Source organism: Chaetodon trifascialis, chromosome 21, assembly GCF_039877785.1.
Source record: "Chaetodon trifascialis isolate fChaTrf1 chromosome 21, fChaTrf1.hap1, whole genome shotgun sequence".
In the NCBI taxonomy this organism is placed as follows: domain Eukaryota; kingdom Metazoa; phylum Chordata; class Actinopteri; order Chaetodontiformes; family Chaetodontidae; genus Chaetodon; species Chaetodon trifascialis.
The window spans coordinates 19173437-19461794 of record NC_092076.1 but is presented as its reverse complement, the minus strand read 5'-3'; the positions used below and the strand labels follow the sequence as shown (position 1 = coordinate 19461794).

Here is a 288358-nt window from a genome sequence, read left to right as displayed (position 1 = left end):
GTGCACAAAGGACTGTGACACCAGAATCCAGGGTTCCTGTCCAGACCGTGTTTAGGTAACATACCCATTTTCGTTAAAGTCAAACAATAATCATACTTGCTGCTGACCTTTTCTGTTTTAATGTAGACCATGGTCTTTGCAAGTGGATAGTGCATTGCATTGATGGAGAACAAATGAAAGCCATCGTCACTAAGCCTACATTCAGATCAACATTTTCATGACTAACCAAGAAGGCTGCATTAATTACTAACATTTCTTCATTATGCTAAGACAAAATGTAATTCCTTCACTCCTCCAAAACATATTTGCTGTTGCTGATTAGTTGTATAGAATTTCTAGGGGACAAGGCTTCCTCTGGGTCATTCAATGTGTGTGTGCATGTGTGCGTGTGTGTGTGTGTGTGTGTGTGTGTGTGTGTGTGTGTGTGTGTGTGTGTGAGAGAGAGAGAGAGAGAGAGAGAGAGAGAGAGAGAGACTGGATGTGTATTACGTTGTGGGGACATACAACCCAGATTCCAAAAAAAGTTTGGACTCTATAAATAAATAAGAACAGAATTCAATCATTTGCAAATAAACTATGTTTACCGAACAGTTTTACAAAGTGTTCCTGAACGCATGTATTAACATCCATTATACAATCATGTGTTCACAAACCTCTCTCCATCCTTGCTTGTGAATGAGTGCCTTTCCAGGACGCCCCTTTCATGCCCAATCATGACCTATCACCTGTTACCAATGAACCTGTTTACCTGTGGAATGATCCAAACAGGTGTTTTTAGAGCATTCCACAACTTTCCCAGTCTTTAGTTGTCTTTAGTCCCAACTTGTTTGAAACAAGTTGCTGCATCAAATTCAGAATAAGCAGATTTAACAAAAATCAAAGAAGTTGATGAGGTAAAACATTCAATATATTGTCTGTGCTGTTTTCAGTTGAGTGTATGTCAAAAAGAATTAGCAAATTATCACATTTATTTATGTTTTATACAGTGTGCCAGCTTTTTTGGAATCAGGATTGTAAATCTGTTCACAGAGTCTCATTGTGAGGACTCATATTCCTTATGGGGTCAAAACGCAAGTCTCCTTAACCTCAATCATTCAATTTAAGGCTGAAGACTTGGGTTAAGGTTTAGTGAGGGTGATGGTTATGGTTAAGGTCAGCCTCCAGCAGTAGTATGTGATGATGGAAGTGATGGAAACATGACTGTGTGTGTGTGTGTGTGCGTGCGTGCGTGCGTGCGTGCGTGCGTGTGTGTGTGTGTGTGTGTGATTGTGCGTGCAAGTGCCTGTTTCATTGTGTCTAAATATGTGTTTGTGTGGCTTATTGTTTGAATCTGTGTTTTCGTTTAGACACTGATGTCCTATTCTGTGTGGAACCTCAGTTGCTGGTGGATGTGACCTTCATCCACTGACATGCACACACACACACACACACACACACACACACACACACACACACACACACACACACACACACACACACACACACACAGGTTACTCTACTGACTGCCCCCTGACCTCCTAACTATCTCTTAAATCTGATTGGGGGATCCAGTCTTCCTGACTGTCCTCAAGCTCTCTGTCCTCACTGTCAGGGGGAATGAGCCTAACTGCTCATCGCATTCTTTCTGCCCATAGAACGTTCTTGTGTCCGTTTCTGGTCAGTATCAGTCGATAGTAAAGTCAAACATCTCCACACCTCAGCATGATGTCAACTAAAGTGGTCTAACTGCACAATGTTGCCCAGAGGTATCGAACAATAAAATGTAGTTATAATTAAAAGCAGAATAAGTCTTTAAACTCTCAAACGTACCTCTTTACATACTAATACACATGCATGTATATTTCTAGAAACTTACTTCAATTTAAACATGTTGAGAAGTGGTACTTCTCCTACCAGCTGGTGGCACTGTGTCCCCCGCGCTCCATATTAATTAATTACTTAACTGCAGAATAATAGAGTACTCTGAAAGGGGCTAAATTACATTGTAACTAACTTTGCCACTGACATTTTAAATATAATTTTGTTACAATAAATCTGTGCTGTTATTTAAATAAAATTTGAAATGCAGCTTTTACTTTTATTTTCTAATGATTTACTACTTTGATCTAAGTAACGCATCCAGTTACTTCTTCTCCACCATGGCTTTTTATATGGACTTCCATAGGGTAGTAAAATAAATGTAAGCAGTGGCAGTTTAGGATGGAGCAACAACCGGCAAAATCTCAAACGCGACATGCTTTCTAACAGGTGTTAATATTTACAGAATATGTAAATAAAACTTTTGAAACAGGCTCCGATTAAACCAGTGGAAGGGAAAAAAGCATACATCCAATGACAATGAGAGCTCAAATCATTTTCTGATTTAAAGACGACTTTGGGCTGCTGACTTCATTATTTCACTCTGCCGTTTGAGTTCTTTGCTGAGAGATAAATGCTCTGTAATTTAAAACATTGCGTAATTTATTCATTTCCTTTTTCCTTTGCAGTTTAAAGAAATACAGAGTGGGAAATCAGTCAAAATCCAGCTACATCCAAAAGTGACAAATTTATTCTTACCATAAAAACACCCACAAAAATAGTTTATTAGATATGTCCAAACAAAACAAAATTTGCGCTACACTGATTATTTACTGACATATCACATTTGGCAACAGCCCATACACTTAAGAGCGTTTATCATCCAAAACCACATACAGTACAGGAGAAACTAATCTAAGCTTTAGACCTGCTGTTTATTTACATTGATAGACATAACAACAGGCCTAACGATCAGCACAAATACAGCAGAATACTATGCTTCATACAGCCTACGACAAGACAAAACATCCAGCTGAGATGACTTTCCTGTGTGAACGGAGGATGGCGAGCGTCAGATTCTTGTTGATTTTTCCCCCCTAAATATTACAGCAGGAAGTAGTCTATCATCCTGTCCGTCTGTCATTCTGACAGAACCACCCCCGCGCAGGTGAAGCGTCACATGAGTCCTGTGATCTTCATCACCTCATCAGCCCGCTCCTAATGTCCGAGTGGATCCGGTGTGAATCCAGAGAGGAGCCTGTGCTTCAGAACTAGTTATTCAGCGTGAAGTCGGCGTCGTCCTCTATGTCCAGGTCCTGGTCTGTATCATCGGACACGTCAGAGTCCAGCTCTGTGTGGGGCTGCTGCGGGGACACAGAGCGCCCGCAGCGGCCCGTCGGCGCGAGCTCGGAGGCCGGGACTGTGTGTCTGCGCTCCGGGCTCTGGATCCCCGAAGACTCGCTCAGGTCGTCTCCTTTGGTGCTCCTCCCGGCAGAACTGTCATCCTCCACCTCCCTCTTACCTCCCTGGGGATTTTCCTGGTGCAAATGGAAATAGTTTTATGAGTTAAGAGGCCTGTGCGGTCGCCCTTTAAATAAATAATTATTCAGGTTCGAATGAAGGGATATAATGTGACATTAGTCAAAGCTTGGCACCTGTTTTAGTCTCCGCCACTTCGCTCGTCGATTCTGGAACCAGGTTTTAACCTGAAAGAAATCACGAAATATATAAATAAACCAGTAACTGTGAATTTTCAGGATGTTTTATTCGGCTGAAGAAACAATGCATGTGGAACAAAGCTAAGATAAACTGATAAATGATAACTGCAAAATAATCCAAGCAGCTGGATGCGTACAGTCTGCTCGCTGCAGCTTTGCCTGCACAGTAAACTCTGGCTCAGTGCCTGTAGAAGAAAACCTCCAGCAATCAATAAATGGAATGGAATGGGCTAAATTCTGCGGAACATTACATTACATGTTAGGAATCGCATTCCATTCCATTTATTGACGGATTCGTCAATGAACATGTTTTGATCATGTGTGTTAGGGGGTAAAAATTGTGATTAAGGCTCAAATCCGTCAGTAGATAATTCCTCATGATGCCACTGTGGAGATGATTTGGGCTTTGAGCTGATGGCAGGTGGCCGAGTTTCTCCTGCAGTAACAGTTTACCTGGACTATATTTTTAAGTCGAAGCCCTAGATATAAATTTTACTCAACACTAAATGTTTGAAAATGTCCATCCATAATGTGACCACATACCCGCACCTATCAGGCCTGTAGCGCACATCAGGAAATACAGAAGCGCTCATTTGTTTGATGAACAAACTTGAACTTGAATGAACTTGAAGCAGCTTGTGACAAAGAGGCGATTTCAAAGACAACCTCAGTTCATAACATGACAATACTTCAATCAGTCCTTCTGGGTGGAATATAATCAGGCTCCTGTGTGCTTTGTGACATGGTCATAAAGTCGTAATGACGGAAGATGATACGCATCACAGCCCCTCGGCCACGTGAGAGCGCCGTACTCTGCGCGCGCTCCGCAGCCAGGGACAGACCAGAACACTCCATGGGAGAATTAAAGGCCTAAAAATGTGGAAGACAGACAATCCCCGCCGTCTGAAGTGAGCGGCTCCCCTGCAGACACAGCTTCCATGCTCACCTGTCTCTCGCTGAGCTGCAGCATCTTGGCCAGCCGCTTCCTCTCCGGAGGCGAGAGGTACTTCTGCGTCTCAAACTTCTTCTCCAGCTCGATCGTCTGATCGTTAGAGAACCTGACCTGTCCGCCCTTTCTTTTATGTAAGGGCCGCTGGATGAAGGGCGTCCACAGCAGAGGTTTCCCTTCAGAAAGGAGGAGGCAGAAACAGGTCAGGCCGACACGTCATGTCGAGTCCATCAAGCCTCATGTATGCTTCTATTCTGATTAGTGACTGAAGTAGGATAGAACAGCAATAAAGTGGAACAGTAAAAAAAGGGAGAGAATATCGTATTCAGCTCGAATAAAATAAATGAATTGCGTAAGGTTATTTAAGCTACAACAGTCTAAAAATCATGATCCAATTAACAGCGTATTGTTGTGCATGTTGTTTCAAAAGAGCAGCGAACAGATTTATCAGAGAGAAGCGGCAGAGTCTAATCAGGCTGTGTTTGTCTTGTCTGGTTTCCTCTCCAGTTAATAGCCTGGAACAAACAATGGTCGAGGCTGCGGCCGCCACTCGGGCCTGCTGCGCGCTGTCTTTTAAGGAAGGTCGTGACAGAGTGAAAACTATGGCCAAATATCCGCTTCATGTGCTTCCTGCTTTGTGGTGTGATTATAGGCGATGGCATCCACCAACAGACGTTCCTGTCCTCTGCTCACTGACACAATATAAATTTGTTGTGCTCGCGCTTATTGCTGCACTTTTCCAAAGGAAGTTAGCTAATCCAGCCCCATGAGGCCGATTCTCAAAATAAAAATATCATGACAATCAAGCTTTGGTCGAATAAAGCTTACTTTAATGACTGACCTGAATTAATGAGCGAAAAACACGAAGCCATCAGTAGAATGATATTTATGAACGGCAGCCTGAACTAATTATGATTTCCCATCCACGTTTCCTCGGTTCTTATTACTAAAACATAGGAGAGCATTTTTTATTTTCCATTCGCATTTTGTTTGCATTGCTCACGTGCTTTAATAGAATTGGAATAAACTATAATAAACTTTAACAGAGCAAAAGGTTAAATAGTGGAATACAAACAGATCAATGCACATGTACTGTGGGCTGATTAAACTCATGTATGAGGCCTGATTTTAAACTACTGCAATCTGATCAATCCAAGCACGACACCACCAAGTGCTGGCCTCAGAAACTGACGAGCAGGCTTTTTGGAGCGGATTATTTTATCTGATAAAACTGAAATGAATCTGTGAATTTGCGTTTTTTTTTCTGCCTTTGTTTGTTTTATGGTGTTTATGAGGAAATGCGTAAAAAAAACTTGATAAAATCATAAAAATCATTCATGCTTTTATTTCCTCGCGATTCGGTTATTGTCTTTTGTATTCAGGACTAAACCACACAATATTTTTCGCTGTCTACTGGCTGATCGTCGAACTGAAAGGAGCTCCAGAGGCTGCACAATCCTGTCAATCATTTCTCAGAATGAATGTTTAAAAAAAAAGTGTTATCTGTATTATTATTATTATTATTATTATTATTATCATCTATGTTTTTGTATCTATTTTAATTTTGTATTTCAAAGTGTCTGATTTTACTTGTCTCAGTCCTGAAATGTTATATTCCAGTTTCCACAATGTAAAGCACTTTGTAACTTCGTTTGAAAAACTGCTGTATAAATGAAGTTTATTATTATTAGCAGTAGTTTGTTTTTATTTTCCACAGACGTCACGTGAAAGCTTCATTTTTTTTATTGTACTACTAAAAGCTCCTCTAAATGAGTCTTTATCTGTTCTGTTAAGGTCCCATTAGCCTGTGTACTGCCCTGTTTGCTTTATTTTCTTCTCGCCGCCAACCATAAAGAAAGTCAGCCACATCCTCGCTGGCCAGGCAGAGGAAGTGCAACAATATGTGAAAAACGGATCCCGGGCTATCAGAGGCCGAGTGTTTCCTGAATATGTCTGTATTGAGGATGTCGATAAAATAATCAGCAGCGTGCAGCGAGCTCCCGAGGAAGCGGCTGGCCGGGGTGAGCCAGGAAAACATTTAACAGCTTCTGAAACCAGATTTACTCCTATCGACAGGCCCACGGCTTCCGCTATGAACGGAAAAAGGCCCGGCTTGTTCAGCGCAACACAAGTCAGACGGTTCGCTTGCTCCACTATACTTCAGAGGGCCATCGGCCACAGCTTCTACCCCAAACACAGTCTAATGTGGACTCAAATCCTAACCTCGAAAACTAGTTAATATAAGCTACTGAACAACAGATGCGCCACTGCATCAACCTGAAATATTTAATTTCTGCGATACCTCAGAATTTAATCTGAGATATATGTATTAAAAACTTCAGGATGATGAGCAGAATTTGAAATAAGCTAACTTGAACGCAGCTTAGTCGTGCAACGTTTGTGCGTAATGATGGAGGGATTCATGTCAAATACAACAGAAGAGAAGCACATATCTGCATGCATTTCGAATTCCTTTTGGGGCTCACAAGTAGGATATATGAAAACACACACACACACACACACACACACACACACACACACACACACACACACACACACAGAGAGAGAGAGAGAGAGAGAGAGAGAGAGAGAGAGAGAGAGAGAGAGAGAGAGAGAGAGAGAGAGAGAGAGAGAGAGAGAGAGCAGTGAAATAACAAGTGATTTAGAGCCCAGCTACGCTTTAGTCACCGGGCGACTTGCTCCTCTGATGTTTCAGAACAATGGGAGTCAGGAAAAAGAGTCAAGGTTGCCATAACCCCCCCCCCCCCCCCCCCCCCGCTGCTATTGTGGCCCCAAATATGTCTGTCACTGTAACAATGTGACTCATATGTGCGTGGTCAGGCATCATGCAGAACTTTGGGCCTGAGATGGGGTGCAGACTGCAGAGAGGAACACGTCCAGAGTCACCCGCTCTGCAAACTGTTTATGTAGGCGACATGTAACTGCACTGACTGTCTGAGTTCGACATGCATGCATGACCAAGCGTGATATACTTATGCAAAAATGGTTTCGTTGGCACTGAAACGAAGCTTGTGAAGACAGAAGAGTTTTCATGCAAGGCGTAAAAAGTGATTTATTGCCACATCATCCAAGTAAGTTTGATTTCTTTTGCGCTGAAGTGGACAATGTCCTCTGAATGCCACACACTCATCTAACGTACAACGAAACATGAAAAATGCAACATGCAAAATACGGATTTATGAAAAGATTTTCAGACTCCACAAGCACCAAAGATACTGTCAGTGTCACAGCAGACCAACAGACTAGAGCCTTTCCACATAAGGAAACAGACATGATTGTATTGCCCTGGGAGATGCTGTAAATTACACACTTGTCCAACTCACCGAGAGGGTCGTGCCTCAGCAGCGCCTGTGCGTACTCCCCCATGGAGCGGTGGTGCTGGTGGTGGAACGGGTAGATGGAGCCGGCGAAGGTCCCGGCAGATGCGTACGTCGCCGCCGTCAACGCCGCAGCCGCGTGGTGAGACAGTGCGGGGTGGATCGGTGTGGGTTCATAAATCGGCGTCCGGTACGGTGAGATGAGACTGGTAAAGGAGGAGTTGGGCGACGGAAGAGTTGGAGTGGGGATGATCGGAGTGGAGCAGGAGGAATAGGAGGAGGAGGAGGAAGAAGAAGAAGAAGAAGAAGGAGAAGAAGAAGAAGAAGGAGATGAGGAGGAGGTGGAGGCAGTCTTTCCCAGAATGTCCTCGATGTAGAAGGGTGTCGGGTGAGCCGGCTGGATGGGAGTCGGTGCGTAAAGCGGGACGCTCATGGTGCCTTTTGCCGTCGCTGCGCACTGGAGTTGAGTTAACAGAAGGCTGCGTCCCTCCTTTCTTCTCCCCGCGGCCTTCCTCTTTATCGACAGTATCTCAGAAGAACTTCTTTACATACTACCAAACATCTACTGGAACTTGAGTCCACGGACTACCCGAAGCCCACTGGAGACAGTCTGTCAGATCTGCGAGGCAGACCGTTTGGGTGTTTTGGTGGCCATCAGTTTGTGGTGGTGGACTAGCTGGTACTTGATCCAACTGTTGGGACTGTTATCTGGCTGCAGGCGGAGGAGGGTGGAGATAAGTGCACGGTCAACTTCCTGCAGGTGGCCAGCGGTCGTTTCTGATTGGATGACTCGCAGCTCCAATCGAGCCAAACAGCGATCAGATGACAGGAGAGAAGAGATAATCGTATTTCAGGAGACTCGCTTCTCTACAGCCAATCATCTGGTAACTAGCAAACCGAAAAATCTAGCCTGTGGTTTGAGTGATAGAATGGTTCAACGATGACTGATACTTAGCTTGTGTGTTTTTAACAAGACCACCTCAAGCTTAAGTTATTCTGACAGATCACACATTTTGAAAGTCAGTGCATATCTCCACTGGAAAAGTGGAGATATGGAAATTGTGAGATTTTATCCGCATTGATCAAACATGGAGAAAAAAGTGAAATGCGAACTTCTTTTTATTCCTATGAGGTTTTTTTTTTTGGACTGATTTAAAGTAGACCTGTTGCCAAATAGTTGGTCATATACCAACATTGGCGACATTTCATGTAAATGAATCTTCATACTGTAAGTTGTGAGCCTTTTGGCGACAAGGCTGATCATACAACTGAAAGATTACACCTTCATTCTCTAATACTCGGCGGTGGAAGAAGTATTCACATGCTTTACTTCCTTAAAAGCAACGCTGCATTATAAAAATACTCCATTTTAAATAAAACTTCTGCGTGTAAAATCGTTCTTAAGTAAAAGTACAGAGAGTACACTTCAGTATAATGGCTACCTTTAGAAGTTTATGAAAATGGATCATAATTACTGATGCTATTTTGTTAGAGATGAAGAGAGGCTACTAGATAGTGGAAAGAAAGAAAGACAGACAGAAAGAAAGAAAGAAAGAAAGAAAGAAAGAAAGAAAGAAAGAAAGAAAGAAAGAAAGAAAGAAAGAAGGAAAAACTGATGCAGGTACGGACTTCTTAAAGCAAAGCTTTGCGCTGTCAAACATTAACGTTGTATTACTAATTTTAATAATGTGGAACACACACACACACACACACACACACACACACACACACACACACACACACACACACACACACACACACACACACACACACACACACACTCTGCAGGTGTATAAGGATAAAATGTACAGAGATAGAAAAAGACAAAGCTGTATTTCTGTATCAGATACTCAACATTAAAGGCTCATGAGAAAAAATATGACCAGGAGAAGTTTTGACATTTTATTATTTTTAATTAAAATGCTTTTTTACAGGCGCTTCTTGTTTAGGCTCCTGCTCAGGGGCCCCTGACACCTTTGGCCCCTGGCCCTGTGCCCGGCACACCCACAGGCACGGACACTGAGCATGAGATCATTCTCCTCAGCTCCTCTTTACGTTTAATACGCGGCCGTTGAGTTTTGGGGCTGCCTTCACTGACATTACGTACATTCACGCGTCACATGTTACACTTTTATCTATTTCTATGAACTTGCCTCTCAGTGTCATGCTGCTTTAAACCAAATAAATAAAATATTTAGAGATTAATATTTGTATTTCTTTGTGATCAATTTTCACCTTACCAGTAGTTCCTACTTCTGACCAGCAGTTCTCCTTCTGTCAGACATGTCTTTATATTAAGTATAGTGGGATTAAAACTCCGCAAAGAAAAACCCCAGATGACTGGAGTGTCACCACCCTGCTTTTACACACAGGCCAAACGTGAGTTAAATGGGTCTTTGACTAACAATCAGCTTTATCTCTAACAATGTAATACAAGTCAACTGCAATCCACATCCGTAACGGTACAGCTGAATGGCGAGTGATTAACTCATAATTTGAATGTTAGGAGTTTTCCTGTGAAATCCGCCTATCAGTACGGTTGAGGTGATATACTTATGATAAGGACTATAAATGGAAATCGCTTTAATGGATCACTTAGTCAATGTTTATCCCCTCACAAACGTTTCCCCAAAGTGTTAAACGATAACTAATAACTTCTCTGTTTCAGAGCTGCAGCACGAACAGAAAGACTCCAGCTGCACGTGTGACGCTCATCTTTTTTTATTACCAGCTGACTTCTTTAAAGACGTGCTCACCAGTCACGCCTCGGCGTCGTGAGGAAGCCTGTCCCAGCTGATAGGCCTGCACGTGCGCACTAATAGAATCCAATAGTTCGATTTTCTGATGGGACTTAAAAGCGCGCGACGCTAACTGCCAACTTTCCAGCGGCTGTAATTTAGATAAAGTGGACTCAGAGAGCAAACAGGGATATGAGCAGCCTTGAAGGCATGAAAGAAATCACCACACGGCTAATATTTGGACAGAGACAACCAGTGCAGCTCATTGATCCGGCCAGCTCCCCGCGGCGTCAGACTCCGGTCCACCACGATTGATAACTTCTCCGCAGAGGCGCTGCTGCTGCTCCGGGCAGCTGGCGCCATGATGTGACCATTAACATTTCCACACACAGAAAAGTTGGTGGCACGACATGGAAATTGAGTATTTATCAGAGAAGAAATTATATAAGTTTCACTTGAATATTTATTTAGTTTGCAAGTGCAGAACAAACTAGACGTGTAGTATATACACCATGACTGATGCTACATTTCAGATGTACACCAACAAAAACAAAACAAAACAAAACAAAAACTTTGCTGTTTATGCTCCAAACAGCATGGCAGTTCCACAATACATCTGCAGGTAAAACGACTAATATATTTTACCTGCTTTGCAAAAACTTTTTCCAGCAAGGTGTAACTGCTAGTGTGTCATACAAGACCATCCAAACAAAGAGAATGTCCACACCAAGATGGTATAAATGGAAAAAATATCATAATATTCCTTTTCATTACCTCACAATTTAAATTAAGTTGATGCTTGGGCTGATTCCCCATAATTGTGAATGCAAACAGAAATGATTTAAAAAAAGAAACTGTACTCAAGTACATGAAAATGTAAAATCTTTTCAGCATGGGTAAATCCTGCAGCGTGAATATTTTTCTCTAATGTGTGTTCAATATGCACTGTGTGTTTCATGCTCGACTTCACATCGCAAAAACTGAAAGCTGCGGATTGTCAAGCAAGTTTTCCAAACAGTTTCCTATCGCAGTAACACATTTTCATATTATGGAAATCATTTTTGAAATTGTGAGAAATAATTATGTTTCTATTACCCAGCTCTCCTGGAGGGATGAGAACAGATGAATTTAACTCAAACTTATATAGCAGATGAGACAGAAACAAGACAGAAACCACCAGAATGTGGATTAGAAATGACATGCCCACTGGAGAGTAATTACTCTGGTCTATTAAGTTGCAAAACAACAGCGGTTTTGACATTTTGTCTCAACTTGTCACTATTTATAGCACACCTGAACATATCCAGGACTGCCTGTTGCGTTTAGATAGGATGTTCTCGTCAATGGAAAACATGAACAGGTGAGTCATGACTAATCATGAAACAGACAGCAACTCCAGCTCATCACTCTCACTTTGAGTCCTGCTCAGAATGTGTTCCTCAGGTGTCACTCGGGTGGTTTTGTACAGTTCACCTCTGGCTCTGACTGTGAGCAGGGCTGCAGAGAGCACAGGACATGTTCCAGTGTCCACTGCTCTTCATGTAAGGCGTGCTCATCCAGGGTGAACTGCCCTTGCTTGGTTCGGATCAGCTCCTTCACATGAGCGCATGATGACAGGGCTGCAGCACACAGGCACTGATTACTCTCACGCTTGTGTTAGCAGGGTTGAATTCTGATTGGTTAGTTCAGTTTATTTACTTTTCCAGAAACGTGCTGATGAGGAAATTCTGAAATGGATTGAATTAATCTCACCTTTTCCCAGGTCATCCACCAAGCTTCTCACATAAAATCCTCCACCACACTCAATATCTGTTGCAGAAATACAACTATTTTAAGTCTTTGAATGTCTAATTCAACATAAAAAGGAAATGGGAACAGTAGAAAATGACATTCAAAATGCTATTTTAAATACCAGAAATCCAGACGTCTTACATAGAGGAAGAAAGAAAAACTGCATGAAGCGACATGTGCTAACCCAGAGTGAAGAGAGGAGGCTTGAACTCCTGCAGGCTCAGGTTGTACACGTGGACTGGTCGGGCTGGTTTGGCCTCAACCTTGTGACCTTTCTTCAGCAGGACAGACAGACGCTGGCCATCCTTTTTCAGTGCTGAGTAGCTGAAATGACAGAAAGTCAATAAATCACAGCATACTGAAGATGCCACTGATTACCAGGATGACAGCATGAACTCAGACCATAGGCCTTGTTGAACAGGCAGGTTTTCAGGTTTTTTTGAAAGTCACAATAGATGCAATGTTGTATGTCTCTGCTGGGACAGACTTCCAAAGGGTGGGAGCTGCCAACTGAAGGCTCTGTTCCCAAAGGTTCACAGGCTGGTGTAGGGGATGGTGAACAGACCCATGTCCAAGGACCACTGATCCAGGGACAGTATACAGGTGGAGGCCGTTTGATAGGTACTGAGAGGCAAAGGCAAGAAGGGATTTATAGGTGAGGAGGAGGATTTTCTATTCAAGTATAAGTATGAGAGTGATGGTCAGGGTCTGGAGATGTTTTTGAGGTGGTAGAAAGTGGATCTGGATCAGGGGATCAGGCTCTCCAGCCTTCCAGAGGAGTGCCTTGATGTGGTGGTGATGAGGAGGTCACCTGTGATTCTGATGAGGGGAAGATGCCCGTCTTTTTTATTCGGAAAAATAAGCTGCAGTAAGAACTGTGTTACACACACACACCACACCAATCCTACTGTTCCATATCAGAGTGACACTGTAATGTTGAAACTTTAGGCTGTTTGTCTACTTGACATGCCATGAACACTGGCAGGAAAGCCTCTTCACAGGCGATGTGACACATGTACATGTCTATAGCCTGCTAGTGACCTCTAGAGGCTGCAAAGTTCACTGCACCACAGCTAAACTAATACTGAGAAAAAAAACACATCAGTGTTTATTAGAGACCAGAAGGAGTTCAATGTCCTCATTACCATTAGGATAATTGATGATCACTCTCAAGATGGACTGGACCTCTTCCACTGGTGAGTAGGGATTTTTAGGGAATAAAACAATACACATACAAGGTGAAGTAAGGCTCTGCTGACAGCTGGAATCAGTGCATTTTTTTGTACTTCATGCTGGAAAATGATTAAATTATCCAAATTATTACAGAGGAATTTTCTGTTGATCAACTAATCTATTGATTGACTAATTGTTGCATGTCTAAAGATCAGTTTAGCCAGAATCAGAAAATTTTTATTGCCAAGTACGGTTCACATATGAGGAATTTGCTTTGGTGAGGTTGGTGCATGACACATCTTTTAAAAGAAGCTATTAAAAAAGTAAAAATATAACAGTAAGTAAAAAATATAAATATATAAATATATATACAGTCTGTTTTTTGTTTTTTTTTTACAGAAGCACAGTCGTTTTTTCAAAAGGAAACCAATCACAACAAGCAACACATGACAACATAACACCAATGGTTAATCACCTTATTGTTCAAGTCCTGCAGCAGTCCATAAACACTGCACACAGATATCATTATTTGGGACCCAGTTTGCAGTCCATGATGGTGCACAGGTGCTACACCAGTGTGCACAGCCTGTAGCTGGTGTTGGCAAGTCATGTAACTATTACATGATTAATGCTGGTTGCCACAACCTCTGCCTCTGGATTACGACATCTGGTCAATTATGTCATTTTTAATGCAAGGTGGACATTGTTTGAGACTTCTTTGTTACAACAACGTGGCATTAACCAAGACAACATCACCTGTCATAAACCTGCCATAAGCCTAATTATCAAACTTAAAAAATAAATAAATAAATAGCTTTATGTGTTAATATTACATTAAACTCTCATATGTTACATTGGCTGTCTTCACACCATCATAATTTAATATTAATATTTTTCTTGACCTCAACTATAGTGGTACAATTTGGACTTGTCGTTAAGATGACATTAATATCAAAAGGGCAGTTTGACGAGAGAGTGAACATTAAGTTTATTGAGGTGATTTATGGCTGATTACTGAGTTTCCTGTTGGACACATATTGTAAATGCTACTGTAAACACCAATCCATGTATCAAACAAGTCTTTCCCTAGCTTCCTGTTCTTAGCTAGCTAGCTCTGAGTGAACACAGCCAGACCAGAAGTGGAAATGGAACGGAAAAACAGAAATATATTGCCAACAAAACCTCTGGAAGCTATTTAAGTCATTTACACCCCTGAGCACGGTGACAAAACAGTTCAACATTAACAGATAACAACTTAGAACAGAGCAGCAGCTTTGTGGGCTAAAAACTCTCATTCTAAATTATACATATTGCTTCAGTGTGGACACTGGAATGATCGGACGGTTTACTTTCACATACACAAAGGTTATTGTGATGACACCATTCTCTTAGACTGGCTTTACTCACAGTGGAGGAACTTGCATGATGTCACCAGTGAAAGCTTTCAGCTTCTCCTCAAAGTCCAGTCTGGTTATGTGTTCTGTGGGCAAAAATCACACAAACAGCATGCTGTAAAGAGAAAGAACTGCAGGGAGAGAGGTCTACCTCAGAGTGGTATGACAGTATGAAAGGACTGCTGAGAAGACTGCAGACTACAGAAACCACCTACAGTTTAACCTGAGCTGCCAACAGCACAGATTCAAATCAAACAGCCTCCATGACAGAGTAAGAACCAAAACATCACTGCGCTACCGGCTGATAAAGGAAAGTGTGTGGTGGTCGTAAACACAGCAGACTACCATGCCAAGGTCACCACAGTACTCAACCACAAGACAATATGCTTAACAATAAAGCCAACCTCAGCCCAAATTTGTGAAGAGCTGGACCTACTTGCAATATAATGGAGAGTTTTACAGACAAAACATGGCTGAGCCATGGCCTGACCAGTATCTCCTGTCTTGGCAAACCTCTACAAATTCAAAGGTGAGGGCAGAGCCCCGAATTCCTTCAGAAGAACAGTACAAAGCCACTGGTTTACATATGTGGATGACACATGGGTCAGAATCAAAACTGGGGGAGTGCAAGCCTTCATAGAACACATCATATCAGTGGACAGTAACATCAAGTTCACACGATAGGTTCTGTTTGAACAACTGCTCTTCTTTGGACTGTGCTGTGCACAAATCTGAGGGATACACATAAAGTTTGTGGAACTGGACACCATAAGACTCAGGAAGAACACCAACACTGTCCATCCATGTCTGGAGAGAGGATTTCAAACCCAGCAACACACTAAGACGGAAACTGCTCCACCTGAAAGACCGCACACCCAGACACAATGCATGCTGTTCAATGCAGTGAGGAATGCACAGACTTGTGCATGACGGAAACTAAAAATTCACACCTGGCCCAAAGTAACTCCAACAACGAATGACTGCTGTTACACCGCCAGTAGCACAAATGCCCCAAGTGTTATCAGGGTCCCTATTGGGACATGCACACATGAGTTAGACTACTGAATGGGACGAACTGCTCAAATGAAATCATGTAATTTAAACTTGAATATTTACCAAAGTCTTTCTCCAGAATCACACTGCCAGTGGCATCAAGAGTATCTGTTGCTTTCCCCAGTTCCCCCACAGCGACATATTTCTGAAAAACAAACATCATGTTGTTGTCTCTGTAAGAATGACCATTCATGTGGAACTGTGAAAATCTGAAAATATTTATGTTGCTCATTTTAAACATCAAGTGCTTCATCTGACCTCAGTGAAGTATACCTAAAACACTAAAAAGATCATGTTGTTGTGCCTCCTAGAACAAAGGGTAACGTTCGGGTCATACATTCACAACAAGTAAATGAACTGTCCACCAGCTAGTCTCTAACTGTGTCTGTCTGCTGTTTGCTGCTTTGCAGTGGGTTTATCAGAGCTGTCTCAGTGATCAGTGGTCGTTAGACTAGAAAAGCTCTATACAAATATAGAGCTTTAAAGAGACAGTCAACTGTGTTAATGTTAGTGCAGTATCCAGGAGACAAAAACTCTTAAATACTGAAACATTACATATAACCCAGTTTATCATTTCATGCATATAATTAAATTAAGGACTTGAACATATCTGGTAAGGATTAATGACTTTATGGTAATTTCTAACATCAGCCCAACAGGTCTTACAGTGAAATCGCTGGCTGGACAATAATGCACTATTCCAGTTTGGTTAATATACAATAGTTCTGTATAGCTTCATTGTACATCAACTGACTTTCACTGTTTATATACTGTAAACACAAACAAACTCACCTTAGAGCCAGCCAACATTGTACTGAGCATCTTTGTGCCATCGCCAACACCAACAACTGCAAGAAACAGAGACGACGTTAGAATCTCTTCTCTAAAGTCCTGCTGGCATCCCCTAGAGGTGTCAACGCTCATTACACCCAGCGATAAAAAGTTCCACAAATCAAACGATATACTGATGGGTTTGCAACATTTCCAGCCTTAAAATTGTCCTATTTCATTACAATCTCATCCATGTTGTGGGAGGATAATGGTATTGCTAAAATTTGAGTTGGTGAGAAGTAACTAATGGAAAAACATTTCTTTCCTTTTGATATAGTAAAAAAACATGAGTGTTTATTTATGTATTTTGTTTAGCCACATGTATATTGTTTAGTAAACCAGGGCTGTTGCTATGACTGAGGACACCGAGGAGATGGTTCAGATCTTAAACAATAGTGACATGTGCATATATAACATTGAAAGAGTTACTGGTTGTTGTAATTATGCTTCTTGTCCATACTAGCTGCACTGGGATCCTTTTCAAAAGTGATTTCATTGTGAGTGACAGAGGACAAAATTCATCGTTCTGTGTAAAACAGAATTCTTAAGTTCAGCCAGAGAAAATATGACTCTTCTGCAGTCAGAGTTAGATCAATCAAAGTTACTTAAGTTCAGATGCTAAAGTCTTTTAAGTTCCAAATTTGCTTGTGTTTCCACAGACAGTGACCAATGACTATGTATATATGGGCATGTCACTATGGTTTTTGCAGTATGTGGGCATGCGAGTGCTGTTTTAAGACAGACATGAAAAATACTGATGTATTCCTTAACACCCTTGTTGATCAGTTACAGCAGGCATGTGCATTTTTTTAAACAATTATCCATAACTTCTTGCTTGCAGCAGCAGCAGCAGCAGCAGCAGGTTAAACAACTGGCATAGCCAAGTCCGCCCATACATCTCTACCAGCTTCATAACAACCAAACCTAGTGGGCCGTTGATTAAGAGGTTAAGAGTTTGGGTGAACTGTCCTTATACACCTTCTTCACTTCCACCCAGCCAAGGCAGAAATGACAACAGTCGCACGTGGACCTGCACCTGGAAGTAAACGCGACACCCCGCCTACCTAACACCCCGCTGGCCGCGCTGTCCAGCGTCCCTCCGTGCCCCATCTTCAGGCTCTGCTTCTTCCTCTTTCGCGGGTTTGGGTTTTGTACCCCAGCCTCTGAAAGATAAGTGAGGAAAATACATTTCACTGTTAGCTTCAACAAATCACAACAGACGTACTTCCTGGTTCGGCCCCTATTGTATTACCTTTGAGTAAAGCTTCTTTGAGCGTATTTAACACATCTGCAGATGTCGGTCCTTGTTTTTTGTAAATCGCAAACAGTCCATTTAAAGACTGCAGTTTAGACAGAGAACTAATTATCGGACCAGCAGTATCAGATATTTTTCCTGCCATGCTTGTTTTGTTCTTCTTCGGCCAATTTGACTCTTCTTCTACTCACGTGTTTGCCATCTGTGGCCAAGCGACCTGTTTTTGTATTCCGCCATCTACTGGTTCCATAAGTTCATAAATATTTTTTTTCTAATTTGGGTTTCAAGCCAAAATTACACAACGCTACAACATTAAAAGAGCTTATGTGCCCGTAGACGTTTTGACAGATGAAGGGTGACTGCGTGCAGTTTTCGTTAGCTAATCTGTCTATGATCATCTCCCAGGACGAGCTAGAAACTATGACCAGGATGCTTTGCGCCGAAACACACTTCCTAGTTACTTTGCCGCTTGGCTTCCTCTTCCTGACAGCTGTGTTGTCTACAACAACAATTACTGCAAGGAAGATATTTATGCTGCAGTCGCTGCGGTTAGTGTTTTTTAAACTTAATTTTATTTTACATTTGCTGAAGGTTCCGTCAAAGACTGTCTTCCTCTTCACGGAGGTTAACCATTCGATAGCCATGCACAAACCTTTGACTCGCACTTCGGCACACGCGATTCCACCAAGTTGCATTTATTTAATTCAGTTTTCTGCGTTTGCGTCTCACTGATTGCTTCTGGCAAAAGTTTGATTTTCTTAAGTTGGATGTTGCCATATTGAAGAGGTGATTCTAGTGGTGTTAGTAAGATCGAACGTTATGTTACGACGGCGCGTTGTGCTTTTGTTGACATCTTAACATACTCTCAACTGCTACGGTTTTTATGGCGTATGGCACAATGGAGTAATTGCAACACCTAATTTAGATCTTCTAATTTACTTGTTATTTTTCATGATGCTGGTAGCCAACTGTAGCTCTAGCGAATGAGCGGACCTTGTAGCTGCAGTTTCAGGTTTGAACAGAGATCTCTTTGGTTGGATATCTCCAAATAATCAGCCTTACTGTCCTTTCCATATACTCAGGGCACCGCCAGCGTCTTACAAATCCTGATTAAACCTGATTAAGCAACCATGTATTGTATTCCTAATCAGAAACGGCCCTGTTGGTAGATGAACCTGGTAATTAGGAAGCATTGACAGTCTGTGCTTGGTGTAGGACAGACAGAATTACAATAATAGTTACAATAGAAACATATAGTAGCAAATTTCATTTTCAATTTGGCAAGATTTTACTAAACACTGTGTTAGTTATAGCGCTACAACGAACAGTTATTTTATCATTATTAAATAATCTGACAACAATATTTTCAAATCATATATTTAGGCCTTGGTACATTCCTAAAGGCCACAGTGATGTCATCAAATGTCGTGTTTTATCCGATCAGCTGTCCAAAATCTGAAGATATTCCCTTTACATTCATGAGTCAAAGAAAAGCTGTAAATCGTCACAGATTAGAAGTTAGTACTGGGGAGTATTTGGCTTTTTTGCTTCATCAAAATAGTTGCAGATTACTTTCCTGTTGATCAATTAATTAGTCTGTTCATCCCTAATCTGTAAATTCAATCTTTCTTCTCCAGTCAACAGATCACAGAAGAAAGACGTGAAGGCAGCATTGTACATCTCAGATGGAACGGAGAGGCTGTGATTAAGAATGGAGGATTTCAGGCGGACGTACCTGCGTCTGTGTAAGGAGGGAGGAGTGGAGCCTCAAGAGGGCGTTGTGGCTCAGCTCCAGGAGAACAGGGCTGCTCAGGGCTCCAGGCTGGACCTGAGTGGACAGAGCCTGTCTGCAGATACCTGCTCTGTGCTGGCCAGGGCCCTCCAAAAAGACACCGTCTTCACAGAGGTGTCACTCAGTGACTGCATGCTCAGCGAGGAAGGTATGTATGTCTTGAAATCCACAGGCAGACTACAGTATATATACCCTGGTGTATCATGTTGTATGTTGCACAGCAAAAGATAAAATAAGAATCCTTTATCCAGCAGGGAAATTTGCAGTGTTACACCAGCAAAGAGGGTAGCACCATAGCAAGAAGCATCAGTAAAGAAAAAGCAAGGAATGATAAATAAGTAAACAATATAATAAGTAAAGCAGAGTAAACAGACAATGGTTGAATTTAATATTCTTGCATATTGCACAATTCAAAATAAAGAGCAGGTTTTATTAGAATACAAATACACTATTCACAATTCTAAATCCAGATATATGTTTGATACATCTTTTGATTTTCCCCATGGATAACATTGACTGATGCATTGACTTATACATTTACTTTGGCTATAAAAATTGATTTCTGAGGAGAGAACTCATTTCAGTGTGGTTGTGCTAAGTGCTACAAACTCATCTAATGCTGTTCAGTTAGGCTGACATCAAGTTGGCGTTATTCATTGTGTTAGTCTGTCTCTCAGTGCTTTCTGACCTCCGCCCCTCACTGTGAGGCTCAGTCTCAATCGCACCAGCTCCTACTGCAGATAGAAATCGTAAAAAATTTAGATTTTTGGACAAGAATGGAGCCCTGTGGCACAGAGGAAGAAGGTATATCAAGCTTTGATAAACTCACAATACTTGTTGGTAAGGTAAATTCATTGTTGGTGTTGGTCTTGGCTCTGCACATGAGATTTGATGACAGTAAATATAAAATCATATGTAACAGTATCAGCTTCCATGCTTGTGTATGACTCTCAGGTGCCAAAGTACTGCTGACTGGACTGTTTGGCAACACAACTGTGAGAGTTCTGGATCTGAAGGTAACTCTTGTCAGATTACACTGTCCACACACAACTCACTAATTATTTTTCATTTTTTTTAATGAGACGTGTATTGATAGTCAGGTGATGCAAAATATTGTTCACAGGGGAATAACTTGAGATCCAAAGGGGCTGAAGTGTTGGGAAGGCTGTTGGCACATAACAAGACTCTGCGTAGGTGAGAACGATGCTTTGTGTGACGACGTTTTCTGTTGTGGCAATAGCAGACATGACTTTTGAATGTATTTTAGTGTGCAGTGTAATTTTTGTTTTCATAAAATATCAAATGAAAAACATGAATTTGGACAAAGATTCTTAGTTCAAGGTCCACTTACTCACTTTTCACAGTGCTTTCATCTACATCTCGTGGTCTTTGAGTTTGAGCAACTCTATCCTATTTCCAAGGTCAAGAAAGAACTCTACAACTTAAGTAACATTTACAAATGTGTTTTTTAGAATTGAAATAAACATATAGATAATAAATATATGAAATTATATTTGATATGAAGTAATTGATTTACAAATCTGTTTCCATTTTGACATATCAGATGTTGTTTGTGGAATTGGTACATTTATTTGAGGTCCCTCACTGCTGGTTGAATTATTATTATTTTTGAATCGCTGTGGAAAGAAACCATGCATCTACTAATAAAAGATATGATGCAGCCATTATTGATAATGCTGAAGAAGTGTTTAGACTAACCATTATTTCCATTGCCCATATTAGTCTGACAAATAATGGTATATATTTTCTACTTTCATTTAACCAACAATCTTGCCTAAGTTGGATGGTTGCCTGGTCTGCGCTTTGCCCAGTTACCTGAGAAATATATGTGTAATTGAGTGTGTTAGCATGAAGTCAAATCTTTCACTGTCACATCTGCTCACAGCTTGGACTGGTCAGGAAAACATCTACTAATGCTTGACCATCTCACTTACAGTATTTATCTTCAAAGAAAGGATTTCCGATGAGGACATAAACTGAATTTTGAATACATAATAAGCCCACACTGCAACAGAGAACAGTACCCCATTAACCCATTATGCCTAAAACTTGTAAATACTTTTTCTAGGCTGGTGTTGGAGTGGAATGCCTTGGGGGTGTGGGACGAAGCCTTCTCACTCTTTTGTGAGGGTTTGGCCTCCAATAGCGTGCTGACTCAGCTAGACCTGCGCAACAATCAGATCAACCACCACGGAGCATCTGAGCTCGCTCTGGCACTCAAACGCAACAACACAGTGGAAGTGCTAGGTGACACACAATGAAATACAATCTGACCTCTTCACTTTGTAACAATCTGGCATTTACAGGAAACTGTTTTAGTAATATCCTTTACACAATCATGTGTTTCACAGAGTGGTGAACTTCACCCTATCCTTCATACCCAATCAGTGAGCCTGATGCTGAGATTACACGATGGAAAATACAAACAATCAACAAACAAAATCAGTTCAAACTGTTACAGGCTTGTAATGGTTGGTTGTTAAGTACATTTTTAAAGTGTCAAAGAGGTATAAGAGTTCAGGTTTAGGTCACATTGCAAGAGATTCCATGAGTCTGCCACACTAAGTAAAAGCAGTCCTTCCAAATTCAGGTCTGACGTGAGGTACCTGAAGAACCAGCCAGTTCCTGGAGGAGGTTAAATATTCATCATGGTTCCAGTGTAACATAGAAGTAATATATGATGGTAGTTTTCTGACCAGGCCTTTATAGACATACAGATACCAATGCTTAGTGCGTCTGTCAGACAAATGATGAGTCTGATCCACATCTTCGAGTGTTAAAGAACAGATTTTTGTTGTATTCTGGTGTATATTGTGTGACTGAGTGATGATCTCTCCGGTCTTTCTGATGACTGCATTCACAGATCTGAGGTGGAACAACATTGGTCTGCTGGGTGGCAGGTCTCTGCTGGAGGCTCTGCAGAAGAACAAGACCATAGTGCAGCTGGAGATGGCAGGAAATAACATACCTAGTGACATACTCAAAGCACTTGGTAAGGTGTGTGTGTGTGTGTGTGTGTGTGTGTGTGTGTGTGTGTGTGTGTGTGTGTGTGTGTGTGTGTGTGTGTGTGTGTGTGTGTGTGTGTGTGTGTGTCTGTACAAATGTGCCCTAGTCCTTTCTGCTCTGCATTACTAGTTGTAATTTATTTTCAAAGTAAGTTGTTTTTACATTTCTTGTGTGTTACACTCCCCACAGACAGGCAGCTGCATTCTGTCTGCCTCCTTAAAGGGGAGGTTCAACTAAATTAGAAAAATCCCAAAACATACCTTTTCACTCTGCTGGAGAGGTAACCCTCCACTCAGATAGTTTGGGTTTTAGTTGTCCAGGTTTTGAGATGTCTGTCCCTGAGGTTTCTTTCTTTACCCCACAGCTACTGAGGTGGAATTTAGTTTGTGCTGCACACAGCACTGAATACGAACTCACTGGCCACTTTATTAGGTACACCTTGGACCCCCTTTTGCCTTCAGAACTGCCTTAATTCTTCATGGCATACTTTCAAGAAGGTGATGGAAACATTCCTCAGAGATTTCGGTCCATATTGACATGATAGCATCACGCAGTTGCTGCAGTTTTACAGCTGCCCATCCATGATGCAAATCTCCCGTTCCACCATATCCCAACGGTGCTCTATTGGATTGAGATCTGGTGACTGTGGAGGCCATTGGAGTACAGTGAACTCATTGTCATGTTCAAGAAAGCAGTTTATTCTGCTGGAAGTAGCCATCAGAAGATGGGTACACTGTGGTCATAAAGGGATGGACATGGTCAGCAACAATACTCGAATACTCGTGGCGTTTAAACAATGCACAATTGGTACTAAGGGGCCCAAAATGTTCAACATTTTTCCAATCTTCTATTGTCCAATTTTGGTGAGCCTGTGCGAACTGTAGCTTCAGTTTCCTGTTCTTAGCTGACAGGAGTGGCACCTGGTGTGGATTTGTGCTGCTGTATCTGCTTCAAGGTTTGACGTGTTGTGCATTCAGAGATGGTATTCTGCATACCTTGGTTGTAACGAGCGGTTATTTGAGTTACTGTTGCCTTTCTATCATCTTGAACCAGTCTGCCCATTCTCCTCTGACCTCTGACATCAACAAGGCATTTTCGTCCACACAACTGCCGCTCACTGGATATTTTCTCTTTTTCGGACCATTCTCTGTAAACCCTAGAGATGGTTGAGTGTGAAAATGCCAGTAGATCCCAGTAGAGGCCTTAATTTTCAATTCAATTCAATTCAATTTTATTTATTTGTATAGCGCCAAATCACAACAGAAGTTGTCTCAGGACACTTTCCATATAGAGCTGGTACAGACCAAGCCTTAGCTTTTCTAGGACACAAGTTTGGATGCTTCACACATTCATCACGATGCACAGTTTCTTGGCACAATATTATCACATCCTACAGTAGATAGGACCTACACCATGAGGACAGCTGCTGGTGGGATATGGTTTTTGTTTCGCCTCAACTTCGGCCTTATATTCAGAGGAAGTAATAATACCTCTAACAGTATGGCTTCAACTTAAATCATGTTTTGTTACGTCATTACTTGGAAAGTATTAAGACTACCATAATGTGGATTTGAATGTGATACTGATTATCACTCAGTGATACCTGTTAGCATTCTGTCCTCTGCTCTGGACCCATGTTTCTCTCTGTTCACTCATTACCATTTTTGTCCTGTTGTTGAACAATTGCAGAGCAGACCACAGGACACAACTCAGACAGACAGTCCACTATGAGAGAGAACCACAGCAGAAGCCAGGTCCTTACCAGGGAGATCCATACACTAAAGGAGGAGAAAGGCCGACAGGTAAACCCCACGATGAAGAATGAAACAACCCTGATGCAATACAGGAACACTGGTGGATGAAGACTGTTAAAAGGAAATCATAAAAAACAAGGAGCCCTAATGAGAATCTGGCCATGCGGGTGGATGCAGAGGTTTTCAGGTCTGTCTGTCCACCACTCTGACCCAGACTGACATATCTCAACAATTATCAGATAGATTGCCATGAAATTTTGTTCAGACATTCATGGTTCTCACAGGATGAATTCAACCATGTTGGTGAAATTTAGTTGATTTTTTTGTATGAAATATCTCAATAATTATGGGATGGGTTGCCAAGACTAAATGAATGAATCTTATTGACTTTTGTGATCCCTGACCTTTCCTTAAATGCCACCAACAGGTCAAAATGTTCACTTATCTTTTGAAATATCTGCATCCAGTTGATGGGTTGGCACACGCTTTCGTACAAACCTTCATAAACCCCTGATGATGAATTGCCCTGACTTTATCTGTCGCACCACAATAAGGTTGACACTCTGGGCTTTTAGTGAAATACCTTAACAACTATTGTTTGGGTTGTGTGCAATTTGGTATAGTTATCCCTGGAGCCACCAGCAGGTCAGAGTTTTCACTTCGCCTGTAAAATATTTTATTTTGTTTTATTTCATTTACTCTCTTATTTTATTTAGCCCGTAGGTCCCATTTAGAAACAAGGTCTCTTCTTCCAGGGAGTCTTGGTCAAGATGGCAGCATAAGCAGTTTCGCATAGAAAAAATACATAATTGCAGCACAAGGGAAATAGTAAAAAAAAGAGAGGGATACAGGCCATACCAGCAATGTCAATAACATGTTCCTCCTTAAGTCAAGGATTATGTGAAACAGCAGCATGTTGATGAATTTGCATACAGTGTTTGTACAGACATTCATAGTTCCCACACGATGCATTCTACTACCTTTGGAGATCAAAAACAGTGATGTTCCCATCAGCCTCAGCTGTGTTTTATGTTAATCATCTAATTACTGATTATGATTAGGATTGTATGATGTCAGCATGCTAAGGTGTGAAAATACAATGGTGAGCATGGCAAACATTATACCTACTAAACATTAGCATGTTAGCATTGGCACTGTAAGCATTTAGCTCAAAGCACCATCGTGTCCAAGTGTAGCCTCATAGAGCTACTAACATGGCTGTAGAATGAATTGAAACTAAGCACAGTCACTGTGCTCTGATAAGGACACAGCTTTTGCAAATGCATTTAAAGCCTGCAGGTGGTGTGTTTGATACTCAAAAGAGTTTGGGGCCTTTTTTGGTACACATAACATTCTGGGTGAAATGTCACTTTGAGCACAGATTAGGTATAAGTTTGTGGTGATGACTGTGATTGTTCCTCTGCTGTTTCAGTTCTTAAGCCTGATGGAAACCATAGACAGACAGAGGGAGGAGATGGGACGTTCCAGCAGGTGAGTTTACATGTCACTGTGTACAGTCACTGGCCATAACCATAGTTTTATAACTGAGAGGCACTACCACATCTGCCTTTAACTCATTATATTTGCACTAAGGAAATAAATGCAGTTACATGTAAAACTCATATAGGGAGCACAATTTTACTATGAATACCTAAAACAACAACTCTTCACCTTCCCCATTTTGTATGTGTGACTTCATGGCAATGACCTTGTTACCTCTTTTCTGTTTGATTAGGTCCACCTCTGTTCAGATAGGCCAACTCCAGGAAGCTCTGAATGACAGGAGGTCAGCTGTCAACTCTCTCACTGCAAAGTAAGCATTCAATTTTCCTTTATTCTATATTTACAATATGAAAAACAGCACAGTCTATATCTAGTTATTCTAATAAAAGTGTCTAATAAATTTCCACTCAAGCACAAGGTTGTATGAAGGACTCCAGTATCTTTACATGTCTTCACTGACTCAGCCCTCCTGAAACACACTTAGATACTGAATATTTAATCAGGCAGTTGAAGGTCAGCTACTATTGGTTACTGAAGGCTCTCACATACAAATACAACCCTAACCCTAGCTTCCGAAAAACCTCCAATCACAGGAAGTCTGGATGAGACCCACACTATTTTATTTTATTTTATTTATTTTCATTGCTTCCCGTTCCACAGGAAACCCTGTGACTGCATTAATCCAGCAGTCTATTTCAGTTTTAATTCGACTGTATCTCGTGTCATAAACGGTTACATTATATTGTAAAATGTTACACTGTAGTGTTGGTGCCATTATGCACTTCAAGAATAAAACCTGAAAATGCCAGTTTTGTAGTAAGGAAAGTTGTAGAGGAGTCAGTGCCACACAGGATCAATGAGCCTCTGGAAAGCCACATCTCGCACATAAACAAGAGTCATTACTTTTTTGAAAAAAATCATCAGACTGGCAACTGAGGGACGTTATGCCAGAAACAGTTGAGGCTGTCCATGCAAAGTCTAAAGGCATAGTCACATTACATTTAAGTTGAATGAAATTTCCCTACAGTCTGCGCGGAGAAAGAACGAGAACAACACTACAGTTTGTAGTCTGACAGTGTGATAATGAATTAAAAAAACGGTGAAGGAACAAGCTAGAATATTAACGGCTACATTTCCAAACACAGTGCAGCAGTGTTTCAGATTTGAATAAAGGTGATCTGTGACCTGCCAATCCACTGGAACCAGCTGGAGATCCCAACACAATAGGAGTCACATGTTTGAATTTGTCCATCGTTTGGACTTCAGCAGAAGTGAATTGGAGACAGAGCAAATATTTGTGAACTGAAATGTAATGTCCCTTGAAGATCCAGTTTCCACCAAAACCATGAACTCCCCTTGTGCTGCCTCATTTGAATGAACCTCCCACCTCCCACCTGTGTACCATGCACTCTGACCAGACACTACACACATGTGCAGGAAGATGACAAAAAAGAGTGCTGCTTGTGTTGGTCCTCGAGATGCCAAGTAAATATGGCCGTGGTCATCAGCTCCTCAGGACATGCATGGGTTAATACTGCAAGTGTTTAGACAGCTTTTCCTTCTCCATGCACCTTTCAGTTTGGTGATGTTGTGCCAGAATGTCTGCTGCTGACAAGTAATATACTAAAATGTGATGTCTCAGGAGCCTCATCAAACATAACAAAATAATTTTAGTACAGTTGTTTTATGAAAGCAGATTATTTCATACCTGTCCTGATATCCTCTCACAAAGGTGACACATCCTCTTTCTAGTTCGGTGGGGGTATATGAAATAATGTTGCACATTCAGCAAAAAGAAATGCTGTTTTGGCTGGCCTATGTGTGGGTGTACGTGCTAAGTTCTATGTTATCTTGAGTACATTAGATGTCTTCACCTTCAAATCATCAATGCGCTGCTCATTAGTGTTACTTAAAGTATGATAAGAAGCACATACAGTAACTCTAATCACATCATGCTGTGATGTTGTGCAGACTGCAGATGACAGAGGCTGCCCTTGCCCTCTCTGAGCAGAAAAACCACAACATGGGGGAGCTGCTGACACGAGTAAAGGCTGAGAAAGAAGAGCAGAGGGAACGACAGAGCAGAGAGAGGAAGAAAGAGCAAGAGGTATGGACAGATTGGCGCAGAGACAACAGTGCAAATGTGATTTGTCCAGGAAACAATTTCAGCAGATTTTCCACGTGTGATTCATCCTATAGGTAGCCCATGAAAACTTTCACATGTGGTGATAAATTGAATCAACAGCAGTGAGGAAAAATGGCTTTTTCTACTGGCTGTTTTACTGTGTGAAACAAGGTCACATAATCATGAAGAGGGGAAATATTCAACCTCCAGAGACAAGCTTGTTGATCTTATGACGATCTCAGAATTGCTATAGATTTTCTAAGTTCCCTACACATCATAACTCTAGTGTCATTCATTACACATTTTTTTCATAAATAGTTTCCTCCATAAATGCAAATGTTGTAGCACATGACTTGTTAAGGGAATTATAAGAGCATGCACATGTTACAAGTGAGATTCTGGTAATAATAATTTTTTATGTGCCCTTGTTTTTTATGATCAGTATTTTATTTAACAAGTAACAAAACAACACAAACAAACAAGACTTTTCTATCTATCTATCTATAGAGAGTGAGGGAGATAAAAACAGACACTTAGAAAGGGGCATTATTAAATAAAACATTATAACCCATTAAACAACTTTTCATAATAATGAGTAATAATGAGTTTTAATAATTTCTTCAGTTATTGTTTCATTTCTGTTATTCACCTCACATATGGACCCGGGCAGTATTACTGAAATCAACTTTGCAATACCAAGAAGAACATCACTTTAGACTTAAGACACAGGCTGACATCAAAATCCTGCAAAACAGTAACACACTGACAAGTTGTCAAACACAAAATCCAAATCATTTATGCTTGCTGAGATATTGCTGTCGTGAATGAAGGGACCTCATGTGTTTCTATCATGTAGGACAGTACACTCAGAGAGGGAAAACTACTCCGAGAGATCCAAAACCTGACAGAAACCAACGTCCAGCTCAGGAATAAAGTAAGAGTAATGTCTATTCAGAACAGTGTGGACTTACTGTATGTCAGAGTATTTGTACCAAAATGGTATATGCTAATCCTGAGCAGTGCACACACAGACCAAAGTTGCATTGACCAATGTTAGGTGGAGGAGATGGAGCGCAGGTGTAAGTCTCAACAGCAGCAGATCTTTGAGCTGAAGCAGGAGCTGACCAACAGCACAGCAGAGCTAAAGCTGCGACTGGCCCAGGCAGATGGTAACACACACTCACAGAACAAAAACACATTCTTTATTACAAAGAGAATGGCATTTTTTTTCCACTTGTAACCCAGCAGAGATTTCCTGTGTGTCATCCTCTCACAGACCGTCTGGAAATAGAGAAGCGAAGGTCCAAGCAAGCTCTGGAGGACATGGATAGTCTGCGCCAGAAGGAGGTGCTCTTTCTCATACATACACACAACCCTCCTGTTCTGAGAGCTGTCCTCTTCCCTCTGTATAGAAGAGACAGTCTTCATTTGCACATGCTAGCTAGTCACATGCTTGCTGCTAATTTGCAGCATGCTGTTCCATACTCCACACATGATTTGCTGTTAATATCACACATGTGCCTCCCTGAGCATCCTCTATGCCCACAGCAAAGACTGTCACACCCTTCGCTCACACCAGCTCCCCCTTGTGGATCAACCTGCTATTCAACCCCTGTCTGTTCTTGTCCGTATCAGCTATAGACGGCATTATCCTAACGGGACAAAAGTTTCAAAATAACAAAAAAGGAAAAGTTCCAGATGCAAAAGTTTGGCCACCCTGATGGTCAGTACTTAGTAACACCCCTTTTGACTAGTATCACAGCTCATAAAGGGTTTTTGTAGCCAGCTAAGAGTCAATTTAGTTTCAGTTCTTGTGTGGGAAATTTTTTGCCCATTTGTCCTTTCAAAATGCTTTTAGTTCTGTGAGATTCATGGGCAGTCCGGCGTGCACTGCTCTTTCGACGTCTATCCACAGATTTTCATTGATGGTTAGGTTGGGGGACTGTGAGGGCCATGGCAGAACCAAGAAAGGAAGGGATATTTGTAGTGCTGTCAAAAATATCGCGTTATTAACGCTTTAACGCAAATCAATTTTAACGGCGTCAATTTTTTTATCGTGAGATTAATGCTCTTTGTGACCTAGTGAATTTGTAGTTTTTTATAAGCTGTGACCACGGCTAGTAATGTAAGAAAAACTACAGGATCCAATTGTAAACCGGAAACAAAACAATAGGCACGCCCCACGCACGTGTTTGGTCTTGCCTGCTCTCTAGCTGTAAAAAAATAGGCTACCGGTTTGTGTGGATGTCAAGCGTGAACCGCCGAACATGGCGAATGCGAATTCTCCGCCGCCTCCTTGTCAAAACCGGGCGACAATGGATGGCTTTCGACAGAGGCATATGGATGCTATTATGTTCAAAGGAAACTAAAGAAAGGAAAGTTTAAGCCATGGTTTAACTGCACTATAGCCTGAGTCCTAGTTTACAATGATGTGCACTTTGTAACTTTATTTTGGATCACCCTTTTTTGATCCCTTAGAAAGGGTTGTTGAAGGGGCTTTTTTGTAACCAAGTATTTATTTTTTGTCATCTGTTTATTGACAGTGTTAAATTGTGTGAGATTTGATTCATTCTAATGTGAATGACTGCTCAAAGTGAGAATGTTAGTGTGAAATATAACACTACACATTGTTTTCAATAAACAAACATTTGCCCAAAGCAAGCCTATCCACTTTTCCATGCTGATAACAGTATTAAAATGATTATTCAAGGGACATTTAGAATAGATAAAAATGTGCAAATAATTTACAATTAATCGTGAGTTAACTATGACATTTATGAGATTATGCGCAATTAAATATTTTAATCGATTGACAGCACTAGATAATAACACCATATCAATGTTAATGTTAAACCTACACAGAATTATCACCTGAATTTGCTGCTGTCCTCAGTTTTACAGACCTTTTATAGTGAGTTTCAGCTCATTTGTTTTCTGGCCATTTTGGCACAATCCCCTGCTGTCAGAGTGTCATTTTTGGCCAAAGCAGGCGGCTGTTTTCAGCGAGTAAGCTCTAAAAACCCACCATACACTACCTGCTCAACACCAAACAGACAGACACTAGCTGATGATCAAAGATGATCACTGTCTAACTGCTAGATGTATAAATAAGCAACTGTTCTATCAACTTAAATGGGATTTTACCGATTTTACATCATGAAAGTGTGTTTCCAGGTATTGTGGAGTACTAGTGCACACCTCCATGGCTCCAAAAGTGTGTCAATTAGTGCTGTCAGGCGATTAAAAAAATTAATCTAATTAATTACAGGATTTGTAATTAATTAATCACATTTTAATCTCATATCTGCTAAAGGTCCCCAAATAAAGAATTTGAATTCTAGGACATTACAATTCACTGACATTCACATTACAGCTGGTGAATTCTTTTCATCACTGTAGTTCTCGACGGTAGCTGGAAATTAGAGTCAGATGACGCCTCTTTTAGGCCCTCGTCTTCCACGATTGAAATCGGCCTGCAATCAGCAGCAACCCACTTTGCGATTGAGTTTGTCAGTTTTTCTGTCGTGGCTTTGCTCATTCGTTTTCCTAACTCAGCAAGTGTGGGTTGGCGGAGTGAGCTCACGGTAGCACTAGCGGCACTAGCAGCAACGACATGTTTAGCGTTTAAATGATAATTCAGGCTGGAGCTGCTACGGTGATAGGAAAATTCTTTTTTACACAAGGTACAAATCACTGCGTTCTTGTTAATAGTCCCGTCTTTGTTCTTTTTATAAATAAACTTGCCGTTCAAAGGTCCAAGTAGGCTTGCCTCGCTCTCCGGTGTCGCATCCACGTCTGTTGTCACCCTGCTTTTGACTAGTGGCGCAGGTAGGATGCGACCTGCCACTGCAGCCTACGTGTCACTCAAAGGGCCAAATTTAAAATGCTTGCGCATTGACTTGCCACTCATGATTAATTGCGTTAATTTTTATAGCGCGTTAATTTGCAGCGTAATTAATTAATCTAATTAACGCGTTAAACTGACAGCCCTAGTGTCAATCCCTATTAAGCTGCATATTAACATGCCCAACTTTAGAGCAGAAATAGACATGTTTACAGTGTGGGGAAAAAACCTCAGGAAGTTACTGTGCCAAGCCAAGAAATAGTCCTCCACATACAATAATGCCCTGTAAAACAACAGTCTGCTGTTTTTTATACTTTAGTTTTAAGTAGTTTAGTGGATTAAATAAACAACATATATTTTGCTAGTTGTTTCACTTTTCTCTATGTTATATGGAAACTCTATTGTAAGAGATGTAGACTAGATCACATTTCTGTACAGGTGGAGCATGTGAATCGACACCTAGAAGAGGCTGAGAGAGCTCAGCAGGAACGCATCTTCAAACTGGAGGGACAGCGGATACAACTGGAAGAGGTCAGACTATGGAGTACTGTGTTTAAAAGATACACACATAATGTAACACACACATTTAGTCAACAAAGTAACTGTTAATAACAGAAAACAGATCCGAGATATTTTTTAAAGCCAGATTTCCTGCATTTAGTGGTTATGGTGTGGAGTGGGGGCTGCACGGTGGCGCTGCAGGTCTCACAGCCTCACAGCAAGAAGGTCACCGGTTCGATTCCCGGGTCGGGCGGGCCTTTCTGTGTGAAGTTCTATTTCATCCTTCCTGACCGCCAGAGGCGGTGCCTTAAGCACTGAATGACTCCGTCTCGCGCATGCGCAGGTCGAGAACCAATACCAACAAAAAAAGTCACCTGTGAGTGACCCCCTGACGACCCCGGACAGGCTATAACTTCCGGTGTCGTCAGAGGATCTGTTCCTTTTTTCTTCTCGCTTCGCAGGTATACTACGGTCGTAGCATTAGCTTTAAGCTAATTATCACCGTACTTAACAGTTAGACGCTTGTCGCCGGTAGCCTTGTGACCGCTCATTGCTGGTCGGAGCTGCGAGATGCTCGCCCTCCAAGGGCTGCGGCAAGCTGTCCCTCCGGGAGGCGGTGTGTGCTGTCTCACCGGCATCGCTCCTTTCTTCATCCTCATCTCACGGTTGGACTCGACCGGTAAGGTACCGCTAATCAGCGCATAATGTACTTTGTTGGTGACGGCAGTGTTTTCGCTCCCTCTCCCAGCATAGTTGTGCTCTGTTGTCTTACAGTTAGCAGCAGTGTGTCCGCTTGAGCTAACTTTGTTATTTGGCAGCAACTTTTGTTGTACCTGCTTTATCAGTACCGACCTGTTGGTGACGGCTGTGCTTTCGCTCCCTCTCCCAGCATAGGTGTGCTCTGTTATCTTATAGTTAGCAGCAGTGTGTCCGCTTAAGCTAACTTTATTATTTGGTAGCAACTTTGTTGTACCTGCTTTGTCAGTAACGACCTGTTGGTGACGGCTGTGCTTTCGCTCCCTCTCCCAGCATAGGTGTGCTCTGTTATCTTATAGTTAGCAGCAGTGTGTCCGCTTAAGCTAACTTTATTATTTGGTAGCAACTTTGTTGTACCTGCTTTGTCAGTAACGACCTGTTGGTGACGGCTGTGCTTTCGCTCCCTCTCCCAGCATAGGTATGTTGTTCTGTTTTGTTATGGTTAGCAGCAGTGCTTTCGCTCGAGCTAATCGGACTGTTTCGACAGCGTCCCTTCTTGAGTTGGAGTTAGCAACGGTGCTTGCTGTGTTAATTTGTGTTATACATTGTTTTTGAGAGTGGTTCTTCATAATTGGTAGCGCCATTATGATGTCTTCTCACTCCTGTACCGCCTGTATGGCTCCTCTGCAGCCTGAGGACGGTAATGACCTTTGCCCCTCATGTCTTGGCCTCGAGCACCTGAGGGAAGGTCTTTCAGAGGACCCCTGCATGAACTGCAGCTTCATGCCCCGGGCACTGAGGGCGGCAAGACTGGCTGGGGTGGAACATCCCTCCTGTGGCCTTGTCGGGTCCAGAGGATGACATCCTCTCAACAGCGGCTTCGGCCACTGAATTTGGGGAATATGGGACGGACGCTGTCTCTCATGACACCGTCTTCCATCCCTCAGAAGTGGGCTCTCGTTCCTCGGCCCATAGTTCAGGTGGTTGCTCAGAGGGTAGCTCCATGGGGGCCATCATTCGCATGGCCTTGGCTCGCCTGCAGCTAGACGTGCCGCAAGCCCAACCGACTCTGGTGAGCGCATTTTTCAGGCGCAGTTCAGCCCCTGCCACATTCACTGTGCCTCCTTCAGAGGAGTACCTGAAGGAGTTGCATGCATGTTGGAGAGATTCCAAGGCTCTTTCTCATGCAACGTCTGATGGCTGAACACTGGCAGCCATGCAGGATGCAGCCAAGTTGGCCTTGGCCACATGCCAGCTGTTGAGCCGACGGTGGCTGCACTCATGGTCTTTCCTGATGAGGCCCTGAGGGTGAATGCGAGGTGTCCTTCACCCCAGTGCCGTGTCACGGATGATTTGCTCTCCAAAGCGTATGATGCAGGCGATGCGTCTCTGCAGGCTTTCGCCCTAATGACCAGGGAGCTAGGGCGTGTGATGTCCACCCTGATTCAGGCTCGCCGCCAGGTTTGGCTGGCTCAATCGCCGCTCTCAGAGGCGTGCAGAAGGACCCTCCGCAGCGTTCCAGTGGAACCAGGAGAGTTGTTCGGGTCAGCCGCTTTAGAGGCACTAGAGCGGACAGTCCAAGCCAGGCAGACAAGACAGCAGCTCTCAGGTCTCCACAGGAGCGTGCCTCCCCCTGCTCGACCTAGAAGTTCTTCAGCAGCTGCGCAGCGCCGCTCTCAGCCACAGGCTTATTTTGATGGCTACCAGAGGCCGCAGCGGCCAGTGCAACGGCCAGTGCAGCAGCCCGCTGAGCGGGCAACTCAGGCTCTTCGGGCCCCTGATTGTCAGCCTTCTAGTCAGCCTCGGGCCTTGGATGCTAACTGGCGCCCCCCCAGAGCCTCCAAAGGCCGGGGGGCCAGGAACTGAAGTTCCTGGGCCGGTCGTCGGCTGCTTTTCCCAGCAGCAGCTCAGTTATTGGGCTGCTTACACCTCGGACCCCTGGGTGGTGTCCACCCTAGCCCAGGGGTACAAACTGCAGTTCCGACGCCGGCCCCCTGCCTTCAGCCGGGTCAAAATGACCATCATGGGCGACCCGGCAAAAGCCGTAGCCTTGGACCAAGGGCTGTCTGCCCTCCTGGTCAAGGGTGCCATCAAGCTGGTAGATCCCCTGTCACAGCCCGGGGGATACTACTCGATGTACTTTCTGGTGGAAAAGAAAGATGGCGGATCTCGCCCCATCCTCGATCTCAGGGGCCTCAACAGATTTCTGAAGGTCATGCCATTTCACATGCTCACCATGGCAGAGGTTCTGCGTGTGGTTGCCAAAGGGGAGTGGTTCACTTCCATTGACCTGAAGGATGCCTATTTTCATGTTCCCATCATATCTCACCACAGGCAATTCCTTCGGTTTGCCTTTCAAGGCCGTCATTTTCAGTTCAGGGTGCTACCCTTTGGCCTCTCCCTCTCCCCGCGGGTGTTCACCCGCTGTGTGGCAGCAGCCCTCTCTCCCCTGCAGTTGAGTGGCATGAAGATCCTTCCATATCTAGACGACTGGTTGGTGTGTGCGCCTTCCCAGTCTCAAGTGGTGCAGGATACGGCTGCTCTTCTGGCTCACCTAGCCCGGCTGGGTCTCAGGGTGAACATCAAAAAGAGCTGTCCGATCCCCTCCCAGAGTATCACCTTCCTCGGTGTGACCCTAGACTCTGTAACCATGAAGGCTTGTCCATCACTGCGGCGGGTGGAAGACATCCTCCGCCTCCTTCCCCTCTTCCGGCAGGGCAGGTGGTTGCCCTGCGTGCAGTATGTACGCCTCCTGGGCAAGTTGACAGCTGCCGCGAGCGTTGTTCCTCTGGGCTTGTTGTCACTTCACCCTCTTCAACGGTGGCTGAACAGCTTTCACTTGGATGCCAAGTGGCACAGGCACAGGAAGATCAGGGTGTCATGGGGCTGCCTCCTTGCGCTGTCTCCATGGAGGAAAAGGGCCTTCATGTTACAGGGCATGCGAATGGGTTCTGTTCCGGCTCGTCGGGAGACTGTCACAACAGATGCTTCCCTCTCAGGGTGGGGTGCAGTGTGGCAGAACAGAGCAGCTCAGGGGCGGTGGTCTGCTCAGGCCCGCACGGAGCATGTCAATGTGCTAGAGCTGCGGGCTGTGCACCTGGCGCTCCAGCACTTTCTCCCATATTTGAGGGGGAAGCATGTGCTGGTACCGTCAGACAACATCTCAACTGTTTCTCAAATAAATCACCAAGAGAGTACCAGGTCAATGCGGTTGCTGCAGGTGACCTGGGGCCTCCTGACTTGGGCAGCCCCCAGCCTAGCCAGCCTGAGGGCAATGTATCTACCGGGGAAGCGGAACTAGGTAGCGGACTTCCTTTCCCGCTGCAAGCCTTCCCCAGGGGAGTGGAGGCCTCACCCGGAGGTGGTACTCCACATCTGAGGCCTCTTTGGCAGGGCAGAGGTGGATCTCTTTGCCTTGGAAGAGACTACCCACTGTCCTCTCTGGTTCTCCTGGATGGAGGAGAGCAGCCCTCTCGGGCAGGATGCCCTGGCACACAAATGGCCAGAGGTTCTCCTGTACGCATTCCCGCCAGTCCCTCTGATTATGGCAACGCTGCAGAGGGTTCTTCAGCGGGGCCACAGACTGCTGCTGGTGGCCCCCTTCTGGCCAGGGCGTACGTGGTTTCCTCTCCTGCACAGGCTCTGTCACGGCCCACCATGGCGCCTCCCCGACAGGAAGGACCTCCTGTCTCAGCTGGGGGGCCGGGTGTGGCATCCCAACCCTCACCGTCTTCAGCTGTGGGTTTGGCCTCTGCAGGGCCCGATCCACTGCTGAATGAGTGCATAAGCACCGTCCAGAATACTGTTCTGAACGCCAGGGTGCAGTCTACCCGGGTGCAGTATGAGAACAGGTGGCGACTGTTCTCTGGTTGGTGGTCAGGGAGGCATGAGGACCCTGTGCACTGCTCTGTGCCTACTATTTTGGAATTCTTGCAGTCTCTCCTGGATAGCGGTTGGTCCCCCTCTGCCCTGAAGGTGTACGTGTCCGCCATTTCATCTCGACATGTTCCAGTCGATAACAACACAGTGGGATGCCACAGGTTGGTGTCCATCTTCTTGAAGGGGGCTCTGAGACTGCGTCCCCCACGACTGCCAAGAGCTCGGCGGAACGTGTTAGTGAGCTTCATGCCTTGTCGATCAGCAGTTCTTGCCTGCGGTGGAACTCAGGCGGTTCAGGGGTCACCTTATGGCCGAATCCTGCATTCTTGCCTAAGGTTTTGTCAAACTCGCACCTTAATCAACCTATCCAGCTGGCTCTGTTTGACCCGCCAGTAGGGGAAGGGGACGAGAAGTTGGTGCTGTTGTATCCTGTACGGGTTCTGAGAACCTATGTGGACAGGACTGTGGGCATACGCCAGTCGGACCAGCTATTTATGTGTTTTGGTGGTCCTAAGAAAGGTTGCGCTCTCTCAAAACACCGTCTGTCTCACTGGCTTGTGGACGTCATTTGCCACGCATATAAGGCAGGTGGTCGTCCCCTGCCTGCTGGCGTGAGATGCCACTCTGTGAGAAGTGTCTCCACATCATGGGCTGCCCTGAGAGGGGTTCCCCTGCAGGCGATATGTGCCGCAGCCTCGTGGGCGTCACCAAGCACTTTTGCTGCTTACAGTCAATGAGGTATGCATTTTGGATTCCTCGTGACTTTGTTGGTATTGGTCATCCAGTGCTTAAGGCACCGCCTCTGGTGGTCAGGAAGGATGAAATAGAACGACAGTTACGTATGTAACTACGGTTCTATGAATCCTGGATGACCGCCAGAGCGTTCAGTCACTTCCTTGTCCAATCCTTGTGGCTTCGCGAGAAGATTCTGCAGGAACAGATCCTCTGGCGACACCGGAAGTTATAGCCTGTCCGGGGTCGTCAGGGGGTCACTCACAGGTGACTTTGTTGGTATTGGTTCTTGACCTGCGCATGCGCGAGACGGAGTCATTCAGTGCTTAAGGCACCGCCTCTGGCGGTCATCCAGGATTCATAGAACCGTAGTTACATACGTAACTGTCGTTTGCATGTTCTTCCCGTGCATGCGTGGGTTCTCTCTGGGCACTCCGGCTTCCTCCCACAGACCACAAACATTATTAGGTTAATTGGTGACTCTAAATTGCGTGTGAGTGTGAGCGTGAATGGTTGTTTGTGTATATATATTTCCCTGCGATCGGATGGCGATCCCACCCGTTGACAGCTGAGATAGGCTCAGGCCCCCGTGACCCCGAAGCGGCATAGAAAATGGATGGATGGTGTGGAGTGGCCACATAGCATTGTTGATTGTTGATTGATTGTTGACCAGTTAAATAAGACCTGAACATTTAAGAACTGTACCAGAGAAAGTGACCCAGTGGAGACTGTTGATAGTCAAGGCAACATTTAGGAACCTGAAGAAAGACTGTAATCTGCTGCACATATCTCACAAAAACAAAGGATCACAACTACCAATGCTCCCTATCACAGGGAATCAAGGAATGTGAGCACAGTTACTGTGGGATCTATGATTACAGCAAGATATGCCCTGATTCTGCACATCACATATGGACATAAAGACTGAATGGGCCTGTATTTATTGAAGGAGGAAGTTGCCCTAACTGTAACTTTCCAAACAGTGCAGGTATTCAAATTCACAAGTTTGCATCTCTCAAAGTGGGAATTTCCCACTTCTCAGGTAAAGCTGGGACTGAATGTGGAACCTTAGTCTAGAGAGTTGAATTCACACTACTGTGATCAAATACAATAGTCCTGTATTTTAGGCTTATTTATTTGGGTTACAGTTACAGTTAAAATAACAGTTGCTCCTCTTTTGGTTTGGATCTTTACTGACACCTTCAGTACAGTGCGAGAAGCACTTCTGAAATCTCCGGTCTACCAATGCTTTAAATGAAATGTCATATTCTAATGTCCATCTGTTGTAGGAGCTTAGCAAAGCTAAAGCAGCTTGTGTGACTGAAAGGGCCCAGGCAGAGGAGGAACTGGGACGAGTGCGAGCACAAGTGCGTCTGGAGGAGGTGGGTTAAAAAAATCTGCACTTTCAGTTAGTAAAGTTAGTACAGCTCTACACTGGCTTTTGACCAAAGGGACATATAATAAGGTAAAATCCTAGCCTTAATAGATCCATGAGAAGCCTTTGATAACAAGTCCTGCAACACTCAGTTCTGTGTTTCACCTGACACAAGTGTCACAAGCAGGGATTCAGCTTAGATTTACCATTCAAGCTTTTATTGGCTGAGCAGGCAGAAACCCGAACTGAGATTTGCTGAAGTTCATTAGCAAATGTAGCAAAATTCAGCGTAACTGACACGTTCAGTCAACAGCTGCAGCCTCCTGTACGTCACCAAGTGCTGAAGCTCCTGACTCACAGCTATGAAGCTGATCAGATTCAAAACATAACCCATTGGCGGTCATACAGTGACACAGACAGACAAGCAAATTAACCAGAGAACTCACAAACATTTCATTTTAGCTGTTACTTGATTAACATTAGTTAGCTTCAACTGATCTAATCTGCTGCTGGTGGTTAAGTCAGTGCTTGACAGTCCACGACACATTTTGGATTGCACCAAAAGAACGTGGAAGTTGGTACCCAGTCCTTGTTATGACAAAATGAAAGTCCTTCAAAGACACGATGGTTATTGTGAAATCAGGAAAAGATTATACTAACTCAAGTTATGACTGTTGAAAATGAATTTGTAGCTATTTCACACCATGCTTTACACTAGCTGCGTTTCCATTGCAGTTGTTCGCAAAATAAAAGCGATATTTCTGAAATTTCGACAAAGTTCAAGTGCTACTTGCAGGTGTTTCCATTGAACGGTGTTTTGCGAACTAACCGAAATTCTCGTAAATTCTCGGCCGTCCCGCGAGACTTCACTTTGAGGAAGATGGCCGAAAGCGTTATGCGTCTCGGTACACTGATCTGGTGGAGGAGCCACTACGGCTGTTGCTGTACTTATTATGAACAGAAGGCGGAGGCAACGTATAACTGCTCAAAGGCGAAGCCCTTATGTGTGGCAGCGGCCACGAATAAGGGATTTCTGGGAGAAGATTGTAAATGAGGAATTCACAGACGAACTGTGGATACAACATTTTCGGATGACCCGGGCCACGTTCAACGAGCTTTGCGATGTTCTTGAACCTCTTGTGGCACCACATGTGTCATGCCCCCGGGAGGCTGTTCCTACTCGGAAGTGCATGTAAATGCGAAAAAAGTGTTTCCATTACACTTTTGTGATACACTTTTATATCGACATGTCTGAAAAACCACCTCATGAGAGCGTAAAAATGTTTTTGCGATATTTGAGAGGATTTTCGAAATATAGGTGTTTCCATTACCAGTATTTTATTGCGATATTTAGGTTTTGCGCATTTCTAGGGGTAATGGAAACGCAGCTATTCTCTCAGCACAGCCCTCTTACTTGACTCCCTCTCCCTTACATTTTATTCTTGGTTTCACTGATTCTCTGGGCTTCTCTGGAAAGCAGTGTTGATAATGAGTGGATTATCAGTCAGTTGCTCTCCATCATCTTTGTTTCCTCTGAGCAGCAGGAGCATGTGTCATCCTTGGAAGAGAAGCTTCGTTTGGTGCGTTCCTCCCTGCAGGAGGTCCAGCTCCACTGCTCCCAGCAGAAGCAGACCATCTCTGAGCTGCAGGTCAAGAACAGCCAGCAGAGCATCGAGATGGACGGTCTACGGCGCCGGATAGATGAACTCCAGCAGGTCAGGACCTACAGTACCAGCTGCCAACCTTTTAGTTTCATCATGTGACGGCATCTTAATATTCCATACGTGACCCCTGTGTATGAATGAATTATGTGTGCGAATCACCAATAGAAATATTATGTGCATTTAGTCACAGAGTCGAATCAGATTGATGTTGATATATGAATGTTGGCCTGTGAAAACACTGGATTAAATGGGGCATTCCCACAGAGATCAGAGTGGTGAGTGTGAGCTTGAAGCTAACTTGGCCAGCTGGATCCTGTCTGTGTGCATTTTGAATGCGTTGGCTGTGTTTCCTCTCACAACATTAAGATATTCGTTTTAGTCAAACTGGAAACTCTAGTCATTTTAGGTGTGTTTGGTTTTTTTTTTGTTTTTTTTAATTTAATTTGAATTTTCTTTTGTCTCTATGTTGACTTTTGAGTTTTAATGATTTCCACAGTGTTTTTTCAACATGCTGTAGAAGCATTGGAGTCTTGTGGACAATCTAAATAGGTTTATGTTGTGGCCATTGGTTTGGTTTGAAGTGTTTCAACTTTGTTTATTTAATTCAAAGACTGACTGATTTAAAATGCAGTGTCTGTTGTCACGTTTCTATAGTGTGTCATCTTTAGCCTCTGCTTATTGTTATTGGCTCATGCAACAGGATTTCAAACTTGGTGATTGGATGTTTCTTTCTCAAATGTGACTTGGGAGTCTCCTTCACCTTTTATGTTCACAAACTTGTACTTTCGCCTTTTTGTCAAAGAACCACATATTTTCTGATACTGCTGTTCATCTTTTAAATTTTTTGATTCAACTAAGAAAGTTTCACGTCCATCCAAGATGAGAGAGAACTTTCAGTTGCCTTACATTGCCTGTGAGAAAACTAATGGGACCTTTGTTTGCAGACAGATGCTGGACACAAAATAATACCCAAAATGCAACTCTATGATACACTGCCCAGTGTCACTGCCTTGGGTGTTGAACAGGTTGTGTGTTGTTGCAGGAGCTGTCGGGCAAGGACCAGGAGAAAGTGGCTGAGGTGAGCCGAGTGAGGGTGGAGCTGCAGGAGCAGATTGGACATTTACATGCAGAGAGGACGGCACAGGGAGGACTCAAAGAGAAGATCAGTGCTCTGGAGAGAGAGATTAAAGGTGTGCACTCACTGTCTCTTTAGTTTTATTGTCTTTATAGCTTTAGTATTTTGTCCTGTACCCAGGTCAGACATCATAGATTTCAAATGCATCATGAAATATTTTCTCTACCGCTGTATTTCATTCCTCTCTCCACCTGTGGTTTACCGTCCTGCAGTACTGAACAGTAACCACAGAGAGGTGCTCCTGGACAAAGAGAGCGAGATGTGTTCCATGCTGGAAAAGTTGCGGCTGAAAGAGGCAGAGATCCAGAGGATGAGGGAGGATGCAGCGCAGAGAGCCAGTTACCTGCAGAGCGCCATCCTCACCTACGTTCAGGGGTCTCCTCTAGGACACTACAGCAGCCCCAAGAAATGACCCCGAGACTTCAACCTCTCAGCTGTAACCTCTGAGCCTTCACTGGGTTCCTGAACGGGTCAGGACAGTCCGAATGGTTAATAGAAATCATCTACTTGTGAAGTAGAAAAGACTGGAACATGGAGGAGATAATTGGTGCTGTGCAATTTGAAAAGTCTGCAGTTTTAAAACCAAATTGTAGGAATCTTGTTCTTACTCCGTCAGTGCACCTCATCAATACAAACCTCACTTCTATAGCTCCAACATGTGGACTTATTTTAAAGGAGGAAGTGCTCCTCTTAACAAGTAGCTTAATCTGGTTTCATCATCAGTCAAAGTTTAAAGGATAATTCTGGTTTACTACAACTTGAGTCTTATTTTGATTGTTCTGCCCATCATTTCTGTCTGTTATGATGTAGTCACTAAGGTAGAAGCTGAGATCAGGGAAAACAATTACATCACAGTATAGAAATGAGACGAGTCACCAGCAGTCAGATGATCAGACAGGATGGAAACCAGGGAAGAATTTATCCAGAGTATCCAAAGTACTTTCTCTGGAGGTGAAAGTCAGCACATCTAAAATGTTGGTAACAATCCCTTTGGTCATGACTAAAGCAGGAAGTGGCTCTGTAAACAATTGCCAATTTGTGTTCTACTTTCACTACTTACTATAGTTTTCTCTTCCAAATAATTTTAACCGACTTCTTCCAGACCTCTCTATCACTACCACACTCGCTGATTTGCCCAGTGACTGAAATAGATGTGGTGTTGTGCTTATTAGCTGCTGTTTCCATTATTGGGAGAATAGGTTCATGAATCAGAGGTTTGGAGGCGGGATTAAGAATGGAAATGCCATCTTCCTACACATGCTAACTGCTTAGCTACATCACAGAAATGACAACAAACATACACACAGCTTTACAAATTGTTGTAAGTCAACTTATAGAAATAAATCGTGACATATTTCCTTGATTGCTGCGAAAAACATCAAACACTACTACAGCTTGTGCTGACTGAAAAGGACATCAGTTGGAGAGATACATCATTTGCTACTGACTGGTTAGGATGAACCAAAACAAAGTACTAAGCTGTCATAAACCAGAATTATCCATATAAGTCTATATTAACTTTCCTGACGTTTGCAGAGTGGGTCTGTCTGTCCATCATCAGTCCAGTAATACACTTCTGTCCTTAGCTTGTCAACATGAAGAGTCTACAACCATGCTAGTGCCAGGCATGCTGAAAGCTAACATTTGCTAATTAGCAATAAACAAAGAACCGCTGAGACTGATGGGAATTTCGCTAGTTTTGCAGGTATATGCTCATGAACCAATGTGGACACAGTGAGACTTTGACCTGAGATGAAAAGGCGGAGGATGACCACAGTCATTAGGATTCATCATCAAGGAGTGCTTTAACAAATTTTCACGGCATTTCATGTCACTGACCAATGTTATCACCCCCATGCTGCTAGCATTTGCTGTGGACATTGATGGTCCACAGAGGACAGATATGACATGCAAGATATCTTCAGATTCATGTCTAGATGTTTAGATAAATTTCTCACATTAATGCTCTTCAGGGGCCCAACAACTCTGTGACCTTTTATCTATCTCCAGCCTCAGAGCAAAATGTACATTTTTAGCCCACTACTGGTGAAGTCCTTCAAATATCTCAACACCTGATGTCATTTGAGTCCAACGCTTACATGTTGTTGGTTGCAATGAACACTTTGGCCTCTAGGGGTCACTACCAGTCCATTATACTTATACCCCTTTGTTTGTTTTTAACCAAACTTTGCCAGCTGGATGAGATTTTTACCAGTCACAAAACAACATGTTTTATCTCTTCTGGGGGTCTAGTGTCAGTTTTTAGGCACACATTAATAGAGTGATGGTCCATTGTTTTAAGATGTATGCTATCCATGCTCTTTTTAATGGAGTGACACAGTAAACATCAAAAAGAAGAAAAAGGGTCAAAATATTATCAAGGAAGTTCTTTCTATCTTGATAATCAAAATCTCTCGACTTGGAAGAAGTGCTTTTCTCACCATTATAGCCTTTTAAGAGAAAATCCTACTGGACATGAGATTTAACTGCTGCTCTCAGGACATTTTACTTCCTATGATCACAGTGCTGTCTTAATGTTGTACATGTGTTCCAATCATTGCCAAATAATGTCCACTCTGCATGTTTATCTTTAGCCCTCCCATCAACTGAGATGAACTCTAAGTCATCATTTGTATCTGTCTGCGCTTCACTTCAGTTGTGTTCATTCTAGTTCATCTCCTAAATGAATTGAAGGCAATGTAGCATTGTTAGTGTTTGCAATTTAGTTCAGGTATGCCTTAATATTGTATCTGTCAAACCAGATGGCTGCCCCTTAAGCTTCTGTTTTTACAAATTAGATTTTATGAAGAAAGTCCAAATTAAACAAATGCAGTCTTTCGTAATACAGACGATTGTTTTATATCTTGACTTTGTCTCAGATATATGATGAATATCTGTCATTTTATTTTTTCAGGTGTGTTTTTACCATTTTGATGTGTTTTTAATGATGTGTTTTTTATATATATTGAATGTGGTCATTTCTGAAATAAATTTTTAGCAATATGTGGATGATGCAGTGGTTGATTTGGATTAGTCTATCATTCTATTGAACAGATAACATGCAGGGCATTCAGACAGTGGTGTGTTGGTGGGGTGGAGATGTATGAGGTCACTGGGTCTTGAAATTATAGCCAAAGATCTTCAACTGCCAAGATAGTTCACATATATTTCAAGTCTATGAAACCGTTTGTCTACACTGTTCTTCCTACACTTGATTTCCCCATGGAATCATGTCATTATTAATCAAGTATATTCCACCAGTCTAGTAGTGCACCTATCTAAAATGAGAAAATTCATGAATGGCCCCTAAAATGCTTGTTAATAAGCATATGTTGCCCTAACATAAATCTCTAAATACAGACTGCAATGACCACACTCATTCTGGATGTGACCATTATCCTTTCAAAGACAGCAAATTAAGTCCCCTCAAGGGATTTAATGGAACCTCCTTGGAAAGGCACATTTATTTGTATAGCACAATTCAAATACAGAGGCAGTTGAAAGAGTTTTATAGAAGGGGCAGAAATGAATTTGGGCATTTAATTGATTTATTTTTCTATTCATTTTGCTTTCAAATAGAAATAATAAATTCTTTGATTTGTAAGTGATTGTGATTAGCAGGAGGCTTGTTCTGTCTGTGTGCAGCATGGGAGATGCCATGAGCTGACTGTCTGAATATTTAAGGGACCTCCTGGTTTTCTATTTTTCAAGCAAAGACTCGCCAAAATAAATATACACATGGTAAGTCAAAGTTAGGAAAATGATAAGGCCAAATATTGACCTGCTGGGTCACATTGTGGCATACGGAGTCAAATATATTATTACTGTGTCAAAAGTAAGAATTATTTTTATTTCCCAGGTATTTTTATTGTAATGGATATATAGTAATGGATATATGTAATGTAGCATATAGCATATAGCATATGGATATATGGATATATGTAATGTAATATAGTAATGGATTTTGGTGCTGTAAGTATTAGTAATCAAAATGAGCAGCATCACTTCTTCTATACTCACCTGGCAGGCAGCGCAAAGCTTTAGCAATACGTCTAATGTGTATTAATACTAATTATCCCAATTATCCCAAAGGGATTTAAAACGAAGACGGAAGTAGATGAAGTGAATCCTCTCTTCCTCTGTTCGGATTCCTCTTTTTCGCTCTCTGTCCCTTTAAACACACTCGGTATTTTCCGGAGTCTCTCGGCACTGTTCGTCATCGACCCCTTTCACTGCGGCTCCATCGCCGAGCGGACTGGCCCGGTGCTCTCATCCGAGACCTCAGCGCAGACTGTCGGATTCATTAAACCACCAGCGCCGGCTCCTTGGAAGCCTCCAGTTCCTGTACAAATGCAAGCTATCAAATGTGTGGTGGTCGGCGACGGGTAAGAGCATGCTCCCAGACTCAGGACACCAGCACATTTTCTCGTGTGAGATTCAGTGAAGCGTCCACGGATGGATGGATGATGGAAGGATGCTATGTAGGAAAAGGGGCTGGGGCTGAGCGATCTGTCGGTCGTGCTGCTTTTCTGTCGTCTGCTCCCCGATGCTCGATAGATATCCTCAGTTCTCTGCTTTGTGATTGCATTCGGTTTGATCGCATCGTGGCCTCCGGTTCATTGTGACGGTAGCAGCGAAGAGCCTCGGGATGCTTTGCGGGAACACCTACACGCCTCGTAGGCCACTGGAGGCAGGCTGAAGTGCTGATGCACGCTAAGGAATTTGTGGCCCTGTCAGTGGCAGACAGGCCCCGCCGCCCTAGTTCTGCTCTCACTGTGCCTTTCTTACTGCATCCACACTTCAGTCAGCTTCATTTGGATTGACATTTGTAGCAGGATTATTGGGATTTCTGCTATAAAATTTTGATATCATCGCTAGGTGTAGATGAAGGCCAGGGAAAATGAACTCACACATTAAAGTTAAATCTTTTGAAAATCAAGAATGAGCCTAAGATTGATGTCATGTTTTTTAGTGCTATAACTAAACATTTCTGTCTATGAGTAAAGTTTAAGAATCAGTGGAGAATTTGTGCTTTTTGTCCTTATATTCATCAGAATTCTAAAATGAATCACAAAAAAGTTTGTGACCTTAATCCTCCTCTTGATTGATGCTGTATCAGATGATATGTGTGAAAGATATTATTTGGAAATCACTTAAAGGAGCAGTTTATTCATCATGGGGTGGCCTCCTCAGCTGCCCCTCCAGGTCTGGAAAACAACCCTGATGATGTCATAAGGGTTGTCTCACCTTGCATCACAAATTTGGTTGTGGCATGGAGGGTCTGAGGATGTTCTCAGACTGAATGTGAGTGTCTGCATATTCCGCACACATTTGTGTATTTTTATTGTCAGTTTTTATTCATTGCAGAAGCCGCTGTACAGATGGTACAGACATGGTGTAGCTAGCTAAAAATATAGATCTTGAGTATGTGTGGAGTGTGCCAGTTGACCCCTGGACTGTTTGTGCAGTTTATGTTTGTTAGCCCAAACAGCCAAAAAGGCTGCAGGCTTTTTAGCAGCAGACATCTCAACATGTCACAGAAGGAACAGCATGTGTATAAATAAGATGAATGAAGGCTGAAACCTGTTTAACTGCTTCACTGTTGGGATCCAGGAATTGTTCGTGCTGGTTCATTTGCATGGTTGTTGCTAATGTTATAAATAGCACCAGAGCCTTTTCTACTGTGATGAGTCTGGATCTGCTGTTAAAAGGACCTGTGTACCAGCTGCACAGACATTAGCTGCAGCTACCTAGCTAGCTAAAGGACACACTTTGGAGATCACCTGTGGGTGTTTGTGTAACAGCTCAGACTCTGACTAATCTCAGAAACCTAAATTTCTGTTATTTTCCTCCAGTCTGTCTGCATTCCCTCTTGTCTCCATACATTCACGGGTTGGATTCATAAGCCTTTTGAGATGTGCATTAATTTGAAACACTTTCATCTCACACCGTATCCACTTCTTTGCACAAATCCCTGTCCACTTATGTATTTAACTTGATTTTCTATGCAGTAGAGTTGTGAATGGGAGGAGTAATTTGTGGCTCCAGGGTCCTGGAAGTAAAGGTCATGATCATTTCTTTAATAGGCAGTGTGAGCTGACAGTTGGAGAACTTCAAGTCTTCAATGAGCATCATCAGTACAAAAGATGAACAACTGTGTTAGAAAATACCTGGTCTAAGTCTGCAAAAGCTTTCAAAATTTGTCGCAGCTCTGATTAGCGTCCTCTCTATAGCAATAGAAACCAAGGCTTATGGGTGCTTAAGTACAGCGACGAGCAGGCTTTCTTCCTTCTACTGTATGTAGTGAAAAGATGAACTGAAGCTGCTCGTATCAGGCCCTATACTTTCATCTCTCTTGTTATTTTCTCACCCTCTATCTCTCTCCGTCCCGCTCTCCATCACAGCCAGTGAAACTCACTGACCTCAAATCAGTTTCATGCCACCCTCACACATATTGGTGCTACGTGTCACCACCATTTGCTGTGTCTATGAAGACATGCACACAGAATTGTTCATTACCTCATGCATGAGCACACAGCCAATACCCATCTATGCCACCGCCAATCTGTGTGGCATCCTGCAGCTTGTGTCAGTACAGTACAGAACTGGGGGGATGTTATGTTTATTGTATGTGAGCAGGAGAGGTAGGTTGCGCCTGTGCATGTGAGTGTGTATGTGTGCGCGTGATAGAGAGTTGGGGGGGTTGTATCATAGGGAGGCTACAGTGTCCCTCAGGCAACATGAATGTAGGCCAGTGTCTGTGTGGCACAGTAAAAGGTAGTAGCAGCCAGCCTTTTCACGCATACATACAGTATAGTCATGCATACACACTTACACACAGACTATACACAGTTATTTTTTTTGTACATATAAGTGTGGAACTGTGTTATGAATTTGTACTTATGCATCCTCTGCTGTCCCTCTTCTTCAGGGCTGTGGGTAAGACCTGTTTGCTGATTAGCTACACCACCAATGCCTTCCCCGGTGAATACATCCCCACTGTGTGAGTAACACACTCTGCACATGCTCACAGTTATTCTATTTGATATAAGCAGGAGGTCCATGCTGTAGGACCATATAACATGAAACCATGTGCTATGACAATATATACCTTGAGACAAAAGAAATGGTGAGTGGGATTTTAATACTGTTTATACCTTGAGAGATCTCAATTTGATATCTCAGATTTGACCATAGAAGGCAGTAATCAATGAACAAAGTCTCGAAGTCTCAAAAGTCAAGAAAGCTGTGTGCATGGAGTGCACGCAAGAGGCTAGTGAACTTAAAATCCTTCAATATGTCATAGCTATTGAATCATAGTACCAGTAAAAACATGCCTTTGTGTTTCAGTCATGAAGGCCAATCAGCAAGTGGCACTTGCAATGAACATGGCTGGTTAATCGTAACATTCTTTAAGATTTTTACAGCAATGCTTTGGTTTGTCAGCAGTTTCATTTGATGGATTAGCCAGCTGTCCTCACCAGGTATTTTAGCTGTAATCACTGAGCGAGAAAGTTCATTCTTGATTATAGAAAAAGCAGCTTGAAAAAAAAAAAAAAGTTTTTCACTTAAGGTTGGCTTATTAGTGATTACCAGAAATTTAAACCATATTTTAGGGTCTTCGTCAGCTCATCTGTCATCACATGAACCACATCATAACATGCAGGAGAGAATAATATATGACCAGACCGCCTTTTACCACGTGACCAAAGTTCCACATATAGGTCACATGATAATAACTGAGCCAACCCTATTAAAAACTTTACAAACTCCATATGCTGATGAAGAGTGTGAGATACAAGTAGGCGCCCCAGAAAAGCTAGCAAGTGAAGCTCATTCTAAGATATCTTTTGGCAAACAATGTACACTAAGCTAAATTAAGCTAAGCTAAGCTAACCAGCTACTGGTTGTAGCCTTATATTTAACAGACAGATGTGATGGTGATATTGATTAGGTCATTTGCGTCTCAGCAAGAAAGCATTTAAGTATATTTCTCCAAGTGTTGAACTGTCAGTATACTGCACCACCTGGTGACAGTCAGCTACACATTCATAAAGTCAAAAGGTTCACCTGACTTCATCATGAACTGCTATTAATACAATAATGAAGCATGAATCCCATGCTGAAAGGTACCAGAATTTCCTTTAAAACCAGACTCTGAAAACATGAACCATCCTCATCTAGATATATGGAGTAAAGCGCACCAAATACTAATGAGCAAGGTTATGGCTGAAGGCTGGCTTTTAGTAATTCACGTCTATGTGATTTAGAAGGTTGTCTTACTTTTGGAACAGAACCCAGAAGTTCTGGTTTTACTTGGGCTCTCAGCACTGGGTATTACATTCCCCAAACAAAGAAGTTTGGAAATATAACAAATTCTCTTACCTGCATTACACTCAGCGTGGTATCTGCCTTCCTGCAGCTTTGACAACTACTCTGCCAATGTGATGGTGGATGGGAAACCAGTGAATCTGGGCCTTTGGGATACAGCAGGACAAGAGGACTACGATAGGCTCAGACCACTGTCTTACCCACAGACGGTATTCAGGCCCCGTCCACCCAACCACAGCACACACATGCACAGACTCATGCACGAGTATTCAGACTTTTGTATTTGAGTGTGTTGCACACCTGGAGCCAATTACAGCAGCAGTTCAAACCTTTACAGTCTAAGTCTTTACAAAGTGGATAATTACACACACCAGAAATAATGATGCGTTCAACAAAACAAACTAGTTCTTAGTTAGAGATGGGTTTGTACCAAATGTTAGTACCTACTAACTGTTAGGCGGAACAGTTAGCAACTGACTGAACTGACGAAACTAACTTGTAGGATGTATGTCCTGTATAGATTAAAGAGGTAGACATAAAACAGAATATGGTGAACATATACATAATTAATGAAGCTGAGAACAGAAGCCGAGAACACCCTGAGATCATGAGAGGATTATTTCATCAACGCAAGAAAATGAAATTTGTTATCTTGAGACGATCAACTCATTAACATGAGAAAACAAAGTGCTGCTTCTTCTTATTACTTATCATGTTTATCAGAGGTAAGGAGTACCAGCATGCATGGATGGCGTAGTGACACCTGCAGCAGCTGATTTATGCTGAAAATGTCACATCAAGGAATAGTTACCCATTATTGATCGGCGCATCAGACTGTAAGTGAAACAGGTACAGGCACAAATTATACACGTAGGACAGATCAAACAAAAAGATGCACATATCACGACATGTCTTCTAAGACACTAACCACAGTGAACACATCAGACAGCCTGTCTAGATCAATGTTTGCATGTTTTCATTCAGCTTTCTAATTTTGACACATGAAAACGCTGACTGTGTCATGACGGTGATTCATACTGTATGATACGACTTTGACTGGAACCAGTGTTTTCTTGTGACAAATTATTATATTATCTCAACACATCAGCCTTTTGTTTTCTTTGGACAACAAAATAATTAACTTGTGATCTAGAGATAATGGCATTAAAAAAATAATTGCAGGCATGTCTGTTCTTGGCTTCCATAAGTAATGTATAACATATTATGCATGCTCCACTCTCAAATTATGACGAGTGTCAACAGTAACCCTAATTAAGATAATCTAGATATGCAGTGAATGTTAAATACTTTTGTTATGTAAATATCACCAAATTCCGTTTCACAGAAATCACACTTTACCTCAAATTACAAAACATTGTTCCTATAACGGTATTGCAAATAAGGCTTGTTAGATTGCTTAATCAGATATGTCCCTTTAATTCTAAAGTACACGAAGACCACTAAGTCTGAAGCAGACATACTCCTCCATGTATTTAAATGAAACTAATTCATACACAAGCTTTGTGACATTACAGAATGAAGTGTTTCAGTCTGCTAAAAAGAAGAATTAAGCATGTAGTTACAACAAGTAGCATCATGATTATCACAAACCTGCTTTCATCTTTAATGAACTGTAGATCAATCAAAACAACTCATCAGTCGGCCAGTTGACTGAAAACTTTTCGAACAAGGGATTAATAAAGAAGTGTTAGAGGCTTTTAAGAAAAAACAGACTTTAACTCTCACATTAAGGAGGATGATTGGTGCGGCTCCATATACACACACACGCACTCAAACACACACGTAGATCTTGCTCTCAACTAGCCGTCTCTCTGGTTCTCTCCCAGGATGTGTTCTTGATATGCTTCTCCCTGGTCAGTCCGGCCTCCTTTGAGAACGTCCGAGCTAAGGTCAGTACGCTGACTGACCGCCTGCCCCCTCCCTTTGTCCCCCTCCATGCCGAGTCTGACCACAAGGAGGCACATCTATGGCTCCACCTGGCTAATCACACCGCTGCTCCACCCGTTCAGACCTTGGTTTAGAACAGTCTGGATTTGAGCTGACTCTCCCAGGCAGCAGTGCAGAGACATGTTGTAAGGCGAGGTCTGATCGAGTCCAAACACTCTGCAGAGGGAGCGTGACAGCCGGCCGTGGTTTGGTCTGCTGAGCATCATGAGACGCTCTCATATGAAATCACACGTTCCTGAAGGCCCACCCTACCTCTGTAGAGTCTGTATGCTTCTCACACGGTTCTCCCATCATGTGATGTGTTGGAGATTTACTCTGCCTGAGGATGTTTTGTGTTCATACAACTATGCCTCCATTCAGACAGATCTGTTAAAAACAACTTCTTCTAGTTCCACAACTCACAGTCTGTTGTATCGTCTAAAGGCGCTCATCGCTCTGCCTCTGTATCCAGCTAACTGTTCTCTTTCTCCTCTCTCACTGACGTTGTCCTTTGTATATTCATATGTACACATGCATTTGTGTGTGTGGTGCCCCAGTGGTACCCTGAGGTGAGACACCACTGCCCCAACACACCCATCATCCTGGTGGGCACCAAGCTGGATCTGCGAGATGACAAGGACACCATTGAGAGGCTGCGAGACAAGAAGCTTTCCCCCATCACCTACCCACAGGGCCTGGCCATGGCAAGAGAGATTGGTGAGGCTGCGTGTGCCATGTGCACAACTGGAGACGTTTTAAATGAGCATTCAATCCTTTATTAGTATTTATTTTTGTACAAATGATGAGTGATGCAAATTATATGAGCTTTATGTTTATGTTTATGTTTATGTTTATGTTTATTGAGGATCCCCATTAGCCGACGCACAAACGCCAGGCTAGTCTTCCTGGGGTCCTATTTAAAAAGTACAATACAAACAATTGTTTGTATTGTGTGTACAATACTGGTTTAGTATGTACACACAAACAAAATGTAAAAACCACAGTTTGTGGTCTTAATTGGACTTTGGAGCCTGAACTGTTTCTGGAACCGTTGCAGAGTGAGACTGTTTCATGAAGTCTTGTCATCACAGCTGCTGAGGGGATAGAGAAATCAACACAGAACATACAGTACGTTAATCAGTGAGCTTTAGAGTTGCTGGTACTGTAGGTGGATTTTTGGACTTCAGACAGAGCTAGGCTAGCTGTTCCTCCTTCTTCCAGTCTCTGTGGTAAGCTAAGTTAACAACGCCCTGACTCCAGCTCTGTATTTAACACACACACTTGAGTCTGATATCCACCTCATCTCACTCTTAGAAAGCAGCCAAAAATGTTGAACTCTTCCTTTCAGCCAGGTAATCTAGGGGACCTTGGTGTAACAACAGTAATAACAATCAACCTTTCATTGCTGTTGACCATTTTCCCGAGCATGCTGCTAGCCATCAGGCAGCCATCAGCAGAAACAGCCACACTTGAAGGCAGCGAGAACTCCTGCTGAGGTAGCCTTCTCTCAATACCTCCCTGATCTCTCTCCAGACCACCAAGTCTGTCCATGTCTTTGTAGTCTCAACACAATCAATTGTAGTCAAGGAGATAAGGGGGCACATTTTTGAACAGTTTTCACAACCCCACCCCCACCCCCCATCCCTCCTCCACACATACACAGACCTACACCTCTGTTCTCTTACTGCACACACACCAGCTTTCCCTGCTCCACCTCTTTCTGCTTTTTTGACTTTCTTCGTCAGCAGTATGTTTTATAAAGTCGCCCAAAAAACACAACTTGTATTTTGGATTTTTTCACCTGCAACTCTGTTTTCACAACAGCAGGTGAGCCGCGTGTGGAGGAGGCTTGTTATAAACGACCTAGCCTATCAAAAGCAGCGTGGTATAGAATGACATCAGCACCAGCCAGCTGCACTTACAGGCTGTTACGAAAAAACGGCATCAGTGGGCCTACTTTCAGCAGGAGAGGTCGCACCACAAACAGTGCATTTCCACGAGGGATGTTTACCAGAGAACATCTCTCTCTGTTTCTCTGCATGGTCTCCTGCAGTAGACCGGAGGGACGGAGTGAATGATTACAGATGTCGTCATTCTCTCAGTCGTAAAAATATTGAAATAAAAAAATGCTAAAGTGGGCCAAATATACTTTGATGGTTGTTAATACACCTGGGTGGCCTGCCAAAGTAAAATGTGTGTGTGTGGGAAACACTGCCTCTGCACACCTGGCCAACCGCTGTGTGGAGATGTGCTCATCAGATGGTCAGATTCAGAAACTCACTGTTGCTCAGGTATCACGGGATGTTTCAGCGCTGTTAAAGGATCCAACAAGCAACATTTAAAGCATACTAAGTTTGACAACATATGTTTGTTTTAACTGTCTCCTTTTGAACCGTGCTACACTTGAGCACTTGAAGTGTGTCACTACGTGTCACTGAGCAATCTTTTTCCCACCGTGCGCTCTTCCTCCGTCAGGGGCTGTGAAGTACCTGGAGTGCTCTGCGCTGACCCAGCGAGGCCTGAAGACGGTATTTGACGAGGCTATCCGAGCCGTGCTCTGCCCTCCACCCGTGAAGAAGAGGGGCAAGAGATGCACCATGTTCTGAGGGGGAGACACTGCTAAAACACTACACTACATCACCATGAACAAGAACCACTACTTCTCTGAGAGGATGAGAGAGAAAACTAGCGAGCGTGAGTGTGCACTGCTGAGATTGCTTTCTTTATATTGATGTTTTTTCAACGCAATATTGGTAACAAGACCAATATTTAATCTGATTTTTTTAACATTACTGAATAGATTCATAGCTTCTTTGTGAAAGACATTGACTGTCCACCTTTGTACTCATAGAACTACATCGAGTTGCCATGAGGGCTGACAGTGGTTTCTATTACTTGTCTTCATACTACAATATCTCATCTCTCTCAGCCATGCTTGCTTGAATTAATGTAGTGTTGACTAAATAGAAAGTGAACTGTGAATACGCCTTCAGGTCAGAAGTTACCCTCAGCTCCTGATCTAAGATCAGCATGTGGAAAAAACACATACTACTGACGTGCACTCAGATGTCTGTTGGAATTGACAGTAAAAACAATACTACTGTCTGCACTTCACTGAATTTCACAAATAGAGCACGATGTCTTAACTGGAAATAATGTGATATGTTGTATGGTTGGGTTGGGTCTTGTTTTTGGAGTTTCATTCCAATTAGTAATAACCTTGTGCTTAACAAGTTAATTGTTGAAATTTAAGTCTGATGAGTCAAGAAACACAGGTGCTGTAAAACAGCTCCAGCGTTTGTTCTTAATGTTGAAGCCCTGTCTAGTAGAGGCCCCTGTCTCAAATTCTAGTTTAAGACCTTCATTATTTCAGTTTTGAACTAATATGTTGCATAGTACTGGTGTATTAAATCAAATTACCAGACAGAAAATCTGGGGCCCAGCCGTTTTTTAGCTTTGAAAAACTGTAACATTAGACAGAGTCAGAGGAATGAGGGTTAATGGGGTCTGAGTGCTCATGTCCTTTCCCCTTTTGGAGATCTCAAAATGACTGTAGTGAGTACAGTGTTCTTGAAACTGATAGACAAGTCTATAAACATGTTTTCTAAAAAGATTGTATGGAAAAGGCGCAGCCAAGATTTAAATAGCAGTCAGAGTGGTGACTTTTAACTCCAGTGGCTCTGAACTCATTACACATTTTCTTCAGTTTTGGCTTTTCTCATTTAGCCTTGCACAAATCCTCAAACCTTAGCTAACCTGAAATTTGAGTGTGAAGGCTCATTACTGGCCCAGTGAAGAGTAGTTTGACAAAAATGAACCCTCTCACTTATGTGGTCTACTTACTTGGTTTCACCTGAGCTTTGACACTTGCTGTCTGATCAGAGGAAGAGTTTGCTCAGTCTTTGACTGAGGCTAAAAACTGCTATTTGCAATGACAGTGATTAATCTCACAGCTCAACGTGTGAATATAATAAGAATTTGACAAAATAGTCTGAACTCTAAATCCACCTTCTAGCTTTTATTGTGAGCTTTCAACCATATTCCATGGTCTTCATCAAGGAGAGATGATGAAGACTTCTGTGGGTCATTCACAGGGTCTTTGAAGCAGATGAGATGTGGTTGATGGCAGTGGAAAAAGCTAATAGCTTGAGTAAAGATCATTTTGTCACATTACCTGAAGTTATTGAACACGGTTGTGTTCTTACTTTCAACAAGCATCTGATCTTAGTCAAGTGTTTTTGGGTAACTTCATCTAACTGTGAACATGTGACAGACGAGCATGCCAAACATGGGGGCTGTACAACCTTGCTGCCTGAGTTCTGCCTCTGGGGGTGGAGGAGCTTGCATGGGTCTTAAAATATTCTGTCTTAATTTATCCCATTGTTTAGATCTTGTCTCTGTTTTTCTGTGTGTGTGTGTGTGTGTGTGTGTGTGTGTGTGTGTGTGTGTGTGTGTGTGTGTGTGTGTGTGTGTGTGAGAGAGAGAGAGAGAGAGAGAGAGAATGAGTGTGTGCATCACAGCCGTGTATATGGACGCTGGTGTTTGTGTGTGTGGACGAGCATGTGTCGGTATCAGTGAGACAGCTTTGTTTGACAGTTTGGGATAGTGCATAAAAGACAGTATTGTTTTAAGCCAAGTTTTTTAGTGTCCAGTTTTTGGTACTATTTCATATTGTATTGTAGTAATACACAAGACTTTTCAAAAATCTGTGGACATAAAGAAAGAAAAAAATGAATATTAATGACATCCGCTGATGTACAGAATAATCCTTGGAAAAAGAATGCGTTATGAATATCTATCTACATGTACCTGAATATTTAGCTCTAAAACAATTCAATCTAAAGGGATTATAGTCGCTCATGTTGAAGTTAGAAGTGTTGCTAACAGTGTACTATAAAGGGGCCAATCTTTGTGGAGTTTGTCATTGTGGCAAACAGTGCAGATTGCACCTTTATGAAATGCATTTCTATATGGTTGCAGGCCTGCAGTGTGTCTGTCTCCCTCACGTAGTGAGACGCAGCACCGCAGTCCACTCTGTCATGCTGTCTTTGGTTGGCATAGCAAACTGTGTGGTTGAATCATGTTGTGTGGTCCTGCCTAGCTAAGGTGTCAAAATGTATCTGAGAAATGCAGCGAAAAATTCTAATTTACTATTGCATGGAAGTTCTCTGGTTATTTGACCCACTATAATTCTTAAGAGAGGTTGTATGATGAAATGCATTGGCCATGTATGTATGTAATGTAAGATGACTTGTATACTTGTTCCAACTGTTTGTCTTATTTTTTATTACTTCACATGTCTGTGTGGTGAAATATTTCAATTTTTTGTATACTAAATACAAATGTATATGTCAGGTACACGGTGTAGTGTCATGATTTGTTCTTCACTCAGCCTTTTCTTTCTTTATTCAGCAACAATCAATTGCACCTATCGATCAGTTGCACCTAAGAATGCAAAAGAAAGTAATGTTAGTGGACAGCAACACTTAGTAATTGAAAATCAAATTCTGGACAGTTAAATAAACAAACATGTAAACAAGCAAACACAGATACTCAGATAATTATTCAATAGCTACCTATTTAACAGTGCTTGTATATACTGCTATACTTGTATGATACTTGACTTCTTGATCTTCAGACTTTCAAACTGAAAGCCCTTGGGACATAGTATGTAAATATCTTTTGATTCACATTGGTAGATGGCTTAATGTAGAAAGACTTATATACAATATATACACTTAGTGTACAAAGTGGATTTTCTGGTAAGTCGATCAACAAAAAATTACAACTATTTTGATTACTTCCAGTTAATTTTTCAAGCTAAATTACCAAACATTCTCTGGTTTCATCTCCATCAGTAGCAGAATTTACTGCTTTTCTTTTTTTCATGAGATTTGGAGTGTTCCTGACCTAAAACAACTAATTTGAAGATATCACCTGAGACAGAAGTTACAATATCATTTAATTTAACTTGATTAATCCAGGAAATAATTAGCTGCAGCCCTACACAGGCCTTAAGAAAAACAGATGTTTTCAATAACAGAATCAGGATTAAACAGCCTGTAGTTAAGGAATTATTGTACCTCATCATGCTCGTCCTCAACATCCACATCTTTGGGTGCAAGGTTAACTGGAGACTTCATGTATTCTAGATCAATATTTCTAGCCTGCTGCCACACCTGTAAATACTGCCCACATCTCTGATTTGCTAACGGATTCAAATCAAATGAATTGCAAATCCGACTGATTATCAAGTTGATATCTCCATAATCATACCATCATATGACTGATCACTGTCATAGAGTTTCTGTAGCAATGTACAGAACAACTGTTTTTGGAGGGCACTACTCTTTAAACATATACACGTTTTATAGAAAATATGTTTTAATTCTCTCCTATCCAGCTTTTCATAGTGTGAAGCCCTTTAATTTCTTCAGGGAGTCCTGACCAGGATGGGAAATGCTGCCAAAGGCAACAGAGGTTGCTGTGTTTCTGTGTATTATATAGATTATGATAACCCCATGCATCACTCCCAGACGGGAGGATTTCAATCAGAAGAAGAATAACTCTTCCAGGTGTCTGTGGTAACCTCATTCTGCAGCTTTGGTCATTAGAGCAAACACTGGGCTCCTAGTTTGTTTGATTCGCTCAAAAAAGCCATTATTTTTACATGTATGGCTAAATACTCACTGCCACAGACAAACAAGTTTTACAACAATGTTACACAATCTTTCTGGTGTCTCAGCCATCACGATTGTATCATCCACATAAAGCAGTCCATATAATGTTAAGCAAATCTGCTGTACATCATCATTACTCAGATTTGTTTTTCAAACATTGAGCCTCTGTAATGACCAGTAATGCTAAAAATCATTTACATAAACAGAAATAAACAGAAACATGCCCCATTATTAGATATAAATAAGGACAAACAAAGGAATATTAAAGGTTGGTTGTGCAATGGTTGAGTTTAATTACTGACAAAAAAATGACCTCTGTATAATGCAGTGCGGTGATAAGACAGGAAATATGTGTTCTTTTTCCTCTGCGGAGATGGGCGGTGTTCCTCAGACAAGCCTCGCTGGTCAGCAGGCCAGGAAGCCTCCGTCCACCGGCAGAGTGACTCCATTAGTCATGTTGCTCTTGTCACTCAGTAGGAATAAAATAGTGTTGACCACATCATCCACCTCTGCACACAGACACACAAGGAGCTCGGTTAAACTTAGGTTAACACATTTATGAGGTGCAAGTACGTGCATACACTTCATCACTGAGCATTTGGTCTATACTCATGCTGACAGAAAGATTTTATTTGAATTTGACTGCAGCCCTGGATTCTGATTGTCAGTGATACCCATGAACAGAACAGGTAACAAGGCTCAGTCTTGGTAGAGTCCAACACTGACCATGAATGTGCTGGACTTCACTGCAGAGAACATGAACACAGCTCTCAGCACAGCTATAAGAGGACATAATGAACCCTATACACGTCCACAAAACACATGGGATGGGCAGGCAAGGGTGAAGAGCTGCTCCATTGTTCCACAACCAGGATGGAATCCACATTCCTGAATCTGAATCAACCAGCCTCCTTTTCAGCAACCTTGTATGAACTTTCTGAGGACACTAAGTGGTGGGACCAAACCTTTTGTCAAGAGGAGGACAACCTAAAATCCAAAAAACAGTTAATTTTTTAAATCATTATAAGAGCGAGATGAGAAGACTAGTTTAGCATAAAGACTTGAGACAGAGGGAAAGAGTCAAGTCTGACAAGTTCAAAAATACATCTAGCTATTAAACAAACAGATATAATGTGTATTTATCCAATCTGTCTGTTGAATAGGTAGGCTTGATTTGGTTTATTGACATTTTAATATATTTAGAATGTTAAAGAATGATAAAGCCCTGGACTTATACCATCATTATCACTGGTATTTACACAGTCCACCAACCTTTCTCAAGACAGAGACTGACAAATTAGGAAACACCAAGGTATTATAGAGAATAAGAACAAAGTGAAATTACATGAATTTACCAAACTTGGACTTCTACAAAGATTCGCTACACTGGCTCTGGTGTTCTGACTATGAGCTTCCCACACCTTCTTAAAATAGCTGGAAATGTAGCTGGGAGCAGTTCTGTGCAAAATCCTAAAAACACCATTTTGGGATTGATATCATTCTTCTCATCTCACTGTGGGAAAAGAAAGCAAATAACAATATGTTGAACTGCTATATCCCTTTCCGATGTGCAGGTCGTAAACAGATGGACTGCTGACTATGTATTTGCACCTTGCCTTTCACCCAATGCATGTTGGGATAGGCTCTGGCAGCATATAATGGATGGGGATATGAAATACATATCTTTAAGCTGTACAGAAAGATGGTGGTACCAAACAGTGACCTGAAATTACATGTCACTGTATTACAGAGTGGAAAAATCAAAGGAGGATCTGTTCTGTCCTGCTGTACATGCTGATCAAGTCAATAATATGTGTATAAAGCCTGTGGTGTCTGACCTGCAAAGCGGCCGAGGGGGATGCGAGAAGTCATGGTCTTGGCTTTTTTGGGGTCGCTCCAGCCCAGGCGACCCATCTCTGTCATCACCACTGTGGGGTTCACACTGTTCACACGGATCTGATCAGAACATAACACCAGCACTAAAGTTGAAACAAGTCCAACATTCATCAATCAGAGCACCATTAACGACCATTATTCCTAATACTTAAAGGTGGTGGGAGTCATTGTTGAAGATAATATCTCCTCAGGGTCCACTAAGATGTCTGTTCTGTCCAGTGTTAGTACACAGCCCTGGCTCTGTAAATGGGAAACCAGCAAAGTGGCTTGGACTGAGCCACAAACACTATTCCAGCCAATCAGCAACAGGAGGCGTATGTCCACATGCACAGGACGAGGGGATGGGGAGGGCAGATGGGGGAGCTAGGGGGATGGGAAATCTGGTGGGCTAGTGCCATGTAATTGTATTGTTAAAAGGGGGAGCTGGCAATATGAACAATCTTTCTCCAGAATGACTCACCCCACCTTTAAACATCTCATTACTTCAGCTTTTTCAATGTTCTTGAACGGCTGAGTCAAATTATGGATTTAATAGTGCTTTACTGGAAGTAGTCATGGCTAGAAGCAACTTCTTTGACTATTTACAAACATGATAAATAAAAAAAGGAATCTATATAAACATCATTTTTCCAAGTGCCCCCAACTTTGGGGAAAAACTGAGGGCTCCATAGGTTAGACATATTGACTATTCCATTCTTACAAACTGTACAAACAGCCTCTTGTGTCTTCTCCTGCAGTTCAGCTGAATTCTTGCTGAACTGTTGTCACATGACTATTGATATATATCAACCTAGTCATCAAGGCTTCACAGTTTCTCTGACGAGCGCAGAATTTGATGTTTTTTATTATTTTTTATCATCATTTATTAGTGGTTTAGTGCAAACAGTTTGATTTTGGTGAAATTTTAAATGAGATGTAGAATAAAGTGATCTTGATAAAAAAACAAAAAAAAAAAACAAACAAAAAACCAACACTTTTTAAAGTTAAATTTGGCTAAGTTTTCCTTAGGAAGCAGTGTAATTCAGGCAACATTTTGAAAGAAACACAACTTTCTAACCTGACCTCCCCAGGTTGTGGGGTTCAGAGGGTTCATTGGTAACAGGTGATAGTATCATGATTGGTTATGAAAGGAGCATCCTCAAAAGACTCAGTCATTCACAAGGAACAAGGATGGAGTGAGGTTCACCACTTTGTGAACACATGATTGTATAAAGCAGTGATTCTCAACTGGTGGGTCGGACCCATTTTCAGTGGGCAGCCTTTGACTGGGCAAAAAAAAAAAGTTAAGAAAAAAAAATCATGTGCTTTTATTTTGAAGGGGATTGTTTTATGCAGCGGACTGCTGTCTATTAGTGTTAAGGGGTGATGGTGGGTCCTGAAGCCAGACCAGTTGAGAACCACTGGTATAAAGGATACTACATGGACACACTTTGTAAAACTGTTGTCAATAAATGCAATAATTTTCTGTTTTTTCACATTTCACACAGTGCAGTCACATTTCACACCTGCTAATAAAGTACATATGAGTGTTTGTTCCATCACATGAATGTCAAATGATCAAGGGAAGTTCCCATGCTGTGTGAGTGTGAGGGTACCTGGTGGGGTCCCAGCTCAAGAGCCATCACTTTAGTCAGCATGTCCAGGGCTCCTTTAGTGGCACCTGAACAATGACAGGAACACAAAGACTGATTGGACAGAAGCAACAGAAATGTTAAAGTTACCATGGTTACAGCATTAAAACCTGGGCCTGTTATGTGCAGTCTCAGTGCTGCACCCCCGCCACCCCCGCCCCACGCACACACTCACACAGTCAATCACAAATATACAGTCAGCAGTGCCGTTTTCATGGGAAAGGCTCTCAGTCATGGCTGCCATCATCACTGACAGAGCCAGTGCCAAGACGCCCCGCCATGTCATCGCCCCCAAAGCTGTGATTGGACAGTTGATTGTTTGTCATTTTGGCATGATGATGCCTCTTCCTCGTAAAAACAAAAACCTCCCTCCTGAAAACTAGTGACAGGTCCATGCTGCCTTCTGCTGGACAACACTGAAATGTAACACGCGTCTTTTCTGTTTTTTTGATTTCAGTGTGGCATGGGCATTCATATCCCATTGAAAAACAATTCATTCAGTTGTTTAAGACAAAAAGAAGAATAATTGTTCTTTTAACATGTCATTTAAATAAATACAAACATAAACAGTAAATATTCCTCCCACAGACCAAAAACATGCTCATTAGGTTAATTGATGACTCTAAATTGTCCGTAGGTGTGAGTGTGAGTGTGAATGGTTGTTTGTCCTTGCATGTGGCCCTGCAATCGGCTGGCGACCGGTTCAGGGTGTACCCCGCCTCTCGCCCATTGTAGCTGGGATAGGCTCCAGCCCCCCGCAACCCCGAAAGGGATAGGCGGTATAGATAATGGATGGATGGATAAACAGTAAATACACGTATCAATTTACAGTAGAGCATTAACAGGATATGAGGAAGGAGATGAGGAATAAACCCACTGTTTAGTAGATTAACAGTTCAGCAGCTGTTTGGAGTTATCACACCAGCATGTTTCTTTGGCTTGGCTTCTAACAAGCTTTTAATCAGGAAGTGTCACACTGCGTGTCACAGCTGAGCTGAACAGGTGAGGAGCTCCACTGCTAAAAGCCACAGGTTCAGTGACAGTGAGTCAATGCAATCAGTTCAGCTCACAGATTCTGTTTAAGATTTGTTTGCACATGTTCTGAAGACCTCTAGCAGCTACTTTCATTTCAGAGCTCAGTAAATTGAACTCTTGATGAATGTTAGCGCAGGGCTGTTCCTCTGTTACTCACAGTAGACAGCATGGTCTCTCAGGGCACATTGTGAGGCCTGGCTGGACACGTTGACAATGGAGCCTCCTGATCCTCTGGCCTTCATACCACGAGCCACGATCTGACCAGAGAAACAGAGCTCTGTTTGATTCATCACAAGCAGTTTGAAGAAGAAGACATTTGAAATGAAACTAACAGCTTACTTAAACACCTTCCGGTACCCTACTCTTCCATTCCAGAAGAGATATGTGTAAAGAGGCCGTTTAAGTTTTCTTGTACACACTTTCCCTGACAACAAAACCTGAGTTTACCATTAATGTTTACATTAGCAAAACATAGCTGCTGCCAAACAGCATCAAAGTTGCTGAAAATATCTGGGCATCATCTACATTTGGCCATCGTACAGCAAAAAGAAAAAATCAAAGAACAAATGAAGCATGCAAATGCAGCCATTTTTGAATTATTGTACCTGGGAGACATGCAGCACAGCTTTCACATTCACATTGAACGACCTGAAGATGAAACGGCATGATAAACACAACAGCTTGCCACCTGATGAAACAGTGAATTTTGACTGATGTGTTCTACACTTTGCTGTATTCTGTGATCATTTGCTGCTGCTGCTGCTGCTTCCTAGTTAGAGATCATGAAAGTATCTGCATTTTGTCTTACTGGTCAAACTGGTCAGGTGTCACCTCCAGAAACGGCTGCAGGCTGGCACAGGCAGCGTTATTCACCAGCAGATCGATGGGGCCGATGTCCTGCAGGGCCAACTCTGTGGCCTCCCAGTCTGCCAGGTCCACACACACTGGAGTGATGGAGGCACACTGTGACAGGAAGACAATAAAAAAAGATGAACACAGCGTTAGAGTGGAGAGTAACTGAGACACCTCAGATGATAATGAATGGAGAGATGGAATGGGAGCACAATTGGACAGAGGAGGGTGTGTAGGGGTCAGAGGTCGGGGGACATGGGGCCCTCAGATGGGTGACAGGGTGTGTGTGCGTGTGCTTGTGTGTGAAGGAATTTACCTCCTGCACCAGACTGTTGAGGTCAGCCTGTGTGCGTGTGACCGCCGTGACCTTTGCTCCGCAGCGTGCCAGAGCCAGAGCCGTGGCCCTTCCAATCCCTGAGACACAAAGCATCCATAAACACAAAGACTTATTATGGAGTGGAGCTGCTGCTGTGACACCAGAGCTGACACGCACACTCATGCACACATTCCACACATGTCTCAGGCTTTGCCACACTGCACTCCATGAACAAAGCTTTTTTCAATTCCATTTCATCACTGTGTTGGAACTGACAAGACTCTGAAGGTATGTGCAAATTCATCAAAAATGGCTCAGCAGTCCAGCAGCTTATTGTCATCAGTCAGACTTAAGTCCCAGCATTTATAAGCAATACACAAAAAAATGAATAGATGGTTTATAACAAATTATAATGTAGCTGTAAGCAGTTAAGGACAATTTTAAGTTTTCATTAATGCACAGTATTTATCAGTAATTATAACTTCTATAATTTCATATTATTACTGACCAATATTGTCATTTATTATGTGTGTTATAGTTGCTGACAAAGCACTTATCAAACGTATGTATACTGCTCATATACCGTACGTTAAAGGGTTGCCTTGGTACCAGCTCCTCCATGTGTGGAACTCACCATGAACAATTCATTGGATTTTATTGTTAGTTTAGACTTTTATTTAACCACAATTCTTGTAAGCTGGTTGTGTTTAGACACATTTCACATTTGACAACTAGGGATTTATCTGTTGAATTAAAAAAAGGATTTTATAGAAAAAAATATTTGAGCTAATGATGACTTTCACACAAAAAACCATCACTCAGTTTTTCAGTGTATTCTTCTTGCCTTCATGTCACATGAAGACTTTTTTTTATATAGTTTTTGTGACTTCCTCTTCTCATAGAACTCAGTCTGGATGATCATCTTCACTACACTGTAGTTTCAACTTCTTGAATGTCACTTTGTATCTTTTCCCCAGACCACAGGAAGCTCAAATATCTGAATGAAACGTGTCCGCGTGTATTCTGTAAATATGAATGCTACACTGAAGCTGTATCTGGCACTTACATTGTGTGAAACTAATGTTTGAAGCCAAGACAAAGGTGGCACTGCTGCATCAAAATAAATATTCTAGATGTCTTGTGCATCATTTTAGATATATTTCTCCACAATTCAGCCCGACATAGTTGACATCTTTGGAAACTTAATGAATTCCACTAGATTTTGAATAATGTTCTGTGGATTTGAACAATGTTTTGACAGTACAGGTCCAGAGCTGTAGCTAGACACTCAGCTCATGTTCTCCCAGTTATTTATTTCTTATGTTTCATGTGTCCGATATGTTCAAGTGTATGTTTTGCTCTTTCAGTGGACAGTGAAGTTGAATTATATTTGAATCCCATATGAATATATAGCAGAAACATAAATAAATGATCTACAACCCACACTGATTAGATGAACCACAGAAAATCAGTCAAAGGGGTTAAGAAGCGATGGGGACCTCAGCATTTTGAAGTCCTGTCACAGCCTGTGTGTGCAGGGATGGACAGATGGCTGTAGTTTTGAAAGCAACCTGCTGGCGTCAGTGTGGCCTCTCAACACTTCTTATTTGTGTATATTTGTGATAAGTGTTATGTTTACCCTTTCCTGCTCCGGTGACCAGAGCTCGTTTGCCTGCAAATGAAATCTCCATGTTGGGTCTGGTCCGAGATCAGCTGCAGATTGATAGACAACAATACATGTATTGTAACATGCCGATCGGGAGGTCACATGCACAAGTCTGAGTCGTTCCTGTCTATCGTCGCACTAATCGAGCTAAACTCTGCGTTAACTTCCTGTCTTTCTCCTCCGCGTGCCACACATTTCTCTGCAAGCAGACACTAACCCTGAATCACTGGTGTTTTAAAGTTCAGAGTGGAGGAGCTTACCCACTGTGCCGCAGACGGAGCGCTGATTCCGGGCTGCAGGCTGCAGGAAGTGCCGTCTGCGCTGCACTGCGCTGCGCTCAAAGAGTAAACTCACAGCAGCGTTCATGGTCAAAACATGTTTGCCTAACAGATCAGGCCTGCACAGTCACTGTGAGAAGGCAGGAAACACTGCAGTCAGCTGTCTGTGTCTTAATAAGTTAAATGGTCAGTTAACCCAAATAACAGTAACACGTGCAGTGTTTTCACCCTCACACACTGCTGAGTAGTCTCACATCTGGCTGCGCTGCAGATGCAGTGCGTGACTGGACTGTGGTTTCAGGTCTGAAAAGAGCATTTTCTGTGTTACGACTGAGCAGCTATCGTGTAAACACTGCAGGTATTTAATCAACACTGGTATCGAAAAACTTCACGTAAGTACATTTATGCTCAGGTACACTGAATGAACCTTTCCCTTCCAAAAAAGCAGCAAAAGTATAATGTTCAAGTATATTTGGATTGCAGTCATGCTCATTCTTTTGATAGTAGCCTATTAAAAGATTTTTCCCATACATATTAGCTTCTTTGAAGTGCACTGCAGTATGTTTCACATACTATCTCATGAACTTACATATTCCACAAGTGAATTTGCAGTCAGTCAGCTTTGGGGTGGAATAGCTTAGAGTAGATGGTACATGGGTGGAACTGAACTTCATCTTTTATCTAGTGTTATTAACCACACAGAAACAGATAAATGTTTGTCTGATTTTATTTGAGAAAAACATTGACATTTCTTCCAAGGTCTCAGTATTGTGACAGACTTGATACTGGTTTCTATTATGAGTCATTACACATTAAGTATACCTAATGGGTGGCACGGTGACACAAATGGTAACACTGTCGCCTCACAGCTAGAAGGTCTCCAGTTCGAATCCTGCTGTGGGTGGCGTGTCCTCCACCGTGCCTTCGGTGCCTGCTGCTCGAGGAAAAAGGCCTTTTGGTGTAGAGTTTGCAGGTGTCCTCCTTGATAACCCCTACTAAAAACATGCAAGAAGACCACCTGACCAATGGTGATGACGGAGTACTGGTCCCCGGGCATTAATGTCAATATAAATACCAAAAAAACAGCATCATGAAGACCGTGAAGCTCATCATGAAGACCGAGAAGCTCATTGACAGGGAAATTGTGGGGAAGTACAAAGCAGGGTGAGGCTATAAAAAAAAATATTCCATGCCTCATGTTACACCATTAAGGAAACATTAAGGAAACAACAGCAAATCTACCAAGAGACAGCAGTTGACTGAAACTGATGGGCCAGGCAAGGAGAGCAGCAATCAGAGAAGGTAAAAAATGTAAACATCTTAACTAGCCTGGTAAAGACCATACTTCAGTCTGATTGAGAAGACTTTAAAATTGCTGCTCATGTCCTATTTCCATCCAATCTGACTGAGTTTAAGCAATTTTGTCAAGAACGGGTAAAAATTGTAGATCTCTAAATGTTCAGAGCTGGTAGACATGCCCCAACAGACTGGTGGTTCTATCAAGTATTGACTGAAGGGGGTGAATACTTGTGTAACAACAGATGTTGCTTTTGTCTCTTATTGTGTCACAATCAAGTATTTTGCACCTTCAAAGCACTCTGCATGTTGTGCTAATCAAACTATTCCAAGCCGTAACACTGTAAAATGTGGAAAAGTCCAAAGGGGTGTGAGAAACAAGCTCCTAGAAGTCTGACAACAATTTCATTTGACTTATACAGGATATCATTAACTCTGCAGTAAATACAGTACTTCAAAAGCACTGGTTGGCAATAAAACAGTCAAACACTTGATAATGCAGAAAGGTTTTATTCTCATTGAATCAACACAATAATACATCAGTGGCAAAGGGTTTACAAAAACACATCTCTCACTCAGTCTCACCCACTGACCTGCAGTGGGACACATGCTCTGGATTTTGGATTCTAGTCTTGTGTGCAAAAATACAGACAAGTGTTTTACACAAATACTATATACAGTCAGAAACACTGACACTGGTTGGTGGAACTGGAGTGGGTGGAGCCAATGAAACAGTTTATTGGAGTCAAATATGAAGTCTGAAGAATGTCTTAAGAAAATGTCTCCAAGAACTTCCTTTTCTATTTTATCATGAACATTTATAAATGAGAGTCAGCAGACCAACTGGCATACTTAAGACATGACAGTACAGCTGTAGCTAGCAAAGTATCCTCACTTAACTTCAGCGTAATGTTACTTAGCTAGAAATATGACTAAGCAGCTACACTGAGGCTGTACTTCAATGCCAATATACAAACTGATGTTTTGCAGGTATGTTCACTGTGTTCAGGTCATTAGTTTAGCTTGTTAGCATGCAAACATTTTAGAATTATGAAGCTAGCTAAAACTTCAGAGGATCCCTAAATTTATTACAATTCATCCTGAGGGGAACATGTCTGAACCAAAGTGGTGGACCTACTGCTATGGCTGGTACACCACACTAGATGTCAGCTGCCATAGTGGTTAAGTGGTTAACACACAGGCTTCCTAACCTGAAGGTCATGAGTTGTCAGTGTTCAGGCCTTGCCTCAGTTTTTTGCCATCTAGAAGCAAAAAATAACACAACTCCTATTTAATCTCCTGGTATTTAGTACTAATTGGCTTACACTCAACAGTAATTTTTAAGTTAGTCTTTCTGATTGTATTTTATAGCTTCTTGCTGCTTGGCATCCTGACTGATTTCAAGACATCTTATCAAGTGAAAATAACTTACACATTGTTGGTCAAAAGGAAATTTTGAACTAATGGCAGTGCCCAAGAAAAGGTCAGGAGTCATTTAAATTGGGCCTATTAGCAACCTATTAGCAAAGATAGCACCCATCTTCTGGGGACCATGAATATCAATATCAAATTCCAAGGCAATGTGTTGAGATATCTTTGGCTCTATTGAAATCTGACTCCAACAAACTAATTATCTTTGCCTCCTGAGTAGCACTGCCTCAAAAAAGGGTATGCAGAGCTCAAACTATACCCTATGCAAAGTAACAGTACATAACAATGTTCAGTCATATTTACATCAGCACTGTAAAACAGAACACTAGTTAGTTACAAACAGGAAGTGACAAGATCATTGTAGTGCAAAACTATAAAGATGGGCCTATAAGAAAGAGGCTGATACAAGGAGATGGCATTCAGCGGAGAATATGAAGATAGTAAAACAATTACAACAGAGACACACACACACACACACACACACACACACACACACACACACACACACACACACACACACACACACACACACACACACACACACACACACACACCTTCCATAGAGATTTTCTGTCAGTCGCGTGAACAGAACATAATTTCATACCTTTCATCTCATATAAAACATCAGTTCAGTTCATGTTTGACACCAAAAATTACACAATACAATAACACTGATACATCTTACTCAGACTCTTTAAAAGTACCTCAAACAATCTTTAATTCTCAGGAAACGATCTGGCTTTTCTGTGAACTCTGGGCTAACGAGTCAGCAGAGATGTGAAAGTATGAAGTAGAGAAATGAAATTTAAAACAATCGAAGTCAGTGGAAAGTCAGGTCTTTGATTAAACACTCCCTCAGAGAACTCAAAGCAATGATAATACTGTGCTGTCCTTCAATACTGTGTCATTTGATGAAGAGTTATCCACTCAGTGAAAGGAGCGTGGCACTGACATGCACAGTCATTGGTTGAGCCACAGAGCCACAAGATTTAGCGAAAAGCTTCAAAGTAGAAGTTAGCTGTCTGTAAAACATGACTGTCAAAGCTGGAAATCAGCAAGAAATACAGCAACTTTTTCTAGTTATTTTAGGATTATTACTTATGTATCCTTGGCCAGTGAGCTAGACCAGCAGCTACTGGTAAAATGAAACCACAGTGGATGAAGCAAAAGAATCATGCTAATTGTTCCTTCACTGAATTAACAATAAAGACAGAAAGTAGGAAGTCTTCTACTGTCAAAGTGTGCACATAGCAGACAACATCCACAGTCCTTGTTTGGTTTAAAACTGGATTCTAGTCAAGTCTTTGTCTATGGAAACACTGCTGTACTAAATGGTATCACCTTAGCTACAATGCTGACATTGCTAGTAGTAGGTCACCATGTTTCAGAGGTTCAAACAGTCCTTGTAACAAACCTGGCAGCTGCATCTGCATGCTGATATTTTCACAAGCAGTTTATTTTTTTGTCTGGTGATCTCAAGATGAGGTCAGTGTGTTATTGTACAGTTTTGAAAATGTAGAAACACAAACAATTCTTTTTTGTTATTATTTCAAGTTGTGGTTAACTGCAATTGGCTGCTCGGGTCAAAATCCAACAAGTTTGACCTTTCGGTGTGCTGCAGACTTTCGTGCAGTCTCCCAACACGCCACATACACAATAATGGAGTCAGCGCAAAAACTGATGTAACGCAACAATGTGAATACATCTTCAGTTGAGTGAACTTGGAGGCTGAGCTTTGTGGAATCTGTGGATTATATTCAGCAGCTTCAATCAATTAGCTTTTAGATATTGGATCAATTTTTCAGGAATTAAGTTGAAACATTTCTACCTGGCGGCCATAACATGAACATATCATTTGTTTAAATGATCAAAAGAGGCTGTTTCTCTGTTCAGGAACATAAAGGCTAGTGTTAATAGATTCTTTGGCTCCACCCATTACTGACTTGAAGAGTTTGGCCTGGTGAATATCTCTATCAATAGCTTGTTCAATGCATTCATGGTGAGGCTGCTTGGATAAAGGCATCCACCAAATGACCTGTGTAAAGTATTTCCAGCTAAACGTAGCTTTACCCAGACATGGCAGGGTGAGGCAGTGGGGTGAAGGTTCAGCAAAGGGTAGTGCTGCAGGATAAAAACTTAGTTTTTGTGGTGAGCTTTGAGCTTTGGACACCAGTCAGTATCTGCATACAGAAGGCAGTGGACGGTCTTAAACCTGCAGGGTGGGAAGAGAAGAGAGTCAGTGACCTATGAACATCTCTTACAAAGTTCACGTGTGCAAACCTTGGGAAAATCTGTGTTGATAAAGGGGTGAAAAGATGCACAGCAGTGACCAACCAGCAAGGTATGTTTTAAAGATGTCCCAAAGTTTTTGACACTAATTCTGTTCTCTGTCCACACTTCAAGCATAGTATATGGCCAAAAAAATGTGGACACATCCCTTTGAGTAATTTTGTTTGGGTCTGTTTTTTTTGGTTTGATCTAGGTCCTGTGGATCCAGAATACTAAATCTCCAAAATGTTAGATGTTTTCCAACATAACTAAAACAGACGTAAGTGTCATAAATAGCTCTTACAAATATAAAAGCCCAGAACCAAATGTTACAAGCGCCAGTACCAACTTAGTGCCACATTACCATTAAAGAAAAACTGCTGAAAAATGCTAATTTCATACTGATTGTTAAGACTGCCACAGAACACAGCTTATATGCATGACCTCCTCAATGAATCAGATGTCATTTTTAATAAAATGTCATATTTGGCTCAGTATTGTAGTTTAACCCAAGTTTGTCTCTCATATACAGTATAATAACTGTAACTGGAGGAGCAGAGGGGCCATATTATAGTGTTTCATGGCTAATACACTTACCTTGTAGGGTCCTCAGCAAGTGAAAAGCCTCCAACAATACTGACCACATTTCTTCTGTTCTCAAAGCCTCCGTAGCTGAGAGTCACCTGTTGCAAAACATAAAATATACACAGTTCAACTTCAGGACCGAAAGCAAGTGATCGAAGGGACTCAGGGAAAACCCAAACAACAAGTTTTTTGGATGCTAATATAATACTGACATTTCTATATAAAAGTTGCAGGAGCAAGTATTGAGTCACTGCCAAAAATATCATGTCACATCTGAAAATGCCACATGTAGATTCATGCACACAGCACTGTAACTCTGAGCTACCTCAGGGAAGGTGTTAATTGTGTTGCTGCTCTTCAAGTCAATGAAAGAAATATCTGCTGAATTGGTTAATGAACTGTTTACTGCATCCATGCAGTTTAACACACTCACCTGCTCCAGCACAGTGTCAGTGGGCAGCTTCTGCAGGTTTTCCAGGTGAGAGTGGAAGAGGTGTGTGTGTGTTAGGGTCACTTCCAGCAGCGCTTCAATGATGTAGCCGATGGTGCAGTCGTCCGGTAGTCTGATCTTCTCTGCCGTGCTGATGAAATTCCCCAAGCTGTAAGCAGAGGTCAGAATTTCAGCCTGTCCAAGAGTGTTTTCACACCAACAGCAGCTGTTTACTTTAGCCATTTCTAAACTCACTCTCCTCCTAGGCAAGTGGAAAATAATGACTTAACACAATTGCAAACATTATTTGTCTGTACAAATTTATTTTTCTGCTTTCTAAATATTTTCCATTGTTTTAGGAAGTGATTTAACTTGGGAATAAGACTAAAAGGTACAATGTTTTTCTGTATTCACTATGGAGCCACATGAGGTTAGGAACCGATGTTAGGACATTACTGCCATTGTGATTATATGAGTCATTGTCTCCATGTAAAACTTAAAACAGACTGGAGTCAGTCCAGGTACATTCTTTGAGGGCTATCTAAGACATTCTTACAAACATTTATTTTACAATCATTCTTCAGCCACTTCAGAGCTGACAGACAGGCTTGCTGTTACTGTGCACAGAAATCCTGGGTATCGAGCACAAAATGCAGCAACACGGGTAACCTGATTTCAGAAGGTAAAACAGTTCAAATATCAGAGGAGTCCACGACCAACCTGGCCCATGGGCTCATTTTCAATGCAAGACCTCTGCTGATACAGAAACCTGCTCCACCTGTGGCAAACCAGAACTTGACAGACACCTGAAACAAGACAAAAACATCCAGATCAGTCGTTATAGAACTTTCTTTTGTCACATTACCGAGATTTCAAGGAACACCCTGAAGCCTGATTTCACTGCTCACTGCTTTATTTGTCAGATAGCGGAGCTAGAAACTCCTAATAAAGTGTAAGCTGACTGACCGATCCGTCACTCTTGACCCTCTCTGCAGCCTCTATAGGATGATCGAGACTGGGCCGTCCCAGGTAGACATCCTGGCTATGGTGGTAGGAGGAGAGCAGCCGCAGCAGGCTGGGCAGGATCACATAGTTATCATCATCCACGTGGCAGAACCACCTGATAAACACACACACACACACACACACACACACACACACACACACAGAGTCAGACAGTAAGTGAATAACTTATAAGTGTAAATGTGTTGATTGTGTTGGTGGCCTTGCGATCGACTGCTGGAAACATAAGCACTGTTGGTTAATTAACTGTTTTTATTGCATCTCTGCTGTTTAATCTGCTAAGATCAGGTACAGATCACGTCTCACTCACTTTTTCTGAGACTCAATGAATTTGTCGTACTCCACAGACATCTTGCAGCACAGAGCCTGTCGAGTGTGAGCTGCTGAGCAGTTAGTGTTGATGATGTTAGCTCCTGGGGAAGAGATAGCAGCACAGTTCAAATCCATATTGCTGAACGGTCACAGCACTATACTGTTCCTACATCTGTACATTCTATATGTTGGTAGCAGATGATTCACATACAGCACATAAGCACTGGAGATAATGTACATCATAAATGTTACCAGTAGAGTTGGGCGGTATCCAAATTTTGATACCGTCAAACTTTCCCCACATTTTCCCGGGGTATACGGTATTACCGTGACTAATTAAAAATCACTTTGCAGGGCAGCGTGACATGCGCGCAGTTCAGACGGTCAGTGCTCATGATGAGAACGATCCTAACTTGCAGCATACGAGAATGACGGGAGAAACTCAGCTGAAAGCCTCTACCAAGCATTGTCACCCAAACGAGACATAATTCATACCCCACGATATTATATGCGCATTTAACGACAAACACGAAAACAGCGCACGTCAATGGCACTATCTGCTGATTTCACCACTTCACACAAACCACAAAAGCCCGATATCATAAGAAAGCAGAGAGTCTGATGATCACGAAGATGTCTGCCTCCTCACTGTGTGATGAAAACTTGGCAAGATAGCAGCCAGAGTAGCAGAAAAAACTTTGCTAAATCATAAAGTATGTTTTACCTTTGCTGTTTAGTGGTCAAAAGTTATATTCCAGCCTGAAAAAACACTGCTAATGTCTCCTCCTATGACTCTGCGTTAGTTTGAGATCAATCATGAAGGTCCTGGTTGTTTACATAAAGAGGAGGGGGTTTCTAGAATGGAGGGAGTGCTCTTCACACAATAACCTATCTCTGGGGTTACTTCCTTCTGGACCGTCATTGGTGTTTCTATGGTGAATTTGGGCGGGTTGCTGAGCTATTGACCGGCGTAACCACGCAGTTAGTTTCACTGCTCCATCTCATGAATGAGCAGAGGAGTCTGCTGAGCAGCCAGAGGTGTTATTTTACTGTCTTTTTTGCATTTCGTTTTATGAGAGCTAAGAACAATAGCAAGCAGAAAAAGGCTGGAAAAGTGTTTTCAACAGAGGAGTTTCTCCATATGCTTGGACGAGATAATGGTACTCTGCTCAGATGTGCTGGGCCTGGACATACCTGTGTTAAAACATCTGTAAAACTGCTCAGGTTCATTTTTTTTAGCATGTAACTTTGCACAGTCAACTTTTTCTCGAGTAAAAACTCAACCAGATACATTGAATGGAGTGGTCTTCATTTTTGTTATGACGATGCTACAATTATGTTAGACCCCTATAGACCTATATGTGCAGCATTTTTTTAATGACGGTAATGAAACTGATATCGTTGCTATTTTTAGATACCGCGGGATACCTTATTACCGGATTACCACCCAACCCTAGTTACCATTCTTCTTCTATCTGCCTTCACACTATATCCTCCTGAGACCCAGCCTATTCATGAGTGTCCTCTGTAGTGGACATTTGGTTTTGGTCTATTTCTTTTGACTCATTTGAGCTACCCAACTAAGTCCCAGTGTGCTCAGTAGAGGACATCTGTCCTTTCCAATGATATCTCATATGTTTGGGTGGGATGAGGGGAACTTTGTTTTCATGCCCAGACAAAGTGGAGACTGCAGCAAAATGCAAATGCCAGGAAAGGAGAAAAGATAAGTCAAATATTGTTAAGATATTGTTTTGTTTTTGTTTTTTTGTTTTGTTTTTAACTATGGTAATCATATATTTTCTTGTTTATGAACATGTCAGGAATCATAAAATTGGAGTCAGAGTTCAGTTAAAGTTTTTGTTTGGAAAAATAATAGCAATGTTATGTATGTTTAATAATGTCAATTTAGTTCAGTAGTTCAATAAAAGATACACGCCAAATGTTCAGGTTCATTTAAAAAATGGATTGACATTCTTGTTTTCTTCTCAGCTTATTATGATTTTGTTGTGTTATGGTAAAATCATTCTGTTAGTCCAGTACAGTGGACATGCTGTAAAAATATTTTTACAAAATTCTAAATTGTTAGTGGTTGTTTTAGCTCCAAAGAGGAAATCACACACACACAAAAAAAATTTAATTGAAATTTCCCTCGGTTCTCAGGAGGATATGTCTTCTCTGCATTCTATTCTTCATCCTGACCCAAAGGGTTATTAAAGTTAATTCTGATTTGCTCAGTCACCACATACTATGGCCACACAAAACCAATGAGGAACCCTTTTGAATGTCAGTCTTTTTTCCTGTGAGAATGGTCCAGCTTCTTACCTGTTCTCATCTGCAGCTCCTTGTCCTCACCGTCAGTGAATATGTAGGTCTGAAACAGACAAAGGCGCACTGTTGAAAAATGTTGCTGCAAGCACACACGCATATTCATGCTCCCCTACTTGGACACAATGAAGTGCTCTATTGTTTCCTCTTGTTGATGAGGGCAAGAGCAAAAGACAAACATCACACACACACACACACACACACACACACACACACACACACACACACACACACACACACACACACACACACACACACACACACACACACACACACACACACACACACACACACACACACACACACACACACACACACAACTGTGCCAGAAACAGCTGACATAATAGAAGTAGAGGAAGAGCACATTTCACACCACCCCTTCAAGTACAAGCACCAAATGAGTTGCGTATTTTCCAGAAATAACATAAAGACATGAACTTCTTTTCATCTCAATATTAGGTTCTGCTGTGCAAATAAGATCCAAGTTAAACTAATCAAACTGCCGGAGTTTTACAGACAAAAGACACAAAGTTCACCTGCTACACTGACATTAAGTTTTCTTAGAGCCTTTTCCACAAGCCTCTTAATGGACATGTAGAGCAGGCAGACAGGCATGCAGAGGGAGTCTCTTCAGAGCCCTGCAGGTAGGCTTAACCATCACACACCATCAAACCGCAAGGTCAAAGGGCGTTAAACTTGACTGTGAGCTTCTATTAAATAACCTCAATGTGAAGACACCTTCTCTACACACCACACAGACTACTGCAGTGGAAGAGCTACATCGACACATTCACATTAAATACAAAGTGGTATGACAAGCTTTTAATTTTACAGGCAGTAGTAAACACGAGGGTCAGGTTTTACTGACCTATGAGCAGTAAAATAAAATGGCAACAGACCTGTATGTGATAGTAAATGGTTAGTTAAAGCTGACAGCTAATACAGAACAGACTCACAGTGGAGCCCCTTCACAGCAGAGCTGCACTCAGAGCCAGTATGAGCCAAGCTGTTGATACTGGGAGCACAAACTGAACTGGAACTCCTCCACCCTCTCTGACATTTCTGGGTGAAGTGGGACAGAGTGTTTCTGCAGTCAAACCTCCTTCTCTCCACACTGAGACTCTTTGTCTGGCAGTGGAACTTACTAATTGCTTTGAATAGTGCTCAATACTGAGCTACTCACAGTGTTTTCTGTGTTGGATACTTGAAACGTTATATGAGGTACACGGGGCTACTTTAAACTAAAGCCTCTTTTCATTCATATTTTAGTTTGTGTGTAAAAAACATTTCAGGGTGAAAACTGGCCATGTCACATTGGCTGACTATTAATGACTTTTTAAAAGTTGTAATGGATGCTCCATTGGACCAGCATGTAGACTAAAGCTGGACCTGCAACTCTCAGCTGCTCAAAACAGAGCTGAAACAATTCATTGCTTAATCGATTAGTTGATCAGTCCATCGACAGAAAATCAACTGGTCATCATTTCAATCATCAAACGATTGTTGGAAAAATTCTTCAGGCAAAAACACCACACATTCTATAAATACAGCTGTAACACTGTCGCCTCACAGCTAGAAGGTCCCGGGTTCGATTCCCGCCTGGGGTGCTGTGGGCATCTCTTCCACCATATCTTCAGTGCCTGCTGCCCTTTATCTCGAGGAAAAGGGCCTTTCTGTGTGGAGTTTGCATGTTCTCCCCGTGCTCACCTGGGGTATCCTCCATAAACCCCCCCCCCACTAAAAACATGCAAGAAGATCACCACCTGACCAATGGTGACAAGAAGGAACTGGGTCCCCGGGCGCCGCTGTCGGCTGGCAGCCCACCGCTCCTGGTCTGCCGCGGAGGTAGGACTTCCAGGATGGGTTAAATGTGGAAGAAATAATTTCACCAAAGCATGGCGTGTGCATGTTGTGTGATTAATAAAGTGAATCTTAATCTTAAAGTGTGAGGGATGCCTGTTTTTGGAATATTTGGACAAAACAATTGGAAGGTCAATCAGTAATGAAAATAAATGTTAATTGCAGCTCTAATTCAAAAGTTTGAGTGTTGAACACAATTATTTTTCCTACAAGTCAGAACCAAAATGTCAGCATATGACATGTGCAAAGGTTGCTTCAAAGCTGCACCATATTAGAACAAGCAGAGAGATTCAGTATATCTGACGCCATAGAACATTAAAGGCTGTACACACTCTTGCACCATTCCCACAGGTATTATCATTTAGTCTAAGAGATGAGACCTCTTCTCAGAACTGTGAGGGTGTCCCTGGCTCCCAGGATGTTAGTCCATTTCGCACACCCTTGCGAAATAAGTTGTGGTGTGGTTTGGGGATGGAGTGACTGCTTGCTCTCTCGGTCACTCTCCCGACAGCAAGTTAAGTCAGGTATGTGCTGTCTTTGCAGCCGACACAGTGACTCCTGTGTTACCACTGGCTGTAAACCATGCCACATCTCTGTTGTGGAGGGTTGAACAAGGATATTACCTGACAAGTTGCAAAGTATGTTCCATGAATGTGATGGATGATGCAAAGGCAAAGAACCACCTGACACAATGCCATTACAATCATGGAATGTACAAACTGGAAGGCATTATTCCACTAAAACCAAGGCAACAAAATCCCAGGTTGTTCACTCGCTAAATATACTTCATTTATCACCCACATCTTTGCAGCAAAACACTATTTTGTTTTCATTTATCACATTCACTATATGGAGTTTGTTCACTTGTCCTGGAACAGTAGAAGTTAAAGCTTTTGTGCGTTTGAGTATATTTAAGATGTTCAGTTCTTGTCCGTGTTTATTACATTAAAGGTTTACTTTCCCAAAAGTTTCCAGTGTTGGCAATGGACTATCAAGCTCAAGTATAGAACTGTTCTGTCATATTGGAAGACAGTCAGAGCTGTGGGGTGGTGAGTGATGGGTGTGTGTGAGTGATTCCACAATGTCCTCGATAAACATCTTGGTCTGACATGGGGATTCTGAGAGTAGATGAGGAGTGAAGTCAAGATTTATTTTCTTCTAAATGTCCTGTGGCTCCACTAAATATCTATGAGGACAAATTCTCACCGCATCGGCGAGGAATCTCTGGTGGTGGTAGGGCAACACCCGAAAAACCACCCAAACGACAGACACAGGATATGCAAGCGAGAGCCAAATCCATTAACGCTAACATTGTACAAGCCTTAATCCAAATGTAAACTAGTGGACACATGGTGGGGGAGCCCTGCTGGGTCCTGTGTCTCGCCTCACTCTGTCACCACAGGACCTGGTACATGCTGCAGGAATGTGTTTATACAAGAGCTGCTTATTTATATAAAGATGTGCTCTGTATGTTATGACCTGCTGTCATTATGCAGCTGATAAGACTGAATGACCACAATCATGAATTATTATGGCAGGCTTTCACCACACCCTTGGCAGACATATTGAATGGTTCAGGACTCGGGTGACAGGGATTATGTAGAGTGGCCATATTTCTAAAATCCCACAGAATTGAGCAAACACAGATTGTTTATGTAGTAATGTAACATGGAGCTGCAAATAAATAAGATTTATTTTGTGTTGAAGTTATGTTAAGTTGTAAACTAGCCAAGCACAGTATTTTAGGGCTGTAACTAAGTTATTTTCATTATCAATTAACAGATGTAGAAACATTCATCTATACATGGCAGAAAAACAAATACAACAGTCGGAGATATGATTACATGAATCCTGAGTGTGTTTCTGTGAGTGTGAACCCCTTGTTTGCTAGTTAAATACATTCTCCAATCACACACCTGCTTCATTGAAAACAATTCTGTCAAAGTCTGTTATGGTTAGGCACTGAACGGATGACTAGTTGGGGTTAATTCTGTGGTCTTTGTCAGACTGAGTTTAGGTTATTCATTGTAGAAGATGAGTGGCTGGGGTTAGGGCTGGTTGGCTTCAGGTAAGGGGAAGCACAAACTGATGAGGAACTCCAACCCACAAGCTCCCTGAACTGCTCCTTCTTGAAAGCAGCTGGTTATTTGGTAAGGCTGCACTTTCAGCTTTTCTCCTGCAAGCAAGTCGCTTTGGATAAATGTGTCTGCTGAATCAATGCAGTGTGATTCTGTGTGAGGTCATGCAAATACTGAAGCCATGAGATGTTTTATTTTACAAGGACATGTGCCCACACAGCTTCGACACAAAGGCCAAACTAAGATGGATGCCACTGACCCTGGAACAGAGGTTAGAAATACTCAGCCAGCAGCATTTCAATGATAATGTATTCTCCTGGCTAAAAAGCTGTGTCACACCCTACGTTTACTGTCACTGGTGACGCAGTAAACAAAATGTTGTTCAGAATTTGTGGTAGAGTCCTTGAATTAAAATTTAGTTACTTCAGCTGAATAAACTTCAACCCTCTTGAGTATTAGTTGAAATAATAGAAATCCCAGTCGAACAGACTCAAATCGGTTTTGAATTGCAATTAGAATTGTTACAAATTCATTTGCATGATAACAACATGGACCATTTGGACTGCATCAGGAGGGAGCTACACCCCTCTATCAACCGATCGACTGATTATTTTCAGATTGATCATTTCATAATTTCTATAAAACTATTTGTCTGAGCTCAACCTGATGTCTTGCTGGGTCTGACAAACAGTCCAGCTCTCAAAGATATTCAAAGGCAGCAAATATAAGAAGTACAACCAGCTCATTTTCAGATTTGGCTGGATAAATGACTTATTAATCAATTATCATAACTGTTTATCAATTTCTGTCATTCAACTAATCTTGTCAGCACCACAGTATCTGATTCACTGAGTGTCACTGACAGCAATGACCAGGCGTTCAGAGCAGTCCGGCCTGAGAGTGAGCGCAGATCAGTCCAAACTTCAATTCAAACCATTAAATAACTCCACCTCTCCTCACCTGTTCTTTAGCTTGGGAAACCCAGGTCTGAATCAGCAGCTCCAGTCTGGACTTGTGGTACTTCCTGGTGGTCTTCACTGCAATAAAAATGTCCTTGAACTCCAACAGGTCCCACGACCTAGACCCTAAAAGTCCACCACCCTTTCCTCCAGAAAGAAACTCTCTTTTGGAGCCCGCGGCCCTCTTGGGACTATGGTTATCATTCCTGGTACCATCAGTCTCGATGGATCCCCCCTGCCCTGTTGAGCTCCTGTTGAGCTCTGTGGAGGAGTCCATTTCTCCTGCGTGGACAGAGACTGCCGGAACCCCGGCATGGTGTGATGGGCCTGCCTGTGCAGCTCTGACTTGGGGTCGGGGCTGAGGCAGGTCCGCTTGGCGTGCTGGGGGCTGGAGGGCAGGAATGAGCAGAAGCAGGAGGCTGCAGAATGCAAGAGAAAACAGGAAGCAGAACTTGCTGACACCCACTGAAGCTATGTGCATCCTGACTGGCCAATGGAGCAGGTTCATCAGCCTCCAGGGCTGCAGTCACTTCCAACACCACCTTGTCCCATCCTCACACCGTCACATGGAGTCCTGCAGAGAGAGATTTAACAGTGTATTTAGAGGCATGTTCACTGAAGATGAATTCCACACCTCGAACACTTCAGTTACATGGCAGGCCTTACTAAGAGGACGAGAGTGCTCTGAACGGGTGAGAGAAGCTCTGATTTTAAGACCACATGGCATGAATTCCATTATTGAGGGTCATTTAGGTATGGTCACATTAGCCTTCCATCAAATGGAACTGCCTTGCACAAAATTATTTTGATTTCAAGAATTCAACGTTAATATGGATCACAAACTGCTGCAGTTCTACTCTGACAGTACGATATTGTACAAACAAGTTGATGGGAAACCCGAGAATAATAAAATCTACATTTCCAAATGCATCAGTGTTTTAAGTGGCCAATCCTGCACATCCACACAGTCAAACCTGAACAAAGTTGCATGTCACTGAAACAGGAAACACTTCTATCATGCAGGATTCATTTATAGTGTATGAGAAAATATGCATTAGTGTGGGATGGAAGCATAATGTGAATGTATTTTTAGCAGTAAATTGCCGCTGGTCCATAAGCAAAAAACTTCAGTGAACAGCCAAAAATATGATTGATAGGTGAAAAACTGGACTCTATTGCACAGAGATTCAGTTACAGACTGTAAAGGCACGCAACACTGACCATGGTGTAGACAGGCTATTAAAACCAGCTTTGTGCTTTGTGTCAGGTCAGCAGCACAAACACATGTTGAACCATCAGTTTAAAGTGAGGACACAGATTTGGTTTGAGGAAGCAGACCATCTCAGGTTGGCCATGGTCCACCCTGCTACCAAGTACGATCATAGTGCTAGTTGGTGTGGTTATCTCCAGCTGTGTGTGTCAGCAGTGGAAAAACACATGTAGCAGTGACCCTGTTTGGCATGGCATGTCTGAAGTGGGCAATACGGCACCCACAGAAAAATGCCAGTAGACACCCGTAACCAAGCACCTCTGAGAGCGAAACCAGGGCATCATGCAACATAAAGCACATGCATGACGAGCGAGGAGGAGGTCTAAGACATTATTAGAACATTACAGACCACAATATAAAGCATTACCATTACTTCTGAAGCGTCATTTCTGATGTATGTTACATGTCCATGCAAGGGAAGTAGAAACTCAAATTGTACTTGCTTCACACTTCAGGTCTTACACTGCTTCATGTCTCTTTAACCCTCTGACCACTGTGCAATTCTAGTTATAGTTTACTCTTTAAATATATTCAAAAGCACTCACTCACTCACTCACTCACTCACATTTTGTCAACCTCTCACCAACTCATTTTGTTTTTGTAAGGAAACTTTCTAGTACCCCATTTTACAGCTCGCTGGATCCCATTTGCTTGTGGCCCCCAAAATAAATGTTCTGGACATCTGTTTCCAATACTGGTTTCTGTCCATCACAAACAGCCCACTGAGCTCCACCAGCAGCAGACAGGCTGAACTCTTACTGATGTGGTGGGTGTTCATACTGGTCTGATTTTGGTGAGTCATCAGTCAGAGCCAGCAGTTTACCAACAAGTTCACAGGAGTCACATCTGAGAGCCAGGCTTCAAGCTGATTTACTGGTTTCTATTTCAGGAGAGCAAGGCCATCCCAACCAGAGAGAGGCTGTCCCTCAAAGTTCAGGTCAGGGGATGAAGCCCAGTGGAAGACCATGTCCACACTGCACCAAAAACACCTACCTGAAACCTGACAACTAGTGTCACAAAGTCCCTCTGCTGTGGGGAAAACACATCCGCCTTCAGTGTTCATTGGTGTCGATCGCAAGATCTTGAATACAGCTCATCGACCAAATCACAGTAAAATATCTGAAAGCCACATGTGGCCAGTGTTTTCAGGTGGTTTTTGTAAAGCTCTCTGTCCACACTAAAAAGCCCAAACAATCAGAAGCATTCAAGTTTCGGGCTGGTGGTCAGACAAAGCAAGATATTTGTCACCCTAGGCTCTCGTATATTTTGATGCACCTTTTCACCATTTTATACAATGAACAAATGACAGATTGATGGTGAAATAACAGATTAATCTATATTGAGAACAAACGCAGCTCTGCAAACAACAAAACTGTGCATATGATCATAAATACAGATTAATGACAACAACTGCGCACTGACATTTAAAATGGGTCATCAATGGAAGCAGCCTTTTCTATTGTAATAAACAGCCCTCAACCAGCTTGAGTCATTGTTATCCAACGCTCAAACAGAGAAAAAGCTGCATTTTCAAAGTTAACCAGCATAATGTGAACATGAGCAAAGCATTAAAGTTTCCAAAGGTGCTGTTTGGTTAATGACCTCTAACCCCCCAAAACAATGATGTCCACATCATTGTTTTGGGGGGTTAGAGGTCATTAATATGGAGGGGTGGATATGGAGGGGTGAGAGATGTGAGGCAGGGGCAATGACTTATTGTGATAAAATGATAAAGAAAAAAGAAAAAAGACAATAAATGTGACTTTTTTTCTAATCGGGAAACAGCTGTAAGGTATGTTTACAACATCTGACCACTCCACATTTAAAGTTTGTAAGAGTTTCTATATTGAGCAAAAACAAAACAAAACAACCCACAAACCATTGTTTCCCGTTGAGAGGACAATGATCTCCTTTACATAAGCTACAGATGCAAAAAAGTGTGGCTTCCAGCCCTGTTTAAAGAGCGATGTGAGCCGTGTCCCTGGCCTGGCCTGCAGCGGTCTGCTGGCCCATGTGTTTGGAAAGCAAAGCGCTCTCCGTACCTGGTACCAACACACGTCGCTTGGCAGGGTTTAATGCCAATGCATCAGCTAGCTCTGATAATTTGGGTAGCAAACAACTGCGCTACTTCCGCTTAAAACACCTCTATTTAAGAACCACTTGTTTATACTCAACGTTACATTTCGTATAACTATCACACAAGTTGCTTTAGGAGTCAAACAGGCACATTGTTCAATTCGGCATAATATAACTTACCAAGCTCTGCTCATCTCCATTACATTAACACGTTTACATTTGGTTACAGCTTATTGTTGTGCAACATTGTCTGGTGGAAATAAAGGCGTAATTCTGAGCGAGAACGTTACAAAGGTGGAATTGTGATCAGTTATAAGATTGGTTGAAGAATATATGGAACATATGGATTTGAAGACTGAAGAGCACAGTCCATTTTATTCCCCAGCCTCTTGTTCTCTGAGGCACAAGAGTCCGTCTGAGACGAGCGAACTGCAAGGGAAAGATTTCCAAGTGGAGTTTGGCGAGTTCAAGCAGCTTTGGAAAGAATAGCACTGGAGCAGTACTTACCACGAAATATCAGAGGACACATTAGTCTTCTTTTTTCACTATGGCTCTTAGGTAACTCGGGAACCCACAAGGAAGCTAACAGCTCTCACTGAAACACGACTGGTTTCGAGGAAAAACAATCCTCACTTTCGACGGTGTTGAATGAAGAATGCCACCGGATCCACTGCTTGACTCGTCGTCCTTTTTGTTCCGACGCGTCTTTGAATGTACGACAGTTTTCAGAGTTCCTCTTCTACCCTTTCGATTCACATCATCGGTTATTTGGCGTTTAGAAAGCTTTTCAGGAGACGTACACAAGCACAAGCTTTCTTTCACTACCAGACTTTCTCTGCTTAACCTAATATTCGACAAACCATCAAACTAATATCGGACAGCCATGCCAAAGTAGGCACGATAACAACATTGCTATTCCGGTCAGGTCTTTCAAAATAAAACATTAATTGGAGCAATTTCTTGTCGCTGGGGTCGGTAAAGCAAGATGAAATTAGTGGACATTGGTGTAACTTTAAAAATGACCAAGAAATTAAACAAACAAACAAACAACCACCGTGTGTAATGATGGGTTAAGTCACAGCATGATACCACTCCTTTTTGTTTAAGTGAGACTACCAGTTGGAAACAGTGTTAACTATTGTAATTAAGAGGCCCACCCAAAGTTACTGTGGCCCACCCAAAATTGAAATCCTGGTGCCCTGCCTGGTTAAGTGATTCAGTTACTGGCAGATTGTTATCTCATTTAGTTACACTGTTACAAACATGTTCCATTACAGCTCTGACAAATTGTACCAACAAAAAAAATGTCGTATTAAGATTAAGATTTCACTTAATTAATCACTGCACACACATGCTACAGGGAAGATACTGCACACACTCTCCGCATTTAACCCATCCAACCCAACCCCAGGTAAGTCTTTCTCCGCGGCAGACCAGGAGCGGTGGGCTACCAGCCCACGGCGGCGCCCGTGGATCAGTTCCTCTTTGTCACCATTGGTCAGGTGGTGATCTTCTTGCATGTTTTTAGTAGGGGTATTTTTAGGGAGGATACCCCAGGTGAACACGGGGAGAACATGCAAACTCCACAAAGAAAGGCCCTCTTTTCCTCGAGCAGCAGGCACTGAAGGCATGGTGGAGGACACGCCACCAGCGGGATTTATCAGTTGTATTGGCCATTTATTGAACATCATGTTGTTTGCCCTCTTTTCTATGTTAATTACAACCATTCATGCATGTGGAAAAACGGATAACGTTATTCAATCGTTTACTTAAATTACCTTTTATTAAAAGTATTGCTTTTATTCTGAAATAAAGGATACTTCTGGTATTGTTCGGGCTAACTCTCTTCACCTTGACATAACTTCAGTCACTGCTCTGCTCCGTGATTCTGGTGAATCTAAACTTGACTTCTTTCAGTTGCTTCTCAGCGGACTCTGCCGGTCGTGCTCACGCACTGCTTCACTAAATTGCATTATGTTTTTATGCGGTTTGGCCTCTCGTTTACTCGCAAACAGGGGCGGCGCCAGAGAAATTTGTTTGCAGGTGCTACGGGTGTGCTCCAACATTGACTGGGGGTGCTCCTAAAAAACACAGTATGTGCACAAGCACACACATAAACAGTAGTAACTACACAACGTTAATATAGTTTTGCAAGTATTCCAGAACAGTATTATTATGCCACTGTCTGACATTCACTTAATTCAAAAGCCAAAGGTTATGCACAGATCGAGAAACAATGGGATTTCAATTACATTATTTTTTTTTATTGAAGTGCAATCTCTCGTGTGTCTCCCCCGGTGTCTCCTTCCGGTGTCACACCTAAACAGGTCTGTGTGACACGATTACTACTGACACACTAATTAGGTAACTGTCTCAAATCAGAACTGCATGAAAGTGGAAACATCCATATGTACTCATCAAATAATGTTTAAAACCATCATGCCATGAGAGACAAAAACATCAAAATGCAAACACAATAGATAACATACTTGCAAAGAGCATATCAAAACAGCAAGCCATCGCCATGGGAAATTAAAAAAACACTTCCCATCTGACATACAGTATCACAGGAGGACTATGCGATGGTTGTTATGGCTGAGGGCGAATGCATCGATGATCTTGGGCTCGTGCCCTTTTAATGGTATATTGAATTGAATTGAATTGAATTGAATTGAATTGAATCGATTTGAATTGAATATTGATAGCCAAAAGTCCAAGGTTACTGCTATGAGCATCTCTGCTACTGCTCCTCAGATAATAAGCACCTCTGATCTAAAAAAGATCTGTGCTTTGGGTTTAGAGCTGAGACCCCTGACAGCACATGATGAAAAAGCACATGAGATAAAATGTCATAAAAATATACTTTGTTTAATGATTTTTTATTGGATTTCATGGGGGTGCTATGGGGGTGCTATGTTACCACTAGGGGGAGCTGAAGCACCAGCAAGCCCCTCCTTGGCGCCGCCTATTAATGTAGCAGGGTATTTTGGAAAACGGATATTTTGGCCCGTTTTCAAAAATGTTGTCGTTTACATGAACCCGGATAAATACGCCGTCGAGTGCATTATAACTATGCCAAGCCTATGGGCGCGAGTGTAAACACAGGTCGCTCACATGATGTTAAGCATTCAGTCGCATGTTGTGACGTTTCGGAACCTAAAACGCTGTTTAACCCAGTTTACACGCCAACAAATAGCCGGCGTTTTCAGAAATCTCCAATTTGGCCAGAGTTTTTAAAAATGATCGTTTTCCATGAAAAAAATTCCGTTTGCAAGCATAGGCGGCGCCAAGGAGGGGCTTGCTGGTGCTTCAGCTCCCCCTAGTGGTAACATAGCACCCCCATAGCACCCCCGTGAAATCCAATAAAAAATCATTAAACAAAGTATATTTTTATGACATTTTATCTCATGTGCTTTTTTATCATGTGCTGTCAGGGGTCTCAGCTCTAAACCCAAAGCACAGATCTTTTTTAGATCAGAGGTGCTTATTGACTATGGCACAGAATTATGACATCACTGAGGATAACTTAAATGCAGAGTTGCATCAAGCCCAACGTCTTCTCGAAAGAAAATCACAACAGGGACACTCCGTTAACACAACTTTGGAACTTTGAACACTCATGGCACCATACAAGAACGCGTTTATGGCATAATAATACAGTTCTGGAATACTTGCAAAACTATATTAACATTGTGTAGTTACTACTGTTTATGTGTGTGCTTGTGCACATACTGTGTTTCTAGGAGCACCCCCAGTCAATGTTGGAGCACACCCATAGCACCTGCAATCAAATTTCTCTGGCACCGCCCCTGGCTATGTGTAAACTTAGGCTTAGGCTCACCAAGCAGGTTGGAGCGAGAGAGAGGTGGGCCAATCTACTCGGGGAGCAAGCTTCATGAGCTACACCTGCATCTCTTCAGTTAATCAACTCGGCTTCTTAAGCCACCTCATGCTCTACTCCTGTGCCGGACTATTCACTTGGTTCCATGCCGCACGCAGCTTGCTACGTAGTGATCATCTCGTCTCTTGTCTCGCTCCTCCTGTGTACATTCAGATCTCTTGTTTTTTTCATAGTCGCCTTTTGTTCCACAGTTGTAAGTCAACCTTCCTGGTCTCTGGTGATTTTGAGTTTATTTTATTTTGCTACTTCGGTACAGCGTTTAGTTTTTCTATCATCGTTGTTTTGTACTTTTCTCTGTAGTGGAGATTTTCTGTTTGCTTGCTTGTATGCATTTTCCCTGGCTCAGGTGAATTTTGTTTGGAACTCTTGGTCAATAACCTCTGGTTTTCTGTGTCTCTGCAACTGGGTCCTGGCCACGAGGCTTAAGCTTCTGATTGGAATTTTCCGGTCCACCTTAAAAGTGTCATAACGCCTGTAGATGGCGGTATTCAGTCATTTTCCTAATTCATGAACTGAGAGCATGAAACATTGTAGGACGATGAAAGGAGAATCAGCCCTAGATTGCAACGGTATTTAATTCATCTAAAAACCAGGATTTTATTTATTTTGACTTTCATCGTCCTACAATGTTTCATGCTCTCAGTTCATGAATTAGGAAAACGACTGAATACCGCCATCTACAGGCGTTATGACACTTTTAAGGTGGACCGGAAAATTCCAATCAGAAGCTGTGAATCGGATGCCAACTTCAGCCTCCTGTCCTGGCCTATCTTTGCCTCAACCAAAAAAACAGTAGAGATGACGCTAAATGTGACTTTGCTTAACACAAGCATGAGACAATCACAACCAACACCACATTTTAAAACTATTCTGACAAATGGATGCTGATATGTCTTCCAATTAAAAATTGTTCCTTTATTCACCTACTTTAAATTGTCACAGTAGTCAGACTAGAGCTGCCGCAATTACCACATTACAGCGATAACGCAATCACGTCACGGCCACCAACAGTCAGTCTGCTTGACTACACGTAAATAAGTGGAGGCGTAAATAATTTAAATTGCAAATGCACTAATACAAAAGCCAAGCAATGTGCACAATAGCTCATTAGCAGCAATGTAATGATGGGGAAAAGAAGTGCAAATGTCTCTCCAGTGGAGTAGGAAGTGTTGGCAAGCCTTGGCATAAAAAGCTGCAGAGATGTTGTATACCCCCCATAAAAAGTCACTCTGGAACGACATAAAGTGAACCATTTAGACCAAAAAGCCAAAGACACAGGTGCCACTGTGGGAGAGATGGAGAGGGTGAAGGTTACATAGAGTTGGAGAAGCTGCACACCTCTTCACTGTCGTGACAGTTATTATGCACACATTTTAGCTTCGCTGTTTTCATCAAGACAATGTCAGGGGAGTGTTCACATTCCCCACAGACAACAACAGTAAAACACTTTACAAGCTGATATTAACACCTTAAACAAACCAGCTAAAATCAGTAACACTATGCGGAAGAGTTGCTGTATAGTTGGAGGATATGGAGAAACTGTCAGTGCCTGTCATTTGCTTCTGCTGTTGTTTACTGTGTCCCAGCTTCTTAGTTGGGTAGAGTTTTCCATTATTAAGCACTTTTATTAGCAGTTTATTTAGGAACCAACTATTTCATAACATCTGAGGTTTAAATTATGTTCTTTTATGGCAGTTACGGTGGCGGTCTGAATAGCTAATTTGTATGATAAGGAAAAAAAATCAATGCTGTGGCAGCTCTAAGTCAGACAGTAAGGTGCATAAAGTAGTCTCAGGTTTAATAATAATGAAAGACCTTCATCTGAAATGCTCTCATGTGTTGTCAGGCACAGGTCAGGATTGGCTTCTATCAGTTCAAGAAGGATGTCTTCCTCCATACTGTTTAATTTAGATTTAACATCTAATTAAATTATTTAATTACAATGCACATAAATGATTTAGTTTTATGACATTACTATGAAATGCTAGGTATATCGTGCTAATTTACAGACATAGTCGAATATGAGAATAACATTAGGTTAAATGGCCTTAATTTACTATGTTTTAGTCATGACCAAGTGGCAGTTGCATCTTTAAACCAAGTAGTGGACCACTTGCTGTTTGTTTTGAAAGTATTTATAAAGTTGTATTCATTTTCTTTATTGTACACATGCTCATATACAGAAGCACATACATATAAATAGATAATACAAAACTACTGAAAAAGAAGAAAAACTAAAAAAGAATAGCCTATATATACATTTTACAATGCCGGTTTATTATGTGCGAAGAAGAGTAGGCTTTAAAGTAATTATATCAGTTCACCACTGAGGAAAGACAATTTGATGCGTGACGCTGTGTTGGGCAATACACAATGGGAACGTGAATGCTGTGAGTTTGCCAAGCATTTGCAAGGACAGAGCCACTTCCTTGTTTACATCATAAATGTCTGTGAACATTTAAATCATTAAATGCACTAAAGTGCATTTGTCCCGCATTTACATCAAAACCCTGGATCAGCAACCAGATGCTGATGGAACAGTTAAGTTTAGCTACCTGTCATGTGGGTTTGCTGAGTCATGTTCTGAGAATGACTTTTTTACTCACTTGCATTCTGCACATCTTAAAGTAAACCGTAAAGTCAGGTGCCCTTTTTGGATGCCAGAAAAGGGCTATCAAAAATCCAGCTGTGAAATTTTTTCAGATTCCAAAGGGAAGAAGACCCTTCAATGCAAACAGACGAAGATTGTGGCTACAAGCAATAAAGCAAGTCGACTGGAATGACGACATCAGTAAAAATGTGGGTATGTGGAGCTCATTTTATATCAGGTAAGTTATGTCTGTTTTGTTGTTTTGCTTATTTCTGATATAACATAGTGGCCTAAGCAGTTAGCTAGTTAATATTAGCTATCCCATAACATCGTTTTAGCAAGTGTTTGTCCAAAATGATTTGGCTTGTAGCTAATCTTGGATAGCTATCCATGGCTAACTACCTTGGTAGTGTTAATGTTACATAGCCTACTTTATTGGTAGTTCATACATTCATCCCATACAATGGTCATGGGCGCAATCTCTCAATTTTCTCTTAGGTCAAGCCTCGAACTATGGACTATAATAGCCCTGACTTTGTCCCTTCTGTGTTTGAGTACACTAAACCAAGCAAGAGGCCTGAAGCGAAATTAAAGAGGTAAGGCGTCTTTGCACAAGTTTACATAAGCTGTCTCTAAACAATCAATACGCATGCTTTAAGAGAGATGATAGCTTACTCGTAAACTATCATGTGCAAACACATCTTAGATTTCAAAGGAGAATGCAGCGAGCAGAGAGACTACCATTCATATTAACTGCAGAGAAATGCGTGGCAGATCCTCCTTGCCCTGGTGAGAACAACATCCTCTTCCTTTTATCCAAAGAGTTTAACTTGTGCAAATCATTATTGTGTTTCATGTGTGTTTTCAGTACAACTTACAAGCCCTGTGTTCATATGAATGTTTTACAGTTGAATATGATCCTGTGCCTCCAGTGGAAGAGGTGATGGAAGGAACAGAGGAAAAGAGACCGGTTGAGATGATCCCAAAGACAGAGTATGACAGCCTTAAGCACATGTATGACTGCATTAATGTAGAATATGGAAACCTTCGCCAAGAGTTTTATGCAATGCAAGATGAAAACGAAAAGCCTAAAGAAGAGCTTTAACACAACAACTATTCTTATCCTTTGTCAGAAATAGCGCTGCACAGTTTGTTTTCCTCACTGGGCTAACCACTATGATCTTTGACTGGTTGCTGACCAATATAAAAAGCAAATGTTACAGTGAGGTTTTTTTTCCCTGGAAGATCACCTACTCATCGTACTTATGAAGACTAGGTCTTACCAACACTGACATTGCATTTAGGTTCAAAGCATCTAAAAACACAATATCTAACATTTTTAGGACTTGGCTACCAATTATGGCAAAAGTGTTGAAACCTCTCATTAAGTGGCCAAGCAAGAGAGAAACTACAAAAGATGTAGGTGCATTATAGACTGTACAGAGATTTTTATTGAGAGACTTGTAACTTGACTGCCCGGGCCCAGACATGGTCTACAAACACCACAACACTATGAAGTATTTAGTTGGCATTACACCTCTTGAAGCTTGTCACATCAGCCAGCTCCTTTTTCTGCTCTCTCCCTCTCTCCCTCTCTCTCTCTCTCTCTCTCTCTCTCTCTCTCTCTCTCTCTCTCTCTCATCTGCACACCTGTTCAGCCAGTGCACACCTGAGACCAATCTCCATCTGTGCCATACTTAAGTGGCTCACTCACATTCACTCTTTGCCAGATTGTTCTTAGCTCTTATGCGAGACTATCCAGCGTATTCTTTCGGACAGATTACTCGGTTTAGACCCAGCCTGTTTTTGACCTCGTCTGCTCTCCTGTTTCCTTGTAAAGACCCCTGTTCTGTGACCCCGACTACGAGTTTCATCTTGCCCCCTCTGGACAATAGTACCTGTGGGACTCACGTGCTTCTCCGTTCTGTCGGTGTTGCATTTGGATCCTAGTATCCTCGTTACAAAGCTATCTCCTTTCCATCTCTAGGTTGGGGTGGCTGGGTGTCAGACAAGGAGATTACCAAGAAATCAGGATTTTTAGATCTTTTAGAACCAAGAGATGAGATTTTGGCAGACGGGTGTCACATCAGCCAGCTCCTTTTCTGCTGCTACTCTCTCTGTCTCATCTGCACACTTGCTCAGCCAGTGCACACCTGAGACTAATCACCACCTGAGCCATACTTATATGGCTCCCTCACACTCACATGGCTCCCTCACACTCACTCTTCACCAGATTGTTCTTAGCCCTTATGCAAGACTCTCCAGTGTATACTTTTGGACAGATTACCTGGTTTCAACCCAGCCTGCCTTTGACCTTGTCTGCTCTCCTGTTTCCCCATAAAGACCCCTGTTTTGTGACCCTGACTATTTCATCTTGCCCCCCTGGACCACAGTACCTGTGAGACTCACGTGCTTCTCCGTTCAGTCGATGCTGCATTTGGATACTGGTATCTCTGTTACAAACAGGGTTTTTTTTATATTCGAGTTGAGCTTGCAATGTATGGCGCTACCCTGAAAATTCCTTCACCAAAGCAATTACCTGCCAATGAGGTTGATGCATCAAGGCAGCTTTCATGTGCAAGAATTCACATCGAAAGAGTCATCGGCCAGTGGAAAGACTTTGGAATCTTACTAACAATCATTCCACTCTCACAGGTTGACCTACTTGATGAGGTCGTGGTTGTGTGCGGTGCCCTCACTAACTTGTGCAAGTTCATAGTTCCCACATGATAAAGTGTAGCTGCCATTTTCAATTCAATTCAATTCAATTCAATTCAATTTTATTTGTATAGCGCCAAATCACAACAGAAGTTGTCTCAGGACACTTTCCATATAGAGCTGGTACAGACCAAGCTCTTTTATCTACAAAGAAACCAACAATTCCCCCATGAGCAAGCACTTGGCGACAGTGGCGAGGAAAAACTTCCTTTTAACAGGCAGAAACCTCGAGCAGAACCAGACTCTGGGTGGGCGGCCATCTGCCTCGACCGGTTGGGTGAGAGAGGAAGAGCAAGAGAGAGAGAGTGAGACAGACAGACAGACAGACAGACAGAAAGAAAAGCAGTCAGAGAGAGAGAGAGAGAGAGAGAGAGACAGAGACAGAGAGACAGACATGCAGTCACAGTAACAGTGACAGTGGATGTAATAACAGCAGTAGCAGTTGCAGTGGATGTCAGGCAGGGCCAAGGCAGGAGACGCAGCTGAAATCCACAATCCAGATTCAGCCACTGTCCATGGGAACCTGCAAGACGACAAAGCACAGAGACTCCGGGGAAGGAGCTAAGTTAGTAACACGCCGTGGTAGGACATGAGAGCGTGCGGATGGAGAGGGACAGAAGGACGGAGGAGCTCGGTGTATCTTTGGATGTCCCCCAACAGTCTAATCCTATAGCAGCATAACTAGGGGCTGGTCCAGGACCAGCCTGAGCCAGCCCTAACTATAAGCTTTATCAAAAGGGAAAGTTTTAAGCCTACTCTTAAATGTAGAGACAGTGTCTGCCTCCCGGACAAAGACTGGAAGATGGTTCCACAGGAGAGGAGCTTGATAGCTAAATGCTCTGACTCCTGTTCTGCTTTTTGAGACTTTAGGAACCTTAAGTAGACCTGCATTCTGGGAACGCAGTGTTCGAGTAGGGCAATAAGGTACTATGAGCTCTTTAAGATAAGAAGGTGCCTGGCCACTTATGGCTTTGTAAGTAAGGAGGAGAATTTTAAACTCTATTCTAAACTTTACAGGGAGCCAGTGCAAAGTGGCGAGTATTGGAGAAATATGATCTCGCTTCCTGGTTTTTGTCAGAACACGTGCTGCAGCGTTCTGGAGCAACTGGAGAATATTCAGCAGCGAATTTGGGCAGCCTGATAGTAAAGAATTGCAATAATCCAGCCTGGAAGTTACGAATGCATGGACTAGTTTTTCTGCATCATTTTGAGACAAAATATGCCTGATTTTTGCGATATTACGTAGGTGAAAAAAGGCAGTCCTTGAAATTTGTTTTACATGGGAGTGAAAGGACATGTCTTGGTCAAAGATAACTCCCAGATTCTTTACAGAGGTGCTGGAGGCCAGCGCAATGCCATCCATAACTGCTATGTCATCAGAAAGTGACCTTCTAAGATGTTTAGGGCCTACTACTATAACTTCAGTTTTGTCCGAGTTTAGCATCAGAAAATTGCAGGTCATCCAGGTCTTTATGTCATGAAGACATGCTTGTAGTCTAGTTAACTGACTGGTTTCTTCCGGTTTCATTGATAAATATAGCTGGGTATCATCTGCATAGCAATGAAAATTTATTGAGTGCTTCCTGATAATCTTACCTAAAGGAAGCATATATAAGGTGAATAGAATTGGTCCAAGCACAGAACCCTGCGGAACTCCATAGCTGACTTTAGTGAGCACAGAGGAGTCGTCATTAACGCGTACAAACTGAGAGCGATCTGACAAGTAGGATTTAAACCAGCTTAGCGCAGTTCCCTTAATGCCAATGAAATGTTCCAGTGTCTGCAATAGGATGCCATGGTCAATGGTGTCAAATGCAGCACTAAGATCCAGTAAGACTAGTACAGAGACAAATCCTTTATCAGATGCAATTAGAAGGTCATTTGTAACTTTAACCAGTGCTGTCTCTGTGCTATGATGCACTCTAAATCCTGACTGGAAATCCTCGAATAAACTATTATTGTTTAGAAAGTCGCACAGCTGATTGGCAACTGCTTTCTCAAGAGTTTTTGAGAGAAAGGGAAGGTTGGATATCGGTCTATAGTTGGCTAAAACCCCTGGATCAAGAGTAGGCTTTTTCAGTAGCGGTTTTATCACAGCTACTTTAAAGGACTGTGGTACGTAGCCTGTTGATAAAGAGAGATTGATCATGTCTAAAACTGAAGAGTCAATTAGAGGTAATACTTCTTTAAACAGCTTAGTCGGGATAGGATCTAAAATACAGGTAGATGATTTTGATGATGAAATTATTGAAATTAGTTGGTGAAGGTCAACAGGAGTAAAACAGTCTAAAACTGCGACAGACTGAGTAACAGTTTCTACGATTTCTGCGTTTGAAGACAAAACAGTACCTGTTAACGGCAGGAGTCGATGAATTCTGTCTCTAATAGTTAGAATTTTATCATTAAAGAAGCTCATGAAGTCATTACTGTTCAGAGCTAAAGGAATACATGGTTCACAAGAATTATGGCTCTCTGTCAGCCTGGCTACAGTGCTGAAGAGAAACCTGGGATTGTTCTTATTTTCCTCTATTAGTGCAGAGTAATAGGCTGCCCTGGCACTGCGGAGGGCTTTCCTGTATATTTTAAGACTGTCTTGCCAGGCGGACCGAAATTCTTCCAATTTGGTAGAACGCCATTTCCTTTCTATTTTCCGTGAAGTTTGCTTTAATTTGCGGGTTTGAGGAGTATACCATGGAGCTAACCTCCTATGTTTAATTTTCTTCTTTTTTAGGGGAGCAACAGAGTCAAGTGTCATACGCAACGATCCTGTAGCACTATCAACCAGGAAGTCAATCTGGGAGGGACTAACGTTAGCATAAGACTCCTCTGTTGTATTGAGACATGGCATTGAATTAAATACTGATGGGATCATATCCTTAAATTTAGCTACAGCACTATCAGACAGGAGTCTGGTATAAGAATTTTTGCCTACTGGCTGGTAGTCTGGTAATATGAATTCGAAAGTTATTAAATGATGGTCTGATAAAAGAGGATTCTGTGAGGAGACTATTAAGTCTTCGATTTCAATGCCATATGTCAGAACAAGGTCGAGGGTGTGGTTAAAACAGTGAGTCGGTTCATGTACATTCTGGCGGAAGCCAACTGAGTCTAATACTGAGATAAACGCAGTGCTAAGGCTGTCATTATCAATGTCGACATGTACATTAAAGTCACCTACAATAATTACTTTATCTGCTTCAAGAACTAAGCTTGATAGAAACTCCGAGAACTCAGCTATAAATTCGGAGTAAGGACCAGGAGAGCGGTATACTACAACAAATAAAAGTGGCTGCACTGTTTTCCATTTCTCATGAGAAAGAGTGAGAACAAGGCTTTCAAATGAGTTGTAGTCGAGTTTAGGTTTTGTTAGGGCAACCACGAGGGCAGGGAGCCAAACACAACAGATTAGGGGTAAAAGTGTTACAGTTGGTAGCAAGGAAGGCCAGGACCCAAATGCAGAGATGAAAAACAAACAAGATTTATTTAACAAAGTACAAACAAAAATCTCCTTAGCCAGGGAAAATGCTTTCAAGCAAAAATGAACTGAGAATCACCACTGGGGTGAAAAGACAATAACAAAAAACTGATCAAAACTTCTTGAAAAACAAAGTAGGTGACTATGAGTGACTATGAAAAACCTCACAGTGAATTTACCAGTAATCAGAGAACAAGCACACAGGAGGAGCAAGATGAGAGTAAATCTACTAGAGATACCAAGAGAATAGTCCGGCACAGGAGTGGAGCATGAGGCTTTTGAGCACATTGTGAGAGACAGAACAAATTTGTCTACAAACTTGGAAGAAATCATGCGCATAGAGTGTAAATTGTGGCTGGGAGGAGTGTGGAAAGAGGAAGAAATCTGGAGTTTTTTTCAGCTCTCTCCCACTCTGACCGATGACCTCACCCACTCTGAAACGAACATTCCGTGCAATACACACCCATTATAATCTCCAGCGGTCGCCGTGGTGACGAGCCCTTTTGGCTCTGTGAGGGTCTGAGAAACGTCTGAATTTGGCCTCGGTGCACCCCTTGAACAAACGCTTCTCACGCAAACAACAAAACTTTCTTCACCATCAAAGCTACAAGGCTTTGCTCTACACGCTAATCACTTTCTTTTTTTTTGCTGGGGTCAAAAATCTGTATTTTAGAGCGAGTTAAAAAATGGTTGGCTTCTCTCTCCTGTTTTTGATTTGTATTGGACCTTATGGGCCAGGTCAGAGTTACTCTCCTTGCTCAGAGGTTCAGAAGTCAAACACCGTAAGTCCTACTGTTTAGCCAGGCACTTTGTGAGAATCAGCACAAGCGGCACTACAACTTTGGAAAATTTCACATGCGTAGAGTGAAATTTGTGGTTTGGAGGAGCGTAGAAAGAAAAACTTTTCAGAGCGTCTCTCCACTCTGGCAGTTGGTCTCCTCCACTCTGGCCTGAACATTCTGTGCAATACACACCCATTATAATCTCAAAATTTCTCCCAAAACGATCATAGTCATTGAGCAGCGATTGATCAAAAACTATACGACCTATCAAAACGTGGAATAATACACCAATAGGCAAGACTTGTGCCCTAATTATATATTTGTGATGTTCTTTATTATCCCTACAGTACTACTTATGTACTACAAAGGTGATGTAATGATCACAACAGAATTCTTACCTCTTGCACTGCTTGCAGAGCCAATTTGGCAGCTTTCTATTCACTTCCACATCGCTGTAGTGGCAGTGGCTGTCGCATCGAACACAGTCAATCTTCTTACCATAGTCTGGCTTTTCACAAAGCATGCAGGCCTTTGGTGTTTCCAAGGCAGTGTCATGGTTTTTTGTGAGTAGTTCAGGCAACAATTTGAGATAAAGAAATCTTTAGCCTTTGACATGGCCTCTCGCAACAAGTCTTCATCTCTGTATATGCGCTGAACTATGACCTCCTGCTTCATCCACAACACAAAATCGCAGTGGTTGACATCACATACACACATGTGGAGCTGTGTCTGGTGGTAATACTGGTGAGAGATCTTCAGCTGTAAAGATTCATCCAGGCAGAACTGCTTGTCCTCAGTGCATCCCTGAAGGCCATCACGGTACTTGTAGGGACATTTTATTTCAAATGCCCCTTTCCCACAGCAGGTGCATGTGACGATTCCATCTGGTGATGGCCCCAAGTGTGACTCACCTGGTCGCTGCACAAGGCCACAGTGTCTCACCTGGAGGTCTTGGTGCATTTTGGACAGCTTGTCTTGCAATGTCCTCCATCTCGTTACCCCACACTACAGATGGGACAGTTGACTCTTTTTCACTGTAGTGCATAATCTTCATCAGGGTTGTCTTCGTTGTTTTCTCAGTAGTTTTGACCACGCGGTGGAATATGGTGCCTGTTATTGTCGTTGAGATAGTCTGTGGAATATGTCTTCACACCTTGAAGTAGGGTCTTGGGGTGTGAGGTCCCTTAGAGTTGCATCAATGACAGCGGTCAGTGGCTCCAGCAAGTCAGCCATGTCGTCATTGTCGATTGAAGCCGTGTCCGTGTGACTGGTGTCCATACTCGTGAAAACAGCAACATGGGGGGCAATTTCATGGAGTTCCAGAATGTCATCATCTCTAAGCTCTGATGAAAGAACCATAAAAACTTAATTTCTTACCACATCAACAAATATCAATTGAAGAGGTCAGAATTTTGTTGTAACTCCGTAATACAGAAGCTACCAAACCACACACCTCTTCACATTTCTAACATAGCAAATCTACGCTAGTGTTACTACGTACCTCTGACTTTGATGCTGCACTCCCTGACTTTGGCTCCTGTCTGGAGCTGCCCTAGCCTTTTGGGCTTGTGAAAGAGGATCTTTTTCAGTGGAGCTGGCTTGACCTCTCTCCTCAACATCTTCCATGCACAGGCCCCTGATGTACAGGACTCCTTCTCTGTTATCCCCCATCTGACATTTAGCTCTGCTTTGATGAGCAGTGCAGCTGCATGGCTGCAACATGACCCTAGTCTGCAATATCAGACGGTCCTTGACAAAAACGCGCCATTACTCTGACCGATTAGCTTAATGCAAGCTAGCTAGGTAAGTTAACTTACTTATCCCACCATGCATGTGCAATTCTGCGCAAAGACAGCGTGCCTGCCTAGTGTAGGATTATCCACGTTGTTGACTTGGAAGCACTTAAGCCTTCGGGAAACAAAGCTCCTTATTTAGGTCACTATACTTCACATCTTAGACATGTTCACAGACAACGTAGTTGTAAGCGTCCAGTAATTGTACGCGCTCAGCTTCACCTTGGTGTAGACCAGAGCTTTCGCACGGACTGCGCAAACTGTGCAACCGCGCAGGGCCTCGCGCCACTAGGGGGCTTCGCGCCTGCAATCCTGCTGGTTTTTTTTTTTTTTTTAATAAATGCATTAGTTATATATGATTTTGTCTCTCTCTGTCAAGGTCACATTAAAAAAAGCAAATAAATGAAAAACAAAAACAGCAAATTAAGTGGGTTTTTCATTGTCGCTATGTCATTAGGCCTCACTGAATAAGAAAGAGGGGGACAGCACGATTCGGGTTCTGAGAAAAGGAAAAAAATTAAAAAGAAGGAGAAATTTCACAAGTCACTGCGGGGATCACTAGATAAATTTACCAGCACTTCCAAAGATGCGGTGGCTAAGGAGATGCCCAAAGGTGGCAGGTCTAAATATGCTAATGTCGTGGCAACAACTAGCATCACCCACACCGACACTGTGGCAGAGCCTAGCGGGCTTCAACAACAGCAGGACGGGAATATCTTCGTTACTTCAAAGGGACTGAAGGAACTTTCCCTAACTGTGAGATTGTGCTCAGGATCTTATTGACTTTTCCAGTAACGGTCACATTGGGCGAGCGAAGCTTATCAAAGTTGAAACTAATTAAAAACTATTTGCACACCTCCATGTCACAGGACAGACTGCGCGGGCTTGCCCTGCTATCAGTTGAAAAGGACACTGCCTCCAAACTGGATTATACAAATCTTATTGCTGAGTTTGTGGCCAAGAAGGCAAGGAAAGTGACTCTGACATGACCAGTTTATTTATGCAATTCATGCATGGTGAGTCCATCTCATTTGTTGTCATGTTGTGTATAGTTGAAATGAAAATGAACGTGTATTATAAAAACATATTGCAGTGGGATTATGCGTGCAGAAGAACTAGAATAGCTGTGTCCGTGTGACTGTTATTCATGCGCAAAGAGCAGGGCCATGCATTTCAAGTTCGCACAGGGCCTGGCCTCCCCACCGCGACGGCCCTGGTTCAGACGCTAGGTTTTTTGACCAGGTAACAATATATGTCTGGCCACTTGATTGCTGGCCATTTAATTAAATCATCCAGCCATTCCCTATCCCGAATCGATTATGGATCTCTAAATCTTTCTCTGTCACTTAGAATACATTTTATGAGGTAGCATTCCCAATCTCTGAGACACAGCAAATCCAGGTAGGACTGTACTGCTGCCATTTTGTTTTTTTCACTGCCTGCGTACATCAACTCACGTCTCATTGTTTACCAACAGTAAAACAGTCTATAAAGACTATAACTTTGAAATCAGTGTTTGGTAATGATTTTCTGATTTTCTGTGATGCTGTTTGGTGTAAGTGTTACAGCTGCATGACATGATGATGTAAACTGATAGGACTTGGATTTAAAATCTTACAAAAATGGGATCAATTAACATTAAATAGTTTGCTGTGGCTGTACAAATGAAAAGGAAACACTTTGGTTTAACTCTCCTATCCTGCATGAACAGTTAATTTTCTATTGGGCTTTTCATTCTAAACATCTGATGGAAATTTTTTGTGGACCACACAGTGCTATCTAACTGATAATTGTGTCGTGTTTTTGTCGATCTGTTTCTTTCGCTGTAAGGATGCAACTGACAAGAAGTCATACAGTCAAACTCCAGTGGGTATCCTCTGCATGGATGAAAGAAACCCTCAGCTGAACCCATCCAGAGTTTGAATTATCTTGTAAGGGAGTGTGGTGATGGATGAGCTGACCAACCTTTCCTCAGGGCTTCTGTGTCCTTTTCCCAAGTACATGAAAAACACTTTCTACTTTGTCCAGCAGGTGATGCTCAACCTGAGTAAAAGTCAGCCGGCACCCAGAATTCAATTCAATTCAATTTATTCAATTCAGTTTTATTTGTATAGCGCCAAATCACAACAGAAGTTGTCTCAGGACACTTTCCATATAGAGCTGGTACAGACCAAGCTCTTTTATCTACAGAGAACCAACAATTCCCCCATGAGCAAGCACTTGGCGACAGTGGCGAGGAAAAACTTCCTTTTAACAGGCAGAAACCTCGGGCAGAACCAGACTCTGGGTGGGCGGCCATCTGCCTCGACCGGATGGGTGAGAGAGGAAGAGCAAGAGAGGGACAGACGGACGGACGGACGGACGGACGGACGGACGGACGGACGGACGGACGGACGGACGGACAGACAGAAATGCAGTCAGAGAGAGAGAAAGAGAGACAGAGACATAGAGACAGAGAGACAGACATGCAATCACAGTAACAGTGACAGTGGATATAATAACAGTAGTAGCAGTTGCAGTGGATGTCAGGCAGGGCCAAGGCAGGAGACACAGCTGCAATCCACAATCCAGATTCAGCCACTGTGGAACCTGCAAGACGACCAAGCACAGAGACTCCGGGGAAGGAGCTAAGTTACTAACACGCCGTGGTAGGACATGAAAGTGTGCAGATGGAGGGGGACAGAAGGACAGAGGAGCTCGGTGTATCTTTGGAGGTCCCCCGACAGTCTAATCCTATAGCAGCTTAACTAGGGGCTGGTCCAGGGCAAGCCTGAGCCAGCCCTAACCATAAGCTTTATCAAAAAGGAAAGTTTTAACCCTACTCTTAAATGTAGAGACAGTGTCTGCCTCCCGGACAAAGACTGGAAGATGGTTCCACAGGAGAGGAGCTTGGTAGCTAAATGCTCTGACTCCTGTTCTGCTTTTTGAGACTTTAGGAACCATAAGTAGACCTGCATTCTGGGAACGCAGTGTTCGAGTGGGGCAATAAGGTACTATGAGCTCTTTAAGATAAGAAGATGCCTGGCCATTTATGGCTTTGTAAGTAAAATTCAGACTCTGAAAAATCAGCTTGCAGTGTGTAACAGGGTTTTGGGTAGTTAAGCTACTGCTCCAGATGTCAGGTGCTTAGTTTTCAATGTTGCACTTTAAAAAAAAAACATGTTTGCACTGGTTGCACTTTATGTCTTCTGGTTTTGGCACTAGTATTGAGTGATATATTAATCTGTAAGTTCACTTAAGACCTGTTCATTTTTCCCTACCTGGATATTCAATTATACATTTTTGATGTGATTTGTTGTGATACTACTGTTTGTATGTTTAGGCATCCAAAGTAAAAACTGCTGAGAAAGTTTGTTTATACACCTTTTAATGTTTTATTAAAAATATGTTCTCAGGAGCTGATGATTCAGGGTTTATCCGTTAAAACGTAGGCCTCTAACCTGTAAATTAGGAGCTGCCAGTAGTGCTGTAATTGTTTTTGAGTAGCTCACCAGGCTTTCTTTCACTAGAGCATGGTAGCTCTCAGAGAGAATGGTTGTAACCATCCATCCATCCATCCATCCATTATCTATACCGCCTATCCCTTTCGGGGTATTGGGGTTGCGGGGGGCTGGAGCCTATCCCAGCTACAATGGGCGAGAGGCGGGGTACACCCTGAACTGGTCGCCAGCCGATTGCAAAACAATTGATATAGTATTTTAAGTTAAATCAACTTGGAATTTAGAGTGCTGGACTTGAAATAGTAATTCTAGTCCCTTCAAACATTCAAACAAGTCAAATGCACTCAAGTTTTCATTACACATCACATGTTTTTGAGCAACCGGTTTCCTCAAATTTTTAAAGTAAATTCAACTTATCCAGTCTTAGAGTGCACTAATGTATTAGTTTAATCAAAGATGTGAAGTTCAGCTGCATCATGAAGGCCAAACTTGTTTTTGACTACACAAAGTTAAGCATGACACCAGATAAGTTTCTGAAGCAGGTTTAGAATGGCACATAATACATTACCAATACACTAATATGTGTCTAAAATGATTCTGAAATTGCACATGGTTTTCGCTGCTTCACAATAGTTATATGATGTTTTATAATTAATAAGGCTTAGGAACGTATAATAGGATTTTAATTGGTAAATTTCTCATTCATGAATATTCTCTTGATCTTGGGTTACGCGTTCTCCATCTACACCATGTTCCAAATTACTATGCAAATGATATTTTTGTCAGATTTTCCCAAATAGTTGATGCAAATGACAGTCAATATAATTTTCAAGTCATCAACTGTCAGAGTACAATTCAAATTTTACTGAACAAACCTCCCAATGATAACAGTGTTTTAATGAATAAAAAATAAATAAAAAACTCAAAATGCACTGTTCCAAATTATTATGCACAACAGAGTTTCAAAACATTTTATAGGTTGTAAAGAACTAAAAACAGTCCTTTATTGAATTTGCAGCATTAGGAGGTCATATTTTCTGAAATCAAAAGCTATTTAAATTAAAAACATCTTAACAGGCCAAGTTACATGTTCACATAGGACCCCTTCTTTGATATCACCTTCACAATTCTTGCATCCATTGAACATGTGGGTTTTTGGAGAGTTTCTGCTTGAATTTCTTTGAAGGATGTCAGAATAGCCTCTCAGAGCTGCTGTTTCGATGTGAACTGCCTCCCACCCTCATAGGTTCTCAATGGGGTTGAAGTCAGGGGAAGATGGGGGCCATATAATGAGTTTCTCTCCTTTTATGCCCATAGCAGCCAATGTCACAGAAGTATTCTTTGCAGCATGAGAGAGGATGATTTTGCTACAGAAGGCAGAGGTAAGATGTTTGATTCTTCGTTTTGTACCACGTAAGAAAGTGGTGAGTCAGAAACTCTACACACTTGGTCTCCTCATGATTCTGGCCCAAAACATGACTCCGCCGCCTCCTTGCTGACGTTGCAGCCTTGTTGGGACATGGTGGCCATCCACCAACCATCCTGTTACAGTTTATGCCAGATGTTTCTGGTTGGCTCCAAAGATGAAGACCAGAGAGGTAGCCATAAGAACACAATGTATTTAGAATAAATAATGAACAGCAAAAGGGGTGGAGGAAAAACTAAGGCAGCTCTATTGCGACAGGTCTGAAGCAAGGCACACACTGACGTGGCAGACAGGCAACTAAAACACTGAAACTGAAACTGAAACTTTGAGTGGTAGTTCAAGAGAGGAACATTAGCACGCTCACATGCAGAGGAGACAGGAATTAAGATTCAGGAACGACAGTTACGTATGTAACTACGGTTCTATGAATCCTGGATGACCGACAGAGGCGGTGCCTTAAGCACTGAATGACTCCGTCTCGCACATGCGCAGATCGAGAAATAATACCAACAAAGTCACCCGTGGGTGACCCCTTGACGACCCCAGACAGGCTATGAATTCCGGTGTCGTCAGAGGATCTGTTCCTGCAGAATCTTCTCGCGAAGCCACAAGGATTCTGAGTGACTGAACGCTCTGGCGGTCATCCAGGATTCATAGAACCGTAGTTACATACGTAACTGTCGTTCTATTTCATCCTTCCTGACCGCCAGAGGCGGTGCCTTAAGCATTGGATCACCAATACCAACAAAGTCACGAGGAATCCAAAATGCATACCTCACTGACTGGAAGCAGAAGAACTTGGTAGGAGGACCACACTCAGTGGGTGAGGAGAGGCAACGTTCACCTGATAAAACCTTGCAAAAGTGCTTGGTGACGCCCATGAAGCTGCGGCACATATCGCCTCCAGGGGCACCCCTCTCAGGGCAGCCCATGATGTGGAGACACTTCTCACAGAGTGCCATCTCAAGCCAGCAGGCAGGGGACGACCACCCGCCTTATATGCGTGGCAAATGACGTCGACAATCCAGTGAGACAGACGCTGTTTTGAGAGAGCGCAACCTTTCTTAGGACCACCAAAACACAGAAATAGCTGGTCCGACTGGTGTATACCCACAGTCCTGTCCACATAGGCTCTCAGAACCCACACAGGACACAACAGCACCGACTTCTCATCCCCTTCCCCCACCGGCGGGTCAAACCGAGACAGCTGGATAGGTTGATTAAGGTGCGAGTTTGACAAAACCTTAGGCAAGAATGCAGGATTCGGCCATAAGGTGACCCCTGAACCGTCTGAGTTCCACCACAGGCAAGAACTGCTGATCGACAAGGCATGAAGCTCACTAACACGTTTCGCCGAGGTGATAGCGAGGAGGAAGGCAGTCTTCATTGACAACCACCGTAAGCCTGCCTGTGCCAGGGGCTCGAAGGGTGGTGAGCTTAGAGCATCTAGCACCAAAAGCAGGTCCCATGCTGGAGCTCTTGGCAGTCGTGGGGGACGCAGTCTCAGAGCCCCCTTCAAGAAGAGGGACACCAACCTGTGGCATCCCACCGTGTTGTTATCGACTGGAACATGTCGAGATGAAATGGCGGCCACATACACCTTCAGTGTAGAGGGGGACTGACCGCTATCCAGGAGAGACTGCAAAAATTCCAAAATAGTAGGCACAGAGCAGTGCACAGGGTCCTCATGGCTACCTGAACACCAACCAGAGAACAGCCGCCACCTGTTCTCATACTGCACCCGGGTAGACAGCGCCCTGGCGTTCAGAACAGTATTCTGGACGGTGCTTATGCACTCATTCAGCAGTGGATCGGGCCCTGCAGAGGCCAAACCCACAGCTGAAGACGGTGAGGGTTGGGATGCCACACCCGACCCCCCAGCTGAGACAGGAGGTCCTTCCTGTCGGGGAGACGCCATGGTGGGCCGTGACAGAGCCTGTGCAGGAGAGGAAACCACGTACGCCCTGGCCAGAAGGAGGCCACCAGCAGCAATCTGTGGCCCTGCTGAAGAACCCTCTGCAGTGTTGCCATAATCAGAGGGACTGGCGGGAATGCGTACAGGAGAACCTCTGGCCATTCGTGTGCCAGGGCATCCTGCCCGAGAGGGCTGCTCTCCTCCATCCAGGAGAACCAGAGAGGACAGTGGGTAGTCTCCTCCGAGGCAAAGAGATCCACCTCTGCCCTGCCGAAGAGGCCCCAGATGTGGAGCACCACCTCCGGGTGAAGCCTCCACTCCCCTGGGGAAGGCTTGCAGCGGGAAAGGAAGTCCGCTACCTCGTTCCGCTTCCCCGGTAGATACATTGCCCTCAGGCTGGCTAGGCGGGGGGCTGCCCAAGTCAGGAGGCCCCAGGTCACCTGCAGCAACCGCATTGACCTGGTACTCCCTTGGTGATTTATTTGAGAAAGCGAGATCGAGATGTTGTCCGACCGTACCAGCACATGCTTCCCCCTCAAATATGGGAGAAAGTGCTGGAGTGCCAGGTGCACAGCCCGCAGCTCTAGCACATTGACATGCTCCGTGCGGGCCCGAGCAGACCACCACCCCTGAGCTGCTCTGTTCTGCCACACTGCACCCCACCCTGAGAGGGACGCATCTGTTGTGACAGTCTCCCGACGAGACGGAACAGAACCCATTCGCATGCCCTGCAACATGAAGGCCCTTTTCCTCCACGGAGACAGAGCAAAGAGGCAGCGCCATGACACCCTGATCTTCCTGTGCCTGTGCCACTTGGCATCCAAGTGAAAGCTGTTCAGCCACCGTTGAAGAGGGCGAAGTGACAACAAGCCCAGAGGAACAACGGTCGCGGCAGCTGTCAACTTGCCCAGGAGGCGTAGATACTGCACGTAGGGCAACCACCTGCCCTGCTGGAAGAGGGGAAGGAGGCGGAGGATGTCTTCCACCCGCCGCAGTGATGGACAAGCCTTCATGGTTACAGAGTCTAGGGCCACACCGAGGAAGGTGATACTCTGGGAGGGGATCGGACAGCTCTTTTTGATGTTCACCCTGAGACCCAGCCGGGCTAGGTGAGCCAGAAGAGCAGCCGTATCCTGCACCACTTGAGACTGGGAAGGTGCACACACCAACCAGTCGTCTAGTTATGGAAGGATCTTCATGCCACTCAACTGCAGGAGAGAGAGGGCTGCTGCCACACAGCGGGTGAACACCCGCGGGGAGAGGGAGAGGCCAAAGGGTAGCACCCTGAACTGAAAATGACGGCCTTGAAAGGCAAACCGAAGGAATTGCCTGTGGTGAGGTATGATGGGAACATGAAAATAGGCATCCTTCAGGTTGATGGAAGTGAACCACTCCCCTTCGGCAACCACACGCAGAACCTCTGTCATGGTGAGCATGTGAAATGGCATTACCTTCAGAAATCTGTTGAGGCCCCTGAGATCGAGGCCCCTGAAATCCGCCATCTTTCTTCTCCACCAGAAAGTATGTCGAGTAGTATCCCCCGGGCTGTGACAGGGGATCTACCGGCTCGATGGCACCCTTGACCAGGAGGGCAGACAGCTCTAGGTCCAAGGCTAAGGCTTTTGCCGGGTCGCCTATACTGGTCATTTTGACCCGGCTGAAGGCAGGGGGCCGGCGTCGGAACTGCAGTTTGTACCCCTGGGCTAGGGTGGCCACCACCCAGGGTTCCGAGGTGTAAGCAGCCCAATAACTGAGCTGCTGCTGGGAAAAGCAGCCGACGACTGGCCCAGGAACTTCAGTTTCTGGCCCCCCGGCCTTTGGAGGCTCTGGGTGCCGGTTAAAATCCAAGGCCCAAGGCTGACTAGAAGGCTAACAATCAGGGGCCCGAAGAGCCTGAGCCGCCCGCCGAGCAGGCTGCTGCACTGGCCGTTGCACTGGCCGCTGCACTGGCCGCTGAGGCCTCTGGTAGCTATCAAAACAAGCCTGTGGCTGAGAGCGGCGCTGCGCAGCAGCTGAAGAACTTCTAGGTCGAGCAGGGGAAGGCACACTCCTGTGTAGACCTGAGAGCTGCTGCCTAGTCTGCCTGGCTTGGACCGTCCGCTCTAGTGCCTCTAAAGCGGCCGACCCGAACAACTCTCCTGGCTCCACTGGAACGCTGCGGAGGGTCCTTCTGCACGCCTCTGAGAGAGGCGACTGAGCCAGCCAAACCTGGCGGCGAGCCTGGACCAGGGTGGACATCACACGCCCTAGCTCCCTGGTCATCAGGGCGAAAGCCTGCAGGGACGCATTGCTAAAATTATGTGCTGATGTGTCCTGTGTAGTCTCCTGAAGGCAGGCTGAGAAGGCGAGCATGAGGTGTGACATCGAGTTACTGATGCGTCCCATACGAGCTGCTGCATCATAGGCTTTGGAGAGCAAATCATCCGTGACACAACACTGGGGTGAAGGACACCTCGCATTCACCTTCAGGGCCTCATCAGGAGAGACTACGAGTGCAGCCACCGTCGGCTCAACAGCTGGCATGTGGCCAAGGCCAAACTTGGCCGCATCCTGCATGGCTGCCAGTGTTCGGCCATCAGACGTTGCATGAGAAAGAGCCTTGGAATCTCTCCAACATGCGTGCAACTCCTTCAGGTACTCCTCTGAAGGAGGCACAGTGAATGTGGCAGGGGCTGAACTGCGCCTGAAAAATGCGCTCACTGGAGCCAGTTGGGCTTGCGGCACGTCTAGCTGCAAGCGAGCCAAGGCCATGCGAATGATGGCCCCCATGGAGCTACCCTCTGAGCAACCACCTGAACTATGTGCCGAGGAACGAGAGCCCACTTCTGAGGGATGGGAGACAGCGTCTGTCCCATATTCCCCAAATTCAGTGGCCGAAGCCCCCGTTGAGAGGATATCATCCTCCGGACCCGACAAGGCAACAGGAGGGACAGACGCGCATGCACTCCCTGCACCAGTCCCCGTCTGAAGGGCTAAAAAGATGGACTTCATCTGATTGAGCTCTGCTGTCAGGAGGTCCACTCTGGAAGCAAGCTTGCACTCTTTAGCCTTCCTGCTGGAAGGAGCACCTTCAGTGTCCGGTGCCCGCCGCTTTGGCCGGCTAGGTTGGGCTGGGGACAGCATGTGAGTGTCAGTTAGGCCTTGTGGTGAGGGGACACCACCAAAAGGTTGTTCCACCTCAGCCAGTCTTGCTGCCCTCAGCGCCCGGGGGATGAAGCTGCAGTTCATGCAGGGGTCCTCTGAAAGACCTTCCCTCAGGTGCTCGAGGCCAAGACAAGAGACCATCCTCAGGCTGCAGAGGAGCCATACAGGCGGTACAAGAGTGAGAAGACATCATTCTCAAAAACAATGTATGCCAAATAAGGAATGCTGTACAACACAAATTAACACAGCAAGCACCAACTCAAGAAGGGACGCTACAAGTACAACCGCGTCTTTACCAAAACAGTCCGATTAGCTCGAGCGAAAGCACTGCCGCTAACCGTAACAAGACAGAACAAAACACCTATGCTGGGAGAGGGAGCGAAAGCACAGCCGTCACCAACAGGTCGTTACTGACAAAGCAACCGAGAAAAAAGCAGGTACAACAAAAGTTGCCACCAAATAATAAAGTTAGCTCAAGTGGACACACTGTTGCTAACTGTAAGAAAACAGAGCACACCTATGCTGGGAGAGGGAGTGAAAGCACAGCCGTCACCAACAGGTCGTTACAGACAAAGCAGGTACAACAAAAGTTGATACCAAATAATAAAGTTAGCTCAAGCGGACACACTGCTGCTAACTGCAAGATAACAGAGCACACCTATGCTGGGAGAGGGAGCGAAAGCAATGCCGTCACCAACAGGTCGTTACTGATAAGCAGGTACAACAAAAGTTGCTACCAAATATTAAACACTGCCATCACCAACAAAGTAAAATATGCGCTGATTAGTGGTACCTTACTGGTCGAGTCCAACCGTAAGATGAGGACGAAGAAAGGAGCGTCCGCGATGCCGGCGAGACAGCACACACCGCCTCCCGGAGGGACAGCTTGCCGCAGCCCTTGGAGGGCGAGCACCTCGCAGCTCCGACCAGCAATGAGCGGTCACAAGGCTACCGGCGACAAGCTTTTAACTGTTAAGTACGGTGATAATTAGCTCCAAGCTAATGCTACGACCGTAGTATACCTGCGAAGCGAGAAGAAAAAAGGAACAGATCCTCTGACGACACCGGAAGTTATAGCCTGTCCGGGGTCGTCAGGGGGTCACCCACGGGTGACTTTGTTGGTATTATTTCTCGACCTGCGCATGCGCGAGACGGAGTCATTCAGTGATTAAGGCACTGCCTCTGGCGGTCAGGAAGGATGAAATAGAACAATGCAGCAACAGGTAGGAGAGCGCTCTCTCCTTTTAACCTGTGCCTAATCAGCGTCATGCACATCAGGTGTGCTCCTGTGGAGGCAGAGCTGGCCAGGTGTAGAGACACACCCAGCTAGACAGACAGGGGAGACAGACAGACAAATTCTAACACTGGGGAAAGAGGAAAAGGAAAACACAAGGGAACAGACAAATCTTCAGGATCAACATCAACTACTACATCCATCTGGACCATCCAGGGTTGCATGGCACTCATCAGTAAACTGTTTGAAAATTAGTCTTCATGTATTTCTGAGCTCACTGCAACCGTTTCTGCTTGTGTGCATGGTTTAGGGGTGGCTGAATAGTAGGTTTATGCACAACTGCAGATCTCTGGAGGATCCTACACCTTGAGGTTAGCGGGACTCCAGAGGCACCAGCGGCTTCAAATATCTGTTTGCTGCTTTGTGATGGCATTTTAGCAGGTGCTCTCCTAATACAATGAATTTGTCTGGCAGAATAAATCCTCATTATGCCTTTATCTGCACGAACCTGTCTGTGCTCTGAGTCAGCCACAAATCTCTTCACAGTACAATGATCACGCTTAAGTTTTCATGAAATATCTAATGTTTCCATACCTTGTCCAAGATATTGTACATTTGACGCTTTTCAGAGGCAGAGAGATCCTTTTTCTACTCCATATTGCTTGAAACCTGTGGCCTCCTTAATAAGGTGGAAAGTTTGCATATTCTTCCCGTGCATGTGTGGGTTCTCTCCGGGCACTCCAACTTTCTCCCACTGACCAAAAACATGCTCATTAGGTTAATTGGTGACTCTAAAATTGCCCCTAGGTGTGAGTGTGAGCATGAATGGTTGTATGTCTGTATATGTTGCCCTGTGATCGACTGGCGACCGGTTCAGGGTGTACCCTGCCTCTCGCCCGTTGACAGCTGGGATAGGCTCCAGCCCCCCGGCAACCCCGAGAATGGATAGTCGGGTATAGACAATGGATGGATGTGTCAGCAGTCGCTAAATCAAAGTGTGTTCTACAAGTTTCTGCCACTAGAGGTCAGGAGTGCACAGTTATTTAAGTGGTCTTACAAGTCTGCGCGACTGGAACACTGTGGAGGTTTGAAGTGAAGCAATGTTTTCATGACTGGGTTCCTGTTTTGCTTATTTGTGTCTTATGCTCTACTGGCATGTGCAACAGGACACACATGTATGTGCATCAGCATGTGAGTTACGTGATACACATTCCTGCTGAAAGTTTCATAACACTGCACTGATGAACACGCCAAAAAACAGCATTCACTGTTACTGACCTGTAATGTAGACATGGATGAAAATAAAAAGTTTTGAAATATTTAAAATATTGGCTTTGCAAGTGTTTTGTGAGAAAGGAAATGTTTGAAAGACCGTATTATACAGGTCTAACAAATGCATTTCAGTGAGAAAGTGGAACATTATTTATTTGCTTACAGAAAATCTCCAGAAGGTATCTTAAAGATCATTACAATGTCTTAACATCTGCCTATTAATTATTCCCTCTATGCATCTTTATATCCAAATAAGCATTATCCCTGATCATCAGTGAGAATGCTTCAATGCTTGGAACTTCTTGTTAAACCTCTTATTCTGTTATATGGCTCAGTATTAAGATGACATTCACCCCTAAAAAAGCCAGAAATGAAAGACTGGCTCAGACTTTGACAAGCTGAGTGCAGGCGGGGACATTAGTGAATTAAGATCGTATGAACACTTTAGACCTGTGCACTCCTGACATCTTGTGGCTGAAATGAGTCTTGTATCACATACAAATAAAGTTTCGTGCACCATGGGACATTGAATTATCTGGCATTATATTAACACATGAAGTGCAAGAAGACCAGAAGACCACTTGGAAAGGAATAGTATCAATTGTCTTTTCTAAAGGCCTTTTCTTCTGTTTGGAAGGCAAAATGTGTCTTTCTTTTTTTTTTCTTTTTCTTTTTGTAGAATGCAAGGAAGCAAAACGTTTTGGAATATTTGTGAAAATTCTTGATCTACAATGTTCAAACATTCGATTTTAGAAAGTTTTGCAACATTCTGTTCTAGATTGTTTGAACATTCTGTCTAATATTGTTTATTAATTTTTCAATTTCAAATTAAATTTATTTTAAAATGTTGCAAACATTCCATTGTCAAATGGTGGCCAAAATTCCATTTTATCATGTTTGAACATCCTGTTCCAGAATGAACGGAACTTGAATGAATTGTGTTTTAAAGTTCGCCAACATTCTGTGCAACAGGATGTGCTTTCAGGATGTTTGCCAACATTCTATTAGAAAATTTAAGAATTTCAGAATCAGAATTACTTTATTGATTGTTTTCGTTACAGGTGCTCCTTACAAGAAAAAAACAAAAACAAAAACATATAAATATATGTATATATGTATATATTTTTTCTTTTATTTTTTTAGATTTTATTATATATATATATTATATATTAATTATAATTTGTTTTTATTATAATGAATATATTAACAGTATTAGCAGATTAACAGTTGTTACAGGTGCTCCTTACAAGAAAAAAAAATTACATACACATATATATATAACGTTCCATATATATACACACACACACATATATATACATATGTATGTATGTATGTATGTGTGTGTGTGTGTGTGTGTGTGTGTGTGTGTGTGTGTGTGTGTGTGCATATGTATGTGTGTGTGTGTGTGTGTGTGTGTGTGTGTGTGTGTGTGTGTATGTATATATGTATATATATATAGTTTTTGTAAGGAGGACCTGTAACGACTGTTAATACTCTTTTAATATATATATATTATAGAATATAAAAAAATATACCTGATATATATACTGAGAAAAATATATATACTGAGAACTATAAGTATACACATAGACAAAAGCAAAAAAAGATAACAAAAAGAGTATTTACAGTAAAGTTTATTGTCAATATGTACCCCCAGGTACTTGTAATCCTCCACAATGTCCACACTGACCCCCTGGATGGAAACAGGGTTCACCGGTGCCTTGGTTCTCCTCAGGTCCACTACCAGTTCCTTAGTCTTTGCCATGTTTAGTTGCAGATGGTTCTGCTCACACCATGTGACAAAGTTGTCCACAGCAGCCCTGTACTCATCCTTATCACCCTTACTGATACATCCAACTATCGCAGAGTCATCAGAAAACTTCTGAAGATGGCAGGTCTCTGTTAAATAGTGAAGTCCGTGGTGTCGGGGGTGAAGAGGAAGGGACAGAGGACAGTGCCCTGCAGGGCCCCAGTGTTGCTGACCACTCTGTCTGACACAGAGTGTTGCGGACGCACATTTCAGAGTTTCAGAGTGGTTGCAAATGGTCTCTTCTAGAATGTTCAAATATTCAGTACTGGAAGGTTTGAACATTCCTTTGTAGAATGTTTTCCATGATTCCAATCTAAAAAAATCCACTTTTTCCAAAGTTTGCGAACATTCCTTTTTAGAATGTTGATGATTCTGTTTTACAATGTTCACAAATGTTGTGTTTTAGAATGTTTGGGAACATTCCATTCTAGAATTTCCAAAGATTGCGTTTTAGAATGTTCACAAACATTCCATTCTAGGATTTTTGAACATTCGGTGTTTTAATGTTCATAGACATTCTGATCAGAATGCGAGCGAATATTCAGTGTCGGAATGTTAGCTAAAATTCCGTTCCAGAATGTTTGAACATTTCGTTCTGGAATTTTCAAACAATGCGTTATAGAATGTTCGCTATCATTCCGTTCTAGAATTTTCAAACAATGCATTTTATGTAAAGACAAAGAAAAAGCAACAAAGCTTTCTTCAGGCACTCCGACCAAGCCCAGGATAGTTAAAAAGCCTTTATTAAATCAGGGCATATTGATATAAAATATTCTAAATGCCGACCGGTTTTGACCACGGCAGGTCTTCGTCAGGGCGTAAAAAACAGGTAAGGACCCGAGTCAGGTGCATTGATTGCTTATATAGTGCCAATGTCAACAGCAATTAGACCAGTTAATTCTCACATAACACAAGATGAAATGTTTCATACAGCCAATCATCAGGCAGAACAGGAGTTCCAATTACAAAGGCAAGTTATGATGATTTTTTTCAAAGAACATATCAACTTTTCAAATAGCCACCGACCTGTGAGATGAGACAAACAATTTCAATATCAGTCAATTGATTAAACAATTATATAAAAAAGGGTTACATCAACAGTGATAAACCCATAATGAAAATATATATGTTTCAATCACGGAGTAAAGACAACTGCCTATAAAGTAATTATAGAAATGGTCTAAAATCCATCTCTTCATTAAGACCAGGATATATACAGGCATCTAATTTGAAAATCCAAAAAGTTTCCTTTTGTAATAATTTGTTGAGACAGTCTCCTCCTCTGATTGATGGTTCTACTTTTTCTATGGCCTCCACTTTTAGTATGTTATCATTATTATTGTGGGCTATATGGAAGTGACGTGCCATAGGGTAGTCATCATTATTAGTTCTTATCGCATATTTATGCTCCGCCACTCTGTCTTTCAGACGTCTTTTCGTGCGTCCTATATAAAAGCAGCCACATGGGCAACTAAGACGGTACACTACATAAGTTGAATTGCAGTTGATGAAATGTATATTTTTATATGTTTTCTTAGTTTTCAAATCTATGAATTCTTTCTGTTGTATGATATTGGAACAGTGTTTACAGTTGGTTTGCAGACATTTGTAGGTACCCTTAGGCCTCTTTAGCCAGCTGTCTCCTTTCAATTCAATTCAATATACCTTTATTAGTCCCACAAGGGGAAATTCCAAATTTCTTCTTTCTTTACTGGGAGGTAGCTGTGCATAAGTCTGTCTTTTGAGGTGGGGGCTCTCTTATGGCAGAAAATAGGAGGAGATTGGAAAACTTCAGAGAGCGAGGGGTCGCTTTTAATTATGTCCCAGTTGGACAAAATAATGTTTTTAATATGCTGGGCTTGTTTACTATACCGTGTGACAAAGTGAATACCTGATGTATTCTTTTTCTGTCTCTTTGATTGTTTTAGGAGATGGTCTCACCTAATAGAGGCTGCCTTGGTCTGAGCAGTAGAGATATCAGTCCTATTATATGATCTGTCCAGAAAGCGTTTTGACATATGCTGAGACTGTGTCTCAAAATCAGAATCCCGATCACATATTCTTCTTAGTCTTTGAAACTGACAAAATGGAATATTGTTTTTAAGGTGAAAGGGATGAAATGACCCGTAATGCAATAAAGAATTGCGATCAGTCGGTTTTCTAAATAGAGTGGTGTGTGTTGTGGCCGTGGTTTAGTGATCTGAGGCCTGTACCATAAAGCTTGATTAACCTAGCCGGGCTTCCTCTTACTTATCGGGCTTCACTTAACGAGACATCCGCCCTCCGGATTTTCGGTACCATAAAGCCGGCTATCAACTCACTAATTCAATTCAGGCTTTTCCAATCTAGATATGTGTGCGCTCACATAAAAATGGCGGCGTTTGCTGCATGCGACCAATCCCAAACATGGAAAAATCAGCCTGAGCAGCATATTTCACTACGGAGGAGCAAACAATAATAATTAATAAATACGAGGAATACAAATCAATAATCCAGGCAAAACGCAACACAGTTGCAGCTGCCAAACGGCGCAAGGATTGCTGGCAAAAAATCGCCAACTGTGTCAATGCGTAAGTTAGTGCCATTATAATATTACTTCCCCACTATGACTGCACTTGTATATCTGACTACAGTAACATTTGTGTGTTCCATAAATGTATGTGTTACGATCCTGGCTTCTTGTCTCTCCCTGTGTGTCTCCTCTCCCTTATCCCTGTGTGTGTGTCTGTCTGTCTACCCCTGGATCCGTGGCTGGGCAGCCCCTCACCTGCTGCCAGCTCCTCCCACTGCTACTCACCTGCAGTCACTCTCCCTCATCAGGGAGAGTATTAAAGACGTGGACTTCCAGCTCCTCGTCGCCGGATTATTCCATTGAGCTCCTCGTCTTTGTTGGTAGTATGGTTCATAAGTACATGTCTTTAGTCTCTCTCTCTAGATCAGAATTACGTTTGTTTGTTGTCCACGTTTTCTCCAGTCTCTAAGTGAGCTGTGTTTTCCTTTGTTTCAGTGCCTGCCTGCCGCTTCCACGCGTGCCTCGTGTCATACCCGCTTCGTCGGTGCTCCTTTTGTTTTCCACTCCTTTTGAGTGCGTCTTTTGTTTGGTATTGTCCGCTCGTTGAGCGTGTTTTCTGTTTCCCTTTTTATTAATAAATTTGTTTTGTTTTCACACAACCTCTGTATTTGGGTCTGCATCTCTGGGTCCTATTACATAGGCTATACAGCCCCTTAACAGAATAATCCGGCCAGTATGGACCCAGCAGATCCAGTACGGAAAGCAGTGACCATGCAAGGCACTCTGCTGGGCCAGCATGAGCAGCTGCTACAGGCGTTGTGTGAATCCTCTCAGCATATGGCGGCACAGGTTGCCGATCTGTCTCGCCATATGTCCAGCCTATCTAGCTTCCTTTCCTCTCCGTCGCAGCCTACGGCTAGGCCGCCTGAACCTGCTCTTCCCGACTCTTTGGCTATTAACCCCAAACCGTTCGACGGCGCCCGGGAGAAGGGTTTCTGTTACAATGCGACATTGTTTTCCGCCAGCGTCCCCGAGCTTTTCCGTCCGATCGCGCTCGTGTTCATTACGCGTTCGGGTTGCTACAGGGCAAGGCGCTAACCTGGGCGGAGGCACTGAACTCCTCCGTGGACATTAGCTCTCTAGCGTACTCTGATTTTGAGAGGAGGCTGAGACTGGTCTTCGACCATCCCGACCACGCGGGTAATGCCTCCAGCCGGTTGCTCCGGCTTACCCAGGGCTCCCAAGCCGCTGCCGATTACGCCATAGATTTCCTCACCATAGCTGCCGATTCTGGGTGGAATGACACTGCGCTACAGGGTGTGTTCCTTAATGGTCTCTCCGAGTGCTTGCAGGAGGAGCTCGCCACCCAGGAGAAACCCGCAGATCTTCATGCACTCATCGACAGAGCAGTCCAGTTGGACAACCGGAGGAGGGAACGATCTCGGCGCCGCTCTTCCCGTCATTCGGCTCCTCCGCCATTCCGTCGGCAGGGATCAGCGGCCGTTTCTCGGGAGCCCCTGTTTGACCAGCTTCTCGTCTCTCCGCCTCCGCCCGCCGACAGGGAGGAACCCATGCAGTTGGGCAGAGCCCGGCTTTCCGCAGCCGAACGTCAGCGCAGGGTTGCCGCGGGTGAGTGTGTGTATTGTGGACGAACTGGTCATTTCCTCACTGCTTGTCCCAGTCGGCCAAAAGACAGGGCTCGTCAGTAGATTTGGGGGTACTGACGAGCCCAATCACCAAGAACTCTGAACTCCCCAAGGCTCGCAAACTCCAAGCCCAAGCCTCTCTGGGGGTGGGGGAGGAGACTTTCTCTTGTCTGGCACTTATAGACTCTGGTGCTGAGGAGAACCTTTTGGACGAACACTTGGCAGCTGACCTGGGCTACGTCCTGGAGGAGCTGGAGGAGCCCATCAAGGCCTACGCCCTCAATGGAAAGATCATGGCCCAGGTAACACACCGTACTGCACCCATCCGACTCACCATTTCCGGTAATCACCAGGAGGAAATTTCACTCTTTGTTGTCCGTTCTCCACACTCACCTCTCGTTCTTGGGCACCCCTGGCTTCAGAAACACAACCCGCAAATCGATTGGAGCCAGGGAAAGATTTTGGGCTGGAGTGTTTTTTGCCATGCTAATTGTCTCCGTTCAGCCATTCCTCCCACAGGGGGAGACAAAGGAGCCCCTACCATACCTCCTGAGCCTCTGGATCTCTCTCTGGTTCCGGCGGTTTACCACCACCTCGGAGAGGTATTCAGTAAGGAGAAGGCGCTATCTCTCCCGCCTCACCGTCCCTACGACTGTGCCATTGACCTCCTTCCTGGCGCCCCTCTCCCCTCCAGCAGACTTTTCAATGTTTCACGCCATGAGAGGGAGGCCATGGAGAAATACATTCAGGAGTCACTAGCAGCCGGGATAATTAGACCTTCCACTTCCCCACTTGGGGCAGGATTTTTTTTTTGTTTCCAAGAAAGACAAGTCCTTCCGTCCCTGCATTGACTATAGGGGATTGAACGAGATCACTGTTCGCAACAAGTATCCCTTACCTCTCATTAACTCCGCATTTGACTCTCTCCAACAGGCCTCGGTCTTTACCAAGCTGGACCTGCGCAACGCTTATCATCTGGTACGGATTAGGGAGGGGGATGAGTGGAAGACCGCGTTCAACACACCTCTGGGACATTTTGAGTATCTGGTCATGCCATTCGGTCTCACTAACGCTCCTGCCGTATTCCAGGCTCTTATTAATGATGTGCTCCGCGACTTCCTCAATCGGTTCGTTTTCGTCTACCTTGACGACATTCTGATTTTTTCCCAGTCTCCAGAGGAACACGAGTCACACGTCCAGCAGGTCCTATCCCGGCTATTGGAGAACCGCTTGTTTGTTAAGGCGGAGAAGTGTGAGTTCAGTACTAACACTGTTTCTTTCCTCGGCTTCGTTATCCAGGAGGGCAACCTGAAGGCGGATCCCGAAAAAATCAGGGCCGTCGCCGAATGGCCAGTCCCGGAGACCCGGAAGGAGTTACAGCGCTTCCTTGGCTTCGCTAACTTTTACCGTAGGTTTGTCCGGGACTATAGTAAAATAGCCGTACCCTTGACTAAGTTAACTTCTTCCAAAGTGAAGTTTTACTGGTCAGTGGAGGCTGACAAGGCATTCTGGAGACTTAAGACACTCTTCACTTCCACCCCAGTTTTGATCCAACCTGACCCCTCCAGACCATTCGTGGTCGAGGTTGATGCTTCCGACACTGGGGTGGGGGCTGTACTTTCTCAGTATGCCCAGTCTGACGATCGTCTGCACCCATGTGCTTTCTTCTCATGTCGCCTATCTCCTGCAGAACGCAATTATGATGTCGGCAACCGGGAGCTTCTAGCGGTCAAGCTAGCCCTGGAGGAGTGGAGACACTGGTTAGAGGGGGCAGAACAACCATTCGTGGTCTGGACCGACCACAAAAACCTCGCTTATATCAAGTCTGCTAAGCGTCTTAACTCCCGTCAGGCCCGTTGGGCACTGTTTTTTAGCCAGTTTAACTTCACTCTCACTTACAGACCAGGCTCCCGCAACACTAAACCAGACGCTCTTTCCAGACAGTTCCCCCCCCCCCGAGGACTCCAGGGAGCCTGTAAGCATTCTTCCCCAGGAACGCATCATTGCTGTCCTCTCCTGGGAAATCGAAGGGGTGGTCAGGGATGCACAGCGCCAGAATCCCGACCCAGGTAATGGCCCTCCCAATAAACTGTTTGTCCCTGACTCTGTCCGCTCCCAGGTACTTCAGTGGACTCATGCTCATCGCCTCTCCTGCCATCCTGGTGCCAACCGCACTATCTCCCTTCTGCGTCGGCATTTTTGGTGGCCGTCTTTGGAGGCTGACGCTCGGGAGTTTGTAGCAGCCTGTTCCACCTGTGCCCGCGGCAAGGCGTCACACAAGGCACCTGCTGGCCTTCTCCGTCCTCTTCCCGTTCCTGGCAGACCATGGTCTCACATAGCCGTGGACTTCGTCACCGGGCTGCCTCCCTCCCGAGGTAACACCACCATTCTCACGATTGTTGACCGCTTCTCCAAGGCTACTCATTTCGTCGCTCTCCCTAAGCTTCCTTCCGCCCTAGAGACTGCCAACCTGCTGGTCAGCAATGTTTTTCGCCTTCACGGCATCCCCTTGGACATCGTTTCTGACCGGGGCCCCCAGTTTTCCTCTCAGGTGTGGAAGGCGTTCGCCAAGGCTCTGGGGGCCACGGTCAGCCTGACTTCCGGTTTCCACCCGGAATCCAACGGCCAGACCGAGAGAGCCAACCAGGACCTGGAAGCTGCTCTGAGATGCATCTGTGCCGAGAATCCCACGGACTGGAGCTCTTTTCTTCCCTGGGTGGAGTACGCCCGCAACTCGCTCACCTCCTCGGCCAGCGGGTTTTCCCCTTTTGAGGTCTCCCTGGGCTATCAGCCACCTCTGTTTTCCACACAGGAGTCTGAGATTGCTGTTCCCTCTGTCGCTGAACACCTCAGGAGGATTAAGGAGATTTGGCAGGCTGCCACCAGAGCTCTTGAGCGCAACCAGGAGGTCAAACAACGTGCCGCAGACCGCCACAGGACCCCTGCTCCTGCTTATAAGCCAGGTCAGTCTGTTTGGCTATCCACAAGAAACATCCCACTAAAGACTGAATCACGGAAAATGTCCCCCAGGTTCATCGGTCCGTTTCCCATCACCAAGGTTATCAACCCTCAAGCCAACTCCATGAGGATTCATCCCACCTTCCATGTCTCTCAGCTTAAGCCGGTCTCCTCTAGCCCTTTGTGCCCTCCAGCCGAGCCCCCTCCTCCCCCCCAACTCATCGACGGGGATCCTGTCTTCTCTGTTCGCCGCCTGCTGGACGTAAGACGTCGTGGCAGGGGTTTCCAGTACTTGGTCGACTGGGAGGGTTACGGTCCGGAGGAACGCTCCTGGGTACCCCGGTCTTTCATCCTTGACCAATCCCTCATCGATGACTTCCATCGGACACACCCTGATCGTCCTGCTAGGCCGCCAAGAGGCGACCTTTGAGGGGGGGGTACTGTTACGATCCTGGCTTCTTGTCTCTCCCTGTGTGTCTCCTCTCCCTTATCCCTGTGTGTGTGTCTGTCTGTCTACCCCTGGATCCGTGGCTGGGCAGCCCCTCACCTGCTGCCAGCTCCTCCCACTGCTACTCACCTGCAGTCACTCTCCCTCATCAGGGAGAGTATTAAAGACGTGGACTTCCAGCTCCTCGTCGCCGGATTATTCCATTGAGCTCCTCGTCTTTGTTGGTAGTATGGTTCGTAAGTACATGTCTTTAGTCTCTCTCTCTAGATCAGAATTACGTTTGTTTGTTGTCCACGTTTTCTCCAGTCTCTAAGTGAGCTGTGTTTTCCTTTGTTTCAGTGCCTGCCTGCCGCTTCCACGCGTGCCTTGTGTCATACCCGCTTCTTCAGTGCTCCTTTTGTTTTCCACTCCTTTTGAGTGCGTCTTTTGTTTGGTATTGTCCGCTCGTTGAGCGTGTTTTCTGTTTCCCTTTTTATTAATAAATTTGTTTTGTTTTCACACAACCTCTGTATTCGGGTCTGCATCTCTGGGTCCTATTACATAGGCTATACAGCCCCTTAACAGTATGTGTGTATGCAAATTTTTCATTATGGCATGTGATTGTAGCCTTATTATTTCAGATGCAACCCGAGTGGAGCAAAGAGAACATGGGAGCAAATCAAACATAAGTATAAAAATATACTTCAAAGTGGTCAGTACGCTTACTATATCTTATACATGTAGCATATGTATATGTAGGCCTACATGTTGGAGGCTATATACAATATACAACGGCAAACATCCCAGGGCTTAGTCTACATTATGCAAATTACACATCAACCTTGCTTACCTGCGATGTCATAAAATCCCTCTTTGATGCATTGCGTGGGCAGGTGGCCGGGAAACACCACGAATGCGTCGACAAGCTCAGTCAGGGCCCCCGCGACTTTATGAATAGCTCTACATACTGTGTTTTTCCCGAGGTTTTCGGCATCGCCAACAGAATACATAAAAGTACCTATGAATGAATGAATCAATCCATGATTTACTTAAACAAATAATTGATTAATGGCATTTTATCTGTGGCTTGCTTGTAACTCATCCAACGAGGGATTTAAAGACATCATAATAATTACAAACATCACTAAGAAATATATTACCTGTATTATATTACCTTACCTATAAAACCTCAGTGCAATGCACACTGTCTGCGGGACTGTCAGCGCGTGGTTGCGGTGCATTACATTGCTGATGTAAGGCTCCAGCAGCTGACAGATGTATTGTAACCCCTCTCCCGAAAACCTGTACCTTTCGTACAGTGATTGTTCAGACAATTTGAACGGATTACAGCGATCTCTAAATATTCTCTCGCGCCTGAGTGCTCTTCGCACAAGCTGTGCACCAAGATCCACCGGGTTCTCATAAAACGGACAGGCCATTTTCCAAGAGAACTGATTGGTCAATAGGTGGGGCTTTTATACCTGCTGAGCTCTTATCCTGAACTTATCCTGCTCCGGAGCAGGTTAGGTGTTCAGCATAGGTTACCACGGCAACGTAGCCCGATAGAAAGTAAGCCACCTTTATGGTACTGAAAAGCCAGGGTTAAGCCTGAAGTTATCTCGCTAAGCCGTAATCCAGCTTTATGGTACAGGCCTCTGCTCTGACTGCTCTGTGTATTTTTTCAGGGCTGGAGCAAGGCAGAGGCGGGGCTGATCGTGCTGGGGTTTGAGCGTCTACCTGACACACCTGTCACTAATTGTTGTTAATCAGGACTCCCCTTCTTAAGCATGCTGCTCCCACACTCTGATGCCAGATGATACCCGTGCTTATGCTCGTGTCCATGTCTCAGTGCCGATCGCCTGACCTCTGCCTCGTGTTATCCAGCCTTGTCGCATTTGTGCACACTGCGTGATTTTTGTTCCTGCCTGAGTGCTTTCCCTTTGTGGAGATTTCTGTTTCAGTGTCTGTCGAGTTGTTCTCCAGCGCTTGTGTTTTCTTTTGTGTGCTGTTTGCTTTTTTCCCCAGCAGAGTTTTTGCCGTCCTCCCTGAGTTCTTACCGGAGGCTGTCGAGTTTTCTCCAGCACCTGAGTGTCTTCTTACCAGTGAGTTTTTTCCCCAAGTGGTGATTTTGAGTTTGCGGTGGCTGTTGAGTTTTCCCTCCAGCGTTGTTTTTGGACTGTTTTGCCCGTGTGCATTTCTTAACGGAGTTTTGTGTTTTTTATTAGAAGCTGTCGAGTGTCCTCCAGCAGAGACTGTCATCTCCGTTCCCGTATATATGCGCCCTCAGTTGTTTTTCTTCTTTTGTTGTACTTTAAGAAATAAACTGTGATTCTGCCGCTCTGCATCTGAGTCCTGTTTCAGAAGCCGTCACAGTGTGTAATTTTTTGTCATTCCCTTTGTAAATAGTTAAATCCAGGAAATTAATATTTTCTGTAGAGTGTTCCATAGATAATTTGATGTTTTTATTTGTATTGTTAAGATATTGGTAGAAATCTATAAGCTCATTTTGGCTGCCATTATAAAGAAGAAAAATGTCATCAATGAATTTACAATACATTTTAATGTTATAGCAGTGAGGATTTCTTCCTTGATTGAAGACGTATTCTGACTCCCAAAGACCTAAATAAAGACAGGCATATTCAGGGGTAAAACTAGCTCCCATACTGGTTCCTTTACATTGTCTAAACAGTCTATCTTGAAACAAGAACACATTATTTTTCAATACCCATTCGGTCAGTTCTACTATGAAGCCGGTAAAGGGCGTTAATCCTTCTCTGTCGGATAAATAGCTCTCAGTCCTTCAGAGTGATCAATGTTAGTATAAAGTGCTTCAACATCTAATGTGACGGAACATAAATATGCGATAAGAACTAACAGTGATGACTACCCTATGGCACGTCACTTCCATATAGCCCACAATAATAATGATAACATACTAAAAGTGGAGGCCATAGAAAAAGTAGAACCATCAATCAGAGGAGGAGACTGTCTCAACAAATTATTACAAAGGGAAACTTTTTGGATTTTCAAATTAGATGCCTGTATATATCCTGGTCTTAATGAAGAGATGGATTTTAGACCATTTCTATAATTATTTTGTAGGCAGTTGAAGATTAGCCCTTTGTCTTTACTCCGTGATTGAAACATATATATTTTCATTATGGGTTTTTCACTGTTGATGTAACCTTTTTTTTATATAATTGTTTAATCACTTGACTGATATTGAAATTGTTTGTCTCATCTCACAGGTCGGTGGCTATTTGAAAAGTTGATATGTTCTTTGAAAAAAATCATCATAACTTACCTTTGTAATTGGAACTCCTGTTCTGTCTGATGATTGGCTGTATGAAACATTTCATCTTGTGTTATGTGAGAATTAACTGGTCTAATTGCTGTTGATGTTGGCACCATATAAGTGTAGCAATAGGAACTATTGTTTGGTTCCGTGTTGCCACACAGACGTGTTTTGGTGCGACGCACACTGAGTTATCCGACCTATGTATCAGACCGAGCTGAATGGACTTGTGACACCCTGAAGTTTATTAAAGTCTATAACCCGGTTGGGTTGAAGCCATAATAAGTGTGTACGCTTCTTGAGAATATCGACTGGAATATAACAATAAGCAATCAATGCATCTGACACGGGTCCTTACCTGTTTTTTACGCCCTGACGAAGACCCGCCGTGGTCGAAACCGGTCGGCGTTTAGAATATTTTATATCAATATGCCCTAATTTAATAAAGGCTTTTTAACTATCCTTGGCTCGGTCGGAGTGCCTGAAGAAAGCTTCGTTGCTTTTTCTTTGTCTTTACGGAATCCTTCAACTTCAAGAGCACCTGACATTGAACTGGAGTCCACCACGTTTTTTACCTGCGAGCACTCCATGCATTCATTCCTTTGAATGCATTTTATGTTCTTCACAAACATTCCATTGTAGAATTTTCAAACATTGCGTTTTATGTTGTACACAAACATTGCTCTTAGAATGTTTGTGAACATCCGTTCTAGAATTTCCAAACATTGCGTTCTGAAATGTTGACAATTGCCAAACATTAGGTTATAGAATGTTCACAAATATTCTGTTCTTAAATTTTCAAACAATGGCTTTTATAATGTTCATGAACATTTCGATGTAGAATTTTAAAAAACATTGCCTTTCATGTTGTTGGCGAACATTCCGTTCTAGAATTTTCAAACATTGCCTTTTCTGTTGCTCACAAACATGTTTTGGAATTGTCAAATAATGCAGCAGGAATACCCAGACTTCCCTCTCCCTGGACACTTCCTCCAGCTCTTCCGGGGGGATCCCGAGGCCAGCCGAGTGACATAGTCACCCCAGCGTGTCCTGGGTCTTCCCCGGGGCCTCCTCCCGGTGGGACATGCCTGGAACACCTCCCTAGGGAGGCGTCCAGGGGGCATCCGATAGAGATGCCCGAGCCACCTCAGCTGACTCCTCTTGATGCGGAGGAGCAGCGACTCTACTCTGAGCTCCTCCCGGGTGACAGAGCTCCTCACCCTATCTCTAAGGGAGCGCCCCGCCACCCTGCGGAAGAAACTCATTTCAGCCGCTTGTATCCGGGACCTCGTTCTTTCGGTCATGACCCAAAGTTCATGACCATAGGTGAGGGTAGGAACATAGATTGACCGGTAAATCGAGAGCTTCGCCTTTCGGCTCAGCTCCTTCTTCACCACGACAGACAGACAGATCCGCCTGTCAATCTCACGTTCCATCCTTCCCTCACTCGTGAACAGGATCCCAAGATACTTAAACTCCTCCACTTGAGGCAGGAACTCTCCCCCAACCTGAAGGGAGCAAGCCACCTTTTTCCGGTCGAGAACCATGGCCTCGGACTTGGAGGTGCTGACTCTCATCCCGGCTGCTTCACACTTGGCTGTGAACCGCCCCAGTGCATGCGGAAGGTCCTGGCTCGAGGTAGCCAACAAGACAACATCATCTGCGAAAAGCAGAGATGAAATCTGCCGGCCCCTGAACTGAACCCCCTCCAGCCCCTGGCTGCGCCTAGAAATTCTGTCCATAAAAATGATGAACAGAACCGGTGACAAAGGGCAGCCCTGCCGGAGTCCAACATGCACCGGGAACAGGTCCGACTTACTGCCAGCAATGCGGACCAAGCTCCTGCTCCGGTTGTACAGGGACTGTACAGCCCTCAACAGAGGGCCTCCAACCCCATACTCCCGGAGCACCTCCCACAGAATGACGCAAGGGACACGGTCGAATGCCTTCTCCAAGTCCACGAAGCACATGTGGACTGGTTGGGCAAACTCCCATGAACCCTCAAGCACCCTGTGGAGGGTATAGAGCTGGTCCAGTGTTCCACGGCCAGGACAAAAACCAGTTTGAAATACTGCCCTTTATGTTGTTCACACCCATTCTGTTCATGAATTGTCAAACAATTTGTTTCAGAGTGTTCAATCACATTACATTCAAGAATTTTCATACATCACCTTTAAATGTTGTTAACAAACATTCTGTTGTAGATTTGTCAATCACTGCATTTTAGAGTGTTCACTAACATTCCATACTAGAATTGTCAAACATTGTGTTTTAGATTGCTCATGAACATTCCATTCTAGAATCGGGAAACAATGCCTTTTATGTTGTTGATGTACATTCTGTTGTCTAATCGTCAAACAATGTGTTTTTGAATATTCTTGACCATTCCTTTCTAGACTTGTCAAACATTACATTTTAGAATGTTTACGGACATTCAATGTTAGATTTGTGAACACTGCCGTTGATGTTGTTGACAAACATTCTGTGATAGGATTTTCAACCAGTGCCTTTCAGAACATCCATGAACATTTCATTCTAGAATTTTTACACATTGCCTTCTGTGTTGTTGAGGGAAATTCTGTGTAAAAATTTTGTAAAATACCTTTTAGAATGTTCACGAACATTCAGTTCTAGAATTTTCAAATATTGCAATCTATGTTCTTCATGAACATTCCATGCTCGATTTTTTCAAATATTGCATCTTATATTGTTCACAAACTTTGCATTATTTAATGATTGTGAATATTACATTCTAGAATTTTCAAACGTTGTCGTTTAGAATGTTTTTCACCATTCCATTCTAGAATTCTCAAACATTGCATTTTAGAATGTTCACGGACACTCCATTTTAGAATTGTGAACACTGCCTTTGATGTTGTTGACGAACATTCTGTTTTAGGATTTTCAACCAGTGACTTTCAGAACGTCCATTAACATTCTGTTCTAGAATTTTGAAACATTGCCTTTGATGTTGTTGCCGAAAATTCTGTTTTAGGATTTTCAACCAGTGACTTTCAGAATGTCCATGAACATTCCATTCTAGACGTTTGAAACATTGCCTTTTATGTTGTTCACAATCATTCTGTTCAAGAATTGTCGCGCAATGTGTTTTAGAATGTTCAATAATATTCCATTCTAGAATTTTCATACATCGCCTTCAAATGTTGTTGACAAACATTCTGTTGTAGATTTGTCAATCACTGCGTTTTAGAATGTTCACGACCATTCCGTTCTAGAATTGTTAAACATGAACATTCCATACTAGAATTGTCAAACATTGTGTTTCATGTAGTTCCAGGAAAACTCTGTTGTTAATTTCTCAAACATTGTGTTTTAGAATGTTCACGACCATTCCGTTCTAGAATTGTCAAACATTATGTTTAGAATGCTCATGAACATTCCATACTAGAGTTGTCAAGCATTGCGTTTCATGTAGTTCCAGGAACACTCTGTTGTGGATTTCTCAAACATTGCGTTTTAGAATGCTCATGAATATTCCAAACTAGAATTGTCAAACATTGCGTTTCATGTAGTTCCGGGAACACTCTGTTGTCGATTTCACAAACATTGCATTTTAGAATGTTCGCAACCATTCCGTTCTAGAATTGTCAAACATTGTGTTTTAGAATGCCCAGTGACTTTCGGAACGTCCATGAACATTCCGTTCTAGAAGTTTGAAACATTGCCTTTGATGTAATTGCCGAACATTCTGTTTTAGGATTTTCAGCCAGTGACTTTCAGAATGTCCATGAACATTCCGTTCTAGACGTTTGAAACATTGCCTTTTATGTTGTTCACAACCAGTCTTGTCAAAAAATGTGTTTTAGAATGTTCGATAACATTCCATTCTAGAATTTTCATACATCGCCTTTAAATGTTGTTGACAAACATTCCGTAATAGATTTATCATTCACTGTGTTTTAGAATATTCACGACCATTCCGTTCTAGAATTGTCAAACATTGCGTTTCATGTAGTTCCAGGAGCACTCTGTTGTCGATTTCTCAAACATTGCGTTTTAGAATGTTCACGACATTGCATTTCAGCATTTTGGACAATGGAATGTACATCAACAACAAAAAAGGCAATGTTTCCCAATTCGAGAATGGAATGTTCATGAGCATTCTAAGACACTAATGACAGTTCTAGAACAGAATGGTTGTGAACATTCTAAAACACAATGTTTGAGAAATCGACAACAGAGTGTTCCTGGAACTACATGAAACGCAATGTTTGACACATTGTGTTAAGCTCGCAGCCGCCAAGTAATAGGACCCAGAGATGCAGAAACCAGAGGCAGGAATTGTGTAAAACCAAGAACGTGTCCATGTAAACAGTGGATTTGGAATTTCCAATCAACCAAGGTTTAGATCAGATTGGAGAAATTTGCGCATGTAAACATAGCTAATGTGTTTTAGAATGTTCAATAACATTCCATTCTAGAATTTTCATACCTCGCCATTAAATGCTGTTAACAAAGATACTTTTGTAAAATTGTCAATCACTGCATTTTAAAATGTTCACGACCATTCCATTCTAGAATTGTCAAACATTGTGTTTTAGAATGCTCATGAACATTCCATTCTAGAATTTTTGCACACTGCCTTCTGTGTTGTTGACGATGTTGTTGACGAACATTCTGTTTTAGGATTTTCAACCAGTGCCTTTCAGAATATCCATGAACATTCCGTTCTAGGTGTTTGAAAAATTATCTTTGATGTTGTTGCCGAACAATCTTTTAGGATTTTCAACCAGTGCCTTTCAGAACGACTTGTCAAACCTTGCGTTTTAGAATGTTCACGGACATTCCATTTCAGATTTGTGAACATTGCCCTTGATGTTGTTGGTGAACATTCTGTAATAGGATTTTCATCCAATGCCTTTCAGAACATCCATGAACATTCCATTCTAGAATTTTTACACATTGCCTTCTGTGTTGTTGACGAAAATTCTTTGTAAAAATTTTCAACAATACCTTTAAGAATGTTCATGAACATTCAGTTGTAGAATTTTCAAATATTGCCTTTTATGTTCTACATGAACATTCCGTGCTCGATTTTTTCAAATATTGCACCTCATATTGTTCACAATTGAATGTTTGTCAATATTACATTCAAGAATTTTCAAATGTTGTCGTTTAGAACTGTTCTTCACCATGTCATTCTGGAATTGTCAAACATTGCATTTTAGAATGTTCACGGACATTCCATTTTAGAATTGTGAACATAGCCTTTGATGTTGTTGATGAACATTCTGTTTTAGGATTTTCAACCAGTGTCTTTCAGAACATCCATGAACATTCCGTTCTAGGAGTTTGAAACATTGTCTTTGATGTTGTTGCCGAACATTCTGTTTTAGGATTTTCAACCAGTGCCTTTCAGAACGACTTGTCAAACTTTGCGTTTTAGAATATTCACGGACATTCCATTTTAGATTTGTGAACATTGCCTTTGATGTTTTTGACAAACATTCTGTTATAGGATTTTCAACCAATGCCTTTCAGAACATCCATGAACATTCCGTTCAAGAATTTTTACACATTGCCATCTGTGTTGTTGAGGAGAATTCTGTATAAAAATTTTCAGATAATATCTTTTGGAATGTTCACGAACATTCAGTTCTAGAATTTTCAAATACTGCCTTGTATGTTCTTCATGAACAGTCCGTGCTTGATTTTTTTTCAAATATTGCACCTTACATTAGTCACAACATTGCATTCTTGAATGGTTGTCAATATTACATTCTAGAATTTTCAAACGTTGTTATTTAGAATGTTCTTCACCATTCCATTCTAGAATTGTCAAACATTGCATTTTTGAATATTCACAGACATTCCATTTTAGAATTGTAAACATTGCCTTTGATGTTGTTGACGAACATTGGGTTTTACGGTTTTCAACCAGTGCCTTTCAGAACATCCATGAACATTCTGTTCTAGAAGTTTGAAACATTGCCTTTTATGTTGGTCACAACCATTCTGTTCAAGCATTGTCAAACAATGTGTTTTAGAATGTTCAATACCATTCCACTCCAGAATTTTCAGACATTGCCTTTAAATGTTGTTGACAAACATTCTGTTGTAGATTTGTCAATCACTGCGTTTTAGAATGTTTACGAACATTCCATACTAGAATTGTCAAACATTGCGTTTCATGTAGTTCCAGGAACACTCTGTTGTCAATTTTTCAAACACTGTGTTTTAGAATGTTCACGACCATTCCGTTCTAGAATTGTCAAACATTGTGTTTTAGAATGCTCAGGAACATTCCATTCTAGAATTGGGAAACATTGCCTTTTATATTACTGATGTACATTCCGTTGTCCAATTTTCAAACAATGTGTTTTTGAATGTTCTTGACCATTCCTTTCTAGACTTGTCAAACCTTGCGTTTTAGAATGTTCACGACCAATCCGTTCTAGAATTGTTAAACATTGTTTTTTAGAATGCTCATGAGCATTCCATTCTAGAATTGGGAAACATTGCCTTTTATGTTGTTGATGTATAGTCCATTGTCCAAATTTCAAACAATGTGTTGTCAAGGGGCTGTATAGCCTATGTAATAGGACCCAGAGATGCAGACCCGAATACAGAGGTTGTGTGAAAACAAAACAAATTTATTAATAAAAGGGAAACAGAAAACACGCTCAACGAGCGGATAATACCAAACAAAAGACGCACTCAAAAGGAGTGGAAAACAAAAGGAGCACCGACGAAGCGGGTATGACACGAGGCACGCGTGGAAGCGGCAGGCAGGCACTGAAACAAAGAAAAACACAGCTCACTTAGAGACTGGAGAAAATGTGGACAACAAACAAACGTAATTCTGATCTAGAGAGAGAGACTAAAGACATGTACTTACGAACCATACTACCAACAAAGACGAGGAGCTCAATGGAATAATCCGGCGACGAGGAGCTGGAAGTCCACGTCTTTAATACTCTCCCTGATGAGGGAGAGTGACTGCAGGTGAGTAGCAGTGGGAGGAGCTGGCAGCAGGTGAGGGGCTGCCCAGCCATGGATCCAGGGGTAGACAGACAGACACACACACAGGGATAAGGGAGAGGAGACACACAGGGAGAGACAAGAAGCCAGGATCGTAACATGTGTTTTTGAATGTTCTTGACCATTCCTTCCTAGACTTGTCAAACATTGCATTTTAGAATGTTCACGGACATTCCAATTTAGATTTGTGAACATTGCCTTTGATGTTGATGACGAACATTCTGTAATAGGATTTTCAATCGATGCCTTTCAGAGCATCCATGAACGTTCCATTCTAGAATTTTTACACATTGCTTTCTGTGTTGGTGAGGAAAATTCTGTGTAAAAATTTTCAACAATACCTTTTAGAATGTTCACGAAAATTCAGTTCTAGAATTTTCAAATATTGCCTTCTATGTTCTTCATGAACATTCTGCGCTCGTTTTTTCAAATATTGCACCTTATATTGTTCACAATTGAATGTTTGAAACGTTGTCGTTTCGTCGTTTAGAACTGTTCTTCACCATTCCATTCTGGAATTGTCAAACATTGCATTTTAGAATGTTCACGGACATTCCATTTTAGAATTGTGAACATAGCCTTTGATGTTGTTGATGAACATTCTGTTTTAGGATTTTCAACCAGTGCCTTTCAGAACGTCCATGAACTTTCCGTTCTAGAAGTTTGAAACATTGCATTTTATGTAGTTCACAATCATTCTGTTCAAGAATTGTCACACAATGTGTTTTAGAATGTTCAATAACGTTCCATTCTAGAATTGGGAAACATTGCCTTTTATGTTGTTGATGTACATTCCATCGTCCAATTTTCAAACAATATGTTTTTGAATGTTCTTCACGATTCCATCCTAGAATTGTCATTGCATTTTAGAAAGTTCACGGACATTCCATTTTAGAATTGTGAACGTTGCATTTCATGTTGTTGACGAACATTCTGTGTTAGGATTTTCAACTAGTGCCTTTCAGAATGTCCATGAACTTTCTGTTCTAAAAGTTTGAAACATTGCCTTTTATGTTGTTTGCAAGCATTCTGTTCAAGAATTGTCAAACAGTGTTCAATAACATTCCATTCCAGATTCTCAAACGTTTAGAATGTTCTTCACCATTCCATTCTAGAATTGTCAAACCTTGGGTGTTAGAATGTTCATGGACATTCAATTTTAGATTTGTGAACATTGCCTTTGATGTTGTTGACGAACATTCTGTTTTAGAATTTTCAACCAATGCCTTTCAGAAGATCCATGAACATTCCATTCTAGAATTTTTACACATAGCCTTCTGTGTTGGTGAGGAAAATTCTGTGTAAAAATTTTCAAACAATACCTTTTAGAATGTTAATGAACATTCAGTTCTAGAATTTTCAAATATTGCCTTCTATGTTCTTTATGAACATTCCATGCTCAATTTTTTTCAACTATTGCACCTTATATTGGTCACAAACACTGCATTATTGAATGTTTGTGAATATTGCATTCTAGAATTTTCAAACATTGTCGTTTAGAATGTTCTTCACCATTCCATTGTCAAAAATTGCATTTTAGAATGTTCACGGACATCCCATTTTAAAATTGTGAACATTGCCTTTGATGTTGTTGACGAACATTCTGTTTTGGGATTTTCAACCACTGCCTTTCAGAACGTCCATGAACATTCCGTTCTAGAAGTTTGAAACATTGCTTTTTATGTTGTTCACAACCATTCTGTTCAAGAATTGTCACACAATGTGTTTTAGAATGTTCAATAACATTCCATTCTAGAAATGTCAAACATGTCAATGTCAGTCAGTGTTTTAGAATGCTCACCAACATTCTGTTCCAGAATTGTTAAACATTGTGTTTTACAACGATTGCCAACATTCCTTTATATAATTTTCAAACCTCGCCTGTTACGCTGTTCACGAACATTCCATTGTAGATTTGTCAATCATTGTCTTTTATGTAGTTTCACAAACATTCCGTTGTAGATTTGTCAATCACGAACATTCCATTCTAGAATTGTCAAAGATTGTGCTTTAGAATGTTAACCAACATTCCATTCTAGAAATGTCAAACATGTCAATGTCAGTCACTGTGTTTTAGAATGCTCACCAACATTCTGTTCCAGAATTGTTAAACATTGTGTTTTACAATGATTGCTCACATCCCTTCATATAATTTTCAAACCTCGCCTGTTCCGCTGTTCACGAACATTCCATTGTAGAATGTTATGTTATTGAATGTTTGTCAATATTACATACTAGAGTTTTCAAATGTTGTCTTTAGAATGTTCACAAACATTCCATTGTAGAAATTTCAGTTGTTTCCTTTTAGAATGTTCACGAACATTCTGTTTTAGAATTTTCAAACATTGCCTTTTATGTTGTACACCGACATTCCGTTCAAGAATTTGTCAAACATTGCCTCCTCTGTTGTTCATGAACATTCCATTCTAGAATTGGCAACATTATATTTTAGAATGTCGACGAACATTGCCTTCTAGAATTTTTAAAACACTGCTTTTATGTTGGTGTCGAATTTCCAAACAATGCTTTTTTGCATGTTCTTGACTGTCACAACCCAGCTCTAGGCAATGACAAAACAAAGGGAAAGGACGACAGGTATCAAAAGTAACATAGAATATTTATTAAATTCAAGACAAACTTAAATAATTTGCAGGATGAGGTGTGTGAGTCAGTGGCATCAGTGGTGTAAATGTGGGTGCGTGGAAAGATGGTGGGGTGCGGGTGTTGTGTGGTAAACTACGCAACATAACAAAAGATGATGACACCAGCCAGGGTTGAGGGAAGAGAAGAGACTGGAGGCTCAGCACAGGTTGGACACTTATCCTTCTCCAAAGCACCGGGCCCAGGTGCTTCAGATTAATGGCTCCACCCACCACACATGATCCTCAGGTAGAGACAGAAAATTAGTGACAATCCCATGTCCCTAATCATATGCCCACAGGGTTGTCACATGACCATTCCATTCTAGAATTGTCAAACATTGCGGTTTAGAATGTTCAGACATTCCATTTTAGAATTGTGAAACATTGTGTAACCCAACACTATTGTACTCTGGTTCGACTTGAGGGATGGTTGGAGTAAAAGGTAAACACAGATATATTTATTTTCACAATCAACATAAAGTGGAATCAGTTCAGATTCAGAATCCCTAAAATAAAAATAAAATAGTGTCCTTTCACAGCTTAACGTTGTCTGAGATCAAAGTCTTTCAAAATCCAGTCCAAAGTGTTCAATTTGAATCCATGTCCATCCAAATTTATTCAATGTGTGTGTATTGTGTGGGTAGTATGTGTGTGTTTTTATGATTACTGCGCGCTGTTTAGATCTTATCTGCCCCTGGTTGAAATCACCACTGTTCACCAAATGTAGATCGAGCAACTAAAAAACCCAAAACAATCGGAGTCCTCAGTGGAAAGAAAACAAAAGAAAGCAAATCCTCTCTCGTGATGACTCAAAACTTGTACAGACTTGTAACTTTGAAAATAAAGCAGTATTTTTTGAATAAAATGTCAATACCTTCTCTCGTGAATATATGGCAGCGTTAGCATCTGGCGTAGCTGGGATGTCTCCCAGCATGCAATGCACCTGTCTACTAGAATCCCCACACTGAGCGCACATAGAGCCGTCTAGCGGCTGCTTAAAGCAATTATATATATTACAACTTGTGCTATCAGTCGATTAAAATATTTAATCGTGATTAATCTCATGAATGTCATTTGCGACTAATCGCAAATTAATCGCACATTTTTATCTATTCTAAATGTCCCATTAATTATCATTTTGATACTGTTATCAACATGGAAAAGTGGATAGGCTTGCTTTGTGCAAATGTTTTTTTATTAAAAACAGCGACGTGTAGAGTTATATTTCATGCTAACATTCTCACTTTGAGTAGTCATTCACATTTGAAGCAAAATCTCACACAAATTAACACTGTCAATAAACAGATGACAAAAAAATAAATAAATACTTGGGTAACGCTTTATATTAAGGTCCTTGTAATAAGCAGTTGTTAATAGGTAATAAGGCCCTTATAAGTGCGTATAAGATTCTTATTAACATTAGTATGCCTTTATAAGACTATATAATGTATTAATAGTCACATTACAATAGAGTTAATAGCAGACTATAACAGATTTATAATAACTTATAAGAAACTTGTTAACTGTTTGTTGATGCTTAAGAACATCAATAAAATCCTCATGAGCATCTTATAATTGTTCATAATAACATTACAAACACATATATTGATGCAACTACCCCAACCACGATGTCTTTGTCCTGCCTTTATTAATCTTTTTTGGTTGATTTATTAACATTAATATATACTTAATTGCTCATCTATTATAAGTTAACTATGCACTGTGCTTTTTGCAGGTACCGGATCTAAAGTGAGAATAAGGTCTTATTAAGGCTGATAAATCTTTTATTGTGCATTATTATGCTTTTAAGAATGTTTTATTGCTTGCTTTATCAAAATAAAATGTGCTTTATTATGCCCTCATTATCAGTTAACTATGCACTTGTTAACAGTGAACTATACCAGATCTACCAGATCTCAAGTGAGAACAGTGCCTTATAGAAGTCTAATAAATCTTTTATAAATCTGTTATGCATTTATTTATGGCTAATGATCTGGAACAAAGAATAGATGTGGTTAAGGTTGGTATGATAGAAAGAAGAAATTGCTCAACACGACAAATGTTTCAACAGTAAACCCAAACCGTTTTTATTTATTGCTGTGGCTTTCAAAGACACATTTTCCTAAAAATGTAAAAAAACAAACAAACAAACAAAAAAACCTACAACTGGCTTTTTGGGGGGAAAGTACACTTCCTCGCTTTAAATATTTGGGCATATTACGTAAAAATCAATTAACACGGAAAAGTACCATTTTCCAAAGTGCAACATTAGACACCTAAAACAGGTGTTAAAAAGTGCATTCTCTAGAATATATATTATACAAACCATCAATAAACAAGTGCAAAAGGTGAAGTGTTTTTTTTTTCTTTTAATTCCACTGAACATGTTAGCACTCTTAAAACATGTGAAATTCACATCAAAAGGAATTCTAACGTCCCCCTTTCTGACAGGCAACAGTTTCCCAACCTTCCTGTCAATATCTGGACAGTGAATGTGTGATCTACTCCCACTATTTGGCCCTCATTTTAACCTACCCTGTACCTCTTAGCTATGTCATGTAGGAGCCGACCAAGAGGACCATCTTTGTTTTCCTGCCTAGCCATTCAGTCCACTCAATGAGACAAAGATGATCAGACAATAGGTGTTCGGTTTGATTACCTCTTTGCCTCCAAACTTGCTCCTTAATATTCTGCCATGCTCTGTCTATGTGCTGTGTATGGGCACCTGTTTGGGAATCTACATACCACCTAGCATGATTTACAGTCATGTGATTGTAGCCAAGTTCAGGGAGGGAACGATAAGCACGCCATTCATCACTAATGATGTCTGATCCTATCCTGACATGATGTGCAATCAGGGGGACAGGATCTTGTCGTCGTCTTCTCTCTACAAGACGCAGTACTGGCTTTCCTCTCTTTCCCCTCTGCTGCTTTACACCAAGCATACCGAAGAACCATTTTCGTCTTTGCCAGGTGCCACCCATTCTTCCTCTGCCATACTGTTGTGATGATAACCAATAAACAAAAAACAGCTCATGGGGTGTGATGTACAACTTACAGACAAACTATATAATGTTATATGATGATGACCAATAATGAACTAAATTTAATCTAAGAAACAGGATCCTTTAAAGGCCCACAGAGGACTAATATTTTGGTTATAAAAAAGCCTAATTTTAATGTGGATGAATCTTGGTAACCCACACTTGTTAATGGGTCAATTTTCGATAAATATATTGTTTATCTTTATAGTTATTTTGATACTATTATTTAATGGGCGACTGGCCCAGCATTTCCGGAAGATGGAGTGATTTACTGCAACTGACTATGTGCTGCGCCGAGAGATGGAGAGAAGGAGAAAACGAGCGGAGTGAGAAACTTCTCCCACCAGAGATGGCCAAGGCAGGCAGAGCGGTTAGGTGTCACTAACCTGAGCAGTCCTGATAAGGATCTTGTAACTTTGTGTTTACGACAATATGCGCTACAGCTCATGGGAAATATTCTTCATGCCTGGCAAAACATGAAAACTCTTCGGTGGGCGCTGAAAAGTTTTTTCTTTCACTCCTTAGTGCAGGGGTGGGCAAATTCATTCCACAAAGGGCTGTGTGGCTGCAGGTTTTTGTTCCAACCAACCAAGAGCACACAGTTTGACCAATGAGCTGTCTGAAGACTGAGATCAGTTGATTAAATGAGTCAAGTCTGGTGTGCTGTTGCTTGGTTGGAAAAAAAAACCTGCAGCCACATGGCCCTTTGTGGAATGAATTTGCCCACCCCTGCCTTAGTGTGATCATTTACAAATTACACGATAACAATGATCATCATTCTACCATTAATATATGGAAAACAAATAAATCAATTTTTAAAGGTACTTCAAGTAGCCTACTTGCAGACACACAAGTATCTGAAAGTAGGCTGAGAGGGTATAGCCTACTGCAAGCTTTATGTCACAAGCAACTAGAAAGATTAATTTTGATGACAATTCTGTCTAGCCCAAATAATTAAGATGGTGTGTTAACTTTTACCTCTCACTTAGCACTGCAAACCATTTAGGCTACTTCAGGCCCAATATTGCAGCTCTGCACACCTTTTTCTTATGGCGGAAATGACTCTCATCAATTACGACGAATTCACGCCGTCCACCAATGAGCTGTCCTCGTCGTTCTCTCATTCGTTCAACAGCCCTTCTGCAGATCTTTCTCTTTTTTTTTGCCATCTGTGAGAGGGTTGCAGTGCTTGGGGCAATACTGTCCTCCATCATGTCGACCTGTCTGAGGCGTAGGCCCTGTGCAAATCTATAGAAAATATAACACATCAAGAGTTCTACATGTTCTTCAAAAAGCTTTTCCAAAGTAATTATCTAGCACTTTAAAATATATTACCTATAAATGAACTGCATCCACTGAAATAGTGAAAGTCTGGACTTGCTGAAAAGAGATTTGCCCCTAATTGATTTCACTGTCTTGGTCCCTTGGTGCACTACTCGCTGGCATGTCCTTAATAAAATCACAGAGTTAGGCCAATGTTTGATTGAAAATATTAAACATGTTATTCATATTTAGAAAACATCATTATGGTGCATCTATCATTTATTAGGCTACTTTACATGCACATATATTTGGCAAGTGAATGTTCAAATTTAACAAGGCATTAGACAGATGACTGTGGTTTTTAGGCTGGTAAGTGAAAGAAATCTACTGATCACTTGCATTATTTTTTTTTACCAGCACTTGGGTTCTAATTTTGTGCCCTACAAATGCAGATCTGCCAAATAGGTTGGTGTATTTAGCATCTCTAATGGCTGGTAAGTAGGCCTAATGCATTAATAAGCACAAATCTGCTTAGTCAATAGCTCTAACCGACATCAGTCCAAGGAAAATATATTACCAGCTGTAATGGTCTCTGCCCCTCTTCTTGGTCATCTTCATCTTCTTGTGACAGATGGGACGTTTGATTTTTTTCATTAGGAGTTTTTTTTCCTGAGGGAATTTAATTTGTTTCAAAGTTTTTCTGGTTGAACTACCTTCAAAAATAAGTTTTCAGATTTTGTTTTGCAGTGTCATCCTGGTCTTTTCTCCTCCTCTTCCTTTGCTTTTCTCGGGTCGCTTTTTCTGCTTCTTTTCAGTCTAAATCCAGAGCTGTCTTCATGCGCTTTTCACTAGCTTTTATTTTGAAGGCAGACTGTAATACCGGTACTTCCGGTTTAAGATAGCGGCTGAGCCACACGATCAGCGTGATCGTCCTCCGGATCCCGCGTGCAAAGTGGAGGGAGTGGCCCCAACATTTTCACCCCCAAGGAGAGTACACAAACCCGATCTGGACCTCGAAAAGATACTGCCGACAAGAGGAGTCGTTGTGATACGGAGGATGACTCTTCTGGTAAGTTTAACTGCAGCTAACTAGTTAGTGCACATTCAAACGCGCAGCTACCTACGTAGCTAGCTAGCCAAAGTTAGTAACCTATTGGGCTTTATTAACCCTCCGGGACCCCTAGGCACATTTTACGCGCTTTTCATTCTTCATTTTTTGACAATTTTGGCTGAGTTCATGCATATGGCATGAATTTTGGCAAGATTGTGTATTTTTATGTGATCATGATTTTTCCAGCTCAGCTCCTAAAATAAGTGTAAAATACACTGTGTACAAACGAGTCACACCTAGCACCCAAAATGCGCCATTGAAACCCATTCAAACTGCAATTTATGATCTCACTGCCATTAAAGCATAATATATGCATTTTATTATATCTGGGTGTCAGTCTGGGCTTTTGCCTTGAAATTAATAGTTTTTACTACTTTCCACCATATGATGTTATTTTGACTGAATGGCAAAGGGTTAAAATCTTAAAAAACATCATGAATATTTGATATCAATAATTAGATCAGATGTAGGTGAAAGAAAATAGATCAATGAAAGTACAATATAATATAAATGTATAATATATTTTATAGCTACTTTATGATAAGTGCATTTTTTGCACTTAGCCTGTTAGCGCTCTGCTCATTCATGAGTAGACGAGAGGGAGCGGTGAAACTCACTGCGCAGTTGGATAGCTCAGCAACCAATTGGTCAATTTTGATGATCGACACCTCTATTGACCAGTCAGAGTCAAGAGATTCGAGGTGCAGCACCCAAATTCACCATAGTAACACCAATGATGATCCAGAAGGAAGTAAGCCCAGAGATAGGTTACCGCACGCTCCCTCCACTCTAAACACCCCCTCCTCTTTATGTAAACAACCAGGACCTTCATGATTGATCTCAAACTAACACAGAGTCATAGGAGGAGACATTAGCAGTGTTTTTTCGAGCTGGAATATAACTTTTGACCACAAAACCGCAAAGGTAAGGCATACTGTATGATTTAGCAAAGTTTTTTCTGCTACTCTTTGGCTGCTAGCTCACTGAGTTTCCATCGCACAGTGAGGAGGCAGACATCTTCGTGAACAGCAAACTCTCTGCTTTCATATGATACCAGGTTTGTGTGGTTTGCATGAAGTGGCGAAATCAGCAGACGCTCTAGAGTGGACATACGCTATTTTCGTCTTTTTGTTACATCTGCATATAATTTATTTCTGTATGAATTATGTTTCGTTTGGGTGGCAATGCTTGGTAAAGGCTTTTAACTGAGATTCTCCCCATCATTCTGATATGCTACACATTAGGATTGGTGCTTCCTAGAGTGAGCATTGACCGTCTGAACTGAGCAAATTGCTCATGTTGCCGATCCGACGACGACTTTCGCCTGACAAAAAAAAAAAGCAACAGACACGGCACCTCTTTTTAGCACAAGTTCTTGTGTGTCATCATGTTCTACTAGTTCTGCAGCTTCGATTTCGCACATTCAATGTCTGTCCCATCCATCTTCACTGTAACACCAGAGCACTACAGTTTACCCTCACCACGCCCCCGCACCATGCCTGTTGAGAAGCGCAACATTGAAAACGGTCCCGCAGCGTTCCGGACGTTGTGTAATCACATACACCAGTGTGGCAGTATATTAAAAATTCATATCATAAGGAAAATATACACCGGTATTCGGTGTGAACCGGTATACCGCCCAGCCCTAATATATTTTATAGCTACTTTATGAAAAGCGCATTTTTTGCGCTTAGGGTTCCAGGTGTGACAATTATTCTAAGGGTCCTGGAGGGTTAATGTTGCTGCTCGACAGAAGTGCGGCAGCAGTCTTGAGGGGTGAAGTGCCTGTCCAACTCAAAAAGTAAGACTCATGTAAGCAACCTGTTTGCTACACTTTTCTTCGTTACAAACACCTGACATGTTGCTAAAAGGGGCACTTGGTAAACTCTGTTTAAAAAAAAAAAAACAGCCTACTCTAGTTTATGTAACTGGTAACTTGCTAATTTATTTTGTCTCCAGCTATGCCAACATACAGGCAGGTTACATCGTGAAAATAATGTGGCTTCTCTTGTTAGATGTGCATTGTCTGATGATTGTTTTTTTTTTTTAACACACATGGTAGTAATGGTTTACATTTTAATCAACAGTACATTGATTTGAATCAAATATGGAAACCAGTGTAATTAAGTATCCTGTACCATGACCACAGGTACAGGATGTACCTGTGGTCATTCAGCAGGTTGTCTCCAGCGTTCAGAGGATTAGTTATCAGACATGTGGTTATCAGACCACATGTCTGATAACTAACAAAGATTACCACATGAAAATTAGAATTCAGTGAGTTATGATTATTTTAATAGTACAGGCCTTTCATTCCTTTTTAACTTTATGTAATTGGTTGATGTTGTGGTTTTTATCTGTGTCTTAGATTGCCCCTGTATCCATAATTAGTATTAAGTTTGAATTGTTATTTCTTTCAGGTGCTGCCCAAATGGCCCCCACTGCCAAACTCCAGAAGCACAAACATGAGCTGGACCTGGCTAAAATGAAAATAGCTTGTCAGGAGGGGGAGGAGATGTGCTGGCGGTGCAGTGCACAAAAATACCAAAGTCTGCGCCGCCACGCCCCATCGGCGCAGTGGACCTGACTTTGCGCCGTGCCTGTGCCGCACCGGTGGTGGAATTGAAAATAGAGCCCTCAGTCTGAGGAAACAAGCTGTTCTGTAGTCTTGTAGTATGGCAGCAGATACTTCTGCACAGCTTGCCAGACAGCAGCAGGATGAACAGGCTGTGGCTGGGGTGGGTATTGAAATTTTAACAGCTGCTGTGAGGTCCCACAAGGCTCAGTTCTATGCCCCTTACTGTTCAGTTTGTATATGCTGCCACTTGGTTCTACCATATAGAAGTGCAATTCAGTTGCTAAGGGCCCACTCTGGGACAAACTGTCTGATGACATAATATGTACCACAGCCGTGCTTAAAGGAAGCTTTTCTTTCAGGCCTGTGGCTGAGCCACTGCCTCCATTTATCTGTCTATCTCTCTCTTGTATTATGTGCGCATGGGTGTGTGTGTCAAGCAAATTGAGCTTGCATTGTATGAAATGTGCTATATAAATAAATCTGACTTCTCAGGACTGTGTGCATGCGTACAAGTTGGCTGACAACTTCCTCACTCCCTATTTACCCCGTTATTATTGTTGTTATCTGTTATTGGTACATAGAATTTTTATATTTATTTTATTTTATATACAGCTCCACCCAACTTCAGCCTGACCACACCCAAACAGAAGGGGCAAGAGCCCACGCAAGTCGGACGCACCAGGTTGACCCCCAAAGAAAAGGAGAGACATCGGGAAACCAATCTCTGTGTGTACTTCAAGGCTCCCTGGCCAGGCCTGTAAAGAAGATGCAGTTGATCGCAGTTTAAGATGCTTCAGAGTCTAGCCATTGAAAGCAATGATTTTCTTTACTATCATCTCTAACATTAGTAGACTTAGCAACTTTCTCACAGAACTTCAACCTTAGATGATCAGATTTCCTCGTGTCGATTCTGGTCTCTGAGTCAGAGGTGTTCACCTTTTTGTCATCCTTTGAAATAATAAATGTGCTCTTGTGACAGTTAAGTTAATGTGCCATCCCAACAGTCTGCTGCTGTGCAGAATGTTTGACAGTTTATTGAATGCTCAGCAACAAGTACAATAAGGAAGCAGTTCCTGGAATAAATGAATACCACAAGACAACCTATGTATATTTTAATGTAGTTCTGGAAAAGCAATTCTATATAGTCCCTCAATAAAATGACATAGTTGTTAGCCTTTGCTGCACTGGCACTTCTCGCAAGTTGCCAGTACTCTTTTCTGCCATCAAATCAATTCACTGCTTCAGTGTGACTGGATGGAAATGACCAGTAGAGGATTAAAATGTTTTTTATTGCTTAAACACAACAGACATGAGCTAAGTATAAAAACTGCTTTTAGAAGCCTATGACTAATTAATAAAAGTGAAAAAAATAATAATAAAATCTGAACCCTAGCCTAAAAGAAAAAATCAATTGGTAGACTCACTTGCTGTAACTATGGGCCAACCTGGAAAATAAGAGATCATGTAAAGAAGCCATCCGGTTAATGAAAAAACATGACAATATATTTTTATGGTTCATTTATCAGACGTGCATGAAACAACAACATGTAGCAGCCATTACAAATCAAATCTTCTTATCGAGATGATCAATAAAAAACACTAAATTCAAGAATGGCAATGTTATTACACCTTAATTGGTGCTTGTTATTTTACAAACAAATAACAAATGGTAGTGTTGCACTTGTGTAAGAATGGGGTGAGATTTCTCTTTCTTCAATTAATTTTGATTATTGAGTTGTGCAATTGAGATGCTTGTGCAAGTTTTTTTTTTTTTTTTTTTTGGCAAATGAGCTGCAAAAGCTGCAGATATCCAAGAATGTGGTTGTTACAGTTTCTACTAGTTGGGAAACAAAGGTAACCAGTCTTTTACAGAATGCTGTGAATTTTAATTGAACGGAGAAACCTTGCTTACCTTTTGTCAATGATTACTTGTGATCATACTTAAATTGCAGGTATTTTCCAAGAGTGGTCAGATGCTACACCTTGATGTGTAGTTTCAAATTTGTGACTGTTTTTTCAATTCTTTTTCTCTTTGATGGTGAAGTCATGACCCCCCCGACTCTGCCTCTGATTGGTTAGTACCTAATGCCTTTGTCAGATGGGCTGGTCAGCTTTATGCATGAGGAGTGAGATTGTTTCAAGTAAGGGTAAGAATAGCAGGGTAAACTAGAGGTACAGAAAGGGGGGTCATGTCATCAAACATATTGGGTGCCATAAAACAAAGTGCATGAGCGTTGTTAATTCTAGCAGGAGGTAACAATGCTTGTTGTGTTGGGGGACTTCCAATGATACACCGAGCTCCTCTGTTCTTCTCTCCCTCCCTCTCCCTTTCATGTCCTACCAACGCATGTAACTAACTTAGCTTCGTCCCCAGAGCTTTGTGTGTTCTCATCTTGCAGGTTCCTATAGATAGTGGTTGAACCTGGATTGGGGATTATAGCTATGTCTCCTGCCTTGGCCCTTCCTGACATCCATTGCAAATGCTACAACTGTTAGTCATACCTCCATCATTATTAGATCCATATTGCTGTTTTACGTACGTATACTATCTGTTACTAATACATATATGTGCTGTATATGACACATACATAACTACCATACATAAATATAAACGTTAAAAGATTAAAGGCATTTCTGTCCACCCCTGGCCCCTCCCTCTCGTGCCTTCTCTCTCTCTCTCTCTCTCTCTCTCTCTCTCTCTCTCTCTCTCTAACCCAAGTGGTCAAGGTAGATAGCCACCCACCCAGAGCCTGGTTCTGCCTGAGGTTTCTGCCTGTTAAAGAAGTTGTCCTCGCCACTGTCGCCAAGTGCTTGCTTATGAGGGAATTGTTGGGTCTCTGTAGATAAAGTGTATCATCTGTACCAGCTCTATATGGAAAGTGTCCTGAGACAACTTCTGTCGTGATTTGGTACTATATAAATGAATTTGAATTGAACTGAATTGAATTAAGTGGCAAACAGATACCTCCAGTTCCATTTCCAGTTTTACCAAAAAACATAAGCATGTTCAATAAACCTTTTACCGTGTTGGTTGGGGATGAGCGAGTACACCACTATCTGTACCTGTATCTGTATCTGTTCAACCATCTAAATTATCTGTATCCGTATCTGTACTCGGAGTGGGCGGGACCTAAACCGAAAGTAGGCGTGGTTTAAAGTTTTCCAACTGACTTTATATCACCAGCCAAACTAAGAGCAAGCAGACAGTAAAACAAAAAAAAAAAACTCGACCAGAGTGGAGGCAGTGACCAACATGACACGAGCCGTTTTCACCAAGTAACTTTAAATATACAAACTGAAATAGAGGTGAGCTGAAGAAAACCTAAGGAGTACTGAAGTCACTGTCTGTGTATTGCCGAGTTTCACTCGTATCATGCTCGTACTCATTAAAAATGCTTTATCCGTACCAGATACTTGTCTGAAACGAGTATCCAGCTCAACTCTAGTGTTCAACACTGGAAAGGCTGCATTTGTAAAAGTAGAAGCTGACCTTTGTTAAGCAAGCACTCGAATGCACCAGTCTCTGCTGGCCTGTTGACATACAGGTAATAGCAACACCTTGGCTGAGGCCCTCACATGCCGAGGTTTCTTGAAAATGTTCCACATTGTCCTGTGTAAATGGTCTCTGTCTTGTGGTCCTGTGCGTTGTGTTGTTTAGGGTGACTGTATGGAAGGCTTTGGGACTGGAAAGCAGTCATCGTTGGACAAGTATTCTTCTGCCACTGGCTGTAGAGTTTCAATACTGCTTAACATGGAAGCTGGACAAAGGCTTTGAAAGCAGTGTGCAGAAAACAAGTGACAGCAGTGATGTGTGAACCCAACCCTGACCACACCACACCAAATAAATTTAGAATGTTTATGGAAAACTCTAAGTCTGAAATCAAAATTCAAATTGTGTTCACTGGAACACAGCATCAAATACAGACATCAATAATTACTATCAAGCTATTACAATGTAAATTAAAAGCTGCAAAATTAGCTAAACCTGTATCTCAGTTCAGCCAAGACATCATGTTATAGTGCATTTTTGTCTTCTTCAACTCCATATCTATATATTAAGGTCCATGTTTTGAAATTGTTCAACATGTTCTTATAATCCTCCAAAAGTCACCTCCAGTTAAAAATGCAGTGAGAGATGCTGTCAGCATTCAGTCTGTATAGCCTTAGCCATCCAGTCAGATCTGGCCACCAGTAACCTCAGTCTATCACCTGATGATTGGATCAGCTCCTTCCCACTAACAGAGACAAAGAGGTGGAAGAGATGTAAAAAAAAAAAAAGGAAAAAAAAAAGATTTTTTTAAACATGAGATTGCTCAGATTTGGACTTAACTTATTCTTACCTCTGATAGTCCAGTCCAAGCAGACTCACTCCATTAACAGCTAGGATCCTGTCTCCTGGCGCCAGCTTCTCACACCGGGCTGCAGGAGAGTCTGGGACCACTGCACGGATGAAGACGCCTTTCACCCTCAAAGAAGTGTCCTGGAGGATGAGGTCAAAATGTCACTGACTCAGTGACATGCAACATTTTGTAATCGGAAGTAAAACTCAATCAAACCTAAAATAATCCTAGTATTCATCAGCATTGTAAAAACAGATTGGTGGAGTGAAAGAAGAATTCACATAATTTCGTCCAGAGAATACACAAGAAATATTTTTTTGTCTTCCTGTGAACTCTTACCATCCCCAGTTACTACCATTAACACATTTAACATTTTAAACTGACTCATAGTACACCTGCAGTTGGGGAGAGCAAATTACTCTAGACATTTGTGAGGAAGTCCCATGGACAATCACAACAGAAAGACTGTGCCAAAAGTTGCATCATATTTTTTTTCATCTTTGCAGGATTTTTTTTTTTTTTTTTGTTCTAGCAAAACATGCTGTATTTGTTTCTGAAGCATGATGTATTAGAAATCTGTATTTGATTGATTGATTGATTGATTGATTGATTGATTGATTGATTGATTGATTGATTGATTGATTGATTGGTATGTTTGTTATTTGCAAAACAAAATGCATTAGTTTGTTTATGGTGTTTTGTGTCTGCAAATCACACTGTTCGTGGAATGTGGGGCATTTGAAGTGGTGTGTAGTATGTGGTAGTGTTCACCTTATATGTAATCTTCTTAAAAGAATACACATATATTGTTATTCAATATTTCTGGGTTTTTGGTACCTTTAATGAACACCATTTCCTATAAGCCATACACTGTCCTTGGCTAAATAACAAAACTTGGCAAAAGAGACAAGTCCATGAGCAAGTTGAGGTGTGTAGCAGAACAGAGAAGACTGAACGCTGTAAAAGTGTTAAGACAGTAGAAATTACAGATAAAAGTGTTTCATGGGAACAGTAGTTTTTTTTATTCTACAAAAGTTGTTGAACTTTTTAAACTTGTTTGAACTTCTAAAAGGTGTGTAGTGGATGGCTAAAATATGGAAAGCAAACCCCAGGAACACGCTTAATGAGAGACTGCACTGAGTTACAGAAGCTTGCCCAAATATGACATCATGACTTCTGCTCACTGAACAACAACATACAGAAACATACAGAAGTTTAAAGAATAACTTAAAACTGGGCTGAAAAGCAATATTTTTTGCCCTCTCTGCTTGTAAGTTTCAAGTCTGTTGCAACTTTTACTATGTTTTATGAGGTCTGCATCTCTTTTACTTACCCTTGTATCAACCAGAGCAAGACCAAGTCCTCTTTCACCTCGCTCCAGCTCCAAGCTAAAAAGCTCATCATTATTGTCATCATAATGGTCATCTGCCTCTTCCTCCTCCAACTCCTCCTCTTCTTTCAGTTCAACAAATCTTTTCATACTGGGGCAATCGGATTTCATGTCTACTTTCAGTGCTGCCAGGCATTCAAACACTAATCCACCTAAGGATAACATAAAGGGCATGTTCAGTTTTCTTCTACTGCAGACAAAGAACTCCATGAATGGTACTGTATATCTATACTACACCTTCATCATGTGCATCTCCACCAGACGACCAGGCAAGTGTCTCACCGTCACCCTTCACCAAATTACCCTGGTATGCCTTCAACAAATCAACAGGATCTATGGTATGAGGAGTGTTGGGTGGGGTGAGGAGACAGGACGGGTCCAGAGCTGACCTCCTCATCGCACTGGTCTCAGTCTCTCTGGTCTGCAACTGTAGATTTCTGAGCTTCTGGGACAAAAGAAGGGCACCACAGGAGTTGAATTCATCCATGTACTGGTTGGAGGAAGGTGAAGGTGGTGATGGAGGTGAGACACCAGAGTTGGTAGAAGTGGACAGGCAGTCATGGACAGTGGCTTGAGATAAGACCATCTCTACAGGGGATGTATCCAAGGTTTCCAGACTGGCTTTTGGAAGGATATTGCTCTTCCTCAGTTCAGCATCCAAGGGAATGGTAACACACTAAATGACAAATAGCATTAGGACAATTAGGATCAATCAATCCAAACCACAATTGAAAATTGACCTACTTTAAAGGGGAGCATTGCCAATATTACTCATCATAGTTTCTCTTCCCCTTCTTCCCTTTTCTGTCTTTGTCCTTTCTGATCTGGAAGAATGTCCTCAGAAGTCCAGCCAAGGTGCTGGTTGACACACCTGACCTAAGCGATTGACAGTAATTGTCAGAGTGCATGTGCTCCAGTGACGGTGTCTCTGTTGATTATTGCTTGTTTCAGTCCTAGAATCCTTTGACACCTCTACAGTAACCTGCTCCAAAAATGTAGATGTGTGTGTCGGGGCTCTATTTTTGACTCCGCCGCCGCGCAGCGCAAGCACGGCGCAAAGTCAGGTTCGCAGACATATTGTCACACTTTTTACACTCATATATATATCCATCCATCCATCCATCCATTATCTATACCGCCTATCCCTTTCGGGGTTGCGGGGGGGCTGGAGCCTATCCCAGCTACAATGGGCGAGGGGCGGGGTACACCCTGAACCGGTCGCCAGCCGATTGCAGGGCTCATATATATATATCTTGGAATCAAAACATCATATATAAAAAAATATGTACCAGATGAAAGACCAAAGTCTCAGGTATATATTTTGTATTCATGTCATTTTCATATCTTGTGTCAGTGCAGAGTTATAAGCAATCTAATGGAGATTGTCACAATGTGACAAGTTGCCCCACCAACAGGTAAGTTGTCACACTACGTGGGGTAAGATGTCACACTGGATTTTGCAACCAATAAAATAAGGACAAAATTATTGTTGTTGTTATTTTTTTAATTGAAAGTGAATAAATGACAATAATTCACTTTTATTAGTCTGTTATTAATGAAATAACATGAAACATGAAATAACATGGAATATTATGCAACATGCATTACGAAACTGACACTTAAACTGCTCCTGGAACAAAAGAAAATCTCACTAGTCAGACTCCTCATCTGAGTTGCAGTTTTGGCGTAGCTTATGTAGACTGAATTGCCAGGAGCACATGCATCTTATGAAATAACATGAAATAAAATGAAATATTATGAAACATGCATTATGAAACTGTCACTTAAACTGGTCCTGGGACAAAAGAAAACCTCAAACAAAACCTGAGCTCACTAGTCAGACTCCTCATCTGAGTTGCAGTTTTGGCATATGTAGACTGAATTGCCAGGGGTGCATTCTTCATGTGCCCATCCTTTGCATATCATGCACTGCACCCATGTTTCTCCTGGGCGGCTGTTTCCAAATGGCTCTATGCAGACCAGGCACAGGGACTCATCTTCTTCCGATGAGGAGTCATCTAGAGTTTTTCTTTTTGTATCTGCCCTCTGTTTCTTCCGTGTGCTTTGCTTCTTTGGCATTTTAGATTTGGTTGCCTTGCCTTTCTTTTTGAACAGTCTTTTCTTCCCTTGTGCCTGCCTTTCAGCTTCAAGTGCCTCCTTCACAGGTGTGTCAGTGAGAATAGAAGTTTTTCTCTTCTTTTTCTGCTGGGTAACTTTTTTTCTTGGACCAGCTTTTGGGTAAGGCCTAATATCCTCTGGAGTAAATATGTTTGTGGAGGCCACAAACAATCTGGTTTATGTAGACTCAGGACAGCAACGTGACCCCCCCAAATGGAAATTTCAGCAAAAATGGCTTCAGGACTCAGATTTAATAAGCTTCCTTGGAAAACAAATAGATGAATACTTCTCGATTAATACATATGAAACATCTGCAAGCACGAGATGGGAGGCGTTCAAGGCCTTTCTTAGAGGTCAGATAATCAATTTCACAAGTTCTAAATCTAGAAAAGCCAAACAAAAAATTTTATTATTAGAGGCAAAAATTAAAACGATGGAAGACATTTATTTCAACAACCCATGTCCTAAGATTCATCAGGACCTGTTGCTTTTGAGAGCACAATATAATGAAACTTCAGCATCCAAAGCTGCTGCTAACCTATTGAAACTTAAACAATGCATCTTTGACCAAGGGGAAAAACCGGGGAAAATCCTAGCTTGGCGCATAAAACAATATCAAATTGAAAGGTCTATCACCATTCTTAAAAATGATAAGGGGGAACCTATCACAGACCCTGTTGCCATAAATGATAAATTCAGAGACTTTTATGAGAAACTCTACAGTTCTGAAGTAAACGGTGGGCTAATAGACCATAACTCATTTTCATTCTTAAACAAACTTAATTTCCCACAAATAGAGGAATGTGAAAGATCATCATTAGGAGCAAACTTGACATTGGATGAGATCTCGTTAGCAATAAGATGTATGAATTCTGGAAAGGCAGCAGGTCCTGATGGTCTACCCATCGAAATCTATAAAAAATTTGAATCAAAACTTAGAACACCCCTCCTTGAAATGTTTTCAGAATCTCTTCAAAAGGGGATACTCCCCCCCTCCCTGAGGGGTGCCCTGATAACCCTGCTCCCGAAGCCCGGCAAACCTAATGATAAATGTGAAAATATGAGGCCAATTAGTCTTTTGAATTCAGACCTCAAGATACTCTGTAAAGTTTTGGCTAAAAGATTGGAATCTATATTACCAGGTCTAATAATGGAGGATCAAAATGGTTTTATGATTGGCCGGCAGGGTTTTCATAACGTGAGAAGAGTCTTGAACATTTTGCATGATCAGAGAGGGGCATCAGACACAGCCTTCTTGGCACTAGATGCTGAGAAGGCTTTTGACAGGGTGGAGTGGACTTATCTATTTGAAACTATCAGACGCTTTGGCCTGGGGGAGGGCTTTTATAAGTGGGTTAAACTTTTGTATAATGTTCCCTATGCAGAAATTATTACTAACAACAACATTTCAAAACCGATAAAGATCAAAAGAGGCTGTAGACAAGGTTGCCCCCTGTCCCCCTTACTATTTATAATTGCAGTTGAACCATTTGCCATTGCTGTGAGAGAGCGTAACTTGATAACAGGTATAAGGACGGGAGAAATTGACCATCGTATAGCCCTTTATGCTGACGATATTATTCTTTTTCTTAGAAAATTGGATAGATCTATCCCGTCCCTTCTAGACTTAATTAAGACATTTGGCAAAATTTCGGGCTATAAAATTAATAACTCAAAATCCTCCATAATGCTTCTCAACTCGGTGGAAAGAACTAATCCACCCATCCCTGCTCGCCATTTTAGAACAGTGGATTCTTTCACTTACTTGGGTATCCAAATCACCCCTGAATTAGAAAATATAGTGAATGTTAACTACAGCCCAGTGATTACATCTATTTCTAAAGCAGTTGAAAGATGGTCTGTCCTCCCTATCTCTCTCATTGGTAGAATCAGTATACTTAAAATGAACATTCTCCCCAAACTCCTATATATATTTCAAAATATCCCCCTGCCACCTCCATCAGACTTTTTCCCCAGAATGAAAAAACTATTCAATAACTTCTTATGGAACAAAAAGCGCCCCAGACTTCGTTTATCTCTTCTATACTTACCCTACGACAGAGGAGGGTTACAATGCCCTAATATGTTATGGTACTACTGGGCAGTCAAGCTAAGGACGCTTATGTTTTACTTTACCACAGATAGACCCTTGCTATGGAGGGATACTGAGTCACACTCTATAAAGCTCCCATTTCCGTCCTTCTTATACTCAGATGAACCTAAAAAACTCAAAAAGTTTTCTTCTAATCCTTTTGTCCAAAACATGATAGGAGTCTGGCGAGAAGTCAGGAACTATCTAAGAGATTCCCCTCCACTCTCCTGCTTCAGTCCAATCTGGGGCAATAACTTTTTCAGCCCAGGAAAAGCAGACGCAGGTTTTAAACTGTGGGCAGATAGAGGGGTGAAACAAATAAAAGACATTTATGGTGACAATGGAAATATTTTAACATTCGAGGAGCTGATCAGAAAATATAACATCCCTCGCAAACACTTTTTCAAGTACCTTCAACTAAGGAGTTTTATCAGAGCAAACCAAAATCATTACATGTCCTGCCCGCCCTTGACCCTATTGGAGAAAACTCTTATAAAAAACCCTTTGGGAAAGGGCATCATTTCTGAATTTATGATTTACTGAAAACCTTCTCACCTGAGTCTTCTGACTCAAAATTTAATGCATGGAAATCGGACATACAGGAGGAATTAACATTGGAACAATGGCGCAGGGCATGCAAAGCAGCCCAGACAAGGACGGGCAACACTCGCTTAAAACTCCTACAATATAACTGGCTAATGAGGGTGTATATCACTCCAGAAAAACTAAACAAATTTAATGTGAATATCCCAGATACTTGCAATAGGTGTGGTGTAAATAAGGGCACTTTTTTTCACTGTATATGGCAGTGTCCAAGAGTGGGTGAGTTTTGGGAGGAGGTTAGGTTAACTGTGCAGGAGATCCTTTCGATCAGATTACAGCTAGACCCCAAACTTTTCCTACTTGGCCTATACCCAGATGCTCATAATATAAAACGTCATGAAAAAATTTTTTTAAACATATGTTTACTACAAGCAAAGAGGATAATAGCTGTACGGTTTTATTAAACCAACTTGGTTAGTCTAATAACCCCCACCGCACGGGGTGCGTCTTGATTGGTGAAACAGTGTCATACTCAGCTCCGACAATCTCCGTCCTTTTCCACGTGTTTATTTTCTTCAACAGCAACTCCACACATGCTATGAAGTGGTATAAACATTGAACGTGCCGTAGGTAGCAGTAATAGGCTACAGAAGCAGGTAATCAACTGAAAACACAAATGTAAACAAAATCACTACATTAATGCCACGGATACATTATCCATTCCGTAATCATTACACACAAACATTTTTATATATGTGAACTCACCAGCTCGGCTTCACCGGTCAAAACGTGGCACAACAAGTTATAATATTAACCACCAACTGAACCAATAAACAGTGGACCGCCGTCGCTAGGGGGCGTCACAAACTCGGACCAGTAAAAACAGTTTTAACCACCTAACACGCTTGGGATAATGAGAAACCCATACACCTCCCACTTGGGCTACTTGTCTTTGACAAAGCAGGCCACAATACCTGTTAATACAACAGTAATATACAAAATACAACTTTTCAAGTTACAAACTACATAAACAACATTTTCAATGACACAATTTTGGTCAGAGTTCTATATCCAAGTGTCCACAGTTTCGGGTACTTAAGGGAGCCCGTGGAGTCCCCTACTGTTCCTCTACCGGTAGCAACACCACCAGTCTCCTGACGTCTCTGCGTAGAGTAATGGAAGGACACGACTCCTTGTCCTTCCTGGCTTGGGACAGGCTGATGGGGAGGCTATGGCAAACCCTCACCTTGACGTCTCGGACAACACCTTTGCCATCTGGGCACGTCTCCTCAACGCGACCCAGCCTGAATTGACCTCGGAGGGCGTTCTGGTCTGCAACCCACACTAGGTCTCCAACGGAGACATTCCGGGCTGGGGTGTGCCACTTTTGCCGAACATACAGGTGAGGCCCTGCCAACTGGCTCCAGCGTCTCCAAAACTTGTCCACCTCCACCTGGACTGCTCGTAGACGACTGAAAGGGTAGGTAGGGAATTCAAAACCCTGGGTGTCACCTCTTGGCCCCGCCCGACCCAGCAGCAATGAGTTCGGTGTCACAACGTCCACTGTTTCCTCCTGGACCTGAGCCTTGGCACCGATCGGCCTCTCATTGGAAAGGTTGGCAGCTAGGTAGAGGAGGGTTTGAAACTCTAGGGTGGTCAAATCACCTTCCTCACCAACACTGGACAACGACCTCTTCAACACGCGGACCGCTGCCTCCGCAGCCCCATTACGATGTGGTGAGTCTGCAGGACTGAACTCCCACACCCAGTCAGTCCCAGCCACAACTGCTCTCCTTTGGACCTCCTGCTTGTCAATACCTGCCAGGAAGCTGTAGAGATCTTCTAGTGCAGGTCTGGCCCCCACGAAGTTGGTACCCTGATCAGACCAGAGTTTTCTGGGATGACCTCTTAGGGCGGTGAACCGCTGATACGTTTTGAGAAAGCCTTCAGTTGATAGGTCTTCGACCAAATCCGCATGGATCGCTCTTGAGACCATGCAACTAAAGACCACGCCCCAGACCTTCTTCTTCGCACGCCGTCTCACAGCGTCCCTGACTGTGTATGGACCAAACAAGTCGAGTGTTGTGTACTCGAAAGGGGCTGCTGGTTCGGTGCGTACAGAAGGAAGATCGCCCATTACTTGAGAGCATAACTTGGCTTTGTTCTTCCGACAATGCACGCATGAGTCAATGACTCTGCGAGCAACTCTCGGGCCTTGCACCACCCAGGCTCTCTTCCTCATCCGGAGAAGGGTGCCGGCTATGCCTTCATGGTTGGCACGGTGGGCTTCCTCAGCAAGAAGGGTGCTGATCTGCTCCTTGTAAGGGATCAGCGGGACCCCTGGCCTCCCCTTCTCAACGGACTGAATCCGGCCGTGGCACAACAGGAGGCCTGTCGAACTGTCCTTGTTTACCACCAGACGATTAAGTGTCATAGTGGGGAAAGTCGCGCCTGTCTGGGCAGCGAGACACAAGTCCTGGAAAGCCGCCTCTCGCTCCTGGACTGTGAGTACTGCCTCCCACTGTTCTCGCTCACTGGCTCGATCCCTGCACAGTAACCAGAAGTGCACGGCTCTGCGGATGTATCCTACAGCCCCACAGAGTTTGGTTAACGTTGCAAACCTCAAAAGGTCTAACTGACTTACAAGAGCCAACCCCCAAAACCTCTTTGTACGGCAGACACCTGAAGTTACTGAAGAAGGCCCTGTAGCAGCACCTGGCACGGACCTGACTGAAGGAGGCCACGTGGTCGCTTCATCCCCGACCACAGCGTTGACACCATTAGGATCATCTGGTGCAGACAATTTCTTAGCCTTGGCCCTTGTGGTGATGGCAGTGAAAGCCTTTCTTTGGAGTTTACTCACAACCTCTCTGGAACAAGAGGCTACCTCCGCTGCAGACTTCATCGGCCACTCCCCCACCACTCTGGACAGAAACTCGGGACCTCTCTGCCACAGGGAGTCATCATCAAGTTGATTGGGGGAACACCCTCTCGTGACCAGGTCAGCCACATTGTACTGACCGGGGACCCACCACCAATCTGTCACAGGTCCGGCCTTCTGTATTTCACCAATGCGATTAGCAAAGAAAGTCTGGAACCCATAACTTTCCCGCTGGATGGCACCTAGCACAGTTTGGCTATCGACAAAGTGGTACCACCTCACCACTTCCAGCCGCCCATGCTTCTGTATGTACCCCTTCAGACGGGTGGCAAAGACGGCTCCGCAGATCTCCGCTTTAACTGCATCACCCTTCTGATCCAACGGCGTGAGTTTAGCCTTTGACTCCACGAGCCGGGTCACAACGCCTCCTGAAGTCTCCCAGCGCAGGTAGAGGACCGCCCCATAAGAGTCACAGCTCCCATCGGAGAACGTTATCCCCCAGGGTTTACCCAGCCAGCCGGTAGGGGTAACACTCCTGGGGAAAGCGATGGTACTCAGCTGAGCATATTCTTTAAAGAGCTCAATCGCCTTCCCGCGCAGCTCACTGGACAGTGGCTTGTCCCATGTATCTTTGGTCAATGTCCCAGCCTCTTGAAAGGCCCTTCTGACGAGGATGACGCCTTTTTGTTTCAGGGGCGTCGCCAGACCAAGGGGGTCATAAAGCCCAGCTACCTGGCTCAGTAACATCCGCCGGGTAAGAGGATCGGGCGTCTTTTCCTCTATGTCCTCCACGGTGAGGTTGAGTTCCGTGCGCATCTTTTTCTTTCTAGTGGAGAAATTGACGGCCACCATAAGGAACAATTTGTCCTCCCCCACGTGGTAACCCACTCCAAGGGCCTTATTGTCCTCGTCCCGCAACTGATTGGGCAACACAATGGTCTCTGGTTTGGTGGGAATACCACCTTGAGTCCCACTTTGGCCAGATCGCACCCATGGCTTGAGGTGAAACCCCCCGGTGGCAAGGATGGCCTCAACCCCCTCAAGGATCTCCGTCAGTCTTTGGGGGTCATTGTGGGACACCAGAATGTCATCTACATAGGCATTGTCCACAATGACATGTCTTTCTTCCACTTTGTCGGTGAACTGTGGCAGGTAGGCTGTCTCTCACATTGCCACCTGAGCGATACAGCCAGCTGGTTTATCACCCATGTTCACCCGTACCACGGCGTAGTCCTCAATGTCATCGGCTGGTGAGTCTCTCCACAGGAAACGATGGACATGCACTTCCTGATCCTCCAACCACACCGAGTTATACATTTTGGACACGTCGCCAATCGCCGCATGCTCCCCCTCACGGAAACGGAGCAGAACCGCCCGGATGGGGTTCAAGACGTCTGGGCCCTTCAACAGGATGCCATTAAGACTAACGCCCTTGAATTCCCGGCTGCTGTCCCAGACCAGTCTCACCGGGGTAGAGACAGAGTGCGGGTTGGGTGCTGTCAGGTGGTTCACCCACCACACAGCTCCGTTCCAATTGTCCATCACAGCCTTGGAAAGCTTGACTGCGGCCCCCCTGGCTACCATGTCGTGCACCTGCCTCGCATAAGCTTCCTTCCATTTCGGATCCCTCTCAAGGCGCCCCTCCGATTTCAGGAATGCCACCTTGACAGCTTCGCGGTTGTTAGGCAGGGTAGAAGGGTTCTCCTTCCAGGGATAACTGGCGTCCCAGTGGGGCTTGTCGCTGTGGTGGTCGCTCAACTTGAAGGTCAGTCCTCTTCTGATGATCTCTAACTCTCTCTCATCAGCGAGTGACATCTCCTTCCCCCCAGGGGCGCATTTCCCGCAACGACATCCGCCACACAACGGGTTGCAGGCGGCACCAATGCTGTCCCACTGCAGCCACTTGATGATCTCAGCATTGGATGCAGCCGTGGTTCCAACTTCCTTGCTGCTCTTTAGCTCAAGGCAGTAGTTGTGGAGAACCTCGATCTTCCTGGACTCTGCCCTCATGGAGCATGCTAAGTGGGTCGAAGAGCGGCGTGCAGTCACCTCAATGTCCTCAAAAAGGTCAGGGTGCACACCACTGACGGTCTTTCCGAGCGGACCGTCCCACAGCACCAGGTCGCCGCACCTCATCATCCGTTGGGGGGCAAGACGACCCTCCCGGGTACTGATGAGTAACTCGACTTTCTCTGGGCGGGTCAGCTCACCTGGCTTGACGGCACCTTGGAAGACCTCCTCCAGGCGCCTCGAGTCTACTGCATGGTCCACCCTGGCGATCTCCTTCAGCCCATAGCAGAGCAACTCATGGAGTCTCCATGTTCCCTTTTTCGTGGCTACTTTTATGCTCACACAGTATCTCTTTGTTTCTTCTTTTATCTCCATACCACCCACACCATACACCACCAGTGTGATTGGCTCCCCAATCAGCCCAAGCCTCTCTGCTGCTTGGTGGGTGATATAGTTAGTATCGGAGGCTAAATCGATTAGTGCGCCAACCCAGTCCCCCCTCTTGGTTGTGACCTCCACCAACATCATGAGGACTGGGTGTTCCTTTGGACCACGCTCTCCCACCAGATCTTTGCCAGCACATATTGTTGAAGACACTTTGTTCGTGCAGGCATTCCGAACAGCCTCCAGCTGCTCCGGGGTCAGACCTATCCTTGCAAACACAGCCTCTTGTTCTTCAGTCGGCCCGCGGGGTTCTCTCCTCTTCTCCCCCTTGGTGGTGTCCTTTTTGGCTGGTGATCTGAGGCACAGAAAAAAGTGGTGATCTGGAGGGGCGTCGCCTCTTTTACATTCGTCATTGCGACACAAAAAGTTGTTACTGCATTGACCATCTTTTCCATGGATATCCAAGCATTTGGGGCAGGCTTTGGTCCTATTTACTTGGGCTCTGCGCTCTGAGGGGCTGGACTTCTTAAATGTCTTACAGCGGTACAAACGTCCTGTATGCCCCTCTCCACCACACATACCACAAGGCTCTCGCGATAATTCTCCCCTCGCCTCGCTTGCCGTGGCCTTGGTGAATGAACGCCTCTCTTGCCTCCGGTCCCCCAGTCTTTCTTTCACCTTCTCACGGGAGCTCGTTTCACTGGCTCTAGCAGAGTTCGGTCGTCTGGCGATCTGTAACTGCTCCAGTTGCACCAGAACCGTCTTCTGATCTCTCAGGAACTGCCAGAGTTTGTCAAACCGGTTACGTGGGTTGACGTTACTGGTTGCATCGCACCGGTACAACAGCCACCTTTCTTTCAGACTGTCTGGCAGCTTACTTTCCAGTGACCGGATCACCAACTGGTTTTTTATGGCATCCTCACAACCTAGATCAATGAGGTCCAACAGCGCCCTTTCCACCGCTTGGATTAACTGTAATGCCTCCCTTGGTTGGTTGTTTTGCACGGCTGGTAGGTCCTGTAGCTCCAGTACAATGTCATCTGCTATTTGTGACATGTCCCCGTAACAGTCCTCCAGAACCCGGAAGACCTCGTCCGCGGTCCTGCAATGAGACAGCCTGTGTTCACGTTTCACTGTGTCGCTGATGCTATCCAGCAGGTGAAAGAGCCTACACTCAGGGGAGCCCGTAGGTTCAGCTAACGTCTGAAGGGTCCCCCAGTTACCTTTCCATCGCCAGTAGCTTCTTCTGTCCCCAGAGAACTTTGGCAGGCTTAGTGGTGCGAGCGCAATCCTGGGCCCGATTGAACCCTGTGAAATGGCAGACATGCTCCGTCCTGCTCCAACACTATCAGGTTGCACAGCGTGTGTTCCTCGCTGCTGCGGTGTGCTGGAGAAGCCGGGGCCGAAGGTTGGGCTCATGGACCACAGTGGAGGGTGTCGTGGCGGTACCACTTGGGGAGACCCCGACGGGGCGCCCGTGACTTGTGCCCCATCAGGACAGTCCACATTACCATCTGGTGCTCTGACAGTCACTGTAGTGGTTGGATTAGTGACCGGGACTGCGCCTACACTTTGCACACCATCATCGTGTGACACGCCACTGACCCCACCCCCAACTGAAGGTCCACTTGGTCTATCAGCGATGGTTGTTACTCCATTGTACGCACCGCCTTCGCCGTCGTCTCTGCCGTCAACATCTCCCTTTTCCTCTTCACCGCTTGCCAGGACATCAAAGCCGCCACGCGCTGAACCTGAGCCTTGGTGCATGTAGTTAGCCAGCACAACTATAGTCCCTGTTTTCTTCTCTTTGCAGTCTCTGAGGAAAGTCCGCATGATATTTATTTGCCTTCCTGGGACACAGCGCTCCCAGTCCCGCACAAACTCCTCCAGTGCTTCGACTCTGCTCTGCAGTGCTGTGTGCACCAGATCATATTGTTCACTGGTTATGTGCCCTGGCTGGAGTGCGTCAGCCCGATCAAATGCATCCTTAAGGCCAGCTATCAGGCTGCCATATTGACCTGATGCATAGCTGGACCACAATGTCTCTTTTATCTTCATTTCAGCATCCTGGTATTTTGTTCGGCAATCATGCAGTCTTTTCTTTACATCAGCTATATCCTTTTCAAATCCACTTTCATCTTCTTCTTCCATTGCAGCAATGTAATCAAAACTGCTATTACAGATCTCTTCATAGCTGCCTTTAAGTGCCCTCAGTTCTGTTCTGAGATCATGTTCACTTAAAAGGTCTATGTTAAAGTCAATGGCGTTTGCCCTCCTATTAAATACCCCTTGTGCATTGGAGCGCTTTTTCTTTAATTCTCCACAATCCGCCATGTCGCCCTTTTCTCGGCCCCTCTTTGTGGCAATCTTATGACGTACTTCCGGCCGTCGTACCTGGGCCAAGATGGCGACGATGTACTTCCGTTAGCTTAGCGGCTGGCTAGCACGCTGACGCCGGAAACTTCCGCGATCGGCTTATCCTACGCCGTCGCGCTAAACAGTCACAATGACAGTCACTTACGCACAGTTACAGGCCACCCGATATCCTTCCCAAATGGTTTGATCCAAGCCCGCAGCTCCGCCGATCGGCCGGGAATCTCCGCCGGGTCCTGTTTCCACGCTAGCCTCCTGTAGCTTGCTGTTGTTGACACTGTCCGACCTCCGCTTCTCCGTCACGGGGCTGGCTTAGTGTTGATTACTGTACGGTTTTATTAAACCAACTTGGTTAGTCTAATAACCCCCACCGCACGGGGTGCGTCTTGATTGGTGAAACAGTGTCATACTCAGCTCCGACAATCTCCGTCCTTTTCCACGTGTTTATTTTCTTCAACAGCAACTCCACACATGCTATGAAGTGGTATAAACATTGAACGTGCCGTAGGTAGCAGTAATAGGCTACAGAAGCAGGTAATCAACTGAAAACACAAATGTAAACAAAATCACTACATTAATGCCACGGATACATTATCCATTCCGTAATCATTACACACAAACATTTTTATATATGTGAACTCACCAGCTCGGCTTCACCGGTCAAAACGTGGCACAACAAGTTGTAATATTAACCACCAACTGAACCAATAAACAGTGGACCGCCGTCGCTAGGGGGCGTCACAAACTCGGACCAGTAAAAACAGTTTTAACCACCTAACACGCTTGGGATAATGAGAAACCCATACAATAGCTTTAACATGGAAAAATATAGGTAAGCCAGGCATTGCCATGTGGTTTAGGGAATTATCTTCTTGCTTACCTCTGGAAAAAATTTCTTACATTCTTAAGGACAAACAGGAGATATTTCAAAAAGTGTGGGGTCAATTTATCCAATACACTAAAAACAATGATCTATCTCATCTACTGTATGAACTTGGAACAGAATGAATATACCTTCTGCATATCTTTGGTCCTTCACCCTTTAGCCACTAGACTGTACGGCTATAATATTTGTGTGATCTCATGATCTTATACCTTTACTGAAACATCCTATTAACCGCCATGTTCTTGTTCTGTTTCTTTACCTGTTTGTTTTTTGTTTTTTTGTTTTTCTTTTTTTTTTGTCTCATCCTGTTTGTATTGTTATAGTGACCATATGTGTACAATAGGGGAATAATTAAATCCACTGTTTTAATATCTTTTGCTTTAATGATTGTCCCTGTCCTACAAGAATTTACACTACATGTTGACATACTGTCACTACTGTGTCACACTGTTAGCTCTTTGTTTTTCTGAAAATTCAATAAAGATATTGTTGAAAAAAAAAAAATGTTTGTGGAGGAGGCTGGGTTACTCGGGCCTGTAATAGCTTCTTGGTTGGTTCGTGGGCCTGGAGCAGCTGGGCCAGTGCTGGGGCCTGGAATGGCTGGGTTGTTGCTCGATGGGTCAGTGCTGGGGCCTGGAATGGCTGGGTTGTTGCTCGATGGGTCAGTGCTGGGGCCTGGAATGCCTGGCTGGTGCTAGATGGGTCAGTGCTGGGGCCTGGAATGGCTGGGTTGGTGCTGAATGGATCAGTGCTGGGGCCTGGAGAAGATGGTTCAGTTTTGGAGCCTGGAATGGCTGGGTTAGTGCTTGGGCTTGGTAGAGCTGGGTCCTGGTAGGGGCGATCTGAGACGTAAGATGGCGCAAATTCTGTCTCCAAGAACACATCCCTGTTATAAGACTGAATCCCTGTTGCCCAAAAGAGGCCGGAATATTAAGTTGGGTTGCAGCCAGGGGATAAGCAGTTGCTACAATCCCAGGGATGTCATAGATGCTGAGTGTTTTCCCTGGGTTGTTCCTCATCCAGGAATCAGAGACAGAGTTTACATGCTTTTTAAATGGCCTGTAAACACTTCTGTCTAAAGGCTGCAGCCTGTGTGAGCAGTGGGGTGGGAAGGACAACATGATGATGCCATTTTCTTTGGCAAAATTCAGCCCATCAGTAGAAAGATGTGAGCAGTGGTTATCCAGAAGGAGTAAGCAGGGCTTCTCCTTTGAGCACTTGGCATGTTCCACAAAATGCTTGAGGAAATCAACGAAGTGTGGTTCTTTCATCCACCCTGTGGGATTTGCTCCTCCTTTGCAGCCTGGTGGCCCATTGTTGATGAAATGATCACGAAAGTGCACCCGAGGAAATATGAAATGGGGGGGATGCTGTTCCCTATTGCTGAGACTGCGCAGGCAAGGGTCACCAGGGTACCCCTTTCCCCAGATGTCAGTGACCCCACCTGCTTGAAGCCACGCCTGGCTACCAATCGGTCTGGTTTCTGTACCGTTGTCACTCCAGTTTCATCCATGTTCCAGATATCTCCTGGCCCCAGGGAATGTCTGTTTAACACTTTCTCCAGATTGTCAAAAAAAGACTTCACATTCTCCTTGTTAAAGGCACTAGCTCTGGCAAGGCTAGTTGCCTCTGGTTTTCTAAGAGAAAGTGAGGGGTGCCGCTTAAAACCACACTGCTGTCTTGTTGATGCTGTGATATATTGCGTCATCAACCACGTTTTCAGTGGATAGCTGTTATCACCAAGCAGCCACCCATCCAGAGGGGTGTCCCCCTGAAAGACTGTAGAATTCGCTGGATGAACGAGTCATGTGCCGACCCGTGGAAAGTGGCATATACGTTTGTCACCAGGCAATTTGAGTCACAGATCACCAGATATCCCTGTTTCACCTGTGTACATTCGGTCAGGTTGAGTGACCATTACGCGTGCCGAACACGCTTTCCATGTGGTCAGATGAGATACGGATCAAAATATCTAAATTTAGGTCTGACTGTATGTGCTGATTCAGATAGTTGCATTGAATTGCGGCTGTTGCTAATTATTGATCGCAGTGAAATGCCAGACACTGTGGAAACCTGACTGTGAGGTGTTGGTGACGTGAGCGCACGACTCTGCCGGTCTACGAAAATCCACTTGAGTTGACCAGGTCTGAGCTGGCGAGCTTTCAGCGCACTTTTACACCGCCAGCGCAGACCGAAATGGTCGAAAATTCCTTTATGCTGACACTTCCCCCCAACTGCGCCGCAACGCCCATCCTGGCGCACCTCTGTACGCCTCGGTTTACCAAAATACCAAGTGCGCCGTGCGCCTGCCTGCGCCGGTCGAAAATACTACTGCGCCGCACCGGCGGCGGAGTCGAAAATAGAGCCCATGATGTCAGTTTCAACTGTCCTGTCCCCCTTTAGTTGTGTCCACCACATAAGATCTAGGGGTGGAACTGGCTCCTCGGACAACACGGTGTTATCCATTGTTTCTCATTGCTCAGTTTCATAATAACATTGTCTCTAAGGTTCAGCAAAAGTGGATTCCTCATCTCATTCCTGCGGTTGTAATGGTAAGCTTGTCTCTGCTTGGTGGCTGCATCTGCTTGCCTGATTTCTACCCTCTCTGGGCAGTTTGGGTCTAAGTTTTCAGACAAGATGAGCAAGGTTTTTCAAATTTTCTGAATCATCAACAGCTCTGCAGGACTGCCCCTGGTCAATGAGTAAGCCTCAGGGGCCTTGATCTTCCTGCCTTAGAATTCCTTTTGCTACCTGTACAGACATCTCAGCCTGTCCATTACTCTGTCTATAATGCTAACTAGATGTTCCATAATAAAATCATATTTTTCACTCTACACCTACTCTTTACCAAGGTCTAGAAGGTACACACACATACAACAAACTGCTGCTGTTTCATTTGATCACATATATGAAAAATGCACATTCTTTGCCTCTGTAAACAGTATGAGCTATGAACCAGCCTATACATCTGAGCTTGGCCCCTGGAGCAATGAAAGGTGCTCCTAGAATTAATTAGAAGTTAAATTTCTTAAAAACAGCATTGTAGTCTTTTTTGTGTTCCTTCTCATCAAACTCAAAGTAGCTGAATATCTTTTCAGCTTCACTGGCCATGTCATAAACAAGGGAGCAGATCTGGACTTTCCCATCCTGTCTGTTTAGCGTGGTGGCTAGCCTAAAGTGCAAAAATCTTTGCTTCCACTGGCCATTCACCCAGATTGGCAAATTTAAACTCCTCAGGAAGATGAGATTTACACGTCAATCCATTATGGTTACCTGTGCCACTTCTGACACCATGTAATGTCTGCTTGACATTTGACTAAGAAGAGGGACTGCTAGGAACACTCAACAGCATTTCTTCAACTGACCAGGAACATGTCAACATGAAATATTGTGACATCTTTAGTGATGGAAGGTACCATTAGTCATAGGAAATCCCTGTCATTACAGATACCACTATGGCTTAAATCAAAAGGCATGAATGGCATTTTGTACCTCTTGCTCCTCAGTAACTGTGACCCTTTTGGACTCTGAGTTTGAAAGTGTGGAAATGAACTCTTTCAGCTTGTCCAGCTCTACCTCCAGGGCCAAATCTGTTAAGTCCTTTCCCAGTTGGAACTGGTAACCCCCATCTGGCAGCACCAGAGGATGGTGGGTGTCAAAACTCTCCAGGATATCAGCTGTAGGCAGAGGAGCCAAACTGCATTAAAATTACAATAATTTAAAGACAAATTTGTATAATCTGTAGAAACTTGCAAATGACCCTAATCATAATTGGTGTTGTGAATTAAGGAAGGAATAACGGTTAATCAGTCAGTAGACCTCTCACCAGTTTTGTGTGCTGCAGCCTGCTCATGAAGAGATGGAGTCCAACTGTGTCTGCATGGAGACGCTGGGCTGTAAAGACTCAGTAGGTGGTTCAGTTGGGCTGGACTCAGGGCAGGGTAGTCAGACCGCAAAGATTCCCAAGATGTCTACACACACACACACACACACACACACACACACACACACACACACACACACACACACACACACACACACACACACACGTTTTCATCACTTCTGGGGACACTGCATAGACTTACATTAATTTCCTGAAGACTTACCCAAACCATAATCATTACCACTACTTGCATAACCAGAACCCTTACCCTAACCTTAACCTAAACCTAATCTTACCCTAATCTTAACCCAAGTGTTCACCCTAAAATTTCATGATTTACATTAGGCGAGTCCCCACAATGTGATTGTGTAAACAGATTTATGTCCCCACAACATGAGTAACACACAAAGAATAACTGTTCTGCTTATTAACAATCCGTCATGAATACATTTTTAATTAAAAAGACAAAAACAGAGAATACTTTTTTACTGAAAAGAAATGTACAAAATGCATGAATGAATAATGTATGTAGGACTTTATTATGTGAGAGAAATGCTATTCCATCTGGCAGTAAATTATAATGCCGTTGTTAAGGAATAGCCACATTCAGATAAATAAAAAAGAGTATTTTCAGGCTTTATTCACTTTGTGACTGCCCAACTGCTAAGTATTCTTTTTTTTTGTCTGTCTGCAGGGCTGAAAGCAGCACATACCGTGACATGGGACACGTCTGGGTCCAGCGTGAACCTTTACATCCTTGTATTATTTTTTACAATTGTTTTGTAAATTAATAGATTCTCTACTCCCACAGTTTTTAAAACAAACAATCATTTACTACTATTTTTGTAATAAAATATATTATTTATGGCAATTTCTTAGATTGTGACCATAGACTGTATTAATGCAAGAGTTTCATATGCTGTCTATGGTTGTGACCTTTTGAACACTTGTATCTGTATTTGATGACCATACCTGGATTTGGATCTCATAGCAACTAAATGCTTAATTGTGAAATTTAATCACAACTGAATAGTCAGTGGTGACATGCTAGTACTGCTAAATACATAGCACTGATAATATTACTCTGAAAGCCGATCTGAATTTCTCATTGAAATTTTGGGTACTCAATTTCAAGTTGAGCAGTTTAAAAAAAATATTTTCAGCATAAATCTCACATTCAGATAGAAACTACCCAATATTCAAAAACTGTATTTAAATGGGCTGCACGGTGGCGCAGCAGGTAGCGCGCGTGCCTCACAGCAAGAAGGTTGCCAGTTCAATTCCCAGGTCGGGCCTTTCTGTGTGAAGTTTGCATGTTCTTCCCGTGCATTTGTTGGTTCTCTCCGGGTACTCCGGCTTCCTCCCACAGACCAAAAACATGCTCATTTAGGTTAATTGGTGACTCTAAATTGAGGTGTGAGTGTGAATGGTTGTTTGTCTATATATGTTGCCCTGCGACCGGTCCAGGGTGTACCCCGCCTCCCGCCCGTCGACAGCTGAGATTGTCAGCTGTCGACTATGCCGCTTATCCGAAAGGGATAAGAAAATAGAAAATGGATGGATGGTATTCAAATGGCTCAAATTCACATGTAAAAGAGTCAAACTTTTATGGCCATTATTTGCTTCCAATGACAAGATTTTTATTCAGTATGTCTAAATCTAAATGTCCTGGCGGAATTTCAGTCAGGTTTTAGAACATACCACAGCCCTGAAATTGTCCTTCCTAAAATAATCAGCAACCTCAGACTAAAATCTTGGTCAGTCAGTCTTGTCTGAGAAGCATGAAGTCTGTTTTGGGGTTGCACACACTTAATGGCTATTTTAAGTGGACAGCAGTTGATTTTGCATACATATTTTATAAAATCTGTATACAATAAGAATATAAAACTATACAACTCACACACACACACACACACACACACACGCACACGCACACACACACACACACACACACACACACTATCATTTTTTGTCCACCCTGCAGAAATCATATCCATAAATCCTCAGCCTGTTATTTCTCTTATTTTACAGCTGGATAAATCCAGCTCTGCTGAATGTGGTGTGTGTGTGTGTGTGTGTGTGTGTGTGTGTGTGTGTGTGTGTGTGTGTGTGTGTGTGTGTGTGTTTTACCTGCAGTAAATTCTTTCTAGGTGTAGCTAGCAGATTGATAGCTGATGAGAGGGTGTGTGTGTGCTCCAAGGCCAGTTCTCCCAGTCCAGCTGCATGAGCCCAGTCCAGGAGCAAGTCAAGATTGGCCCGCATCCGTACGCCTCTGGACCACTGGTAGAAACCTGGCTCAGAGCCTGTGTATCCACCAAGAGAAAGTCATTTTTAACATCACTTAATTCTTCATTTACTTAGGTTTCTGAGTTTTAACTATTTTAACTGTTTTTTCTTTGTCTGCACGTGAACGTGGAAGATGTGTTGGTTCTGTGAGGTGCTTGCATCCCCCATTATTCCACACAATCTGTATACATTTCTTTATTATTCTTGTTGTAAATGAATCCTGTCAAAAATGCAAAAACAGCAATGAAACTATCCTACTAACAAGTATTTTGTGTCTATCAAAAGTCCAAAGGAATGTCACCAACTTACTCTTCAGTGACGTAGACCTCCATCAACATAGCAACAAGGGGCGTCTTGGTGGCTACGGGGCTTACAATAAGACACTGATCATGTAATTGCAATATCACTGGTTTGAGTCCCCCAAAAAATTCTAAAAAAACCTCCCAAAAAACTCAAAAATGAGTTGTGCTTCTTCTACTATTTGTTTGTGGCATTTTTTTAAAGGGTTATGTCATCAGAATGATAAAATATGGTTGGGGCTGAGTGCCACAGACAGGTTGGGAACTCAACTTGTTGGTGTTTCATGGTTTTTCTTTCCATGTGATGGACTGAACACACGAGAAATCCAAAATATTCCAGTCTTCGTTTTTTTTCTGCATGCCGATCTATCTATCTATCTATCTATCTATCTATCTATCTATCTATCTATCTATCTATCTATCTATCTATCTATCTATCTATCTATCTATCTATCTATCATGCACTTTGTGTGCTCCCAAATGTACTCGATGTAGTCACTGATGCATTGGTACCTCTCTCCATGAGTGAGTTGAAGAGTGATGCATTAATGAAGTAGAACAGGTAGCCAATGAGCTGTGAAGAAATCTCTGGGTGGAGCTGAAAGTCTGACAGTAGTCTCCATGTGTTGGTCAAAACCTCCACAAGATGCTGTATCTCACGAGGGACCTGTAGTCCACCGCTACCCAGGACACGAGCAGTCAGCTGCAGGTCAGTACTCTCCCTGAATGGGTTGCAGTCCAGAAGGTCCGGAAGGATGGGATAGAGGACCTGATAAGAAATAATTGGTTGAATAAAGAGAACTGCGCAGTTCAGCATGAGAGCAACTCACTCATCCATGTGCAACTGCAGATTGTTGACAATTCCTGTGGGTCAATTGAGGTTGGAAAAGTTAACGTTATGTGGTGGATGTTCTGATCGTTGGGATAAACTAAACCATGTAACCCTCTAACCCAGATTTCAGACCACCCATCTTGCCTCTGCACGTCTGTCTCTGTTTCTCACACTACAACACTACAACATACAATGATATATGATATAAGATCAGGAGGAGAAATCAGCAGAAAGAAGAGGGTTTGTAACATTTCCTCCATTTCAGCCAAAGGTCCCTGCTGCTCTTCAGAGCAAGCACTGACAACGATGGCTTTGTTCGGGCTAATTGTACACAGACATCCCCTTTCCCCCCCAGTCTCACTCTTACACCCACCAAGCTTAGCGCCAGCCATAGATCCACATTCCTAAAAAGCTGAATATGGCTCATGTGGGCTTGGCATGGCACTGCAACAGGCCTGCTGACTGAGGAGTTCTGAAGGAATCCACCCTGAGCAGATCATTTTACATTTACTGTAAGGGCCTACAGCCAGGGAAGTCTGAACATGAACAGTAGAACATAACAGCCACGGCTCCCATCACACACGAGACAAAGGAAATGGGTGAACATTAAGCCAAAAATTCTGCTGTGTTTCTGGGTGGAAAATGTCGCTCAGCAGGGCCAAGCCAGAGAGGATTCATTCATTCTGTCATTACCACATGCATCCATGGCATGTATTATACAAGAGTTAAAAATTGTGTATTCTGTCTTGTCTGCTTATTTTGTGCATTCATTGCACTTGATGGACAAGTAAACACACAGTCTGGCCACAAGCCCTTTAAAGTGCGTCTGTACTTAACTCACCATTGGCGTCTTTTGTTTTCCATCCTGCAACAATTTCCCTTACATCAGATGGACGAGCATGAAGTACCCCAAAATAAACAGAGATTTTAGAAAATGTTTGGATTTTACTCTGAACATAGTGGGGTTAATGCCACTTTCTGTCTAGTTGGATGGGAGGTAAAAAAAAAAAAAAAAAATCAGCTCAGTCTGCCTTGTTCACAACCTGGAACGTTAAAATCTGCCCTTCACAAACTGAATCCTTTGTCAGACATGCTTTGCTGTAGTGAACCACTGACATAAGCACTATGTCAACTCAGTGCACCAGGAAAGGGAAATGATAGATAGTAGAGTAAATCATTCTACCTGCTACTCAGCTTGACATTGGTGACCACATTCCTCGTGAATTCTGGTCTGTGAGTCAAAGGTGTGCATGGAGTTTGCTGTGAAATGACAGTCATGATGGATGACACGACACACCTGGATTAAGTGATTAAGATTAAGACCAAGAAAAACTGAGACTAGGTCCACGCTAGGCCAGTTAAATGTGAAAATCTCAATCCACACTGAATGACTAAACAACAGGAAAACTACCATATACAGTAATACAGTCTATAGCTGAGGCTTTCGAGATGGCAATGCCACTATCCATGTTTCAGTAAGATAGTCTACCACCTTGCTCAAGACTGAAATAACTCAACTTACTGGATGGATTTCAGATTTCACATTCATTTTCATTTGCCCTGTGCCTTGTTTTATGACCAAATACCTGCAAAACTAATTTCATTCCCTTTTTAACTACTTTCCAAAGCAATCAAAACAATCTGACATTTACACCCACTTCACACTGTGATTGGCCATCTCTGCAGCGGTGAAGGAGCCAGGGTTTGAACTTCTTTCGTTCTTGACACAATTATTTCTGTGACTTTGTGAACATGTGAACAACTAAGTGCAACCTTATGAATGACAGTGTCTGAAAATGAGCATTGTTCTCTCAGTGTTCAAACAACATCATGTCTTCTCCTTTGTCTGTGACAGTCAGTTTTTCACTCTGTGAGGTGTGTGGCAGTTCAGAACAGCCATAAACACTTCACTTCTAGTATAAGGTGATGAATGTGGTAAACATCACACTTAATATTCAGCATGTTACTGTAAGAATGTTAGTATTTAGCTCAAAGTATTTAACTCACTGTGCCTGAGTACAGTCTCTCAGAGCTGCTACTGTGGCTGCTCAGTGCTGTTACTACTTTGTCCTGCATACAGCTACGCCCAGACCACAGGCACAATTAATTTATATAAGCCAGAACCAGAATTTCTGCGTATACATATTCAAATAACACCAAAAAAATCCAAAAACAATGAAACCCAATTTGAATAATTTTATGATTTTCAGAACATCATGTCATCAACAAAATTCAGAAATGGCAGTGGGCAGTATGGTGGCTCAGTGGTTAGCACTGTCAATTCACAGACTTTCTGTGTGGAGTTTGCATGCTTTCCCTGTGTGGGTTACCTCTAGGTGCTCTAGTTGCAAAATTAGCTAACTTAAATCATCTCCTGCTGTATATAAAACAAGCTCTTCACTTCAGTCAGATTGTCTGTTACTCACTTTGGTCTTGGTCTCCTCTCTTACCTAGTTCTCGTTTTTGCTTACTAGTGATTTTTGTCTGATGATTGTTTCTCCTGATCTCATACCTGTGCTGTCTCCTCGTCCTAGAAAACCCTGAGCCGTTCATCACATGGATCTCCTGCCGTAAACCAGCCAACTCTCTCTGCCTAAACACGCTGTTCTGTAACTGTCTGCCACTTTCCACTGGCCATCCGGCTCAGCTCTCCTGTTGACTTTAATATATTGTTCAATAAAGTGTACATTGATCCACTATCCCTCATTTTGCTTCTGGGTCTAAATTACTACACCCATTATGACATTTAGTAGAGTTGAACACAAATTAATTCTGTACATATTGACAAAGCACATCTGGAAGCCATTTGGTTCATCAGGTTGACTTGCTGAAAGAAAAAATGCTGTGTGAGGCAGGTAGTGTGATAACCACATCCTCCCGCACTGAGCAAAAAATGTGCTGGCTAAAACTATTGAGGAAATCTATAGTTTCCTCTTTAAAGATACAATGTCACCTCACTGCCTTTTTTCCTGTAGGGAAAATGACATAGAAGATGCCTGAAACCAGGTACATCAGGCACCAAATCCATCTGAATTCCAACTGGCAGGACATGTGAGACCCTGGCTTGGCTGCTGCTAAGCGCATGTTGGACCAGCACTGTGCTAATGCTATCTCTGATGTGGCTCAATACTTGACATGGCTTCCTTTCCTTGGCTTTGGGCCTTGCTGGTTTAGAGCATTCAGTTCATTGAAGCTGAGGAGAATCCAACTGGACATGCAGCTCAGCTATCAGGTATGATTTCTAGTTCAGATACTGGAGGAAAAAAGGAGTAAGTCAGATGTCACTGTATGAACATAAAGAGACCAATTTCCTCAATTAGTATATATTGGATAGTATTTTACCCACACCCACACAGCTCAACTGGAAATTTGTCTGAAACTTTCCCGGCACAATTCCATGTATTGGGTGTGGCGCTTCAGTGAAACTGCACACATCTGAATACTGTGGCTGTGATGAAATACCACTTTCTCTTTTTCCAAGTAACATTTTGTGAGAATACAGTTTGATACAAACTACGTACAATCAATGTTTAGAGGTTTTTGACTAAAATCAACTGCCTGTTGCATCTGGAAAAGAGAGAGCAATCAAACAAGTAACACTGTGGGACATAAAACCAAGACAATGAGCTGAAAAATGTTAAAACACTCTGTAGAACTGAGGGGAACCGTAGAGTGATCTTTCACTTGGTTTCAGGAGCGACTTCTCTCACACTACATGTAAAGATCAAATATCCATTGTTACGAGCCATATGTAAATGAAGCAAATGTTCCTGGATCATCCCAACAGCTGTCAGACTGTTTAACTCCAGTATCATGTAATGTAGCACTGTGTTGATGCTGTCTTTATCAATTCTACATCATAAATCCACTTTGTATTGGCACTACTGTTATCAATACTAATATATTCTCATGTTATCCATTTTGCAAATTTCTCTCAACTGTGCAATAACACTATTTATTATCAAGATTGGCAACAGTATTTTTATAAACGGTATATATTGTGCATAGAACTTAATACTTGCTGGCTGTAACGACTGAATTTCACTGATGTGGGATCAATAAAGTCTTATCTTATCTCAATGACTTTGTCTTAAAGTGTTCTACACAGGAAAACTTGGCAGCCCTTGGAGGTCCCTGGCTTCATCCTCCCCCAACACACACACACACACACACACACACACACACACACACACACACACACACACACACACACACACACACACACACACACACACACACAAAGGCCCATGGTGCCCTGTGTCTCTCTCTATAATGCCCCCAGTGTGGTCCAGCAGTGTGTGATTGGTTGGTCTATTAGAAAGCTGCCAGAGGGGCTAACTGGGTTCTTTATTCTCAGCCCATCACTGATTATTTTCCTTTCTTAAACTACACATCATAATCACCTGTGAGAGGAACAGATGGAGCTGCAACACAAGCCCGTCTTGACTCTTCGCCTTTGGCCATGAAAAGTGTCTTGTTGGCTTAGGTAAATGTTTAGTTTCCCATGTAAGACACCAGAGGGCAAAACTATTCAAGTCAGTACTTACCTACTTTTCCCACAGAAGTGTAGCTTGACAAGCTTTGTACAGTGTGGTAGGTCTATCTAGATTTAAATGTGCTTGGTCCTCTTCTCACCTTGGTGATGTAGTACACACACTGCTGGAAGGCGAGCATGATGACCTCCTCCAGGACAGCCATTGTCTCCTCGCTTGCTGAACGGACACAGGAGAGATGTAGCTCCAACAGGGCTGAAAATCACAAACACAAATCTAGAAATGATACGGGTGTAGTTATGTTCCAGTGAGATTCTGAATGTTTTAGTTTCACTTTGCAACTTCAAACTTTTTGTCAGGGAGATAGAGCAATAAACTGTGGTGCGCCTGTCTTCTTTACCAAGAAATGTCCTAACATGTCATCAGTTAACTGTCCTTTAATAGCAGTTCAAGGAGCTGAAGATGAAGACAAAATGTTCCACTGAGTAGGAAACATTTTTGCATTAAGCCGTTAACTTTCAACCTGCTACCTCTTGCTTACAAGACGGGAAACATATCACCTCAAAGTCTGACTTCATGCAGCTCTAATTTTTCACATGGTCACATGATCATTGTATCTGATTTGAAGTTCAGAAGTTGACTAACCCAAGTTTTCCACCTCCATGTTCTCCTCACTGTCCCTTTCTTCTTCATCATCCTGTCCCCTCTCTTTTCGGGTTCTCCACTCCAAAATAAGAGGCAGCTGGAACTGTATAAACTGCAGCAGCTCCAGACTGTTGGACATCCACACCACCAGGGGGCACAATCCTGAGATCACTGCATGCAGGCTTAGAGCCTGGAGGTCCTCCGGGTTTGAGCCTTGACCACTGACACTGCAATACATGAGAAAAGATCTGCAGTTTAGTCTTTGAACTGTAATATTATCGGCTGCTGGTAAAAAATAGTGAAGCGTGCTTACACTTCAGGTTGAACTGCAGCTAGGTCCTTAGTGTGCTCCTGCATGACAACAAAAAAAAAACTCTGAAATGAGAACATTGAGCTGCAGTGATAATATTACACTTAAATGTTAAAAAAAGGTAATTAAAAGGTAACAAAAGTTAGGCAGGTTGTGAGATTGCGTTTTAGCCGGTGCATTTCGCCACTTTTGCACTCCAAAGACTGTTTATTTGCATGCAACCAAAGCCCATCCAAACTGAATTGGTCAATACTTCTTGGACTACAAATGGAAGACAGAATGCTTCTGATACCAAAATCTTTGTCTACAGATTCTGCATTCAAGTGCAGATATCAGTTCATAGAGATTAGCTCTGCTGTGAAAATGACATGTTAAATGTTTCTTCCCACAACTCACCCATATAGCACTCTGAACGCCACCTGCAATAAGCAGCAACAGCCTGCGCAGGTCTGAGGTATGACGACATGTGGACGAATACTGAATACACAGGCACAGCAAAAATGCAACAGTCAGTGGTGGTCTGTCTTTGGTGCTGCTATCTCCGGGAGCAATGATCTTCTTGACAATGCAATCCTCATCCTCACTCTCATATTTCAGAATCAGGCTGTGGCTGTTGGGTGATATTAAAAAGGGAAAGCCTGTGTGTTGGGACAGCTTGCTGTTTGAGCCCTGTAGGTCAGTGCAGGCTGTGATACAGGTGTTGCAGAGGATCATTTCTCCAGTAGGGCTTGTTGTAGAGTCAGAAGAGGTATGACCCAGAATCCAGGGGATAGCAGTTGTGCTGGGTTCAGGAGCAGCAGTGTCCACATCCTTCATTTCCAAGAAAGAAACAAGTGCCATGAAACATTATTTATATATATACACTATGTTTATGTTTTCATTCAAGGATCTTTCCAGATATAAAAAACATGGTTAATACTTTGTCTCTCCTGTATCTCACTCTTACCTTATTTACCACAGCTAAGGGATCCTTGAAGAGAAACAGGTAGCGCTGTCCCAACCCGATGACATCACCAGGGTCAAGCTGCACTTCTGTTCTCAGCACTTTGCCGTTCCTTGTCACCACAGCGTCCTGACAAGGACAGAGCATGGTGGGGCTTCCCGCGCTGTGCCGATGGAAACGGCAGTGTCTCGGAAAGATGTCAGTGGCAAAGAGAAGGATGTCAGGCTTTGACCCGTCTTCGTGATCAATTTGGCGACCCAATACAATGTTTGATCCAGCAAGTAGGTAAATGACAAAATCCTGAGTGTGGAAAATGACAAGTTACCATACATCATACAGCAAAAAAAATGGATAGTCTCCATTCTTTTTGATTTAATCTCAAACTCATTGTGTACAACACTGTAACATCTGTTGATCATCTTTTGAAGATTCTGGTCACCTGAGTCCAATATTCCCTGTCCTTTTAGAAGGCATTTCAGCTGGTAAATGCTCTATGTTCACCACCTCCACTACATTACAGAGGGAAATACTGTACTTTTATCTACCACTGCATTTATCAGCTTTAGTAACTAGTTGCAACTTCACAAATTAAGATTTGTACATACAAAACACAGAAAGAGTTTATGAAATATTATGTTTTGTCATAAGTTAAATCACCCAGCTGGTAGCCTCTGGGGAATCTGGATGAAATTTGTGACTATTTAAATTTTTTTTTTTTACAACTCAAACAATCACACATCAATTGATTAATGGAAAAAAAAATCATTAGCAGATTAATCCATAATGAAAACAGTCATTAGTCGCAGTTTGAGTACTTTTTTTTTAATACTTTGTGCACAGTTCATTGATTACACTTCCATACTTTTCTGTAAATAACATTTTTAGTATTTTTTCAGTTTGTTATTAATATTTTTACTGAAGTTCAGGACCTGAACACTTCTTCCATTATTGATCATTTGACACATTGGTTATATACATATTTTTAAATGTCAATATTTCTTATTGATAAGTGCAGTTTTAACTACAGTTTTGAGGAATCTTAAGTGATTATTAGTTACTTTAAATTTCTTCTCCACTTTATGTCAGAAGTAAATATACTTTTTACTTCATTAAATTTGTTTAGGCATAGCTATTTTATTTGCATGTCATGACTTTACACTCAACATCATTGGTCTATAAAATATGATGCATAGTTATAGATTTGATAAAAATAATTTCACCTCAACCAGCTGCTCACGTTCATGTTCATGAATGTAATAATATAACACACAGTATGTAGGAATAAAGATTGTAAAAAGTGCAAACCTCATAATGAGTGCTTTCACTTCAGTATTTACATATATTTTGGTGAAAACAATTACATGTGCTTAAGTAAATTTTGAAATGCAGGACTTTCACATGTAATGGAATATTGTTAAATTGTGGTATTGCTCTAAACTAAAGGACTCAAGTACTTCAGCCACCAAATGAATCAGTGGGTTTTTGGGTATTTTGGTCTTGAAAGACATGGACAGCTCTGCTCCATGGGAACAACAAATGTATAAAACTTGAACTGAGAGTGAATTGCTATTTTCTGACATCAGTCTGTGACAGAGTAGGAAATTAGAGATTTCATTTGGTAAATAGACTTTTATTACTTCCAACAACGGCTACATAACAGTCTCTCTTAGTGAGGGAAAGTCTGATCATGTGAAGGTATTAGAATTATAGTCTTGATCCGAACCTGATTAGGCAAACAACATTTTATTAACCACAGTGAGTGGCAAGCACAATGTGCAGGGATTATTAAGTTTGACATTCCCCTTGTGATGCCTGTCTTTTCCGACGCAACAGATTTAATCAGCTGAATTAATTCTCACATAAACTTCCTAAACCTGATTCATAATAGCATTTCTTGTGACAGATGATTATACTCTTAGGAAGGGTCTTTGGGGAAAACAACTGTGACGCAGAGTCAAAATCACAACAGTGTGTGAGGATTATCCTCTGTGTGTGCCACAGTTGAAACTGTGTATAATCAGCCAGGAAGCAGTGCTTCTTTTCTGTTTCCTGATCAGTGTTTTGACACACAGTTTTTCTACATACAGTTTGCTGCCTTTCCGCATGATGATTCTCCCCTCTGCCTCTCTCTTTACACTGAGAAAACATGCTGTTAGAGCTGTAGCTCTGAAGTTTTTTCCAGTGAGTAAAGGACATAACACAGCAGTTTCTCCACTGATTGATTTTAATGTAAGACAATGGACATGTGAACATTTTGTTCTGTAAAATTGGTTTGCGTGCACATGAATAAGTTGTGTGAGAGGCTGAGCATCGATGTAGAAGATGTAGAAATAAAGAACACCACTTGCAGTGTATAGCTAGTCAGTATGAGTATGCAAAGGAAAAATGTAAGACAACATATTTAACTTCTAACATCCCTGTATAGTGCTTCGCTTACCTGTTTGTATTTTCAAACAGTATTTTTCACTCTTAATGCTACAACAGAAAAGGCTTTTAGGACTAGGACTATCTAATGTGTTTGGCAAACATAATACTATGTCAGGAAATGTTGGCTGGGGTTGCTGGAGTGTGAACTTCCCAAATGTGAAAAGAGCAGGACAGAGCTTTTAACATTGGCCTGTAGCGTCCATCCCTCCAGACAGTGAGGACAGACTACACTGTGAATATGCTGCTCTTGCTTGTCGTGAATGGGGCTTTTTAAAAAAACGTAACCTCTATCCATACAAACTAATGTGGAATTAGTTAATGATGTACTTTTATGCCTTGGAATTAACACTCCATTACCTCTGCAGTTTGTAAGGTAGTTAGCAGGACATGCTAACGTTTGCAGGTAAATACACTCTTTAACCCAATACCTGCACTTTCGCCCTTATGCTTTTGGTTTTGGAAAAGCCAAAAATCTCTTACTACAGTCCCATGCATAACACTTCAACACAGGTAAGCAATCATGCTTGACAGGCCTAAGAATCTTGCTATGGTTGCTAAACTATAACTGGACAATTGCCTTTCAGGGGACGTGTTAGCGAACAGCCCATAGAGCTGTGTGGAAGGTGCTGCTGGTGTCTTTCCCTATTCTGTTCCCATTTCAATTATTTCTTTAAATACTTTTCTTAATTTTATTGAACTCAGAAACCCTCAGGGATGATGTAACCATCCTATATCAGTTCTATTGGGTGTGTGTCTGAATAAGATACCTGTGTGAGGCTGCAGCCCTGCAGCAGCAGCAGGTATGGACAGTCATGAGGAGGGTGAATGGAGTACTGTGTGGTGTTGTCATCGCTGCTCTCCGTCTCCTCCCTCTCTGACTCCTCTCCTTCCCACTCGCCTCTCGGCCTCGATGGACAGAGGGTCTCTGTTTTGGCCCGCGACCCACTGGCCCCCTTGGAGGGAACTTCAAGGCTGTGAATGGGATTCTGTTCTGGGCTTGTTTTTGGAGGCTCATAACTCTCCAATGAAGTTTGATTCAGGCTCTCTCTTCGATCCATATGACATTTATCATGATCTGTGTCCTGTGTTGTCTGTGTATCAGAATCTAAGAGGTCCATCTCGCTTTTGCTCCTCCACAGTTTGTGGCTTCGCCCCATGGTCCTCTCTATGAGGGTGGAGGTCACTCTGGAGCGGCTCTTCTGTAGCTTTCGAGCCTGGGCATTGATACCTAACAGGGTATAAACAAAAAACACTGTTGGGAATGAGACTGAACATTGCTGTTAAAATGTGTGCAAACTGAGCTGCTATATAAATACATTTAGGTACAGGGGTAATGGAATGTAGTGATAGGGCAACACCCATCCAAGCAAGGTGAGATGTGTGTGTGCTGTGTGTCTGTGAGCCTGTGTATGTTCAGTCATTTGTACATGGTGTGTTTATGCCAGAGTCAACACAGAGAAGCCCCATACAGGAAGCAGACCTCAGTGGAAAGAAAGGCAGAGCTCATGGAAATGAAAAACAGTTCACCCACGCAGCAGGCATCCACAGGCTGACACTGATAGACTAGACTATCACAAGCTGCGTCACAAACACAAAACAGGACGCACTCTTACACCATGACCACAGCTGTGTCAACCAGAATAAATGACAGAAGAAATGACAGAAAGCGGTCCACCCTGCACATTTACAGTGCCATAAAGCGTTTGTGTCCAGCATCTATGGAAAGTTCTGGGTATTTTTCTGCTGCATCATGCTTTGTAAATATCAGTGGATACGATATTTTGCTGTGTAAAGATTTTATAGCATTATGTTAAAACAGTTAAGTGTTAAAGAAAGGGCGTAACACTGGAAGAAGTTTCATTAAATCAAAGGGTGTCTCCAATGTTCATTAAATTCAAAGATTCTTTCAAGAATAAAAAATACTAAGTGCAAAGTTGTACCAGATATTGAAAAGAAAGAAAAAAAATTGTAGACCTATTAAAATATAGTTTGGTCTGTGTGGCTTGGCTGGTTTTCACTGGAAAAATAGTGTGCCAACAAACCACATTTTTACTGTGAGAACTCTAAAACTGGATTTAATACTGACAATGCTTTATTTAATGGTAAAAAAACCCCTTTTACTCCATGATATGCAGACACCCCAAGTTAGAATGTGGTGTGCTGTGAAATGATCAGTCCCTAAAGCACCCTGAGGCTACACTGTACCGGCAGTAATGGTGTCTTTGTCTTTGGATGTCTTCTCCTCTATCAGACTTCTCTTTTGGATTTCAAACCTCCTTGCCAGGCCTTCTCTGGGTTTCCATAGTGACTGCAGGAGGAGGGGCTTCTCGTTGTCACCCACGACTCTGAACCCCTCTGTCCTCCACTGATGATTGCCAGTGAAGCCGATGGTGTCACAGAGAACATAGGACTCAGCCTTCTCCTTGCCCAGGCCATACCTAGAGGACATAGTCAGGTTAAATATAATCAGCACAATGATTAAACTAAGAGGACAAAATTAATTTAGCCCTCCAAAAGTGTTAGTGTACTTTCGGAACCTTCTGGATTCTTGTTTTGTAAATCACATTTGATGACAGTCTCTACTCTACATAAAGCCCCTATGTTTAGGATTTTAACATTTCAAACTTCAGCAACTCCTAATTGTATCAGAAAACACACTCTGGTAAACAGCAATGTACTTTATAAAGCATCCCATGCACAGTGTTGGACTGAATCACATGAAAGCAGCATAGGAGAAACCAATTTTCACCAACATTGTTTTATTTTCCCCTGAACAAAAACATACACCATCATTTTGAATAATTTGAAAGCAGCTATAATTACATAACAATTCAACGTGTAGGGGCTGCAAAGGAAGACTGTAATTTTGCAAGGAAAAAATGGACACGTTGGTCCTCTTACAAACTGGAAAAAGCAACCTTGCTCAGGGGTTTTGCTGCTACTTCATAGTTGGTCTGTTAAGACCAATAACGGATGTTAGCTAATGCTAACCCTATTTGTATTTGTCCAATATTCACTCTACTTCTAACTCTAGTTTGGTCTTAACCAACTCCTCAGAGGATGTCTGGCTCTTTATAGCAGTGATATTCTCCAGCTAGTTGTGAGCATTTTTCTGTTTGCTATCAGGTGCTAGGCAGGTAGTGTACAGTAAATTTCTCAGAGCTTTTCTGCAAACAAAAAAGAGCTGCCCTCTGCAGCTAGAAATGAGAGCGATGAGAGTTAACAAAAGAGTGAAGTTGTTGGCTGTAAAACCAAAAGAATGAGCTCAAATATGTAAAATGCTCCATAGAGCGGAGGGGAAATGCAGAGTCAGCTGATCATCTGTGGGACTGCACATGAATCCTTTCATATTATACATAATCATTTGATCTTTTATCAGTCTGAAAGTACTGATTAGAGCAGCTTTAATGAAAGACACTTCAATATGCAAACATTTAGATGTGCTGACTCATACAGGGTTGTTCTTAGCTGTTTCTCCAAACTTATCAAAGTACCACCTTGTCATGGATATATCAGTAAACCTGCATGCAGTACAGAACTGAGCTTATCAAAAGTCATAAAGTTGCCATGTGCTTAATGTATTTACAAACCATCAGCAGAGATAATGCAGCTAAATGTCACTCCTACAGGGTGAATTTTCACTGAGGGAAAAGAAAAATGATTTACTCTTTCCTCTACAAGCTGAATACCCCTTGTATTAATCATTCCATTATGTTTTTGGCTGAAACAAAAGCAAAGACTGACCAACATTCACTCTCCACAGAGGCTGTCTCAGAGCCCTGGCCAACTCTGGCTGTCTTTCACGCTGGTCTGTGGTTTGCTCTAGACCTTTTCAGAACTTCTAAATGAACTATTTGGCACATTCACACACAGTGTGCACTGCTGCGATTAGAATAAACAGAACAACGGATCAAGACGACTTTGTTCATCTGAAATTTTCTAATGACAAAAACATGACCTTGCTCTCCTTTCATCAACAGCCAAACTTTTGTGTATCTAGGATTGTTGTGACTGCTTTTATATACAAATGATGTAGCACAAAGGTATCTTACAGCAGAGGAAGCATGTGGATGAACCTAATGTAACTCACTCTGTGTAGACACATGTATAAAGCAGTCACATATGGCAGGCAGACACACACATGCACAGATAACACATGGCCTTACCGTTCAAGGGCCTCTTTGACTAGCTCTTTTGCACTTGAGTGTGTGGTGGCCAGGACACTCTTATAGTGAGCCCCCTCACAGATTTCATTTCCAAAGATCTTCAGGATTCCTGGAGCAGTTATCTGATTGGACAGCTCAGCTGGGTCATCCGCTCTTAAAACATCTGCAGAGATCACTGCATGACAACAAAGGAAAGAAGTTTTAAAGCCAGGTCTCAGTTGTGGTTCATTAGCATTGATGGCAGATAGACAGTTACTGTAGCATAAACCCAACAGGAATCAAAAGCACTTCATCACATCAATCTTTGCAGTGCACTATGTTGTGTCTAATAAACCGATGGCCTGTGCTAGCAAGAAATAATTACATGTTTTACATGTGTGCTTACCAAGGTCAGCTGAGCTGATTCCTCCATTTATCTTATGGAGTAAGGTCATTCAAAAACACATTTAAAATTCCAGCTGTTTAAATATGTTTATTGATATTTGTATTGTCAGTTTTTCATTGTCCAGTGTCCATCATCACAAGCGACAATGAGATGACGACTTTTACAACTTTTCAAATATTTTCACAGACTGCTCCCAATAGTCAGCTGACCTATATGTGTACAACTGGTGGCTCCTTTAAAGAAATATCTCAAAATGAATGCAGCAATGATTTATCAATGATAAAATGCTACGCGTAGCAACAGCAACCTTGTATCTAAATCTTCCACTGACAACAGAATCCCAAGACAAACATGCATGGAGAATGGAAAGCCACTGTGACGTACTGCTTCCCTTCCTGGCTTGGACGGACAGTGAGGACCTGATGCCTGCTGTCAGTGCCATGGAGCCTGAGTTGGAAGCGGGGCCACGGAGGAAGACACCTGACAGACGGTTGGTATGGCGGCGTATGCGGCTCTTGCTGGGCTGTCTGATGGCCACGCCCTCGGCTGACTTGTCGGCAGATGAACTTCCAGAGGATGAAGCTGATCTGATGAACAAAGGAGAAGCATGGGTCCTGAGGAGAGGCCTCAATCTAGTCCTGTCCTGAAGAAGTGTCCTTGAGCAAGACTCTGAATCCCTAACTGATCTGAACCTTCACCTCCGAAGGAAGGAAGAGGGGTTTGCAATAGGGCCCAACAGAGTTTCTCACCACCATCACGTTAAGCGAGAGATGGGGGAAGGACATATACTAAGTGAAAAGAGAGCTGAATTATTACAAAAGGGAAAAACAGAAGATGGAAGAACAGAATTAAGAACTACAGTTAATACATCAGCAAAGCATAAAGTGAAGGGACAAACAAGACATAATAATGGTAACAAGAGAAAAGAAATTATCCAGTAGAAGGGTAAAAAGTATCACAAGTAGCAGAAAATGTGCACAAAACATTCACAATATACATACATGTAAATAAGGATTGCTCCCAAAGACCTACATCACAAAGTTCTATCACCATGTGTTACAGCATATACATACACGTCTGTCCCCAGCACAGTGCTGTCCAGTCTCCGTCACCATGCCTCCCTCAGCTCCCTCAGTTCATTAATAGAATAATGAGGTATTGTTTTGCCTTTGAGCAAGCCTATAAGCTTCTTATCACTATGGTTCAAAGGTTGACAGCAGTTACACCACCACTTGGATAAAAGAGGTTTTTGATGAATAATATTAGTGTAACTGGTTAAAGTCTGTGGTGGGACAACAGTGCATCAGGAATCTGATGGCACATAAGAAGATTTAATTGATCACACAGCTGTATTTAGTGGCTCACAAGAACTCAAGTACTTCATGTGATTTTTTTTTTTTTTTTGTTATATGTGGTTGTTGAAAAAATGTGCATTTATTTAAAAAAAATGACTACAAATGTAGCTTTATGAATTCAGAGTTTGAGCTTTCCTGTTTTTTTTTTTTTGTTTTTTTTTTCATCAGCTGTCGGTCAAATAACGCTCTTAACTGTGTGAGGAACTTCAAAATAGAGGACTAGCAGACTGATTGGTGTTTCTCAATGAATTTTTAAGAGCATAAGAAGAAGAGAACACACTCTATGAATGAAAAGCAAATAAGTGACAAAAAAGAGACAAAGTCACCCATATCTCTCCTAGAACTCATTTGCAGAAAGTGTCACGTCTGTTTGTCGCCTAGCCGATATACTCACTGCTGAGAGTCATCACTTGTCTTCCTTCCCAACCTGACAAACCGTCTCTTTGGTGACGCTGCGGGTAAATTCGGTGGTCTTGGTGGAAGAGAGCGCAACTCCTCAGAGGAAAGTTTCATCTGATTCATTCCTGCCTGATTGGTACTCGGAATTCCTGCACGAGTTAAACTGTTGCAGACACTGTTAAATCCAGCCAAAAAGTCCCATCAGCCTGTGATGCGCGCAGACTGGTTTACTTCATTCACGAGGACAAGCGGCGCAAAGCCATTCCGCTGCTGCTTCATGTTACGCACTCCCGAGCAAGCGCTGCAGATGTTTCCAGCCCTTATCCAGCTGTTGGAACTGCTGCAGTCGGGTTGTTCAGTCTGGCGACGGCGGTTCGAGTTGCAGCTTCTTTCCGCAGTGTTTCTGGGACGCTGACACATTAGATGAGTGAAATACAATTGGTAACAGGTCAGAGCGTGGACAAACCTGAACACTGCTTTTATAATCTAATCAATTGTGCGCGCTGCTGGATGAGTCAGTTTGTTTCAAATTCAGGATGAACCCGCTCTCCAGATGTGAGTCGACAGCGCAAATGCTCGGAGATGCCAAGTAAGCGCACTCTCCCGCCCACCTATACGAAAACTTTCAAAATAAAAGCGTGTTTCAGATACGTTTCAGAGGTGTTTTATTTTAAAGCCAGTTATCTAATATTTTATAGCGCTCTCATTGAGGAGGACCCTTAAATAAAAATTGTGGGGTTTGTGGCGCGCTAGTCAGCTCAACTGAAACGGTCCTCCCTTGCACCATGAACCGAATGAACCAAAGAGGCAAAATTTGTGCGTTCATGACTCCATCTTCTGGCTGCGCACAGATCACAGTTGAGATTACATCATTTGTGTAGCCTAAAACACGATCCTTACTGTATTACATTATGGGATTATATGGTCACATATGGCTGACCTCACTGTAGGCGTTTTTATTGCCCCTGATAATAACAAAGCTGCAACATTACAGCTCTTCTCTAATCGTACTAACATCAGTACAAACAATCAAGTCAGTGCACCTGCTCCTGCCAGAAATCCTGAACTCCAGAGGTGTGTGACGATGTACATGTACTCAACTGAGTATTTTTGTTCCATTTATCTCGTGGCTACATTCCATATTAGGTAGACCACGTGCAAAATATATGAAAAACTCTCAATAGAAATAACACTACTCCACAGTAAAACCTGGACACATTAGAAAAAAATTAAAAGAAAACAAATGGTTTAGATTGATGCAGCCAAGGCCCAGATGCCCTGAGCTTGACTGCTCATATATCCAAAAAAGCTGGATCCAACAGTTCCCATGACACATTGGAAAAACAAGATAAACATAAAACAAGATAAGCTTTTATCAAGCATCCCCCTCCTGATAAATGATCATGTTCTTTAAACTCCACAGCTCCCTCTCCCAGTTTGTAACACAGACTTTCTATAATCCTGTAGTCTCCAGGCCTTAACCGAGGTGATGATGATGATGGAGCCTGATGACATCATCAGGGGGTTATCTTGACATGACCAAATTCTATTCAAAGACACAGAGGACATGACGCAATTGTTTCATAGGCTGAGTAATACGTGTGAAGAAAATTGAACTTTATCCATAAAATTGGTGAATTGTCCCTTGAAGTCAAAGTTTTTATGCAGTACATTTGATTTTTAGTGCAGTAATTGTGGTATTGTTACTTTAATTTGCTTAAGCAAAGGATTAAAGTGCTTATTATAGCTAAGTGGGTAATGCCAACTATATTGCTCCTAATCCTGACTTTATTATGACACATGTGCTGCTACCAGTCTTACCAATGCTAACCTTGATGCAGAATATACTTATTGTAATACTATTGCTACTATTGGGCTATTACAACTACATGGACAATAGTGGCAATGTTGACACTAAATCTGATGCTAATACTAAAACAAATATTATTCTAACTTCCGCAACTGCTACTGATACTCCTACCCCACTACTAAAACTCATTTGAGTATTAATGCCATTAATAAACATAATCCTTGTGTCACAGTTATTCCAACTTGACCACTAGATGGTGTGCTTAACCCTGAAACGCCTAGTGTGACGCTGAGCATGTACACACCAACAACAACATTGAGTTTTGTGTATATATGTGTGTGTGTGTGTGTGTGTGTGTGTGTGTGTGTGTGTGTGTGTGTGTGTGTGTGTGAACACACACACACACACACACACACACACACACACACACACACACATATATATATATATCATGTAAATTCAGCTTGTTAATTTTTTCCTATTTACAAAGGCAGTGCTTCCTATAAAAGCATCTTCAGTGACTTATAACTTTAAGCTTTAATACATCCTTTTGTAAGACAATTTATTTGAATGTAGTTTTGCTTCTCCTGTATAAATCAGATGCCAGCCAGTGAGCTAAAGGGAAATCCCTCCTGGCCTCCACAGAGAGATAAATGGGCTTAAAGATCCTCGGACAGAGCTGCTCTGTATAGGCCCTGCTTGCATAATGTGATACTGCTGATACCTGAGGACTTGTGACAGCTCCTGCAGTGTAAATACAACATAGGGCTTCCCTCACGTGTCATGGCAAATTCACACTCTGCAGGTCCTCTGTTGGGTGGCTTCAGTTACCTGCACTGCATCAGACAGGATATCCAACTAATCATGGACACAGAAGCATCTGCCTGTGAGCTAAGGTCAGCTCTTCTTGGAACATAGGAAGAGAACAGAAGGGCTTAACGTCTAGTAATCAGATCCCCTGTTGGACAAGGAGGAGACTTAACAAAGCCTTACTGATGAGTGCCTTTACAGCCCACAGAGCAGGAATCCAGTACAGTGTAGTTAGCAGTCAGTGCCAACTCGGTTTACGGACTCTAAAAATGTCTTCCTAAACCCAGAGTTCCCTCTCAACAAAACACGAGCTATTTTGCATTGCAAACTAAACGCAGGGTCCGTCTTCTATGATTTGACCTGAACTGACTTGCGTGCAGTTCAGTGCATGACTTTGGTTGTTATCCCCTTATCTGATGTGTTTGTCAAAACTGATTACTCACATAATCCACCACCAGCACAGCTCAAAAATTGCTGAGAACTTTCTCTCAGTATCTCAGAATTCTTTATCACAGACAGATATAACTTTACAGCTCCAAGGGCACACAAACACAGCCTAAACCAAAACAGAAGGACTCAGTAGCTTTCAGTATGCATTCTTGCCACCTCTATAATACATTATAAGTAATATCAAACTGCAGACTTGATTTAAAAACACGTAATGTACATACATTTGGGTTTAATCAGGCAGTGTAGTTGTAAAACAGCGTTTTTCACTGGAGCTTTTCACACTACTACTACTTTTAGGGTATCAGTGTGCCCAGAACTACTATCCCAATTCCAAATTGTTTGACCTCATCATCTTCATTGATTTTTGTAAATATATGCTGATTCTGAATTTGATGGAAGCAAGTTTCAAACCAGTTGGGACAGGTGCAACAAAAGACTGGGAAAGTTGTGGAATGCTCCAGAAACACCTGTTCAGAACATTCCACAGATAAACAGGTATAAACAGGTTACTAGTATAAATGTCAAAATGTTTGCTGTTTTACTTGTCTTATGTTTTACTTGTCTTACGCATACTAAGGTATGTATTTATCTAGATAGGTGCGTATGTACAATAGAAATATACTTTTCATCATATAATACAAATATCTACAAGTGTGAGTACAGTGTCTTTGCTTTTATGTACACATCTATATAACTACGCAGTTTTATACAGTTAATATAAGACAATGTTCACATGTATATTCATTTACCTTATTAAAAAATAAAAACAGTCATACACAGCACAGGACAGAAATAACTCAAAAATAACCAATTTAATAGCATACTGTAAAAGCTTCCAAATTAATATTGCGTGTCTCATTCCCAAGCTGTCAAATACCGACGCTTTGTCACGTCCCTTGGTATCTCATACAGACTCTAAAGGTGTATGAGATGCACCGGCCTTTCAGTTAACACCAGTGTAAACCCATTTGTGCTGATATTAGAAACTTGGGACACATACCATAAAAAAGTGCATAAATGGATGAAAATGGATGTAGATGGATGTGTCAGACAAACCCACAACTCACCCACACTGTAAATGATTGCTGTAAATTTACAGCAGGATTTCAACAGTATTAAGGTGTTTTTTAAAAAAAATTCAGTGCTTTGCTGTTAATACTAAAGAAAATCTGTTAAATTACACCCCATTTACTGTTTTTTAACAGAACTGTAATGTATTGCTAAATTACAGCACTTTACCGTTAAAGTATCTTAACTAACAGTATCATGCAGTATTTTTTGCATTCTGGGAAATGCATCACCTGAGCTGCACATGTGACGCTAGATACTCGCCTTTCCTGATCCATCCCCATCTTTGATTTATAAATTGGTGCAAAGTATGTAGCTATTGTAAGCAATGTTTTCTTTTGTTTGCATTGATGATTACAGCATGTGCACATTGTCACGACTGAACTAGGGTTTGAACCCAAATGCACAACTCGAGACCACAAAGTACAAAATAAACGATTTTAATGGCAAAGTGTCAACACAAAGCGCTCGTACAGAGGAATCCAACTAGGAAACAAAAGGTATCAAATAAAAATCACTCATTAGAGGAAAACTGTTACGTGATTAAGTATCAAACAAAAAATCACTCTTGAAGAGGAAAACTATGGCGTGACAAAGTAACAAAATAACTAAAGACAAGACTAGTAATCAAGAAATCAGAACCTGATCTGGACAAGGACAAGTGAGGCTTGGAGCGGCGTAGGTTCTCTGGTTTAACAAACAAGACGAACTAGCACAAGACAAAGGGAAACACCAACCATATATACACATGAGGGCGGGGAGACAACAAGACACAGGTGAAACACATTAAGAAATACAAAAGGCGGGAAAGGGACAAAGGGAGGAAGTAAATATGGAGACAATACAGGGGGAGATGAGATTATCAAAATAAAACAGGAAGCCACAAGACAACACTAAATATAACTTGACCTATTTCTAGGATATGACACACATCATGCTAGAAGGATTTGGCAGCTAAATTTTCAAAGATGATTGCCAATTAATCAAACAACACAAGGAGCACATTTTAATTTCTACTAAGTTAACATGTGTTGACACCTGCATTTTGCCAGTGAATTCGTTAAGCTTTATGATAGTCTTGTGTAAACAACATGTAAGTCACTTCAACAGCTGAATTAGACTAATATTATGTAAGACTACAGTGCATGCTAATTATTGTGTGTCACAGTGCAGATTCAAATAAAGGCAAGATTATTTTTAAGATAATTATTGGATCACAAATTAAGTACTGAAGATTTGCTTTGGACAGCCGAGATAGGCTCCAGCCCCCCCGCGACCCCGAAAGGGATAAGCGGCATAGAAAATGGATGGATGGATGGATGGATGGATGGATAGATTTGATTTGCTGTAACCGTGATTATTTCTCCACCGTGCACTGTGCATCATCTCAATTGACTGTTCATGTGTATTTATATTGTTTTTTGACACATTTCTCTGATATTGCAGATGCAGTAGATGACTATAGCGCTGCCCTACTGATCATAGTAAGCAGCATACTTGCATGTTCATCACATGACACAATTGATCAGTTAATTTTTTAGACATCAAACACTGAAATAAGCAACTATCAGGTGAACTGTCAAAAGGAGCTGTTTTATTCTTTCTTGCGTCACAGTTTTACAACTGTAGTTTACTGTTTATTGAACCACAGCAGTCAAGTGTGTTTGGCTTGCAATGGTGTTTTCTTGTCAGATCTGTGGACATCAGTCTAGCACTTCAGTGGCCTATTTGAGACATATGAAAATTCTTGTGTGCTTGTGTAACGTACTGTATAGTGATGTTCATTATACTGTTATTTTTTTATTTGAACTGTTTTGCACGGACGTTATATTTATTTATTTATTCTTTCTTTTATTTTTATCACTGATCTGCCTTAAGCCTGGGCAATACAGTATATTCAGATGTTACATGATGTAGGGCAAGTTCAAGTGAACTGTTTGCTCTGTACTGGTCACATGGTTTAATTTTCTAAAGGCTGTATCATATTTTTCAATATATTGTTAGTTTAAAAAGTTGATAAAGTTGATCACATCAATATGTCTGGGTCTAAGTGCCTTGTACTAACTTATTGCACTATTTTCATTTCATTTTGAGAGAGAAGGCTCTGTCTCTGGTTTTTGTCAGCACTTGTTTAACATGCAATTGTTCTGCATGTGAAGTTTTCAACTTTACATTCAAATAAAAAGTAAAGTGCAATAAGAAGCTGTTTTTTCTCTTACATTGTAATCACAGATTGAAAAATCAATGATTATGTTCTCCATTCACAAAGGACATTTTATTTTTGCCTTCTGTGCATGTAGCCAGGTTCAAACAGAGATTTTGTGAAACCTACAATCAGTGAGTTCTATCAACATGTTTTTCTTAACAAAAGTGCCTTTTTAATCGTATGACTGATCATGTCTTAATTAACTTAATTTTTTAAAATAGTTTATTAAAATGTGCAAACAATACAAACTAAATAATCATTTAATTGTAAAATACTGTGAAAGTAATTTGAAAAACCAGTTCATGCTGTATTTTTCATGAACAGTACAAAACTGTAAATTGAGTGACAGTAAAAAGATGTTCATTTTACAGTAACATAATGGAAACCATGCTGCCAGTTGTTTTTACAGGAAAAGTGATTAAAAAAACTAGTTCATACTGTATTTTTCATTTACAATACAAAACCATAAATTTCAGTGACAGTAAAAAAATGTTAATTTCACAGTAACATAATGGCAACCCTACTGCCAGTTGTTTACTGTTTTTTAGAGGAAAATTTCTAACAGTGCAGGAGACCAAGGGTTGTGTCCCATGTGAAACAAATAGTAAACAATCTTTTTCTAAACCTAATCAAATAGTTTTGGTGCCTAAACCTAACCAAAGTGCAACTGTTTCGCAATGTTAATTATGTGTTAAAAAAAAAAGGCTTTCTGACAGGAAGGCTTCATGTATGACTGGTTTGTGAACACGTCGGACAACAGGAGCAGTTGCTCTGCGTGTTTAAGTTAGCTGAAGTTCTGGTGTGTCTCATACAGTCTGTCTGAGATGCACAGGAGCATAAAAAAGTATTGGTATTTGATGCTCTGAGAATGAGAAAAGGTGGGCATTTTTTGAGCTTGACACATCTTATCTTTCTCGCTACTTCCCTAACTTTATGGAGGAGCAATGCCAAATTGCTGGTGTACAGAATACACCATTTAGGACAGCAGAATTGCAGTTTCATTCCAGTTTTGTTCCACCAGTACTGTCTGCAGACCAACAAATGAAAAGTCATTTTTACAACTCAAACCTCTACCTGTACAATACCCTCTGCTTAAACTTTTAAACCTGCCCAGAACACTAAGAATTTCTTGATGGACAGGTTTGTGAGGTGGGAAGGGGGAATAACACTCCCTTCAAAATGTTGGTATTCAGCTACGGAGGTATTAAGGCACAGGTAGTCACTCAGTAGGGCAGGGCAGAGGAGAGGGTTTATATATTTATTAGTGTAAGTGGGAAGTCTTTGTGTCTTGACTCTCCCTTCCTCTTTCCTTATTTAGCTGTGGAAAGTTTTCACAATGGACTCATCAGCACTCTGCCACACACTGACACTGTTAGACTTAATTGAACAGGGAGCTGCCCAACAGAATTTCCAACAACCCATCCAGCTATATCATGTGAGGACTTGAAATAACCCCCTAATGACCCCCTAGGTATATTGAACCCACTCAACCCCATCCATCTCCTCCTGCCTAGAACTGACTCTTAATTAATTTAGCCAGAATGAGGACCAACAACATGTCCCTGGACCTAATTTACCTTTCAAATCTTATGTTTCCTCAAATTCAAACCCTGACAACATGACTCAGCATGTGCACACAACATGATTGCATGTTGTTGAATCATGTTGCGTGCACATGCTGGAGAGAGAGAGAGAGAGAGAGAGAGAGAGAGCGGGGGGTGTGGCTTGGGGGCGGGGCTTAGTAAGCGAACGCCCCGCCTTGCCATCGCTACAACCTCCCATAGGCTAGAAATAATTCTACGCCAGCTCTACTGGACTTTTCTTTCTGGTTTCTCAGCAGAGCGGAAGGAACGGAGCGTTTCCTGACGAGGGTGGGAGAACGCTGTGAGGCTGAGGGGCAGAGACCTGAGGCGCCTCCACAACACATAACCTGTCTGTGTGGCATGTGACACATTTTACGGGAAGGAATAGGAAGGCTGGTCTGCAAGAAAGGGCTCGACCTGAAGAAGGGATAAAGAGCTCTCCAGTGGTTCCCGATCTCCCGCCGAGACGGAGATGGAGAGGCTGTGCGGACCAGAGCGTCCCTTCTGGGTGAGTCCGCTTCCGACACCCGCTGCCGGTGTCAGTCTCGGGTTTTTTTTTGTCCTGACTGCCGTGTATGTCACAGCGAACTCTTTCGCCTGTCACATAACAAGGTTGTGCAACGTCATGTCATCAGTTGCTTTTGTTTTCTTTCCAGTCAGCCATTCAGAAGTACAGTAACGTCCATGGCTAACTATAAATAACCCACTTAATAGCATTTACTGCGTTAACAAGCTCCCTGATAGTGTCATGTTGAATTACGTGCTTTCGTAAGGAAGGAAGGAGACTCGTAGTTAAGTTGTAGTTCAATATTCATGTTATTGTGGTATTTATACACCGACACCAACTTATCTTAGAGTCAGTATCCAGTAGCTAACCTGCGTCCCTGGAGGATCATTAAAGTGGTAACAGTAGCGGAGAGTAGGAAGTACCAAATGGATAATCTATTCAAGACACACTATAGTCCCACCGGGAAAATTTCTGCGTGGTTATAAAATGACATGCAGTAGCAAATGTCACTTAATACAAATATCATAGGAGACCAAATTACCATTACAAATGTCACATTAGTATCACCATTTGGAATTACAAGCACCCTGTAAATAAGTGTCATAAATATTAGATTAGATGGGAGATACCATAGGCTATAGTAAAGTCAATACTCAGTAGTACCACAGACCCAAAACCCCCAGCTGGGTTATTACAGAAGCTTTCTATTTCTTTCACCACTTAGTTTCCCACAGTGAGCCACAATAGCGTTCACTACACCTTGTTGGCTACCGGGATGATGTCACTCTGTTAAAGTTAACTCCAAACTCCAAAGTTTTCTTTGGAAATGCTAATGTGGGTTTAATCTTGCTATGATACAAACTCTTGCTGCTCTGTTGCAAATGTGTATTCCTGCAGCCGTAAATCATAACAGGAACTCCTACAGGTCACATTTATTGATTTCTTTTGTCCTGAAAACACCAAGTTTGTGAACATAGTTGCTGCACAGTCACTTTTCATTTGTTCCATCTCACTATGGGGAAGTAGAGTGTATAGAGCTGTTGTTGTGGTAAATCAGTGTTCTCCATACTAGAGCTGGGTCATTTAGACAAAAATATAACGTGTAAATGTTGTGATTAGGATGTAAGATATGACTAAATGAAGATTTTTCAAGTGCAGAATGAAAGAAAAACATTTACAAGCTCAATTTTAACTCAGACAGCATCAGAGAGAAAACATGTATAAATTCATACCCTGATGAATCAACAAAAGAACACTAAGTCTATGTATGTGTGTATGCCATATTTCTGCCGCTGCTTCACAGTAAAAGCCTTCCTGCAGTGCATCCTTGTGTTTGGAGGCGTCTTTCTGTCCAATATTCATTCTCATTTTAGCTCGGTTTTGGTCTCCATGAGCTCCTTCCTATTCCACACTGAACAGAGTTGGAAACATGTTCAGTTTCTTTTGTTTGTTATTCATGTCCTGAACCCTCTCACCAAAGGCCTGAAGGAGTTCTCACACTCAGCAGCATATTCAGATGTCAGAGCAGGCTTTTGTTCTTGCAGAGCAGGAAAATGCACAGTGTTACCTCTTTCTTCTTGTAGTTGCCACATCTTTAATTTAGCTTCAAATGATTTCACATTTGTACTTGGTAGTGTCCACCATGGAGGCCAAATCACACAGACACTTGCTTTATAAGTTTCCAACAATTTACTTTTCCGTTGCTAGCAGCAACAAGGTGCTCCTTCACAAGTTCTCCTTCTGCATAATGTTCCAGCTTCTTAGAAATGAGCTCATTCATAACAAAATTTGCCTGCATAATGCTATCTGTCAGAGTGTGGTCGTGTGAAAGCTGCTTGTTGGGCCTCCAAACTCTGCTGAATAATTTCATCCACATGCATTTGTCCTTCCAGTTTGAGTTTGGCATGTTTGCAGCTGTAATGGCTCTTGAGATGAGCCTTTTTCATCCCTGCGAGTGCATCCCCACAAACTTAGACACACTGGTTTGCCCTTTCCTTTCCTAATCATTTGTCCATTTCTCTTGGAAAGCACGACATTCTACATCTGTGTTTACGTTGTTGACATGTCGCCATGATGCATTTATGTTATAACAATCCTATGTGTATGTTGCATTCAGGGACCACAAGGAATTTAGGAAGATCTAGGAAAATTGTTTTTTGGCCTTTTTGTATTACCTCATGGGCAGAAACAAATGGTCATGCAGACTGCATACGGCCTGGAGGCCAGAGGTTCCTCCACCCTGGTTTAGGTGAACTGCAGAATTGGGCAGTAATTCTCTGTGGGTCATCATCGTTATGAGTGCTCTGTGTCACATTCAACAGAGTCATTTTAATGTATTGTTAATAGGAAAATGTTGATTAGTGCAGCTTTAAATGTGTAATAACAAATCTTATATAACTGTTATATGTTTTATAACTTCAGGTTTTGTTATAACATGATTTGTTATAACATTATGTTTGTTTGAGCAGCAGGCTAAGGTCCCACTACTACAATGTTTTAGTTCTATGCCATTCAGACATCGATCATCAAACTGTCTGTCTGTGTCATGCTGTGTGTATTTGGTGTGGGGTCTTTTTGACACGAGGAAGGCTGGGAAGCCTTTGGCCCACACTGCCATGAAGAAATCCCTCTATGCACCGAACTCAGGAGCTTTGAAGCACTTCGCTGTCTCAGAAAGGGTTACCACTATGCACCCTCCTCTAGCTGGGTATTACACTCAGGGCTGGCTTGTTTACGAGGCCATCTGAGGTGACCTAAACTAGTTGCTGCTGTTTACGCCCACTTCAAACAAACTGGAGGCAGTTGTAATCCCCCAGCACTCAACAGTGCATGTTCAGAGGGAATCCAGTTAAACACTAAGGTTCAGCCATTGTCTTTATTTGTTCATAAAAGGTGTTCGGTGTAACCTGCATGTTCGGTGTAACCTTATATTTAGCCAATAGCTAAACAATCCTTACATTAGTAAAGTCAGCACTTGTATTGGTTTTTGCTTTCATAATCTTTCATGTGACGGCCTGTATGCAGGATTAATGGTAAGGGGGTTCGAAAGTCCTGCTACTCTGCTAACATACTGATATAATGGTAGCTTCAAATTCAGAATTCTTAATTCCACATTTGATGGGCGGCACGTAGCAGGTAGTGCATGTGCCTCACAGCAAGAAGGTTGCTGGTTCGATCCCCAGGTCGGGCGGGGCCTTTCTGTGTGAAGTTTGCATGTTCTTCCCGTGCATGCGTGGGTTCTCTCCGGGTACTCCAGCTTCCTCCCACAGACCAAAAACATGCTCATTAGGTTGATTGGTGACTCTAAATTGTTCTTAGGTGTGAGTGTGAGTGTGAATGATTGTGTGTCTATATATATGTTGCCCTGCAATCGGCTGGCGACCAGTCCAGGGTGTACCCAATGACAGCTGGGATAGGCTCCAGCCCCCCCACAACCCTGAAAGGGATAGTCGGGCATAGACAATGGATGGATGGATGGATAATTCCACATTTGACCTTCACAAGATGAGGATAAATGATGTCTGATTCCAGTCTCTTTGATTTTTCCTCAAAGTAGACCATATTTGAGACCAACAGTGAAGCTAGAGTCATAGCTAAAATCATTAAAAGGCCCTTGTCTGTTCATGGAAAACATGCAATGTGTAAATATTATGATGGTACAGTGTTTCCCATAGAATCGTGTGTGCACACCAAAGGAAGGAGACACGGCTGATTAATCAACACCACATGTTAAGTTACACCACAAGCAAGAATACAGTATTCTTCATAGTAGATATATACTGTATCCTGTTCTGATGTACACACAGTCAGCACCTTTCTTGTACAGTAGGTGTATTGTATGTTGTGCCTGAAGCAGCTTCATAGGATAGTAGTTAATAATAGTAGTTCTTGTGGTGCTTTTTGCTTCATGCTCTGCTACTTTTTACATGATGTTATGAAAATCCAAACTGCAGTTATGATTGCACTGAAATTTTGTGTGTGCTGGCAGTGTATTTATTTTAGTTGTACAGGGAAGGTTAATGTTTCACTCATTGGAGCTACAACCATAAGCTTTATCATGGATGCATGCAAATTTGGGGCATATCGCTGGATGCTTTGGTTGGGAAGTGATTTGCATGTTGTGTGAGCTTTGTTCTCTGTCTGATTATGTCTGTTAATGAAAGTCCAAAATGTGTGCAGTCTGCGACTCTTTATCAGCTTTATAATCCACTCACTGTGGCTACTTCCGGTTCCATCACTCCCTAGCAAGAATTAAGAATCATCCACTGACAAAGATCTCTGAAAATTACCTTTATCTGGATTTTTGATGAATGAATGAATGAGTGAATGAATGCATGAAAGGCTGGTGCTAATCAAATACAGTGTCTAGCTGCTTCACAACAAAACCCACCTTGTGTTTCACCCACCAGTTGAAGGCTCACACACACACACACACACACACACACACACACACACACACACACACACACATGCACACACACACATACAAACTTTTTTTATCACTTGTGGGGACATTACATAGACTTACATTTATTTCCTGGAGCCTCAACCTAACCTAAATTTGCCTATTCCTAACCCTGTACCTAACCTAACCTTAGCTAACCCGTAACCCTATCCTCAGTCTTCACCCTAAAATTTAATGATTTACATTAAGGGGACCTGCATTTTGTCCCCATAAGGCAGGTGAGTCTGCACAATGTGACTGTGTAAACAAATTTTTGTCCCCACAGCGTGATAAATACCTGGTCTTACACATGCACATACACACACACACACACACACACACACACACACACACACACACACACACACACACACACACACACACACACACACACACACACACACACACACAGATGGTGTGAATTGAAAGCCCCAGAACAGATTCTAATGGACCTTTTGGTTAGATAGTTATCCCAAGTAAACAGTTTGAAAAAAAAGACAAAGGGTATGAGGAGTGTATACACAAGAAGGTGCAGCAGAAGCAGACAGATCGTGTGACATGTAGTACACATAAAGAGGCCGATCGAAAGCCTGTGTATTAGCAGCCTTACATACCAACCATACAGTCTGTCAGCAGCTTGGATTACAGTTGAGTCTTAAGGGAAAGGTACTGTGTTGTCACCGACTGTAGAAACCAGAATGTGTTGCATAAGTGTGGAATAGTTTGTCTTGATTAGTTGGGATTTCAGTGGTGTAGGGTGGAGCTTGAGCTGAATGGAAAATAAAAAAGAGGAACTTGTTATAAGTGAAGTCAGAGTCATGATGACAAGGTGAAAGTTGAATGCTTCCCAGCGCTTAGTGTGTTATCTCTAAAACAAATTCAGATTAAATTAGATTTACTGTGATGAAAATGTCATCAGAGCCTTTCCACACTGTGAATGAATAACCAGACTGTAGGGAACAGGAGTGGCACTCAATAATGTAGGAGGAAAGTTTCTTTTTAGGCATTCTGTTTTGTGCTTTTGACTTGATGGCTCGTTTGTCACTTTTTTGCTCCCATTTTTCTTCTGTAATACAAATGTCTCTGTAAGGCAAATGTCTTACTGCTGGCTCAAACACTGCACCAACAGCCTTGTGATTTATTATCCTTACAGTCTGCACAGTCCCAATCAGTTACTTTGCATTTTTTAACATTTTTATTGGTTTTCATTTCCAAATAACGCAGCAAATGCCTTCTAAATCCCAACCTTTTGACTACAAATAGGAATCAGGTGTCCAGTAAACTATGAAGAACACACGATGAATAACGTTTCTAATGTTCTCTATGTAGGACTGGAAGTGAACATGGCCAGCAGCAGTTCCTGTCCTCCTGCAGTCTTTACAGTGGTCGGCTTTGCATTCATACCAATCAACAGCGTGTCAGTGTAATAAAGAACAGATGGACAGCCTGCTGCAATTTATTTTCTCAAGCCTCTAAATAAAGTAGAAAGCAGAAGGGAAGTCTGTGACCCCCAACAACCTGCATTAGAGTAGAAGTGTGTTGAGTGACTGTGACTGAATAATCCTCACTGCCATGTTGAGCAGTTTGTTTCAAACAGCAGAATCTGGTACATATTGATAAAGCATAATTCCTGTGCAAGCACTTTCAGCGTGCTTTCAATGCTTTGATCACCACTAGTAAATCACATGGAATTAAAGCCTTACCCTAGATCTACAAAGTGATACAGTAATTCACAACAAAATGAGACTTTGGGGAAATTGTATACTGGAAGAAATTGTATTAGTTTGAGCAGTAAGGATGTGCTTCTTTGCTATGATATTCTATCTTTTTTCCTCTTGCCTAGTAGAAGATTGATATCACTCTCTGTGGTAAATATGCAGCTACTGCCTGCAGCCAGTCAACTTAGTCGTAGACAAATGTACTGTAAGTGTCTCCTATGAAAAACAAACAAAGGTTACTCTAATCATACCATATTCACCAAATCTACATGTAAAGCATTACTGCAAGAGCTGATGAACTCAACTCAACTCAACTCAACTCAACTCAACTCAAACTTTATTTATAGAGCACATTTAAAACAACCGGGGTTGAAAAACGCTGTATAAAGACAGTCCATACTGACAGGAAACAGGGAAATAGTGGTTAGGTTTTTCCAGTGAATGTGTCAGGCTGTGATCAGATTTCTGATCTGACCAACAGAGATTCATATATATGACTGAATGTAGATGAAAGTGTCTTAAATCTCACCTGTGCTTTGGTCTAGTGCTACTGTTGAATATTGGAGACAATGAAAGCACTAGATTTAGCTAACTTTCCTGGGGATCAGGCTGATTGGAGCTTCAAGCAGAGCAGAATGGTAATTTTCCATGAGGGTCATCATTACGAACTTCCTCTTTCACATTACACATAGTCTTTGATTTAGTGGTAACACCACAAATGTTGATAAAAGGCAAACCCCAATTTAACACATCACATTCTACTACTGCATATTAGGGCTGTTGAAATTGGCCTGATATATGTTCTCAACTGATATTACTTAAGTCAGTGTCAGTGCTAATTTATAGTATTGGTCTGTATCATTCTGTGACTGCTGTCTCTGTCTTTGATTTCATCCAGGAAATCCCTGCTAGGAATGTGATAAGCTTATGTTGTGCTGACGTGTATAACATGTTGAATAAAAGGCATATTTGAGAACAATATGAAATTATTAAAGCTTAAAAAGTGGAGAATGTGCATTCGTGTCTTTTGTCTTTGGTGGCCATGACAACAAACATCAGGTCACAGAAATGTAAAGGGCAAAGACAAACAGGAGCAGAGAATGATTTGATCAAAGTTATTCATAGTAAGCACCTGAAAAGCTCAGGCCACATGCATTTAGACTTAAAGTATATGTTAGACCATGTAAAAAAAGTGTTTACACTGTCAGAGCCGTCCATACTGTTCAAATCAGTTGAGTCTGATTGAACTGTCATTTCATGGATGATTTGGAGGTGAGGGAGGGGCTGTTGCATCCCTGCCTCTTCAGGGAGGAGCTGTGTATTGTCAAGCTTGTCAGCAGTTATTTCCCTGTCTGGCTTTAAGTGACTGGTTCTGAGTATGCCATCCTCCTGCTGCCACAGAATGCTCAATTTACACAAATGTTGTCTTGTTGCTGGTTTGTGTGATTTTAGTGTTTTGTTTCATTGGGAAACCATTATGTGAACTCTCACATTGTGTGAAGAAGTGAAACTTTTGGTTAATAGTGCTCATATTCAGGGTTGAATTAGGCACAATCTCAATGCTTTTCTTGATATTTCTGCTGTAGTAGAGAAGAACAGACGGGAAAGATGGGAGTAAGAAGGAAATGACATGCAATAGTGTAGTGTAGACTGGGAACAGGACAAATGCATTAGTCCTTAATAAAGGGGAAGGCTTTTAGATCTCCTACACTTCCAGAGACACCTACTCAGTTTCTTTCATGGCAGAGAGAAACATGGAGACATGGAAAATGACATGACTTTATTTTAATGGTAAATGGACTGTATTTCTATGGAGCCTGTATTGTCTGGTGACGACTCAAAGCACTTTTCGCTACCTCAGTCTGCATTCACCCATTCACACACACACACACACACACACACACACACACACACACACACACACACACACACACACACACACACACACACACACACACACACACACACACACACACACACACACACACACACATTTGCACGATGGTGGCCTGCTCATTACCATCATTAACCATTCACACATACTGATGGCACAACATTGGGACTTTCTCTGAAGCTTTAAAGCCCTGAAAGCATTTTTTTTCTCAATCAGTTTTTTCCTCTCAGTGAGGGAGTCTGACTTGAACAGAACATTTCTTTTATGATTATTCAGGGTCTGTGTTATCGTGAAATTACCATTTTTAATGGGAAAATATGTTGAAGCATGAATGATTTAGATCGCTCCGGTCATGCTTGCACACCATGCTACAACATGTGTGACGCACAATTCTCTATACTCCTTGTACTAATCTAACAACAGTTACTGAGTGCATACTGCCTGATTAGATCTGAATCCAGCCTCTATGAAGATTAGGTCTGTTAGTTCTCATCAAGCAATGATTATTTTCACAAACTGATGTAACTTTGTGTTTATGAAGTCAGGTGTTCGCATTAGACCCCCGTGGCTCTGAAACTGTCCTTTGATAATGACTAGCTGCTATGCAACCATCCCACGAGTGATGAAATTCACCAGGGGGGAAGATGCCAGACCTATAGGTTCGCTCTGTCTGCCTCATCGTACGGTTGGCTTGTTTCAGACTCCCTGTCTGTTTGCTGCGAGGCTGTCACCCAGCTATTCTAGTCTCTGCTGGCACTTCGCCCTTCTCATCTCACCTTTCATTGAAGTTGTAGGTCTCGGGTTTCAAGTGTAGTGATAACTGCCTTGGAAGCATGTGAATTTGAATAAATGCCAGGCATTCTACATTTAGGATGAGCAGCAGTGTGCTAAGAGTAGCTATTCCCCTCTTTCATATGATAAAAGTCTGTTTGCTTGCAAAAAGTTGACAGTTTCTGCTAGTTGTCATTTAATAGCTTTTTCTTTGATATGCTACACTGTCAACTCGTGAATATTAAGGCTTATGAAATGTGTTCAGTTTGCATGTAAACTAATACTGACTGTTCACTTTCTCAAGCTCTGATGGGCAGTTACGTAAAATTCAGTTTCAGATTGTATTGGCTCTTTTAAACCACACCTTTGATAAGCACCACTGTAGAAAACAGCTTCTCTATCAGATGAACGATTTTAAAAATGGAGTTTATGCGAGCGCCACTGTCTTTTCTAGCAACCAAAGAGCTTACACATCACAGTATACTTACACATCACAGTATACTTACACATCACAGTATACTTACACATCACAGTATACTTCATGATCTGCTTTCATTTATGGAAACTATTGACTTTTTTTCCTTTCAGAACAACACAAAAGATCTTCTGTGCACTTGGTCTTTGTCACCATGATAAGAATTGATGTGATGTGTGTGAGCAAAGGGAAAGTGCTTGTCTGATATGATCAGTCATAATAATAATAATAATAATAATAATAATAATAATAATAAACGTAGTATTTGCTCACTACCTTTTCACCTGTGGGGATAGTGCCTTTAAATTTGACATTTGCTTTTATATTATACTTTGTTCTTTGCTGAGTGAGATGGGGTGTTTTCCATGCACTAGGAGCGCAAATAGTGTGCTGTTGGCATGAAGGAAGGAGAAAATTAATTAATAACTTGAGAGCCAGCAGCCAGCTATCGTATCTGAACACAAAGACTGTAAACTATCACACATACAGTGCCCCACATCAAAAAACACCTGTCATGCATGTGACCTTACTTTGCTCATCAATTTTGCATCTTTGGCAAACTGATTTTTTTCATGTCATTCATCTGAATGCTTTAAAATTGTGAATTCATCCTTCGAAGTTTTTTTCTGAAAATCTACAGGGGATTGAGTAATGATCTCGACACCTTTGTTGGGTAATGTCACAGAAGGCCTGTTCTAGAAATGCACTGACTTCATCAAAACGGAATCTCCTAACAAACACCTGACATTCACTACTGTGTCAATATTTATCTCTACTTAAAAACTGCTTTGAAGTATAACCAGTTTTGACTTGGTATAGGAGTAAATGTATGAGTACATCTCCACTTGAGTTCCTTGTGAACTGAAGGAACAGCTGCTCCAGCAGGCATCTTTTCATCATTATGATGTCGCCAGGCGGTCAGCGAAGACGCCAGGAAGTCACTGCACCCGGCCAAAAAATTAAACTCATGTAACTTCCCAGAAACCACAAATTGTTGTTTTTCCCCTCAGTTTTTGTACACATTTAACAGATGAGATATAATATGTTAATTAGTGAGCTTTGGAGGATGTGAGAGGCAAATTTTCTTACCCTTGAATGAGCATGGCTAGCTGTTTCCCTGTTTCCAGTCTGTATGCTAAACAAACTAGCTGCTGGTCATAGCCTCATGTTGACTGCACACACAAGGCTTGTATTCTCATCTAACTCTCAACAAGTTAAGTAGGAACTTAACATGTCGAGTGTCCTTAAAATAAAAACCGAAAAGTTCCAATATTGAAAGAATAATAGCATTATTCCTGTGGTTGCAGTTGGATTGTCTGCATCACTTGGATTTGCAGTTGTATCAGGTGGAAGTGATGTGCAATACTGTCACTTTTTCCATTTCTACTCTTCCGTTACTTTTGAATGGCAGGGGTTCATTTGGAAGCAAAGACACTCCAGGCTTGCTAAAATGGAAAAAAGCCAAATGAATGACAGTAGTTTAGGTCTGATCTCAGGTGTTTATTCAATTTTCTGTTGAGTCATCATGGGGGAAAAAAACGCTAAACTCATAGATCACAAATTTTGGTTAAAAAATAACAAAGACAGAAGCTTTATTCTCTGTTAAATCCTTGCTGTCAAGAACAGCAATGAAATCGTGAGTTCAACAATGAGCCAAAATGTTTAGAACTTCTGAAGTAAAGGGTGAAATTTTACGGCTACCCCTCACACTGTGCTACACACACACACACACACCAGCACAAGTAATGACCCATCACGTCCTTACCACCGCATCACTTTCACACACATTTAGCTGCACATGCTTCAGCAGCTGGGTGTGGTGGTGTTTGGAGAGTGGCTAGAGACTGGCAGCTGTGTTTATCTTGGTTCCATCTGTGGGTGGGCCTTCAACTGTGTTTGTCCAGGGGAGCACAACAACTGTAGCGTCAGGGCTGCATCTCACGATGAATCAGGATGTCCTCTGGATTGCTCAGCTATTGTTCCTCAGCATCACAATAAATAACTCATACTGTTCTCATACAGTGGTAAAGGTTAACCTTGACTGGCCGATGACCAAGGCTTACCTGCAAAAGTCTTTCATCTGATTCATTTAGGAAAGACATGCTTGTGAAGCTCTGTATACACTTCAGTGTGCCACACATGCTTATTCCATGCGCAAAAATGTGAAATGGAATTTAATATTTGTGAATGCATGTGTGTGGTATTTGGTCAAATATGACTGCCGCAGCCTCTGATTTTAGTAGTAAAAGAAAGCCAAATATTTTACATTAAAGGAATGTCATCAGGCTGCTTGTAAAGCTGATGAACTGGGCCTTCGAAGTCATTCTTGTGCTGAGGGTGTCAGCTGCATTTCTGAAATGTGAAGAACTAGATTTCATGCCGTCTTTCCTGCCCCTCTGACTGTAGGGATGTACGAATACTAAGTGTTTACAGATTTCAGTGTAAGGAAAACATCTGGCCGGATGAACTTGTGGTGGTGTGTTTGCGTGGGTGGTGGAGGTGTGGTGATGCGCTGTTTAAAGTGTGTGTTAGAGTCTTGATTTCTGCTGGCCAGTGGGAGGGTTCAGATAACACCATTTGGCGCTGACTGATAAGAGACGCAGGACTGTAAGCTTAAGTGCTGTTCTCCATGTGTTATGTGTCTCTGCAGGTAGCCAATCAGACGCTCCACACAGAGCGGCCGGATCTGCCGGAGTGTTTCCAGCTCTCTGTCCTGTCATGGCTGCCATGCATCTACCTTTGGGCTGTCTGCCCCATCTACCTCTTCTATCTAAAGAAGAACAACAGAGGCTATATTATGATGTCCATTATGAACAGATTCAAAACGGTGAGACGGGACCTTGTCATCACACCTTATCACGCTGTACTCCAAAGCAAGGTTACACTAAACTCAAAATCCATTGAGCAAGGAAGCACATCTCGATGTGAGCCAAACAAACAAGTGAAATGAAATTGAAATTGAAAAACTTGAGATGTGCTACCTGTTATAATTTTTGGATTGTCGTCATTTGGGGGGGTTTAAATGCACCTACTGCTCTTTTCCAATGAGTGTGTCAGAAGCTGCTGTACAGAGTGCGGCCACTGTGCCGCAATCGACCCACTGCCCGGTGTTGAAACTGTGCATATGGTTATCACTGTTTCCTGCTAGATGTTACTTTTTGTCCCTATTATTCCAACACCTCCTGAGTCATCAGCAGCCCCTCCACACTCAGTTTTGTGTTTGTCCCATATTATACAAAGAATGGTGGCCAGCTAGCGTGAGCTGTCTCTCTCATGGTGACAGCAAATGACCAAACTGTCAAAAGTCACAGCAAGCAGTAGTCTTGTAACTGCAGCACACTTAATCAACACTGCTTAGCCCATGGTCTGAAGTAGGACATATAGTAGCTTATGTATGGAGTCATGGGGTAACATAGAGTGCTGAAATCCCAGGTGAAGCAGAAGCTCACTGTCAATGTCAGTTCCCCACCTGGTTAACTGTCTGTGTGCCAGTCGAAATTAAAGTGATATTAATGGCTGATATCAAAACTTCAACTTCCTCTTTTTGGTAATCACACTTTCCACCAACTAAGTGCACCAAGGATATTACTGATTTACTGAAAAATAGATTACTTTGACTTTAAATACAGAATGCTCTTGCTACACTGAACAATGAGCACAAGGCTGACTCACTCAGTCCCCCGCTGTCAGACCTTTGGGTCACCAGCCAGGTAGTCACCTCTTTTACTGTCCTGTGTTTTTACAGTATTTAATGTCTTTTAATGTTTTTTCACCATTGCGCTTTTCTCCATGTCTCTGTTCTCAGGTGTTTGGCTTGTTGTTATGGATTGTGTGTTGGATAGATCTCTTCTACACCTTCCATGAGCTGCGGCAGGGTTACAGCCAGCCGCCCATCTACTTTGTCACCCCGCTGGTTCTCGGCATGACGATGGTGAGAATATGTCCAGTTGCACAAGAATTCAGCTCTTGAGAAGAAACCTCTTTGTGATTTATGTGTGTTCAAAAAGCTCGTTTAAGGTTAACATGGTCACAACTTTAGACATGGAATAAATCATGTGCATGGAAGCAGCAGCAGTGAGCAGCTTTTGCTGTGGATTTATGCAATTTCTTTTACATACACAAATACAGCGAGCACACAGTGAAGAGATGTTATCAGAGGACACAGTCTGTAGAGTCTCTCACCTAGTCTGCACTGTAAAAATGATTCTGACACTTTTATTTTGGTGAGTTTTGATTAAGTTTCATTGCTGTCAAGAAACTGAATAAAGCTTCAGAGTTTCTTAGTGATAAAGTGAAAGTAGTGTAGAACAGGGTTGTTACATATCATATTGTTTATGATTTTAACAGTACCAGATTTTTAATATGATGAAAAAAAAATCCCATTGTGATAATGGCAATATTCCGACTTGTTGACGCCATGACGTCATACTGTCAGGCACAGCAACAGCATGCATAGCTGAAAGTGATGGTAATCTTGCTCCTGGCACCATGGAAGAGGGGTTAGTTCTAAAAATGGGAATGGCTACAGCAGCATGGAGGTGGTTTGTGTACAAAAGATCAGGTGTACAACAAGCCATGGCAATACTGTAACAATAAAAGTGGCAACAGAACAAACTTACTTCACCACCTCGGCAGAAGCTCTCGTTTAAATAGTAGGAGGGCCTACAAGGAAACGTCAGCTGTGAGTTCTAAAGCACATATATTCTTCAGTATTTTGTCATATGAAGACTGCTTGCATATAAATTTAATTGAGTGTTTTTTCATTGAGATGTCACTTCATTTCTCTTGGGAAAATAGAGGAAAATGTGTCCATTAGCACTTCTGATAGTCCAAGTTGGCACAGAAAAACTCAATCCCTCCTTCATTTGAAACACAGGTTGCAAATGATCCCTGATTGGTGACTTCAATCAAATTTAATAAAATTGAATTTTAAACTTTAATAACATCAAGTGAGCATTAAAATGGTTGCTGTTTTGCACCTGATTTATTCACTAACAATTTCAGCCCTCGATGATGTTAATGTTGTATGTTTGTCTTGTTTGGAAATGGCAAAGAATTTGCCTCATCTCTACATACCAAACGAGATTATGTGTCTGTCAGATTGTTGAGTCACTGTGCTGGTCTGAATGGGTCCAACCACATGAGCAGAGCGCAGCGCAGTAGGACAGGTAGATTCATGCTGCCTCTCATCTCATTCGCACAAATCCCACTGAGCTGTGAGCACTTCATGATGACTGTGCTCTGGTCTCAGCTGTTCTAGAAAACCAGGTTCCCGGTGTACTCCAGCTGCTGCTTCATATCACATCTGCTTGCTGAATATGATATGTACACTGAATCACACGTGTAACTGCTGTAATTTTCGCTGATAATAAGGTGCTTATTGGTGAAACCTGTACTTCAGGTCATCACCATCATGTAAAAAAGGACTGCTCTCTGTTTATTTTGGCAGAATATTAAAATCTAAACTTTTTTAAAATGATGACTTTTTCTCGCAATGCTGTGTCTTTATTCTCATTGAATTATGACTTTACTCTTGCAATTAAGACTTTCTTCTCCAAATTAAGACTTATTATTCTTTATTAGTCTCGTAATCTCAGATTTTTTTCTTTGTCCACAACCAGAAAATCAGTGTATGCATCTCCAAATAATGCCTGTAGTGGCTTTTCTTTTAGCAAATGGGAGTGTTTAAGCACCTCACTGCCACCAAAATGTAGACACAGATTTCAAAGACTGCAGTATTAGACAAATGAAAAGCTAGAAAGGAGGCACTTAAAAGAAAAGCTCACACAGCAGCAACAGCAAGTGCAGCGATTTAAGTGTTGAGAGGACACAGCTTCCCTCACACTGGACTGAAAATACAAGAGAGCATTTTAAATCAAAACCTTTGAGGTTCTCCCAGAACTTCTGAAAAGCTTTGGCAAATGTTACGATTCCTCTACCAAAAGTAAAGTGTGGTGCACCCCATGTTTTGCAACCTGCATACGTTGCTTTGGTGACATGTTGCCCCTATTTGTTTCAGTAGTCACCAATTGCCTAGTTCTTACATATTGCACCTTATTAGTTTGTCTAACCCAACGTTTTATGGAGGAACAGTCAGCATAAAAGCCTGACCGAGTTAGACTGTGGTTTACCTCAGATGCCCTCTGCGATTCTGTCTTGGCTAATCCCCCCCTTCCTCTTTCCGTGTAATTTCCCCCTCCCTCCTCTCTCAGCTGTTGGCCACGTTTCTGATCCAGTTTGAGAGGTTACGCGGGGTTCAGTCCTCAGGGGTCCTCTTCATCTTCTGGTTCCTGTCTGTGCTGTGTGCCATCGTGCCTTTCCGCTCCAAGATCCTACAGGCCTCCAGCCAGGTGAGAACACACCTCAGCCCTCAAATGTGTTTTTCATCGTCTTCTCTGCCTGGTGCCCTTTCATCTTCCACCCTCACGTCTCCCTCGGATCAGTATCCCAGTTTTTTGGCACTTACAGTGAATGGATGTTTTGAAGGGGTCAGCCCAAGGCAGCACTAAGCAAAGAGGAAATAGCAAATAGTCTTTTCCACTGCATGGCACAGCTCGACTCCACTCCACTCCCTTTTTTTCTTTCCCATTGCAGATAGTACCTGGCAGCAGGAACTTATTTTGGTTTCAAGTTCAAGCATTTTGAAATAGCCAAGCTACCAGCAACAGCGACCACTTTTTTTTTTTTTTACTCACTTGATCCAGATAGGCAAGCTGAGGTGACTAAAATGTGACAGACAGTAGCCCTTTGATATCTTCTGTCATAAAAGTTGCGTAGCTCCTTCCTTTGTAGGGACTGTGAGGTTGAGCAGGTGAGAGAGGGAGTGGCAGAGTGTGGTGCAGAGGAGAAGGTGAGCAGTGAAGTGTAGGTGACAGTTTGTCAGCAAAGAAAGGCTGCAACTTTTATTCAAAGTACAGCTCTTGTATTGTTTCCCAACTCCTGGAAAAGTGAAGGGGATGCGGCGTTGCTATGACGATCACCTAAAAATCCTGCTCATCCTATGCTGAGGGGGTACTATCTGCAGTGCAAAGCTTAGTGGAGAAAAGTGCCTGGAAACAAAAATGAGTAGAGTACAATCAAGTCAAGCTGTACCGTGGAGTGTGTGGCCTGGGGAAAGAGACAAATACAGCACATGGAAAAACAAGAAGGAAGTAAAAGCACCCAGACAGCACAAAGTGATCATAATACATCCACAGGGATTGATACAATGCAGGCCAATGACCCAGGTGACTTTTTGGTTAGGTGCTGAGAATTCTGGCTTCCAGGACTGTCTACCTCTAATCTATTGGGATTATAAGTTCCCTTTTTCTTTTGGGATCAAAGTGATTAGTGACCTATTAAACATCTCTACTACAAAGGCTGAAAAGTGCTGTTTTCAAGCAAAACAAGGTTTCCTTAAAGCTGCTGTAATCAAAATGTTAATGTTGACACTGGATCACAAGTTATACATGAAAGGGATCAGTTATAGTGATGAAGCCACAGAGAATTATCACTGAATACAAAGCACTGCAGCATCTTTCATCTCATCATTTTGGTTTCTATCATGCAACTTTACTGCGTTATGATTGGACTATGGTCAGACTAATGCTTACTCTTACTCGTCCATATTCATGCTTATATACTAAGTATAGGGCTGGGCGATATGGCTGAAAACTCCATTGCGATATAAGTGTTTTATATCGGTCGATATCGATAATTATTGATATTTTTTATGACCTATTTAAAATAAGGACCAGGAGAAAAATGCATTCAATTTAAACATTTTTATTTTAAATTGAACCTTCCTCTGATTATATCCCCTCAGCTATCAAGGCAGAAAGGAAATGCCAACACAACCATGGAAAACACTCAAATAATAAATGGAAAAAAAGTGTAAAAATGTAAACAGAGAGAAACCTGAGAACTTTGTTTCTGCAGGTTTAGTGCAGAAAGTTCACAAGCTGATTCACCCTCTGCTGAATAAAATGTTTTCAGATATGTGAACGACTTTAGTCACTCTTCTTGCAAACATACATGAACTATTCAATTATATTTTTATTGCAAGTGTTTTTTTTGTTTGTTTGTTTTTAAAGCACGTGTAAGAGATGTTTATAACCTGGCTTCTCCTCAGTGCTCAGTGAAGCATGTCTTTAGCTATATGATATGCCGCTGCCTCCGTTACGTCTTCGTGCCTTTTAGATGATTTGTCATCAGGCACTGAAGCAGATACCTCTGCATGGTGGTCAGCTGCTTGTGCGGTGGTGCTGCGGTTACGGACATTGTTGAATACGGCTGCGCTCCAAAGAGTGAGCGCGGCTAAGGTGGTTAAATAAGTTTGTGGTGTTACCGGTCTTGGTGGGGACGACAGTCTTGCATAAGTTACACACCACATTGGTCTGACTATGGTCCAACTTATAAAATCCAAAAAACTGCCATACTGGCGAGCTGACTTTCCCTGTTTTATTGACAATTTCTTCGCTCGCTGCAGCGCTCACTTTCTATTTCTCATCTCACTCCTCACGGCGCAACAAACACGAGACAACGAGATGGTGCAACTGAACTTGATAATGTTATAAGATTGGCGTGTTAGCGTGTCTCTCTCACTGATCAGTGATTACTCCCTACGTTGCTCGGTTACCTGAGAGTGAGTACCTTTGTTCGTGCAACCGACCTCGCTTTGCAACTTCAGGTTTCTTCCGACGAAGAAAAAAAAATGATCGAATGCTTTATCGAACGCATTTTTATTGATATTGATGACAAGTCTATCGTGAGACATATCGCTATCATTTTTATTGCCCAGCCCTAAGTGCAGAGGATAAACTGATTTGTAGCTATACGTCCTTCCCCCCATCTTCAGAGCTTCTTTCTGACTTTCCTGTCATGGTGCAAATGTGGTTTGCCTTTCTTGTTGTTTTTATGGTTTCAACTTCCTAGGGCATGTGCAAAAATGGCAGATGAGTATCCACTAAACCAGACATATGTATGAAAAACACAGTAGGACAAAACAACAGATCTGTGCTCATCAAATCTGTGTGTGGAGTGCAAAAGGTGTGTCTGATGCCCCACAAGATGGATAGTATTTGGAATTTTTCTTAAAAACTTTTAGCTGTTTTTGTTTATTCCAAAAATACCTCAAACCAACACATAAATTCAAGAATTCATATTTGAAAGTAAGACCAACCCCATGACGTGTAAGCAGAGCCTTTGGCAGTCAGGTGTTCAGAGTGTGAGGAAGGCAGACCGTTAACCAAGCAGCCATGTGTTGAGGTCAGCCCAGGCTACTGCAGATCGGAGCTGCTATAATCACGTTGAGCCACAAAATTAGTCCATGCACAAATATGATGCTTGTGTGGAGAGAAAGGAAGAAAAGTGAGTGACTGCCATATGGGTGTATGTTGGGAGTGTTGTTGAATGAAATTATTAGATGGATGCTGACCTTTTCTATATTTGCATGCATATAAACGTTGTGATTGTTGTGAATTCTTACAGTAAGGTAATATAGTTTGATTAAGGTGTTTACACTGTAACTTCATTTCCCTAATAGACCTGAACTGACAGAACAGCATAGCTCAGACTCTGTTCCTGGTTATGTGGAAGCTGTATTACTGTCACCCCACAAAAATACAATAATGGTTTTAGTTGTTTGTAGCGTCACCTTGCCTTAAAATTTGTGCAATAAAAGCTGTACTCTTTGCTTATAAATCCACAGTTTTTGACTACTTAGCAAGTTTTGACTACTTAGCATGCATTCTTGCTAAACTAAGATGCTGACCATATTGAACATTATGCGCTAGACAATTAGCATTGTAATTGTGTAAGGCATAGCTTGTATCTTTTTCAGTCTTAATGTGCTTTTAAGGCATTCTAGTGGCATTGCTCTGTCAGTCTGTCAGCCAATCCACCACTTAAGTCCAGACTGACCTAGCTGAACTTGAGGGATTGGCATGCAGTTTTGTACATACATTCATGGTCCTTAGAGGAAGAACCGGATCCTGCTGACTTTGTGACTTTGATGATCCCCTGACTTTTTCATCAAGCAGCACCATGAAGTTGCCGTTTGTGGTTTTGTGTGAAATAGTAAAAATAATAATATTGCCATGAAATTTGGTTCTGACAGTCTTGTTCCCAGAAGAGGAACTTTTGGAGGTTTTTGGAGATTCTCAAACTTTTCATCAAAATTTTGTATTAAACTTTGGTCCTTGACTAAATCACTACAAAACTAATAACATTTCCATCAGCCTCAGCTGTAGTTTGTGTTTGATTAGTGCCAGTTAGCGAATGTTAGCAGGCTAATATGCTAATCTTAACACGATGACGACAGTTAACGCTACCTGTTAGCATGTTAGTGTTGTCAATATGAGTGATAGCATCGTGAGTTGAGCTTTTAGCACAAAGCGCTGCTGCTGCTGAGTGCAGCCTAAGTAGAGCTGCTAGCATGACTGTAGACTTTTAGTTCTGTTAACCGCAACTATTTGTGCCACCCTTCATTTTTTTCAAATACCATGTAATTTTTAGTTTGTCAGTGTCATGATCTTCCCCTCTCTTTCAAAAAGAAGTCAATTCAGACGCAAGTGTCAGTTAAAAAAACGACTTGGTTGCGGGAAACTCTTCCACATGATAACCATGACTCATTTGTCTGCATGTAAACACACTGTTTGACAGGGGATGCTTACCACTGTGTGTCTGAACTCACGTCTTTGTTTGTGTGTATGTGTGTCTGTCCTTATTTTACATTTCAGAGCGAAGTGACAGACAAGCTGCGATTCACCACTTTCTACTTCTACTTTGGCCTGGTGGTCTGTGAGCTGATCCTTTGCTGCTTCAATGAGAAACCTCCTCTCTTCTCCAATGTTGTCACAGACCCTGTGAGTCATACATCCTGCTGCAGTGAAGTGCAGAACCCATGAAGCATGTCTGTGTTTGTGTGTGTTAGTTGTATGTTATATATCTTAAATTCCTGCTGACATTGTATATTCAGTGTTCTGAGCGGTTGAAAGTCTGAGTGTGTGCTCTGGGCCTGCTCCGTGCTGGTTAAAGCAAGTCACACACACACACACACACACACACACACACACACACACACACACACACACACACACACACACACTGCTGCTTGCAGAAGTACGGCCTCCTTATCCTTGTTTAACCTCTGTGGCCTACTTTTCTGCACATTTTTCATTTTCTTTTCAGAATCCCTGCCCTGAAACCACAGCAGGTTTTCTCTCCACTCTGACATTTTGGTGGTTCACGAGGTGAGTTCATGCTGCTCTTTGCCCCTGCACCCAACATCCGCAGACACACACTTTGTTGTACGTATGGTGATTTGCTTTAGTGATTAGTAAATACAAAGTGATTACTGTGCATTCTATTTTTTCTTCTGTGTATGCAGCATCAAACCGTTCAATATTAGAATAATATTAATAATATTACTGTCCAATTTTCAAAATGTTTCAAAATGGATTTTTTTAATATAGCTTTTCATACTATAGTCATGCTACTTTGTCACCCTTTATGACAGTAGTGTCCTCACCAGTCACCATCCCTTCACCTTTCTGCCAATCACATGACCCTTGCCTCTCTTACAGTTATCACACAAAGAGAAGCTACCAGAAACAACATTCATATATATTTTTGATGAAAATTACTTAAATTTGTGCATTTCTCTTACATATATTTAAAGCAAGAAATGCTTGTGCATCAGAAATACCTTTGTGAACCTTGTGTTTTTTAACAACAACAATTATTCCTTGGTAATTACTGTAAACAAGTGAGACCATGTTTGAGATGGTTGGTAACCTCTGTCACACACCAGCTGTTCTGTAATTATCTGTTTTTCTTATTTATGATTCCTGCAACAAACAAGACATTGCACTTTTTCTCATGGGAAAACAGTCTTCTCTCTGTTTTCTTCTTTCTGTTTTCCCTTCATGCCGGAAAATACATTGAGCCAATTTTAATCAGTGAAATTCAATCCACTAAGTGCTTAATGATGATTAGCAAATCCAAGAAACTCAATTAAGTGTCTTTGTGGTGGGCATTCTTACTGAGTTGTCTTTTATAAAGGTTTTTAGGTTTAGGGTCATATTTTGTCCAGAGAATAAAACACACTACAGGGGACATAAAAACTGACGATACTAACAAAGATTCAACAAGCAGTGAGACAGATGGAGGCTGCCAACCTTTTCAGTAATGTCTTCTTTGTTTACAGTAATTACACTTGTTAGTGTTGAATTTCATAATGTGCCAGATTTAATGAAACAGCTGTTTCTCTCTCTTAGTATGGCCATTAAAGGCTACAAAATGCCCCTGGAGGCCAAAGACCTTTGGTCCCTGAACCAGCGCGACAGCTCCAAGGTGATGGTTCCCAAACTCATGAAAGAGTGGGAGAAGGAGCAGTGTAAAGCCAAAAGGTATGTTTGTAAGAGGGGAGGCGAGAGGGGTGCATGAATGGGGGGTGTCTTTTTAATGAAAACAGTCATTATGTTTACATAAAAGACAGCAGCATGTTGGGAGAAATCAGTTTAAAGCAGGAAAATGGAGAACTGCTGTAACCTGGATACTTCAAAATGCACAGCTGCTCAATAATCAGATTTATCTGCTACCATATTTTTGAGCCAAGACTGGCTTATTGTAAGTGTATGATGAGCATATAATTCTGCATTTTCACAGGCTTTTTATTTTGTTTTGTTTTTCCTGGTTGGCGCATCTGTATTTGATGCAGTGCTCTGAGAGACCAGGCTCTGTAGTGGCGATGTGGTTTTTCTTCTATCTGTGAAGGTTTGTGTATTCGTATTCAGGCTTCTGTTCTGCTGCAGAAACTCATTTGCACTCAGTTATTTCAGTTTTACTTGTAGTCTGACTGGTTGAAATGTCTTTGATACAGTTAAGGGTGATGATGTTTCCTTTCAAATCTCTGCACTCCTGTCACAGGTTGTTATGTTACGTTTTCCATTTGTCCAACCTTCATCATTTATACTGTATGGGCAGCATCACAGCAGTTCCATATACTGTATATACGTGTATATATATATACACAGGAGCTGCTTTAGTCATCCAAGAAGTGAGTTTAAGGGGAAACTGATGCTGATGTACCATGAATCTTTGTGTTATCAGATAAAGGGAAATGTTTTCAGTGTCATCATACATTAAACATATCAAATGGCATGAAATAGTCGCAGGTCAAAGATGTATAATCATATGAATAAGTAGCATAAGTGCATCATTGAATGCAGTAACATCCAAATAAAATACATAAAAAACAAACCAATAGACTGAGAGAGAAGACTGAATATCAAGCTCCAGAATATGCCCACAGGGTCATTTTGTCAGATAAATGCGGCAATCCTCATGCCTGATCTTTAAATAGAAATGTTCAATAAAAGCAGAGGGAGGCCACAGCATGTTTCATCTCTTTAAAATGGGTCACTTCTACATCATTTCTGTCCTGTCGTTGGAATGCATGCTTGTGTTTGTTCTTTCTTTTTGTTTTCTGGCAGCTTTACCAGTATAAGCAAGGCCACACTGGCAACATAACATCAGCCAGGGAATATATTTGGTGCTTCAGTGAGTGTTTCTAGCAGGAGGAGATTGTGTGTGTGTTGAGTCAAGAGAAATTAAGGTGTGTGTCCATGGTGATGAAGAAACATATCACTCAGAGCAACAGTGTGGCTCAGTAATGTGTTTTTAATAGTTTTACAATAGTGGAGCTCTATGGCACAGAGGACACACAGACCTTGGATACACACACAATACTTGTTAGTACAGAAGGATCAATTTATCATGGGCAAGAAATCAGGCTTCTTCGGTAGAATTCAAGCTGTGTTAACCAGATTTCTCCTCTTAAATGATGTTAGGCATCCGGTGAATGGAGAAAGCAGACACTAATCGGGTTTCTTGAGTGCATGTAAATATACCGAATGACACTTTCGCTTTATGTTCTCAAATATCCCGCTGTTAGCTGATTCAAATTCTTACCCAAAAATGTTTACTCACATTTCTAATAAGCTCTTTTTTGCTTTTATATAAAAAAAAATTCAAGTCCAAATCTTATCATAGTCAGCTGCCCCTCCCTCTACTTCCTTGTCAGAACAGAGAGGCGAGAGGATGTTGTCTTAGAGGGCAGGGCTTTCTGTGTGTGTGTGCCTGCAGATGTATGTTCACCGCTTCTTGCTCAAGAGAAATCATGAGGACGTTTTTTTGTGACCCCAGCTGCGGGATAGCTACCTGTTTGTAGACACTCCTTTTTAATTGATTTATTTTTATTTATCGAGGAATATTTCCATTGGGCTTCTGAATTTCTCCTGGCACAGAACAAACAACAGACTTAAAACAGTGAAAAAGACAAAAGAAACAGCATAAAGGATTGCACATGAAAGAAATCTGAGAGAACATAGCACCGTGGCTCTGATCCTGTATCTTTGTTTTGTAATTTAGTTTTTTTCTGTCACAGCCTTGAAGGATTAAATCCACTCCCAACCGCTCTGTATAATGTGCCGCAGGCTTAATGACTTCTCCCATGTCTGAAATATTGCATTCCACTGTTCGAGTATGTTCAGCGACATACTGGACGGGTGAGTTTAGCTCCTCCACTTTGTTCTTCTCCAGTGAAAAAAGGGAATTTCATGCACAAACCCACTCGACGAGCCTGCTGAACTCTAACCTCCAGGCTGCTTCCTGTCTGAGTTTCATTGTGCTTTTTCACTGAGAACAACCTGTAAAGGGATATGGGAAAGCTTGTTCAGCCGTTTTCACTTGTGATCTGGAAACCTGTTTGGCGTTAAGCTGAATTCCATCGCAGTTGTCCTGTTGTACTGCAGTTGCCAATTAGTTCACTGCTGGAATCCGACTCCTGCGTTTTAAGCTGGTATTAGAATAGATTTTGTGTAGTTTGCAAAACATTCCTTTCCCTGAAAACCTGGAGCAATTCTTGCATTATATCTCACTTCCTGAGATCTTTCTGAACAAAGGAACATTCTTGTGAACAAATTTAACAAACCACAACCACAAGCAGTCACATCTAACATTATCATGCAGTGTTTGTGTTATTGCTTGCTGTTGCAATGATCCACATTTTGCCAAAAGAGATTCATCAGAACTAATAAAGTATAAAATGTCTTTTATGTGATTTGATTTGGAGCTAAAAATAGTTAGTGGATGAATTAACAATGGAAACAGGAACAATGGAATTCATCTGCAACTTAAGCCAGTTTATGACAGTGACAGTGAATTACTTGCAGACACATCATGAACAGTTTTGAATGCGTCTCATGAAGTTGTTACTCAGATACTGAGCTGTTCCTCTCCTTTAGATCAGATAAGATATCTGTCCCACATGCCTTTGATCTTCTATTCAGAATTAGATAACCAACAATTTCCTTCATTTAAACCTGCATTAACTGATTTTTTGGAAACTTTTGGGGCATAAACACACCACACAACAAATGACTAACATGCTAGCAAACTGTTGCCTGCTTACACATTCGGCAGATATTTAGCCGAGTCATCTTTCTTTTGAAGTCTGCTGGTTAGTGTAATCTTAGCTCTGGTTTGGTTTGCACCAACTCCTGCAAATATTTGCCTTTTTATCTGCTCTCCAGAAGTAAGTTGCTAAATTTGTTTGCAGTTTTGTGCTGGGCAGATAGCATGCAGCAGTTTTATTCTAGCGTTCCACTGAAAACAGCTGCCCTCTGGAAAGGACTCAAAACAGGAAAGTTGTAGGCCATAAAACCAAAACAACAAGCCAAAAGAAGCTGAAAAATTCTGTAGAACTGTAGAGCTGCAGAGTTGGGTGATGATTATTTGTGGATTTATCTCTATAAGTAAGCCTTTTCACATGCATTTGATGAGTTGAGCCATTGCTAATAGAAAAATATTGATTAAAGCAGCTTTAAATTGTTAGAAAACAGGGTTCCTGATTGTTGGTGGTAATAGCATATCAACTTAGGTAGAGCTTAACCTAAGCCCACATTAGTAATCCTTTTTTAAGATATGACTTTTTCCAAGTATTTCTAAAGTATGGTCTGTTGTTTTACTAACTTACTTATGATGGGAATTCCTTATCCTCACATTTCTGTTATTCCCTCTGTCTCTGTCCTATCCCAAACAACCTCCAAATTCTCCAGTGAGCAGAATCTGTCCAGCCAGGCTGTGTACTCCAAGCCCCTGCCGTCAACCACCAACCACGTCGGAGGAGGAGGCGGTGAAAGCAGCCCGGAGGAAGTAGAAGTGCTGCTGTCCAATCAGAAAGCTGCGCAGCGCCAGCCATCTTTTCTACGTGCCCTCATCAAAGCCTTTGGGCCCTACTTTCTGATTGGCTCCGCCTACAAAGTCCTGCAGGATATCATCACCTTCGTCAACCCTCAGCTGCTCAGGTAAAGGTCTTACTACTGCCGCCTGCTTTCTTTGCTCTGCCTTATTTGCAAGTTTCCAACACAACCAACATACTATTGTTCCAGTGTTCCCAAATACTATTTTCAGGATGTCTTTTTGCATTTTGTATTAGAGTTTTTGCATACTGGTCTGCTTTGTCCAGGTATGGTAGCTGTCTTTATTTAAAATGCAGCCTGTCCTTGTTCATGATGCAAAGTCATTATGTAAATATGTCATTATGTAAATAATCAAGTTTCTAATAAAAGGTGGAAATTTAATGATAGCAGGTGTTCTGTGAAAGCCTTATCGCTACATAGAGATAAGGTGTCAGATGGCTGACCACATAGTTTTCCTGTATTTGCTTTGTTCCGGTCATGTGGTTGAATGCAGCTAATTTATACTGATATCTGTGGTGTCACTTGTGCCTGATCATTTTCTTTCACATAGCTAATGTGAAATTGTAATGAAAATGTAACTCGTAGTATGAATAGACTAGTAATACAAATCAGACTTTTCTCCTTTGTGTGGAATGACACTGGAAGCTTTGACTAATGCACTGCTCTATTCAAAAACTGCTCTATTCAAAAAAATGAAGTATGGCTGCACGGTGGCGCAGCAGGTAGTGCGCGTGCCTCACAGCAAGAAGGTTGCCGGATCGATCCCCGGGTCAGACGTGGCCTTTCTGTGTGAAGATTGCATGTTCTTCCCGTGCATGCGTGGGTTCTCTCCCACAGACCAAAAACATGCTCATTAGGTTAAATGATGACTCTAAATTGTCCGTAGGTGTGAGTGTGAATGGTTGTTTGTCCTTACATGTGGCCCTGCAATCAGCTGGCGACCGGCTTAGGGTGTACCCCGCCTCTCGCCCATTGTCAGGCTCCAGCCCCCCGCAACCCCGAAAGGGCGGTATAGATAATGGATGAATGTTGAAGTATTTGATTAAATTGAGCAATTTCAAATAATTTGATCTAATGTGATACAGCAGAGACAAACAGAAGGAAGAAGGAAATGGAAGTAAATTTCTACAACCTTGCAACATTCGTACTGATACAATGACAATAGGAAGTGCTGACCTAGCACACTCGCTGGCCTGGTCAATGTGTGAAGAAGTCACTTCATATAAACATATTGTGGAATGTTAACTTCTTACATGTTTTTGTCACTTTTATTTGCGAGAATTTAAATGTGTTTTACATATCCTGACCCAGATATAATAGCATCCTCTTTGTTTGCAGTGGAGGTGATCTATTTATTCCATTTTGTGGAAAGGATCTTCCCTTTATTTGTCAGGAGAATGTCAGTTTTTCCAATACAAGCACTATCTGTCCCTTGCAGTGATCTTCCGTTGTTGTCCAGTGTTGACTGGGAGATTACCTTTTATACCAGTTTTTGCAGGCAGCCAGTATAGTCCTATAGAGATACTTATATGTCTTCCGTCTTGTTGATTCTTTCTCAGACGCTTCATTAATATACAGCATAAAACTTAAATACCTACAAGAGCAAAATTCAAACCTGTAACCAGAATCGAAGGTTGTCAGACACATGACAGAAGACTGCTGTCAAGATTTAGTCCTCCATGTTCACAACATAAAGTATTCATGGTAAATGATGTTTTGACGTGTCACTCTGCCCTGCAGTGGGTATGATGCTGTGCTCACATAAATCCTACACTCCTACACTCACCCAAGCAAAGGGCAGACACTCAGCAGCTTGATCTGGCCTTATACTGTATGTACATTGTATCTATTTAGGCTTTCTATCTATCTGTCTCTCTCTCTCTCTCTCTCTCTCTCTCTCTCTCTCTCTCTCTCTCTCTCTCTCTCTATATATATATATATATATATATATATATATATATATATATATCCACTACTCTTACATGTAGTCGCTAGTTATATCAAAAACACCCTTAAAGTGATCTTGGATCCTATCCTCTTAACTGTTTTTTCCAGCAGTCTTATGTCTTGCTTCCCCCTGCCTTTTCTAGAACAAAGTTTGACTCCAAACTCCAAAATCCACATATGGAGAATCAAACACACCATCCTTTGTATATCCTCCATTGTTCTTGTGTTAAAGATAATATTTTCATGTGGCGTCGCTATGATGATCAGCGAAGTATCCCGTCTTCGTTGAGGGACTGCTGTCTGCAGTGGAAAAGGAAAGGAGAGAAGTGGTTCCATAAGTGTCAAGTTGGGTCAGAAGTATCAACGCCACATTGTTGCATGCTAGCAGGTGGCTAATAGAAATACTTAGCATGTTTTATTTTGATAAGAATCAGCATGTTTAAGACAAGCCTCAGATTAGAATGTGGCCCTGTTTGCACCTGCCATGAACATGAGCATTGGGTGATCTGATCACAAGTGGACAGCATTAAGTATGTCAGTTCACACCTGCCATTAGAACGCATCTCCATGTGTCCCGAGTGCCCACTTGTAATCAGATCTCACTCCCCCACTCTAAAATGAAAAAGAAGAAGCTTGCAAAGACCTTGGTGGGTGAGCAATCAGTTGGGCCAAAAGGACGTCAGACACTGTTTCATGTGTACTCCATCCACAAGAATAAATGTTGCCTGTTGTGGCGTCTTCTTCTTGTTTTGCACTTTAGTATGACACCATTGGTGTGGGAATGAGCATGTACTCCACTCACACAAAGGATATCAGTTGAGGAGGGGGTCCTTTATTGTGGCTAATAAGACATTTTCATACACACTGCTGAAAGAATGTGACCATATGTAGCCCAGACCACCTCCGAATGTGCTCTGAGTGATTGTGTCTCAGTGTGTCCTCAACATGTCTTTGACGCATTTACAGCTGTACTCAGAGCTGCCACATGTGATCAGATCACACGAGAGTCATGTTAAGCCAGGTGTGAACAGGGCCTATGAACTTGTGAAGATATGTAATTGAGGGTGTGCTGACCCTCTCGCAGCAGAGAGGAAACAAGGCCTCTAAAGTGTCTGCCAATGTGAGAAATTCTAAATAATTCATCTTGGACTGCTTGCGTTGTCTACTCAATGCTTGGCTTAGGGGTCAGTGCAGAGAGGCTGTGATATTTTACAGTTGTACTGAAAGTTTTAAGAGAGACTGGAGAAGGTGTCAGACAGAGTCAACTTCTTGTTTGTGTGTTAATTGTCACTGCAGTGCTCTGCGGGTTGATGCCAGGCTGTTGCAGATTGTCTGGCAGATGTACACAGTGTCGGTAGCTGAGTTACTGAGATGTCACTTAGTAGATACATGGAGGATCTTCTCTATATCACAGGTTTAGTGGTTTGTAGGTAAGTACTGAATGCACTTTAGGCCTTTTGTTGGTCTACAAGCTAGCCTGATGCTGAAACAGTAAATGAATTATGTTTATGCTTGCTCACATTAACATTTTGCATGCAACAAAACCATCTGTTTATCTACAGACCATGTGAAGGGGAAGAGTGTAACGTTAGCTACTTCCCAGTATCAACACAGCTGTTAACAGATTTACAGTGTTTTGTGTTTAACCTAAAGGAATTGTTCCCTTTCGTCACTCTTGTAGGTTGCTGATCTCATTCACAAAACAGAAGGATGCACCTGATTGGTGGGGTTACTCGCTGGCCTTCCTCATGTTTTTCACAGCCGTGCTGCAGACTCTCATCCTCCACCATCACTTTCAGTACTGTTTTGTCACTGGCATGAATGTACGCACAGCTATCATAGGAGCTATCTACAGGAAGGTATGCCCAAAATTCTCACACAGTATGCCGTTTGAGGTCTCAAGAAACCTCATAGAGCACATTTCAACTTAGGGCAGAAACAGTATGCATCACGGAAAAGAAATTTCTGACAGCATTTTCCTCATCCCTGTTTTGCAGGCACTAGTGATAACTAATGCTGCCAAACGCTCGTCTACGGTGGGAGAGGTGGTCAACCTGATGTCTGTGGATGCACAGAGGTTCATGGACCTCACCACCTTCCTCAACATGTTGTGGTCTGCTCCTCTTCAGATTATTTTGGCACTGTATTTCCTCTGGCAGGTATGTACACACATTAAACATGGATTACTGTAAATAGTCACGTAAATTGCTTTATCTCTGAATTTCTTTAATTATATTTGCATAAATGTACTGACTGCTGTATTTTACAGAACCTGGGTCCATCTGTGCTGGCTGGAGTGGCTGTCATGGTCATGCTGATCCCTTTTAATTCTGTCATTGCCATGAAGACACGAGCCTACCAGGTGAAAAGTCACCCTTGGACTTGGTGATGATTTAATGATAGTGTCTACTGGCCTCCAATCGAAGCTTAACAGTGATATAAGCATATTTGTTGTTTGACATTTTCTAATGAATTATTCCAAGCAAACTGGGTTGGAAATGTTTTTGTTTTACACATGTATTTCTTTTGCATGCATAAAAATGGAAAACGGTTACTTGCATTTACCATCAGTTTGAACTTGTTGATGTGTGATTTCATTCAGTTTTGAGCACGTTTGAACACACTGAATCATTTGCAACGTGTTGTAAGTAAAGTGAGTGTGAAACATGTCATTTAGATGATCATACATCATTCATGGAGTTTGCACTTCAGAGAAATGACCTTTGTGCACTTGTCCCTGTTTTTGGTGTATGGTTAGTCTATTAATCCACAGAAATAGACCACTATGTCTTCTTGTCCCTTTCTTTGTCCTCCTCTTCCTGTCCACCTCCCTCAGGTGGAGCAGATGCAGTACAAGGACTCTCGCATCAAACTGATGAACGAGATCCTGAACGGCATCAAAGTCCTAAAGCTGTATGCCTGGGAGAACTCCTTCAAAGAAAAGGTCCTGGCCATTCGGCAGAAGGAGCTCAATGTCCTGCGCAAGACAGCGTACCTTGGAGCTCTGGCCACCATGGCCTGGACCAGTGCCCCTTTCCTGGTAGGCTCAGTCCAGATGTCTGGAAGATGGTTTTCTCTCAAGAGGCTTTGCTATGTGACATTGTTTTGTTTAGGAATTATGCATTTGGTGAATGTCATGATCAGATGTGGACATTTTATTCTGTTTTGTTGTATGCAGTGAAAGTTGAATGCAAAAAATATGCGAAAATGTCTATTCTTCTTCTATCTAATGTTATTTCCTGAAGATGACAACATGTGCAGCAGAACTGTTGTTAGTGGGCTTGTTATAGGAAATCTTGTTGCCTCCAGACAGCCTTCATACACTCAAATGTCATGTTTGATAGCTGTGAATGCAATTATATAAATGTTCAGAAAATCAAGAAGCCCCATGTGAAGCTATGGCTACCCCTAGTGGGGATCTGGACCTCCAGGTTGAGAACTAGTGGAATAGTTTGTGGTCCAAAATTACAAAGGAGCTTTACTAGAAACTGTTTTGAATGGTGATAAAGAGCTCCTTTGTTTAGAAACTGTCACTGGAAGAGAATATTTGGGTCAATTTTGAAATTGATATTTTAATAACCTTACTGGCACAAACTAGCTGCATATTAATAACACTCAAGCACATATTAGGACATCTTAACATCATGGGTATTAAGGATCTACCGCTGGCAAAGTATTTATCCACACTGAAGGTGGTAACCCTGCTCGCTGCATATCACTGCTATTCTATTTACTTATACCATTCACATCAAATAAACAGATTTTTCAGGCAGAGAAAACAGGTTGGGAACAGAGTGTTGACATCACCTTTTAAGTTGATTTGGTGACCTTGTTAGCAAACAGTTTCATATTTACACATCCAGCAGATATGCAGCAATGTTAGCATTGATTTGGACTCATGTTTGTCTTCACTAACTCAGAAGGAATTATCACCACTATGCTCACCAGCTCGTTGCCAGCGGCAAACAGCAGACAGACACACATTGCTATACATTTGGAGTTAATGATCAAACTTTGTCCAAGGCACACTGGCTATGTTAGCCATACAAGGCTAATATGAAGCCCATGGATGGCCGGCCACACGATGATGAGCTGTTATCTTCCAGTGTAACGTTCGGTATAAGCTACCAGTTTTACACAATACTTGCTGGTGAAAAGTGGCACCTGTTAGAGGAGCACAGGGCCCAACGTGTTTGGAATTAGGCTTGTGTATTGACCCCTGCTGAGTCCATTTTTCACCTAGTGTTTTTTTAGTGTGTGGGCCTCTTGCATGATATGCTGCACAAATTAACAGTTAAATTCTACCCTTTCTAGAACTTTAAGCAACCTTTACATAGATAGCCTGCTGGCAGGATAGTTAATAATCTCGCCCCTCTCTCAACCTAATAGCCCTTACAAAGCGCAAATACCATAGCAACATCACACACCACTTTTCATCAGCTGACTGCCTGTTGACTGACCCAAATCATAAATTTAGAGAAAAGCAGAACATGATCCAGCAGGTCTGTTGGTTTTATGTTCTGTGAAGCAGAGAAATGTCTGTGTCTCCTTTTTTGTTTGGGTTGGCAACTAACTCCATTATCTGCAACAGTTTTAAAAGGTCTCATGACAACATTGAATTATGCTATTGGCTGATTGATTTTGTGGTAATAAATGTTTTATTTGTCAGATAAATACACACTTCATAGCAGTGATTCTAAACACCATGAATATCACCAGCTGTTGCTAATGTGGTTATCGCTGAGTCACTGGTTGACTCAGATCAGTGTGTGTGTGTGTGTGTGTGTGTGTGTGTGTGTGTGTGTGTGTGTGTGTGTGTGTGTGTGTGTGTGTGTGTGTGTGTGTGTGTGTGTGTGTGTGTGTGTGTGTGTGTGTGGCATCACAGCACTGACTGATAACTGACTGTAATCTGATGGACCATGTTGAGCTGCCTCTTTGCCCATGTGCGTCCAGGTTGCCCTAACAACTTTTGCCGTGTATGTGACTGTGGATGAGAACAACATCCTGGATGCGGAGAAGGCCTTTGTGTCGCTCTCGCTCTTTAACATCCTCAGGTTTCCTCTCAGCATGCTTCCCCAAGTTATCAGCAGTATTGTTCAGGTTGGAACTTTTTCTTTTTTCTTTTCCTGTCTTTTCTGCATGTGTTTGTTTACAGACTTCATTAAGTGCCTGTGTGTTTATTCTGTGTCACAGGCCAGTGTCTCACTGAAGCGAATCCAAGGTTTCCTGAGTCATGATGAGCTGGACCCGAATTCAGTAGACAGAAAGAACACAGCCACAGGTAAAATTAAACACTAAACATTTCTCATGTCATTGCACGTGCTTTAAACAGACTTAAATGACTGCAGGAGACCTACCTTGAGAAAATATTTTGTTATTATATGTCATCATTCCATTGTGTAAACTCTATAGGCGCTGTAAATTCAAGGCTTTATGGCAAGGTTACTACTATCCACCTGTACCTTTCACCCAGTGACTAATAGCCTGAAGCTTTTGGATGACTAACCCATAAATTCCACCGGGCACAGCTATGCCATGTTCACAGTGCTTGCAATTCCACCAGACGTGCTGTGGCGCGTTTCAGAAGCGTCCCAGAAGCAGCTCTCCAATGTGCTCCATAGAGAATTTGCTGCCAGTCTATTTTTGACAGACAAGCGCAGAGCAGGCAGGAAGTCACACACAGGAACACCATGTAGAGTCTGGGAAATTTTCAAAATAAAGCTCCCGATCATACATCAACAATAAATACAATTAAAACAACAATACAATAAAAGAAAGAAAACGTATTACTATATAGCCTACTTATCAATGGTAGAAGCACAAATATCAAGCAATAATGACCAAATCAGTGAAATCTGAAAAGTCAACAAAATCAGTCAGGCAAAACGCTTCTGAAACATTCTCAGTGGGGTTTGAAGCTGTGTTGAGGGCGGGACAAAAACATGTCACAGCTGGAATGTGACACGGCTGCGCCCAGTGGAATCTGCAGGTAATAGTTAAAACATGCCTGTCAGCCTTTTTTCCTGTCAGACTCTATCACACTGTCACCAGCTCAAAAGCTGCTGAAAACAAATTCACATGAGATTGTGTTGCCCAACAGAGTATTCAGTGGCTGTCATCAACGGGAAATTCACCTGGGCTAAAGAAGATCCTCCTGTTCTGCACAAGTATGTCATGAATCTTTTTCCTGTCAAGTGACATTTCAGTTTTTGTAACATCCTTTGAGGGCAATACTGAATTATCCAATGTATGTATATCATGTCATGCTGTTGGTTGTCAAGCATCAGCTGGTTCCACGTTAAAAGGCTTATCAGATATGTTCAGTTCCTTTTGGGTTTTTTTCATGCCCTGAAACCTCTCACCAAATACTTGAAGGAGCTTGCACACTCAGCAGCATATTCAGATGTCAGAGCAGAGTATGAAAATACCGTGTTTCTCTTTCCAGTTGCACTTGCTACAACTCTAATTTTGCTTCAAATGATTTCACATTTGAAAGCAGAGAGCTGAAAAGCTGGCTGGAGCTTGAGGTACAGCTCTGAGAGGGTCTTGGTAATGTTTACCATGAAGGCCAAATCACACTGACACTAGCTATCAATAATGCCTGGATCAGACTACACGAATCTAGCCTGATTTTGAGACAGTTGTGTTGTGGCCGACCAATTACCAGCATCGTGGCAAATCGTGAATTAGATGTCAAGTGTGACATGCTAAATGACCTGTTGTGCAGCGTCTGGGACGCTCCACGACACCCTAATTCAAAGACTAGCATGTCAGAATTTTCTTGTCTCGACATGCCGAGTGTGACATCTCCCACGACATGTTCCTGAGCTTTTACCAATCAGGTGGTCTCTGCAGAGGGCAGTCAGGTAACCATGGTGAAGAGGAGGAGGAGGGATGCTGAGGTTACGAGTCAAAAAAGACAAATGTTGGCGAGAAATAGCGAAAGCACTTCATCAACCTGGCAAGTAGCTGCTGTGCTGTCATCACATTATCCCTGGTCCTAACATCAGGCATATGCTTATCATTAGTAATTCCAGATCAAACATTACAGAAGCCTGTTTGATACAGCAGCACAGCCAAGACTGCTCGCCGGCCCTGTGATCTGACATTATATCTGACACGGTGACCATCGTCAGTGACAAAAAAATCACGTAGTCTGATCCAGGCAGTTTCCACTTTTTCTGGTGCTAGCAGCTCCACAGCAGCAACAAATTCTCCTTCTGAATGAGGTTTCAGTTTGTTAGCTATTAGCTCACTCACCACAAAACTTGCCTGCAGACCACTGTCTCTGTCATAATGTGTGAAAGCTGCTTGTTAGCCACCCAAACTCCACTGAAGAACGTTAAGACTCAGACAGAGCAGCAGGTTCCCCAATCCTGCACTGTGTGTGTTTGTCATGCCTGAGGCTATTCTTAAAACATGTGAATCTTGACTTTGTTTGTAGTATTAACGTGATGGTGCCCCAGGGCTCCCTGTTGGCAGTGGTGGGTCACGTTGGCTGTGGGAAGTCCTCCCTCATCTCTGCGCTGCTGGGTGAAGTGGAGAAACTGGAGGGAGAAATCTCCGTTCAGGTAGGACTTCATGTTTTGTAGAAAATACAAGCCTGGAGCATACTACTTTATCTTTATGTTGCTTTCACTCAATATTTTTATGTGAACAGTGGATCAAATGACCACGTCATTGTGATGAACCCCACAGAGAATTATCACCTGACACTTTGCAGTTCAACTCAGCTCTAAGGAGCATTTTGTGTTTGGTTTTAGTTACATCACTGTGAGGGTTTACGGGAGCAGCAGATAGCTGTTTTTTAAACCCACTGTTGGTGCTGGTGATCATAATTTACCAGCATATATATATATCCATCCATCCATTATCTATACCGCCTATCCCTTTCGGGGTTGCGGGGGGCTGGAGCCTATCCCAGCTACAATGGGCGAGAGGTGGGGTACACCCTGAACCGGTCGCCAGCCGATTGCAGGGATATATATATATATATATACATATTAGTGCTGTCAATCGGTTAAAATATTTAATCCCGATTAATTGCATAAATGTCATTAATGTCATTAATCGCAAATTAATCGCACATTTTTATTTATTCTAAATGTCCCATTAATTATCATTTTAATACTGTTATCATATGGAAAAGTGGATAGGCTTGCTTTGTGCAAATGTTTTTTATTGAAAACAATGTGTAGTGTTATATTTCACACTAACATTCTCACTTTGAGCAGTCATTCACATTAGAATGAATCAAATCTCACACAATTTAACACTGTCAATAAACAGATGACAAAAAATAAATACTTGGTTACAAAAAAGCCCCTTCAACAGCCCTTTCTAAGGGATCAAAAAAGGGTGATACAAAATAAAGTTACAAAGTGTACATCATTGTAAACTAGGATTCAGCCTATAATGCAGTTAAACCATGGCTTAAACTTTCCTTTCTTTAGTTTCCTTTGAACATGCAGTCAGACTATACTGCTCTTCTGTTTATTCACCAGAGGCTGATCAACGCAGCCTCTTATTTCTCTCCAGAAACAATGAACATTACTTGGCTATGGCTGCAGTAAGCTTGTTCTTAGTTGCGGTATCCATATGCCTCTGTCCAAACTTTGGTCTTGTCAGTCGACCCATCTGGCAACTTTTTGAAACTAAACTTTCTATCAGAAACTAAACTTTCTATCAGTGGAAGTGGTAAAGAGAAGTGTTGGCCTCTCTCTTCAGGGGTCAGTGGCATACGTACCTCAGCAGGCCTGGATACAGAATGCCACCCTGCGGGACAACATCCTGTTTGGGAGACCCTTCAATGAGCAGAAGTATCACTGTGTACTTGATGCCTGTGCCTTAACTCCTGACCTGGAAGTGCTGCCTGGAGGAGACATGACTGAGATTGGCGAGAAGGTACTGAGTAACAACTTTTTTATTTATTTTTTTTTCTATTTCCAGGTGTCAGCTCTGGTTCTGGTTTCCTTTCAGCAATACTTGATGTCTGTCAGTTCTTAGTTTGGTAGAAATGTTTCCACAATTTTAGGTTATGTCTTGAGAAACAACATTTGTACTTGCTAATATGCTACTGAAAAAGTCACATGGTACATTGGCCAATAGTCATTTAAGTAATTTAAGCAGTTTTGATGATCCTGCAGGGCATCAACCTCTCGGGTGGGCAGAGACAGAGGGTGAGTCTGGCCCGGGCTCTGTACAGTGACGCTGATGTCTACCTGCTGGATGACCCGCTGTCTGCTGTGGACTCCCATGTGGCCAAACACATCTTTGACAACCTCATTGGTCCAGAGGGGGTGCTAAAGGGAAAGGTGAAGGGAGAGTAAATTGAGGTTTTCATCTTTTTTGTGATATAAAAAGCCCCTGTAAACTACACTGGAGAGGTAAATGATCTACAATGTAGGGTTAGTAAATATATATTTACCTTTAGTCCTTGTGCTCTTCGCTGCATAAACCTATCAGGAATGGGGTCCTCTGAGTCTGAACAACTCTCTGTTTCAGGCTTGTGTAGCTCAGAGTAGGAGCATTTTTATCCACGCTAGTGCCATTGCTCCATGGACAGCAATGTCCATCTTTGGTTGGTCTTTCAACCACTTTGGTCCAGACTGAAATATCTGAACAGCTATTGATATGAAATGCAAAAGGATTCCCACCCCGCTAGCATAGCTGTAGACTGTGTATTGAAAGGAAGAAAAGGAAATGGCATCTTATCTGCTTACCGGAAAGGAAGCTGCATCTTTATCAGTTTATTACATGTTGGCTTTTATATTTATTACACCAGTTTCTGATACAGCTGTTTGAGTTCCTGTGTGACTAGATTCTGTTGGGAAATGTCTTTGAAGTTAAGCTGGTTGTGAAAGGTTTGCCTGTGTTCGAATGTGGGCTTTGTTTAAATGTTGAGAAATATGTGTGTAGTTTACTGTATAAGATAACAATGTTTCTTTTGTTGTTTGACTCCAGACACGTATTCTAGTGACACATGGCATCAGCTTCCTGCCTCAGGTGGATAACATTGTGGTGATGGTGGAGGGCAGGGTGTCAGAGATGGGCTCCTACCAGGAGCTGCTCAGTCAGAACGGAGCCTTCTCAGAGTTTCTGAGGAACTATGCCCTGGAGGACATCATGGAGGAGGACGAGTCCACTGGTAGAGCATCTCTTCTTCTGCACTTTTATTATTCTCATCAGCATCTCATCTTATTGTAATGGTAGCTTTGAAAAAGCTGTGTAACATAATGCTAACAATGCTTTCACAGATGAGTTAATCGAAAATGAGGAATTGTTCCCTGACGATGCCCTGAGCAACCATACAGACATGGTGGACAATGAACCAGTGGTCAATGAAGCAAAGAGAAATTTCATGAGGTAGAGCGAATATTTTAAATTTTGAGATTAACAACCTTAAAGGCTAGTTAGTATATTAGAGTTCTTCAAATGTTCTTTTCTTTGGATAAGATTAGGCTCAGGGGAGTCATTTTTCTAATTCACTTCTGACTGAACTGAATATTCTTATTTAGTCATTCAACACACATATAGCAGACGTGCTCTTCTGGTGGGTTTTTTGTATGTGGCATCTTCCAAATATGCGCAATACATATATTGATACTAATTTCTCTCCGTTTATAGGCAGCTCAGCATCATTTCAGCAGATGGGGAGAAGCCTAGATCCCGCTCAGTGAGGAGACACGGCTGCAGCCAGAGAAAAGCTTCAGAGCCACAAGAGAAGCAGAAATCACATGAGACGGAGAAACTCATCCAGGCAGAGACTACAGAAACAGGCAGGGTCAGTCCATCTAATCTCCTCTCGTGGAAATATGTGCACCTTTAATCACAGGGGAAGCACTGGTGTCATCAAATGATCTTATTTATAAAGAACAGTACCTCCAAATTTGTATTTCTTTGTCATTACATCCTTAAACAAAAACACTCCTCCTCTATAATATTGCAGTATCACAATATTATGTTTTTATTGTTTTATAGAAACATAAATCCACAAAGTGAAAATATATACATAAACATAACTATGATTTTTTCACCTTTTTCACTTGCCTTTCTGAGCTGACCTTGTCTAAACTGTTCTATCGCTCCTAACCAGGTGAAGATGAAGGTGTACGTTGAGTACGCCAAGGCGGTGGGACCTCTGCTGTCTGTGTTCATCTGTTTTCTATACGCCTGCCAGAGCGCTGCAGCCATCGGAGCAAACATCTGGCTCAGCCAGTGGACCAATGACGCCTCGAAAAATCAGACTCAGGAGAATGTTCATATGAGGGTGGGGGTGTACGCAGCACTGGGCATTGCACAAGGTAAGAATCACTGAGTGTCACAATAAGCACTGAATGATGGTCATTTTAAAGTTGAACCCCTTGTAATTCTATGCATTTGTTGTTTTCTACAAATAATTCAGTAGAATATGCATTTGCAAAGACGTGCAAACTGTGCTTTCTGGTTTAATGTGCTGCCACATGGTGCTAAAATCATTTTTGAACCTGAACAGCTGCTTTAACTCCATGCTGCCACTTCCACCCACACAGCTTCTTGTTGCAGAGGTCGCTGGAATTAACTAAATGTATTTGATTTGCAGACAGTTAAAAGGTCTCCTTTTATACAGTAAGCTGTCTGGAGAGATTCTTTCAGCAAAAGTACATTCACCAAACATGGCTTTAATACACATCAGCATGTAACAATTAGTATGCATTGTTGTTGTTTGCTGGTTTTTGTTTGCTGAATGCGTGGAGGCTGCTCCTTTAACAGTTTCATCTCTACATTCAGGACAGACGCTGCCTGTGTTCTACTAGTGATTCCATTGCGTTCTCATTCCATATTAAAACTTTCCTCTCAAATATCTTTTTCCTCCACTCCTACTCCTCTGGTTCAACCCCACCTCAGGTATCCTGGTCATGATGTCTTCCTTCACACTTGCCATGGGGAACATCGGCGCAGCCAGGAAGCTGCACTATAATCTCCTCGTCAACAAACTTCACACGCCGCAGTCTTTCTTTGATACCACACCTATAGGACGAATTATCAACCGCTTCTCCAAGGATGTCTATGTCATAGATGAGGCTCTTCCAGCCACCGTTCTCATGTTACTGGGCACCGTCTTCACATGTCTCTCCACCATGATAGTTATCCTTTCCAGCACACCCATCTTTGCCGTTGTCATAGTGCCGCTGGCTTTCATATACGTCTTTGTCCAGGTACTCCGGAAAATATTGCTAATGTGCCAGATGACTCTCTGTTCCTCTTTTCTTTGCAAAGTTGTGACTCTTCCTCTTCCTGGAATGGCGTGCCGCATGCATGTTGACGCAGCAGCTTTTTGTAACCTTTCAGTTTTGGCCTTTGTTTCTCCGTAGCCTGTGATGTTGTCCATATGAGCGGCTGGGAGTATCTTCTTTTCAGTCATAAATTTTCTTCGCTCCCTCCGCAGCCAAAACACCTCCTGTCCTGCTCACAGTCAGCTTACACACACACACGCACGCACGCACACACACACACACACACACACACACACACACACACACACACACACGCACACACACACACGCACGCATACTCATAAAGACATGTAGACTGTCATGTTTAGAAATACAGTCGGCTCCATTATGCACATAATATACTGAAGTCACTTTAATGTACAACCTGATCTGAGAGCACCATTTATGTTAGGAACCAAAAGTAATGTTGCTCAGTCTTTAGTGATCTATAACCTCCCTCTAGTGGTAGACAAGTGTTAATACAGCTTGGATATAGTTGATTTAATGCCCCTTTGATGCATGTCAGTGAGGCTAACTGCAGGATGTCAGGATTTGTTTTAGGTATTAAAATGTGTAATGGCTGGTTAAGTAACAGGCAGTTTGTGTGTAACAAGTTCCTCCGGTTCTTGGAAGACTTCAGAGATTTCCCTCTCTGTTTTTAAGCCTTTCAAAGGTTTTGATATGAATATTTAGTGGTTTATAGTCAAGGGTTAGGCTTTGATTAAATATATCTATAATATCTATAAAAAACAGTCGTGGCACTTTAAATGAAGCAGAGAAGGAGAGTAATACACATCCAAAGACTTGACGTCTCCATAAGTAACTGTATATAAATTATGATAAGATGAATTAGAAATAAGCAGATTTTCTGTTGCATATAGGTGTAATACTGACACCCGAAGAAAGGTTTAAAACCAATGCATCACTCACAGTTTAGAATTAGGTTTGAGAGATTTTCCATTTATTCTTCTAAACATTCAGGATACTCAGTGCAACACTGACCCGTAGATATTTGTCAGCTTCCTGATTGTAAGCACAGCTCTGGTATAACTGAGGTGCAGTTGTATGAGAAGTGTGGTTTGTATGAGGGATGCACTGACCCAGTCCACCTGATGAGTATCAGACATGATGTGACCAATGTAATTGAATACAATTTTTTCTTCAGTGTCATTATGAAATTTGGTATTTCCGTTACATTCATTCAGTTATGGCATGCTGCAGGCCACAGTAATCCCTGGCCTCATGTTGCCTGAAAATGATTTATGTGATTGATAAGTTTCATGTCCTTTGGGGAAAAAAAATGAGCACTGGTATTGTGTTAGTACTTGCCTGCAGCATGTCATTTCCTATCAACACTACTCTCTTCAACTTGAAGCGCAGCACAGCCATTGCTACAATATATTTACTGCAAACGTGTGGCATCCACAGGAGGTAGATGACTTCCTCTTGGGTTGAATTCACATTTGTGGATATAATCAAAGTACCTGTGGGTGGCCATGTAATGTTACAACTGATGAGGCATGCAGTGATAGATGGAGATAAGAGTTTATTTTCTGGTACCAAAGTTGTACCACATGATTTGTACTGAAGCCTCTCTGCTTTTAGGGATGTGTGTTGGCACACAAGTGATGCATCTTATGCTTTCTGTTTAAGTGGAGGGCACACATTGTAAATATTAGACATGGTAATTAGCTCGAGCTTTAATAACCACTGTGGCAGCACACACAAAAAGAAAGAAAGCCCAAAACTAAAAAATGAAAAAGAAAACAACCTCCACTTTGTCTTGTTTTCAGTCTCAGTAAGGTGTTTTAAAAGCTACAATCATGTACCAAATGTGACTTTGTGAAACCTGCAATGACAGTGGAAGTTGCCAATAGACATTAGGAACAGGTCCTAATCTATTTAACACAGGTGTTGTTGTGTTGTCACACTTGACCCCTCCCCCTCCCCTGTCTCGCAGGTGTGCTGTTGTTGGTTAACTGCCTGTTGTGCCGGGCCTACAGTATGCTGCGAGCAGCCAAGCTCATGCACCGCAACATGCTTCAGGGGGTCCTGCGAGCTCCGCAGGCCTTCTTCGAGAGCACCCCCACTGGGCGGTTACTAAACCGCTTCAGCAAAGACATGGATGCTATAGACTCCCACATCCCAGACAATATTGACATATGGATGCGCACTTTCTGGTACACACTGAATGTGCTGCTCATATGCTCTGCCCTCACCCCAATGTTCCTCATAGTCATAGCCCCATTAATGGTGTTCTATTGGTGGGTTCAGGTAAATAGGAAACGAGTCTGCTAACTCATTAATACAACATGCATGTTGAAGAGTGTTGTTGAGTGTGTGTGTGTGTGTGTGTGTGTGTGTGTGTGTGTGTGTGTGCTGGTAGACTGTTGCTTGTGGTTGAGGCACTGATCACTGCTGTTCTACTGCTGTAGGTGCAGTGTTGTTTGATATCTGCTAGTCCAGTAGTCATAGCTGGCAGGAGCCTCAGTGGCTCAGTGACCAGTCTGTAGTTTTAGACAGTGGAAGCACTAGTCAGCAGCACTGCTTTGTTCAGTTGGTGACACCAATAATCTTTTAACATTATACTATGAAGTTCAATTTGAATATATTTTTTTATGTTTGGCAAGTTAGAATTCTAGTTATATGACATAAATCCTCAGAAGCAGGGCTGCTCTGGAGGCAGAAATAATCTCACTAGTTATACTGCATGTGCAGATTCATCTCCTTCATACAGGGAGTACAGTGTCCAGTCAGACGTGAGCTTGTCTGTTGCTTTGCTACTCAACTGCCTGCTAACTGAAAGATATCTTTCTGTAGCCCACCCAGTCTCTCTCTAACCATACTTACTGCTCTGTTGGGATCTCGGTTGCCAGGAGGGACCTCTCTGCCAGATCACTACAATAACTTCAGCACTCTGAGGTTTAATGCGGTTATTCCTGCCACAGCAGCAGCTCTGTCTGACAGCAGTTGATAATGGTGGTGTGTGTACTGTTTTAACAAAGTATGATCGTGCTCGTATGGTATCATTGTGAGACTAACAGTTTTTGAGTGTAGGGCATCAGATTTAAGTCATTTAACAGCCATTTTAGATCTACTGTAGTGATCAAAACACAATCCTGTCCCTCACCTCAAGATGGCACAGTTTGACATATTTCTGTAATTACAGCTGGTTAAAGGGGCACTCCACCAGTTCTACACATGAAGTTCTGTTTACTGGTCACAAGGAGTAATAAGCCTTTGAAAATAGTTGTACAATATCGTCTGTGGGGCTCAGGGGGGAGCTCTCCAAACTCTGAAAAAAATAACCCAGGTCACCAGGGTTATCGCACCTTTAGACTTTATTTAGACTTTTTTTTCTTCAGTTTTCTTTCTTTATTTATTTGTAATAGAAAGTCTGCATTACAAACTGCAGGTGTGGGATTTGAAAGCATCCAGTGACTTAGTCTGTGAATCCCCCAACTTAATGGAAGTGACTTACTTGTTGGAGTAGCCCTTAAACACGACTGGGTAGAGATCATACAACGTTAGCTCTTTGGCAAGTTAAACAATCAAATTATTATTCCTTCCATCTTTTATTCTATCTGTTCATTTTATAAACATACTTGCACTTATAAATCTATCTATCATCAGTCACAAAGAGACGTTAAAGAGACTTTAGAGCATGGGGTGTTTAGGGTCTGTGTGCTCACCTTTAATATTTACTGTATGCTAATTGGACCTCCAAATGGCTAAAATCAGCTGTGTTGACATAAGCTAATATTATTCTTCTGGCTTTGTAACAGCATCCATCCTGCATGGCCTCTGTCTTTGCAGCATCTTTTCTCTATCTTACTGTCGGAGAGGCTTCTGTTTGAATGATACATGTCAAGATTCTGCAAATGAAATCCAATCCACTCACTATATCAATATCATGACACATATATAGCAGATAATATGGGAAACTAAGATTTTAACACTTTCCAAGTAATTTAGTTTTTTATTAGGCTATAAATTTGATTTTAATGCAAAAATATGTGTGATGAAAACAAAACACCTGCAGTTTAACATCAATGAATAGCACACATTTTATTTAAAGGGCAAGGCATTCTCATAACTCAAGTTAATACAGGAGAAATTGATTGTCGACTTTGCATGTCGACTTTGAACTCACCACCTCTGAGGAGCTTGTGTAACATTAGCTGGCATCCTATCAAAAATGCGTAAATTGGAATATCAAATGAGCACTGCAGATGTTTTGTTCACACAGGCTTTCTTCATTACTCTGTGTGCGTGCGAATGTGTATGCGTGTGGGCTCATCTGTGTGCATCACAATTATTTTTGAAAATCTGAGCATCTGTGACGTCCTGTTAAGTTGTAATGTTGTTTTTGTTTCTCAACCCCTGTAGAGATTTTATGTTGCGACATCTCGACAGCTAAAGCGTCTGGAGTCAGTCAGCCGCTCGCCCATATACTCCCATTTCTCGGAGACCGTCACTGGCACTAGTGTAATCCGAGCCTATGGCAGACAGTCTGCCTTTGTTCTGATGAGTGATATGAAAGTGGATGACAACCAAAAGAGTTACTACCCTGGTATAGTGTCCAACAGGTAAGTGCCCTGTTTCAGCTTAGCAGAACAGCAGCTGTGTTCCAGTATTGTGATAAAACTTTGTATCATCTTTTATCCATCTGTCACAACCACTGCTGGGATGGATGAGGAATAGTTTGACATCTTAGAGAATACACTTATTCACTTTCTTGACGAGAGTTACATGGGGTCATATCTCTATAATATAATGGCACAACCCCCCATAAAACCACAACTTTAAAAGAACTGTTTACACTTTGGTGTTAAACATGACATAACACACAAACTATAGCATGCTAAATAGTGAGCTTAGGTGGCGCATCCTGACATGACAGTTGTATCAATCTCCTCATCCGACTCAGCAAAAAAGCACAAGTGTATTTTCCAAAATTTCAGATTATTCATTGAAGACAGTCTCCTTGTTGGTTTATCAATGGCAATATTGAACAGGCTTCTCTTGCTGGTATATTTTATCATGTTAAATATGGCTGTCAGTTTTCATTTAGTGCTTATATTAATTCATTAAATTGCATAAGAATCTTACAGTTACTACTACTTTTTAAGAATTTTGGTCAAAATCTCTGCATCAATTCAGATTTATGTTGCACTCACAAATCTGAGTCGGAGAATTCGGATTCATTCCATATGCAAAAAGATGGAGCCATAATTCAAATTGAAATAAAAACCCTTTGTTTGCATTTTCATGTTAAATTGATCATATTTTCTGCCATATTCACAGTGAATTTTGAAGAGCATTTTTATATTGACTTTTCATCTACAAGAGCAAGTTAAGGATAAATAACTGAAGTGGCTCTCGCAACATTGGTATTTTCATTGGTCCAGTCCAGTTGATCTCATGTCATCATGTTGCTCTCATGAAGTCAATATGAAATCCAGTTGCCTTGTGTTTTTTTTAATCTGGCAACTGATAATATAATATTGATTTCCTGTAAATACAATAAGTAATCAAACAAACTCCAGGCTCATATTGACAAATGAAAGCTTCAGCACATGTAAACTGCCATTCCTATCAGACCAGTGACCAAGTAAAGAAGGCGAAAGATGGAAAGAAAAAAAAAGAAAGGAAAAAGAAAACATTTCCAAACTGGAACATATCTGCTGCCAGATGTTTCACTGAATAAACATACACCAGAGTTTCAAGGACTCACTGCAGAGTTAAGAGCTCACTCAGCTAAACAGCAGATAGTGTATAAACTCACCTGCAGTAAACATGATTTCTCTTACATACCTCGCAAAACTACAGCACAACTCCCATCTCTTCTTGCTCCACTTAAGACAGCAGGCACTGACCGCTAATAGCAGGTGTTACTGAAACCATTAACAATGACTCTGTTCCAAATGTCCCAGTAAGCTGTGCCAGTGATCCAGCTGGCACAACATCAGGCCCTGGAACATTTAAGATCATACAGCCAACACACACCTGTGCTTTTCCTGCTATGGCACGTTAGAATATCTGCTGTGAAAAGAGTTCAGAATAATTCATAGCATGTGAAAACAAACTAATCATTATTTTGTTTATCAGACATTCATTTGCAATCAGTGATGTCACCACAGGTGCTTTCAATCAGCAATCAAAACACATGCTGTGACATCACTAACTTATGTGTGACTACAAGTGCAACATGCCTAAAAATATGTGACTTAATGCTAACCTATCCCATAGTTTGATATGGGTGCACTTAATTACATATTTATAGCAGAAGAAGAGTTCCTCAGCTCTCCATCAGCCCTTACTTCTTCTGACTGTCACCCTGCTGTAACACTTCACTGTGACACACTGTTTGTCATCCAGGTGGCTCGGAGTGCGCATTGAGTTCATTGGGAACTGCATTGTGTTGTTCGCCGCACTGTTTGCTGTGACTGGAAAGGAGAATCTGAACCCCGGCCTTGTGGGTCTGTCTGTGTCCTACGCTCTACAGGTACGCTACAAACGACTGTAATGTAATCCATCTGTAGCATTTGGCTATTTGCATGACAAATGACAGCTGAGGTTCGTTTCATTTTAAGAGTCCCAGCATAGATGGGTAAGTTAGTTCCATACGGCGTATATATGTTCCCAGTGATGATTTAGATTTTAAAATGGGTGTTGTTGAGTCATGTTGAGATTACAGATACCTTCAGTATTTTTCAGTTGACGGTGCACTAATCGTTTTTATATCAGCAATGGTTAATTATGGGTAATGTCAAAGGGGTCATTTTGGCTTTTGTACAGTAGCTTGTTGTTTTGGTTTTCCAGCTGCAAACTCTGCTCTCTTCAACCTCATTTCCAACGGCATGCATCGGTTTTTAGAAAGAAAAAAATTTTAACCCATTGGGTACAACAAGTCCAGGACTAACCAACTAAACAGCAAACAATATTAAAGCAGCAGATATTTAACACTATCAGTTCTATAAAACTGGTGTTACTGTTAAAATATTTCTTCACACAGATGAATTGGCAGTGTTTAGGTTGGTTTGCTTACTGCTAGAAGTTAGAAATTTCAGCCATTTATCCACCACTTTTAGCTCTCTCTCCCTTTAGTGTATATACCTTTAACTATCTGTTTCAAATGTTCATATTTTTAGCCAACAGCTTAGACCACTGCATCCGCTTGCTAGTGTTTCCTCACATTTTACAGCTGATTTAATATGTGAATTAGTTTAGGTTCTCCACAGTCTTTCCCTGTACCCCCAGGCAACAACAGACATGTGTACAGGTGATCACTGAAATCATTTAAAGACCTTAAAGACTTTAAAGACCTTTAAAGCCTGTGCTGTTTCTGTAGGTGACCATGTCTCTGAACTGGATGGTGCGAATGTCTTCAGATCTGGAGAACAACATAGTAGCAGTGGAGAGAGTGAAGGAGTACTCTGAGACCAAGACAGAGGTGTGTGTGTGTGTGTGTGTGTGTGTGTGTGTGTGTGTGTGTGTGTGTGTGTGTGTGTGTGTGTGTACTTCTGTCCCTTTCTGATATTCCACAGAAGCTGAAGTTGGACTGTGCATGTGTTTGCTTTCAAAAGTAAAATAGTGTTGGCTTTGTTCTGCAGTTAAAAACTAGGGATTTACTGCTGCCAAGTCATGTTCTCAAACAACACAGGACCTATAAACTATAACTAGATCCAGAAATGTTAGATTACCTGGTGCCAACGAGGGCCCCTCTCATACATACAAACAGGGCGTTTGTACTGTACACAGTGTACTTTTTCAGCAGCCATCACAGTATGTGCCCCTTCTGTAGCTGGTATAGCTGTTAGTGAAAGTCTTTGTTTGGAGCATCCACTGTGTCCCAGTGGTGAAATAAATGTCTGGCAGCTCTGAGTGACTGTGCACACACAGAGGTCCAACCCGCTGAGTGTTTAGAGTGATAAACAAATCAGTGCTGCTGAAAGCCAAGCAGGCTAATGAGTTGTTCAGAAAGTTTTCCTAGTCAGAAATGCTGCGTCCATGTTCACAGGCCCCATGGGAGGTGGAGGACAAGAAGCCCCCACCTGAATGGCCCATGGAGGGGAACGTGGAGTTCCACGACTACAGCGTTCGGTACAGAGAGGGCCTGGACCTCGTCCTAAAGAAACTCTCACTGAGTGTCAAAGGAGGAGAGAAGGTGGGGAGGGTGTGCTCAGCTGCTCAATCAGGACTAATGGGTCAACGGGGTGCCTTCACTAATCACAGCTCTGTGTACATTTCTGTGCAGATTGGTATTGTGGGTCGTACAGGAGCCGGAAAGTCCTCCATGACGCTCTGCCTCTTCAGACTGCTGGAAGCAGCAGCAGGAGAGATCACTATCGACGAGGTGAAGATTTCTGAGATAGGCCTGCACGACCTGAGGTCCAAACTCACCATCATTCCACAGGTACACGGCCCATTCACACACACACACACACACACACACACAAGAAGAGGGAGGGAAAACTTTGGCTTGACAGATATCAAATTTTAAAGCCTAGTCTTCTTTTTTTTTTTTTTTTTTAACTGAAGTTTCAAATATTTTATGCTGTTGATCCTACCACAGTTTTCTCCATAATATAATTCATGGCAGGATGAAAGCGACATTTATCAAATTGCACTTCAGGCAGTGGTTGTTGTCAACCTCTCTGAGACTGGAGCAGATGACAAATGAATGAAAAGTTTACTGCTGAAATGATCTTGGATAGTTGGAGTTATGTACTGGAACTGTTGGTTGGGAGCAGAGACTTCCTGGGGTCTCGCCATCATCGCGAGGCAGCAACTCCAGGAGGTCACTTGCTCAGCCAAGAAATTGTCCTCACACCTAAATCCCTGCAAAACCACAAATTGTTTAAGCTATCTATCTTTAGAGGTGCTGGTTAGTGGATTTTTTCCTTTTGACAGATCCAGACTAGCTGTAACTCTCGGTAAGAAAGACAACAATTATTCCTTTAAATATAGATGAGCCAGTCAACAGAAAATTAACAGAAAAAAAAAAGATTCTCAATAATCTTTATGTCAATGTAAATTGAATATTTTGGGGGTATTGAACTGTGACAAAACCAGTTTTTTGAACATGTCTCATTGGGCTCTGGGAACTTGTGATGGTATTTTTCATTATTTTCAGAAAAATTACCAGAGCATATGTAATATAGTGGGAAACTTGAATTCTATTGGTTTATTTTGCACATGAATAAAGGGTACTAAAACTACTACCAAGACACCACAACCAAAAGAATGCAGAAAATGTTGGAGGTGTATCTGTTTGTCTGTTAGACCCTCAAGTCTTTCCTCTGCCACAGGAGCCTGTGCTGTTCTCAGGCACACTGAGGATGAACCTGGACCCCTTTGAGAAGTACAGTGATGAAGAGGTGTGGAAAGCTCTGCAACATTCTCACCTCCACAAGTTTGTCAGCAACCAGCCCGCAAAGCTGGAGCTGGAGTGTTCAGAGGGAGGAGAGAACCTCAGGTATGCTCGGAGGAAAAGAGCTGCAGTAAGCCAGCTTTGGAATGAAAAGTTGCAGTTACCAGCCAATTTGAAGGTTTTCTGCAGCGCTGTGTTTCATGTGTTGTGTGCTGTTGTACTTACAGCGTGGGCCAGAGGCAGCTGGTGTGTTTGGCTCGAGCTCTCCTGAGAAAGACCAGGATCCTCATCCTGGATGAAGCCACAGCTGCTATTGACCTGGAGACAGATGATCTCATCCAGTCTACCATTCGGACACAGTTTGAAGACTGCACCGTCTTTACCATCGCTCACAGACTCAACACAATCATGGATTACACAAGGTTCAGTATATATTAATACCTGCTTTTTAGAAAAAAAAAAATATGTATACACACACACACACACACACACACACACACTCTACATAAAAGTGTCAGAATAACAGACTCAGAGTTATTATACTTTGTAAATCTTGTAAAGCCTGCTTTGACACTATGTACTTGCAGGTGAAATCATGCTACTGATGCACACTGAATTTGACAATATGCAACATATTTATAAGAAGGTGAACTTTAATCTCTAAATGCGTATGTAGATGCATTTAGCCTTTTAAATATCATTATGAAAACCATATAAGCTTTGTGAATGAATCATTCTCTCTGTTCTTGCAGAGTGCTGGTGTTGGACAAGGGACAGATATCAGAGTTCGACACTCCTACAAACCTCATATCACAGAGAGGAATCTTCTATGGCATGGCTAAAGATGCAGGACTCGTACAGTAGAACTGCCTTTTTGTCCCAGTGTTACAAACCAGGGTTGAGGATCAATCTGTCCAGGGTCAGGGTTAGTTCAGTCGGACTCTGAATTTCAAAGCTGGCAGTGGAACTGAAGAGTACCTTTTTTCTGAGCACTTACTGCTGGTTTTGAATTAAGCCTGAATTCCTTTGCAGACTCGGATCAGTTAGTGGTTGCAAACAGTTTGTCTGCACCCTCATCAGGACATAAACATACTCTTCTGTGATTGTCTTAAGTTTCTGGCACTGTGTTGTCCTGTGTGGGGAAGCACCATCTTTTTGGCATCTAAATAGTCAAAAACAAGCCATATGTGCAAGTACTCGTTGATCCAAGTCTGATCTTTAGTGCCTTCTGCCAGTGGGATGAAGAAAGCCAGTGAATGTATCATTTTGTAATTGGCTGTTTGCTGCGAAACAAAAAAAAGAAAGAAAAAAAGGGGGAACCATTTTATTTTTTCTACAAAGAAAAATACTGTGCCACTGTACTTTCCTCATAAGAAAAAACACATTTTTGTACTGTACCATTATTTAAGCTATCTTTTAAAGATTTGTTTTATCTAGGGAAGTTTGCTCAGTTAAATATGTGATTCTTTTGTGAACCAAATCTATAAAAACTTGAATTGTGTACCACCAAAATATGAAATATAAAAATGCCTTTATTAAGAAAAGGAAGAACAAAGTGTGCTGTCTTGAAATTTTCTGTTTTATTGCAAGAAGTAATAGATGTGTTAATTGAAGGGACACTCTATTATTTTTACACTTTAAGGTAAGTTTATAGTTATACGAAGTACCACTCGGGCTGTCTGACACAATGGGGCTTGGATTTTGAAAGATGCATTCAAAGCCTTTGTTTAACAATGATCCTGCATTCAAAATCCAACTTAAGTCAAGGTATCACCAGTAAAATGTACTGAAAGTATCAAAAGTATTAATTATCAAAAATGTGTTCATTTGTTTTTAAACCTCATTCTCCTAAAACAAGTGAAAAAAAACTCATCTGTTGCAGTGAGGATATTCTTTTTTTTTTTTTTTTTAAATCAACTTGTTTAAAGATGCAGTTTGTTACCCAGGAATTTAAAAACATAAAATACTTAAACAAGTTGCTTGCAATATTCTTGCAGCACTTATACATTTAGTTACTTTGCTTTAAACAAAATAAGAAAAAAAATACTTCAACTTCTATAATGTTTGAAAGTAAACTCTTAGTATGCAAAATAACTTAAGGTATCAAATATTTCCCTCTGAAATACAGTGGATTCTAAGTGTAAATTAGCAGAAAATTTAAATACTCAAGTAAAGTACCTCAATATTGCACTTTCCACCACTGCAATGAGCTGAATTAATCTATTAATGTTAATATTTGTTTTTATTCATCCATCCATTTTCTATACCCGACTATCCCTTTTCGGGGTTGCGGGGGGGCTGGAGCCTATCCCAGCTGTCAATGGGCTACAGGTACACCCTGAACCGGTCACCAGTCGATTGCAGGGCAACAAACAAAGACAGACAACCATTCACGCTCACACTCACACCTAAGGACAGTTTAGAGTCACCAATCAACCTAATGAGCATGTTTTTGGTCTGTGGGAGGAAGCCGGAGTACCCGGAGAGAACCCACGCATGCACGGGAAGAACATGCAAACTTCACACAGAAAGGCCCTGTCCGACCCGGGGATCGAACCGGCGACCTACCTGCTGCTCCACCGTGCCCTATTTGATTTTATATAGATGGAATTTTCACCAGCGGTGGCTTTCCAGACCAAGGACTAAATATGGCTGTCAGAAATTCCCGATGTCTCAGCCTCTTACTTGCACTTCTCAGTGGAAGGCTGACAGGGACAGTCTAGCAACAAGAAGTTCTCAACTTGCATTGTGGGAAACGTTAGCAAGACTATGTTTTTGAGTTTAACTCATTCCATGGATAAAAAATGTATTTGCTGATTCACTTTATTAGGTGCCAGACCTCAAAAGGGTAGAACCCTTGATGGAATTATTATTTTCCTGCAAAATATTTCTCAAATTTGCTGTGAAACTAGGCCCAATAACTGGAAGTGATGCCAAGTGCTTCCCAAGAAACATGAACCCAGTCACCCACATTGTGACACTGAGGTTAAGGCCCCTCACACTGCAAAGTGGACACACAGTCCAGCTCAATGTACTTGACAAAAAAGTCACTAGGAACATAGCAGTCTGCCCTTATTGTTATTTTTGTTTTGTTTTGTTTTGTTTTGTTTCGCTAATTCTCTTAAACTGAAGAACACCAAAGTGACATTTACTTATTGTATTTTCACTCTATCACCACCAGATTTGGTATACAGCATTATTTGATCGAGATAAACATTCATATTTAAATGTTCAACTTCGGTCAAAAAACATGGCCACCATCAACCAAAACATGTTGCAAAAGGAAGAGCTTAGCAGGAAAATGGCCATTTGTCCAGTCATCAAAAATGTACTTATATATCTTCAGACTGTCATTAGGAATAGGCCCACTGAAGCCTTTTTAACCTGACCCATAGGGGGCGCCACAAATACCAAAAATGTATACCTCAGTACCAGTGGACAGAATTTCACTCATTTAAGTGTACATGCTCAGGGGGCAAGTAACCAGAATCTGGTGCCATATTGATTGGTGCAAGTGGACATGGTCTATCACAGGTAAATCTTATCAGTTGTATTAAGTGACACTGAGAGATGCTGCTCTCAGAGTCACACTGCAGCCTTCAAAATAACCACAAAGTTGAATTATGTCTCTCTAGAACAGGTTTAAAACTAAACAGTCCTGGTGAGTAGACAATCTGAAATTTAAGAAACTGCAAATGAGGATGTAATTACTAAAAATATCCAGTAGAGTGCGCTCACAGTCAATCGGGTCTGCTAGAGGAAATTCTGTCTCCTGTCCCTTCACAAAAACCATGTCTGAGTGTCTCTATGACTCAGTCTACAATTCACTAATCCTGATGTTAGTGGACAGTCTTTATCTCTAATCTCTCACTTGGACTGACTCCAGGTCAGATCTGTGCAGAACGTGAAGTCGTCTTAAACACCAGCAGAAGTGCTGACATTAATGCAGTGTCAACAGATACCACAGACTAACATGACATTGCTCTATCTTAACTCCAGAAAAGGACAAACATGATTTCCAAATGTCCAACAATTCATTTAGCTGAGGGTCACATACTGTTCAAACCAACAAATGAACATGGTTTCAGGGTTTAGTTCTTTATTTGCTTTTTGCATCTTTTAACAATTAAGATAGTCAATGGGGTTTTAGGGAGGATATATTTCAACGTGTAGAGGTGACAAACTTGATCATCTGAGGATTGATTTAGACCTAAGAGGAAGTAATCTGATCCAAAATAGAACCACACACACACACACACACACACACACACACACACACACACACACACACAGGACAGCACAGCACAGCACAGCACAGCACAGCACAGCACAGCACAGCACAGCACAGCACCATGACAGGACTGAGAAGACGAGTTCACCTCAGATCCCTCTGCAGCAAGATGTCTCTTGGCCCTGACCCAGACGCACACTGTGGCCTGATGTTTTACAGAGGAGCTGTGGTTAGCATTTCTCAATGTTTCCCTCCAATTACCAGTGCCGTACACACACTCTCTTTGTCTCTCCGACATGCCAAAACTGACAGATGCCGATGGCCCGGGATGAAGGAGTGCTCGGCTGCCAGCTTGCTTAATGTCCCTGCCTATGGGCAAAGCTACATGACATGGCAGGGAGGTTTGGCTCTGGCCGTCTGCTGACTTGCCCCATCAGTTTGTGCTGCAGGCACAGCAACCAGAAGAGAGGAAGATTGAAAACAACTTCAACAAAATGGTTACAAAGGAAGACGCTCATTTTTCTTTCCACACACTGTTCAGGATTTGGGTAATATTCTGCTACATTTGGAACATTCTCAATTGTCTGAAAAAATTTGGGAAATACATTTATTGGCGTTCAATGAGAAAATTGATATCACTCTCATATCTGGACACTAAATATGAAGTGACAGTCAGCACTCCCTTAGCTTAGCTTAGCATAAAGACTGGCTATCTAAGCTCACTGGTTAACACATTATATTTCATTTGTTTAAGCCCTACCTTGTTACCTTTGGACACATCCATGCTATCTGTCTCACCTTGTTTCCACTCTTTGTACGAAGCTAAGCTAACTATTCTTAATAAAATTACAAAATAATTAAGAATAGAAATTTGAGTAGGGTTTGACTGCAGGAGTTGTATTTCTCTTTCTTTTGATTATGAAGTTGCTGAGTTTTGTTATGTGGCAGATCTGAAAACCTGCTGGCTCATTTACAACTGAGGTGAATTTGTCATTCATTCTACCACATGATCAACAATAGACCTGTTTGCAGGCAAAATAAGATGACACACGACATTCTTGATCACAATAAACCAACATATTAATGGATAAGATGTTCTGAATCGGGTAAGATGGTTAAAATGAATTGTTTGACATTTTGGGAAGTCTGCTTGGTGCTAACATTACCTGAGAAGATTGATACTATGTTTATCCTATAAATATGTTAAAATTTATTCATTAGATTGGTATATACATTTTTAAGTTCAGCAGTCTCCTGGGTGTAAGTCCTGTGTTTTCTTCTCCATCCACACCAACCTTCTGCCCATGTGGACTTTCTTACTCTTTATACTACCTAATTTGCTCTGAGGGTCTAACATTGCTGCTGGGTTTACATTGGAGTTAGTTGAAAGCCCAGTGTGTCTCATACAGATGTCTGTATGGGACGTGACAAATCGTCTACATTTGAAAATGCGTGAAAAAGAATGGTCCGGTTTCACGGGGAATAAAACATGTTAATCATGCTAGTTTTTCTCCAAAATTAACATGGTTATGCAGGTTTTAAATGCAGGTAAAAATTGGAGATTAACTCCTTTCCCATTGCAATATATGAGTTTGTCTGTTTTGATGTGTCATAATGATGATGTGGCTTTTGGTCTGGTGTGAAAGGGGGTTTAGTGAGCTTTAGGTGCTGGTAGGTGGATTTTGTTACCTAAGCTAAGGACAGACATGATAGTGATATCAGTCTGTAGGTATAACAGAGGTATGTGCCGGACTATTTATTGGGTGGGAGCAGTTGAAACCTTGCTGAAGCCAGGCTAGCTATTTCCTCCTGTTTCCACTCTTAATGCTAAGCTAAGCTGACTGGCTGCTGGCTGTAGCCTCATACTGAACACACATATGTGAGTGTGGTGTCAATCTTTATACTCACAGCAAGATAGTGAATAAGCTATACCATAAGCTATACCTCCACACTACATGGTACAGTAAGCTCATTATCAGGTGCTTAATGGTCTACAGTCGGTGGAGCCATTTGATTTGACATGGCACTCATGAAGTGCCAGAACTTTCATTGATTTTATATTTTATGCAAATTCACTGGTATGGTGTTACATTCAAATTCATATTACACAGGAATCTAGTTGAGAGTTTCTAGGTACTTTTATGGAAGCTCGAATCCTCAAATAACCTCTCGTCTGAGGGCGTGCCATTGGATGATTTTGTAATTTTCATAGTATAATATTATTTTATCCCACAGAAAGGCTTGGTGTTGATGTTTTCTTGAGTGTAAAAGAATAAGCCTATCATTTCCTATGTATTTGTAGCCCCGAGATGTATCCGTCTTCACTGGCTTTGACAGGAGTTTATTAATTCTGCCTCTGTATGAAACATGTCATTTGTGCATGACAGGTTCAGACTGTGTGAGGGCCGTGTAAGGTGAGCCAACATCTGTCTGTCCTGGGGAAGTGACAGGATATATTTAGTCTTTATTTATGTCAGCGATATTTAGCTCTTCAAGTTTTGTATCTAATGAGAAGTCTGTGTATGTCACTGGAACGGAAAGTGACCAGGTAAGAGAACTAGAAGACTGTTGTGTTTGAAGTCAGTTTGTAAATCACAGAACAGACCCGAAAAGTTGTTAAAATAAACTGATATACTTAATCATACGTGCAGATATGTGTGCAGTTGTTTGTCACTGGCGGTGAAATGGAGCAAATACAGTATAATCCCTCTTACAGGAATGAAACCTGCAGCTCTGGCAAGCACAAGATAAACAGGTTTTATTTATTTGCTTGTCATGCACACACACACCTCTACACAAAAATCACCATGTCTGCATCAGGAACAAACAATCTCCCGCACCAACACTTTGACACAGCAGGAGTCCTCTGTTATTGCACTGGAAGGCAGTCTAATCGCTCCCCTGTCCTCAGCTGAACTGTGGAGGAAACCAATCAAAGTAGTTTACTCAGGAAAGAAGGGAGCAGTGCAAATTATAATAACACCTTCATTCATTAAAAGCTCTGCCAATGCACATGCCCACTGTTGAGCACATCACCTGATCTTCAAAGTATTTTTATTTTTTTTTTAAGTTATATTGTCCTCATCTCACCTTTGCTGGCCTACGAGTCAGATTTGAAAAAGTGTAATCAAAGCTTGTGTTTGCTATTTTAAGTCCTAGGCATGAAGCCAAACTCATAAATAAATGCCTGTGAGTGTTGGGTGATAACCTGTTATAATGTTGCAATTAAGTTTTTCTTGTAAGTATAATGTCCTACTGCCTGTATTTGCAACAGTTTTTTCTGAATTCAAGCATTTTGAGAATGAGTCTGTAAATTTCCATAAATCCACACAGACTGATTGTATGACACGACTAATCCTGTGCACAAAGACATGCTTTGTAGAATATAGAGCATGCATACTGTTAAGTTTAAGTCCACGGCTGAATGATGGTGAAAGAATGGAAATCGTTGTGCAGTTGCAGTCACGTATCACCGGTCACATGTAGGTACTGTTGAGACAGGAAAAACCTTTAATCAATATTGCATTTACTGTACATTTGACATACTGTTAATCATAAACATATCTTTGTACATAGTTGAGTTAGTACTATGTAATTAATTGTGAACTGTTTTTTAAACAGTTGATGTTAAACTTCTTATTAACAATAATTCATACCTTTTAAACAGAAAGTTGAATAAGCATAAAGAAAAAAAGTGGTATAATATGTACTGAAACTAGCAACGATGTGTTTGAGAACCAAGGCAAATGTTCCAATTATTCAGTCTATTAATAAGTTTTTAAACAACATGTAAGCTCTGAACATCCATCAGCTGCCTAATGCACCAAAATGAGGAGTATAAATGGATCTGTAATTATTTATTTATTTTAAAATATTTCACTTCATAGTGTCATATCAAACCTGAAAGAAATGTATTCAGCATTTAGTATTGCTAATCACAAGCATGATTTCTCCACTTGATGTTTTTACAGCTCATCAGTTTGATGGATGTGTTATGAATGTGAAAGCGTTTTACTAAACAAACGCAACACAACTAAATCTATCTATCTATCTATCTATCTATCTATCTATCTATCTATCTATCTATCTATCTATCTATCTATCTATCTATCTATCTATCTATCTATCTAGCTTCAGCAATAACTAATGTTAAATAGTACGAATTAAAAATATCAAGGATAATCAAGAAGGATAATTTCCTCATTTTACTTTCACCAGGTAAGTAAAAATATATTGATATGCATATTTAAGCTGCATATCTGAAAAGGTTAGACGTTTCTCCATATTAATAGAATACCGTCAAAGTTAGTATATTTTAAAACCAAGCAGCAATTAACGTGCGTTCACGCTCAGCTTCATTTCTAGTTATTGCAAATATAAAATAAAAGCCGTTGAATCCAAACATTCTCAGTTTGTATTAACCGACCATGTAGTTTTACTTCGTACAGTCGTAAATTAATAAGTATATTGCTTTGTTTTGTTTTTTAAATCAGCAAATTGCCTTTGATTCTCTTCTCTCCGTGCGTCTTTGCGCACAGTCCGCTCTGGCGCCACTGGAGCCCGCAAAGGGTTAAACGGGGTTACCAGCAATCCTTTTAACAGGCAGGTGCCCCGCCAGTCCCAGCCCAAAGCACAGCGCTCACTTTGAAAAAGGTTCTTCCAATTGCCATGCTACGAGCAACTTGGCGAGTCATGTTAGCGGTGATGGCTGCAGATCGGCAGTATAAATAGGGCATCATCGCTGCAGACGCGGGACATCACACAGGATCAATCTGCTGACTCACATCGTCCTGACTCGCAGACTCACACACGTGTGATGCGCTTTTGAGTTTTGTCGTCGTTTTATCTGCTATCTTATACAGAGCAGGGAAGTTTACTTTTTGCTGAGTCACAAAAATCTCTAACTGAAAAAATCAAAACTTCACCACTTGCTGAGTTGAGTTTCGCTCTGGAGATGTGGTGGATGCTGTTTCCACGGTGGATCTGGTTCCTGGCGTGTGTGTCTGTGTGGATGGAGCACCAGGTCGGAGTTTTGCCTCACATCACCTATTCACATGCAGGGATCTGCCCTAATGACATGAATCCCAACCTGTGGGTGGACGCCATGAGCACCTGCACACGAGAGTGTGAATCTGATCAGGTAATGTCATTAAAATCATCTTTCAAAATTCTGTATCTTTAACCACTTCACAGTTTTAAAATGTAAGGTATTTTGCATGCACTTTCTGTATTAGTCTCTATAAAGGATATTTTATGTTTTTATTCACTTGCATCTCTCACTTGCATCAGTTTTGTTTTATCACTATTCTGTTTTCTGATTGTATAATTATTGTATGGAAATGCCTTCCAGATGCATGCAGCCTTCTCTGACTTTAACGTGTCTCTTCTCTTGCAGGAGTGTGAATCCTTTGAGAAGTGCTGCCAAAATGTGTGTGGGAATCGGAGCTGTGTTGCAGCTCGTTACGTGGACGGGAAGAAAGGCCCTATGGGAATGCCCAAGGAAGCCACCTGTGCCAGTTTCATGTGCACTCAGCAGGGGTCTGAGTGTGACATCTGGGATGGCCAGCCGGTGTGTAAGTGCCGCGACCGCTGTGAGAGGGAACCGCACTTCACCTGCGCCTCTGATGGCATGACCTACTACAACAAGTGCTACATGGATGCAGAGGCATGCTCCAAGGGCATCACCCTGTCTGTGGTCACCTGCCGCTTCCACCTCACCTGGCCCAACACCAGCCCCTCACAGCCCCAGGCAACCACTCTTCGGCCAACCACTGCTCCTCTTCAGGCGACTATCCCACCTCCCACTGAGCCTCAGCCACCTGTCGTGGTCAGCAGCCCTGCTCACCAGACCGTAAATGTGGGCGACACAGCCAGCTTCCTGTGTGAGGTGGTGGGTCGTCCCCGGCCTGAGATCACGTGGGAGAAGCAGCTTCCAGAGGGGGTGGAGAAGGTAGTCATGAGGCCTAATCATGTCCGAGGGAATATGGTGGTCACTAACATCGGTCAGCTGGTCATCTACAATGCCCAGCCACATGATTCTGGCATCTATACCTGCATGGCTCAGAACCCATCTGGCTCAGTGCAGGCCAACCACCCGCTCACTGTGCTGCCCACAGAGCCACACAAGACCCCCGAGCCCAGGAATGTGACCCGCTGCCTGCCTGAAGAGTGCCTGAAACCCCCTGATAACTCAGAGGATTGTGGGAGTGAGCTAGAGAAAGTCAGTTGGTACTATGAGCCCAAGACTAACAACTGCTTTTCTTTCACCCACTGCCACAGCAACAGCAACAGCCAGCAGCCCAGGAAGGTGTTTGAGACATACGAGGAGTGTATGCAGTGCTGCGGTCCAGAGCTGTCAGGCCCCTGTGGGCTCCCCAGCTTGCAGGGCCCCTGTAAGGCCTACGAGCCACGCTGGGCTTACAGCAGCACCCTACAGCAGTGTCAGTCCTTCATCTACGGAGGATGTGAGGGCAACGACAACAACTTTGAATCTAAAGAAGCATGCGAGGAGATGTGCCCCTACCCAAAAAACCACCACTGCAAGGCCTGCAAGCCGAGGGGCAAGATGGTGACGAGTTTCTGCCGGAGCGACTTCGTCATCCTGGGTCGCATGACAGAGCTTACACAGGAGAAGGACTCGGGCCACGCCCTTGTGACTGTCGAAGAAATCCTCAAGGACGAGAAGATGGGTTTACGCTTCTTTGGCAAGGAGCCTCTCGAGGTCACCTTCCTCAACATGGACTGGAACTGCCCATGCCCAAACATCACGGGCGCCGCCGCTGAGGGGCAGGTTATCATTATGGGCAACGCTAATGATGGCATGGCCGTCCTTCAGCCGGAGAGCTATGTGGGAGCTTCCAGCCCTCGCCGGGTACGGAAGCTGAGAGAGGTCATCTCCAAGAACACATGTGATATTCTCAAAGCCATCACCAACAGTCCTCAGTAGGGTTATGGTTAGGGATAATATCTGTACATAAAGTCCAGAGTTAGAATACCTGACTCAACTGCAACAGGCCATTATGTTTGAACATTAATTGCAGTAATGTTTTGAATTTTTAGGATCATTCTCTACATTTAATGGGTTTGTTTCTGTTTTTGAATGTTCCTTATGAGGAAGCCTGTTCTGTTTGTGTGTTCTGTTCGCTGCGGAGCTTTTCTGTTATGGCGCGGTCATTGGTGTTGATTGAAATACCATGAAACATCCATCACGATCCTCTTGTTACCTTAATCCCCCAGACTCCCTCTTCCCTCATGCCCTCTCTTGCCTCCAGCAGAAATGGAGGTTGCAGACTTGCACTGAAGCACAAAACAGATATGATTGAGTTTTTCTGTACATAATTTAACTGTCGTAGATATTTTGCTCCTTTTGTTTGCCAGCTGTATTTTCACCTGGCACTTTTCATATCTGAATACAATCTTACTTCATACATTTATCCCCTTATTTCTCAGTTTTCATGCTGCATAAATACATCCATAAACCTGTGCAGGGTATTGCACACACAGTGAGACATAGTAGAGTTAGTTCAGCCAAATGAATGAGTTGTAATATATTTTTATTAACCACCACATTTTCTCACATCAGTCATTTATTTTTTTAACTACTTGCTCTGATGTTTTGGCTATTTATTATCATGTAATCTTTTCTTTTGTTTTTGTGCTTGACGTTCTCTCAGAAATTAAGTGGCATTTTGTATAATTTTGTGTAATGTACAAAGAAAAAAATAAAGATTTGGGATTTTGTCTCCTTTTATTGATCTCTGTTCATATTAATGCAACATTGAATTATACTTCACTGTAGGGCAGACTGACCTGTGTGACCAACTCAAGTTTAGGTTGATATTTGGTCCCTCTGTACCTGTTGCAGGACAGAGGGCTGCTCCTTGTACCTGTGTGGTTACTCTGACAGGCTGTGATAAAAGAGACTTGGGAATAGCATTTCCCCTGCCCCCCAGCCTCCGCCTCCCTCATCCCCCAAACACAGCCCATCCATTCTAAAGACCCCTGTGGCATTGTAAAAACTTTCTCCCTATTTGGTTTTGTCTCCATGATCCAGTCTAATTGGGTAAGGAGCCCGAGCTGTAAACCTCAGATCCACTCCCATACAAGAGTTATGTGTTTCATGCCGTGCCAGCAGGCGTCTCTGGGTTACTGGGAACAGGCCTTGGTGGGCTTCAACGAGGGTGTTCTACTTCCCAGATGAGATTCTGTTTCTCCCATCCAGAGCGGTGAGGGAGACGTTAGATCAGCCCATGTACGGTGTTCCTTTACTGGCAAAACCACCAGGGAGCTCAGATCTGCACTTCAGCAGCTGTTGAGGCCCTGGAGCAGAGACATATTAGATCTGCAGCACCTTGGATCACATCAGAAAGCAATATAAACAAAGTCCATATCAACAACACACATACCAACAGTTTTGCTTTTGATTGCCAACCATTTTATCACTTGTCAAGACACAGAAACAACACAGTTGATTCATTTCAATATCACACTCTTCTTATTTGTCCCTAATAACACATAAATAATACATAATACATAAAGAATATACTCATAGAGGGCTTCTGTGCACATTCTGAGGTAAATGGTTTGGACTGGTTCATTCACATAATGAACCATAATTTATGAGTACAATAATGATTACATGAATAAAGTTTTATTTGTCATTATCTACTACTGATTTTGATTAATAAATTATTGCAGCTTGTACAGAATTTGAATCTTGAACTATTATAAATTATGTGACAAACTGTCCAAAATGCATATGGAGAAAATGTGAATTACATAGAATATTATAAAATCTAAATGAATCATTTCTTAATGCTAATGAGCTGAAAAGAAAAATATACTTCAGGGCAGAGATGCAGAGATGCAGAGATGCAGAGATGCAGAGATGCAGAGATGCAGAGATTGGGGCAGTGGTCCCTGTCACAGGTTTGGAATAGCCCCACGTCAACCCAAGATAAATCAACAGGATCACAAAATGTTTTTGTCCTTCCTTACTCCATGCATTCATATACATATGCATTAAGTGCTAAAAGGTTTTTTTTTTTTAAATTATACATAATTAAATCTATACATGTATATGTGTGGTACTTGCATAGATTCTCATTGTATGCTGGTGCGTGCTTATCTGTATGCATGTACTATATACTGTGTTCTATGGAAGGCAGTTCTGTCAGGAAAAGAAAAGGATAGATTCAAGTTTATGCATTAAGAATTCCTTTATTCGTCACGCTGAGGAGGGAAACTGTACACGCCATGCAATTGTGAAATTCTTTCCCGCTTTTTGACCCATCCATGGTCAGTCCTTCCTCCACGGCAGACCAGGAGCGGTGGGCTGCCAGTCGACCAGCGCCCAGGGACCCAACTCTCATTTGTCACCATTGGTCTTGCATGTTTTTAGTGGGGGTATTTTTATGGAGGATACAGGTGAGCAGGTGAACACGGGGAGAACATGCAAACTCCACACAGAAAGGCCCCTTATTTTTCCTCGAGCAGCAGGCACCGAAGGCATGGTGGTGGACATGCCCCACAGCGGGATTCGAACCAGGGACCTGTGAGGCGACAGTGTTACCACCATGACAAAAATCAAAATACTGTGGAGAGCCAAAATTACGAGATATAACTCACAACCTCATAATTTCCTTTCGGTGTAGTGTAAATTTGACTTACTCACTCATAATTTAGATTTAGCAATGGCATTTTTATTCTATCATGCATAACTTTTTGTGTATTTATTTCTCAACATATATTTATGCTGCACATTCAACTTAACTGTTGTGCATTATCCTGTGAACATACTCATGTAAAAAAGAACAAAGTAAAAATGTAGAAATAGAAAGGGAAATGTTCTGTTGATTTTTGTCTCCAATTTTGTGAAGAACTGGACACTTTCACCTCTTCAGGCCTCTAAAAATCCTTCACAATGACCCTGTCTAATCCTGCTGGCTGAACTGAACACAGCTCATGTCCGCAAAGAGGCCATAACATGTGATCAGGTTCAAACTTTGCATATTTGTGTTATGGCAACATTATCTTTTGGGCATTTTATGCCTTTGTTACATAGGGACACCAGGAAGTGAGGGAGAGAGATACGGAAAGGTCTGCAGCTGGCCTGGATCTGGGGACACTGTGATTCATGGTTTAACCCCAAAGCTACAGCTGTGGCCCACTTAGCAACATTTTAAGTAATCAGCCAGAAAGGTTGGGAACCACTGGATTAGGGTCTCTTTAAACCACACACTTCTACTAATGGAGAAACTTTGGATTTCGGAATGGTTGTTGGTGGTACAAATAGTGTGTGCACACTACTGTCTCTCTAGTTTAGCTTGGATTAAGTCCAACTGGTGAATTTTATGGCATTCATAGGTGCACCCTCCAGTTCAGCTGAGGGAACCAGCTCAAATTTAAACCCCTCAAAACAACCTCAAATGCCATGAATTATTTTTCTCCTCTGATTTTCCAGCCCGTGTCCATTAAAGAAACACCTTTAACCACTTCAATGCATCGTCTGGGGTCTACAAAAGCACAATTTAGTATCAATTAAAATTCAGAATATTCGAAACATGTGTGATCCTTATTTTTCAAGCACTTTTATGCTTTTCTAATTTGAGTTGGGCCAAGTAAAAGGGTACAAGAGTTATGCTTTGATATGCTGTGCAGAATTTTCGCTTGCATATTTTTTTCCTTTCCTTCCTCTCAAGCTTTGTTGATTTGATGGGGTCATTGCGTTCATGAGCTCAGTTCACACAAGGCAGTAATAGTCAGTGTGGTCCATGCAAGGCTAAGATGTAGACCTGCGACATTTAGAGAGGACACAGCAGACATTAAAGACTGGGACAGCAGAGCGGGTTAACTCTGTGTCTATTTCTATGTGGTGGCTCCATGTTATGTATCCAGAGGAGATTGGACAGTAGCACCTGCTGAACAGATCAGCTAGCCGGGTGGTTTAAGACCTTTGATTCATGACCTGCATCTGTTATGGCCATATCATTTGGAACATCTATTGAAAAGATACAGTAGCCACTCACACGCATTGACTGGAGATGAACAGGATCCCATAGCCGTATATCATCCTAAGGCAGGAGCAGCTGAAAGGTTTGAAGCTGGTAGGTGGTAGCTGCTCTGAGGCTGGGAGGTTCAGATCCTCTGCTGTGGATGGAGAAATGATTGAGAAATCAAACTCGGTGCCTGGCATTAAGCATGGCCCTTCACCCTTAAATGCTGCTTGGACAATAGTAACAGACTCTCTGATGCTTTCTCTGAAAAGTCCGTCAGTGCATGAGTGAGTGAAAGGAAAAGCTGCATTAATTTAAAACCATGTTAGAAATGTATAAAAAAAATATGAAGCATTCAGCACAAATGACAGTTGATAAAAAATCAGTTACAGCTATCCACCAATCACACCTGATGCCTTTTGTTTGGTTATCACAAATGTTCAAATCTATCAGTTAGGTACATTTTAACTGTGGTGTTCTTTCCAGTTTAAACACTTTAGGAATATCAGCTTGTATTTACCACAATAAACCTGATGTCCTGAGTGCAGAGCATCGGATCTGCATGCAGGTTAAGCAAATCTGTATTTGCAGGGGTTGTATGAACCACAGCATCCTCTAGTGTCGACTGCAGATTGTCCACAGAAAGTTGTTTGGGCTGCTACAGTTATTCAACATATTCCAAACTGTATAGATTTACTGAAGAGGATGGACACGTTTAGTAAGTCCTAAGTGTCGGCTAAAGTTTAGCTAGGTAGTGTTATGAGCCACCTGCAAATCCTGCTTCAACTGACAATGTATGGAATATCCAGTCCAATGTGTTTTATCATTGGCTACATATTGCTGTAATCTAACAGAATATATTTTAATGTAAGCACTATATCAAGAATTATTTTTGTTTTATTCATGTTGTTTATTGCTAGAAATATTCAAAATATACCTGAAATATTTATGTTTATTCTACAACTGCAGAATTGTGTGCAGTGTGTTTTGAAACTATAAAACAATCAGTCTGAAAAAATGACTTTGGTTTTGAATCCATTCTGGACTTGTCTGGCCAAGAAAACACAGATCAGCCAATCATTATTAAACAATAGATAAAATGACTGTGTATAAGGTAAGAAGAGAATGATTGCAAAATTGCAGGCTTTTTCTATTCTTCTGGTTTTACAGCTCACAAACTCCAGACTCCAGCTGTTTTAATCAAAATACCAAACAGCAGGCAGATGATCGTAGTGACCACCTGATGAACACAGTGGAGTATTTCACAGCTACAGAGAGAGAGAGAGAAAAGCTCTGTGCTGCTGGATGTTCAAGAGATAACATATTTTTTTCAGCTGTCCAAAAATGATCTTGAACTTGAAGGCAACATGAGACCGAGTGGATCAAGGATCATATTTAATACAGATCCGTATTATGCAAGTTAATTTCTACATTAGTTGCTACACACGACACCTTTGTATGACTCCTCCATCAGCATGTGATTAATTGACGCACTAAAACTTTAGCTCCACTAGAGGGCAGCACAAACTCACATAATCTGTCTACCGTCCATACTGAAGCACAGTGGCGCAGGACTGTCTGCTCGCAAGCCAATCTCACTCCACTTGCTCTCTGTTAATGCGTTTTCTCTTAGACTCATGAAGCGTTCAGATAAGTTCAGAACCCAATGGTCCGTTGTCAGAACCTTATTACCGCAATGCAGGAACACGTTCAGGAAAAGTAGTTCAGTGCTGCTCGAGTTTTACTGTCCTCTGGTGGAAAAAGGCTGTTATCTAAGGCCCAGATAATTGACCATGTAATGAAGACACTAAAGGGAGCTAGATTAAGGTTTTTACAACCTCACGCTGTAAACCAGTTACTGAGTCCACGGTCACTTCCGTTCCACTGCTGCTCTGCTGCTGTCCTTATGTAATGAAATGGCTGGGACAACATATAACCACACACACATACACACAATGCACACTCAGCAAGTTTCACTGCTTGGAGCAGAACGGTGACTGACTGGTGGAAAATGAGGGGAGAGTGCATCTACCCTTCATTTATTTTCATGTCATGTGGTGAAGAGATAACCAAGTGACACCTTGAGAAACAGTATATTGTCACTGATTGACTGCTCCTGAATATTTTATGGTGTCATGAATGTTGTTCATGCATACCGAGATTTTACACTGATTGTGTGGTATGGAAATCCTTAGATGAGTAAACATCAAACATTACATAACAGCAGAGCGTATTTCACATTAAACATTTAAATCGGAGCGGTCGTGTTCTTGATTGCTGATGGTATAAGGAGATTTGTGTGTGAGGCGGTGTAGTCATTACACAGAGAGAGGGCATGTGCCTGTGTGCACAGATGCTTCATCACTGGAGATACCCATGCATAGCCGTCAACTGAAGGTAGAGCAGAAACATTTACTTTGTTTCTGAGATTAGCTTCTGGTATTAATGTAATATGACAGAACATTTAAAACACCGTTCCCCCTTCATTTCCACTTGGGAAGCTTAGGGTTCAACATTTCAACAGTATAGCTGAACCATGTCCTGAACCATCATTCTACACCAATTTCCTCAAAATTATGTCTTACCTATCTTCAAAATCGTGGTGTCTTTGACAACTTTGAAATCTCAATTAGAATTTTGAGATGAGTGGTGTTCCATAATGTTGCTATGTACAGGAAAATATGGTGTTGTGGTTAAATGTATCAACAAATTACACAATAAGCTTCAATAAAACCAAAGAAATCAAATGAAAGGAAAGCGTTAAAGTGATACAAATGTTGAAAAACAGAAAAAAAACATGTTTTACCAACTTTTGAATGTTTATTTTCCTCTTTCGCATTTTTCTCATCAAATGCCCCACAGATGAACATTACTTATGTTTGTTGTTGTTTATTGATGATTTTCCAATCTTTACACCTAAATGCTGCAATAAGTGAGAGACATTTTTGTTTATTCTAGTGTATAGCATGTATGTGTAGTGTATGTGTGTGTTTGTAGAAGAGGAGGGGGAGTGTTGCTGCATACGCACGAGCTCACCCACTCCTTCATAGTGTTTTATTTTTGGAACAGCACACAGGCTGGTCAGGAATAGAACAGCAGTCAAGTGGAATGGGCTGACAGTCTGAAAGACCGGCCTCTGCTCTGTCTCTCCTTTACTTTCCTCCATCGCTCCTCTCCAGACAAGGAGCAAGCTCGAGTTGCCTGAGTGTGTCTGGTCTAATCACTCACTCTGGCTCCCAGAGCCACCATGACCTGAATCCATCCCTTCTCCTTCCTTATGCAATCCCTTCATCAGAGAGACAGAGAGGGGGAAAGAGAGAGAGAGGCTGCTGCTCTAAATCTCCACTGCCCCGCTTCTGTTGTATCTATTATGCAATCTGCTTTAGAGGTTTAATCAGGGAGCTGGTAGACTAGTGTGTGTGTGTGTGTGTGTGTGTGTGTGTGTGTGTGTGTGTGTGTGTGTGTGTGTGTGTGTGTGAGAGAGAGAGAGAGAGAGAGAGAGAGAGAGAGAGAGAGAGATCAATGTGTGATCTATCAGGGATGTTACACGCTCATCGTTACCAGCAGACAGAGCAGTGCTAACATCGGAGTCAGAAGGAATACGTCTGATTTAGCCTCAGATTAGAGCTGTGTGGAGGGTAAACTCCACTAAACTCAAACAAACATGTATTTTTGGCACGCCGGAGTTGATCCACCTTGATCTAAATCTGTGTGACATAATTTCTGATGTAAGTTGGTGCTGTTAATTGCATAAAGAAGAGGCTGTGCCAGGACAGGAAGATCCCAATTACTCCTCATTTGAAGCTAAAATGATTGTTTCTATTCGTTGTCAGTGGTAGAAAATACATTTTTCAGCACTGTACTTGTAGAATTTTGAAGTCCAGGCATCTGTAACAATAACACAATTTACATAACAATGTTAGTGCATGAATACATAAAAAGTATTTTTACTTTTAATACTTCAACTTATAAATGAATGAGTGTCTCTATAATTGTTAGAAATGACTAATTGAATATTAGAGCAACACCAAATAAATTGGCAACAATTTTATAATGAATTCATTTTCTCTCTCTCTAGCTTTTGTCCTATTTGACGTATTGATCAATAGAGAAAACATGAAATTTAAAGGTGTCACCATAGGCAATGGAAGACGAGCAACTTTCAATATCTAACTCTTTATAGATTAAATCATATATTGATTTATTGGAAAACTTATTTACAGACAAATCAATAAAAATAATTGTTTCAGCCTTGCATTGACTACACGTAACTTAATATTTCCTCTTAAAGCTTAAATCTATTCATTTGTTTTGTTGACTGTGGCTATGTTGACATACTCTTACCTCACATGGTTGATGGAATTGTGAGCAATCAGCTGTCTAGTTAAACAAGCAGTAGATACATAGAAACATTAGCATTCATTTAAAGTCATGTTTCCGTCCTCTTGATGATGATGATGAGTTTCAGATTTTTAGGCCAAAATAAAACAGTGGTTAGGTAAAAAAAGAAAAGACACTGCAGAGGAAAGTTATGTTAAAAAGATATTTCATTTAAAGGTGGCAATAGATTTAGAACCCCTTAGAATTAGTCAGAATTAGACATGAAAATATTCTGAGGCTTTGTCAAGTGTGTGGAGAGGACTGGCCAGAGCGGGTGACAGAGCTGCTCACCGACAGACAGCTGCTGAGCACCGAGGAGCTGTGGAGGAGAGAGCCGGGAGCAGAGCCGGAGCTGCTGGAGGAATAAAGAGCCAGAGCAACTCCAGATCCTGCTCTGATCTGGAGCCATTCACTGGTTGCAGGAGAGTTCAGAGCTTCATTTTTAAACTGGCTTCTGTCTGCAGCAGCAAACTGCGAAGGTGCCAACCTCCACTGTCAGGTGTCATAATGTAATTAGTCTTTCTTTGTCCACACTGACTGCTGACTGGAGCGGAAACATGCTTTTACTTCCTGAATATACAGAGAGGAGAGGCGGAAAATGAGAGAGATTGGAGGCAAATAAAGTGGAGTCTCTGGTGAAGTTGAACCAAACACATGCACACACAAACACCCTTGTAAATGCATGGAGGGCCAACAGTTCCACATGGAGGGACGCACACGCACTAACATGCACACATGACCGGACTGACTACCAAAACAAGGAACAGAGAAGCTCTGATTCCAGCAGATTCAAAGAGTGTGACTTTATTATCTGCTCAGGATGCCTTTATACTATAGGGTGACAATATTTTCAAACCCCTAACCCCTAAACCAGGACGTCTGACATGTTACTCCACTCTGGCTTTACATAGCAAATAGTGGTTTGCTGCTATATTAGTGTTTTTCTATTCTGTACCTTGTATACTTTTTTATTTAAACCTCTTTATGGCACTGTGCTAGCTCTTTGTAAAACTTAATAGCAGTAATGACTAAATTTCACTGGTGTGGGATCAATAATGTCTTATCTTATCTTAAATGATTATATCATTTATTGAAGGAAAGAAATTGTTCAATACCAACCGGCCCCATGTGAAAAGGTAATTGCCCTCTTAGTTAATAACTCAACCAATGAACCAAATTGAATTTGGTTCAATTAGACAAGACACAATCAGGCTTGACTACTGCCAGCCATGCAGAATCAAAACATCACTTAAACAGAACCTGTCCAGCAGTGTGAAGTTGCCTGAAAGGTCTTAACAAGCAGAACAGTATGCAGCGATCAAAGACAAGAAAGAAAGTTATTAAAATATGTCAGTCTAGAAATAGTTACAAAGCCATTGCAGAGGCTCTGGGGCCACAGTGATAGCCATTATCTGCAAATGAAAGAAACTTGGAACAGTGGTAAATATTCCCAGGAGGGGCCAGTCTAACAAAATTCTTCTCAGAGCACATCCAGGCAGTATGGAAGTACATGCATCAGTCGCCTCAGTTAATGTCAGCACTCATGATTCCAGCATAAGAAGGAGATTGAGCAAAAATGGTATCAATAAATTGATCCAGGTGTTGGATATGTATCTTCTTTCAATAGACGAAATTATGATTCAGAAACTGTCATTTGTATTTAATCAGGTTGTCTTTGTCTTATATTCAATTTTGTGACAAATATGCAAAAATGAATATGTCAGGAAAGGGGCAAATCCAATATTCCCTCTCCAATCCACTCTGTTACAGTCTCCAGCAACTCCTGAGAAAAATATCTGTCTCTGTAGCTGCTAAATGCTCATCGCTCACTGTGCGCTCAAAACAGCCGCCTGCTGCAGCTGGAAACTAAGTTGATAGAAGCAAAACAAGACAATGATCTAAAAGAGTCTAAAAATCTCAGCATGACTGAGGGGAACTGAGTCAAAGGATAATCTGAGAGTTTATCACTACACGTACTTTACATTACAAACAGTCATTAGATCCATGCTTAATATAAAAGTAATGATGAGTGCAGCTTTAAGTTTGAATGCAGGACTTTCATTTGTAAAAGTTTTTTTTTTCATTGTGGGAATTTTGACTTAAGGATCTGAATACTTATTTATTTGGTGGCTTTTATTTCTGGTGATAGTTCAGTCGCCTTCATCACTGTTCATGATGACGTCATGTTTTCATTGCACACTGTCTCACTTCCTGCTAGAATATTTACTTGAGAATGTCAAAAGACAAAAGACAAACTGATGTCTCTGCAAACAAAAGTTTTTCCTCAACACAGTTAAATGTGTGACAAATTACAAAAACAGACAAAAATCACCCTGTCCCGATCACCACAGCAGTTATAATTGGAAAATGAAGTGTGAGACATTTCTGTTATCGAAACACAATTAGGAGAGTGTCTCCAGCCTCCAGACTGTCAAATCTCTCTGCTGTGTGTTGGTGGAGGACTTCATTAATTCCTACATGGTGTTGATCTCAGCTGAGTCTTCTTCCTCTCTTGGCTCCATTGTTTGCAGGCTCTGAATAATTTGCTCATGTTAAAGCAGAGCAAAGCTCTTAAACCCAGATTTCCCTCGCTCATCCCGTCCATTCCCTGGTTCATCCCTCTCTCACTCCTTCCGCCCGATCCTTCCTCTGTATCAGTGTTTCTGTATCTTGTCGGACCCGCCTCCCTCCTCTCTGGGTGTTATCCTGAAGAGCCTGTACTGCAAAACAAAAATCCATCTTAACAAGTCATTTAATCATGTTTTGATGCTTCAAATCTCCTGCCAGTTTAACTTGAAGCTATTTAACTTGTCTCCAGCACAAACCTTCTTTCTTGATATGAGAATTTTCTTTAATCAACTTTGATTTTCTTGAAACCTGGAGTGATCTGCCTTAATCTATTTTGCTTGTTTCAAAATACTGACACTTGTTTGTCAGGCTATCATTGTGGAATTGGTTCTGGGTTGACATCATTTTCACTTGTTTTGGTGACATTTTGCTGCTTTTTTTCCTGACCGATATAACAAAACAGTGTTTAAATCCAGTGGCATGCACAGACTCTTTAAGGGACCTCCACCTGAGGCAGCGGTAGGGGTTCAGTTTGGTCTCTGCAGCCTTGTATGTCCACAACCATTGACGTGTTTGCCTGTGTCCAGACCTTTGAATCCACTCCACCGAGTTGACTGATTCATCTGGCTTTATGTCATCGTTTCTCAGCTGAAATGCAGTCGATCCAGTGAGCAGCGCAGGGGAACAGTTAGCCAATCAGTGACAAGCATTGTCAAGCTGGAACTAAGGAGAGCAACAAGCAACAATGGTGATTGTATGGACAAGATAGGCGCTGCTATCCTACCTTTTGTTCGATCAAAAATACCAATCACTTTGAAATTGGAAGAGCAGATTGCTTTAAAGGCATTTCTTACCTTATATCAGACAGACTTGTTCAAAGGTCTGGACTCAGGCAAGGCAGATGTTAGTCTCTTGTGACTGGTTAGGGAAAATCGATTCCCCCTCCCCCACGGAAATCGGTTAGAGTGGAGGCAATGTCAGGCTGAAGGTGGAAATGAGTGTAATGAGTTGGTGATCCTGTCTGATATCAGGCAATTGATATGTACATACTGCTGCACTTTCATCCTCACAGGAGTTGATAGAAACCTGGTTATCCCTGTGAATTCCTTTGGACAGAGCTGACAATTTGGTGCTGCTTAATGAGACTAACTTAATTACAGGTTGTTGTTTTTTTACTTTGAAGTGAAGGCTTGACAATTTGTGACAGCACAGCATTCCCAGATATGGGGCAATTGATTTTTACTACACATATTTTCTAGAGTGACTCTACAACTAAGAAGCTGATGAAGCAGTATTAATGTCACTGTATGTTACCCTATGGCCTGACAGTCAGATGAACTGCTGTTTCAGTCCACATCAGTCTCTCAGCCTGACATTGCATACATGTGAAGCATGTTACTGAACCATGGAGAGGCGTTATATACCAATCAGTAATGACTGATACATCTGTGCAGCTGAGGCAGTTTTCAGCTGACAGAAAAGCTGCAGCAGGAACAGTTATCTTAACACTGATTCACGTTGATAAGGATATATGTTAATTTAAGGGTCGTTCTCAAAGCCAAAAACCTCTGCTGCTGTGTCAACCTCATTCACGCTTGTTGACATGTTTCAGTTACTATTTTTCATGAATGTAGCTAGGTAACTAGCTAGCTATCTAGAAGATGTCCCCATTCTAATTCTCACCCACTGAGCTCTGATTGGTCAGTTGTTTCCCTAAAGCACATATGTCAAACCTATTCCACAAAGGGCCAAGTGGCTGAAGGTTTTCTTTCCAACCAAGCAGCAGCACACCAGACTTGACTCATTTCATCAGCTGATCTCAGTCTTCAGACAGCTGATTGGCCAGACTTTGTGCTCTTGATTGGCTGGAGGAAAAACCTGCAGCCACACGGCCCGTGTGGAATAGGTTTGACATGGCTGCTCTAAAGGGAGGGGATAAGGTGTCAGATGGCACAACTCCAGACTTACATCAATTGCTGAGCAGATATGAGATCTGAGCATTGTTGTATTTAGATTCACTCACAGTTCCAAACACCTGATGTGTGGTAGGTCTTTGGATGGCAAAATGGTTTCCTGTCCATCTGAATGGAACTTCCTTTCCCAGTGTTCATGCCAAATTTTTTTTTTCTTCCTGGTTAGCTTCTGTGACATGTGGCGTGCAACACATTTCCCTGAGCCAGCCATTTTAGAACATTAAACTGTGATGATTCACAAGTTAATAGGACCAGTACTTGACCTTGATTAGCATTTGAGCTGTCCTGTCAGGAGTTTCACAGATGTCTTTTTTAATGCTTGTCCATAGGGAAAAGATGTTTTCAAAGCCACGATGGAGATTTCATTGCAGTACCATGTTTGACCACTGGCACAAATTGGCAGCAAGGTCGACACATCGCACCCACTGTGAGTGGTTTTCTTTCTTTCTTTCTTTCTTTCTTTCTTTCTTTCTTTCTTTCTTTTTAATGAATAGAAGTCTAGTTATAAACTTCATCAACACAAAGGTGCAGGTCACAGATCCAAAACACCACTGTAACGATCACTTAGCTCCAGACATGTTGCCAAAATAAAAAAAGGAGGATCTCAAGGATTACCACTTCAGATTCTCACTGCACGTGTGTGTGTGTGTGTGTGTGTGTGTGTGTGTGTGTGTGTGTGTGTGTGTGTGTGTGTGTGTGTGTGTGTGTGTGTGTGTGTGTGTGTGTGTGTGTGTATGTATGTTAGGGGTTCTGTTTTGTCTCTATGCCACTGGCGCCAGCCTGCAGGCTTGGCACAGGAGACAGCATTCACCTCACATGACCAAACTCTCGACTAAACTAAGCTTCCAGAGGACAAATGAAAGGTAGAGAGGGAAGAAAGGCGAGGAGAAAGAAAGAGGGGAGCCTGTATGTGTGGAGGGGAGGTGGAGTTGGTGTACAGAAACCATTAAGGGGCTGCCGAAAACCATGAAAGGACTCAAGTCAGGTTTACATTACAAGGACACAAGGAGAGGAATGAGAGACGACTGAGCTCATCAGCTAAATAGATTTTTTTGCACACATCTGACTGTATTGTAAACCACCTCCAGTCTTGTGTGTATGTATTTATATTGTTATGTTTTTTTACTTTTTAATAGCTTATTTTTAGTGGATCTGTCACACACCAACCTTACCAAAGCAAATTCCTCGTATGTGTAAAATCTTACTTGGCAATAAAGCTTTTTCTGATTCTGACATGAGATGAATAAATCTATAATAATATAATTTTGTTATCTTCACTACCAACTTGCCTGTGCCTGGTGGAGATCTGTGCTCTCCTGAGTGCACTCTTCTAGTTGCAGATTTGTTTGGTAATATGCGCACCACTAGTGCACAATCAAAACTGAATTACTAACGGCCTTAAAACAAAGTTCAGTTATTTAGTTTTGGACAGTATTTCCACTTTAAATGTAGTGGAGTACAGTAGTAGTGTAGTGGAGTTACTAGATCTGCCATTACCTGCGTAGATGTCACCTACTTCATTTTTAAATCAAGACAAGAGTGAAAAGGTGTAGGTGTGCTGTTTGTGAACATGGTGGTCTGCATAACTTTTACAGCTGTGTAATAGTGTTGATTGTCTGCTTTGCTGGACTCATTTGCAGTCACAGTGCTTTAGTATCTGCTGTTAGCTGAGCTCATCGTCACTCATTAATCTCAAATGGTTGCTCGCGTGCTAGGCTCTTCACCGCTGCGGCACAGTTGTTCATAAACACATGTCCCCCCGGTATGCTTCTCATCCCTGGTCTGTTTCTAGGAAACACTAGTCTGTGTCTGCATACTTGTGCATGTGAGCAGTTGCCATAGAAAGAAACAAAGACATGCTTTAACATTGTTAACTGGTGTACCTCACTGATGGTGACAGGTGGGGTTGCTTTCTTAGGTTTAAATCTAAACATTTTCTTCCTCCTCTGTGCCTCCCTCATAAATTCTTTTGTGTCATAAACACACACTTCTGATCCTCCTGAGTCTCAGCTGAGCAGGGCATGGATAAGAGGCTTGTCCCATTGATACAGTAGATCACAACACAGGTCTGAATCCACTTTTCTTTATCAATAGACTTCTTAAAACAGCATTGTTATTGTTATTGTTATTGATATTAGCATAGAACAAGATGAAAACATCTGTGTTAGCAAATAGGAGCATATTTTAACATCCAGCAGACACCAAGCATCAATACCGTTTATCTGGAGTTAAGTCCAGTATTCACTCTCTTTTCAGCTCTGTTGTTTTGTTTTGTTTTGTTTTGTTTTGTTTTGTTTTGTTTTTTGTTTTTTGTTTTTTTTTAACTAAAAGATACTAAAAAGCTTCTTAAAGCTAAGGGGGACTGCGGAGTTGGATTATAAGTCTTTTTCATGCAAAAATATTGATTAGTGCGGATTTAATGATGTTTCAAATTTAGAAAACTTCAACAGAATATCTGTAAAATAACAAAAACTGTGTTAAAATCATTAGAAGCAGATGCATTTCTGGAAAAATGTCTAATGAACAGAATAATAATAGAATTGAACATCATTGTATTTGATTACACATGTAGAAACAGTGGAACAAAATGAATGAAAACCATGAAAAGTGAATAGAAAAGAAAATATAGATTTTCAGTTTGTCCAATCTGTCCCTCCTCCCACTTCACCTGCTGTTTCAATCATATATAAAAAGCTTGACCATTAGTGGACATCCCATAGTTGATTCTTGAAAACATTGCTTTGTTCCACATAGACAGTAGGAAATGTAGCCAACATCATCTTGACAGAAAAGAGCAGTAACATCTGGTCTGTTGCTAATCAATTCCTAAAGGATTCTTTCCATTTTTGTAATGGATGTGCTTTCAGGAAGCCTATTATTTCCTTCAGCTCAGCTGATGGAAACACAGCTCATTTGAATCTTGATATTTTTAATGAGGGGCTGCACGGTGGCGCAGCAGGTAGTGCGCGTGCCTCACAGCAAGAAGGTTGCCGGTTCGATCCCCGTTTGCATGTTCTTCCCGTGCATGTGTGGGTTCTCTCCGGGTACTCCGGATTCCTCCCACAGACCAAAAACATGCTCATTAGGTTAATTGATGACTCTAAATTGTCCGTGGGTGTGAATGTGTGTTTGTCCTTACATGTGGCCCTGCAATCGGCTGGCGACCGGTTCAGGGTGTACCCCGCCTCTCGCCCATTGTAGCTGGGATAGGCTCCAGCCCCCCACAACCCCGAAAGGGATAGGCGGTATAGATAATGGATGGATGGATATTTTTAATGAGCTTCACTTGACAGTTGCTGAGAAGCATAGCTGGCATATGAGTCTCTGTGTGATGAGTTTTTGATTTCTTTTTACTGTTACTTTGTGGAGCCAAACATGCAGTCATGTTAGCTGTGTCTTGAGAGCAGCAGTAGGAGGAAGATGTGTCCCAGCTTTGACTGGTTAATTAGAGTTACCAATTAGACCAAACTTCCCTGTTAGCAGAGGGATTTTCCCAAAGACACAAAGCTTCTCTGTTATCCACGACCCATTTCGTCATTTGAGATGAAAAAGTTTGGTCTGATTCTTTGAAATTAATTGACAAACATGTGCTAACACAGACTCAGATCTATGGATGATGAAAGCATTACAAAGGCAGTGACCTCAGAATATTACGACCTTTGTTCCATTAAGATGCTGTGAGTCTCCATACCCAGCCACAGTTTGTGCTGCAGTGTAACTTTATCTCTCTGCATTGGCCTTTTACTTGATAGAGTGATAAGTGCAGCAGTAATGAAATCACAGTGCCGTAATGGTCACAAGGCAGTGCAGATCACATTGTGATACAGTAACTGCCTCTCAAGACAGCCCTTAATTACTCAGTCAACAGGTTTAAAGCTGAAAAATATACTGATAAACAGGTCTTTAAGCAACACACACACACATACACACAATGTATTCCCTCCTGCAGTTCTTCTGAGCCCTCATATAATCATCATGCGGCGAGAGAGATCAAGGGTGGCTCCATCAATGTATTTTGGTCACATTAAAATGGAGCAGGCATGCTGATTTGGAGAAATAGCCATCTAATTGCTGTGTAGGATCGGAGAAATAATGAGTGCAAGCGCTGGAACGTAGCAGGAGGGGGAAGTAGATGCCGAGGCCTCTATTGTTCAAAGCTGTGGAGAGTCTGAGTTAACCAGCGGTCTAATAAGCTGGAGAAGGTGTTAAAAATGGAATGCTGGAATGCATTTTCTCTCTGCGTGCCTCCATCCCTCCTCTTCACATCTCTTTTTCTGTTTCATATGGTGACAGACAGCTTTAAAAGAAAACAGGCTCGGATTTATTTTGGGGATACAGACTATAGTACTGTTGTTAAAATAATCCCTCTTGTGGTGCCATCAGCATAACCCTTTTTATTGCTTCCAATCAAGCCAGGTAGCAGGCCTATATCAGGACCTGGCTCTGGCAGAGCACTGTTGCCATGCCACTGCAGCTGAAGTCCAAACTTAAAGCGACATGATGGAGTGCATAAATACACTGATGGAAACAGCAGGGGAGAGCACCGCTGTGCGAAGGAGCAGTGTCTCCTCCGCTCTGACGTCTGCGCATTGACGTCACACAGTTTACATGTTGTTCACAGTGGGAATTGTTTCCAGTTGTGAATGTAATCATGTCCAGGCTGCCCCCCCCACCCCCACCCCCACACACACATGCATACACATGAGACATGTTCCTCCTCTTCCTCCGCTTGCCTCTTCTCACTTTTTAATGTTTAGCTGAAGCCTAGAGATAAGTCCAAATATAGCAGAGGAGGGAGAGGGGGATGAATGAGTCATCAGGATCAACTGAACGGATGTGTGTGTGTGTGTGTGTGTGTGTGTGTGTGTGTGTGTGTGTGTGCGTGTGTGTGTGTGTGTGTGTGTGTGTGTGTGTGTGTGTGTGTGTGTGTGTGTGTGTGTGTGTGTGTGTTTCCATGTTCAGTATAAACACAGGTGAACTGAGAATCATTGGCATGTTCAGTGTCTGCATCAACAAGCACCAGCATTTAAATGCACACACATGCATTAAGATTTCAGTAAACATCAGATGTCAAATCTTTTTAAGTTATTTAAAATCTTAAAAAGATTTTTTATCTTTTAAGTTAGTAGACATTCTACTGAATTTCTTTTCGATATAATCAAGATACTGTAGTCTGTGTTATAGTATAATTGTCACATTGAAAGGAGTTTTGTGAATTTTAGCAGAATAAACTAGATGTTAAGCTTCTTTATTATATTGGATTGTTAACACTAAAACATCATGACTTGTACTATTGTAGTTGGCTGAAGTGCAGCTTAATTTTCGATACAGTTAGTTTGAAAGCTGTCTGATCTCATAGAGGATGATTTTTTTTGCAAAGGGTCTCAAATCAAAAAGGCTGTGAACAGGCTTCATCTTTAATAATGTTTTTATAAACTTATTGCTTTACAAAAATATCTTCATCTGAAAAGTAGTCAAATAAATGTGATGGAGTAAAAATAGAATATCCCCCCCTGAATCATAATGGAGTAGAAGTCTAAAGTAGCTTACAATATAATCAAGTAATGTACAAGAATCTCAAGTTTGTTTTTAAAGAGTAGAATTTACCTTCCAGCCATGTTTCTATTTATCCATGCAGATAGTTTGGATTTTATTTGTCCAGATTTGGAGATATTCATTACACATCTGCCTCCACCCCAATGGAATGAAGGTATGTGGAATTTCATTGGTGGTGCTCACAGTATTGAATACTGTATGAGTGCACGATGGGCCTCAGTATGCATAAACAGAGTGCTTACCTGTTTTTCTAACACTGCCACGTGAGGATTTTTCCAACGACATTCACACCCACTTAGCTCAGCGATTGGCCAGGTGTGCGGAGGTGTGAAAGAAGACACTGTTTGTACTTTTCTCTTAAGCTCCCTTTTTGATTCTTCACACAGCTACTTCACTGTCTGTGTGTACAACTGAGTGCAACTGCATGAATGCCTTTGAGGAGAGACTGTCTGAAAGTGTGAGCTTGTATCCTGCCAAAATTACAAAGGCAGGCAAAACACGCTGAAGTTTTGGACAGAGATTGGCAAGGCAGTGTGGTGTGGCCAGGATGAGGTTATAGTGGCAGGCTCTCTGACCCTACTTCTGAGTATGACCATCTGGAACAGGTAAACTTTCGCTTTGCTTGCCTGAGTCTTGGGTATCCTCCGCTGAGCCTTTTTGGCCAGACTTGTGGCATTCGGGGACCAGGAGAGATCTTTAACAATGTGCACTCCAAGAAATATAGGGTTGTTGAGCTGTTCTACTGTGTAATCACTGATGTGTAGGAGGGGGACTGTGTGTCTGTGGCCCCCTGAGGTCTACAAGTATCCCTTTTGTCTAGTTCTTTGGTAGAAAGTGGTTCCAATGAACATGGCGAAGTCTGTGATTTCTCCAGGGTAACCAGCAGATTCTGGGAAAGGCGTTTTGCTGTTGAATTTCCATTTTTCTTTGCATGAGCAACACAAATCCACGCTTTTGGTGAAATGACCCTTTAAGGACTGAGCAGATTACATGTGATAGTGATCAGAAATATTCAATTAAACCTGACAGCACACAGAACACACAGGAACATAATGTACCAGAGTCTGTATGATTACTGAGCCATCAGCATCAGCTGTAGTGCAGCTGGAATGAATGCATGGGAGAATTGCATAGAGTCAGAAGAATTGTGAACAAGAGTTTGGCCCGAGGTTAGCTTGATAGAAAAAGAAGAGATTCATATTGGCAGCTTCCCTGGAGACGAACCTTAAACCTTGAGAAGCCAAGATGAGAAAGATGAAAAGGCAGTGAGTCATCTCATCTTGTTTAAACACTGTCTCCATCTGTATTCATGCAGAGCAGTCGTCCTGGAGTGAGTCTGTCTGTGGATCCACTGCTGCTGAGGCTCTCCCAGTCAAGTGGATGTGCTGTGTCACTGCAAATCTCTAATGGAGCAGAGTGTTTTTTTAAGACAGACTCATTTAAGTTTCATCAGACTGCTCCTGAGGGGCCGGGGGAGGGAGTCGACTCCAGCCGGCGGAGAGGAGAGGAGAGGAGCTGCCATGCCATCAGCTCAGGCCATGGCTGACGACCAAATCTAACAGACTGGAGCCTCTCTTCATCTAACCCCCTTCTGCACTTCTCTTCATCACATTAGTACCAGTGTACAGTGAGTTTTTAGTGGTGTGTTTCCCTTTGTACTACAGAAAGGCAACAGTCACACTGCAGGATTGGGTGAACCTCAAAAGTGACCAATGAGCCCATACTATACCACCCTACCCACCCAAAGAGGTGTAACATATGGAACCATGCAATTTTCATTTGCAATATTTGAAAAACACTTACAGTGCAGTAATAGCTTTGTTTCAATCACAGATTGTTCCTTTAACAGGCAGGATTAAAGGAGTATTTCCCACAGTGCTAACACTGTAATCTGCTGCTGCACCTTTACATCAAACCTTGTGATGTTTATGACCAATTATACGAGTAGCTGCAGAAAAACTTTGGCTTCGCTTTGGATTTTGTTCCTGATTATAGTTTATTGTTCATGAGCTAGACAATCATAGGTCTGTGCGTGTGAGTGTTTGTATGTGTGCGAGTGTGTGTGTCAGTGTTAATCTGTAAGTATGTGTGGCTTAACAGATTGTTTTCTGTGTTTAGGCTGTTGTTTGTGTCAATATGTCTCAGCAATTCTGAACAAATTTGAGCGTGGGAGTGTTGGTGTGCTGGCCCCTGTTTGCTGTGTGTGTGTGTGTGTGTCTTTGTGTGTGTGTGTGTGTGTGTGTGTCTTTGTGTGTGTGTGTGTGTGTGTGTGTGTGTGTGTGTGTGTGTGTGTGTGTGTGTCTGTCTATGCTGAGTGTGTAAGAGAGGGAGTGAGAGAAAGAAATGGGAGAGTGAACACGATGTACCCAGGCACAGTTTTCCTGGGCCACGTCCAACTGTGGGAGTCTGCTTGCAGTTATGTACTTTGGGGACACCTCCAATCACGTCGCCTCTACTCTCTGTCATCGCCCTCATCTAGTCTACCCCTGTGACCTCACTTTACCGCAACCCCCTGACACACACTGCCACTAATACCCCTCTGATGCCTTTGACTTCCTCTCTTGTCCCACTCTCTGTTCACCTCTTCCATGAGAGATAAGCTGTGGATGGATACAGACATGGACACACGCACACACATGACCTAACGCATGATCCTCTCCAGGCTTATGCCTGGTGGAGATAATTAATCAAATTACTTCAAAATAGCTGCCACACAGTTAAAGGGGAGAAAGTCAGAGCTGCAGTGAGTGAGAATTTTATGTCACAACACACACATCAGCTTAAAATCACAAAGTGACACTGCGACAGAGAGGAGCACCCCATTAACAATGACTGTACATTCTGTTTACCCAAATTAGATTCTGCTTTTGGGTATGAACACTTTTCCTCCCACATGAAATGATGGCTCAGAATGAAACATGAAATATACCTTACAACGGCAGTGAGTTTGTGAAAGTTGAACTCATTGTTAAATATTTGACCTCTTTCATCCTCCTGGTATATACTGTATAAAATGTCACTGGCCAAGCATAAACATGAGCAAGCTCTGTGCGCTTCACTGCAAGTACTCAGAACCTGTTCTTAAGTTAAAGTAGGCATACCACACTGTGAAAACACACAGTTACTGTACTATAAATAAATATTACTCAAGTAAAACTGAACAATTATGTGTTATCAGCCAATGCATTGAAAATATCAAAAGTGAAATGAGCAGAAAGTGGATTATGTTGTGGCTTGGTCAAGGGCAGGGGGAATTCAATTCTTTAGAATACTCTTGGCATGTGTTACCAACTGGGTTGTAAAATGGACAAATGTCCCCATAAGGGCCACAAAGGCCAGAAAGGATTAAATTCTTGCCACTCTGTGATTTTCCTCTCCTCTGCATCTACCTCAATCACCCTGCTGATCCCCGCCTCTTGCCCGCCAGCGTCACTTGTTACTGTGGGAAGAACAATGCTGACATCACACTCATTATGCAATTCCATCAACTCGGAGCAGAGAGAGCTGCTTTTTTTAGCAACTGCTCAGAAACAGCAGGTCATTCAAGCCTGCACATCTGCCCTGAGAGGGTGTGTGTCTTTGTGTGTGTGTGTGTGTGTGTGTGTGTGTGTGTGTGTGTGTGTGTGTGTGTGTGTGTGTGTGTGTGTGTGTGTGTGTGTGTGTGAGAGAGAGAGAGAGAGAGAGAGAGAGAGAGAGAGAGAGAGAGAGAGAGCGCGTGTGTGTGACTACAGTGGCACGTGCATACGCTAGTGAGGACATCTGCATGTTTATGTCTGATACAATTACCCAGAAGATCGTGAGAGAGAGTACTGGAAGACCACAGAGAGTGAGGGAGAAATACTGCAGTAACCCAAGGGCAGGTTGCTGCTCAAGTGGAGGATGAGGTACCTCCTCCTAACACACATACACACACACAGAAGATAGCCCAAAACAAACAGCTCCTCTGACTCGCCAAGGTTAGCTGTGGCACATTGAAACATATGTTTCTCATAAGGGAGTTTGACTCCCTCTGCTGTAATGCTAAAGGCTCTCGTGTGCCGTGTCAATATTGCACTGGCATGCACTTTCACTAAAAGCACAGCAAAGCTAATGTAAATTCTCAAATACCAGGCCGGTGTAAATGTGTGCATATAGAAGAGAAGCTTTCACCATTGCGTGGAGAAACTGTTGGCAACTTGTGTCTGCCTGCCATGCAGCCCCTGGAGTGCTGATACAGAGAACAATCTATCTCTCCTGCTCTCCCTGCTTCACACAGACAGAATAGAAAGCAGAGGAAGAGGACTGGAGCTGAATCCCAATATTCCTCCTGAGCCTCCTTCATGTGCTGAGGTATAGGCCCTCAGTGCTACAGACAAAATAAAATGAAAAATCGAAGAATTTTGAATTTCCTTCTCCTCAATCTTTCTACTTATCTCTCATTTGGTCTGTCTACTCAATGATTCTTTAAAGGTTTTTCCTCCCACATTTACATCTTTGTTGCTTTTTAGCCATGCTATCTGTGTGGCTCTGTGGATGGTTGGTCAGTGTGCTGATTGGACCACCACATTCATGTCCACATTGATGATTGCCCGACTTTCCCTCTTGCTCCATCATCAGGTCAATATTTCAGTTTGTAGCATATATTATCATTCCGTCACACTAAACTAAGATAGTGAACACTGTAAATACTATACCTGCTCAAAATCTGTATTGTAAATGGGAGCATGTTAGCATGCTAACATCAGATTTAGCTGAAAGCACAGCCATGCCTAAGCACAGTGTCAGAGAGCTGCTAACATGGCTGCAGACTCATCTTGTTTCCTCCTCTGAACGACTCAAGCTTTGCATTTCTCTACATGTTGATGTGGGTTGGATGAGTTGAGGGGTGCCTTGTATTTCAAGTTTGGGCGCTGGCATTTTTTTGTTGTCCTTCAAAAACCTAAAATACAAGCGCAAGCATGTGAGGAATAGATTAAACTTTGTCCTTATCTGTTCTAAAATAAGCTACAAATGTTAGCATGTCTGACTAACTAGTTTTCTACCTAAATTAGTAATCAAAGGTGTGAGGTCCTCTGATCAGGGATTGTAATTTTCTCCACATCTTGCAGAAAGACAGCAGTTACAGTACATCAGGCCAACTCAGCAAAAGTTGACCTGCTTCTTGACAACTTCTGTCCAGCTGCTTCAAATCCATTATTTGGACATCATATTTAGACAATGAGAAGACAACACACACATCCTTGGGGTGAAATGACTTGTAGGAGACTGCTCTGTTCTGCAGCCTCTGTTAATGAAAGCTATAATTATCACACAGCAAAATCAATACCCTCAGTTCCTTTTAGGGAAAAGGGTGGGGGGTTGCCTTGTTTGAGGTAAGACTGGAATGAGCTGTGGGACTCTGCGCAGCACAGCCTGAAAATAAGATTTATGGAAAGGCTGTGTTCATAGCTGATTGGTTCTAATTGTCTCCCAGCTAAGCAAGAATCCCATTCCACTAAATGAGCCAGCGATCAAATTCAAATTCATTTAATGGCTGGCAAGCACACAGAATCTCAACGCTGTTCAGCAGAGATAGTTTCTAGTGTTTCTGTGTGATTTTAGGGGGACATAAATAAAAACAGTCATTATAACAGCTGTGTGGCTGAAGATTAAGGAAGAGCAATGAACAAGTGCCTGGTCAGGGTTTCCAGTGCCATGAAACACCCTTGAAACTGAAGGACAACTTATCTGGAATTTGTCTGGTTGCTCACTTTACACAGTATCAGATGAGGAGATTGGCAAGTCATCCTTGTGTGTATGAATAATAATAATAATTCATAATAATTATCAGCGTTTCTAATAAGTCACCCTTTTGGCAGGGTTTATAAATTGTTAGAAATGGCTGTATTACCAGTAATAAATATTTAGAAAGGCGCCGTAGATATGGCCATGAATACAAACATCTTTCAGGTTGTCAGGTTGTGGGAAATTCCTATGACTGGTTCAACCAATATCCATTCATTAATAAGTCGCTGGTGTATTTCATTGTGTATTGGGTGTGGTGTTACTGATATGGGTGTGTTATAAATACGAAACTGCAAAGCTTTGACTAATACATCACCACATGTGACACAGAAATGGCAAACAAATCTTTTCCTCTTTTGTGGTCAAACTGTAACACACACACAAACTAAGCCATCAACATTAAATGATGATATGATATATGATATATGATATATATATGATGATATGCAATAAGTTTAAACAGTCTTTGTAGTGTTATACTAATTATTTACTAAAAACATCAGAAATGTGCTGTTCAGCAGCGACAACAGAAGCTATGTCACAAGACGCTGTGACAATGACAGGATATTTTATAAAACATAAATCTTGCATTTACCCTTATATACAGACTATGTGAAAGTGTAAGCTGTTCTGTCTCTATAAAAAACTCTCTATCTCTTTACATCCTGAATGGATTCTATCCAGCTAATTACAAGTCACCTATTAAGATTGCAGGTCTTTATTAGTGAGAACATGACACTTTTCACGCAGTCTTAATGTATGATAAAACCATGTCCTGATGCTTTCATAACATAGAAATATAATCTTTCTCAAATTTCACACGTTGTTAATCTTATGCAAGACACTGAATAAGTAAGCCACTTCAGAGACTGAATGCAGTTAATGAGACTGAAAGCGTAAGAGAGTGTGGGTTTTTTTAGCTGTGATAAAGGTATGTCTACATCATATCAGCTGTACTATGGCTGCTACACTGACAACAAATGGATGTTTTTATATCTGCATACTGAATAAAAGATGCCTAGAAAAAGCAACATAATTTGGCTGCTAAGCTTACAAACTTGTTTATATTTTTAAACAATATTTTTTCACTTTCGTGAGCTATAATATTTCAGGCCTGACAGGGCCTTACTTACCATTTCATTTTCCTTAATCACTGAAAGCAATGAAGATCTGAGAAGAAATTTAGAGGTCTGAAACCAGACTACCATTTGCCAGAGATGTAGAGAAAGGTTTAAGGTCAGTCCCATGCACAGTGACCAGTAGGCTCTGTAGCTACACTTGTAATACTATCATAGCATTAATACATTAATACTGTGAGTGTGTGTCTGTGTTGTCTGTTTCACTGAGAATTAAAAGGAAAAACCAGACTAATGTGTCACTGGTGTGCCTGTACATAAGCACACAAGTGACACAAATGTGTTCATTACTGGAGATTAATAGAGGATGATGGGAAGTACAGGCTTATGGGCATTTCACACACGTCACTTTTCATTGTGCTAGGTATGACACTAACATTTCCTTCATTTTCTTTTCCTTCATTTGTGCCATCACACATGGCTCAAAAATGAAAAATCAGTTTGAACTTTAAGAACAAAGTGCAGCTGATATTTGCTAATGTGCAGCACAAACCTTTAGTAATAATTATTTCTCAGGTGCAGGAGTGGAGCCATCATATCCTACATGAAATCGCAATTACAGGCCAGTCTCAGGCCTGTGTGTGTGGCGTTGTGTCATGTACATCTGAGGCCCTCTGCCAGTGGGAGAGAGCATTCAGGATTTATGACCTTTGCAGTTGCTGCGTGTGGAGATAAAGCCAACAAAAGGATAGAATGGAGAGGCGGACGCAGGTCAGGATGTCCTAGTGGATATTAGAAGATGGTGGCTAATGCAGGAGGTGGTCCTCAGTCCACTTTCTGCTCTAGCCTGGTGATAAGCTGCATGCACAACCCTGAACTGTGGAAGTATAGTACATCTCCTTGTTAGTACGAAACGTAAATTGCTGTGCTGGGAAATTTCACTTTTATTTCAACATGTCCACATCTGAGATTAGATGATTTTCCTTATAAACAAAGCTTAATTAAAATGGGACTGAAATTGCCTTTTTATGGGACATTTGAGCATTAGCAACCTCCCTGCATAACTGCTGAATACTCATAAATGTGCTGATACCACCATCCACACCTATAGAAGGAGTCTTTATGTGCAATGTAAGAGCTGTGTAACGGTGAATACGAGCTTGAGAGGACACATACAGTACATTCAAACATTTCCACACATTCACATGTCTCTATTCTGTTGATGTACAGAGTAACTGAGTTTGTTGTGTTCCTGTCATCAACACCCACTCAAGGAAGACAAAATTAGCTCCTGAGTCTGTGACATGCTTGAGGAGCGTCACGCTCCTGCATGCTGCACACATGCAGTGTGGGCATGCATATTTGTGGCCTGCCACTCAGCAACTGTGTTTTATTGTGTGTATGTTTGTGTTACTGTGAAGGTGTCCAGTAGATCAAGTTGACATGAATAAAATATTAGAATTCATATTTTGAGATGCTTATTTTTATTTCTGTAAACAAATAAGACTATTACAGTGACATCCTGAGGCTGCACTACGTGTTTAGAGCACAAGCTGCTCAGTAGTGCTCAGTCAGTTTTAGAATACTTAAAGGAATCATTTGAGATAAATATGCCTTTTTGCTTTCTTGCTGAGAGCTTGATGAGAAAAATGATACCACACTAATATTTACTGTATCCATTTGAAGTTTCAGCCCGCAGACATTTAGACTAGCTGGAAAACAGCTAGCCTCTGGGTTTTTGTGCAGATTAAACAAACAAGGTGGTATGTGTTAATTAGTGAGTAGGCAAATTGTGCTGCCTTTATACAGAGCCTATGCTAGCTACTTCCCTCCATGTCCCACCCATATGCTAAGCTGAGCTAAATGGCTAACTTCTTTATATTTAGTGGTCAGATATGAGAGTAGGATCAACGCAGATATTTTCAATTTTAAGGTAATGAGATAAACCCCTCAGAGATTTTGTCTCCACCTCAACTTGAAGGTGAATGGAATTTTGTTCTTGGTGATCACAGCATTGAAAAATGACACTAAAATATTAATAATTGTGCTAATTCTCCAGGTGGGTGCCCGATGTTTTTATCGATACATCAACTTTTCTGCCTTCCAAGTGTAGAAATGTTTTTGTGATATCTCAGCTGTTTTTTTATGCACAAATTGAAAATGCACATAATGAGTCAGCTCGCTTCCCCTGAGCAGAGGAAGAGCAGGAGCTGGAGCTCTAATTTGAGCAAATGAATGCCCAGCTGCTCTTGAGATCAACATGACCATGTCTGAGGACATGTCTGAGATCACCTGGGTACGCACACCTCCTGTTGCTGTGGGCCTGGACTGGGCCACCTTTACCAAAGCTGGTCTGTCTCTGCTCAGTGTGTGCTCTGTTGTATTTGTCTCCACCCTTCAAATTTAGGGTGGAGAATTATTTCAATTTGGCAGTAAAATACTGATAATAGGATTTTTTCCAGGAAGACATTTTGACAGGTCACTGTAGGAAAGGCAGAAATGTAAACAATGATAGCTGAATCTGTTTTGCTACTTCTGTTTCTGAGTGTTATGCTTGCTGGTTCACTGTCCACACTACTGGGACACTTGAATATAACCAATAACAACAACAACAACAACTAATAACTCATTCTTATTAGTAATTGTCTCAAAATGTCGGCTGTGAAAAGGCTTAGTAAAATCACTGCTTGAAGAATCTTGCACTTGCACAGATTTCCTTGCTGTTTAATGACTAGTGATCTTATCAACGTCTGTTTTATGAAATACTATTGCAGAGGATACTGAAAATTCACCCCAGAAACAAAAGGAAAAGGTAAAAATATACACGGACTTCAGTAGCAGCAACAGCCGAAACTAAAGGTTTTGCTAAAAATGCTTTCACCACTTTCCTTCATAGAACTCAGCACTGCCTCATTTTTTTTAACAGGCTAAAAAGAAATATGTCCAGGAGAAAGAAGAGGAAGGTCAAGCACCAAATCTCAACACAAATTTCCCAAAGTTTCACTAACTTCACTAAAACAGTTCATTTTATCAAGAGACGACCGTCTTCTCAAAATTCTGGCAGTATAATTTTAGCAACTTGTTGATGCTGTCAGCAATGACTACAAATCACTGGACACCCCCGGGACCTTTTTCTCCTCTGCACGGGTCTTGTGAGATGCTGAGCTTTTGTCAGTTCGCACACTGATATTTCTTTCTGCCTTCAGTGGCCCCTTGTACTCCCTAATCTCACCATGGCCTTCATAGTCTTAACCCCAACCTGTGCCAGAACATCTCCTTTCCAGGCTGATGGCGTCTTTGCCCTACGTGAGTCCTGGTTATTTTTTCCTGTGGGTCAGGTGATGAGGGCAGCTGGATTGTTGGCTGTTTCTCCTCATCATGTGATAGGTTAGTGGTGCCATGGGTGCTGTTTCCAAGGCACAGACTTACTGACAAGTGGAGTGACGTTAGAGAAGCAGTGGACCTAGCATCTATTTATAGTTGAGTGCTAAAAGTGAATGTATGTGTGGCTGTGTGTATGTGTGTTTAGGAGAGAGTTTGCCCATTTGTGAGTGTGCCTGCAGTGCCAGCCTTTTAAAAGCTAAATTGAGATAAGCAGCGACAGAGACCAACTGAAGGAAAGGATAGACACATGTTTGTCTTTCTGCAGCACGTTTGAGTGTCAGGTGTATGTGCATAAGGACTTAAACGTAAGGAGAGGGGATAGACTGGAAATAATTCTGATTATATTCAGTGTCAGTGGCAGTTTCTAGCTGCGTCAGAGGAGTTGGAACTGCAGGCGTTACAGGTCACCTTTAACAAACAAGGAGATGAGGCTCATCAGGAGATCCAGTAAACAGAGTCTATTCTTGTACTGTTTTCTCCCATTAACACACAATCACAAACAGTAATCAACACGCAAATAAACACACATACACCTCTGCACACATGCATGCTAATTCATTGGCCTGTTTGACCGATCAAACATTTCCTGACACTGAAATGTTGAAAAGGTAATATAAGGCAACTTCAGTGACCACTATGTGCTCCTCTCTCTCTCTCTCTCTCTCTCTCTCTCTCTCTCTCTCTCTCTCTCTCACTCACTCATCTCTCTCTCTCTCTCTCTCTCTCTCTCTCTCTCTCTCTCTCTCTCTCTTTCTCTCTCTCACTCACTCATTCTCTCTCTCTCTCTCTCTCTCTCCCTCTCTCTCTCTCTCTCTCTCGCTCTCTCTCTCTCCGCTCTGTGTTCTTACACATGCATGAATGCACACACTGGACAGAGCAGACACACTCAATCACCTCTTCCCACCCACTTCAGACTCTATTAAGAGTTCACATGGACTCCAATGTGAGGGTCCTCTAGAAGGGAGCTGCTGTGAGTTGTGTCTAAGAAAGCAGGACAGAGGAGGCAGAGGAGAGGCTTGACAACTTAAAACACTCACCAAGGAACTTCAGCTGAGCCGTCACCTGTCCATCAGACCACAGCCCACTGAGGTTTTTCTAATTCAAAATATAGTAACATAACAGTATGCTGGTATTCTTTGATCCTTAATTTTGGCTTTTGGAACTAAATGACAGCAGCAGGAGCCAACAATTCAAACCAAGGAAGAACAATATTAAAACCAATGTGATGGCAAGTGCATGCTGTTGAAAACTTTAATATAAGGCACTGAATAGAGTTAAGGCTAACTGTGGTCAGCTAGACTATATAATGAAAATGCTAATTTGCTTTTCTGATAAAAGTAGATGATGTTTGAAGTTTGATGTGATTCTCGAGCCTGCACAGTAAATATGGAGCTACACCAGCAGCCAGTTAGCTTAGCTTAGCATAGAGACTGGGAACCACTAGCCTGGTCCTGTCTAAAGGTAATATAATCATACAAATTATAAAGTTCACTTCTATTTCTATATAAGCTTTACTTCCTGAGACTTGTTGTAGCCTGCTGCTGAGGGACCACAACATCCTGCAAGCTAGCTGTTGTGTAATGTTGCTTTCCACTCTTTCCCTGATTATAATTAGCCTATAGCTAACAATTCTACCATATAGTGGTGAAATGCTTTTGGCTGCCACCGTCAGTCATACAACCCCCACAGTGGTTGTTGTAATGCTACTGTGCTTTTGGGGACACGTGTCTGATGGACAGCAGGGCTACATCTGCTGTGGGTTGTGTCATTGTGACCTGCCCTTTTTAAAGTGGGGTGCCGAATTTGCAGTGTACACTTAGGACTATGACTCAGGAGCAACATGTTGGGTATTCTGGTTACTGTATATGTGGTAACAGTATGGAACAGGCAAAAATACATTAATGTGCATTGCTCACGTGCCTGTGTATCAAGCTTATAGTCACATGTTTCCAGTCTGTCAGTGGAAACACACACACACGAGAGGAAACACAGACAACTGTATTTGGTTGTTAACCCTGGGCTTTTCTAGCACCTGCCGTGTTTCATATTCAGTGAGTATTCTAATCAGCTGCGTGGTCTCCTAACCGGGGAAAACAACCATGAGAATAGAACATCTATTTGCAACCTGAGCCCTGCTGTCCAATTAATCACCAGGCAGCCAATAGGCCTACTAAAATTAAAAAGAGCAACAGCTGTCACAGCAAATACAGAGCGAGAGGGAGAGGTGGAAGATGAGAGAGGAAATGTAAAGAGGAAACTGGCTGTTTGAACATTAATGTAAGACTGAAGAAGAACGGCACTAGCGGATAAATGTGATACACACTGTTTACACATCGGTGACCTTTACCCTCAGATGAATTCATCAACAAGGGGTCAACACGAGTGCCAATTTATTTTAGGACACGGGGACATGTGTGATGTCCTCCACCTCCAGTAAACTATCACAGAGTCTCTTTTACATGCGCAGCACTGCAATAAGACACGTACACACACACACACACACACACACACACACACACACACACACACACACACACACACACACACACACACACACACACACACACACACGCACGCACACACGCACACACGCACAGAGCCCCTGAGGCTGGCATTGACTTAGCCCTCAGGGTACAAACTAATTTGCTCACAATCTAACAGTGTAACTCCCTGCAAACTCCTCTGGACAACTGTCAAAATACTCACTCTGCTGCAGGGTGCAAGCTAGATATAATGAGACACTATTTGTTTATGTGGATGATAGTGTGTGTGCATGCACCTTCAAGCATGGTTAAGAAAATGCATATGTGAATTTGCTTATGCAATATGTATCATCATAACAGCCTCTCATGCATTCCCCATAGTGTGAAATGTTTTGCATCAGGGGTTTATGAGTGAAACAGTCTCAATGAGAACTTAATGGAATTCCCTTTGTCATGGTTTATGGTTCTGCAGATCATACAGTATATGTTTGATGATTGAAAAATAAAACACATCTTTATCCTTCAAATACTTCTTCTCTTTCTTCTGACCTTATCGTAATTCATAGAGAGGTATTGATGTGGAAACCTTTCCCTTTATGGAGGACTTAAATGACTTATTCACCAATGAATAAATAAATGCAGAAATAATACATTTTCTGATTAATGAAAGGATCGTAAGTAACTAAATAAATTAATAAGCAGCTGAAATTAATAAATAAATCATGAATGCTGTTAATTTATCACAAAAATAAACAAATGTTTTTTTAATTTATTTCTATTAGGTTGTATTTATTTATCTATTTGTTTGTGTTAATTTCAGGTTTTATTTATTTTTTTATTCTCTTGTTTAATTGAATAGTTATTTATTTCAGAACTGATCATGTGCAGTATTTTATCTATTCATTGATATAAAATAATTTGTATTCCTGTCAGTGATGGTGACCTAAGCATTGTTATGAATCCTAACATTTATTCAACTCATGAAGAGTCGAGCTGATACAATCATTTGTAGTATGTCTTTTGAGCTATTAAAGAGACACCGGGAACGCAAACACAACATTAGCATTAAGAGGGAAAAGGTAAGAATAAGCAGAGAAGAGAAGAGAAGGAAAAACAGAGTAATAAGTGGCTGATATGACATGTGGGTGTCTCTCAGTGTGTCTGTCACGTCTCATTTTGTTTTCTGCTGCTGCTCCGGGCTTTTTGTCCCAGCTGAAGTATCTTTCTCCCCAGGATCCTCTACCCTCATCCTCGGCTGCTGCACATTTGCATAATCCTTATGAATGCATCTCTGTAAAGATCCCATAATCATCACAGCGTGTAGGTATCAGTTTCTCTATGATTTTTTTCAGTAAGCCAGGCATCATGGGATAATGGCACAAAGAGGTAAACAAACCCTCCGTGAAGCCTTTAGGCTGCCACTGCACACTACTAAATGTCCATATTATGAAACTTAGGTATATTTTATTTGTATGAGATGAAGGTGTTAAGATGCAAAAAAATGCTGCAATTTGTTTACTTCTTGGAAGAAAAGAGCTTCCACCCTGTACATTAAATGACTTGTTCAGACGTGTGTTTTTTTTTTGTTGTTTTTTTTGTTTTTTCCAGTGCTGAGGGATGGTGAGGTGTGAGTGGAAACACTGACCCAATCAACCTGAGCTGCTGAACCCATTGTCTGTTGACCTTCTCGTCTCTGGTTTCCCTCCTGTTCACTTGAAACCAGCTTTCAGTCTCTGCACAGCAAGAGCGCACACATGCATGATCCCCATATGTCCGGCTGCTCTCATTCATTCCACTTGGACTGTAACCTCTACTCCTGTCACATCCTCCTTCCTCCAAAACAAAGAGATCAGCTTACTTTTGGTTTTTCTGTCCCATATTATTCCTTATCCCAGCTGTATATGACCTCCACAGGCAGAATAAGGACAGGAAGAAATTGAAATATGAGCTCGTGGAAGTGGTGAAAAAAAAGAAGTGCAATATTTACATCTCAGCCGTTAAGCTGTCAATCTCCCTGAGAGCAGCTTACAACAAGTGAGCAGATAGAGAGCCAGTGCTCTTTCTACAAGGTCACTTTTACAGGGTACATGACTGTTGGTGGACACACTTGTTGTTACTGCAGGTACTGGCCCCCTCACCTTTTTCCTGCATTGTAGTCGCAGAGCGCATCTGTTTCAGTCACTGTTAACACGTTTACTTGATGCTCTTATTTAGAATAACGTTCAGTGAGTGAGCAGAGAGGTTCAGTAACTTGCTTATCAACAGTTTGACAAGATGCATTGCCTTTTAATGGATGCATTTAGGGGTTGGAAGGGTTTTGACCTGCAACATTCCAGTTTCTGCTTTTCCACACCTTCGAAAGCTATTGAAATTTGAGAGTATCCTAAAATGGTCATTACAAACTCATGCTGTTGTGCCAAACATATTCAAAATCCACGGAATATTTTGTGAAGATTCCAAAGTTGCCAAAAATACCAAATATGTCAGACTGTGTTTTGGGGAAGTTGTGTAAAATGCTGCCCAGGACATCTAGAATACTTCCCTTTAAGGGAAAAATAGATGAAGCTTGCACAGGTTCTACCAGTCTCTGCTTTTTACATTATGAGCCACAAAATTGACTGCAATAGGCTCCAAATACAAGCTGCTGTTTGTATTTGGACAGGACCCACTAAGGTACGGGTATAGCATTTTAATTGTGTAAAACCAAAGAAAACTTGAGGATAACCTAACAAAGTGAAATGTTTTCATACTTAAACCAAGAAAAGCCTGGCTTAACTACAGAAGTTGCTTTGTGGAGCAAAACTGGTTAGGAAGCTTTTCTAGTACAGTAAATAAAACAAAAACGTATTCTAGCAACAGACAGTGCAGGAAGAGACCCAGTGAGGACAATAAGAAAACTCACAAGCATGTTAATTGTCTTTGACATCACATAAAGCACATTTTATAACATTTGGAATGTGGATGCTGTTGAATCCAACCAAAACAATCAGTTCAAATTTTTTTTGCACTTAAAGGACTGGATGATTCTGAATTGAATCATAATACCTCCATCAGTTCTATAAGCTGGAGGCTTACATTTGTTTAAGGTATATATTCAAGAGTATCACATTCAATTTGTGTTTTATGTTAAAGTTGCTACATGCAGTATCTTCAGTAGTGACAATGGACAATGAAATGTTCACAGAGTGCACACAGCTGATCGTGGGTTAGCAGTAAGTAGTGAAGTGTGTGAGTAGTTTACTCCAAGCTGAGCTCAGCAGAAGGATTGAATTAGGAGGAGTGAGAGGCTGAGCGGGGCTAATTGGGAGCGACAGGGCCTGGTCAGTGTCTTAGGGTCCAGCTGACTGGAGGAGTTCACCTTACTTACAGTACAGTACATTTCACTGCAGCAGGGGTTACGATTAGTGTGCTCACCTTCGCTTTTTTTCTCTTCCAACTACTTCAGCACACTTTAACACGGACACACCGTGTCAGGGCACATTCAGGTTCAGCATTGTTCTCATTCACATAAATGGACGTAACTGTGAACATCTTTTCATCATCTCTTCTAAGAAATTTTATCCAAACTTTAAAACAGTCACCACCCTTTGCACTCTATCATATTACTGAAATTTAAAGTGCTTATGCTCATGCTCATTGACACTTCAACTGCTCTCACCCATTGCATGTCAATGTCACACTTTCAGCTGCTTACGGTGCATGCATGATGAAGATGTATCTCCCAAACTATGGCTGAACCTCACACTGTTCTCTGCTTCAGGACCAAGCCACACACAGAGAAGGCAGCCTGGCATTTTCCTGCTTCCTTTAAAGGTTTTCTTCAATTTGAAACGTTCTTAAAAAAGACTCATACAAAAAAAATCCTCTCAGTCTTCAATGACCCACTAGAGGTGTGTGGTGGTGTATTTTTCTGCACAGACCCTGCACACTGCCTGTAATAATTGACTGGCTTGATGTAAACAGTAGCTAGTGGATGTGCGTGTGCTCCTCACTCTTTTGTGTTTGTGAAATAATGGATGATTGAAATTCTTTGAACCTGTATAAAAACATATCTGTTTTGTGTGCTGGATGTGGACATGAACAACATATCTCGCACCACAGTTCAGTATGCTCATCATCAGCTTCAAGCAACAGCACATGTTAGAGCGACTTTTCAGAGGAAATGCTTTTCTTCTGCTTGGGTTCAGTTTGACATTTCTTTGTAGGTGGCAGAACATCAAAGTAGCTGCTTTGTGACATCTCTCACAGAAGGTTACTCCACTGGGTAAAATGTGTTGACACGTGCGGGCAAGAAACGTGTATTGATGACCAATGACAGTTGCTGCCTGCTACGCTCATTTTCCTACATGTGACCATACTCACTAC

General features: G+C 42.1%; 9 protein-coding genes across 16 annotated transcripts; 4 read left to right on the top strand and 5 right to left on the bottom strand.

Annotated features, from left to right (window-relative positions):
- Positions 1-2893: 2893 nt before the first annotated feature.
- Positions 2894-8510, bottom strand: hhex (hematopoietically expressed homeobox). The gene is made up of 4 exons (XM_070990745.1): positions 7809-8510; positions 4462-4640; positions 3453-3503; positions 2894-3335 (listed from the first exon to the last, which is right to left on the bottom strand). The coding sequence occupies exons 1-4, from the start codon at positions 8233-8235 to the stop codon at positions 3069-3071; spliced, it is 924 nt and encodes a 307-aa protein (XP_070846846.1). The 5' UTR covers positions 8236-8510; the 3' UTR covers positions 2894-3068.
- A 2476-nt stretch (positions 8511-10986) lies between these two features.
- trub1 (TruB pseudouridine (psi) synthase family member 1) lies at positions 10987-18525 on the bottom strand. The gene is made up of 8 exons (XM_070990533.1): positions 18035-18525; positions 17847-17945; positions 16744-16799; positions 16015-16096; positions 14912-14984; positions 12516-12655; positions 12293-12349; positions 10987-12159 (listed from the first exon to the last, which is right to left on the bottom strand). The coding sequence occupies exons 1-8, from the start codon at positions 18180-18182 to the stop codon at positions 11987-11989; spliced, it is 828 nt and encodes a 275-aa protein (XP_070846634.1). The 5' UTR covers positions 18183-18525; the 3' UTR covers positions 10987-11986.
- A 901-nt stretch (positions 18526-19426) lies between these two features.
- lrrc45 (leucine rich repeat containing 45) lies at positions 19427-44680 on the top strand. Its single transcript, XM_070991212.1, has 17 exons — positions 19427-19977; positions 20784-20845; positions 20953-21023; positions 21919-22097; positions 22714-22842; positions 24546-24658; positions 26043-26101; positions 26346-26423; positions 28085-28220; positions 29095-29172; positions 29296-29407; positions 29515-29585; positions 32521-32613; positions 39180-39272; positions 40807-40980; positions 41972-42119; positions 42277-44680. The coding sequence occupies exons 1-17, from the start codon at positions 19749-19751 to the stop codon at positions 42474-42476; spliced, it is 2025 nt and encodes a 674-aa protein (XP_070847313.1). The 5' UTR covers positions 19427-19748; the 3' UTR covers positions 42477-44680.
- A 1595-nt stretch (positions 44681-46275) lies between these two features.
- Positions 46276-57700, top strand: rac3b (Rac family small GTPase 3b). Its single transcript, XM_070989895.1, has 6 exons — positions 46276-46449; positions 48996-49067; positions 50487-50604; positions 52243-52305; positions 52900-53059; positions 54818-57700. Exons 1-6 carry the CDS (start codon positions 46415-46417, stop codon positions 54946-54948), a joined length of 579 nt encoding a protein of 192 aa, XP_070845996.1. The 5' UTR covers positions 46276-46414; the 3' UTR covers positions 54949-57700.
- A 31-nt stretch (positions 57701-57731) lies between these two features.
- Positions 57732-66769, bottom strand: dcxr (dicarbonyl/L-xylulose reductase). Its single transcript, XM_070989894.1, has 9 exons — positions 66679-66769; positions 66392-66465; positions 64753-64850; positions 64393-64547; positions 64190-64232; positions 63742-63841; positions 62514-62578; positions 60861-60978; positions 57732-59531 (listed from the first exon to the last, which is right to left on the bottom strand). Exons 2-9 carry the CDS (start codon positions 66441-66443, stop codon positions 59428-59430), a joined length of 735 nt encoding a protein of 244 aa, XP_070845995.1. The 5' UTR covers positions 66444-66465; positions 66679-66769; the 3' UTR covers positions 57732-59427.
- Positions 66770-68486: 1717 nt separating this feature from the next.
- On the bottom strand, positions 68487-85504 carry rfng (RFNG O-fucosylpeptide 3-beta-N-acetylglucosaminyltransferase). Its single transcript, XM_070991414.1, has 9 exons — positions 85117-85504; positions 81265-81837; positions 76364-76412; positions 74040-74142; positions 73673-73826; positions 73427-73512; positions 72710-72875; positions 72289-72374; positions 68487-71635 (listed from the first exon to the last, which is right to left on the bottom strand). Exons 2-9 carry the CDS (start codon positions 81769-81771, stop codon positions 71560-71562), a joined length of 1227 nt encoding a protein of 408 aa, XP_070847515.1. The 5' UTR covers positions 81772-81837; positions 85117-85504; the 3' UTR covers positions 68487-71559.
- Positions 85505-144368: 58864 nt separating this feature from the next.
- Positions 144369-183395, bottom strand: LOC139349972 (ras-associating and dilute domain-containing protein-like; the record flags this gene model as incomplete). The annotated part of the gene is made up of 18 exons (XM_070991058.1): positions 144369-146822; positions 146928-147067; positions 148261-148469; positions 148555-148993; positions 165097-165281; positions 165431-165575; positions 167618-167790; positions 168586-168841; positions 173540-173652; positions 174043-174269; positions 174356-174393; positions 174749-175162; positions 175299-175595; positions 178490-178950; positions 179928-180160; positions 181889-182063; positions 182658-182855; positions 183347-183395. Coding segments are annotated over 18 exons (3846 nt in total), but the record flags the coding sequence as incomplete, so codon positions are not given.
- Positions 183396-192211: 8816 nt separating this feature from the next.
- Positions 192212-243155, top strand: abcc3 (ATP-binding cassette, sub-family C (CFTR/MRP), member 3). Of its 8 annotated transcripts, none has more exons than XM_070991050.1 (31): positions 192212-192462; positions 204415-204591; positions 205570-205695; positions 207977-208114; positions 212483-212608; positions 212934-212995; positions 214022-214153; positions 217865-218113; positions 221637-221814; positions 221953-222114; positions 222225-222317; positions 222792-222995; positions 224909-225055; positions 225149-225236; positions 226056-226122; positions 227400-227526; positions 228683-228859; positions 229102-229269; positions 229919-230102; positions 230212-230320; positions 230582-230738; positions 231051-231258; positions 234170-234483; positions 236599-236798; positions 238591-238717; positions 239564-239665; positions 240233-240379; positions 240470-240628; positions 241524-241690; positions 241813-242007; positions 242338-243155. In XM_070991050.1, exons 1-31 carry the CDS (start codon positions 192427-192429, stop codon positions 242447-242449), a joined length of 4638 nt encoding a protein of 1545 aa, XP_070847151.1. In that variant the 5' UTR covers positions 192212-192426; the 3' UTR covers positions 242450-243155. The 8 variants fall into 8 exon arrangements, 7 of the variants coding, with proteins under 7 accessions (XP_070847151.1, XP_070847153.1, XP_070847156.1 ...); XM_070991052.1 differs by lacking the exon at positions 234170-234483 and adding an exon at positions 231842-232152 and having other exon boundaries at positions 242338-243154; XR_011603484.1 differs by lacking the exons at positions 238591-238717; positions 239564-239665; positions 240233-240379; ... (2 more) ...; positions 241813-242007; positions 242338-243155 and adding an exon at positions 231842-232152 and having other exon boundaries at positions 234170-234389; positions 236599-236706.
- A 7615-nt stretch (positions 243156-250770) lies between these two features.
- Positions 250771-252762, top strand: LOC139349868 (WAP, Kazal, immunoglobulin, Kunitz and NTR domain-containing protein 2-like). The gene is made up of 2 exons (XM_070990906.1): positions 250771-250956; positions 251212-252762. Exons 1-2 carry the CDS (start codon positions 250771-250773, stop codon positions 252760-252762), a joined length of 1737 nt encoding a protein of 578 aa, XP_070847007.1.
- Positions 252763-288358: the final 35596 nt, after the last annotated feature.

What these genes read in the sequence shown, in the direction of transcription:
- hhex (XM_070990745.1), bottom strand. Translation starts at nt 8,235, where the DNA reads ATGAGCGTCCCGCTTTACGCACCGACTCCCATCCAGCCGGCTCACCCG. An exon ending in GCTGAGGCACGACCCTCTCG is followed by an intron (nt 4,641 to 7,808) that starts GTGAGTTGGACA and finishes TCCTTTCTGAAG; the next exon opens with GGAAACCTCTGCTGTGGACG. An exon ending in AGTGGCGGAGACTAAAACAG is followed by an intron (nt 3,336 to 3,452) that starts GTGCCAAGCTTT and finishes CATTTGCACCAG; the next exon opens with GAAAATCCCCAGGGAGGTAA.
- trub1 (XM_070990533.1), bottom strand. Translation starts at nt 18,182, where the DNA reads ATGGCAGGAAAAATATCTGATACTGCTGGTCCGATAATTAGTTCTCTG. An exon ending in CAAAGAAGCTTTACTCAAAG is followed by an intron (nt 17,946 to 18,034) that starts GTAATACAATAG and finishes CTTATCTTTCAG; the next exon opens with AGGCTGGGGTACAAAACCCA. An exon ending in GATTCTGGAGAAAGACTTTG is followed by an intron (nt 14,985 to 16,014) that starts GTAAATATTCAA and finishes TTTTGCCCACAG; the next exon opens with AACACATAACCAGACTGGAC.
- lrrc45 (XM_070991212.1), top strand. Translation starts at nt 19,749, where the DNA reads ATGGAGGATTTCAGGCGGACGTACCTGCGTCTGTGTAAGGAGGGAGGA. An exon ending in TGAGAGTTCTGGATCTGAAG is followed by an intron (nt 20,846 to 20,952) that starts GTAACTCTTGTC and finishes TATTGTTCACAG; the next exon opens with GGGAATAACTTGAGATCCAA. An exon ending in AGGAGGAGAAAGGCCGACAG is followed by an intron (nt 24,659 to 26,042) that starts GTAAACCCCACG and finishes CTGCTGTTTCAG; the next exon opens with TTCTTAAGCCTGATGGAAAC.
- rac3b (XM_070989895.1), top strand. Translation starts at nt 46,415, where the DNA reads ATGCAAGCTATCAAATGTGTGGTGGTCGGCGACGG. An exon ending in GGTGAATACATCCCCACTGT is followed by an intron (nt 49,068 to 50,486) that starts GTGAGTAACACA and finishes GCCTTCCTGCAG; the next exon opens with CTTTGACAACTACTCTGCCA. An exon ending in GGCCATGGCAAGAGAGATTG is followed by an intron (nt 53,060 to 54,817) that starts GTGAGGCTGCGT and finishes TTCCTCCGTCAG; the next exon opens with GGGCTGTGAAGTACCTGGAG.
- dcxr (XM_070989894.1), bottom strand. Translation starts at nt 66,443, where the DNA reads ATGGAGATTTCATTTGCAGGCAAACGAGCTCTGGTCACCGGAGCAGGA. An exon ending in GAGAGACCATGCTGTCTACT is followed by an intron (nt 62,579 to 63,741) that starts GTGAGTAACAGA and finishes GTCATTGTTCAG; the next exon opens with GTGCCACTAAAGGAGCCCTG. An exon ending in TTGAGCTGGGACCCCACCAG is followed by an intron (nt 60,979 to 62,513) that starts GTACCCTCACAC and finishes TGTTCTGATCAG; the next exon opens with ATCCGTGTGAACAGTGTGAA.
- rfng (XM_070991414.1), bottom strand. Translation starts at nt 81,771, where the DNA reads ATGAACCTGCTCCATTGGCCAGTCAGGATGCACATAGCTTCAGTGGGT. An exon ending in TTCATTGAGTCTCAGAAAAA is followed by an intron (nt 73,827 to 74,039) that starts GTGAGTGAGACG and finishes TGTGTTTATCAG; the next exon opens with GTGGTTCTGCCACGTGGATG. An exon ending in AAAATGAGCCCATGGGCCAG is followed by an intron (nt 72,876 to 73,426) that starts GTTGGTCGTGGA and finishes CTCTGCTTACAG; the next exon opens with CTTGGGGAATTTCATCAGCA.
- abcc3 (XM_070991050.1), top strand. Translation starts at nt 192,427, where the DNA reads ATGGAGAGGCTGTGCGGACCAGAGCGTCCCTTCTGG. An exon ending in GAGCAGTGTAAAGCCAAAAG is followed by an intron (nt 214,154 to 217,864) that starts GTATGTTTGTAA and finishes CAAATTCTCCAG; the next exon opens with TGAGCAGAATCTGTCCAGCC. An exon ending in TTATCAGCAGTATTGTTCAG is followed by an intron (nt 225,056 to 225,148) that starts GTTGGAACTTTT and finishes TCTGTGTCACAG; the next exon opens with GCCAGTGTCTCACTGAAGCG.
- LOC139349868 (XM_070990906.1), top strand. Translation starts at nt 250,771, where the DNA reads ATGTGGTGGATGCTGTTTCCACGGTGGATCTGGTTCCTGGCGTGTGTG. An exon ending in GAGAGTGTGAATCTGATCAG is followed by an intron (nt 250,957 to 251,211) that starts GTAATGTCATTA and finishes CTTCTCTTGCAG; the next exon opens with GAGTGTGAATCCTTTGAGAA.